Source organism: Oncorhynchus kisutch, linkage group LG5, assembly GCF_002021735.2.
Source record: "Oncorhynchus kisutch isolate 150728-3 linkage group LG5, Okis_V2, whole genome shotgun sequence".
Classification (NCBI taxonomy): domain Eukaryota; kingdom Metazoa; phylum Chordata; class Actinopteri; order Salmoniformes; family Salmonidae; genus Oncorhynchus; species Oncorhynchus kisutch.
In genome coordinates, this window is record NC_034178.2 from 47,412,646 (window position 1) to 47,701,003 (window position 288,358).

Below are 288,358 nucleotides of genomic sequence, written 5' to 3' on the forward strand. Positions count from 1 at the left end.
TGAGGTTACCATGGTAATGTTGGCACAGAACCAGAAGAGAGTGGGTTGTGAGAGCGCCTGTCTGCTGACTCTCATGGTCACTGTAGCCCAATGTCTATCTAGTACCAGTGTCGAAGTGAGGTGAGGCAGGTTGTTGTTCGCAACACTGTGTACTCTGTGCTCCAGAGCTGTTGAAACGGCGCAGGTCACATGTGCCACTTCCCCCAGCGACATATGGCGGTTCTCAGGGGGATGTTGCTGGCTAACCGCTGCCCAGGCTGGGCTTCCGGCCTTTGGGCAGCTCAGCCCACAGGTGCCCCTCTCGCCCTCCAGCATCCCCGCTATCATCCCACTCCAGACACCGTGCCAGGATACTGTGGTGACACAGCCCTGGGCCCTCGGTTCCTCCCATGTCAACAAGACTGAATATGGGAAATTGGCTCCAATTCCATTAATATGATTAAAATACTATATGCCAATCCCTCATCCATAGATATAACAGGCAATATCTGCTCTGCTCTGTTCAGAATCAGTAGAAGCAGCAGACTGCGATCCGATTTCTCCTTTACTATTTTTATTATTCATGGAACCCCTGGCCAAGGCAATCTGTCAATCAAAGGAAATAACACACATTTCCCTTAAATATACTGATCCTTTCATCTCACTATACATTGACATTATTTAGCTTTTTCTAGGCAATGTATTTCAATTTCTCCAAAATGCTTTGAAGATCATAAATTCAGATTCATCTCAAATTAGCCCTACTGTCGCTCAAGACCCCCAATGGAGGACTCATCTCTACTTATGGAATCCCAATAGTTTTGTTTAAATCTTTGGGGGAAGATATATTTCCTCCCTTAGGTAAAACCATTGCCAGAAACTTTAACAGAGCGCTCAAATCAATGAAACTCAACCTCAGTAGTTGGACAAACATTCCAGTTCCTTTAACCGGCAGAATATCTGTTGTCCAAATGAATATGTTTATGGTTGAATTTCTGCAGTTCAATGTTTCCCATGTCGCCCCCTTCTGGCTATTGAGAAAATATATAAACAAGAAAACATCATTTAGGAAAATATGAAACATCATTTGGGAAAAATCACATATTTTATAGGGCCCCTCTTAGAGTTGTTTATTAACCATTATTTTACCAGGTACAGTGCATTCCGAGAGTATTCAGACCCCTTGACTTTTTCAACATTTTGTTACATTACAGCATTATTCTAAAATGTATTAAATTATTTTTCCCCCTCATCAATCTACACACAATACCCCATAATAACAAAGCAAAAACAGGGTTTTAGAAATGTTTGCAAACGTGTATATATATCACTCAGTAATGCCTTGCATCCCCCAAATGGTCAGAATGTGGAATCCGTACCCTTGCCAATATCATGGAGAGTAATTTTTGAGAACATTCACAAGATTTGAAAGATACAAACATTACCAGACAACTCCTTTTTTTCTATATTTACAACTTAGGTCAGCTATGCTTGTCACGAACCTCGCCGAAGAGGGTGCCTCTTCCTGTTCGGGCGGGGCTCGATTCCCTTTCCGTTTGTTTTGGTTATTGGTTAATTGGGTACACCTGTTTTGTATTAGGGTTTGTTTGTAGGGTATTTAAGGGCACTAGGCCCGCTGGGTATTTGTGCGGGCTTGTTAATTGTTACTCTGTGTTTGATGGTGTGATTTATTTTCGTATTTTTATTCTCCGGTCTATTTTGTCCTGTTGTTTTGGACTGGCAACTTAATAAATGAAAGTGAAATCAATTTGATAAACGACAGAACCCTGCTCTCTGCGCCTGATTCCACCCACCACTCCTAGTTTATCGTAACAGAAGCCCACACCGAAGAAATGGAGTCAGCAGGAGCAGCGACCACCCCTCTCCCTACTATGGAGGAGCACGTCCATCACCACACAGCTGTCCTCCATCGGATTGGTACGGCGATGGACCAGATGATGGAGAGGATGGAACGATGGGAGAGGAGTGGTCTACCGAAGTCTACCTCAGCTCTCCCACTGCCGACACCACCTACACCACCTACTCCACCTACGTCGTCCTCTGGGTCCGGCGCACTGCGTCTCTCCCCCCCGAGGGAGTACGATGGAGCAGCGGCTGGGTGCCAGGGATTTTTGCTCCAGCTAGAGCTCTACCTGGTTACCGTGCGTCCGGCTCCCTCGGGTGAGGAGAGTGTGAGCCTCCTCGTCTCCTGTTTAACGGGCAGGGCCCTGGACTGGGCTAACGCGGTCTGGAACAGTCCAGACTCGACTCGGGACAACTACCTGGAGTTCACCCGCCGTTTCCGAGCTGTGTTCGATCATCCACCAGAGGGTAAAGCGGCGGGTGAGCGACTGTTCCACTTCAGACAGGAGATGAGGAGCGTGCAGGACTTCGCGTTGGAGTTTAGGACCCTAGCTGCTGGTGCTGGGTGGAATGACCGGGCCCTGATGGACCATTACCGGTGTAGTCTCCGGGAGGACGTCCGCCGGGAGCTAGCTTGCAGAGACACAACTCTCTCCCTGGATGAACTTATAGACATGCCTATTCGATTGGACAACCTGCTAGATGCCCGCGGGCGTTCAGAAGGGGTCCTGTTAATTCCACCTTCCAGCTCTCCCACTCCCACTCCGATGGAGTTGGGAGGAGCTGCATCTAGGGGGACCAGAGAGGGCTCCTCCTGCTCCTATTGTGGACGGAGAGGACACACTTCGGGCCGGTGTTGGAGGAGTCCCTCTGGGAGTCGAGATGGTCGGCGGAACACTCCTCGGCCACCCCAGGTGAGTAAGCACCAAACTCACTCAGAGCTCCCTGTTGGTCACATGTTTTTGTTAATTTTTTCCCCTGCGTTTTCCCCCTCTCTTCAGCATAAGGCGCTAGTCGATTCAGGCGCAGCTGGGAGTTTTATGGATTGTGGACTCGCCCGTAAATTGGGTATTCCGTTAGTGCAGATAGACCCACCTGTCCCCGTGTACTCCTTAGATAGCCGACCGTTAGGGTCAGGGCTGGTAAGGGAGGCCACGATTCCGCTGGACATGGTAACGCAGGGGAATCATAGGGAGAGGATCAGTTTCTACCTTAGTGATTCACCTGGGTTCCCGGTGGTGTTGGGGGTTCCCTGGCTGGCTATTCACAATCCCTTTATTTCCTGGAAACAGGGGGCTCTTAAGGGGTGGTCAGACGAGTGTTCAGAGAGGTGTATAGGAGTTTCCATCGGTGCCACGACGGTGGAGAGTCCAGACCAGGTTTCCACCGTGCGCATTCCCCCAGAATATTCCGATTTGGCTATCGCTTTTAGTAAGAAGAAAGCGACCAAATTACCACCCCATCGACGGTGGGATTGCGTGATAAACCTCCAGGAGAACGCTGCACTTCCCCGGAGTCATGTGTACCCACTGTCACAGGAGGAGACGTTGGCTATGGAGACATATGTCACGGAAGCTCTGAGACAGGGGTACATTCGGCCCTCCATGTCACCCGTCTCCTCGAGTTTCTTTTTTGTGAGGAAAAAGGAGGGAGGTCTGCGTCCGTGCATTGATTATCGAGGTCTCAATTCGATCACAGTGGGTTTTAGTTATCCGCTACCTCTCATCACTACGGCGGTGGAATCATTCCACGGAGCGTGTTTCTTCACAAAACTGGACCTCAGGAGCGCGTATAATCTGGTGCGTATTCGGGGAGGAAACGAGTGGAAAACAGCTTTTAGTACCACATCAGGCCACTATGAGTACCTCGTCATGCCGTGTGGGTTGAAGAATGCTCCAGCCATTTTCCAATCCTTTGTAGATGAGATTCTCAGGGACTTGCACGGGCAGGGTGTGGTAGTCTATATTGATGACATCTTGATTTATTCTACCACACGCGCCGCGCATGTTTCCTTGGTGCGCAAGGTTCTTGGGCGACTGCTGGAGCATGACCTATACGTCAAGGCTGAGAAATGTGTGTTCTCCAAACCAGCCATTTCCTTCCTGGGTTATCGCATTTCCAGCTCGGGGATGATGATGGAGTGTGACCGGGTTAACGCCATGCGTAATTGGCCGACTCCGACCACGGTAAAGGAGGTGCAGCGGTTTTTAGGGTTTGCCAATTACTACCGGAGGTTTATCTGGGGTTTTGGCCAAGTAGCGGCGCCCATTACCTCACTGCTGAAGGGGGGGCCGGTGCGTCTGCGGTGGTCAGCAGAGGCTGATGGAGCCTTCAACCAGCTGAAGGTACTGTTCACTGGAGCTCCCGTGTTGGCGCATCCGGACCCTTCGTTAGCATTCATAGTGGAGGTGGATGCGTCCGAGGCTGGGGTTGGAGCTGTGCTGTCTCAGCGCTCGGGCACGCCACCGAAGCTCCGTCCCTGCGCTTTCTTTTCTAAGAAGCTGTGTCCGGCGGAGCGGAACAATGATGTGGGGGATCGGGAGTTACTAGCTATGGTAAAGGCCCTGAAGGTGTGGCGACACTGGCTAGAGGGGGCTAAACACCCTTTTCTCATCTGGACTGACCACCGTAATCTGGAGTATATTCGAGAAGCGAGGAGACTGAATCCGCGTCAGGCTAGGTGGGCCATGTTCTTTACACGTTTTAGATTTACGATCTCTTACAGACCAGGTTCCCTCAACACTAAGGCTGACGCGCTGTCCCGTCTCTATTACACAGAGGACCGGTCCATCGAACCCACTCCCATCCTTCCAGCCTCTCGGCTGGTGGCCCCAGTGGTATGGGAGGTGGACGCGGACATCGAGCGGGCGTTGAGGGTTGAACCTGCGCCTATACAGTGTCCGACTGGTCGAAGTTACGTACCGCTTGGTGTCCGTGATAAATTGATTCGATGGGCTCACACACTACCGTCTGCGGGTCATCCGGGGATTGATAGGACAGTGCGGGGTCTTAGGGGGAAATACTGGTGGCCCACCTTAGCTAGGGATGTGAGGCTCTATGTCTCCTCCTGTTCGGTATGCGCCCAGAGTAAGGCTCCTAGGCACCTTCCTAGAGGGAAGTTACAGCCCCTTCCGGTTCCACAACGGCCATGGTCCCATCTCTCTGTAGATTTCCTTACTGATCTTCCCCCATCTCAGGGGAACACTACCGTTCTGGTCGTTGTGGATCGGTTCTCTAAGTCCTGCCGTCTCCTCCCATTGCCTGGTCTTCCTACGGCCCTACAGACTGCAGAGGCTCTATTTACCCACGTCTTCCGGCACTATGGGGTTCCAGAGGATATAGTCTCCGATCGGGGTCCCCAGTTCACGTCCCGGGTTTGGAAGGAGTTTATGGAGCGTCTGGGGATCTCAGTCAGCCTTACCTCTGGTTATCACCCCGAAAGTAATGGGCAGGTGGAGAGAGTAAACCAGGAAGTGGGTAGGTTTCTGAGGTCGTATTTCCAGGACCGGCCAGGAGAGTGGGCGAGGTACGTCCCGTGGGCAGAATTGGCCCAGAACTCTCTTCGGCATTCGTCCACGAATATGTCGCATTCGAATGCGTACTGGGCTACCAGCCGGTCCTGGCTCCGTGGCATCAGAGTCAGACCGAGGCTCCTGCGGTGGAGGAGTGGGTACAGCGCTCTAGAGAGACCTGGCGGGCAGTCCAGGATTCTCTCAGGCAGGCCAGTGAACGGCAGAAGAGAGACGCTGACCGCCACCACAGTGAGGCCCCGGTGTTCGCACCAGGGGACAGGGTCTGGCTCTCGACCCGAAACCTGCCCCTCCGCCTGCCCTGCCGGAAGCTGGGGCCGCAGTGTGTGGGGCCATTTAAAGTCCTGAGGAGGATAAACAAGGTTTGTTATAGATTGCAACTTCCCTCTTATTATCGCATTAACCCCTCGTTTCATGTGTCTCTCCTCAGGCCAGTGGTAGCTGGTCCCCTACAAGACAGTGAGGTACCGGAGGTCCCTCCACCCCCTCTGGACATCGAGGGGTCCCCGGCGTACACAGTACGAGCTATTCTGGACTCGAGACGCCGGGTGAGGGGCCTGCAGTACCTCGTGGACTGGGAGGGGTACGGTCCGGAGGAGAGGTGCTGGGTACTGGGGAGGGACATTTTAGATCCTTCCCTCTTGAGGGATTTCCACCGGATCCAACCCGGATCGCCCCGCGCCTCGTCCCCCGGGTCGTCCTCGAGGCCGGGGTCGGCGCGCAGCGGGAGCTGCGCGTCAGGGGGGGCTACTGTCACGAACCTCGCCGTAGAGGGTGCCTCTTCCTGTTTGGGCGGGGCTCGGCGGTCGTCGTCGCCGGCCTATTAGCTGCCATCGATTCCCTTTCCGTTTGTTTTGGTTATTGGTTAATTGGGTACACCTGTTTTGTATTAGGGTTTGTTTGTAGGGTATTTAAGGGCACTAGGCCTGCTGGGTATTTGTGCGGGCTTGTTAATTGTTACTCTGTGCTTGATGGTGTGATTTATTTTCGTATCTTTATTCTCCGGTCTATTTTGTCCTGTTGTTTTGGACTGGCAACTTATATGCGCCCTGTGTGTTGGCGTGATCGTTTTGTTGCACCGGTGAAATAAATTTGATAAACGACAGAACCCTGCTCTCTGCGCCTGATTCCACCCACCACTCCTAGTTTATCGTAACAATGCTGGTATATGGAGTCCCTTGGGAAACCCAACTACCAAACCATCCAATGATGGGATTCATAAACAAATTATCTGGGCTACCGAAAGGACTAATTTCTATAATATATAAACAACTTTTGGAAAGCTCATATTCTCAGCTAGCCATTAACAAAGTATGGACCACAAATGTAAGTGAATCTGAACAACCATTTAACTGGAACAGAATATGGAAAAATATGACCTTGGCATCTCGTAAACGACTGCCATTGAGGACAACATGTTGGTTGGATTAGTTTGATGGGATGGGAGGTTGGGAGTGGAGATATGATATGAACTAAATATGAAACTATATGAATTTGTATATTCAACCTGTAAGCCCCCTCAATGAAAAAAATGCATAAATAAATCAATTTGTCACAAAAAAAACAACACTGATGGGAGGCGAGGAGAAGGGGAGAGAGATGCTTACAGGTATGAGGAGTTACTGAGTGACAAGTGTTTTTAATCATCAATGTAGGGATCTTAATTGTGTGTAGTGATCCAATATTCCATTGTCATATGTTCATATGTTCTGAGATAGTCCTCTCAATTTCCACATGTTCAACTCAGTTCAGCGATTCTTGCAGGCCCACAAACATTGCCCTTGAATATTACTGTAACTCCATTATACTACATTTCCGTTGACATCATGTAATGTTGATTGTACCAGTGGCAGTGAACTTGTCAGGTTTTGATCCTAACTAAATATTTTCAGATCTGAGTTTGTCAGTACTAATAGCTAATGAACCTCATAGAGAACAATATGCCTGGTTTGGTTTTACTATTTCTAACTCAACCCAGGTATCAGTGATCAACAGTTCTCTCCAAACACAAGGGGGCAGATTGTCTCTTATCCCACATCAAGTTACATTAAAGCCAGAACTGTCAATCAATGACATGGCAAAAGAGACATCACAGGAGTGTGTGTGTATGTGTGTGGGTATGTGTGTGTGAGAGATATATAGATAGAGAGAGAGAGATAATGATAACTGAGGCGGTATGATCAAACCATGTCTGTGAGGGGAGAAGCCAGCTTGAAGCCTTTTCATCTCTAATAAAGGCTTGTCTTTATTAAGCCAAGCACATCATGCACCTCCCATTCGTGTGTGTGCATGCGCGTGCATGTTTGTATGTGCGTGCATGAGCATGAATGTGTGTGTGCTTTTCTGGAAGTAGTGTTTATGCAGAAGTACTGTGTGGTCAAGTTTGCGTATTTAAGAACTGCACCGCATATAGTGTATGCTGATGACAGTGTTTGTGTTTGCTTTGCTGCAGGCAGTATGTGTTTGTGCTTGTTGGTTTGTGTGTATAGGTAGTGTGTGTGAAATACTGTGGCTAGTTGAGAGCCTGCCTACCTGCGGTATGTCCGTCCGTCTAACCCACCTCGTTGTTATTATTAGCCACTCAGACTGGCAGCTCGTCGCGAACACTGCTAAAACGGGCAAAGCAGTTAACACACCCCCTCACCCACCACCCCCACATAGCCTCACCATCCCCCATACACACACTCACATCCCCGCACACACCCTGTACACCCCCCCCCCCCCCCCCCCCTGCCACACACACACACACACACTGCTCACACACACACTCTAAACTCCCAAAAAAGCTCTGTAAACCACAGCCAGAGGGAGCCGCCCGTCTGACGCCAACTCCAAAGGCCAGCCGGGGGTCAGTGTGTGTGTGTGTGTGTGTGTGTGTGTGTGTGTGTGTGTGTGTGTGTGTGTGTGTGTGTGTGTGTGTGTGTGTGTGTGTGTGTGTGTGTGTGTGTGTGTGAGTGTGAATATTTGAGCATGTGTGTGTGTCTTTTTCTCTCTGTGTGTCAGAAAGTGTGTGAGCTCCTAATGCCATCATTGTGTGGGACTTTGGTATGGGACAGTGTGAAAGCTGTTACAGGTTATTTGTGGTAGGAGAAGGGGAGGCCCTTTACCAAAACTGAGCTCTTCTCTGTTGACTGTCATAGCATAATTTCAAACGAAAAGACAGTTAGGGTTTGGCTGAGCAATCCCACAGCTGGAGTCAGAACACAGGGGCCTGGAGACCTAGGGGTAGAGAGTGCTGAGTTGGCTGTCGGCTGCCCCTCTGTTGTACATTAGCACGTTAGCATGTTATCGGGCCATGGCTTTGAGGGGTCTGAGTATCACCCAACTGATAACTGACCCCCCTCTGCATGAACCTGGCACCAGCTGAGCCTATATCCAGGGGGGAGGGAACAGGAGAAGCAGCCACCATGAAACTCTGACTATCTAAGTTTTATAGTGTAACTTAGAATTTTTTGTGAAACTACAGACCTGAAAAATGAAGAGGTGCTTTGCTAAAGTACTGTACTCAACTGACAGGTACTGTCACATAATCTGTCAAATGTAATTTGCTACATGATGCAGACCTAGGGTGAGGGTTCTTTACTTAGGTTCCTGGTCAGATAATTCTCCCTGGTTTGGATCTATTGACAACTCCTGCTGAGACTGAGGCATTCCTAATATGGACACCTTAAGAGATTATCAGATGGTTGAAATGAATATTGCTTGTTTGGGTGATTGAATTAAACCTGTGTAGAATGTGATACGTGTAGACCTAACAGGACACCTGGATGTCAAGTACCTTTCTTACATAACTTCAAACTGATTTTCAGGCAGAATCTGTTCATCGTTTGTGTTTTATATGTTGACATATCTTATTTACCCAAAACAATACTGGTAAACCATATTCAGAGACACAATAACTCAAGTCAATGGTTACAAATGTTATAGAAATGTATTTCAATAATAATTTCTCTATACTAAAGCCATGATTGTCAATGTACATTTCTACATTTCAAATTTGTGGAAAGATTTGCATAACATACTGTATGAAAACTTTACTGCCGTTCAAATATCACAACAAAAAAAGATGCGGGGTGGCAAAGTACATGGCTTGAATGATGGATAATAAAAATTAAGCAGGGGTGAGGAACCCATGAGCCTTTATGATCACATATTCTGCTGGTTAATGGTGTAATTCAACTTCTTCAATACATACTTGAATTATAAATCAGGACAGAGACATCAAACCACTTTTCCATTTAGCACTATATTTACACCTGGAAGAAGTGATTTAGTGGCTCACTATCCCAACATCATTCAGTGAATCAAACATACAGTCATCAGCTGGTTAACAACAACCTTCACACACTCTGCAACCAGATGAGGGTTTCCCTGGCTGGAGCACATCACAAACAGATCTGGGACCAGGCTAGATTTATATATACAGAACCTGACTCAGAGTATGTAGTAGGCCTACATTTTATAGATTGCTACTTCACATTAACTGTCCCATTTCAATCTGCTCCCAAGTCATTCATTATTAGAAGTAGCGTGGGCGTGTCTTCATCTCCACACTCTTAAAGGAGTAGCGCTCTCCACTGCGGCTGTCTGTCAGGATGTACCAGGTGCCCCAGTAAATGCCGTTGGTCAGCCCGCTGTAGCGCCCGCGGTAGTACCGTCCATTCAGGTTAGCCGCCAGGCAGGCATCGAACCACCAGCCCGCACCGTAGTACTGCGCACAGTTCCCCGAGGTGTAGCGGTCATGATCACGGTCGTTGGTGCTGAACGCTCGGCCGTCGTGGTTGTAGCGTTTGCTGTAGCTCAGGGCATTTCCCGCGTCACCAGAGTACTCCCGTGCTGTCAGACGGTACCTGGGAGAAGGAACGACAACATTTACTCAGCGTTCATAACCAAATGAGAAGGTGGTATTTACCACATACGACTAGGAAAATACACTTGAACGCCACTCCAACTGGTAATTACTAGTGGGACACTCGTCTATCATCCCTGATCTCTGTCTTCTCCCACATACTGACCTCTGATGTCACCTACTAAGGAAATTACCTCAATAACAGTATTTTCGGCAGTTACATCCAACAACAAAATACAATTTATAAAAAGCTATCTATTAAAAGTGTTTTTGAACAATAGAATTTGTTTGCGAGCATGACAGCTGTACTTTTAGTTGATAGTTGTCGCAACTTGTTTGCCATTAGCCAATCTCAATGAGTTCAAAGCATGTGAATGCATCCAACTCATATTTATTACTTCACAACTGGAAATTGCCACATTCCCACTTGGTTATGAACACAGCATAACACCATGAGTGTATTAGTTTATCATATGTTAAAGAGATATGTTCACTCCAAAATCAAAGTTTGTCAGATGTTTACTGACTTCCAAGAGGTCTTATGTTGAGATGAGTCCACGTCATACTCCATCAGTTGTGTAGATCCAGATACATGCATTAAAGATAGGCACTGTCTAATTTCAGGCTGTGCCTATCCTCACATTCAGATGCCGTGGGACCTGAACTGATCTTGACATTATCCCACTTTTGTAAAATATATATATATATATATTTGGTCATCTTTGATTTTGAGGCAAACAATTTCTTTAATTTATGTATCTTATACACTGTACATCTTAGTCTTCCTATCTATCTGTGTGTTTCCATTACTTCTGTGTCTCTGTTGCCACTCTAAAGGTGTTGTAGGTGGCTTGGCGTTTCTGCTTGTGCCAGTCCTCCAGTTGAATACGCAGTAGGTGTTGACCAGTGTTGGTGAGAGCATGCAGCGCTGCGTTCCCCAGCCAGTGTTCTCCCTGTGGGGAACCAAAACCCTCGCGGTACTCCTGCCACGTCCGATTGAAGTCCACCGAGCCATCTCTCCGACGCTGGAACATCGTCCACCCTCCGCCTGCCGTCTCCATGTCACACTCTGCCTGGGGAGGGGCAAAGGTAACAACTCTTGGACATCCGACACAATAATAATGACATTTCCCTGACCATTGCCAATAGTAGAGAGAATATACGGGGTGATTATTGAGATACAGTATGTAACGCATTGAGACATTTTTCTGTAATCAATGGCCTTGTGGTTTGAGTGTCCGCCATGAGATTGGAAGGTTGGGAGTTCCATCCCCAGCCGAGTCATACCAAAGATTGTAAAAATGGAACACGGTGCATCTCTGCTTAGCACTCAGCAGTAAGGAGATATATTTGGGGTAAGGCCCTGTGATAGACTAGCATCCTGTCCAGATGGTGTACTTGTACATCAAGCTGCCTTATGCTACAGAAACAGGAGATGGGCTCCTGCTCCTGTGAGCCGTTCTGGCTTGCACAAACAAGGCTACTGTACTACTGTAATCTGTAACATCAGCTCCCTCCTTGTCTGTTTTTTCTCACTGCATGTTCCCCTCCAAGCTCTACAGCTGGTGCATAAACACACATACAGCAAACAGGTTGCTTGCATTTTGTGTGTGTAAGTATTATGTGGTACCTCGACTGCAGGTCTGTGTGGGTCAGGCTGGATGGTGTAGATTCCGTTCTCTCGGATCCCCAAACGATAGATCTCAGCACAGTCCTGAGGATGCAGCCTCACTGAGGGGGCAACTGCAACACACACACACACACACACAAACTTGCGCTCTTACATCTGTATATTTTGTACACACATGCGCACACATGCACTCAAGTAAACATGCACACACACACACACACACACACACACACACACACACACACACACACGCACACGCACACGCACACGCACACACACACACACATACACACACACACACACACACACACACACACACACTGCTCTCACCTGTTGGAGGGTGTTGTGTGATACTTCTCAATAGTAGTAGCAAGTCTTTCTCTCCCTCTCTCCCAACCGCTGCCCCCTCTAAACACATAAAACAAGAAGAGGTTGTGTGAGATTGAGGACCCATCCCACTGTAGTTACATATAGCAGTTATCTTCTGATCTGTTGTAGAAGTTATATGGTGGTTTTGTGAAGGTTAAAGAGTTGTGCACTGGGTTGTGAGATACCAGTGAACTATCTATCTGCCTTACTCATTCCACACAGAGCCTTGCATTCCTGTGCACTCACCTCTGACCGACACAGACCAGGCCTCACTACGACTTTGTTAACTGTGAGTGTGTGTGGCCCTCTTAAGAGATAGGAGAGACACCGTCATTGTGTGGAGAGGGATCAAGAGAATGAACAGAAGGATACACAGAAAGAGAGAAGATAGGTAGTAACAATGTGTGCATCTGTGTGTGTGTATGTGTGTGTGTTCGCCATGCTCCTCACCCAGTCGTCTGGCCATAGCCCTGAGGGCCTGGCTGTGACAGTGAAGGTCACACTCTGTCAGCACTGCAGCCATCAGAGCCAGAATGGCCCCCAGCGTGTCCTCTCCCTGGCCTGCCTGGCCCCTGGGGGCCCCCGGCTCCTGGAAGGAATGCATACATCGCTGCAACTGGAACAGACGCTCCGACACATCCCCTGCCTGCAGAGACCACACACAGCATTACAGTCATGACATGACACACACACACATGCATGTACCAGCATTTACAGTCACATCACACAAACACAAACCGACACTAAGGCATGCAAAGTAGATGACTGCCACAGACTCAATCACTCAGTCACGCTTACATCCCTCCTAGCCATGTCAGTGGAACACCTGTCATTGCATGAGCTCAGCAAAGCCATATGATGAGGACATTTATAAACCCAAGCCTAATTTTACTCCCACTTTGATTGTTATCTCTGGAAAGCATCTGTCAAGTGGTGCCAAGTGAAGAGTGCCCCTAATCCCCAGAGTAGGGACCTGTTGCCCGCTCTCCACATACTATACCACTGACACTAATGCTTACGACACCAGATACTACCCACTGGGCACAGACGTCAATTCAACATCTATTTCACGTTGGTTCAACATAATTTCATTTAAATTACGTGGAAACGTTGATTCAACCAATGTGTACCCGGTGGGTGTCTATGCCACTATGCTACAGAGTTGGGCTCAATTCCATTTCTATTGGCTGAGTGACGTTATGTCCATAGTCACTGTTTCAGTGGCCTAAACTTTACACCCCTGCCACACAAACCAGAGGGACATGGTGTGTCAGACTCAGAGACTCTGCACCAGCATTATCTAATCACCCCTACCGAGCAAACATTGTCCAGGCCTTCCTCTGTGCCACCCAGCTCAGAATACTCATTGTTTGGTGTGTACAATACCTGAGTCAGTTATATCAATACCTCACTCATTCTACTGGGAAAAGCACAGGAAATTACCTCAGATTGACCTGGTGATGTCACTCACCTCGGGCTGGACCTGTCGGACTTCTTGTCTGTGTTCCTCCCTCAGAGGGGGGTCGGAGGCAGCCAGGGGGGCAACCACCACCCTGCAGCCCGCTGTCCCAGGGCTCCCCTCACACCCCCCTGACCCTATCCTCGCAGGCGGAGCGGCCACCAAACTGTCCCTGCAAGGGGGGTGGGAACAGACTGGGGGTGCGTCTGGAGGGGACAACACGGCCCCCACACACAGGGACAGCAGTAGTGGGACCACGCCGATTGAGCCCAGTAGAATCATGGGAAAACTCCTAAAAGAATTTGAAAAGCTGGCAGAATTCAGTCTCTCAGACACCTCTGAGTTTCGTCGTTTACTGTGCCTCCCGACACCGGTTTTCACCTTAAAGCAGTTCCACTTGCCAGCCTCTTGGATTTGGGTGCCCACACCTCTTTGGTGCCACTCGTCCTTTTTTTTCTTTTTTGTTGTACTTGATGGGTTTCTACTCCACTCCTGAGTCTGTCGGCTTGATGCTTTGTTTGAAGCCTTGGATGGTGTCCTTCCACTCACTGCCCATATAACCTTCTTCTATTTCTGTGTGAACTTCATCTTTTTCTGTCTCTCCATGTCTATCTCTTTTTTTAATCTAATCTTACTGTAATCCCGATCTCTGTGTATGTCTCTTTCTATCTTTGTTTCTATCTATATACCTATTTCATCCTCTCGACTTCTCTTCCTATTTTTTCTCTCTCCCTCTGTTTCTCTTTCTCTCTCTCTTTCTGTTAGTGAGGTTCTTTTGGCTCAAAATCCTAGATAACTGCGCCTCTCTTTGCTGTCTGGCACGCACTAACGCACACACCTCCTGATTCTCTCACACACACACGCACAGACACATGGTCACACACAATCCATCCATCTCCTTGACCAATCCCCTCTCTCTCTCTCTCTCTGACTCTCTCTTTCTCTCTCCCTCTCTCTCTCTGACTCTCTCTCTCCCTCTCTCTCTCTCCCTCTCTCACTCTCCCTCTCTCCCACAGTTTATGGACACAGAAACCAGAGGAGTGTTCGTGGAGCTTGTTGTAGAGTTGCATCCCTATCTCAAATGAACAGACATTTTCAGTAGACTGGATTTTTACTCGCCTCTCCATTTGTCTCTTATCTCACACACATGCTCAAGTCACATGTTCCTCCCCCTCCTACCTACCTTCCTCTCTCTCTCTTTTTCTCCTTCTTCCTCTCTCTCTCTCTCTCTCTCTCCCTCTCTTTCCCTCTCTCTTTCCCTCTGACAGTCAGTGCCTGCCTTTAACTCTCCCCTGTTAACGTGTGTCTGTGTGAAAAATGTTTATGTGTATATTTGAGACGCTTTTCCTCCAAGAGGCCAAATCTTTTCTTGCACTACCCTCTCTTGTATATCCTCCCCCCATACCTTTAGTTTATTGCTGGACGTGTTTACCAACTGAGTTCCTACCAGGTCTTAAAGACTAGGCACTCAATAGTGTAGAGCAGTCAGGAATTCGTCCATTAACACTAGGGCCATCCCGACTCATTAGCAGTGGTGTAAAGTACTAAAGTAAAAAATACTTTAAAGTACTACTTAAGTCGTTTTTGGGAGTATCTGTACTTTACTTTACTATTTATATTTTGGGCAACTTTTACTTTTACTTTTACTTTCACTATATTCCAAAAGAAAATAATGTACTTTTTACTCCTTACATTTTCCCTGACACCCAAAAGTGCTCATTACATTTTGAATGCTTAACAGGACAGAAAAATTGTCCAACTCACACACTTATCAAGAGAACATCCCTGCTCATCCCTACTGCCTCTGACCTGGCAGACTCACTAAACACAAATGCATCTTTTGTAAAATATGTCTCAGTTTTGGAGTGTGCCCCTGGCTGTACGTACTTTTTAAAAACAAGAAAATGGTGCCGTCTGCTTTGCTTAAAATGTAAGTGATTTGAAATGATTTATACATTTACTTTTGATACTTAGAACCAAATACTTTTAGACATTTACTCAAGAAGTACTTCAAGGAAAAACTTCCACTTATACTTGAGTAACTTTCTATTAAGGTATCTATACTTTTACTCAAGTATGGCAATTGGGTACTTTTTCCACCACTGCTCCTTAGGATGTGCCACATGGACGCATCATCAGAATACACACCCACGGACACACAGTCTGCCCACAGCCAAGGGGCAAAGACACTTCCAGTGAACTGACCCCCATTCCCTTTGGCATTTTCCCTCTCACTGTCAGACAGTACGTGTTCAGTCAGTGTGGAGCAGTCCATCATCCCTGTCCCAGTGTCCATTCTTTGAATGCACAGACAAGCATGGAGGACTGAATGTCTTCAGGGAGTTCAGAATCTCAGAAAATATCTGGGTAAGATTGGACACAACAGCACTTTGATGATGAAGTACAGGGCTGAGCAGCTGCATTCTAGATCAAAAACAAGACACAGAACAGAACCTTGAGTTAGAATCACAGAGTTCTATTATGGAGCCTTGATTGAATATAATTGTATATTTGACTTATGAGATTCATTGTACAAATCATTCAGCTGCAGACAGTAGATACTCCTCAACATCTGTGGTGAATATGATGCTCAGGCAAGATAGTAATTATGAGTGGATCAGTTCTCTCAATAGGCCCCCCCAAAAAAATCAGTACTGGAGATGATTTTTGGCCTGCACAAGAACGCCCTCTTCACCAGTATTCAGAGCTTCTGCCAGAAATGAACGAAGACTGCCCTCTAGTGGTGCTCATATTTGCTGTCTTCATCACAGAAATGTGATAATAACCAATAGCGATCCTAAATTAAATTTTCAGCCCTACATAAAAAACAAAATACACTTCCAGATATTAGGCTAGGGGAGATATTATGCTATGGACTATAGACTGCAAATGTGTGGTATGCTTCGAGACAGTCTGCTTTGGGTAACATAATAAGACATTGTTTTATGGAACATAGACAGTCATGCCAGGTATGCTGTTCTTTTTTCCAAAACAAAATGTATCTTCCACAAAAACATGTTTAGGTGCTGTCTGCTTCTCTCCTACTGCTCATGGTGTTCTTTAGCCTGGCATGTTATATCAGAGCAAATGTGCCATTGCAATTTGGAGAACTTTAAGAATAGATTAATTTGTACAATAAAAAAACAAGGATTTTACAAACTTACTATAGATCAATCTCTGGTGCAGTAAGTGGGCGTGGTGTATCCTGTTTGTGCGTGATTACGTTACAGCGCGGTGACGCAAGACTAGTTGTTTTGGAGGAAGTGAGAGAGAAAAAATCAGTCGCGAAAAGAAACCAGGGCAAAAGACAAGACAACAAAATCTCAACAAAAATTAAATAGCTAAATATACGTATTTACACTAATGTGATGGGAATCTGAAAATACTAATCGGGGAATCTGAATATCAAAGAGATAAGCATCTCAAGCTGCAGAAACCAACTTGATACATTAACATTTTAACTGGGTAATCTAGCTAACGCATTAACTAGCTATCTATTTTGCTCGTGACAGTTATTCAAATTCAACAAGAGGCTCACCTGAGTCGATACAGCGGTCTGGTGTGTTGGAAGTTGAAGGTAAGCTCTGAGATGTAATTAACTAGCTAATGACTGCGACATATTATAACATTATTTCATACGGAAAGCTTTTGTTCATGGTCTAACGTTACCGGGGGAATACAAGAAATGGGCGACCGTCACAGTGGGGCGGCCTCTTGCAGACGAATTGAGCAATAGGTCGGGGACGGTGTAGCCGTGGGCCTCCCGTGCTGTCAGCTCCGACGGAGTGAACATTGCGTTCTAATGTGGACATGACCGAAAATATTTTCTGTTGTCCATTAATAACCACTTGAAATGGAGTTTGAACAACAACGACGCCGCAAATTGAAGGTTCAGGTCATTCCAAATAGCTAAGCTTCCATGTTTCAAAACAACATTTTATGGAACATTACATATAATTTCTTTGTACAAAAGATTGATTCATGCATTGTTTGTTAGATATGTCACACGTAGGATCCCAGTGAGTCGATTGTAAAACAAACGTCTTGTCGGTCCTGAGCTTGTGGAAATCTTTCTCCCATGTGATCTGACTTCTATAATGCAGTGTCATGGGTTGCAGATTAGGCGAGGACTGGGGTTGTTACAGTAACAACTAACTTTTTACAGTAGGATTCCTATAAATACAATTTAACAATTATACTGGTTTATATTACGACAACCATTCCACTGTATGTTGGTTATATTCAGTTACAGTGTTGGTTATAGTTCCACTACAACATAGGCATGATACTGTGCTTTCCAGCTAGACATTTTGTCAGCATAGAGATGACCTTTCCCCTCGTTAGAGCATCACTGTGTCACACTCACAGTATCTCCAGCTGCAGGAGTCACACTAGCAGGGACTCAGGTGCAGCTGTCAACCTGGTAGCATTGAGGGTGTTAAGTATGTGACATGTTTGGAAATGAGTTAATCTCATCAGGGTTATTTATGCACAACACATCTAGCCTATATTTAGACTTTGTTTGTGTCTGAATGTGCCGCTGTATCTGGGTGTACAGTGGGGCAAAAAAGTATTTAGTCAGCCACCAATTGTGCAAGTTCTCCCACTTAAAAAGATGAGAGGCCTGTAATTTTCATTATAGGTACACTTCAACTATGACAGACAAAATTAGGGGAAAAAATCCAGAAAATCACATTGTAGGATTTTTAATGAATTTATTTGCAAATTATGGTGGAAAATAAGTATTTGTGTTTTAGAATCCAACATCATGGACAGAGGGCATCAGACCATAACCAAAGAACACTGTTTGGGATTTGCTGGAGTCATCATTTTATGCATGATGTCATGCTACTCCCACAAGAGAACAATGCCTACTATATTAATGACCATGAAATGTGAAATATAACCATGATTCACTGCCTAGTCTAGTGATGACAGTCAGACGATCAACCCAGTATTTTAGGAATCCATTCTTCACGTTATGGAGAACCTCTATACATACTGGAACTCCAGGCTACCTGACCCCTAGCCTCTCTGAGTTGGAGGTCAATGGTCAGTAGTCTTCTCTGGTAGTCATGTACGACACTATGGTGTTGGCATGCCCAGTGGGCCATCCTGAAGGGCTGTTCTCCACGCTCCAGAGTCAATACACTGGCCCTGTTTGAATGCTTTAAAAGTTTGCTCTTTATTCCTTGTTTCCTTCGGGTAAACGCAGGTCATAAGTGTTGGATAGCCAATGAGTTCTTCAAAGAAGCCAGAAAGTGAGGATTTTCATCAAAGTATTCAAACATGGCCCCTACCTCACCACACTTCACTAGTTAATGGAGAACAGAGCAGGAGCACTGAAGGGGTTCTTGTACTCAGAGGAGAACTAGAGTGTTTGGCCAACTCTGATGTCTGTGCAGTGATGTAAGTTAAGACTGTTTGTAAATATAGCTAAACAATCTTTAAAAGTCTCACAGGTGGAGCAGTTGTCTGTAGTTAGATGTCTGCTGGCAGTCGCCTATGGGTTGTATTATGAGTACAGATCCAGAGGCCTAGTTAGTAGTTTATCAATAGAAACACATGGCTTGTTAATGGCTAGTTCACAGACCGAGACTGGATCACAGGGCCTGGACACGAAGGGTCACTTACGAGAGAGAGAGAGACTTTTTTTTTTACAAGTATCGGCTCTGAAAATCAGATGGGACATCCCTGTGTTTCACTTAATTAAGGGTGAGGGCTATGGATGGTAGGCTTGGGCGTTATACCGTTTAGAAGGCCAGCATCTCGGAGTCGCCTCTTCACTGTTGAGGCTGGTATTTTGCGGGTACTATTTAATAAAGCTGCCAGTTGAGCACTTGTGAGGCATCTGTTTTGCAAATTAGGCACTCTAATGTACTTGTTCTCTTGCTCAGTTGTGCACCGGGGCCTACCACTCCTCTTTCTATTCTGGTTAGAGCCAGTTTGTGCTGTTCTGTGAAGGGAGTAGCGCACAGCGCTGTACGAGATCTTCCGTTTCTTGGCAATTTCTCGCATGGAGTAGCCTTTATTTCTCAGAACAAGAATAGACTGATGAGTTTCAGAAGAAAGGTCTTTTGTTTCTGGCCATTTTGAGCCTGTAAACGAACCCACAAATGCTGATGCTACAGATACTCAACTAGTCTAAAGAAGGCCAGTTGTATTGCTTATTTAATCAGAACAACAGTTTTCAGCTGTGCTAACATATTTCCAAAAGGCATTTCTAATGATCAATTAGCCTTTTAAAATGATAAACTTGGATCAGCTAACACAACATGCCATTGGAACACAGGAGTGATGGTTGCTGATAATGGGCCTCTGTACTCCTATGTAGATATTCCATATAAAATCTGCCGTTTCCAGCTACAATAGTCATTTACAACATTAAGAATGTCTACATCCTCTTTCTGATCAATTTGATATTTTAATGTACCAAAAAATGCTTTTCTTTTGAAAACAAGGACATTTCTAAGAGACCCCAAACTTTTGAACGGTAGTGTACATATACAGTACCAGTCAAAAGTTTGGACACCTACTCATTTCCGGGTTTTTCTTTATTTTTAATATTTTCTACATCTTAGCATTCTCTCAACCAGCTTCATGAGGTAGTCACCTGGAATGCATTTTAATTAACAGGTGTGTCTTAAGTTATTTTGTGAAATTTCTTTCCTTAATGTGTTTGAGCCAATCAGTTGTGTTGTGACAAGTTAGGGGGTATACAGAAGATATCTTTTACCAAATAGGGCTAAAGTTTATAATATGGCAAGAACAGCTCCAATAAGCAAGAAATGACAGTCCATCATTACTGTAAGACATGAAGGTCAGTCAATCTGGTAAATTGTGAGATGCAGAGTAGGTGAACGGATGAGCTCCGCATGTGTGGTTCCCACCGGGAAGCATGGAGGAGGAGGTGTGATAGTGTGGGGGTACTTTGCTGGTGACACTGATTTATTTAGAATTCAAGGCACACTTAACCAGCATGGCTACCACAGCATTCTGCAGCGACACACCATCCCACAGCATTCTGCAGCGACACACCATCCCATATCATCTGTTTTTCAACAGGACAATGACCCAACACACCTCCAGGCTGTGTAAGGGCTAATTGACAATGGGGAGTGATGGAGTGCTGCATCAGATAACCTGGCCTCCACAATCACCTGACCTCAAGCCAATTGAGATGGTTTGGGATGAGTTGGACCGCAGAGTGAAGGAAAAGCAGCCAACAAGTGCTCAGCATATGTGGGAACTCCTTCAAGACTGTTGGAAAAGCATTCCAGGTGGATCTGGTTGAGAGAATGCCAAGAGTGCAAAGCTGTCATCAAAGCAAAGGGTGGCTTTTTGAAGAATCTCAAATATTAAATATATTTTGATTTGTTTCACACTTTTTTGGTTACTACATGATTCCATGTGTGTTATTTTATAGTTTCTACAATGTAGAAAATTGTAAAAATAGAGAAAAACCCTTGAAAGAGTAGGTGTTCTAAAACTTTTGACCGGTAGTGTATATCGTGGAACACTATCTTCAAAAAGGCAGCAACCTCAGCAGTGGCGCTTGTTTGTAGAGGACTATGGCTGTGCTGTGGCATAGCCTTGTTTTGTTAATTTAGTTTTTTCCTGAGCCCTTGTCACAGTCAAGTCACAGCTATTTTATAGTAAAAACATATGATGCAATATAGCAGAATTAAATTGACCAGAATATTTTTCCTAATAAAAAAAGTTTCCAGTGCAAAGTGATGCTTATCTCGTGCCTGGAACAGTTATTCTCTGTGATCATTTAAAACGGGTCACAATTTAGCGAGTTGAAAGACAATTATTTTCAGTGATACAATCCAAAATGTGTCTTTTCAATATACAGATATTCGATTTAGTTTATTCTGCCTGTTCTTTGGAATGTTCTATATGGATGAACGATTCCACATTGAACACTGCATGGGGATGAATTACGGCCTGGACATCTGCTTGGTGAGTAGGCCCAGCCTTAATGATTCTGATGAAAATATGCTCTGTCTTTATCAAACTAATGTTTTTGCATATTTTTAGTGTGGAACCGGTCTGATGTTTAGGGGGGTTATTCGCCTAGGCTAACCAATTCTAGATGGCACTAGCAGTTTGCAAAGTAGCTTAAGAGGAAAATAGATGGAATGCAATTATTCAAAAATCGCAACTTGTTGCTGGAACACATTTTCTACTTCAATCAACCAGCCCATTTTGAATTTGTGATGAAACACAAGGAATGGCAAGGAATGTTGCTCCTGTATCCCATTAGTTAAATATGTTTTTATAGGCATTTATTTCTGTTGGCCTAACGGGAGCTTGTGTGCGTACTCGGCACACGTGAGTGAATGAGACACAGAGGGGAAAGAGAATTTAGTGGAAAGAACGGTGTGATGTTTGACTTGTTTTCATTTTTGTTGTGCCCTGCCAATGCACATGTACAAATGGAACGCTAGAGTCAAAGCAAATGAATGTTGTCAAGACCATTTCACTTGCCCGTTCGGGCAGCCACAAATCACATTCCACCAAATAGTTTTACAGTATTGGATTAAAAAAAATCTCTGGTTGAAGATCGAGATTTGACATCCGTTCAAGTACTTGAGTACTCAATTACTCATGCCCATCTCTACCTGCAAATAGTTTGTCAGAGACTGTATGAAATGTTCACATTGTCCTCTTTAGCATTTAGCTAGAGTTCTCTATGGGATTGTATACGTATTTGTTAGCATTGTTAACCTTCGGATTCGAGGCTGTGTGGTCTGAAAGTAGTGCCCCTTGTGTCCAGTGCCAGTATTACCGAATATCCCGGCATGGCACCAGGTTGGTATGACAGTCTGGATACCGCCCAAGCCTAATGGATAGTACATGCAGGGGATTGTGTAGCGGTGGCCTATCCTCCTTACTAACTGGCAAGTTACTCTCTTTGTTGAGACGGACATATATCTTGATGGTAATAGGCCGGACAAAGGCTGTTGTACTCATTAATCTGACTGTTGGCCTGGCTGTTACATTGTTGTTTCCCATGATAAACACAAGATTGATTTGAATGGGTCACTCGTCATTGTTTCAGTATAACATTTTCACTTTTCTATTATCCTTTATCTCAGTCAGTGCCAGATAGGGCTGGGTTCTTTCCCATGACACTGCACCAGGTGTGTGTGCCTTGGTGAGAGATCTCACCTAGGTTTCTCCATTGAGAGAATGTGCCCTCAAAGTTAGGATGTTTGCCATTAGTATTGAAGCCTAATCACTTATTAAAACTGGAGTTTGGGAACGGCCACCCTGGAAGTGATTGGGAAAGAGTAGAGTTTTATGGTTGCGTCGTTCTCTCGCCTCTGATGTGAAACACGATCTAGTCCTCAGACTCAGAGTGTGTGTGAGAGAGATTAGGGAACACATGACTGGAATGAAGAGTTTAAGTCTGATGCCCAGTGGAATAGCACTCACTCTACAGTACACACAGTGCTAAATCACACACATTATAGCATTTTCTGACGCTCATGGTGCGGAGCTATGGATTTCAACCCCAGCGATCAGTTTGAAACTATTTGAAAAATATAAAATGTCTAGAGAAATCAGGTCAATATACTTGCAATAACTACTTTTTTCCAGGTGTGTGCATATTTTTGTGTTTAGGTAGGGCAGGGGTGTCAAACTAATTTCCCCCGGGGGCCCGTTTGGTCTGGACCCCGGTAGGGCCACGCTGAAAATGTGTTATTTCCTCGCTGTCAAAATTTGCAAATAATGATCCGCTATCCATCATTTCTGGAATTTCGGATGCTCCCTTACTGTCTAGCTTTAGTTTTGATTATTGTTAGCGAGTTGGACACATTGAAGATACATTATAATGTCTACACAGTTTCGATTTGGTTTTAGTCATTTGGAAGAAACTAATTATACAAAAAATATCTATAATTTTAAAACTAAGACATCATGGCGGGCCTTATTAAATCATCTCGTGTGCGTGCGTGCATAGTCCAAGTCCTGGGTTACATCCAAATAATCAACTTTCTCCCAAAGTATGGATTTGAAAGGAAATGACTGGTAAATGGAAACTCCCTCTTGGCCTACATCAATACATTGCTTTTAAATGTTTAGGGAGTAGTGAACGAGTGCACACTTCAGGAGGAAGGAGAGATTGAGACTTTTGTGTGTGTGGTCTCTCCTCAGACACGACAGAATGACGTCCAGGAAGAAAGTGCTCCTGAAAGTCATCATCCTTGGGGATTCTGGGTTAGTTACCGAGTATTTGTGTTCTCTTCCTGTTTGACCAGTGTTTCGTTTTCCACTTTGATAATAGACTGCTGTTTGGGTATTCCAGATTCATTAGAAACTGCAGTCTACTACAGTCTTCCTGTACAGTCAGACTGCTGTTTGGTTGTGCCACACATCTACAGATAACTGCCAAAATAAAGAAAACACTAGAGTAAGTGAGGGGTACAAAGTATATTGAAAGCAGGTGCTTCCACACAGGTGTGGTTCCTGAGTTAATTAAGCAATTAAAACATCCCGTCATGCTTACGGTCATGTATTATTTTGGCTACCATGGCTAGAATTAGAGCGCTCAGTGACTTTGAAAGAGGGGTTTCAAAGGAGCATAGGGGGTTTAAAGGGTGAGTGTATGTCTGTCACCAGATCTCAACCCAATTGAACACTTATGGGACATTCTGGAGCGGCACCTGAGACCTCATTTTCCACCACCATCAACAGAACACAAAGTTATGGAATTTATTGTGGAAGACTGGTGTCGCATCCCTCCAATTGAGTTCCAGACACTTGTAGAATATATGCCAAGGCACTTTGAAGCTGTTCTGGCGGCTCGTGGTGGCCCAACGCCCTATTAAGACCCTTTATGTTGGTGTTTCCTTTATTTTGGCAGTTTCCTGTATGTCTCCATTTGTTTTATGACTGTACTTTTTATTTCACTTTCCATCCCCTCACACTGTGTAATCTGATGCTGCTGTATTCTCATTGTGTCACTGCATCCTCAGCCCTGCAGAGGAGAACTAGAGAGTGTGAGTGTCCACAGTATTGCATCAGAGCACCTCTAATGGGGTTTTAATGGTGTCTGATTTCTCTCTGCTCCTCATTGAGTTTGGCTCATGAGCCATTGGCCATGGTTCCTCTTTCACCGTTAGGACTGAATGGATAGATGGAATAATTATCTTTAACACCTTTCTTTCCCCTGCTTGTTGTCCACCTCTCTTTCCCTTCATAACTCTCTCCTTCTCAGAGTTGGGAAGACCTCCCTGATGAACCAGTATGTGAATAGGAAGTTCAGTAACCAGTACAAAGCCACAATAGGAGCTGACTTCCTGACCAAGGAGGTGATGGTGGACGATCGGCTCGTCACAATGCAGGTACAGAAACATGGCTACAGCACCACCATCACAGCCACAATATCCAATAATAAAGATGGCGCCGATAGACATGGCCGCCTTGTTTCAGGCTCTGAAGCAACTTTGCAGTATAATGTTCTTTCTCACGTTATTAGCCCTTTCTTTGCATTAGTACATACAGCCGGAAATAACTTTTTGATATCAGAGAGGTGGTAACTCACCAGCATTCCTGAATTGTATCTTTTGTTCGTACCGTCCAAGGCATTTGAACTTATCCCAGAGGCAGCTCCAAGACGCCGCCGGCGTAGAGGTATTCGGAGTGGACTTTTAGTCCGACTCAGGAGGTGTGCACACTATCCACCGCTTCCGAGTATACTAGTCACGAATGTTAAGTCTGTGGAGAAAATAAAGAATCTACTTCCAGAGAGACATCAGGGACTGTAACATACTCTGTTTCACAGAATCATGGCGCTCTCTGGATATACTGTCCCCGTCCATACAGCCAGCTGGGTTTTTAATACATCATGCAGATAGGAATATAGTACTCCAGGAACGAGAAAGACGAAGGTGTATGTTTCATGATTAACTACTCATGGTGTGATTGTGGTAACGTACAGGAACTTAAGTTCTTTTGTTCACCCGACCTGGAATACGTCACAATCAAATGTCGACCGCATTACCTCCATACAGAATTTTCTTCGGGTTATCGTCACTGCCGTGTGTATATCTTCAATTCGATACCACGACAGCTCTCAAGGAACTACACTGGACCTTGTGTAAACTGCATATCCTGAAGCCGCATTTATTAAAGCTGGGGACTTTAGTAAAGCAAATCTGAGGAAAACGCTACCGAAGTTATATCAACACATCGCCTGCAGTACTTGTGCTTCAAAAACTCTTAACCATTGTTACTCTCCCTTCTGGGATGGCTACAAGGTCCTCCTCCGCCCTCCCTTTGGCAAATCAGAGCACGACTCCATTTTGCTCCTCCCTTCCTATAGGCAGAAACTCAAACAGGAAGTACCCATGCTAAGGTCTATTCAAGGCTGGTTTGACCAATCAGAATCCATGCTTCAAGACTGTTTTGATCACGTGGACTGGGACATGTTACAGGTTGCCTCTGAGAATAACATTGATGTATATATTGATACAGTGACTGAGTTCATCAGGAAGTGTATAGGGAATGTTGTTCCCATTGTGGCGATTTAAAACCTATCCAAACCAAAAAACGTGTATAGATGGCAGCATTCGTGATAACTGAAAGTGCTAACCACCACATTTAACTACGGCAAGGTGACTGGGAATTTGACCAAATATGCCCTCCGTAAGGCAAACAGGCAAAACGTCAGTACAGAAAGAAAGTGGATTCCCAATTCAACAGCTCAGACACGAGGCGTATGTGACAGACCCAAGATAATCACAGATTATGAAGGGGAACACCAGCCACTTCGCAGACACCAATGTAATGCTCCCGGACAAGATAGCCTTCGCCAGCTTTGAGGATAACACAGTGTCGCTGACATGGTCCGATCCCAAGGACTGTCAGCTCTCGTTCTCCATGGCTGACGACAGTAAGACATTTAAGTGTATTAACCTTTGCAAGGCAGCCAGCCCAGGCGGCATCCTTAGAGCGTGCGCAGACCAGTTGGCTGGAGTGTTTACGGACATATTCAATCTCTCCCTATCTCAGTCTGCTGTCCCCACTTGCTTCAACATGTCCACCATTGTTCCTGTACCCAATAAAGCGAAGGTAACTGAACTAAATGACTACTGCCCCTTACCACTCACTTGTGTCATGCAGTGCTTTGAAAGGCTAGTAAACCTACACAGGATCGGTGTCTCCCCTGCGGACGGTTGAGCTAATGTAGGCTAAGTAACAAAAAAACTTCCCAGGACATAGACATATCTGATATGGGCAGAAAGCTTACATTCTTGTTAATCAAACTGCACTGTCAAATTTACAGTAGCTATTACAGTGAAAGAATAGCATGCTATTGTTTGAGAAGAGTGCACAATTATGAACTTGAAAATGTTTTATTAAACCAATTAGGCACATTCTGAACAGATATGCAATGGTTCATTGGATAAGTCTAAAACTTTGCACATACACTGCTGCCATCTATTGGTCAATCTAAATTGCGTCTGGGCTGGAATAAGACATTATGGCCTTTATCTTGCATTTAAAGAGTGTAGAAGTGTAGCAAAATGCTTGTTGAACAACAAGAAAATCCTAAGAACTAGAAGTGAGGCAGCCCTCTGTCGTAGTCATTTTTACCTGCAATAAAATATAACAATAGATCCACAGATGATGCAATCACCATCGTACTGCACACTGCCTTATTCCATCTGGACAAGAGGAATGCATACAGTTGAAGTCGGAAGTTTACATACACCTTAGCCAAGTACATTTAAACTCGGTTTTTCACAATTCCTGACATTTAATCCTAGTACAAATTCCTTGTCTTAGGTCAGTTAGGATCACCACTTTATTTTAAGAATGTGAAATGTCAGAATAATAGCAGAGAGAATAATTTATTTCAGCTTTTATTTCTTTCATCACATTCCCAGTGGGTCAGAAGTTTACATACACTCAATTAGTATTTGGTAGCATTGCCTTTAAATTGTTTAACTTGGGTCAAACATTTGGGGAAGACTTCCACAAGCTTCCCACAATAAGTTGGGTGAATTTTGGCCCATTCCTCCTGACAGAGCTGGTGTAACTGAGTCAGGTTTGTAGGCCCCCTTGCTCACACACACTTTTTCAGTTTTGCCCACAAATGTTCTATAGGAATGAGGTCAGGGCTTTGTGATGGCCACTCCAATAGCTTGATTTTTTTGTCCTTAAGCCATTTTGCCACGACTTTGGAAGTATGCTTGGGGTCATTGTCCATTTGAAGACCCATTTGCAACCAAGCTTTAACTTCCTGACTGATGTCTTGAGATGTTGCTTCAATATATTCATATATCCTTGTGATGCCATCTATTTTGTGAAGTGCACCAGTCCCTCCTGCAGCAAAGCACCCCCACAACATGATGACGCGCTTCTTTCTATTTTTGTTTCATCAGACCAGAGGACATTTCTCCAAAAAGTATGATCTTTGTCTCCATGTGCAGTTGCAAACTGTAGTCTGACTTTTTTATGGTTGTTTTGGAGCAGTGGCTTCTTCCTTGCTGATCGGCCTTTCAGGTTATGTCGATATAGGACTCGTTTTACTGTGGATATAGATACTTTTGTACCCGTTTCCTCCAGCATCTTCAAGGTCCTTTGCTGTTGTTCTGGGATTGATTTGCACTTTTCGCACCATAATATGTTCATCTCTAGGAGACGATGCGTCTCCTTCCTGAGCGGTATGATGCCTGCGTGGTCCCATGGGGTTTATACTTGTGTACTATTGCTTGTACAGATTAACGTGCTACCTTCAGGCGTTTGGAAATTGCTCCCAAGGATGAACCAGACTTGTGGAGGTCTACAATTCTTTTTTCTGACGCCTTGGCTGATTTCATTTGATTTTCCCATGATGTCAAGGAACGAGGCAGTGAGTTTGAAGGTAGGCCTTGAAATACATCCACAGGTACACCTCCAATTGACTCAAATGATGTCAATTAGCCTATCAGAAGCTTCTAAAGCCATGACATAATTTCCAGGAATTTTCCAAGCTGTTTAAAGGCACAGTCAACTTAGTGTATGTAAACTTCTGGCCCACTGGAATTGTGATACAGTGAATTATAAGTGAAATAATCTGTCTGTAAACAATTGTTGGAAAAATTACTTGTCATGCACAAAGTAGATGCCCTAACCGATTTGCCAAAACTATTTTGTTAACAAGAAATGTGTGGAGTGGTTGAAAAACGAGTTTTAATGACTCCAACCTAAGTGTATGTAAACTTCTGACTTCAACTGTAATTAAATTGGAGTTTCCTCTTCATTTTCTTAGACAGTTAGGCTAAGGCAAGGGCTGTTTCCTCTTCTATGCTGCTGCCGCCTCCGCTGCATTGTTCTCAATCCCAATATGCTGGTTCACTTTGCAATTATGCACGTATTAACATGGGGAAAGGCACCAGTTCTATGGCATACTGAAGATTATTTTTCAGAACCGCTGACAGCGACCATATCCGACGCGGGAGAAAGTGCATTTGTTCTAAATAATATTCAATTTATTAGTGTTGCACCATTATTTTTGTCAAATATAACCATATACAATTTCAGTATCACATGGAGTGATGGACTATGCCATCCCCGTGGTCTCCGCAATGGATTAGTCCACTGAGACAGGTGCGAATCAGACAGGTATCTTGTGCACCATTAGAAAAATGTTAAAGAAATGTCGCTCTAAAGAAATGTTGGTCAACCAGCAGCCTATTGGCCCAAAAATCGACCAGTCGACTAAATGAGGTCAGCCCTAATAAACAGTATATCATTGGAGCACTTCATTTTATTTGTATATATACCCTTAATTTTGACAGGGAGTAATGTTGAGACCAAGGTCACTTAAAAAAAAAAATGAGCCCTGTAATTACAAAGATACACCATTTTCAGGCTGAGAAGTGCCAAAAGGGTACACCTGTTTTGTCTGATTTACATTTGAGTCATTTAGCAGATGTTCTTATCCAGAGTGACTTACAGGGTTAAGTGCCTTGCTCAATTGCACGTAGGCATATTTTTCACCTAGTCAGCTCGGGGATTTGAACCAGCAACCTTTCGGTTATTGGCCCAACACTCTTAACCTTTAGGCTACATACTAAGGAAATGCAAACAACTTGTCATACCAATGGGGGATCAACAGTTAATTATGAAGTACGCTTTTGGTAACACTGATGTAAACTTCAAGTGGCAACCAAACAAGTCTGATTACATGACAGTGTGATTAGTTTAAGATCTTAGTTCAGAAGAAAACATGTTTCCCAGCAATACTTAACCCTCTTTCCTTCTGTCATGTTTTCCCTCCCTCCTTTCTTCCTTCCATCGCTCCCTCCACCTGTCCACATGGTCAGATCTGGGACACGGCAGGGCAGGAGAGGTTCCAGTCTCTGGGTGTGGCGTTCTACCGCGGGGCAGACTGCTGTGTGCTGGTGTTTGATGTGACTGCTCCTAACACCTTTAAGACTCTAGACAGCTGGAGGGACGAGTTCCTCATCCAGGCCAGTCCCAGGGACCCCGAGAACTTCCCCTTTGTGGTGCTAGGCAACAAGATCGACCTGGAGAACAGACAGGTGGGTGACAGATGACTATAGGCGTTACCACATCTAATGTTACCACCTCTAGTACTACAGTCATTGGCCCTAATGCTAATGTCATCTGCAGTGGAGTTTCCATACATATGATTCAAAGTTTCTCAGTAGCAGGGTACGATCTAATGTGTGTTTTTCACCAATTTTGGGGTCTCCTCATAGATCTCATCTGATGTTTGTGAATGTCTTTCCCTACACACCCAGGTGACGACCAAGCGAGCTCAGGCATGGTGTCAGAGTAAGGACAACATCCCCTACTTTGAGACCAGTGCTAAGGAGGCCATCAACGTAGAGCAGGCCTTCCAGACCATTGCACGCAATGCCCTCAAACAGGTGGGTTGGGCCAGGATCATCATGGCAGCTCACAGGAGGGAATTGGGGGTTTTGGTGAATGAATGACATTTTATTTTTGTGTCAAATCGCCAGTTGGCAACCCATTCCTTATGAGATTAATTGACACATAAACAAACATTACAATAATTCCCTGTGATAATTCAGTGCGCATCGCATAAAGAGTTAAACAATAAATATCAACACATAAGTTAAATAAGGTTATCCAAACAATAATTTTATCCCTAGGGCAGCGAAAATATATAGACCGATACAGAACAATGAAACAGAAGGCATTTGAACCCAGTCTGGCATAAAGAGAAGATTCAAGTGGGAGACAGGCCTTGGTTTTGTTGACTGTTCTTTCAGAGGAAGTAGAAGAGCAAAACTTAGATCCCAGTTTCTCCATCTTCTCATTGTTTCTCCCTCTTTTATTTTTATCAGGAGACGGAGGTGGAGCTGTATAATGAATTCCCGGAACCCATCAAGCTGGACAGGAATGATCGAGCAAAGCCTTCAGCAGAGGCCTGCAGCTGCTGAGGCACAACATGGACTATCTTCTGTCTGGCTTTCAGGAACAAACCCCTTCTCTCTTTCTAAAGGAAAGGACAGCCTCTCTGGTTTCTGCATGCACCCATGTCACATTCCCCTCCCACCAGAATCCCAACGAGTGTCCAGTTATTTACATGTACTGCACATGATGGGTGTATACATACACATTCATTCACTCCCACACATACACATCTTGATGAATCCAATGCCGTTAGAGAAGAATTGGTACACCCCTCTAGACTCCACTATTCCTGCCCTTTCCTGAATCAATATCATGAGTGAACCCACAGCCTGGCCCACCCTGTCTGATTGTGTCCCCTCTCTGTCTCTCACATTGGGGGGTCCAGATGGAGCCATGTCCTAGGAGTGCAGTGGAGAACTCTAAAGTGATGGCTGAAGCTTCTTGACATGAGATTATGATGATGATGATGATGATATCTTTGTCTCATTGTCCTGAAACATTTAATCCTCTGTATTTTCTGTTCTTCATAATTGTTTTGTTTTGACTTGAAGTTCTATATTGCCTAACTTACTGTTGACAAATAATTAGCTGTACTATAATTTTTTGTTCGTATTGGCTGTCGATGTTAAGTCTTAAGCCAATCGGAAGCTTATACTTGGTTTTGCACTGTGGTTTTACTGATATTTTTTGTTATAAACTCTTATTTGGGCTTGACTGACAACAAGCCATTAACAACAACACTGCTCCCACCATCCTTCTCTACTACCCCCAGGAAGCCTGTTGATGCTATAAAAAAAAAATGCACAGGTGGCTCCCTTTTGTTGGGCGTGCGTATTGGTTGGTTTAGTAGCTTATGTTGCAGGGGAAATATTCATAAGTAGGCGATGAAGAGAGAAAAGCTGACGACGCAAACACAATGGAAGACATGGAGAAAGTTCTTATTAAGATATTAATAGTCCTAGAACTACTGCTACTACTATGTTCTATATGTCCTTTCCTTTGTCAGACAATGTGTTTCAACACTACAATTACAGCTCTGCTCCTCTACATCTGTCCACTGTTATGCCTGTATTGTCTATACTGTATCTTCCTTTCTGCTGGTAGCTCAGGTTGGCAAGAGTTTGTTAATAAGTGCTTAATATGGCTTTTTAACAGATTGTGTACTACTATTGAGTGTGGGTATAACAGGAACAGTGGGGAAAAGATGAGAGATTAAACAATTGGATGTTATTTCTATCAATCACAAAGAAACAGTCAAGGATTTTCCCTGGTATTACTCCTCTTCTTCACGAAATAATCAGTGCTATGCCAATTCAGTTGTTGAGTATTGGGATTTCAAAAGTAATGATAATAAAAAGTAATTCAATATAAAAAAAAAAGATATGATTGTTTTACTGCCATGTGTTTTAAAATGCTGGTGAGTGAGTTGAACAGTGGGTGTGTGGATAAAGTCACTGAGGAAGCCAAGCCAGTAAAAAATCCATATTACAAACTACTGTAATTGTGTTGTTTGCTCTATAACCCATTTGTTCATATGCCAGCATGATATACAATAAGGCTGTGACAAAAAGAAAAGTCACACATTGGTGCAATAGATTAAATTACCCACATTTGTTTCATCACAAAACCAGAGAGCAACATCTGTCCAGTGAAATCTACAAAGCAAATATTGCATGTAACAAACCGTTATGACCTGCAACATGGTCAAGGAAGTTCAATGTTTTAGACAGTTTACTAAACTACTGATTTAGAAACACGCAAGTCCGTAAAAAGACAACAGGAGCAATGCCTCTGCTATTTCAGCACTTTTTCAACTTAGATATGATCAAATCCGCAAGGCAATATATAGTTTAATACACTGAAAACAAAGTTAAAGATACCAAAAATTATTTAATCCAATCAATGTTACTAAATATCATGTGGCTGTCCATGGTACTGATTTCTCTGTGTGTGTGCGTGCACAAGTAAAACATTTGGACTCACCCTACTTGTAGACTAGTTGAATGTCAATGCCATCCTCCTCTTTTTCATGTTGGCAATACTGTCTATGGCTCTGTCATACAGTACACTTTTAGTTTTTGTTGTCATTGGCTACCTAGCTAAAATGCTTGCTAGCCTAACTTCCTCGCATGGGCAACAATGAACCAGCTAAGTTAGCTAGCTAGTTAATGTAAGCCTAAAAGGGATAGGCAACATCTAGGATACTTATTGAACTTCAATCGTACCAGGCCAGTGGCATAATGTATAAATTTATGGTTAGATCAGAATTGCCATCTTAATCATTGGCCTGTACAGAGAATTAAGTCAAAAAGTCCAAATCCCCATCTCCATCCATAGCTTAGGAAAGGGCTGATTTAGCAAGCAACCTACTGCAGGATATCAACACAAGCAGACCAGAAATGAAAATGAAGATTTGCTTAGGATGTGATTTGATTGGTGTGAAGCCAAATCTAAAACTGGCCTCCCTTGGGGGCATTTTGCTGCACCAGGACAACCCACAGTTGAGCTCAGCTCAATGCTCATTGGCTAATTATTTTGTAAACGATACTTGCTGACAATCAAATGCTACAGTTGCAATGTCATACTTTTTTTTGTCCAGACAGCATCAGATACATGGGCTACACATTCTGAGACAGAGGGACGCTGTTTCTCTCACTCTGATTATTTCTCCGGTGAGATTCAGCCACTTGCGAAATTGACAGAAAATTATGAAAACACAGAGAGAATAAATATAAATGATTTTACATTTTTTATTGGTCAAATATTTGGGGAAGCCTGTCTTCCCTTGGCATCCATGAATACACGCCACTGGAGTTAATGGGATATATTTATTTAGAATATGTCATCAGCAGGTAGCCTAGTGGTTAGAGCATTGGACCGGTTGCTGGATTGAATCCCTGAGCTGACAATGTAAAAATCTGTTGTTCTGCCCCTGAACAAGGCAGTTAACCCACTGTTCCCCGGTAGGCTGTCATTGTAAATAAGAATTTGTTCTGAACTCACTTGCCTAGTTAAATAAGGTTCAATCAAATAAAAAAGTGTTTTATTTACCTTTATTTAACTAGGCAAGTCAGTTAAGAACAAATTCTTATTATCAATGACAGCCTAGGAACAGTGGGTTAACTGCCTTGTTCAGGGACAGAACGAAATATTTTTACCTTGTCAGCTCAGGGATTCGATCTTGCAACCTTTTAGTTACTAGTCCAACATGTTAACCACTAGGCTACCTGCCGCCCAATGAAGACTGAATTTATGAAGACTGAATTTAGTCATTTCCATTTTGCTACTGAAATAAAGTTTAATAGGGGAAAGCATGTTTAACTGATAGCATGTTTTAAAGTACTTAAAAAAAAAACTGTCATCATATAGGCCTACAATCATTTTTTAATGGCTACTTTCTTGCCAACTCCCTAACGCTACAAGTTGTATGATTGGAAGTTGGAGTTACATATTTTTCTTCAACTATTTTGCTTAATTGTGGGCATTAAGTAAGGAATGTTTGAGAATTCTTATCTAATAGTATCAGGGCCCCACGTGATGAGGCACAATATGGTCTGACTTGTTAATAGGCTGCCATGTGAGGGCATTTGCTGTGTTAGTTTACATGAACTAAACGTTTTGTATTGCAGTGGTAGTTCACTTAAAAGGAAAAGCATTGGTCAATTTCAATTGGCCATACTCTACACTGTTGGTTTGAAAGAAGTTATTTTGTCAAATAATTTGCAGTTTTCAAGTAAGTTGCTCCTGAAGTGGACTCCCCTACTTCTATTTGGTGCTACGGTTTTTACATATTGAGTACCCCAGTATGAGCTATACCCATACCCATAAAACCTAGCGGTAAAACCCGGAAATGGTTCCAATTGTTTTTCCACCCTTCATTTTTCCATACTTCATATAAGGTCTGTGTTTCATGTAGTCTTACCCTGGCATGAGGTTTTGATTAACGCATAAATATCTCCTGGACAAAGTAACTTTTTCCACTTGTAATTACCCCCCAAAAATGAAATGCTAATTACCACTAATGTGAGAACTACACATCCTGTAGCAAGCTTTGACATCATGACTCAAGGCAGTGTTGCAGGGTGGGAAAAACCTTAACATTTATCCATGCAAACTCTCAGGAACAAGTAGCAAGGAACCTAGCAAGTAAAATAGAATAACTAGTAGATATTTGAACCTTTTTTTAGTTTCTCGTTTAAAAAATTGATGTGTGTTTCTCGTGTGTATTGTTGTTTAGCATCTTTCCAATTGACCTACCTTAGCATTTTTAAATGTCTATAAAAAAATGTATTGCCCTGGTCTTTGTAGCTAACTAGCTAGCTAACCTTAAGTTAGGATGGTTCTGTGCTATGTACCAGATTGTAACGACTACTACGATAAGCACACGTGCATTTTATCATTTTCCGACCTCTGTAATCCAGAGAAGTCACTGGAGCTGTGTGATTAGGTAAGCCCTGTTTGTTAGCTGCTAACAAGCTATTTTGATTAGGTCAAAGATTTGTGGTTAGCTAGATGCTTATGAAAATTAGCTAGATAACTACAGTCGGTGGATATGTGTACAACGCACATTACCTTCCTTACAAGTAAAAAGAATACCAGCAAATTCAATTTTATTGGTTGCATACACATATTTAGCAGATGTTTTTTGGGTGTAGAGACATGTTTGTGTTCCTAGCTCCGACAGTGCAGTATTATCAAACAATACACAAATCTAAAAGTAAAAGAATGGAATGAAGAAATATTCAGATGAGCAATGTCGGAGTATATATATATATATATATATATACCCACACACACACTACCGTTCAAAAGTTTGGGTTCACTTAAAAATGTCCTTGTTTTTGCAAGAAAAGCAAAAAAAAATGTCCATTAAAAAAACATAAAATTGATCAGAAATACAGTGTAGACATTGCTAATGTTGTAAATGACTATTGTAGCTGGAAACGGCTGATTTGTTATGGAATATCTACATAGGCGTACAGAGGCCCATTATCAGCAACCATCACTCCTGTGTTCCAATGGCACGTTGTGATCATTAGAAAGCCCTTTTGCAAATATGTTAGCACAGCTGAAAACTGTTGTTCTGATTAAAGAAGCAATACAACTGGCCTTTTTCAGACTAGTTGAGTATCTGTAGCATCAGTGTTTGTGGGTTCGATTACAGGCTCAAAATGGACAGAATCAAAATAACTTTCTTCTGAAACTCGTCCAGACTTATCCCAAAGCCACTCCTGCATTGTCTTGACTGTGTGCTTAGGGTCGCTGTCCTGTTGGAAGGTGAACCTTCACCCCAGTCTGAGGTCCTACACGCTCTGGAGCAGGTTTTCAGCAAGGATATCTCTGTACTTTGCTCCGTTCATCTTTCCCTCGATCCAGACTGGTCTCCCAGTAACTGCCGCTGAAAAACATCCCCACAGTATGATGGCCTACCTTAGCATTTTGGCAAAGCATCATATCAGGAGGAAACCTGCCACCCTACGGTGAAGCATTGTGGTGGCAGGTTTCCTCCTGATATGATGCTTTGCATTCATACCAAAGAGTTCAAACTTGGTTTCCTCAGACCAGAGAATCTTGTTTCTCATGGTCTGAGAGTCTTTAGGTGCTTTATGGCAAAATCCAAGTGGGATGTCATTTGCCTTTTACTGATGAGTGGCTTCTGTCTGGCCACTCTACCATAAAGGCCTGATTGGTGGAGTGCTACAGAGATGGTTGTCCTTCTGGAAGGTTCTCCCATCTCCCCAGAGCAACTCTAGAGCTCAGTCAGAGTGTCCATCAGGTTCTTGGTCACCTCAATGACCAAGGCCCTTCTCTCCCAATTGCTCAGTTTTGCCAGGCGGCCAGCTCTAGGAAGAGCCTTGATGGTTCCAAACTTCTCCCGTTTAAGAATGATGGAGGCCACTGTGTCTTGGGGACCTTCAATGCTGCAGAAGCGTTTTGGTAACCTTCCCCAGATCTGTGCTTCGACACAATCCTGTCTCCTAGCTCTACAGACAATTCCTTCGGCCTCATGGCTTGGTTTTTGCTTTGACATGCACTGTCAACTGTGGCACCTTATATAGACAGGTGTGTGCCTTTCCAAATCATTCCCAATCAATTAAATTTACCACAGGTGGACTCCAATCAAGTTGTAGAAATGGAAACAGGATGCACCTGAGCTCAATTTCGAGTGTCATAGCAAAGGTTCTGAATACTTATGCAAATAAGGTATTTCTGTTTTTTATTTTAAAACATTTCCAAAAATGTCTAAAAGCCTGTTTTTGCTTTGTCATTATGGGGTATTGTGTGTAGATTGCTGAGAAGAAAAAATATTTTTTTAATCAATTTTAGAATAAGGCTGTAACTTAACTGTAACGAGTGCGCTGAGAGTCGGGAAGCAAGTCCAGGGAGTGAGAGTTTTAATAAATAAATACGAAACACAAACAACGCACCGACATGAAAACAGAGTCAATAACACCTGAAAGAACCAAGGGGAGTGACAGATACAGGGAAGATAATCAAGAAGGTGATGGAGTCCAGGTGGGTGTCATGAGGTGGAGGTACGCGAGACGATGGTGACAGGTGTGTGGGATAATCAGCAGCCTGGTGACCTAGAGGCCAGTGAGGGAGTATATGTGACAGTAACAAAAACTTTCCGAAGGCACTGTTTATATATACAGTGGGGCAAAAAAGTATTTAGTCAGCCACCAATTGTGCAAGTTCTCCCACTTAAAAAGATAAGAGAGGCCTGTAATTGTCATCATAGGTACACTTCAACTATGACAGACAAAATGAGAAAAAAATTAGTTAGTAGTTTAGTTGGTAGTTTGAAACAATTTCAACATGTGGACTGGTCCTCACATTCTCTGGTCTCAATGGTTGTTTATTCGGGGTACAGCTAGGACCACTTTACACACTGGCAGCAACCCTGCACGTTTTGGTGCTTTTTAAGCACTCTGGTTCAAAGGGTGCGTTCCATCACGCCGGCATAATGTCTGTGCTCACGTGGGCGTGGTTACTGACTGGATAAAACTTTATACGACAACAATTATCTAATTTAGAAGGCTAAAATCACATTGTTATATAAACAAAAGTATTCTTATACGTAATAATTTATTTTATACAACATTTAGATGCAAACCTGATAACTAGAATGCATACACCTTCAGAGATACAGTTATTTATAGTTATACCATCTGTAATGACCTCACAAAATACTAAATGATATGACATGATTATTGTTTGGATCGCCACCAACCATTCCAAACATCTGGATTTCAAAACAAATGTACAAGTGTCCAGTCATTTGATGTTAAATTTTTTAGCTCGAATCTCTCTGTGTAACACTCAGACATTCCATTCTCAATACTGCAGAGCCAAGGGCAGAGTTTCTGGAAGTTATTTACGATCTGGTTGTTAAGTCATAAAACCGGGTCAACTCCCCCAGGAGAGAGGGTTTGGCTATCTGTCAGCCATTGGCCTAGCTGATCCAGCACTTTTGATCCTCACCCAGGAGAGAGTCATGACAATTCTACAATGTATAAAATAGCAAAAATAAAGAAAAACCCTGGAATGAGTAGGCGTGTAGGCATATGTACTGTATGTACTGTATACATATGAAATGGGTAAAACAGTATGTAAACATTGGCGCCAGATATGCCAGATATGGCTGCTCTGCTTCTAGCTCCTAAGCAACTTTGTTTTTGTGTGTGTTATTTCTTACATTATTAGCCCAGGAAATGTTTTGAGTTATTACATACAGCCGGAAATAACTTTTGGGTATCAGAGCGGCAGTAACTCACCAGCATTATGAGCAGGTATATGACTTTCCCAAATTGGAACCTTTGTTCGTACCCAGCAGCGCAATTTACCTTATTCCAGAGGCTGCTCCAAAAACACCGCCGGTGGAGAAGAGGTATTCCACCCACTGGCTCCATGTCATCTACAAGACCCTGCTAGGTAAAGTCCCCCCTTATCTCAGCTCGCTGGTCACCATAGCATCTCCCACCTGTAGCACACGCTCCAGCAGGTATATCTCTCTAGTCACCCCCAAAACCAATTCTTTCTTTGGCCGCCTCTCCTTCCAGTTCTCTGCTGCCAATGACTGGAACGAACTACAAAAATCTCTGAAACTGGAAACACTTATCTCCCTCACTAGCTTTAAGCACCAACTGTCAGAGCAGCTCACAGATTACTGCACCTGTACATAGCCCACCTATAATTTAGCCCAAACAACTACCTCTTTCCCAACTGTATTTAATTTTAATTTATTTATTTATTTTGCTCCTTTGCACCCCATTATTTTTTATTTCTACTTTGCACATTCTTCCATTGCAAAACTACCATTCCAGTATTTTACTTGCTATATTGTATTTACTTTGCCATCATGGCCTTTTTTGCCTTTACCTCCCTTCTCACCTCATTTGCTCACATTGTATATAGACTTGTTTATACTGCATTATTGACTGTATGTTTGTTTTTACTTCATGTGTAACTCTGTGTCGTTTTATCTGTCGAACTGCTTTGCTTTATCTTGGCCAGGTCGCAATTGTAAATGAGAACTTGTTCTCAACTTGCCTACCTGGTTAAATAAAGGTAAATAAATAAATAAATAAATAAAAATTCGGAGTAGACTTCTAGTCCGACTCAGGAGGCATACACACCATCCACCGCTTCCAAGTATATTACTCGCTAATGTTCAGTCTCTGGATAATAAAGTAGACGAGCTCATGGATAATAAAGTAAACTCAAGTCCTTTTGTTCACCCAACCTAGAATACCTCACAATCAAATACTGACCGTATTACCTCCGAAGAGAATTCTCTTTGGTTATAGTCACAGCCGTGTATATTTCCCCTCAAGCAGATACCACAATGGCCCTCAAAGAACTACACTGGACTTTATATAAGCTGGAAACCAGATATCCTGAGGCCGCATTTATTGTAACTGGGGATTTTAACATAGCAAATTTGAGGAAAACGCTACCGAAGTACTACCAACACATTGACTGTAGTACTCGTGTTGGAAAAACATTGGACCACTGCTACTCAACTTTTCGAAATGCCTACAAGACCCTCCCCGCCCTCCATTCGGCAAATCAGATCATGACACCGTTTTGCTCCTCCCTTCTTATAGGCAGAAACTCAAACATGAAGTACCTGTGCTAAGGTCTATTCAACGATGGTCTGACCAATCGGAATCCATGCTTCAAGATTGTTTTGATCATGAATAACATCAATGAATACATGGATACGGTGACCGACTTCATCAGGAGGTGTATAGGAGATGTTGTATCCACTATGACTACTCAAACCTACCCAAACCAGAAACCGTGGAAAGGCGACTGGAAATATGGCTGAACTGAAACCTCAGTACAGAGACAAAGTGGAGACCTAATTCAACGGCTCAGACACAAGACATATATGGCAGGGTCTACAGACAATCACGGACTATAAAGGAAAAACCAGCTACGTCGCGGATACCGAAGTCTTCCTTCCAGACAAACAAAAAACCTTCTTTGCCCGCTTTGAGGAATAACACAGTACCACCGATGCGGGCTCTCCTTCTCTGTGGCCGATGTGAGTAAGATATTTAAGTGTGTTAACCCTCGCAAGGCTGCCGGCCAAGACGGCATCCCTAGCCTCGTCCGAAGAGCATGCTCAGACCAGCTGGCTGAAGTGTTTACAGACATATTAAATCTCTCCTTATCCCAGTCTGCTGTCTGCACTTGCTTCAATATCTCCACCATTGTTCCTGTACTCAAGAAAGCAAAGGTAACTGAACTACATGACTATGGCCACATAACACTCACTCCTGTCATCATGAAGTGCTTTGAGGCTAGTTAAGGATCATATCACCTCTACCTTACCTGACACCCTAGACCCACTTCAATTTTCTTACCACCCCAATAGATCCACAGACAATGCATTCACCATCGCACTGCACACTGCCCTATCCCATCGTGACAAGAGGAATAGCTACGTAAGAATTCTGTTAATTGACTATAGCTCAGAATTCAACACCATAGTACCCACCAAGGTCATCATTAAGCTCGGGCCCTGGGTCTGAACCCTGCCCTGTGCAACTGGGTCTTGGACTTCCTGACGGGCGGCCCCTAGGTGGTGAAGGTAGGAAACAACCCCTCCACGTCGCTGATCCTCAACAGAGGGGTCACACAAGGGTGCGTTCTCTGCCCCCTCCTGTACTCCCTGTTAACCCATGACTGCGTGACCATGCACGCTTCCAACTCAATCATCAAGTTTGCAGACGACACAACAGTAGTAGGCCTAATAACAAACATTGACGAGACAGCCTACAGGGAGGAGGTGAGGTGAGGTGAGTGTGGTGTCAGGAAAACAACCTCTCACTCAACATCAACAAAACAAAGGAGTTGATCATGGACTTCAGGAAACAATAGAGGGAGCATGCCCCTATCCACATTGACGGGACCGCAGTGGACAAGGTGGAAAGCTTCAAGTTCCTCGGCGTACACATCACAGACAATCTGGGCTTCAACCTCAGGGGGCTGAAGTTGAAGGCCATCAGACTGTCAAATAGCCATCACTAGCCGGCTTCCAGCTGGTTTCCTAACCCTGTACCTTAGAGGCTGCTGCTCTATATAAATAGCCTTGGCCACTTTAAAACTTGTTTTGGATAGGGGGCAGCTTACCACTATTTTCCATGGCAATCACTTTTATTATAAGGTGAAGTCCTCCCAGATTGCAGTTCCTAGGGATTCCACTAGATGTCAACAGTTTTTAGAAAGAGTTTCATGCTGGTTTTTGGAAAAATTAGCTAGAAATTGTAGTTTTTCTAGGTGGCTCCCATTTTAGCTGTAGTGTTTCCAAGCGCGTGGAAGAGAGCGCGTTCTTTGGTATTTTTCTCCAGTAAAGACAATAACGATTCTCCTTCTTAAATTGCATCATTTATTTACCTATTAAGGTACCTAAGGTTTGATTATAAACATTGTTTGATTTGTTTGGAAAAGTTTATTAGTAACGTTTGGGATTCATTTTGTATGCATTTTGATGGAGGGAAATTGGGTGGATTATTGACAGAAGCGCACCAGCTAAACTGAGGTTTTATGAATATAAAGAAGGACATTATCTAACAAAAGGACCATTTGTGATGGAACTGGGACCTCTTTTTTATTTTATTTTACCTTTATTTAACTAGGCAAGTCAGTTAAGAACCAATTCTTATTTGCAATGACGGCCTAGGAACAGTAGGTTAACTGCCTGTTCAGGGGCAGAACGACAGATTTGTACCTTGTCAGCTCGGGAATTTGAACTTGCATCCTTCCAGTTACTAGTCCAACGCTCTAACCACTAGGCTACCCTGCCGACTCTTGGAGTGCCAACAGAAGAAGATCATCAAAGGTAAGGCTTTTATTATATCGCTATTTCTGACTTTCGTGTCGCACCTGCCCGGTTGAAATATGTTTTCAATGGTTTTGTATGCGGGGCTCTGTCCTCAGATAATCGCATGGTTTGCTTTCGCCGTAAAGCCTTTTTGAAATCTGACACAGCGGCTGGATTAACAAGAAGCTAAACTTTATTTTGATTTATTACACTTGTGATTTTATGAAAGTTAAATATTTATAATACTGTCGTTTGAATTTCGCGCTCTACAATTTCACCGGATGTTGTCGAGGTATCCCACTAGCGGCACGCCTTTCCCAAATCATGTTTAAATAATGTCTACATACTGCTTTACTCATCTCATACAGTATGTATATTCTGTGTTTATTCTACTGTGTTTTAATCAATGCCACTCCTACATTGCTCTATCTAATATTTATTTATTTATTACTTTTAGATTTGTGTGTATTGTTGTGAATTGTTAGATATGCTATTGCAACTAAGGAGTGGCTCCATATGAAGCATCTCAAGGTCTTGGAGTGGCTTAGCCAGTCTCCAGACCTGAACCCAATAGAAAATCATTGGAGGGAGCTGAAAGTCCGTATTGCCCAGCGACAGCCCCGAAACCTGAAGGATCTGGAGAAGGTCTGTATGGAGGATTGGGCCAAAATCCCTGCTGCAGTGTGTGCAAACCTGGTCAAGAACTACAGGAAACGTATGATCTCTGTAATTGTAAACAAAGGTTTCTGTACCAAATATTAAGTTCTGGTTTTCTGATGTATCAAATACTTATGTCATGCAATAAAATGCTAATTAATTACTTAAAAATCACACAATGTGAATTTGTGATTTTTGTTTTAGATTCCATCTCTCACAGTTGAAGTGTACCTATGATAAAAATTACAGACCTCTACATGCTTTGTAAGTAGGAAAACCTGCAAAATCGGCAGTGTATCAAATACTTGTTCTCCCCACTGTAGCCTCCCCAGTCCCACTTGCGTGACTTTTAATCAATCTAACCTCCTCTTGACAGCAAGCAACCATCTTGACAGCAATTAAAAGCTCAGAAGTGGGTTTGACTTAAACTTAACCTTTCAGCATAAGTATAGAGTCATAACAAGGTGAATGAGTCTAAGCATCTTCTGACAGGTGGCAATTTTCCTCAGGCCTGTGGTAGCCTTGTGTTCTCAAAAAAACAGTCGTATTCTCAGAACCTCAGACAGCCACGGTGTGGCCCAGACAGGAAGAGTATGAGCGTAGGCGGATTCCGCCTTCTGATAGTGTCTGAAGGGCACAACACTCAAAACAGGTTTTAACACACACAGAGTTTTCCTGGGAGGAGACCTTACAGTTTTTCATAACATAATGTATTAACCCTTTAAATGGTATGAGGCCTTGGTTTAACCCCTTCAGTTACAGCAAGGTTGGTGTACTTAGAAAGCAGGTTATTTTTCTCACAGCAGAACTAACAGCCGGAGGATCTCTTCCCTTAGCTGCTTGGTGCATTTAGGGCAGACAAATTCCTGTCCATATTCCAGTTCCACCTTATCTTTGTCTTGTGATTGTGTTGAAATCATCTCACACCTGAAGCATTTGTGCCCAGCCCCTGATCAATACACCTGTGGGCTAGCACTGCCAGCGTTAGCCTACTCCGTTTTCATGATGTCTAGCAGCTAACTCAAATCAAATCAAATTTTATTTGTCACATGCACCGAATACAACATATGTTGACCTTACTGTGAAGTGCTTACTTTTCAAGCCCTTAACCAATAATGCAATTCAAGAAAAGTTAAGAAAATTGTTACCAAATAAACTAAAGTAAAAAATAATAAAAAGAAACACGATAAAATAACAATAATGAGGCTATATACTGGGGGTACCGGTACCGAGTCAGTGTGCGGGGGTACAGGTTAGTTTAGGTAATTTGTACATGTATGTAGGGGTGAAGTGACTATGCATAGATAATAAAAGACAAGTAGCAGCAGTGTACAATACAAATGGAGAGGGTGGGGTGGGGGTGGGGGTGGGGGTGGGGGGGCCAATTAATGAATTGTTCAGCAGTTTTATGGCTTGGGGGTAGAAGCTGTTAAGGAGCCTTTTGGTCCTAGACTTTGCACTCAGGTACCGCTTGCCGTAAGGTAGCAGAGAAAGCAGCCTATGACTTTGGTGACTGGAGTCTCTGACAATGTTATGGGCTTTCCTCCGACACCGCTTATTATATAGGTCAGCCCGACCTGCGCCCCCTTTTCCTCCGCCTTTTCTTCACGCAAATGATGGGGATTTGGGCCTGTTCCTGGGAAAGCAGTATATCCTTCTCATCGGACTCTTTAAAAGGAAAAGGCTTACTCCAGTTCTCGTTGAGTTGTCGCTGTTCTGATGTCCAGAAGTTATTTTCGGTCATAAGAGACAGTAGCAGCAACATTAGGTACAAAATGTGTTACAAAATAAGGCAAAACAAAGCAAAAAAAACTAACAAAATAGCACAGCCATCCTCTGCGGGGCCATCTTACAGCTACATAACAGGAATCCGGAACACAAACGTGCGGTCCTAAACGTAAAGTCTGACCGTGTCGCGGAATCCGTAGCAATACAAACTTTAGCTATGATTGAAAACAACTTAATGAAAACTATTTGATGACGTCTGTTGCGTGAATTCGAGAGAGACGCCAGACGGCATTATAGGATGAGAGAGACTCCAGATGGCATTATAGGGTGTGTTCGTAAATTCAATCTGGAGTGCCAGAGTGAGTTCTGAGTGTTCATAAATTCCAGTGGTGGAAAAATTCCCAACTATCATACGTAAGTAAAAGTAAATAGAAAATTACTCAAGTAAAAGTAAAAATTCACCCAGTAAAATTATACTTGAGTAAAAGCATAAATGTATTTGGTTTAAAATATACTCAAGTATCAAATGTAAAAGTATAAATAATTTCAAATTCCTTATATTAAGGAAACCAAATGGCACCATTTTCTTGTTTTTTTAATTTACAAAAAGCCATGGGCACACTAATTTACAAACGAAGCATGTGTGTTTAGTGAGTCCACCAGTTTAGAGGCAGTAGGGATCACCAGGGATGTTTGGTTGATAAGTGTGGGAATTTGACTATTTTCCTGTCCTGCTAAGCTATCAAAATGTAACGAGTACATGGGGTGTCAAGGAAAATATATGGAGTAAAAAGTACAATATTTTCTTAAAACTTCTTATGGCTGGGGGCAGTATTGAGTAGCTTGGATGAATAAGGTGCCCAGAGGTGCCCAGAGTAAACTGCCTGCTACTCAGTCCCAGTTGCTAATATATGCATAGTATTAGTATATGTATAGTATATGTTTGAATGATGTCTGTGAGTATAACAGAACTCATATGGCAGGCAAAAACCTGAGAAAAAATCCAAACAGGAAGTGGGAAATCTGAGGTTGGTCGTTTTTCAACTCATTCCCTACTGACGATACAGTGAGATATTGGTCATGTTGCACTTCCTAAGGCTTCCACTAGATGTCAACAGTCTTTAGAACCTTGTTTGATGCTTCTACTGTGAAGTGGGGGTGAATGAGAGGGGAATGAGTCAGAGGTCTTCCAGAATGCCTTGAGCTCGTGACGCTCGTTCACGTGAGAGCGAGCTCTGTTCCATCGCAATTCTACAGAGAAAGGAATTCTCCGGTTGGAACATTATTGAAGATTTATGTTAAAAACATCCTAAAGATGGATTCTATACTTCGTTTGACATGTTTCTACAGACTGTAATGGAACTTTTGGACTTTTCGTCTGCTCGTGCGTCATGAAGTTGGATTACTGGGCTGAACGCGCTAACAACAAGGAAGAATTTGGACATAAATGATGGACATTATCGAACAAAACAAACATTTATTGTGGAACTGGGATTCCTGGGAGTGCATTCTGATGAAGATCATCAAAGGTAAGTGAATATTTATAATGTTATTTCTGACTTCTGTTGACTGCACAATATGGCGGATATCTTTTTCGCTTGTTTGGTCTCTGAGCGCTGTGCTCAGATTATTGCATGGTTGGATTTTTCCGTAAAGCTTTTTTGAAATCTGAATACAGCGGTTGCATTAAGGAGAAGTGTATCTACATTTCCATGTATAACACTTGTATTTTCATCAACATTTATAATGAGTATTTCTGTAAATTGATGTGGCTCTCTACAAAATCACTGGATGTTTTTGGAACTACTGAACATAACGTGCCAATGTATACTGAGATTTTTTGACATAACCTTTCTCGAACAAAACATACATGTATTGTGTAACATGAAGTCCTATGAGTGTCATCTGATGAAGATCATCAAAGGTTAGTGATTAATTCTATCTCTATTTCTGATTTTTGTGACTCCTCTCCTAACATAATCGTTTGTGGTGCTTTCGCCGTATAGCCTATTTGAAATCGGTCACTGTGTTGGGATTAACAAGAAGTGTATCTTTAAAATGGTGTGAAACACTTGTATGTCTGAGGAATTTAAATTATGAGATTTCTGTTGATTTGAATTTGTCGCCCTGCACTTTCACTGGCTGTTGTCATATCAATCCCGTTAAGCGGGATCTCAGCCATAAGAAGTTTTTAAGGAATGTAGTGAAGTAAAAGTAAAAGTAGTCAAAAATATTAATAGTAAAGTAAAGTACAGATACCCCCCAAAAACGACTTAAGTAGTACTTTAAAGTTAACTTCCGGCGCCGACAGAGATGGCCGCCTCGCTTCGCGTTCCTAGGAAACTATGCAGTTTTTTGTTTTTTTACGTGTTATTTCTTACATTAGTACCCCAGGTCATCTTAGGTTTCATTACATACAGTCGAGAAGAACTACTGAATATAAGATCAGCGTCAACTCACCATCAGTACGACCAAGAACATGTTTTTCGCGACGCGGATCCTGTGTTCTGCCTTACAAACAGGACAACGGAGTGGATTCCATGCAGCGACCCAAAAAAACGACTCCGAAAGAGAGGGAAACGAGGCGGTCTTCTGGTCAGACTCCGGAGACGGGCACACCGTGCACCACTCCCTAGCATTCTTCTTGCCAATGTCCAGTCTCTTGACAACAAGGTTGATGAAATCCGAGCAAGGGTAGCATTCCAGAGGGACATCAGAGACTGATACACTTCTCCTGAAGCAGAGAGCTTCACGGAAACATGGCTCACCGGAGAGACGCTATCCGAAGCGGTGCAGCCAATGGGTTTCTCCACGCATCGCGCGGACAGAAACAAACATCTTTCTGGTAAGAAGAGGGGCGGGGGCGTATGCCTTATGGCCAACGTGACATGGTGTGATGAAAGAAACATACAGGAACTCAAATCCTTCTGTTGACCTGATTTAGAATTCCTCACAATCAAATGTAGACCGCATTATCTACCAACAGAATTCTCTTCGATTATAATCACAGCCGTATATATCCCCCCCAAGCAGACACATCGATGGCTCTGAACAAACTTTATTTAACTCTCTGCAAACTGGAAACGATTTATCCGTTTATCTCAAGATGGCGTAGCAGTAGGTCGTCCTGTCCTGTCGTGTCCCTGTATATATCGTTTATTTTTCGTTTTTTACATAATTTCTCCACATATCTCTTTGAAAACATTCTGCTAAACCCTAAGCTTCCAAATACTCTCCTGCAACCCGACTCACCCAATGTAGCTATTTTTCCTAAAGTATTTATATTTACTTCGGGACCCCTCAACTGAAGCTAGCCAGCTAACCTGCGGGTATGCTAGCTGTCTCCAGCTAACCGGTCATCAGCTAACCTGTAGTTCGGAAAGCTCTCGCCTGTTCGTACAACGCGACTTTAACCAGAGCACAACGGACCTATTTATTTTTCATCCCCGGATTCCCACCGCAAACGGAACATCTTTCAGCTGGATTTTTCAGCAGCTAGCTATCTAGCTAAACCGCAACCTCGGATTACTCCTGGCTAGCGTTTCCACCCACTTAGCTTGAAGCTAGCCCGGCCGTAGCACCTGCGCTACCACCGTAGCATACTCCTGAGCTACAATACCCGGGCCCACGACCGGTCTACCGATGTCATCGCATGAAGAGGAATAAACAGACTCACCCCATCGCGACGTCCCCCAAAGGCTAACTCTCTAGCCCTCGCTATCTCCCTGCTTGCTAATTCGGCCTGCTAACTGCTAGCTTGTCCAGCTCCGGCCCGCTAACTGCTACCTTGTCTAGCCCGGGCCTACAAACTGTTAGCTTGTTAGCACAGGCCTGCTAACCGCCTGAATCGCCGCGTCTCAAACGCTCACCGGACCCATATTTACTTTCTATCTCTTTTGACTTTTAATTTGTTTATACCTTCCGGAAACCTGCCTCACCCAATGTGATACGGAATCGCTATTATTTTTATTTTTATTTTTAGAACACACTCAAGAACCTCCAGAAGCTAACCAGCTAACTAGCTACAAGCTATTTAGTCATTGTTAGTTTTTTTTTTTACCTGGATAACACTCGCCAGGCCAGCTTCCCTGCCCCATCCACCGCTGCCCCCTGGACACTGATCTCTTGGCTACATAGCTGATGCACGCTGGACTGTCCATTAATCACGGTACTCCATTCTGCTTGTTTGTTCTATCTGTTGGCCCCGTTGCCTAGTCTACGCCATTTTACCTGCTGTTGTTGTGCTAGCTGATTAGCTGTTGTCTCACCTACTGTTTTAGCTAGCTTTCCCAATTCAACACCTGTGATTACTGTATGCCTCGCTGTATGTCTCTCTCAAATGTCAATATGCCTTGTATACTGTTGTTCAGGTTAGTTATCATTGTTTTAGTTCACAATGGAGCCCCTAGTTCCACTCTTCACGCCCCTGAACTATAACATCTTCCGTCAAGATAGAACTGCCAAAGGGGGCGGAGTTGCAGTTTACTGCAGAGAGAGCCTGCAAAGTAATGTCATACTTTCCAGGTCCATACCCAAACAGTTCGAACTACTAATTTTGAAAATTACTCTCTCCAGAAATAAGTCTCTCACGGTTGCCGCCTGCTACCGACCCCCCTCAGCTCCCAGCTGTGCCCTGGACACCATTTGTGAATTGATCGCCCCCCATCTAGCTTCAGAGTTTGTTCTGTTAGGTGACCTAAACTGGGATATGCTTAACACCTCGCCAGTCCTACAATCTAAGCTAGATGCCCTCAATCTCACACAAATCATCAAGGAACCCACCAGGTACAACCCTAACTCTGTAAACAAGGGCACCCTCATAGACGTCATCCTGACCAACTGGCCCTCCAAATACACCTCCGCTGTCTTCAACCAGGATCTCAGCGATCACTGCCTCATTGCCTGTATCCGCTACGGAGCCGCAGTCAAACGACCACCCCTCATCACTGTCAAACGCTCCCTAAAACACTTCTGTGAGCAGGCCTTTCTAATCGACCTGGCCCGGGTATCCTGGAAGGACATTGACCTCATCCCGTCAGTTGAGGATGCCTGGTCATTCTTTAAAAGTAACTTCCTCACCATTTTAGATAAGCATGCTCCGTTCAAAAAATGCAGAACTAAGAACAGATACAGCCCTTGGTTCACCCCAGACCTGACTGCCCTCGACCAGCACAAAAACATCCTGTGGCGGACTGCAATAGCATCGAATAGTCCCCGTGATATGCAACTGTTCAGGGAAGTCCGGAACCAATACACGCAGTCAGTCAGGAAAGCTAAGGCCAGCATCTTCAGGCAGAAGTTTGCATCCTGTAGCTCCAACTCCAAAAAGTTCTGGGACACCGTGAAGTCCATGGAGAACAAGAGCACCTCCTCCCAGCTGCCCACTGCACTGAGGCTAGGTAACACGGTCACCACTGATAAATCCATGATTATCGAAAACTTCAATAAGCATTTCTCAACGGCTGGCCATGCCTTCCGCCTGGCTACTTCAACCTCGGCCAACAGCTCCGCCCCCCCCGCAGCTCCTCGCCCAAGCCTCTCCAGGTTCTCCTTTAACCAAATCCAGATAGCAGATGTTCTGAAAGAGCTGCAGAACCTGGACCCGTACAAATCAGCTGGGCTTGACAATCTGGACCCTCTATTTCTGAAACTATCTGCCACCATTGTCGCAACCCCTATTACCAGCCTGTTCAACCTCTCTTTCATATCGTCTGAGATCCCCAAGGATTGGAAAGCTGCCGCAATCATCCCCCTCTTCAAAGGGGGAGACACCCTGGACCCAAACTGTTACAGACCTATATCCATTCTGCCCTGCCTATCTAAGGTCTTCGAAAGCCAAGTCAACAAACAGGACACTGACCACCTCGAATCCCACCGCACCTTCTCCGCTGTGCAATCTGGTTTCCGAGCCGGTCACGGGTGCACCTCAGCCACACTCAAGGTACTCAACGATATCATAACCGCCATCGATAAAAGACAGTACTGTGCAGCCGTCTTCATCGACCTTGCCAAGGCTTTCGACTCTGTCAATCACCATATTCTTATCGGCAGACTCAGGAGCCTCGGTTTTTCGGATGACTGCCTTGCCTGGTTCACCAATTACTTTGCAGACAGAGTTCAGTGCGTCAAATCGGAGGGCATGCTGTCTGGTCCTCTGGCAGTCTCTATGGGGGTGCCACAGGGTTCAATTCTCGGGCCGACTCTTTTCTCTGTGTATATCAATGATGTCGCTCTTGCTGCGGGCGATTCCCTGATCTACCTCTACGCAGACGACACCATTCTATATACCGTCGGCCCGTCTTTGGACACTGTGCTATCTAACCTCCAAACAAGCTTCAATGCCATACAACACTCCTTCCGTGGCCTCCAACTGCTCTTAAACGCTAGTAAAACCAAATGCATGCTTTTCAACCGGTCGCTGACTGCACCCGCATGCCCGACTAGCATCACCACCCTGGATGGTTCCGACCTAGAATATGTGGACGTCTATAAGTACCTAGGTGTCTGGCTAGACTGCAAACTCTCCTTCCAGACTCATATCAAACATCTCCAATCGAAAATCAAATCAAGAGTCGGCTTTCTATTCCGCAACAAAGCCTCCTTCACTCACGCCCTCAAGCTTACCCTAGTAAAACTGACTATCCTACCGATCCTCGACTTCGGCGATGTCATCTACAAAATGGCTTCCAACACTCTACTCAGCAAACTGGATGCAGTCTATCACAGTGCCATCCGTTTCGTCACTAAAGCACCTTATACCACCCACCACTGCGACTTGTATGCTCTAGTCGGCTGGCCCTCGCTACATATTCGTCGCCAGACCCACTGGCTCCAGGTCATCTACAAGTCCATGCTAGGTAAAGCTCCGCCTTATCTCAGCTCACTGGTCACGATGGCAACACCCATCCGTAGCACGCGCTCCAGCAGGTGTATCTCACTGATCATCCCTAAAGCCAACACCTCATTTGGCCGCCTTTCGTTCCAGTACTCTGCTGCCTGTGACTGGAACGAATTGCAAAAATCACTGAAGTTGGAGACTTTTATCTCCCTCACCAACTTCAAACATCAGCTATCTGAGCAGCTAACCGATCGCTGCAGCTGTACATAGTCTATTGGTAAATAGCCCACCCTTTTTCACCTACCTCATCCCCATACTGTTTTTATTTATTTACTTTTCTGCTCTTTTGCACACCAATATCTCTACCTGTACATGACCATCTGATCATTCATCACTCCAGTCTTAATCTGCAAAATTGTAATTATTTGCCTACCTCCTCATGCCTTTTGCACACATTGTATATAGACTCCCCCTTTGGTTTCTACTGTGTTATTGACTTGTTAATTGTTTACTCCATGTGTAACTCTTTGTTGTCTGCTCACACTGCTATGCTTTATCTTGGCCAGGTCGCAGTTGCAAATGAGAACTTGTTCTCAACTAGCCTACCTGGTTAAATAAAGGTGAAAAAAAAAAAAAAAAAAAAAAAATCTTTGTAGCTGGGGATTTTAACAAGGCTAATCTGAGTACAAGACTCCCTAAATTTTATCAGCATATCGATTGCGCAACCAGGGGTGGAAAGACCTTGGATCATTGTTACTCTAACTTCCGCGACGCATATAAGGCCCTGCCCCGCCCCCCTTTCGGAAAAGCTGACCACGACTGCATTTTGTTTATCCCTGCCTACAGACAGAAACTAAAACAAGAGGCTCCCATGCTGAGGTCTGTCCAACCAAGCTGACTCCACACTCCAAGACTGCTTCCATCACGTGGACTGGGAGATGTTTCGTATTGCGTCAGATAACAACATTGACGAATACGCTGATTCGGTGTGCGAGTTCATTAGAACGTGCGTTGAAGATGTCGTTCCCATAGCAACGATTAAAACATTCCCTAACCAGAAACCGTGGATTGATGGCAGCATTCGCGTGAAACTGAAAGCGCGAACCACTGCTTTTAATCAGGGCAAGGTGTCTGGTAACATGACCGAATACAAACAGTGCAGCTATTCCCTCCGCAAGGCTATCAAACAAGCTAAGCGCCAGTACAGAGACAAAGTAGAATCTCAATTCAATGGCTCAGACACAAGAGACATGTGGCAGGGTCTACAGTCAATCACGGACTACAGGAAGAAATCCAGCCCAGTCACGGACCAGGATGTCTTGCTCCCAGGCAGACTAAATAACTTTTTTGCCCGCTTTGAGGACAATACAGTGCCACTGACACGGCCTGCAACGAAAACATGCGGTCTCTCCTTCACTGCAGCCGAGGTGAGTAAGACATTTAAACGTGTTAACCCTCGCAAGGCTGCAGGCCCAGACGGCATCCCCAGCCGCGCCCTCAGAGCATGCGCAGACCAGCTGGCCGGTGTGTTTACGGACATATTCAATCAATCCCTATACCAGTCTGCTGTTCCCACATGCTTCAAGAGGGCCACCATTGTTCCTGTTCCCAAGAAAGCTAAGGTAACTGAGCTAAACGACTACCGCCCCGTAGCACTCACATCCGTCATCATGAAGTGCTTTGAGAGACTAGTCAAGGACCATATCACCTCCACCCTACCTGACACCCTAGACCCACTCCAATTTGCTTACCGCCCAAATAGGTCCACAGACGATGCAATATCAACCACACTGCACACTGCCCTAACCCATCTGGACAAGAGGAATACCTATGTGAGAATGCTGTTCATCGACTACAGCTCGGCATTCAACACCATAGTACCCTCCAAGCTCGTCATCAAGCTCGAGACCCTGGGTCTCGACCCCGCCCTGTGCATCTGGGTACTGGACTTCCTGACGGGCCGCCCCCAGGCGGTGAGGGTAGGCAACAACATCTCCTCCCCGCTGATCCTCAACACTGGGGCCCCACAAGGGTGCGTTCTGAGCCCTCTCCTGTACTCCCTGTTCACCCACGACTGCGTGGCCACGCACGCCTCCAACTCAATCATCAAGTTTGCGGATGACACAACAGTGGTAGGCTTGATTACCAACAACGACGAGACGGCCTACAGGGAGGAGGTGAGGGCCCTCGGAGTGTGGTGTCAGGAAAATAACCTCACACTCAACGTCAACAAAACTAAGGAGATGATTGTGGACTTCAGGAAACAGCAGAGGGAACACCCCCCTATCCACATCGATGGAACAGTAGTGGAGAGGGTAGCAAGTTTTAAGTTCCTCGGCATACACATCACAGACAAACTGAATTGGTCCACTCACACAGACAGCATCGTGAAGAAGGCGCAGCAGCGCCTCTTCAACCTCAGGAGGCTGAAGAAATTCGCACTCACAAACTTCACTCACAAAAGCACTCACAAACTTCTACAGATGCACAATCGAGAGCATCCTGGCGGGCTGTATCACCGCCTGGTATGGCAACTGCACCGCCCTCAACCGTAAGGCTCTCCAGAGGGTAGTGAGGTCTGCACAACGCATCACCGGGGGCAAACTACCTGCCCTCCAGGACACCTACACCACCCGATGCTACAGGAAGGCCATAAAGATCATCGACAAGCATTTCGCTACACTCGCATTAACATCTGCTAACCATGTGTATGTGACAAATAAAATTTGATTTGATTTGAAAGTATTTTTACTTAAGTACTTTACACCACGGGTAAATTCAGAGCCTTGTCAGATTATCCATTCGTAAATTCAGACCAGTTTGCTCTAAGAGCATTCAGAGTGCACACTGGACGCTCTGGCCGAGGAGTAGTGTTGGGTTGATATGAGCGTTCTGACCTCATAATGGCAGTCATGCATCAAAGCTAACTGGCTAATGTCGGCTAGCTTGCCAGCTTCTTCCAGATACAAATGAGAGAACACCTCACTCTGACCATTTTACTCGCCCTAGCAGAGCTGATTACACAGTTTTCATGTCATACAGGGTGTTGGTGACTATAGCTGTGCTGCTGGCATCAATTTGCTGATGTTTATCGACACCGGCCATATTCGTGTTGAGCAGCACACTCAGAAGAGGGTACTCTGAAGTCGGAGTAGATAGCCAGAGTGAATTTACGAACCCACTCTCTTCCAGCGCTGCTGGAAATAAAGAGTATAGTGATCAACTCACTTTTCCAATCCCTACAGGAGAGAAGAGGAGATGTCACTGTGAAAGGGAGAATTTGTGATGCAGCCAAATGGGCCAAGTGGAACTACTTACAAATTCAGTTGGGGATGTACTGCACCAAAACCACCTCATCCAAGTTTGTCATGTCGGTCAAATCAAATCAAATCAAAGTTTATTTGTCCCGTGCGCCGAATACAACTTTACAGTGAAATGCTTACTTACAGGCTCTATCCAATGGTGTGGGAAAAAAGGTATGTGTGTGTGTGTAGGTAAGTAAAGAAATAAAACAACAGTAAAAAACATTTGAAAAAAGAGTAGCAAGGCTATATACAGACATATACAGACACCTGTTAGTCAGGCTTATTGAGGTGGTACAGTATGTACATGTAGGTCCCCATCAGAAGAGATAACACTGGACATATAATTTGACAACAAATTCACACAGCAGCAAGTAGAAAAGTTCTACTTTGGACATATGCTACTTTCTTTGGCAGGTGAGTTTCCACAGGGCAGACTGCAGCAATGCCAGAAATATCTGGACATTCTCATAGATGTGAGATGGGGTAAAATTACACAATCTGCTTTAAAAGTTGTTAATTCATGGAAATCTCCTTCCACAGTCTTCAATCCACCCTGATAATACACCGCAGTAGTTTATAATGTGTATGTCATAATATAATATGCATGTTCACATTAAACTTATTAAAGAGCAATGAAGAAACTGTTGAATCTTTTTCACATCGTAGTGCTTATTCCTATGTTACATTGTCTAAGTGGATGTAGAAAGTAACATTTTCACATTTCTCACATTCAATAAATAAATTACATTTAAATGCTTGTACAAAAAAAATTACATTTTCATTTGAGGAAATATTAAGACCCACAGGATCAAAAAAATATGTACATTTTCAATTGAGGAAACAAACATATTGACAGTAGTTGTTAGGTGTGTGTAAGGGAGGCGAAGTCAGGTGCAGGAGAGCAGAGCGAAATAAATAGGCGCACTTTAATTCCGTCCCATAAGTGACATACATAAAAAATCAACTTGCCAAAATAACATGGAAACAATAATAAAGTATAGCGCCAGACAAAACACCATCTAACAATAAACAATTACACACAAAGACAAGTGGGGGAACAGAGGACTGAATACATTCAGTATGATTAGGGAATGAAAACCAGGTGTGTATGGAACAAGACAAAACAAATGAAAAGATGAAAAATGGAGCGGCGACGGCTGGAAAGCCGGTGACGTCGATCGCCGAACATCACCCGAACAAGGAGAGGAGCCGACTTCGGCAGAAGTCGTGAAAGTAGTAGTACCCAGACTCTCACCACCTTTTTGTATCACCATCTTTTTGTAGCTTCAGAGCACAGCCAGTGGGGTACAGTATACTACTAGGCCTTAAGGGATTAGTTGCTGACCAGTTTCCCTCTCAGGTTCCACATCCCAGCAAAGATTTTCAGGATTTTGTTGAATTTTGGTGTCAGACTGATTGGGATAATTTGTGACAGGATCTTGAACACCTTCAAGTATCTGATTGTGCGCTCGACATGTATCCTGACATTCGCCACTCGTCTCGGGCCAGTCACTCTTTTGCCTGTGAGTTGACCTCCCTTGTGTGTGAATGCAGGAATGTTCAGTTTCACTCCGCACTCATGCAGTAAGGTGCTGTTCTTAAGACCATTCTTTCCATAAGAGTGGTCTGCCAAGGTTGGATCCTTCCACTGGTTCTGAGCATCGGGATGTTTGTTGCCACCAGTGCTATCTTCATCTGGTAATTCTAGTCGTTGTATCATCATTACGAACTGGAATACAGACACATCACATACATTAATGTTCAAAGAACTTAAATTATGCAATGTATCTTTTAGTCTCTCTCACTCACACACTTTACAATTTCATATTGATTTACATTTATTTTTAAAAAAAATACAAGGTGTCTCTTCACAGTCCGCAAGTCCACAACAGAGTCTGGGAAATGAACAGTACTATATAAAGCCATGACTACATGGAACTCTTCCACCTTAGCTAACTCAAGTAAGCAATCAAATCTGATAACAGATAAAACAACTCCTTACGGCAGAACACAGACTGTGAAGAGACACACTCTATATTGCATTATTGTAATATTATAAAATGTGAAAATATGGAGAAATGTACATTATGATTTATTGTTTTATTCCTGTTTGGACCCCAGGCAGCAGCTAATTGGGGATCCTAATAAATACTAATACTAAGGGGCAGGCAGACACACATGCATTCAGGAATCTGTAACAACACATCTTGTTTATGCATGAACTATAAAATGTAGCTATAACAGTACTACAGTTAACTGTTGATCCAGATTCCGCTGGACAGACTATCAAGTTTCTTCCTGTTCTTCATAACGGGTCGGTCGTACAATTCCGGATAGCGGTGTTGCTTGTTGAGGAAGTGGAATGAGCTAACAAACAAATTGTTTAGTGGCTTATTCTGATTTAAAGCCTTCAGCCATTGCATATTGTCGACTTCAGTCACGGGCATCTTGTGAAAAGAAAACCAAGTGGGCATGAACATTCCTGTCTTGACCACTTGTCACGACTTCTACCGAAGGTAACTCCTCTCCCTGTTCGGGCGGCGCTCGGTGGTCAGCGTCGCCGGTTTACTATCCGCCACCGATCCCCCTTTCCGTTTGTTTTGTCTGTGATCCTTTCACACCTGGGGCCTGTTGCACAAAACTAGGATAAGGGATTAAGCCAGGATATCTTGGTGATCCTGGCTCAATTGATCCGTAATCCGGTTGCACTAAAGATGGATAGGGGGCAGGAGGATATGTTATGGTATAAATTACCATGGAGATTTATTCTGTGGAGCTAGCCTGCTCCAGACCAGGCTAAATTCCAGGATCTATTTAATCTCATCCCTAATGTCAGTCAGCAGTCACCACAAATGGAAACCAATAGTTATTTCACTGCTCACTATACATTGTTATCACATATAACTAGACCCACTGTTATTATTTAAACGTTTGTGATCATTAATTTCAATGATTTTGGATAAAAAATGATTTTTAGATGTTGCTATCATTAGATAATTTACAGTTTCCCATAGACTATAAGGCTATATATAAAATGATAGAATATTAGGGCCACAGAGGGGAAAAAAACACAAGTCATAATATTGTAACCAGTTGTTTTAAAGGAGGACAGTTGTTAAAATGACAGATGTGGGGCATTTCGTGAAATTGTACTTCAGTATGGTTTCATAAACAAAGACATGCTGATGTGCCAGAATATTAAGTATCACATTGTCATAAGTATCAAAACTGTAAAAACAATATGTAGCTTTTCTGCAGAAAGAACCAGCCTCATAAATGTATGACTTTATCCTTTTTCTTCAGTGTGGCCCTAGTACTCTGTCATATAAACAAATACACATTCCATATGAATATAAAAACACAATGTGTAACATTATGTTCCTTTATTGAATAAGGACAAAACAAAGCAGGTAAACCATCAGCTCCTTTCGAAACTGAAGTCACAGTGACTCTACAAGATGGAAAGCACAGAATCCAAGCATATTATACAAAATGATACATACACATTCAAAGGTCTGTATATAACACACCCTGCATGTCTGCACACTAAAATAAATGCAGGACAAATCAATACACATCAACTGAACAGACAAATGAATGGATGCAGTAGCCTCCCTGCAGCCTTGTATTACACACAGTATACCGCACAAACATCATAAGAGGCCAAATTCGTCAAAAAACGAACCCAAAAAAACCCAAATTCCTCTGCCACCGCAGGACATATTTAACCAAAATTGAAAGCACACATACTAACTAAAATAATTCAACACATATTGGTCCCTCAGCAGCCGACCACTGTCGTCATCAGGGAAGATTGCCGGATTGTCCCAGTCCATGGCTGGTGGCACTCTGGGGGCCCTCTCCTTCCTCAGGCAGGCCACATTGTGGAGGACAGCACAAGCCACAGTAATATCACATGCCCTAACAGGGCTGACCCTTAATTTGTGAAGGCAGTGAAAGCGTGCCTTCAGGAGGCCAAAGGTCATTTCAACTCTGGCCCTGGTCCTGGCATGGGCATGGTTGTAGGCCTGCTGTGCTTCCTGGGGGTCTGTGAAAGGTGTCAGGAGAAAAGGCTGGCAGCCATACCCCCTGTCTCCCAGCAACACACCAGAGAATTCACCTGTCAACACAAAATCTCATCATTACTACCTCATAAACACAGTGATATTCTTGACACAGCCATGATGGTTATAAATAGGGGTTGTGTGGCTTACCTTGTGATAGGCACTGATAGATTTCAGAGGCCCGAAAGATTCTGGAGTCATGGACTGAGCCAGGCCATTTTGCCACAACATTGCTGATCACACAGTCAGCATTGCAGACCATCTGAAATCATAAGATGAGGAATATTACACCAATCAATGCACATCACTGGCAATGCAGAGTGTTCGTCAATGGACAATATCAAAAAGTTATGTTCACCTGAACATTAATGCTGTGAAAGGATTTCCTATTCACAAAATCGGCCTCATGGGCACCTGAGGGGGCTTTTATCCTTATGTGTGCAGTCCACTGCACCAATGACATTGGGGAAACCTGTCACACAAAGTAATGAGTATCCTACTATGTGTTAACAGTTGTCCTGTAATTTGTAGATCCTCTTACCTGCAATCCTATAGAACTCCTCTTTGATGTCACAGAGTCTTCTGTGGCCAGGGAAGGAGATGAAGACATCTGCTAATGCTTTGATAGCCAGACACACTCCTTATTGTGCGGCAAATTGTGGCCTTGTTCAGCTGTTCTGCATCCCCCACTGAGTACAGGAAGGCTCCACTAGCAAAAAAGCGCAAGGCCACACAAACCATTTGCTCCACACTCAGTGCATGGCTCCGTGCAGTGCGGTGCTTAATCCTGGGACCCAGTAGTCTGCATAGATACCTGATGCCATCTGCAGAAAACCTGTATCTTTCATATAGATGGTCATCAGGGAAGGCCAGTGGGTCCAACCGGTCCCTGAAGACCCTTTCTCGCCTGAAGGCTCTCCTCAGCACAAGTGCTTCTTCATCCACCACATCTCGCACGAATGGGCATGCCATTGTCAGAGCAGAAAGGAACACACAATTTTGGGCCTTCATATAGGCTAGTGGCCACACCTGGTGCTGGGGGGGTGGGCAAAAGAGGGCGATGCCTTATAACGATGACTTGGTTGTACTGATTGCTGGGAAAATAAAAAAAACCTTAGAAAGATGCCACCGTCCTGTGTGCTCACAATAAGAGCTCATATGTCATGGCTCACTTGACTTTACGAGAATATACCTAATTTTTATTTTGAGCTGTGTCATCTTCTTGGAGCTGGGGGAGGAAAGAAAAATAATGATTAATACATTTGTGTTACAGTTAGCATACAGTGTACATTGAAGGCATATCTCACCTCCCTCTCAAGTTTTTTTATTTCAAGGTCCAGTTTCCTAATTGTCCTCTTTTTTATTTCGAACTCCAGTGCAAGATTTTCCATCTTTTTCTTCTTGTACTGAATGTCTATGTCTGCCAGTTCTATTTGGCGCCGGAGGTGGTTGCCATACAACTTTCTGATAGCTTGTGAGCTCTGTGAACACAATACAATTAGCGCAGCTGGAATTTGGCATCCTTTTATTAATACGCACTATGTTGCCAGGCTGGTTTTCCCACTGTATAGCATCTGGGTCCTGTAAAATAAATTAGATTTTTTGATTTTGATGAGGACTCCTCACCATTGTAGAGTAAATAGTACTTTCACAGTCTTAACATGATACCTCATGCCTTCTGGAATCCAGAGAGATGGTCTCCTCCTCATCATCGTCTCCATCATGTGCTGTTGCTGCTGCACTGGGGCCTTCACCCTATCACATTTAATCGGATTCATATTGAAGCTAGTAGACAAGACATGCCAGGCCTACAGTATGCCTTTGATGGAGTACTCACTGGATCAGCATCGTCTGGTGCTTGTGCTGGTGGCTCTAACAGGAACACAGTGCTGCCAGACACTGCAAGGCAATAGGTAAACCAAAGTCAGACAGTCCAAATTGATTCAATATGAATGTGGTTGTATCCCATGTAGAGATGGAAGGACATACCTTGAATGAAGCGGGTGGCATCTTGGGAGGAACCTATGCTCGTCCCTTTCCCCCCAGGGATCCCCTCTAAGACGGGCCTGCCTTTATTTAGCTCCAAGGCCATGTCCTCTGCTGGGGTAAGGTCAGCCTTTGGTGACCCACCACCCGTGCCTTGTCTGTGGGTATTCTTTTTCACTGCTAAAACAGTACAATATATGCTTGTGCTTTGTTAAATATTAGTCAGGGACCATACCATTCTGCAGAATGTTCTTGTATTTGATTTTGACCTGCTGCCATGTCCGTTTTGGCCCGTTCATGTTTAATCTACACACACACACAAACATTTAATGGAGTCACACTGCAAAAAATTACTTGGTATTTTTGTCTTGTTTTCAGTAAAAATAATTTTTTTTTTATCATAGCTTTATACAGTGTGATGGAGTTACTTTACACAATTTCACTCATATCTGCAGTGCATTTCAATAAAAAATGTAACCGTTTCATAATTACAGTACAACTGCATTTTTGGAGATGTGAATTAAATATTTGAATTGTAATTGTGATGTTTCAGCGGAGCGGTGAGTGTGTAATTGTGCACTACTTACGCATTCAGGCGGTCTGCAATACTTTGCCACGCTTTTTCTCTTTGCTTTATCACTGTGGCGGTGTTGCCTTTCTTCTTAATTATATCTTTTACCTCCTCGTATGCCTCCATGAGGATTTGTGCTTCCGACGGGGGAAAGTACGCGGCTCTAGTTGCCATGGTAAATCAGTTAATCTGTGATCTGTGGCGGGGTCTATTTGAGTGAGCCGTGAGCGCGCACCTATCCAGGATTGGTTTCACCTGGCTTAATGAATCCGTGTCTGCTCATCCTGGCTTGGTCTTTGTGCAACCAATTAAGCCTGGACGCACATGTTTTGGCTTCATTGAGCTCAGCTGAGTCATTTATCCCGGATGTCTTAATTCTACTTTTGTGCAACAGGCCCCTGGTTTCATTTGTGTTTAATTCTGTGTGGTGTAAGGGTAACCTGTTACCTGCCGTAGTACGTGCGGGATTAGATTTATGGTTATTGTGCACGTTCGTATTTTGGATGTTTGTTGTTTTCACAGTTACACGTGTGTATTTTGTGTCTGTACTGTGTTTTGTTCCTCCGTGCGGTTGCACAAGTTTCCGAGTGTGTGGAGTGTAGTTTTGGGATTTTTTGTCTGTACCGTTTTGTATTGGTGGACTATATTATTAAATTACGCTTCTCAGACATACCTGCTCTCCTGCGCCTGACTCCTACACCTCTCACCGAGACGCACATCCTCACACCACTCCTGTAGTTTCTTTTAGGAATTGTGGCACCCAAGAACTTCACAGGTAGTAAAAAAAAAACAGTATTTCTAGTTAGTAGCGGGTAACTCTGACACCCTCAAATTTTATTGGTCACATACCAGGGGCATAGCCATATTTTTTGGGGGGGGGGTGGGGGGGTAGGCCTAGAAAATTTGGATAGGCATTCTTTCTACTTATTTAATTTATTTTGCAACATGCACGGTATATTATTTCGTAATACAATTGTTTTATACTAGTGCATAGTACTTGGAGCAACCTCGTTACATATACAAATAATTACATATCCCAGCATATTAAAATAAGTCAGTAACTTTATACCAGTTACCAACTTGCCAACAACATAAAACTCATCTTCAGACGCACTTTAATCTCGATGTGCAAACAAGCCTATATTTGATGTTACAATTTATACCGCGGCGGACAGTAGTACTATAAAATGGTACCTTACCTTTAGTAGACGTATCATAAGGCGTGACCTACATCATAAGGTGCAGACGGCGAGGCTTTGAGTTGAATATGGTGATTTCATCATAATCCAGTGTATCTGTCAATTCACGCTCGAAAGACAGCAAACTGAAGTGGTTCAGCCTGGCGCTTGTCATTGTGCGAAGACGATTTTTTTATCCTAGTTGTTCTTGAGAAAAGTCTCTCCACACTGCATGATGTCATTGGAAGTGTGACAATGATCCTTAACAGATAGTCTATATTAGGGAAAATATTGTCAGGGCAGCTGTCAAGTACACTCATTATGAGGAAAAGTCATTCTTTCCCATGTTCATCTTGCGACCCAACTGCTGAATAAAAACAGTGAATTCAGCATCCTCAATTGATATTGCATAATGATTGCATGTGGTCTTCAGCTGCTCTTTAAGGCCGCAGGTTTGGGATTCTTTGGAAAAGAAGGCTGCCACTTGCATGAACCCATATGTGTCTTGAAGTCTTGAGTTCAACTCAGTAACACAGTTGAAGTCGGAAGTTTACATGCACCTTAGCCAAATACATTTAAACTCAATTTCTGTCATATAGTCCTAATAAAAATTGCGTGTCTTAGGTCAGTTAGGATCACCACATTATTTTAAGAATGTGAAATGTCAGAATAATAATAGAGAATGATTTATTACAGGTTTTATTTATTACATCACATTCCCAGTGGGTCAGATGTTTACATACACTCAATTAGTATTTGGTAGCATTGCCTTTAAATTGCTTAACTTGGGTCAAACGTTGTGGGTAGCATTCCACAAGCATCCCACAACAAGTTGGATGAATTTTGGCCCATTCCTCCTGACAGAGCTGGTGTAACTGAGTCAGGTTTGCAGGCCTCCTTGCTCGCACACGCTTTTTCAGTTCTGCCCACAAATTTTCTATAGGAATGAGTTCAGGGCTTGGGAGGAAATTATGGCTTCCGTGCAAGCAGACGCAGGGAGAAAAGGGAGGACAGTGACGACGCCGGGGTTGGCAGCCACAGTGTAAGCCCAAAAGACAGCCCAGGAATGAGCCAGAGACCGTCAGGGAGGAATGAGCCAGAGACCGTCAGGGAGGAATGAGCCAGAGCCCGTCAGGGAGGAATGAGCCAGAGCCCGTCAGGGAGGAATGAGCCAGAGCCCGTAAGGGAGGAATGAGCCAGAGCCCGTCAGGGAGGAATGAGCCAGAGACCGTCAGGGAGGAATGAGCCAGAGCCCGTCAGGGAGTCGAAGGAGGAACTCAACGAAAGATTCCAGAGAGAGGTGGTGGCGATGAGAGTGCTGCAGAGCGGGCGTGCTGAGGAGCGTGACACGAGTCCGGTGTCATCTACACCATGCTTCTCGCCTCCAGTGGGCCTCCCCAGTCCGGTACGTCCTGTGTTTCCTCCATGTACTCGCCCTGAAGTGTGTGTCACCGTTCCAGTACAATTTGTGCCAGTTCTACGCAGCAGGTCTCCAGTGCGCCTCCACAGCCCAGTACGTCCTGTGCTAGCTCCCCGCACTCAATGTGCGGAGTGTGTCATCATTCCGTCACCATCTGTGCCAGCCCTACGCACCAGGTCTCAAGTGTGCCTCCACAGTCCAGTATGTCCTTCACCTGCGCCGATGCCCAGTCTAAGCACGGCGTCCAGTCCAGCTCCAAGGCAGGAGCCCTTCTCTGCGCCAATCCCCAGTCCAGGCACGGCGTCCAGTCCCGCTCCATGGCAGGAGCCTTCCTCTGCGCCGATGTCCAGGCACGGCGTCCAGTCCAGCTCCAAGGCAGGAGCCCTTCTCTGCGCCAATCCCCAGTCCAGGCACGGCGTCCAGTCCCGCTCCATGGCAGGAGCCTTCCTCTGCGCCGATGTCCAGGCACGGCGTCCAGTCCCGCTCCAAGGCCGGAGCCTTCCTCTGCCCCGGTGCCCAGTCCAGGCACGGCGGTCAACTCAGATCCATGGCCGGAGCCTTCTTCGGTGCCTAGTCCGGGTGCGGCGTACAACCCAGCTCCATGGCCGGGGCCCTCTGCACCGAAGGCCCAGTCCGTATGGCATTCTACCTGGCTCCATGCCCGGGGCAAAGTCCACGAGCGGAGTGGGTACTTCGCCCCGCACCTGAGCTGCCACTGATGCTAGACGCCCACCCGGTCCCTCCCCTATAGAGTCAGGTTTTGCAGCCGGAGTCCGCACCTTTGGGGGGGGGGGGGGGGGGGACAACATTTATTTCTATGTTGGCCTGGTATGGTTCCCAATCAGAGGCAGCTGTTTATCGTTGTCTCTTATTGGGGATCATATTCTGGCAACCGTTTCCCCACTGTGTTTTGTGGGATCTTGTTTCTGTGTAGTTGCCGTTGAGCACTGCTTGAGCTTCACGTGTTGTTGACTGTTATTGTTTTTGTGAGTTTCCTTTATTAAACATGTGGAACCCAAATCACGTTGCACGTTGGTCTGAGTATATTTACAGTTCGTACGACGATCGTGACATGTGTCATGCACAAAGTAGATGTCCTAACCGACTTGCAAAAAACTATAATTAGTTAACAAGAAATTTGGAGTGGTTGAAAAACAAGTTTTAATGACTCCAACCTAACTATATGTAAACTTCTGACTTCAACTGTATGTCTGTCTAGAATATTGTTCTAAAGTTGCCTCAGGTCACTGTCACTCTTGATGCTGGATGTTTTCCCTAATGAAGTTGTGACTACACTGTCTGCCAATTTTACAGGCAGTTTTCGCTGCTGTGATGCACTCACATCCCAATTACTAATATCATGCTTAATCATCATCTCTTCAGTTAGCTTGAGAACTTTATCAAACTCTCCCCCTGAGTTATCTCTGAACGTAGAAAAGTTGCTTTTGCAAAATCCCTAGTGTCAAACAATTTACTAAACAATTTTCTAAACATGACTAACAGGAATAAAAACGTATTGTTCTGGATTTGTTGTAACAGGGCATCGGCTTCTAATTTGGCTTGTCCACAATAACAATATATTTCTATATATATATTTTTATATTTTTATATATATATAAAAAAAACAAAAAACAAATATTGCAACAATAATAACACATATTACACATCAGAATAATTCAGGACATCATTAATATGTGACAAGGCATTGAGATATTAACAGACATTCAGAGACATCACCTCTAATAATTTTACATTTTTTAAAGTTTCACAAGTGTGAGGGATTTATAAGACATTTGTACGTCGTCCACTTTGTACATTTGTACGTCGTCCAACCCCCCCCTCCCCATTGGCATAATAGTGGAGAGCTCCCTTTACCTTATAAGGAAGATATCACCAGCCACACACATTTTGCATTAATATAAATAATGAGACAAAATCACTCTCAATCAGTTTAACAATTTCGAGATTGATGATGTTTCTCATATGAAGAATGAGAACACCAAAAAAATTGTCAGAATTTACTTTTACATAAACATTTTGAAAATGTAAAGGATATCATCAACATGTTCTCATCCTTGTAAATTGGGAAATTATGTAACCAAATAATGAAAACCACATATTTAACCTTATGACAATATTTAACAATATTAAATAAATAAAACTAATGTATTCAATGTTCGTGTCTGCTAGATACAATCCATTACTTGTATAGAAACATCTTTGTCCAAATGATATAAGCTCCCCTATAAAGTCTTGTACATGGTGTGTTCCGGTTAGTGCATAGGGTCATGAAAGAGCCATGACAAGTGTACTACTTCCGTCTTCTCCTCCCCAGCGGATATAGAGAAATGGTAAGATTATTTATGTGGTTTACTATGAAAATAAAGACATTTCGACGTTATTTCAACATCAGTCATATGATGAGCAGTCTATTGAATATGACATTATTCGTGGTTTACGCGAGGTCTGCGTTAATGCGTATGTTTATCGCTAGATTTGGTTTGGTAGCTAACGTTAGTTAGTTAGCATCCCCACCCAAAATGTGAAATCTGTTTTTAGCTAGTGATGTAGCTCTAAGAGACGTTTTTTAAACTAGTGCCAAATACTGTAATCTAAAGTATCCTTTCAAATGTATTCATAAATATAAACATAATTTAGCTAGTTACCCGAAAATGTATATGTAGTAGTGCATCAGGGAGGTCGTATCTGTTATTGGATGTCACTATCAAGATTGTAAATTCAAAACGAATACCATGAGTAAATATTCCCATGCCACATTGAAATATATACCGAACACTAGCTGGTAGAAGAGGGTAGTTTGCCATCTTGCTAGCTATCTCGCAAGTAAGGCAGCCAGCCTAGGTATTTAAGACCGCAAATGTTGTCCAAATTTCTGGCCCCAGGAAATATCAGTTTTAATTTGGTGTAAACTGTGGATTCCGAAAGGCTTTAAATATCCTTTAACACCAAAAAATGGATCGTGAAAGGGAACTTTATGCATCTTAAACACTTTTTGTCAGTGGATGTAGGCGTTTTTGCGATGTCCCCAGGTGTTATTTATCAACTTCCACTAGATCAAACCATAACATTTTTTAATCTGTCTTTTTATAGTCCTAGTTAAGTCTCTTTTATATTAGTTTTTTTCATGATTATTTTATATAAGATTTCCTGTGTGTCCCTGATCACTTTCCACCCTGTTAGTTTGTTGTAAATCTCCATCTTAAGAAAACAACCCCTTCCTACAATGACACCACATTCAGGAAGTGTCATTTCTTTATATAAAAACAGTTGTATCTATTTGTTCATGTTAGTCTGTATGTCACACATTTCCACCCTGTTAAGCTTTTAATTTATTTTTTTATGAAAATGTTAAAATATGTTTGATAGAGAAGATAAAGTCCTGTTCAAGTTTTCACAATTATGCTAGATCAATCTTGCTCACTCAGAGCTATGGCTAATTTAGGTTTAACACATCCACCCTGTTAGGATTGTGCACTTAACAAACTGGAAAATGCACCCAAAAATGTTGTAAGTACCTGAGCTTGACCAATTTAGTTTTTCTGTCGCGCACTGTCCAATCAAACGCGTCCCTTTTCTGATAGAATAATAAAAAAAAGTGTGTGTGTATCGCATAGTAGGAATGACCCAGCTAACTATGCACTAGCCACTGATCATGACTCTAGATTACATTCCACATAAGTCATCTTCTGTGTTTTGGTTAGAGCCCGGATGCTTGGTCTGAACTAGCCCAAAGGCTGACAGATGGCGATATTGATCTGGTATTGAGGGTTTCCTCTTACCATCCAAACGCATTGTATGCAGCTGGCAATAAACTCGTATCCCCATGGACTGGTTCGTACCAAAAACATTCTCCATCCAGGCTGTAAAGGCATCAATTTCATCCTTAACTAGATGTATTAATGGCGAGGAGGGGGCGGGGGCCGACGGTGGAAATATGCGTACTTTATGAAACACCACTTTTCCACCACCACGCTACTTGATGTTGCGCTCTTCATTCAGTTAGGGGTAAACAGACTGCTGCAAACTGATTGGCTGAACGCGATACACAACATCTGGAACTATCATACCTAGGCATTAGCCACTTCAGCATGGTGGTTGAAAATGGTGTTTTGTAAAAGAAGTAGGCATATTTTCCTTTATTTTTGCCTTTTAAATCTAATTTTTCGAAGGAAAAATTGGCGCCTTTGCACCCTGAATGGAGAATGTTTTTGGTACGAACCGGTCCATGGGGGCTGCCTACAATACGTTTTGGATGGAAACTCCTCAATATCGCCGACTGTTGGCCTCTGGGCTAGGTCTGAACATTAACCCCCATCACTTTGGAAGCATAAGGACCTAAACATTCATATCAGCAGGAAATTATTTTCTAAAATCAGTTATATTGTTACACAGCTGTTGACGTGCATGTTTATGAACAATATGAAGACAGCCGACTACTTGTGCTAATTAGCTATCTGCGTCTCCTAATTAGAGGTCGCCCGATTAATCGGAATGGCCGATTTTTAATTAGAGCCGATTTCAAGTTTTCATAACAATCGGAAATCTGTATTTTTGGACACCGATTTTTTTTAAATATTTTTTTTTACACCTTTATGCTTCATTTAACTAGGCAAGTCAGTTAAGAACACATTCTTATTTTCAATGACGGCCTAGGAACGGTGGGTTAACTGCCTGTTCAGGGGCAGAATGACAGATTTGTACCTTGTCAGCTTGGAGATTCAATCTTGCAACCTTACAGTTAACTAGTCCAATGCTCTATAACCACCTGATTACATTCCACTCCACGAGGAGACTGGCTGTTACGCAAATGCAGTAAGCCAAGGTAAGTTGCTAGCTAGCATTAAACTTATCTTATAAAAAACAAATCAATCATAATCACTAGTTAACTACACATGGTTGATGATATTACTAGTTTATCTAGCGTGTCCTGCGTTGCATATAATCGATACTGTGTGTATTCGCAAAAAAGGACTGTCTTGCTCCAATGTGTACCTAACCATAAACATCAATGCCTTTCTTAAAATCAATACACAAGTATATATTTTTAAACCTGCATATTTAGTTAATATTGCCTGCTAACCTGGCTCGTTGCCAACTCTGAAGACTATTTCTCCCTATCAAAGACAGCCAACTTCACCAAATGGGATGATTTAACAAAAGCGCATTTGCAAAAAAGCACAATCGTTGCATGACTGTACCTAACCATAAACATCAATGCCTTTCTTAAAATCAATACACAGAAGTATATATTTTTTAAACCTGCATATTTAGCTAAAATAAATCCAGGTTAGCAGGCAATATTAACCAGGTGAAATTGTGTCACTTCTCTTGCGTTTATTGCACGCAGTCAGTATATATGCAACAGTTTGGGCTGCCTAATTTGCCAGAATTTTATGTAATTATGACCTAACATTGAAGGTTGTGCAATGTAACAGGAATATTTAGACTTATGGATGCCACCCGTTTAGATAAAATACGGAACGGTTCCGTATTTCACTGAAAGAATAAACGTCTTTTTTTCGAGATGATAGTTTGGACCATCTTAATGACCTAAGGCTCGTATTTCTGTGTGTTATGTTATAATTAAGTCTATGATTTGATAGAGCAGTCTGACTGAGTGATGGTAGGCAGCAGCAGGCTCGTAAGCATTCATTCAAACAGCACTTTTGTGCGTTTTGCCAGCAGCTCGTCACTGTGCTTCAAGCATTGAGCTGTTTAACCGATGTGAAATGGCTAGCTAGTTAGCGGGGTGCGCGCTAATAGCGCTTCAAACGTCACTCGCTCTGAGACTTGGAGTGGTTGTTCCCCTTGCTCTGCAAGGGCCGTGGCTTTTGTGGCGCGATGGGTAACGCTGCTTCGAGAGTGGCTGTTGTCGACGTGTTCCTGGTTCGAGCCCAGGTAGGGGCAAGTAGAGGGACGGAAGCTATACTGTTACACTGGCAATACTAAAGTGCCTATAAGAACATCCAATAGTCAAAGTTATATGACATACAAATCGTATAGAGAGAAATTGTCCTAAAATAACTACAACCTAAAACTTCTTACCTGGTAAGGCTCCTGTTAAAAGGAACCACCAGCTTTCATATGTTCTCATGTTCTGAGCAAAGAACTTTAATGCTAGCATTTTTACATGGCACTTTTACATGGCACACACTTACTTACTTCTCCAACACTTAAAAAAAAAAAACATTATTTAAACCAAATTTAACATGTTAAATTTTATTTGAGGCTGAATTGATTTTGATATATTAAGTTAAAATAAGTGTTAATTCAGTATAGTTGTAATTGTCATTATTACAAATACAGTAATAAAAATCGGCCGATTAATCAGTATCGGCTTCTTTTCGGCCCTCCAATAATCGGCATCGGCGGTGAAAAATCATAATCGGTCGACCTCTGCTCTTAACACCTGTATAAATGGAAGCTAGACACCATAAACATGTTGTCACTGAAAAATACTGTTGACTGCAAATGTTAAAACCGGTTACAGTAAGTGTGTATTTTGCATTAGAAATTATTTTGATATAAGAATTGATTCAGGTTCCAGAGGTAATTCGCCTTTAAACAGAACATGTAAGGTCCTTGGACTATTAAGAAGTAACATTAGACTCCTTTAGTCCATTGTAGAACTAGCTATGCACCTGCATCTTTCCTGAATTATTTTTGCTTTGCAGTAAGTAGGTCCAGAGTCTGGATTTCCCTTCCTTATACTCAACACACAGGTTTTTAATTTTTTTTTATTTCACCTTTATTTAACCAGGTAGGCTAGTTGAGAACAAGTTCTCATTTGCAACTGCGACCTGGCCAAGATAAAGCATAGCAGTGTGAGCAGACAACAAAGAGTTACACATGGAGTAAACAATTAACAAGTCAATAACACAGTAGAAACCAAAGGGGGAGTCTATATACAATGTGTGCAAAAGGCATGAGGAGGTAGGCAAATAATTACAATTTTGCAGATTAAGACTGGAGTGATGAATGATCAGATGGTCATGTACAGGTAGAGATATTGGTGTGCAAAAGAGCAGAAAAGTAAATAAATAAAAACAGTATGGGGATGAGGTAGGTGAAAAAGGGTGGGCTATTTACCAATAGACTATGTACAGCTGCAGCGATCGGTTAGCTGCTCAGATAGCTGATGTTTGAAGTTGGTGAGGGAGATAAAAGTCTCCAACTTCAGTGATTTTTGCAATTCGTTCCAGTCACAGGCAGCAGAGTACTGGAACGAAAGGCGGCCAAATGAGGTGTTGGCTTTAGGGATGATCAGTGAGATACACCTGCTGGAGCGCGTGCTACGGATGGGTGTTGCCATCGTGACCAGTGAGCTGAGATAAGGCGGAGCTTTACCTAGCATGGACTTGTAGATGACCTGGAGCCAGTGGGTCTGGCGACGAATATGTAGCGAGGGCCAGCCGACTAGAGCATACAAGTCGCAGTGGTGGGTGGTATAAGGTGCTTTAGTGACGAAACGGATGGCACTGTGATAGACTGCATCCAGTTTGCTGAGTAGAGTGTTGGAAGCCATTTTGTAGATGACATCGCCGAAGTCGAGGATCGGTAGGATAGTCAATTTTACTAGGGTAAGCTTGGCGGCGTGAGTGAAGGAGGCTTTGTTGCGGAATAGAAAGCCGACTCTTGATTTGATTTTCGATTGGAGATGTTTGATATGAGTCTGGAAGGAGAGTTTGCAGTCTAGCCAGACACCTAGGTATTTATAGACGTCCACATATTCTAGGTCGGAACCATCCAGGGTGGTGATGCTAGTCGGGCATGCGGGTGCAGGCAGCGACCGGTTGAAAAGCATGCATTTGGTTTTACTAGCGTTTAAGAGCAGTTGGAGGCCACGGAAGGAGTGTTGTATGGCATTGAAGCTTGTTTGGAGGTTAGATAGCACAGTGTCCAAAGACGGGCCGACGGTATATAGAATGGTGTCGTCTGCGTAGAGGTGGATCAGGGAATCGCCCGCAGCAAGAGCGACATCATTGATATACACAGAGAAAAGAGTCGGCCCGAGAATTGAACCCTGTGGCACCCCCATAGACTGCCAGAGGACCAGACAGCATGCCCTCCGATTTGACGCACTGAACTCTGTCTGCAAAGTAATTGGTGAACCAGGCAAGGCAGTCATCCGAAAAACCGAGGCTCCTGAGTCTGCCGATAAGAATATGGTGATTGACAGAGTCGAAAGCCTTGGCAAGGTCGATGAAGACTGCTGCACAGTACTGTCTTTTATCGATGGCGGTTATGATATCGTTGAGTACCTTGAGTGTGGCTGAGGTGCACCCATGACCGGCTCGGAAACCAGATTGCACAGCGGAGAAGGTGCGGTGGGATTCGAGGTGGTCAGTGACCTGTTTGTTGACTTGGCTTTCGAAGACCTTAGATAGGCAGGGCAGGATGGATATAGGTCTGTAACAGTTTGGGTCCAGGGTGTCTCCCCCTTTGAAGAGGGGGATGACTGCGGCAGCTTTCCAATCCTTGGGGATCTCAGACGATATGAGAGGTTGAACAGGCTGGTAATAGGGGTTGCGACAATGGTGGCAGATAGTTTCAGAAATAGAGGGTCCAGATTGTCAAGCCCAGCTGATTTGTACGGGTCCAGGTTCTGCAGCTCTTTCAGAACATCTGCTATCTGGATTTGGTTAAAGGAGAACCTGGAGAGGCTTGGGCGAGGAGCTGCGGGGGGGGGCGGAGCTGTTGGCCGAGGTTGAAGTAGCCAGGCGGAAGGCATGGCCAGCCGTTGAGAAATGCTTATTGAAGTTTTCGATAATCATGGATTTATCAGTGGTGACCGTGTTACCTAGCCTCAGTGCAGTGGGCAGCTGGGAGGAGGTGCTCTTGTTCTCCATGGACTTCACGGTGTCCCAGAACTTTTTGGAGTTGGAGCTACAGGATGCAAACTTCTGCCTGAAGATGCTGGCCTTAGCTTTCCTGACTGACTGCGTGTATTGGTTCCGGACTTCCCTGAACAGTTGCATATCACGGGGACTATTCGATGCTATTGCAGTCCGCCACAGGATGTTTTTGTGCTGGTCGAGGGCAGTCAGGTCTGGGGTGAACCAAGAGCTGTATCTGTTCTTAGTTCTGCATTTTTTGAACGGAGCATGCTTATCTAAAATGGTGAGGAAGTTACTTTTAAAGAATGACCAGGCATCCTCAACTGACGGGATGAGGTCAATGTCCTTCCAGGATACCCGGGCCAGGTCGATTAGAAAGGCCTGCTCACAGAAGTGTTTTAGGGAGCGTTTGACAGTGATGAGGGGTGGTCGTTTGACTGCGGCTCCGTAGCGGATACAGGCAATGAGGCAGTGATCGCTGAGATCCTGGTTGAAGACAGCGGAGGTGTATTTGGAGGGCCAGTTGGTCAGGATGACGTCTATGAGGGTGCCCTTGTTTACAGAGTTAGGGTTGTACCTGGTGGGTTCCTTGATGATTTGTGTGAGATTGAGGGCATCTAGCTTAGATTGTAGGACTGGCGAGGTGTTAAGCATATCCCAGTTTAGGTCACCTAACAGAACAAACTCTGAAGCTAGATGGGGGGCGATCAATTCACAAATGGTGTCCAGGGCACAGCTGGGAGCTGAGGGGGGTCGGTAGCAGGCGGCAACCGTGAGAGACTTATTTCTGGAGAGAGTAATTTTCAAAATTAGTAGTTCGAACTGTTTGGGTATGGACCTGGAAAGTATGACATTACTTTGCAGGCTATCTCTGCAGTAAACTGCAACTCCGCCCCCTTTGGCAGTTCTATCTTGACGGAAGATGTTATAGTTGGGTATGGAAATCTCTGAATTTTTGGTGGCCTTCCTGAGCCAGGATTCAGACACAGCAAGGACATCAGGGTTAGCAGAGTGTGCTAAAGAAGTGAGTAAAACAAACTTAGGGAGGAGGCTTCTGATGTTGACATGCATGAAACCAAGGCTTTTTCGATCACAGAAGTCAACAAATGAGGGTGCCTGGGGACATGCAGGGCCTGGGTTTACCTCCACATCACCCGCGGAACAGAGAAGGAGTAGTATGAGGGTGCGGCTAAAGGCTATCAAAACTGGTCGCCTAGAGCGTTGGGGACAGAGAATAAGAGGAGCAGGTTTCTGGGCATGGTAGAATATATTCAGGGCATAATGCGCAGACAGGGGTATGGTGGGGTGCGGGTACAGCGGAGGTAAGCCCAGGCACTGGGTGATGATGAGGGAGGTTGTATCTCTGGACATGCTGGTAGTAATGGGTGAGGTCACCGCATGTGTGGGAGGTGGGACAAAGGAGTTATCAGGGGCGTGAAGAGGGGAACTAGGGGCTCCATTGTGAACTAAAACAATGATAACTAACCTGAACAACAGTATACAAGGCATATTGACATTTGAGAGAGACATACAGCGAGGCATACAGTAATCACAGGTGTTGAATTGGGAAAGCTAGCTAAAACAGTAGGTGAGACAACAGCTAATCAGCTAGCACAACAACAGCAGGTAAAATGGCGTAGACTAGGCAACGGGGCCAACAGATAGAACAAACAAGCAGAATGGAGTACCGTGATTAATGGACAGTCCAGCGTGCATCAGCTATGTAGCAAACTTGTCCACTGAAATATTTTCTCGGCCTAAATCTGATGCAGACTGGATTGAAGTAGCTAGATATTTTCATCCTGAAAATGCAAATAGTGGCAGTGCATTCTACAGCTGTAAGGCCTTAGGCCTGAGCCAATGTGTGCCCACTGTCCTTATCTATTATAGTCTATGTGAAACAGTGGTGTACTTTTTTAAAGTCACATACGAATGTAATGGTGCAATTGTTCAAACCATGAAAGGCTTCAGCGTGACTAGGCTATATTCTAGGGGTTTCAGTATGTACTCATGCGGTCAATATACTTCCTCTTTACATTTGAGGAATGCAGGGTATATAATCTTAATGGTGATTTCACTAATGTTCAGCAGTCAACGATTTTGCATATATTTTTTTGAATGGGGTTGATGGGCCTTTTTTAAACTTTTACTGACTAATGTGTTGGTGAGTTTCTGTGATAGTGAAATCAGTGTAAAATCTGTACTGTAGCCCAAGCCCAGCCATGAGCCTTTGCTATGGAATAAACATTATGCAAGGAATTCTAGCTACAATCCTAGGTCTGCATGCTTGACAGTACTTTTACCTTTCCTCTCGTAAAGAGGTGTCGGGATAAGGGCCATTTAGCTAATAGTTTGAGGATAGTAGGTGGCGTGAGGCGGTATTTGGTCGGCAGGGGTAGATGCTTCCCTCTTCTAACGTTTCTTTCTCCACTCCCTTTCCTCTCTCCCTCAGACAGCGACTCTGCGCCCGTACCTCAACGCTGTGCGTGCCACGCTGCAGGCCGCCCTCTGTCTGGAGAACTTCTCCTCTCAGGTGGTGGAGCGACACAACAAGCCAGAGGTGGAGGTCCGGTGAGTGTCGGTGTTTGTTTGTGTGTATGTGTGCGTGAGAGTGCGTTTGACCTTGCATGTGTATGCTATCCCCTCAGTGTGTTTGACCTAGCATGTGTATGTTATCCCCCTCAGGAGAGTGTGTTTGACCTAGCATGTGTATGCTATCCCCTCAGGAGAGTGTGTTTGTTATCCCCCTCAGGAGAGTGTGTTTGACCTAGCATGTGTATGCTATCCCCCTCAGGAGCAGTAAAGAGTTGCTGCTGCAGCCAGTCATCATCAGTCGTAATGACAAGGAGAAGGTTCTTATCGAGGGCTCCATCAACTCAGTCCGAGTCAGCATCGCTGTCAAGCAGGTCAGGGATATTATTTATTCTAATGTGTATAGTTGATAACCCGTCCTTTACAGGTGCAGTTGACGGGCTTGATTTTTGGTGACTTTCATACTTTATTTAAACAATAAGGCCTGGTGGGGTGTAGATGGCCAACATACCACGGCTAAGGGCTATTCTTATGCAAGCGGAGTGCCCTTAGCCGTGGTATGTAGGCCATATACCACAAACCCCTGAGGTACTTTATTGCTATTATAAAAGGGTTACTAATGTAATTACAACAGTAAACAATATGTTTTGTGTCATACCTGTGGTATATTGTCTGATATACCACAGCTTTAAACCAAACTACCTGATTCATAATTAAGCAATAATGCACGAGGAGGTGTGGTACATGGTCAATATACCACAGCTAAGGACTGTTCTTAATCTAAAATCTATTTAAATAAACACAATTACACAGCCATCTAAACGCCATACCCCATAATGACAAAGCAAAAATGCCTTATGCCTTATTTACATAAGTATTCAGACCCTTTGCTATGAGACTTGAAACTGAGCTCAGGTGCATCCTGTTTCCATTGATCATCCTTGACATGTTTCTACAACTTGATTGGAGGCCAGCTGTGGTAAATTCAATTGATTGGACATGATTTGGAAAGGCACAGAGCAAAAACCAAGCCATGAGGTCGAAGGAATTGTCCGTAGAGGCCCGCTTGGAATTTGCCATCAGGTACTTAAAGTCTCACAGACCATGATAAACAAGACTCTCTGGTCTGATGAAACCAAGATTGAACTCTTTAGCCTGAATTCCAAGTGTTACGTCTGTAGGAAACCTGCCACCATCCCTATGGTGAAGCAGGATTATGCTGTGGGGATGTTTTTGGATTTGGAGACTAGTCAGGATCGCGGCAAAGATGAACGGAGCAAAGTACAGAGAGAACCTTAATGAAAACATGCTCCAGAACACTCAGGGATTCAGCCTGGGGCAAAGGTTCACCTTCCAACCCTAAGCACTCAGCCAAGACAATGCAGGAGTGGCTTCGGGACAAGTCTGAGTGGCCCAGCCAGAGCCCGGACTTGAACCCAATCAAACATCTCAGGAGAGACCTGAAAAATAGCTGTGCAGCAATGCTCCCCATCCAACCTGACAGAGCTTGAGAGGATCTGCAGAGAAGAATGGGAGAAACTCTCCAAATACAGGTGTGCCAAGCTTGTAGCGTCACGTCCTTGTAGACTCAAGGCTGTAATCACTGCCAATGGTGCTTCAACAAAGTACTGAGTAAAGGGTCTGAATACTTATGTAAATGTGATATTTCAGTTTTTTATTATTTTATACGAAAAAATGTCTAAACCTGTTTTGCTTTGTCATTATGGGATGTTGTGTGTACATTTGGGTGGGGTTTAATCAATTATAGAATGAGGCTGTAACCTAACAAAATGTGGAAAAAGTCAAGGGGTCTGAATACTTTCTGAAGGCATGTTGACCATATACCGCAAACCCCCGAGGTGCCTTATTGCTATTATAAATGGGTTACCAACGTAATTAGTAGTAAAAATAAATGTAATGTCATACCCGTGGTATACGGTCTGATACACCATAGCTGTCAGCCAATCAACATTCAGGGCTCGAACCACCCAGTTCATAATAATATTTTTAATACGTCTATCTTGTTGTGTTGTCGTTACCCAAACAGAAGAGCATAGATGGAAGCGCAGCTGTACCATTGTTTTTTTCTTTCTCTGTTCTGTGAGGCTGTGTTGGTTTGTCATAGACATGAAATTTACTACTGTGATTAGTTGTTTTTTTACAACCTGGTGGCTATTAGCACCCACCAATCACAGGACAGCAGCTCTGAGTCTGACTGCTTTGTGATTGGTGTGTCACTGCAGGCGGATGAGATTGAGAAGATCCTTTGCCATAAATTCATGCGCTTCATGATGATGAGAGCTGAGAACTTCTTCATCTTGAGGAGGAAACCGGTGGAGGTGAGAGGACTGGTGGTACAACCAACATCTCAAACTTATCACATCGAATGGTCACACAAATGGTCATTTTTTTTGTCACTCAGACAAAATTTTCTGTAAGAATTGGGATTTATTAGCCCCCGCCCCCCCCCCTTTTCTCTCCTTCATTCGGCCGCAGGGTTATGACATCAGTTTCCTCATCACCAACTTCCACACCGAGCAGATGTACAAGCACAAGCTGGTGGACTTCGTCATCCACTTCATGGAGGAGATCGACAAGGAGATCAGCGAGATGAAGTTGTCTGTCAACGCCAGGGCCCGTATCGTCGCAGAGGAGTTCCTCAAAAATGTAAGTCTTCATGTCTGTCGTTCTTCTCACCTAGAAGTTTAAGTTTTATCTGACATCCATGTTTTTGACTTCCGCAGTTCTAAGAAAATTCCCAAACATTCCTTACGCTGATCACGACCGTCATCATGGTTTCTGAGGGGTCCGTATCGCAGGACGGAGAGGGGGGAGGGGCAAACATTGACCAGTCATTCGCAATGGAAAAAAGTAAAGATGCATCAGACCAATGGGGTGTTGCCCTACATCATTGAGGTATCCCTGTGCTCAGAAATATTGATGTTTGTACATACTTAATATTCACAGCCTCGTTTAATTTCTGCCCTTTAGAACAAAGCATTAAATCAGGGCGGGTCCTTAAAATAGAATCCTAATCAATATTAATGAGCACAGGGAAATGCAAGGAGATTTCTGATAATTGAAACTATTTCTTTTTTTATATATAAATATTATATTCAGACTGTTTTGCAAAGTTTTTGTTACGACACCTGTTTCTTGTGTTAATACACACAGAGCAGACCCTATCATTGATGGAAATGATTGTGATAATAGTGCTGGCAGTGATGAATAAATCCCTTTTATTGTTTGTTTGTATTTTGCTGTGTTATTTTACCATAATAGTGTATTGCTTGGACCTGTTTATCTTTGATGAGAAATTTGACATCGCATTCATTAATCAAACCATTTGGGTAAATTTGTGGACGAAATGCCAGCTAGCTTGTTGGGACCTGTCAGATGAAATGTTTGTTTCTATGCAACATGCCATAGATATTACAACTGTATGATGCATGAGAATGGCACCTTGTTAGCTACTACATCATGAATACTATAACTATCCTCAACTATCTAGTAGGCTTTGGTTTGAATTCATATGGCTGTTAGTAGACCATGGCATTTGCAACACCAGGACAGGGTGACCCTGGGAATCAAACTCACTCCAATATGTAAAATGTATGCACGCATAACTTTAAATCTCTACTAGCAGTAAATCCATTGGACATTAAGGTAACACTATTTGGATAGTCAATCTGTAGATGCTCTACAGAGTAACATGTTCAACTATCTATTAACCCTAGCTCTAACCATAATTCTAAACCTAGCACTAAAGGTAACCTTGGCAAGCAGTTTCTTATCAACAGTTTTGATAGTATGACATGGAAAATCTGAACTATCCAAATAAAGTGTGACTGAAATGAATAATTAGGCTACCAACATTCTCAACAACTGTGTGGTCATGCACACCTCAAATTCAATCATCACATATGCAGATGAGAGTATGGTAGTGGGCTTGATTACCAACAATGACGAGACAGCCTACAGGGAGGTGGTGAGAGCACTCGGAGTGTGGCGTCAGGAAAACAACCTCACTCAACGTCAACAAAGATGATCATGGACTTCAGGAAACCGCTGAGGGAGCACCGCCCTATCCACATCGAAGGGACATCAGTGGAAAGCTTCAAGGTCCTTGGCGTACACATCACAGACAAACTGAAATGGTACACTCACACAGTGTGGTGACAGCGCCTCTTCAACCTTATAGGAGGCTGAAGAAATTTGGCTTGTCACCCAAAACCCTGAAACTTTTACAGATGCGCAATCGAGAGCATCCTGTCGGGCTGTATCACAGCCTGGTACAGCAACTGTACCTTAAGGCTCTCCAGAGGGTGGTGCAGTCTGCACAAGGCATCACTGGTGGCAAACTACCTGCCCTCCATGACGCATACCGCACCCGATGTCACAGAAAGGCCAAAAGATCAAGGACATGAGCCACTGCCTGTTCACCCCGCTATCATCCAGAAGGTGAGGTCAGTACAGGTGCAACAAAGCTGGGACCGAAAGATTGAAAAAAAAAAAAGCTTTTATCTCAAAGGCATCAGACTGTTAAATCACTTGCACCTTAGAGGCTGCTGCCCTATAGACTTGGAATCACTGGCCACTTTAATAAGGTTTACATATGTTTCATTACTCATCTCACATGTATATACTGTATTCTATCCTATTCTACTGTATCTAAGTCTCTGCCGCTCTGACATTGCTCGCACAATATATATTCTTAATTCCATTGCTTTATATTTGTCTATTGCTGTGAAATTGTAGATATTACTGCACTGTTAGAGCTAAAAACACACGCATTTCGCTACACCTGCAATAACATCTGCTAAATGTGTACGTGACAAAATTTGATTTGAAATAAAACATCCTGCTTCTGTTGCCTGTTTGAGTGTTTAATAGCCTACTGATTCCGTGAGCACCAAGCTTCATGCAACGGCATAATGTCGGATAAAGCAATTTCACAGATTCGGCTGTTTTTAATTACAAGCATAGCAAAGATTAAGGCTTTAATTTTTTAGAACAGACTGGTATTACTAATTTATTTACTGTTTACACTGTTCCAAACAGGCAGAAAATCATATTGTAATCTAACAGCACCTGTTTGTGACTGACAATGTGCACGCAGCTCTCACACCTATACCCTCCTTTTTCTTGATCTCCTTGTAATTATTACAATTCTTATTTTTATAAGTAATGTCTTTATCATTAGTAGGCTTTGTATAGTAAATAGCCTTGTATAACTACCATCGAGCTGTAGGCCTAAGAGAGCGTCCTGTTTAGTCTTACCATAACTTAACGTTAGGCCTATATTTCAATATATACGCTACTGTATAAATCACACAGAATAAAATAACATTCATGCTTTGAAATGCAATGAAGCATTTTAGTTTTAAAATTAAATAAAAAAGGGAGCGTTACTAACGCGAGGAATGAGCGTTACACCGAGGAATGAGAGGAATGAGCGTTACACTGAGGCCTGTACTCTGGAGCAGGATCGATTTGGAGGTGGAGGGTCCGGCAGGGTCTGTCATGGTCTAGGGTCACAGCATCATTGGACTGAGCTTGTCGTCACTGCAGGCAATCTCAACGCTGTGCGTTACAGGGAAGACATCCTCCCTCATGTGGTACCCTTCCTGCAGGCTCATCCTGACATGACCCTCCAGCATGACAATGCCACCTGCCATACGGATCGTTCTGTGCTTGATTTCCTGCAAGACAGAAATGTCAGTGTTCTGCCATGGCCAGCGAAGAGCCCGCATGCACTGCAGTACTTAATGCAGCTGGTGGCCACACCAGATACTGACTGTTACTTTTGATTTTGACCCCACATGTCTGTGGAGCTTGTTCAGTTTATGTCTCAGTTGTTGAATCTTATGTTCATAGAAATATTTACACATTAAGTTAAGAAAATAAACGCAGTAGACAGTGACAGGACATTTCTTTTTTTGCTGAGTTTATATTAATTTCTAAAATGTATAGCTGGTTTGAGGTTAAGTCATTGAAGTTCAGAGCTATTGACCATTTAAAATATTGTCCTTGCAGTAGACCAACCTTCAAGTGTCTTCACTGACATTTTCAACCTTTCCCTGACTGTGTAATACAGTTGAAATAGGACGTTTGCGTACACTTAGGTTGGAGTCATTAAAACTTGTTTTTCAACCACTATACATTTCTTAACAAACTATAGTTTTAGCAAGTCGGTCAGGACATCTACTTTGTGCATGACACAAGTAATTCTTCCAACAATTGTTTACAGACAGATTATTTCACTTATAATTCACTGTATCACAATTCCAGTGGGTCAGAAGTTTACATACACTAGGTTGACTGTGCCTTTAAACAACTTGGAAAATTCCTGAAAATTGTCATGGCTTTAGAAGCTTCTGATAGGCTAATTGACATAATCAATTGTCAATTGGAGGTGTACCTGTGGATGCATTTCAAGGCCTACCTTCAAACTCAGTGCCTCTTTGCTTGACATCATGGGAAAACCAAAAGAAATCAGCCAAGACCTCAGAAAGAAATGGTAGACCACAAGTCTGGTCCATCCTTGGGAGCAATTTCCAAACGCCTGAAGATACCACGTTCATCTGTACAAGCAATAGTACGCCAGAAAAACACCATGGGACCACGCAGCCGTCATATCGCTCAGGAAAGAGACGCGTCCTGTCTCCTAGAGATGAACGTACTTTGGTACGAAAAGTGAGTCCTATATCGACATAACCTGAAAGGCCACCCAGCAAGGAAGAAGCCACTGCTCCAAAACCGTCATAAAAAAGCCAGACTACAGTTTGCAACTGCACATGGAAACGCACTTTTTGGAGAAATGTCCTCTGGTCTGATGAAACAAAAATAGAACTGTTTGGCCATAATGACCATTATGTATGGAGGAAAAAGGGGTAGGCTTGCAAGCCGAGGAAAACCATCCCAACCGTGAAGCACAGGGGTGGCATCATGTTGTGGGTGTGGCATCATGTTGAGGGGGTGCTTTGCTGCAGGAGGGACTGGTGCACTTCACAAAATAGATAGCAGCACGAGGCAGGAAATATATGTGGATATGTTGAAGCAACATCAGTCAGGAAGTTAAAGCTTGGTCGCAAATGGGTCTTCCAAATGGACAATGACCCCAAGCATACTTCCACAGTTGCGGAAAAATAGCTTAAGGACAACAAACCCAAGGTATTGGAGTGGCCATCACAAAGCACTGACCTCAATCCTATATAAAATTTGTCGGCAGAACTGACAAACCTGACTCAGTTACACCAGCTCTGTCAGGAGGAATGGGCCAAAATTCAATGACAATGCTTTTGGCAATGTTACCAAATGCTAATTGAGTTTGTAAACTTCTGACCCACTGGGAATGTGATGAAAGAAAGAAAAGCTGAAATAAATCACTCTACTATTATTCTGACATTTCACATGCTTAAATTAAACTAACTAAAACAGGGAATTTTTACTAGGATTAAATGTCAGGAATTGTGAAAAACTGAGTTTAAATGTACTTGGCTAAGGTGTATGTAAACTTCCGACTTCAACTGTACATGATGTAATTTACTACTGGTCCTTAACTAAGGCAGCAAGAAGACTACACAAAACAGTTCAATGCTTTGAGCAGAAGACAACAGCAACAGACTTAACTCAAAATATTTATTACATTTGGATGATGTAGATATTTACATTGACAGAATCATATTCTTGACACGTTAACAAACAAGACATGCTGAAAATGCTTAAAACTATATAATACAGTGAGGATTTAATGACATTCAACGCATTACAGACAACTGATTATGGTGATCATTACAAATATACGCGTTTACACAGGCATTAGAAGTCATTTCAATTGATTTGTTATGATACCAACAACTATTCCTGTGCTACTGAACGACAGCAGCATTTTAGATAAAGTATCCTTCACTAGTAGACATTGAACAATAGATAAAAACATTCTAGATATAGCATATCACTGATGCAACATGGAAACAAACTTGTCAATCTCTTTAGATTTTAACTAGATGAAGATTAATTTAATTGAAAATGATAGATACGCAAAACTGCCTTTATAGGAACAGCCTGATTTTATACCAGACATAGAAATTACTAGCTACAATTCGTGTCCCTGCTTTAGAGTCTGCATATCACAGCCTCAAACTTGTAATGCAATAGTTAGTTTAATAGGAAATTCAACAAATACATTAGTATAATTCTTTTTTATTTTTAAATGGGGTGGACAAACACTAAAATACTAAGAACAAGAAATGTACAATGTCAACATATGGTTCTTAGACTGTGTTAGACTGTGTTTGCACAGGCAGCCCAATTCTGATCTTTTGCCAAATTATTGTAAAAAGAGTTAATCTGATTGGTAAAAAGACCAATTAGTAGAAAAATATCAGAATTGGGCTACCTGTGACAGACACGATTTCAGAAAAGCTCAACTCTACAATTTGATGAAAAGCCTGTAAAATATGTCCTGTATTTAAAATAGGTTTCAAATCAGATTGTCCTTATCTTGATCATATACACTCACACACATACAAAACACACTCACATGCACACACTCTCACACATACCCCAATAGTGGGGCAAATCACCATTGAACTGGATTCCAGTTGTCTAGACTTTCATTACACAGAAGAAAAGAGAAAGATGAGGTGAACCTGAACGAGGAATATGTCCAATGAAAGATCCGGATGCGTTTTTTTCCCAATCCCACTGCAAGGAACAAATTAAAAGAGGAATTTGGATTGATTGCTGATTGAGTAGAGGAAGTGGCCATGGTGAGTGATGTCACTCTGTAGTCTTGGGCACTGTCCCTAATCACTGGTGGGCGGGGACTGTGAACAGGGCTTCCTCCGGCATCCGTGAAGTGTCTACATTCTGTACAATGAAAAGAGATCAGTCAGCACTAGGACACAGATAAGGTTAGTCCAACTGACCCTGAACCTCTTACTCGCTCTGTTTTAGAGTGCAAGCCCAGTGAGGGCCACTTGTCTGGGGTACCTACCTCTGGCCTGTCCCTGTGGGTGTTCACAGCTTCCACGTTCAAAAAGACAGACTCTACTTTACAGCCTACAGGGACAGGAAGAGAAGAAAACAAAACAATAGTTAGAGACAGAAATAGAAAGGGAAGAGATTGAGGACAAATGTGTTTTTATGTTACTTTGTCCGAAAACTAGAGGGCAGCAGCAGTACACTGTTTAATACATAGACTAAGGCCAGGGATCAATTAGATCAGTGTTACCCCACAGTAACCAACAATTGCAGGTTTAACAGCGCTGGAGATGTCAAATTAGTAAGCAACTGTCCTTGTGATCTTTGTCACGAAGCCACACCCATCCCACCCACATTAGAAGTTAAGAATGAGAAAATGTAGGCTATACTTTTTCCACATTTTGCTACAGACTAATCAGACTAATCCCCGACATCAATCCATAATGACAATTCAAAAACAGGTTTAGAATTTTTGGCAAATTTAATTACAAATAAAAAAACTTAAATATCACATTTACATAAGTATTCAGACCTTTAACTCATTACTTTCTTGAAGCCCCTTTGGCAGTGATTACAGCATCAAGCCTTTTGGGGTATGACACTACAAGCTTGGCACACCTGTATTTGGGGAGTTTCTCCTAATATTCTCTGCAGATCCTCTCAAGCTCTGTCAGGTTGGATGGGGAGCGTTGCTGCACAGCTATTTTCAGGTCTCTCCAGAGATGTTCGATCGGGATCAAGTCGGGGCTCTGGCTGGGCCACTCAAGGACATTCAGAGACTTGTCTCAAAGCCACTCCTGTGTTGTCTTGGCTGTGTGCTGAGGGTTGTTGTCCTGTTGGAAGGTGAACCTTCACCCTAGTCTGAGGTCCTGAGCGCTCTGGAGCAGGTTTTTATCAAGGAGCTCTCTGTACTTAGCTCCGTTCATCTTTTCCTCGATCCTGACTAGTCTCCCAGTCCCTGCCGCTGAAAAACATTCCCATAGCATCACCGTAGAGATGGTGCCAGGTTTCCTCCAGACATCATGCTTGGCATTCAGGCCAAAGAGGTCAAACTTGGTTTCCAGACCAGAGAATGTTGTTTCTCATGGTCTGTGAGACTTTAGGTGCCTTTTGGTATACTCCAAGTGGGCTGTCATGTGCCTTTTACTGAGGAGTGGCTTCCGTGTGGCCACTCAACCATAAAGGCTTGACTGGTGGAGTGCTGCAGAGATGGATGTCCTTCTGGAAGTTTCTCCCATCTCCATAGAGGAACTCCAGAGCTCTGTCAGTGACTATTGGGTTCTTGGTCACCTCCCTGACAAAGGCCCTTCTCCCCCGATTTCTCCGTTTGGCCACGTGGCCAGCTCTAGGAAGTCTTGGTGGTTCCAAACTTCCTTCATTTAAGAATGATGGAAGCCACTGTGTTCTTAGGGACCTTCAATGCTGCCCAAAAGATGTTGTATCCTTCCCCAGATCTGTGCCTCGACACAATCCTGTCCCGGAGCTCTACGGACAAATCCTTTCGACCTCATAGCTTGGTTTTTTCTCTGACATGCACTGTCAACTGTGGGACCTTATAGACAGGTGTGTGCCTTCTAAATCATGTCCAATCAATTGAATTGACCCCAGGTGGACTCCAATCCAGTTGTAGAAACATCTCAAGGATGGTCAATGGAAACAGGATGCACCTGAGCTCAATGTAGAGTCTCATAGAAAAGGGTCTGAACACTTATGTAAATAAAGGTATCTGTTTTTTATTTTTAGTACATTTGCTAAATAGCTAAGAAACAGTTTTCGCTTTGTCATTAGGGTTTATTGTGTGTAGATTGCTGAGGATTGTTATTTATTTAATCCATTTTAGAATAAGGCTGTAAAGTAACAAAATGTGGAAAAAGTCAAGGGACTGTAGAAGCAATTACACTCAAATTGAATATTCATTAGGCTGATTTACATCAGCCTAATGAAGGAGTAGATAACATCACACATTCCAGTGTTTGAACTTGTAACACGGCTACTTGGGAATTCTACTAATGTGACTACCAATGTGCATCCAATGGAAATGTCCGCGATAGGTATAATGCCAGGAGCCGTTTGTGGATTTGACAGATCCTACATTGCCTAAACAAAAACAATGACATGCTATGTGATTGCCAGTTACCGCGGGTTAACGCTGACCTGATTGAATCCTGGCCTAACACTACTACTGTACATTTAAACAGTGGTACTGGATTAAAAGTGTCCAGGTGATCCGAATCCAAGGGATGAATACATGTCATTGGAGTAAATATACATGGAATAAAGCATGTCACTGAACTCTTATGCTGTGTTACTAATACACTTTTAATGCAGTAATTGACAATAGTGTACTCACCATAAGCCACAGGTGTCAGCTTCAGTACAGTGTGCAAAGGGCACTTCAGGTAAGGCAGCTCCTCTGAAGAACAAAAACAGAACGTACAACAATGCCTAAATAGATTCAATTTAGTTGTATTAGAGCTAATGCAATCCTATACCAATGCTTATCTGATCATGACAGGTGAACAGGACATGCAGAACACTCACTCTGATTTTTTTTTGTTTTAAAGTATAAATTAAACTGTAATACTGGGGCTTAATCTAACTTCCGGCGCCGACAGAGATGGCCGCCTCGCTTCGCGTTCCTAGGAAACTATGCAGTTTTTTGTTTTTTTACGTGTTATTTCTTACACTAGTACCCCAGGTCATCTTAGGTTTCATCACATACAGCCGAGAAGAACTACTGAATATAAGATCAGCGTCAACTCACCACCAGTACGACCAAGAATATGTTTTTCGCGATGCGGATCCTGTGTTCTGCCTTACAACCAGCGCCACGGGATGGTTCCCATGCAGCGACCCAAAAAAACGACTCAGAAAAAGAGGGAAACGAAGCAGTCTTCTGGTCAGACTCCGGAGACGGGCACATCGTGCACCACTCCCTAGCATTCTTCTTGACAATGTCCAGTCTCTTGACAACAAGGTTGATGAAATCCGAGCAAGGGTAGCATTCCAGAGGGACATCAGAGACTGTAACGTTCTCTGTTTCACGGAAACGTGGCTCACTGGAGAGACGCTATCCGAAGCGGTGCAGCCAGCGGGTTTCTCCACGCATCGCGCGGACAGAAACGAACATCTTTCTGGTAAGAAGAGGGGCGGGGGCGTATGCCTTATGGCCAACGTGACATGGTGTGATGAAAGAAACATACAGGAACTCAAATCCTTCTGTTCACCTGATTTAGAATTCCTCACAATCAAATGTAGACCGCATTATCTACCAAGAGAATTCTCTTCGATTATAATCACAGCCGTATATATCCCCCCCCAAGCAGACACATCGATGGCTCTGAACGAACTTTATTTAACTCTCTGCAAACTGGAAACGATTTATCCGGAGGCTGCATTCATTGTAGCTGGGGATTTTAACAAGGCTAATCTGAAAACAAGACTCCCTAAATTTTATCAGCATATCGATTGCGCAACCAGGGGTGGAAAGACCCTGGATCATTGTTACTCTAACTTCCGCGACGCATATAAGGCCCTGCCCCGCCCCCCTTTCGGAAAAGCTGACCACGACTCCATTTTGTTGATCCCTGCCTACAGACAGAAACTAAAACAAGAAGCTCCCACGCTGAGGTCTGTCCAACGCTGGTCCGACCAAGCTGACTCCACACTCCAAGACTGCTTCCATCACGTGGACTGGGAGATGTTTCGTATTGCGTCAGCCAACAACATTGACGAATACGCTGATTCGGTGTGCGAGTTCATTAGAACGTGCGTTGAAGATGTCGTTCCCATAGCAACGATTAAAACATTCCCCAACCAGAAACCGTGGATTGATGGCAGCATTCGTGTGGAACTGAAGGCGCGAACCACTGCTTTTAAATCAGGGCAAGGTGTCTGGTAACATGACTGAATACAAACAGCGCAGCTATTCCCTCCGCAAGGCTATCAAACAAGCTAAGCGCCAGTACAGAGACAAAGTAGAATCTCAATTCAACGGCTCAGACACAAGAGGCATGTGGCAGGGTCTACAGTCAATCACGGACTACAGGAAGAAACCCAGCCCAGTCACGGACCAGGATGTCTTGCTCCCAGGCAGACTAAACTACTTTTTTGCCCGCTTTGAGGACAATACAGTGCCACTGACACGGCCTGCAACGAAAACATGCGGTCTCTCCTTCACTGCAGCCGAAGTGAGTAAGACATTTAAACGTGTTAACCCTCGCAAGGCTGCAGGCCCAGACGGCATCCCCAGCCGCGCCCTCAGAGCATGCGCAGACCAGCTGGCCGGTGTGTTTACGGACATATTCAACCAATCCCTATACCAGTCTGCTGTTCCCACATGCTTCAAGAGGGCCACCATTGTTCCTGTTCCCAAGAAAGCTAAGGTAACTGAGCTAAACGACTACCGCCCCGTAGCACTCACATCCGTCATCATGAAGTGCTTTGAGAGACTAGTCAAGGACCATATCACCTCCACCCTACCTGACACCCTTGACCCACTCCAATTTGCTTACCGCCCAAATAGGTCCACAGACGATGCAATCTCAACCACACTGCACACTGCCCTAACCCATCTGGACAAGAGGAATACCTATGTGAGAATGCTGTTCATCGACTACAGCTCGGCATTCAACACCATAGTACCCTCCAAGCTCGTCATCAAGCTCGAGACCCTGGGTCTCGACCCCGCCCTGTGCAACTGGGTACTGGACTTCCTGACGGGCCGCCCCCAGGTGGTGAGTGTAGGCAACAACATCTCCTCCCCGCTGATCCTCAACACTGGGGCCCCACAAGGGTGCGTTCTGAGCCCTCTCCTGTACTCCCTGTTCACCCACGACTGCGTGGCCACGCACGCCTCCAACTCAATCATCAAGTTTGCGGACGACACAACAGTGGTAGGCTTGATTACCAACAACGACGAGACGGCCTACAGGGAGGAGGTGAGGGCCCTCGGAGTGTGGTGTCAGGAAAATAACCTCACACTCAACGTCAACAAAACTAAGGAGATGATTGTGGACTTCAGGAAACAGCAGAGGGAACACCCCCCCCCATCCACATCGATGGAACAGTAGTGGAGAGGGTAGCAAGTTTTAAGTTCCTCGGCATACACATCACAGACAAACTGAATTGGTCCACTCACACAGACAGCATCGTGAGGAAGGCGCAGCAGCGCCTCTTCAACCTCAGGAGGCTGAAGAAATTCGGCTTGTCACCAAAAGCACTCAAAAACTTCTACAGATGCACAATCGAGAGCATTCTGGGGGGCTGTATCACCGCCTGGTATGGCAACTGCACCGCCCTCAACCGTAAGGCTCTCCAGAGGGTAGTGAGGTCTGCACAACGCATCACCGGGGGCAAACTACCTGCCCTCCAGGACACCTACACCACCCGATGCTACAGGAAGGCCATAAAGATCATCAAGGACATCAACCACCCGAGCCACTGCCTGTTCACCCCGCTGTCATCCAGAAGGCGAGGTCAGTACAGGTGCATCAAAGCTGGGACCGAGAGACTGAAAAACAGCTTCTATCTCAAGGCCATCAGACTGTTAAACAGCCACCACTAACATTGAGTGGCTACTGCCAACACACTGTCAATGCCACTGACTCTACTCCAGCCACTTTAATCATGGGAATTGATGGGAAATGATGTAAATATATCACTAGCCACTTTAAACAATGCTACCTTATATAATGTTACTTACCCTACATTATTCATCTCATATGCATACGTAGATACTGTACTCTATATCATCGACTGCATCCTTATGTAATACATGTATCACTAGCCACTTTAACTATGCCACTTGGTTTACATACTCATCTCATATGTATATACTGTACTCGATATCATCTACTGTATCTTGCCTATGCTGCTCTGTACCATCACTCATTCATATATCTTTATGTACATATTCTCTATCCCCTTACACTGTGTATAAGACAGTAGTTTGTTTTGGAATTGTTAGTTAGATCACTTGTTCGTTATTACTGCATTGTCGGAACTAGAAGCACAAGCATTTCGCTACACTCGCATTAACATCTGCTAACCATGTGTATGTGACAAATACATTTGATTTGATTTGATTTGGTATTACCTGCCCTTTTGACCCCTGGGGCGTATTACCTGGTGATCTCTCTCTCTCTCTCTCTCTCTCATTTAAATTTACCCAAAAAAATTGACCTCTCTCTCGACCCCTCTCTCTACCTCTCGACCCCTCTCTCTACCCCTCTCTCTACCCCTCTCTCGACCTTTTGAGCTTCTAGTCATGAAATCTATGCAGCCTACTCAATCACTTTTTATAGCTACTGTTTACAGGCCTCCTGGGCCATATACAGCGTTCCTCACTGAGTTCCCTGAATTCCTATCGGACCTTGTAGTCATAGCAGATAATATTCTAATCTTTGGTGACTTTAATATTCACATGGAAAAGTCCACAGACCCACTCCAAAAGGCTTTCGGAGCCATCATCGACTCAGTGGGTTTTGTCCAACATGTCTCTGGACCCACTCACTGTGACAGTCATACTCTGGACCTAGTTTTGTCCCATGGAATAAATGTTGTGGATCTTAATGTTTTTCCTCATAATCCTGGACTATCGGACCACCATTTTATTACGTTTGCAATTGCAACAAATAATCTGCTCAGACCCCAACCAAGGACCATCAAAAGTCGTGCTATAAATTCACAGACAACACAAAGATTCCTTGATGTCCTTCCAGATTCCCTCTGTCTACCCAAGGACGCCAGAGGACAAAAATCAGTTAACCACCTAACTGAAGAACTCAATTTAACGTTGCGCAATACCCTAGATGAAGTTGTACCCCTAAAAACATTTATCATAAGAAACTAGCTCCCTGGTACACAGAAAATACCCGAGCTCTGAAACAAGCTTCCAGAAAATTGGAACGGAAATGGCGCTTTGATTCGACCTCTCTCGACCTCTCTCTCTCGACCTCTCTCTCGACCTCTCTCTCGACCTCTCTCTCGACCTCTCTCTCGACCTCTCTCTCTCTCTCGACCTCTCTCTCTCTCTCTCTCTCTCGACCTCTCTCGACCGACCTCTCGCTCTCGACCCCTCTCTCTCTCGACCCCTCTCTCGCTCGCTCTCGACCCCTTCTCTTCCGTCGGCCTCGCTCCTCGACCTCTCTCTCTCGCTCCCCCATCTCTCTCTCTCTCTCGACCCCTCTCTCTCGCTCCGCTCTCGATCCCTCTCTCTCGCCTCGCTTCTCGACCCCTCTCTCTCTCTCTCTCCTCTCTCTCTCTCTCTCTCTCCTCTCTCGACCCCTCTCTCTCTCTCTCTCTCGGACCCACCTCTCTCTCTCTCTCTCTCGACCCATCTCTCTCTCTCTTGCTCGTCTCGACCCCTCTCTCTCGCTCTCATCTCTCTCTCTCGACTCTCGACCCTCTCCTCGCTCTCTCTCGACCCCTCTCTCGCTCGCTCTCGACCCCTCTCTCCTCGCTGTCTCGACCCACCTCTCTTCCGCTCCCTCTCGCCCCTCTTCGTGCGGCCCCTCTCTCGCTCGCTCTCGACCGCCCCTCTCTCTCGCTCGCGCTCTCTCTCTCTCTCTCTCTCTCGACCCCTCCCCTCTCCCTCTCCGCTCTCTGACCCTCTCTCCTCTCTCTCTCGCTCTCGACCCCTCTCTCTCTCTCGCTCTCGACCCCTCTCTCTCTCTCGCTCTCGCCCCTCTCTCTCTCTCGCCCCCTCTCTCTCGCCCCCTCTCTCTCGCCCCCCCCCCTTCTCTCTCTCGCCCCTCGCCTCCTCTCTCTCTCGACCCCTCTCTCTCGACCCCTCTCTCTCTCTTGCCCCCCTCTCTCTCGCCCTCGCCTCCTCTCTCTCTCGACCCCTCTCTCTCGACCCCTCTCTCTCTCTCGCCCCTCTCTCTCTCTCGCCCCCTCTCTCTCGCTCCCTCTCTCTCGCCCCCTCTCTCTCGCTCTCGTCCCCGTCTCTCATCGCCCTCTCTCTCTCTCCCTCTGCGACCCTCTCTCTCTCTCTGACCACCTCTCTCGTCTCTGCTCCTCGACTTCTCTCGTCTCTCTCTCGACCCCTCTCTCTTCTCGACCCCTCTCTCTCTCGACCCCCTCTCNTCTCGACCCCCCTCTCTCTCTCGCTCTCGACCCCCTCTCTCTCTCTCGCTCTCGACCCCCCTCCTCTCTCTCTCGACCCCTCTCTCTCTCTCGCTCTCGACCCCTCTCTCTCTCTCTCTCTCGCTCTCGACCCCTCTCTCTCTCTCTCTCTCGACCCCTCTCTCTCTCTCGCTCTCGACCCCTCTCTCTCTCTCGCTCTCGACCCCTCTCTCTCTCTCGACCCCTCTCTCGACCCCTCTCTCTCTCTCGACCCCTCTCTCTCTCTCTCTCTCGACCCCTCCTCTCTTCTCGACCCCTCTCTCTCTCTCGACCCCTCTCTCTCTCTCGGACCCCTCTCTCTCTCTCGACCCCTCTCTCTCTCTCGACCCCTCTCTCTCTCCGACAGCGCTCTCGTCCCCTCTCTCTCTCTCATCCCCTCTCTCTCTCTCATCCCCTCTCTCTCTCGTCCCCTCTCTCTCTCGGCCCCTCTCTCTCTCCCTCTCTCTCTCTCGACCCCTCTCTCTCTCTCGACCCCTCTCTCTCTCTCGACCCCTCTCTCTACCCTCGCACCCCCCCTCCTCTCTCTCGACCCCTCGCTCTCTCTCGACCCCTCGCTCTCTCGACCCCTCGCTCTCTCGGACCCCTCGCTCTCTCGACCCCTCTCTCTCTCTCGACCCCTCTCTCTCTCTCGACCCCTCTCTCCTCTCGACCCCTCTCTCTCTCTCGACCCCTCTCTCTCTCGACCCCTCTCTCTCCTCTCTCGAGACCTCTCTCTCTCTCTCTCGAGACCTCTCTCTCTCTCTCTCGAGACCTCTCTCTCTCTCTCTCTCTCGAGACCTCTCTCTCTCACTCTCGACCCCTCTCTCTCTCGCTCTCGACCCCCTCTCTCTCGCTCTCGACCCCTCTCTCTCTCTCTCGCTTCTCGACCCCTCTCTCTCTCTCGACCCCTCTCTCTCTCTCGCTCTCGACCCCTCGCCCCCTCTCTCTCGCCCCCTCTCTCTCGCTCTCTCGAACCCTCTCTCGCTCGCTCTCGACCCTCTCTCGCTTCTCACCCCCTTCTCGTCGCTCTCGACCCCTCTCTTCTCTCCGCTCTCGACCCCTCTCTCTCGCTCTCGACCCCTCTCTCTCGCTCTCGACCCCTCTCTCTCGCTCTCGCTCTCGACCCCTCTCTCTCTCTCGCTCTCGACCCCCTCTCTCTCTCTCGACCCCTCTCTCTCTCTCTCGACCCCTCTCTCTCTCTCTCGACCCCCTCTCTCTCTCTCGACCCCTCTCTCTCTCTCTCGCTCTCGACCCCTCTCTCTCTCTCTCGCTCTCGACCCCTCTCTCTCTCTCTCGACCCCTCTCTCTCTCTCGACCCCTCTCTCTCTCTCGACCCCTCTCTCTCTCGACCCCCCTCTCTCTCTCGACCCCTCTCTCCTCTCTCGAGACCTCTCTCTCTCTCTCTCTCGAGACCTCTCTCTCTCTCTCTCTCCGAGACCTCTCTCTCTCTCTCTCGAGACCTCTCTCTCTCTCTCTCGAGACCTCTCTCTCTCTCTCGAGACCTCTCTCTCTCTCTCTCTCGAGACCTCTCTCTCGCTCTCGAGACCTCTCTCTCACTCTCGACCCCTCTCTCTCGCTCTCGACCCCTCTCTCTCGCTCTCGACCCCTCTCTCTCGCTCTCGACCCCTCTCTCTCTCTCTCGCTCTCGACCCCTCTCTCTCTCTCGACCCCTCTCTCTCTCTCGCTCTCGACCCCTCGCCCCCTCTCTCTCGCCCCCTCTCTCTCGCTCTCTCGACCCCTCTCTCGCTCGCTCTCGACCCCCTCTCTCTCGCTCTCGACCCCTCTCTCTCGCTCTCGACCCCTCTCTCTCGCTCTCGACCCCCTCTCTCTCGCTCTCGACCCCTCTCTCTCTCTCGCTCCTCTCTCTCTCTGCTCTCGACCCCTCTCTCTCTCCGACCCCTCTCTCTCTCTCTTCGACCCCCTCTCTCTCTCTCTCGACCCCTCCTCTCTCTCTCTCGACCCCTCTCTCTCCTCTCTCGACCCCTCTCTCTCTCTCTCGCTTCTCGACCCCTCTCTCTCTCTCTCGACCCCTCTCTCTCTCTCTCGACCCCTCTCTCTCTCTCTCGCTCATCGACCCCTCTCTCTCTCCTCTCGCTCTCGACCCCTCTCTCTCTCTCTCGACCCCTCTCTCTCTCTCGACCCCTCTCTCTCTCGCTCTCGACCCCCTCTCTCTCTCGCTCTCGACCCCCTCTCTCTCTCGCTCTCGACCCCGCTCTCGCTCTCGACCCCCCTCTCTCTCTCGCTCGACCCCCCCTCTCTCTCTCTCGCTCTCGACCCCTCTCTCTTCTCTCGCTCTCGACCCCTCTCTCTCTCTCGCTCTCGACCCCTCTCTTCTCTCTCGCTCTCGACCCCTCTCTCTCTGTCTCGCTCTCGACCCCTCTCTCTCTGCTCTCGCTCTCGCCTCTCCTCTCTGTTCGCTCTAGACCCCTCTCTCTCTGTCTCGCTCTCGACCCCTCTCTCTGTCTCGCTCTCGACCCCCCTCTCTCTCTCTCGCTCTCGACCCCTCTCTCTCTCTCGCTCTCGACCCCTCTCTCTCTCTCGCTCTCGACCCCTCTCTCTCTCTCGCTCTCGACCCCTCTCTCTCTCTCGCTCTCTCTCCCTCTCTCTCTCTCTCTCTCTCTCTCTCTCTCGATCCCTCTCTCTCTCTCTCTTCTCTCTCTCTCGACCCCTCTCTCTCTCTCTCTCGCTCTCGACCCCTCCTCTCTCTCTCTCTCTCTCTCTCTCGACCCCTCTCTCTCTCTCTCTCGCTCTCGACCCCTCTCTCTCTCTCTGACCCCTCTCTCTCTCTCGACCCCTCTCTCTCTCGCCCCCTCTCTCTCTCTCGCCCCCTCTCTCTCTCTCGCCCCCTCTCTCTCTCTCTCTCGCCCCCTCTCTCTCTCTCTCTCGCCCCTCCCTCTCTCTCGCCCCCTCCCTCTCTCTCTCGACCCCTCTCTCTCTCGACCCCTCTCTCTCTCTCTCGACCCCTCTCTCTCTCTCGTCTCGACCCCTCTCTCTCTCTCGACCCTCTCTCTCTCTCTCTCGACCCCTCTCTCTCTCTCTCTCTCTCTCGCTCTCGACCCCTCTCTCTCTCGCTCTCGACCCCTCTCTCTCTCTCTCTCGCTCTCGACCCCCTCTCTCTCTCTCTCTCTCTTCTCTCTCTCTCTCTCTCTCGACCCCTCTCTCTCTCTCGACCCCTCTCTCTCTCCTCGACCCCTCTCTCTCTCTCTCGACCCCTCTCTCTCTCTCTCGACCCCTCTCTCTCTCTCTCTCTCGACCCTCTCTCTCTCTCTCTCGACCCCTCTCTCTCTCTCTCTCGACCCCTCTCTCTCTCTCTCTCGACCCCCTCTCTCTCTCTCTCTCGACCCCTCTCTCTCTCTCGACCCCTCTCTCTCTCTCGCTCTCGACCCCTCTCTCTCTCTCGACCCCCTCTCTCTCTCTCTCTCTCTCTCTCGACCCCTCTCTCTCTCTCTCGACCCCTCTCTCTCTCTCTCGCTCTCGACCCCTCTCTCTCTCTCTCGACCCCTCTCTCTCTCTCTCGACCCCTCTCTCTCTCGCTCTCGACCCCTCTCTCTCTCGCTCCCTCTCTCTCTCTCTCGACCCCCCTCTCTCTCTCGCTCTCGACCCCCTCTCTCTCTCTCTCGCTCTCGACCCCTCTCTCTCTCTCTCTCGACCCCCTCTCTCTCTCTCTCTCGCTCTCGACCCCTCTCTCTCTCTCGCTCTCGACCCCCTCTCTCTCTCTCTCGCTCTCGACCCCTCTCTCTCTCTCGCTCTCGACCCCTCTCTCTCTCTCTCTCTCGAGACCTCTCTCTCTCTCGAGACCTCTCTCTCTCTCGAGACCTCTCTCTCTCTCTCTCTCTCGAGACCTCTCTCTCTCTCTCTCGAGACCTCTCTCTCTCTCTCTCGAGACCTCTCTCTCTCTCTCTCGAGACCTCTCTCTCTCTCTCTCTCTCGAGACCTCTCTCTCGCTCTCGAGACCTCTCTCTCGCTCTCGAGACCTCTCTCTCGCTCTCGAGACCTCTCTCTCGCTCTCGAGACCTCTCTCTCGCTCTCGACCCCTCTCTCTCGCTCTCGACCCCTCTCTCGCTCTCGACCCCTCTCTCGCTCTCGACCCCTCTCTCTCTCTCGACCCCTATCTCTCGCTCTCGAGACCTCTCTCCCGACCTCTCTCTCTCTCTACCTCTCAACCCCTCTCTCTACTGATACAACCACTGAATATTATTTGACCCTTCTGGTCACCTATGAACATTTGAACATCTTGAAGAACAATCTGGCCTTAATGGCCATGTACTCCTATAATCTCCACTGGGCACAGCCAGAAGAGGACTGCCCCCCCAAGCCTGGTTCCTTCCTAGGTTCCTGCCTTTCTAGGAGTTTTTCCTAGCCGCCGTGCTTCTACACCTGCATTGCTTGCTGTTTGGGGTTTTCATGCTTAGTTTCTGTATAAGCACTTTGTGACATCTGCTGATGTAAAAAGGACTTTATGAATTAATACGCTACCTGCGCTCTTATCCAGAAAGTAAGCGAGCAGGCAGCGCATGACAGCCTGGTGACAGATGACCAGGACGTTCTCCTGCCTTTCCAGCTCCATGATGACTGGCTCCAGACGCTGCACCAGGTCCTCATAGGACTGAGGGAACAAGCAGAGGCCTGTTAACACGCACAAAAAGCGAGAGAGAGAGAGAATTGGTGCTGTGATGGACTCACCTCTCCTTTAGGGTAGCGGGTAGCGGTATTTGTCCTGGTCTCTCAGTGCAAACTCCTGAGGGAAATGTCCCTGGATCTCCTCATACATCATCTCCTCACACACACCCTGAAAGAGGGAGAGAAAACAAAACAACAAGCCTGTTTAACAGTAAACTTAGGAGACATGGTAACCGTCAATCACATTGACTGACGCAGAGAATAATCTTAGATAGATCTATAATCTATTAAATAATAAATACAAACAAAATATAATACCAATAGCCAAAATAGAAACAAATATTTGCACACACATACAAACACATACAGCATCTATCTCGTTGAGAGCCTTCCACTGCTCGTAGGGCACAGCCACAGCCTCAGCTGTCTGGATGGTCCTCTTCATCTGGCTGGTCCACACCTTCAGATCCTTAATGTTCTGCCCTTGGATGAACTTCTCCAGACACTTTGCAAACTGACCAACAGGCAGGGAGAGAAATAATGACGTTACATGCAGTATATATTTCTATTACGAATAGATGGACAGACACATACAAACAAACACCTCCTTGCCCCTGCCAGACAGGCCAGAGTCTCCTCCGATGCGTCCCTTGACGTTGTGGTCACTCTCTCCATGGCGACACAGGTAGATGGAGCGTGGTGTGATGTGGATGTTCATCAGGTAGTAGACGATCCGGCTCTGGATGTGGTCCTGGACCTGGTTCACCAGGTACCTCCGGCCCACATCCATTATCTTGATGTAGGACAGATCCCTGGGGGGGGTGGAGTATGGGTGACTATCAGATTTATTAGCAGTGCGAGGCTGTTAAATGACTGCGGACCTTGTCCATGTGTATTCTATGTGTGTGTATTCTCACCTGTCCAATATATTGTTAGAGAGTATTCTGAAACCACTAGTGAATGTGTGTGTGTGTGTGTGTGTGTGTGTGTGTGTGTGTACTCACTCACCTGTCTAGAACCTCATCCAGTGGCTGGTAAGAGTTCTCATAGCACTTGATCCTCTTCATGAAATCCTCAACGACCTCTTCTGTATTACAGTCTATGTAGTCAGGACTACCCAGCTTCACTTGCTGCACAGACAGACAGGAAATAAAACAGGAAGAGGAAATGAGTCAAGAGAAATAGCATGCTAGGAGAGCATTTTAGCTAATCCTAACCCTTTTCCTAACCTTAACCCAAGTCTCCCAACCTGCCACGTTAATTATCCTAACCTGCTGCGTAAATTCTTCTAACCAGCTTTGGAAAAGTAACTTCCGGTCGTAGCTGTACTCCCTCTAGTCAGAACTGAAAAACAGCTATCTCGCTTCATTTCTGAAAGTTAGCCAGGGAATGTCAACATAAAGATGGTAGAAATTATTAAAATCAGAAGGCCTGTCTTACAGGAATATAAAATATCAAAGCAGAAGTCTTGAATTTCCTGCGCAATCATGTCTGATCTTTTACATAACTAGTGGCCTACATACAATGTGGAAAGATAGCATAGATATCACACACCACTATGTTCTCCGCAATGACATCAGGGTCTTCACACACAGACTCCACAAAGAACACCTGGGAGGATGAAAATTAAGATTCAGTATAAAATACACTACAGTGAAGTATACTGTACACTAAGAAAAGTAGTGAATCCCACAAACAATAACTACAGATACTAATGTCTGACTCTGGGGTTCCATACCTTAAAGCCGTTCTGTTCTGCAAACCTGGTGATGGTCCCTCTCCTCTGCCGTGTGGTGTTCGTGGCATCAAACACCTGAGGCAATCAAGGCCAAACTCCAGTCAGTCACAACATCCTCATTAAACTGTGAAGGACCTCGGCGTTACTCTGGACCCTGATCTCTCTTTTGAAGAACATATCAAGACCATTTCGAGGACAGCTTTTTTCCATCTACGTAACATTGCAAAAATCAGAAACTTTCTGTCCAAAAATGATGCAGAAAAATTAATCCATGCTTTTGTCACTTCTAGGTTAGACTACTGCAATGCTCTATTTTCCGGCTACCCGGATAAAGCACTAAATAAACTTCAGTTAGTGCTAAATACGGCTGCTAGAATCCTGACTAGAACCAAAAAATTTGATCATATTACTCCAGTGCTAGCCTCTCTACACTGGCTTCCTGTCAAAGCAAGGGCTGATTTCAAGGTTTTACTGCTAACCTACAAAGCATTACATGGGCTTGCTCCTACCTATCTCTCTGATTTGGTCCTGCCGTACATACCTATACGTACGCTACGGTCACAAGACGCAGGCCTCCTAATTGTCCCTAGAATTTCTAAGCAAACAGCTGGAGGCAGGGCTTTCTCCTATAGAGCTCCATTTTTATGGAACGGTCTGCCTACCCATGTCAGAGACGCAAACTCGGTCTCAACCTTTAAGTCTTTACTGAAGACTCATCTCTTCAGTGGGTCATATGATTGAGTGTAGTCTGGCCCAGGAGTGGGAAGGTGAACGGAAAGGCTCTGGAGCAACGAACCGCCCTTGCTGTCTCTGCCTGGCCGGTTCCCCTCTTTCCACTGGGATTCTCTGCCTCTAACCCTATTACAGGGGCTGAGTGACTGGCTTGCTGGGGCTCTCTCATGCCGTCCCTGGAGGGGGTGCGTCACCTGAGTGGGTTGATTCACTGTTGTGGTCATCCTGTCTGGGTTGGCGCCCCCCCCCCCTTGGGTTGTGCCGTGGCGGAGATCTTTGTGGGCTATACTCAGCCTTGTCTCAGGATGGTAAGTTGGTGGTTGAAGATATCCCTCTAGTGGTGTGGGGGCTGTGCTTTGGCAAAGTGGGTGGGGTTATATCCTTCCTGTTTGGCCCTGTCCGGGGGTGTCCTCGGATGGGGCCACAGTGTCTCCTGACCCCTCCTGTCTCAGCCTCCAGTATTTATGCTGCAGTAGTTTATGTGTCGGGGGGCTGGGGTCAGTTTGTTATATCTGGAGTACTTCTCCTGTCCTATTCGGTGTCCTGTGTGAATCTAAGTGTGCGTTCTCTAATTCTCTCCTTCTCTCTTTCTTTCTCTCTCTCGGAGGACCTAAGCCCTAGGACCATGCCCCAGGACTACCTGACATGATGACTCCTTGCTGTCCCCAGTCCACCTGGCCATGCTGCTGTTCCAGTTTCAACTTCCACCTGACTGTGCTGCTGCTCTAGTTTCAACTGTTCTGCCTTATTATTATTCGACCATGCTGGTCATTTATGAACATTGAACATCTTGACCATGTTCTGTTATAATCTCCACCCGGCACAGCCAGAAGAGGACTGGCCACCCCACATAGCCTGGTTCCTCTCTAGGTTTCTTCCTAGGTATTGGCCTTTCTAGGGAGTTTTTCCTAGCCACCGTGCTTCTACACCTGCATTGCTTGCTGTTTGGGGTTTTAGGCTGGGTTTCTGTACAGCACTTTGAGATATCAGCTGATGTACGAAGGGCTATATAAATAAATTTGATTTGATTTGATTTGATTACATTCAGGTTAAGAGTCCTGGGAGCACCAAGCAAACCATGAACATGTATATGAGTTGCGGTGCAAACTCAAACAAGTACTGTAGACTGAAGATCAATAGTGGGAAAAGGGTACACAAGGTTATTTATTGCAAAGTAGCCTACATGAATTAAAGGAGGCCATACCAGTCACTCACTCAATATGGAAGTGGTCAGATGAAGCGGATGCTACAGGACTGTTTTGCTAGCACAGACCGGAATATGTTCCTGGATTCATCCAATGGCATCGAGGAGTATACCACCTCAGTCGATGGCTTCATCAATAATTGCATCGATTAATTATTCCCCACAGTGACCATAAGTACATATCCCAACCATAAGCCATGGATTACAGGGAACATCTGCACCGAGCTAAAGGCTAGAACTGCCGCTTTCAAGGAGCGGGACACTAATCCGGACGCTTATAAGAAATCCCGCTACGCCCTCGAACCATCAAACAGGCAAAGCGTCAATACAGGACTAAGATTGAATCTTACTACACCGGCTCCGACTTTCATCAAATGTGGCAGAGCTTAAACTACTACAGACTACAAAGGGAAACCCAGCCGCGAGCTGCCCAGTGACGCAAGCCTACCAGACGAGCTAAATGCCTTTCATGCTCGCTTCGAGGCAAGCAACACTGAAGCATGCAAGAGAGTACCAGCCGTTCCGGACATCTGTGTGATCACGCTCTCGGTAGCAAGACCTTTAAAACATGTCAACATTCACAAAGCCATGGGGCCAGACGGATTACCAGGACATGTACTTAAAGCATGCGCGGGCGGACCAACTGGCAAGTGTCTTCACTGACATTTTCAAACTTTCCGTGGCCGAGTCTGTAAAACAGTTGAAGTTGGAAGTTTACATACACTTAGGTTGGAGTCATCTTTGCTTGACATCATGGGAAAATCAAAAGTAATTGCCATCAAAAGTAATCGCCAAGACCTCAGAAAAAACAAACATTGTAGACCTCCACAAGTCTGGTTCATCATTGGGAGCAATTTCCAAACACCTGAAGGTACCACGTTAATCTGTACAAACAATAGTACGCAAGTATAAACACCATGGGGCCACGCAGCCGTCATACCGCTCAGGCAGGAGACGCATGTTCATCTCTAGGAGACAGAACACTTTGGTGAGAAAAGTGCAAATCAATCCCAGAACAACAGCAAAGGACCTTGTGAAGATGCTGGAGGAAACAGGTACAAAAGTATCTATATCCACAGTAAAACAAGTCCCATATCGACATAAAAGAAAGAAGCCACTGCTCCAAAACCGCCATAAAAAAGCCAGACTATGGTTTGCAACTGCACATGGGGACAAATATTGTACTTTTTGGAGAAATGTCCTCTGGTCTGATGAAACAAAAATAGAACTGTTTAGCCATAATGACCATCATTATGTTTGGAGAAAAAAGGGGGAGGCTTGCAAGCCGAAGAACAGCATCCCAACCGTGACGCACGGGGGTGGCAGCATCATGTTGTGGGGGTGCTTTGCTGCAGGAGGGACTGGTGCACTTCACAAAGTAGATGGCATCATGAGGAAAGAAAATGATGTGGCTATATTGAAGCAACATCTCAAGACATCAGTCAAGAAGTTAAAGCTTGGTCGCAAATGGATCTTCCAAATGGACAATGACCCCAAGCATACTTCCAAAGTTGTGGCAAAATGGCTTAAGGACAACAAAGTCAAGGTATTAGACTGGCCATCACAAAGCCCTGGCCTCAATCCCATAGAACATTTGTGGGCAGAACTGAAAAGGCGTGTGCAAGCAAGGAGGCCTGCAAACCTGACTCTGTCAGGAGGAATGGGCCAAAAATTCACCCAACTTATTGTGGGAAGCTTGTGGAAGGCTATCCGAAACGTTTGACCCAAGTTAATCAATTTAAAGGCAATGCTACCAAATACTAATTAAGTGTATGTAAACTTCTGACCCACTGGGAATGTGATGAAAGAAATAAAATCTGAAATAAATTATTCTCTCTACTATTATTCTGACATTTCACCTTCTTAAAATAAAGTGGTAAAAATGTCAGGAATTGTGAAAAACTGAGTTTAAATGTATTTGGCTAAGGTGTATGTAAACTTCCTACTTCAACTGTACCTACATGTTTCAAGCAGACCACGATAGTCCCTGTGCTAGAGGAAGTAAAAGTAACCTGCCTAAATGATTACTAACCCGTAGCACTCACGTCGGTAGCCATGAAATACTTTGAAAGGCTGGTCATGGCTCACAACACCATCATCCCGGAAACCCTAGACCTACTCCAAATCGCATACCGTCTCAACAGATGACACAATCTCAATCTTTCTTGAACTGCATTGTTGGTTAAGGGCTTGTAAATAAGCATTTCACAGTAAGGTCTACACCGGTTATATTCGGAGCATGTGACAAATAAAATGTGATTTGAATTACATTTACTGTGCACCCTTTTCCCCCTTTCATCAACATCCTCATTCACAAACTGATCATGAGCCACACTTAAGTCACTGTGGATCTAACCTGGGTCCAGTCTGTTTATCTAACATTCCACTCCAAGTACTCTGTGTCTTATGTTTATCAGGACAAGGCGTGCCAAGAAGTGAAATGATAGCTAAACAGACTGGTAGTCATACTAGGATCTACTCTACTTACCGCCACCTGGCCCGCCTCCACACTCAGGTACTGGCGCACATCATTCAGCGCTGTCAGTGCACACTGCCTATGGGTGGACACATACACAACAGAATCAAAAAGATGACCAGAAAGTGACACGGTAGGTAAAGATCTACGAGAATGAACTGAATTCAAACTTCACTAATATAAAGCAACTGGCCAAAATGTAGATATGAATGTAAATACAACTTTGTTCTTTCAACGGTCTCTGCCTATTAAAAAGACCAATAAAGAGTACATTCCCTGCAACTTTGGTCTGTAATGAGATATAAGTGAATAGAGTGGTGGGTTTAGGCCTAACGTGACCTGTTCAGCTCATCCCAAAACCCCTCATCCAGCCTCACCTCCTGATCTTCAGCCCCTCTTCATTGTCTGGACGGAAAAACTCAAAGGACTTGTAGATCTTCACACACTCTCTCCTGTACTGACCCACGTTGAACTCTAAACAACACAGACATACTATCAGTCAACCCTATTTCCTGTGTGTGTGTGTGTGTGTGTGTGTGTGTGTGTGTGTGTGTGTGTGTGTGTGTGTGTGTGTGAGACCTCAAAAGAGACAGCTAATGAGAGAGCTTGAGCTGGTACCTTTGGTTGGCACACCAATCCAGTTGAGATAGCGGGTCAGCTTCTTGGAGATGTAGGTCTTACCTCTGGCTGGGAGGCCAACCGTCACAATAAGGGTGGGACAGTTGGTCATACATACTGAGAGAGAGAGAGAGAGAGAGAGGAGATACAGAAAAATAGGGGGAAAAAATAGGACGAGACAAAACGTTGAATGACTATTGTACACAGACACAGTGAATGTCAGTGGATGGTACAGTCTGTCGTTGAATCAAATGGGACCGTGATCCATTAATGCAGAATCTAATCAACAACTCAGACCTTAATAAAGGTGTAGACTGGATGGAGTAGTCTTGTTGTATCATTTCAGAAAAGGTTAAGCAGATGCAAACAGATACTTGTATACACTAGGTGATTTGTTGATGAAACAAAAACAAACTCAGCAAAAAAAAGAAACGTCCTCTCACTGTCAACTGCGTTAATTTTCAGCAAAATTAACGTGTAAATATTTGTATGAACATAATAAGATTCAACAACTGAAACATAACTGAACAAGTTCCACAGACATGTGACTAACATAAATTGAATAATGTGTCCCTGAACAAAAAGGGGGCAAAATCAAAAGTAAGTGTCAGTATCTGGTGGGGCCACCTGCTGCATTAAGTCACCCACTGCTTGTCCTCATGGACTGCACCAGATTTGCCAGTTCTTGCTGTGAGATGTCACTCTTCCACCAAGGCACCTGCAAGTTCCCAGACATTTCTGGGGGGAATGGTCATAGCCCTCACCCTCTGATCCAACTGGTCCCAGACGTGCTCAATGGGATTGAGATCCGGGCTGTTCGCTGGCCATGGCACAACAAGGACATTCCTGTCTTGCAGGAAATCACACACAAAACGAGCAGTACAGCTGGTGGAATTGTCATGCTGGAGGGTCATGTCAGGATGAGCCTGCAGGAAGGGTTCCACATGAGGGAGGATGTCTTCCCTGTAACGCACAGCGTTGAGATTGCCTGCAATGACAACCAGCTCAGTACGATGATGCTGTGACACACCGCCCCAGACCATGACGGACCCTCCACCTCCAAATCGATCCTGCTCCAGAGTACAGGCCTCGGTGTAACGCTCATTCCTTTGACGATAAACGCGAATCCGACCACCACTGGTGAGACAAAACCGTGATTCGTCAGTGAAGAGCACTTTTCCTGTCTGGTCCAGCGATGGTGGATTTGTGCCCATAGGCAATGTTGTTGCCGGTGATGTCTGGTGAGGACCTGCCTTACAACAGGCCTACAAAGCCCTCAGTCCAACCTCTCTCAGAGTATTGTGGACAGTCTGAGCACTGATGGAGGAATTGTGCATTCCTGGTGTAACTCGGGCAGTTGTTGTTGCCGTCCTGTACCTGTCCCGCAGGTGTGATGTTCGGATGTACCGATCCTGTGCAGGTGTTGTTACACATGGTCTGCCACTGCGAGGATGATCAGCTGTCCATCCTGTCTCCCTGTAGCGCTGTCTTAGGCGTCTCACAGTACGGACATTGCAATTTATTGCCCTGGCCACATCTGCAGTCCTCATGCCTCCTTGCATGCCTCCTTGCCTCATGCCTCCTTGCAGCATTCCTACGTTCACGCAGATGAGCAGGAACCCTGGGCATCTTTCTGTTGGTGTTTTTCAGAGTCAGTAGAAAGGCCTCTTTAGTGTCCTAAGTTTTCATAACTGTGACCTTAATTGCCTACCGTCTGTAAGCTGTTCGTGTCTTAACAACCGTTACACAGGTGCATGTTCATTAATTGTTCATTGAACAAGCATGGGAAACAGTGTTTAAACCCTTTACAATGAAGATCTGTGAAGTTATTTAGAGATTTTTACAAATTACCTTTGAAAGACAGGGTGCTGAAAAAGGGACATTTCTTTTTTTGCTGAGTTTAGCATGATTTTGGGGGATTTCCACAACATTTCATCCATAGAAGGGTCCTTTGGAGGAAATATTATTGACATATATTTGACATTTGTATCTTAAAGCATGGGAGACAAACATCATTCACCTAAATGCGGAATCAGTCAGGAAACGCATTTCATTTTTCTAACGGGAAAACATGTGCCAATTGGCATGTTCAGCATCTCTTTAAAACTAGCAGAGATCCCACTCTGGAACTTTGATATGCCCATAGAATATATTATGTTCAACAATATATTGAACAATTTGCCAAATCTAGACTTATTTTATATATTTCAATATCAAATTTATATTCAGAAATTCTCAATTATGCTTTAAAAGGATACTTTGGGATTTGGTCATTTAGCAGATACCCATAGACTTCCAGTCATTGCGCTAAAGCTAGTTAGCATTGACTTGCGAAACTACCTTTCATCATCTGACTATGGCGAAGTAGATAAAGTCTTGAAGTATCCAAAATCTCGACGTATCCCTTTAAGATACAAATGTCCCCCTCCCCCCACCACCAAAAAAAGGACCCTTCTATGGATTACATGTGAAAATCCCCAAAAACATTAGAGATGCTGTGTCATGAACACTGCCAAACACTTAAGGACTGACTTGAGATCAGCCACTCCATAACAGCCATGACCTGTTAGATACCAGAGTCTGGAGAAGCAGGTGGAAAGAAGAAAGAATTGGCCAAATGAGGAAAGAGGAGAAAGTAGAGCAGAGAGGAGCAGTAGGCATGATTAAGCCTTTTGTGTTGTTGACAGAGGGACTCTAGGAAAATCGCTCACATATCTAAGAGCAAGTCAAGCAGACAATGTCTTTGGAAGAGCTGGTGAAGCTGTGGCACACACACACACACACACACAGATGTAATTAAAGCTGCAATATGTACATTTTGGGCAACCTGACCAAATTCACATAGAAATGGGAGTTATAGAGCTGTCATTCTCATTGAAAGCAACTCTAAGAAGAGGTAGATATGTTCAATGTGTGCTATTTCCCCATTCTTAAGTTTAGTATGTGTCTTTTACTTTAATTTTTTTTTTTTTACACCAGATTCAAAAAGCTGAAAGTACAATATTTTTGGTTAATGAATATATATTTCACACCAGTTTAGATGGTACAATGATTCTCTTGCTTGTTTTGTCACATAAATTGAAATGAGGTGAACCATTATAATTTTAGCAACCAGGAAATTGCAGAGCGACTTCTGCATATTGCACCTTTAAACTAGGGTAAATAGCAAAAAGACTTGATGCTCCTCAGTGTGATCCAGACTGCACACAGGCATACTATCTGGTGATCTCAGAATAACCAAGTTTCATTGGTCAACTGGTTAGGCTTAAGTGAAACAGTCAACCAAAGTTCAAATAGAGTGACACAGCATAAAACACTGACCAACTGCTCCACTACTAACCTAGTTTGATAAAAGTAATTATGTGGCCCCCTTCAAAACAGAGGGAGAAGTAGTCTACTGTACTATAAAATCTGGCTGCTAACTGGCTATCCCTCCTCCTTAACCATTGTAAGCCCCTCCAGTGGCCCTATTGGCTAGGATTGGGGGGCTGGATTAGTGAAATCACACAAAGCCTGGCATGGTTCTTTGTTCTCCTTTCTCATTACTGTGCCAAATATACAAGCCAATGGGGGAGAAAATCACCTCTGAAATCTGCAGTGTCTGCACCTGAAAGAGGAAGAGTCTCGAGCTCAGCACAAGGAAGCATCTGGAATAGTTCAGTGGGAGACAGTGTAGTTTTTTTAAGGGTGAGGACCACTAACCTATAATAAGAACAGGGAACAAATCAACCCTAAAAGACTACAGATCCCAAGCACTATTGATTGAACACTTAGTTGACTCAGCGAAAAGTAATCAGAATTCCACAGCGAGGGAGACAAACCAAGTCTGCAGCGTAATCATCCCCATAAATTATGCCCTCTAAGGACATTTTCTTCATAAAATCCGCTGGGCCAATCACGGTTGGCACAGGAGTGAATCTGTATGTTAGACTTTAGTAGTTCGGCTGGCTGTTATTTTGCGGCGCAACAATAACAGCAGCGTATATTGATAGTTTACCAGTCCCTTCTAAATGCTGCTGGGCCATGGACAGGTGGGGGTCCAAACAAACAAATAATGATACATAATCAGGCGCTCCTGTGCTATGTCAGTTCCATGTCACCTTCACTGTGAACATTAGCTCAAATGATGTTTAATTAACAATCCATAGTTAAACAATAAAATAACCTTGTTGTATTGTACATGGACATGGTTGGGTTGTGCGGTGACGGGCAAATGGGCGCATTGTCATGCTTGTCATCTTCCTAGTCAAATTCAACACCGAGCTTCCTTACCAGTTCGATACCGTAGTAGGCCATGTGCAATTGCATAATTGGCATTAATAAACAACGTTTGACAATTGTAACACCAAGAAAAACATATTTAAAAGTGTAATCATTAGAGACGAAATGCTGCAACGTTGCACCCTTGAAGAAAATGTTGAGTGCACAGAACCTGGTCAGGTTGCGCAACGCCGCAGTGTGTGTAAAAAAATATGAATATCTAAGTTCCATGAGGTAACGTTAGGCCAACAAATTATTAAAAAGTCTTAAAATCATATGTATCTGCTGTACGCCTCCGTTGCGCCCATTGTGCGCTGTTGGCACAAGCCTGCCAAGGCAACTTACCCCTTCTCTGTGAAATGTGCTTTTCAGGCAGCCCGTTTTTACATGGCATCCATATTTTCTTCAGCGGGTTCTGAGTAAGCTCGCGGGGTGATGTTGCCATCATGACATCTTCGTTGGAAGTCATTTTGGTTGCTGCACCATGCCCCGTTTCTAAGCGACAGAAGTGGTACGTGATGCGGGCTGGTCTGCGCAACAGAGCTGCGAGGGGATGGATGTCATATCGGCTGACGAACATCAGACGTATATTATTACCGTAATGTCTCTACGCTGAGCGCATCGAATGGTGTGAAATATTCATAAATTCCGGACACCACGGTGCTTCGTGCAAGCAGCACTGACTACACCTTTAGATGATCAGATTTCAAGAGTTGTCATTTATAGCCCGGTGCCAGTCTGTTTGTGCGATCATGCCAAACATGTTTTTCATAACAAGGACAGCAATGGAATAGGCAAGAGCACAAATAGATCTGGGACCAGGCTAGTTGGCTACGTTTATGACCATTCAATAAAGGAAAACACAACGCTGTAATTTATTTTCTGTTTATTAACATTTCTATGAAAATTATCTTTAATTAACAGAACATCTAAGTGGGTATATGTGTGTGTATTATGTTCTTGCCCAATGCTCACTTGAAAAGGGAATGCCAATGTCTGGTTTAGCCTACAGGCCTCGGCTTAAATTATATACATTAATATCAAAAAGTAATCTTATATAGGAAGACTATAAATGCACCAAATACTTCCAGAGTTTTGAGCAAATATATACAGCACGTTTGTTTTTACATGCTTCTTAATGCTTTGTTCCCTATATAACAATGTAGCTACTGCACGTTAACTCACGAGTTTTTTTTAAAACAAGTCTTCTGCTGTTCACATGCAACGCACATGGGCCAACACAACACACAATGCATAGCATACTGTAGATTCACTGGTTATTTACAGCATTCGGTCAGCTTTTAATCAACTATGTTTCAATGACAATTAGTGAGTAGGGAAACTCATAATCACCCCGGTTGGCCACAGATGGTGGATAAAGTTCATTAAAACACGTTTATTATGCAACTATATAACAGTCGGTCTGTGTTTTGAATTGTAGCAATAGGATAAAAACAGCTTTTAAACAGTGTTGTTGTTTTATTGGCAAAATCGACACAAAGTTCTACAGAAGGAAGGTTGATGGAATATAGCATAGTTTCCAAAGTTGGGGACTCGCTTTCAGAGCAGAGGAATCACAGCGCCCCCTTGTGTCATTCTTTTGCGACGAACTGTACTTCCTAAAAACACTAGGTGGGGCGGTCTACCCCCTTATTCCCCCAGAGCCACCCAGGAACATTTACTATATGGAAGTGCTTAGCTGCCGAAACCCAATTGGAGATGCAAATGATCAATCAATATCATGTTTGAATTTTATTTTCCTAAATAGGTATGCATTTTTATGTGACAAAATTCAAACTGAAAGGCAGAAAAGATATTGCATTATAAATTTTCATGATTTAGTATGCTTGTCTGCTAATTAGACAAATACATAGCAAGTGCGTTTGAGATTATTTCCATGGTACTATCCAGTACAACACTGACATATAAAAAAAATGTAAACGCTTAAATGACAAATCATTTCTCATGTTTGTCATTTCATTTCCTTGTTGTGGTAGCATGAAGACAACCCAAAAATAAAACATTTCTCAATTGGCAATGCTTTTCTATACTCTGTGTAGTTTAAGACTGTCAAAATTCAAATGCTTAATTTAGCTATTTAGTTTCCTCATTTGCATTATCGTTTTCGAATTGTGTTGATTGTTAATCAAACACTGGTCAGGGTTTCGATAACGTGAGGCATTTGCTTGCTGGCAATAGTCATGCTCGCTTTGTGTACCCCTCATTATCTTTATTTGTAAATCCTTCTACCTGTAAAGAGATCAACAAGACCTTTCTTGACTTCATCTGGGAAAATAAGTCTCACAAACAAAAAAAGTCAGTTCTCTCTAATAAAGGAGGTCTGGACCCAGCTAGCACAGTGGATCTGGGCCGATTCCGTCTGAGAGGAGTGGCACTCGGCCAACGTCATGTGGCCCCGAGTCTGGGCCGCCTTCAGCAGTATTACTTATGGCTAGGATGCAGGGATTGAGCTCGGGGCAATTTCCCATGTGAATTATCTGGCCCAAATGTATTACTTGGCGCTCGGACCAATTGGGGCTACATTCTGGCAGATGACTACACAGGCTGCTTTATATAATTAATTAACATTTCATTATTTATTTATTTATTCGTCCATATTTTCCTCATTGTTTCTGTGATAAAAAAATACAATTAACATTTCAATGAAATTCTTTAAGAGTCCTGTGTAGTATTTGAGTATTTTGATACGTTGTGCAATGCAATTGATATACATTCAAATCTTTGTGAATGGAACTTCCTGAGTGGCAGCGGTCTAAGACACTGAGTTGCAGTGCAAACTGCGTTTCTACAGATGCTGGGTCAAGACTTGTGCCGGCCACGACCGGGAGACCCATGAGGCGTTGCACAATTGGCCCAGAGTCGTCAGAGTTATGGGAGGGTTTTTCCCCGGCCAGGATGTCCTTGTCCCATCGTGCTGTAGCAACTCCTGTGGCGGGCGAGGCGCATGCACGCTGACACGGTCACCAGGTATATGGTGTTTCCTCTGAGACTAAATGTTTTTTTTGTTGATGGGTATAATCTGTATGTATATTTAAAATGACTAAATCGGGCTTCTGGTAAGATGCCGGCAAAGTCTGCTGAATTCTGGTAGATGGAAACGGCCCGATGTACTTGGGCCCATTCTGGGCTGTCATTCATTTTGATTCCAGGCCTAGTCAGACACCCGATTCCGGGCCGATTCAATCAGAAGAGGGACGTTTCTGGGCCAATTCCTCATTGCTAGCTGGGGAAGTGCTGGATTTAGTTGAAAACCAATTGGTTGAAAAGATGTTTGGTCAATACTGAATCAATTTGGTATTTCATTCCAAACAATGTGTTTAATAAGTTGGGAGGTCTTACATTTTTACTGAAATGTAATTGTATTCCTGAAAGATTACCTGCTAAATTGGCTAGGTTTCACCAACAAGCTTTAATGGCCTGGAAAATATGTTTCCTGCACAATTTTTCCCCACATAAAGCTATTTTGTGGAATAATTCAGACATATCTGTAAGGAATAAGTCATTGTTCTACCCTAGCTGGCATGGGAGGAATATTGACTTTGTTCTTGATGTTTTCAACAACAAGGGTAATATTGTTGCATATGAACAATTTATAACATTCAATGAGTTTTCAATACCTTTCAGAGAGTTTATTTTCTGTGATCAAAGCCATTTCCAGTAGTCTAACTAGTGGGGTGGCAGGTAGCCTAGTGGTTTGAGCGTTGGTCCAGTAATTGAAAGGTTGCTACATCAAATCCCCGAGCTGACAAGGTAAAAATCTGTGGTTTTGCCCCTGAACAAGGCAGTTAACCCACTGTTCCTAGTCCGTCAATGTAAATAAGAATTTGTTAACTGACTTGCCTATTTAAATAAAGCTTAAATAAAAACTACACTAATGAAAACTCATCTTAGCTTTGGTGATGATCACAGAGCTTATCCAGAACTCAGTTTGGAAGACGTGGGTTCCAGATGTGGCTACAGGAGAGTAGTGGTGGACAACACTGGACATCATCTGGACATCAAAAAAGTACCCAATTGTCATACTTGAGTAAAAGTATTGTTATCTTAATAGAAAGTTACTTGAGTAAAACTGAAAGTCACCCAGTAAAATACTACTCGAGTAAAAGCCAAAGTATTTGGTTCTAAATATATTTAAGTATCAAAAGTAAAAGTATAAATAATTTCAAATCCCTTATATTAAGCAAAGCCACGGGCACACTCAAACATAATTTACAAACGATGCATTTGTATTTAGTGAGCCTGCCAGATCATAGGCAGTAGGGATGACCACGTGTTCTCTTGATAAGTGCGTGAATTGGATAATTTTCCTGTCCTGCTAAGCATTTATCATGTAACAAGTACGTTTGGGAGACAGGGAAAATGTATGGAGTAAAAAGTACATTATTTTCTTTAGGAATGTAGGGAAGTAAAAGTTGTCCATAATATAAATAATGTACAGATACCCCCCAAAATTACTTAAGTAGTACTTTAAAGTATTTTCTACCACTGGCAATGATCAAATGTAGAACATGTACAAGTAAGTATCCCATATTAGGTACTACTACTTGGATAGATAGGAGGCAGAGGTTGCAAGCACAGAGGTAGATACTGTGTACTGTATGTTTGCAAGTAATGATTTGGCAGTGACTGCGCAACCCAAAGACACATTGTGTGACACACTGAACAGACAGTGTGCGCAACACCCTTTCTCCTCATAGGAACTACTCAAATGAGTTGGACTTGTTGCAGAGTTACTGTCATGTTGCTGAGTTGTCCCGATTCTTCTGCCTTCTCCCGAAGTGTGCACTTGCATACTTCCATGATGAGGAGTTTGCAAGTGCACACCTTAAGAGAAGGGTGGAGAATTGGGATGTAGCCCTCATGTTCTCTCAACCACCTATATGCCTATTCCTGTAGAAGAGGCAACAGAAATATTACAAAGAGGGGATTCGATTAAGCTGGTCCGGGTGGGCGGAGATTGTACCGGATGAAAAGTGATTGTTTTGAAAATGGGGCTGTCTCGTGGGAGTGTGCTGGGTGCGCCGTTCAAAGCCCACGCCAATGTCGGCTCAAAACAAAGTGACGTGAAGAACGTGGTTCTCATTCTCATGGTTTATCATTCAGTGTTCACATGCAAGGTGTTATCTGCCTCTAACATATACTTTATGGAAAATACATAATGTATGTTTCTGAACGATGAACCATGCTGTATGCGTAGACGGCTTGACAGAAATGGTAGCAGAAAGTGAAAGCAATGACGCTGTCGGAGTGTTCGAAGCGTAAGGCACCTCGGAGGTTTGTGGTATATGGCCAATATACCACAGCTAAGGGCTGTATCCAGGCAATCCGCATTGGGTCGCGCATAAGAACAGCCCTTAGCCATGGTACATTGGCCATATACCACACCTCTTCGTGCTTTATTGCTTAATTATTTACACTGTGTACACAAAACATTAAGAACACTTTCCTAATATTGAGTTGCAACCCCCTTTTGCCCTCAGAACAGCCTCAATTAATCAGGGCATGGATTCTACAAGGTGTCGAAAGCATTCCACAACGATGCTGGCCCATCGCCCAATTTTTCACAACAGTATCTCGGACCTGCCTGGTGTGTTCCTTGTTCTTCATGATGCTCTCTGCGCTTTTAACGGACCTCTGAGACTATCACAGTGCAGGTGCATTTATACGGAGACTTGATTACACACAGGTGGATTTTATTTATCATCATTAGTCATTTAGGTCAACATTGGATCATTCAGAGATCCTCACTGAACTTCTGGAGAGAGTTTGCTGCACTGAAAGTAAAGGGGCTGAATAATTTTGCACGCCCAATTTTTCAGTTTTTGATTTGTTAAAAAAGTTTGAAATATCCAATAAATGTCGTTCCACTTCATGATTGTGTCCCACTTGTTGTTGATTCTTCACAAAAAATACAGTTTTATATCTTTATGTTTGAAGCCTGAAATGTGGCAAAAGGTCGCAAAGTTCAAGGGGGCCGAATACTTTCGCAAGGCACTGTATGTAAGAATGCTGTTCATTGACTACAGTTCAGCATTCAACACCATAGAACCCTCCAAGCTCATCATTAAGATGACACAATCGAGAGCATCCTGTGGGGCTGTATCACCGCCTGGTACGGCAACTGCACTGCCCTCAACCGCAAGGCTCTCCAGAGGGTAGTGAGGTCTGCACAAAGCATCACCGGGGGAAAACTACCTGCCCTCCAGGACACCTACACACCACCCGATGTCACAGGAAGGCCATAAAAATCATCAAGGACAACAACCACCCCGAGACACTGCATAGTTGTGGAATTGTTAGGTTAAATTACTCGTTGGTTATTACTGCATTGTCGGAAACTAGAAGCACAAGCATTTCGCTACACTTGCATTAACATCTGCTAACCATGTGTATGCGACAAATAAAATTTGATTTGATCATCGCTAAGAGTGGGCAACATTTAGTTTTGACTATTACGCTGATGAGACAGCACCAACTTTTTGAAGGCTCTAGATTTTAAACAGAATAATATTTTTACTAAGATTCATATTTTTACTGTTAATGTGACAGGTTGAAATTATTAGATTACTGGAAAGGGGTTACGGGTTTGTTTATTGTTTTAGGTGTCGATTTCACTTAATGAAACACTGTAGTATCTGAGTGTTTTGAGTAGGATTCTTCCTTCCGGGACTAATGGAAGTCCCCTACAGTATGCATGTTCAGGGAGACATAGGAGATCGCGTCTCAAACAACTTTTTATTAAATGCCTGGGATCAAATATCACTGATTCCTTATGCTGAGAAATGTACCACATTTGCGACAGAAAAAAAGTACTACATTTAGATGGGTAACAGGAACAGTCTAAGGCGAAACAGCTATCACAAATGTTGTTGGACATTGGTCTAGTAATGATACCAGGATAATTTGACATGGTTATGGAAAAGAGAGACCAGTCATATAATATGGGAGTGAATTGTTGACTTGGTAGCGAGATACATGTTGCAGTATCCAAGGGTAGCATATGCTAAATTAAGAGCACATAAACATTGAGGTAGATTAAAACAAACGATGAATGATCTGAAGGAGTACAGTGGACCTATCATTATTATCATGTTTTGTTTGTAGTTTAAATTTTTGGGTTGCTGAAATGGTGTGGTATAGTGAAGGCTAACAAAATGTTGTTTTTCTGGGAAAATGGGGGTTTTGGGTAGAGGTCAACCGATTAATCGGAATGGCCGACTAATTTGGGACGATTTTCAAGTTTTCATAACAATCGGTAATCGGCATTTTTGGACACCGATTATGGCCGATTACGTTGCACTCAATGAGGAGACTGCGTGGCAGGCTGACTACCTGTTACGTGAGTGCAGCAAGGAGCCAAAGTAAGTTGCTAGCTAGCATTAAACTTATCTTATAAAAAACTATCAATCTTAACATAATCACAAGTTAACTACACATGGTTGATGATATTACTAGTTTATCCTGCGTTGCATATAATCGATGCGGTGCCTGTTCATTTATCATCAAATCACAGCCTACTTCACCAAATGGGTGATGATTTAACAAGCGCATCCGTGAAAAAAGCTCCGTCGTTGCACCAATGTGTACCAATCCATAAACATTAATGCCTTTCTTTAAAATCAATACACAAGTATATATTTTTAAACCTACATATTTAGTTAATATTGCCTGCTAACATTAATTTCTTTTAACTAGGGAAATTGTCACTTCTCTTGCCTTCTGTGCAAGCAGAGTCAGGGTATATGCAGCAGTTTGGGCCGCCTGGCTCGTTGCGAACTGTGTGAAGACCATTTCTTCCTAACAAAGACCGTAATTAATTTGCCAGAATTGTACATAATTATGACATAACACTGAAGGTTGTGCAATGTAACAGCAATATTTAGACTTAGGGATGCCACCTGTTAGATAGAATACGTAAAAGTTCTGTATTTCATTGAAAGAATGAATGTTTTGTTTTCGAAATAATAGTTTCCGGATTTGGCCATATTAATGACCTATGGCTCGTATTTCTGTGTTTATCATATTATAATTAAGTCTATGATTTGATATTCGATAGAGCAGTCTGAATGAGCGGTGGTAGGCAGCAGCATGCTCGTAAGCATTCATTCAAACAGCACTTTCCTGCCTTCAAGCCTATCAACTCCCGAGATTAGGCTGGCAATACTATAGTGCCTATAAGAACATCCAATAGTCATAAGGTATATGAAATACAAATGGTAGAGAGAAATAGTCCTATAATTCCTATAATAACTACAACCTAAAACTTACCTGGGAATATTGAAGACTCATGTTAAACGGAACCACCAGCTTTCATATGTTCTCATGTTCTGAGCAAGGAACTTAAAAGGTTAGCTTTTTACATGGCACACATTTTACATGGCACATATTGCACTTTTACTTTCTTCGCCAACACTTTTTTTTGCGTTATTTAAACCAAATTGACATGTTTCATTATTTATTTGAGATTAAATAGATTTTGATGTATTAAGTTAAAAGTGTTAATTTAGTCTTGTTGTAATTGTCATTTATGTACAAATATATATATTAAATAAATAAATAGGCCAATTAATCAGTATCGGCTTTGAAAAATCATAATCGGTCGACCTCTAGTTTCATGGTCACTCTTTGAAATGTTTCCCGGGGCTATGGTCTTGATGAGAGCAGTGAGTGAGATTGAGGCCCTAAATTACCAAATGTTTGTTGTTTGTTTTTACTTTAAGGTTTGCAAATGCACCCTCCCCCACCCACACACTTGTTATGACTATGTGTTTTAAAAATACTGATTGATTTATGTGTTCTATTTCCTTTGGGTTTAGTGAGTTTTCCCATCTGTCATAGAGCTAAGGTATCTTGAAGGTGCACACACACACGGAAGTGTTTATTTCCTGAGTTTTAATTAAACACATTCATTATTTTGATAAAGAAATGTACTGGAAACCTGGGATACGACATGTATGAAATGTTTAACTGTTTTTCATTAGATTTGTCTAATATAGTGTCTAAACACTTGTTTGAAGGGTTTGTATGACCTTTGACCTCTGTCCTGACTTTCCAGTGTGGTTTGATCACCCTCACTGGAAAGCCATTTGGATAATGAATTTGTCATTTGTAAAACTGATTTGAAGGTCATTTGTATTATTGATAATTATGAAGATTATAGTTCTTAGCCATATTTGTGATTTGGACCAATGTGAAGGAGAGGGCGTTGCCTTTGACTAAGGGTAGGCTGCCTTAAGTCTATTTTCCTATGACCGTATGGGTACAATTATTTTTCTTTATGGAGTTCTTAAGGGTAGTGATTTGAATTTGATTTTGTTACTTGCAATTATTTTATTTTTTGACCAGTAGTAGTGTTTTTTAATTAATTAATTAATTAAATTTACACATGGGGAGTTATGTGTCAAAATGGGAGAGGTAAGTCCTCTGAGGTTTTGGATTGAAGTTTACACACCTTGAGTGATACGTAGGTAGATATGTGAAGAAGTGTAATTTTGTGTTGTCTGTTCTGTTTTGATACAAACCTCACCATATTAGGTCTGCTGGATTGTTGGGATTTCTCCCGATGGGTTATAGGTCTAACATCCTGATCCTGTGGCTCTGCGCTGAAGTTGACAGTGTGATGAGGAGTATACGCCAAATTGAAAACATTTTTTTTTTTAAATAGAATGTGTCGTTATTCTCTTTGACACGTTTTAGTATTAATACATTGGTATTAAGTATAATTAGTAAAAGTAATAATTTATATAGTGAATGCTTGTCTGGATTTCCTGAATCAAAATTGAACTGAAATGTTGTTCTGATCAGTCCTCTCGAGGTTATCATGAAAGAGAACTCAGTCGGTGTCTTAATGCATGGAAGAGATAATTGGACCGAACAGTGCATGTACCTCAAAACCCCCTCTAACTGGCTGAAGAAGAGCGACAAAGGCGTTCAATACAACCCTGTCCCCACCACTTCTATTGAGAGTCCTGAGCCAGCAACCGGTGTACAGCATCCGATCGGAGCGATCAACTGCTTTTCTCATGTCTTTTCTCGGAGGATTGTAACCGGAGTCCACATGGAGTGAGCATGGGTAGAAATCTGTTCCAAACTTCTCTTATGTTGCTGGTATACTGGTTGACAAACGGACAAGACATAATGGGTGGTAAAGGTGATGGCGGCTCAGGTGAGACTTTGAAATTGGGCCATCCACTTTGAACTGCAAAGCTATCTGAAGATGACGCCAGAGGAAATAGTTATTTCCATCATCCTGATCTATTGGAGTGTGATAGATAACTAAAGCTGATTTTATTAAATTGTTGCATTGCATTATGCATTAAATATGTGCTTTTCACGGTCTATGAAGATATAGCTTTGAATCTCAAACTGTATGCATCTTGTTTTTCTTCATGGGTTCGTGCAGGTGACTGTATCATGACCTCCACAGACAAGTTGCTAGAATGCTTAGAAAATGGTGTTGAAGGTTGAAATGGGAGACATCACTAAGTTTCTTGGAAGCAGGCTGAGCCAGTGGTATAGCAGTTGGTCACGTGCAGGAACCCATGCAATGAGTTATTGCTTTTATGCTTCTTGTTTCATGAAGAATGTATGCATTTTCTACATGAGATAATGTTATTAAATCTTGTAAATTTTCTTTTACAATTTAGAGAATTCTAAAAAATGGGGGATTATGGTGGAAGTTACAAGCTGGTTATAATACTTTAATTGCATCAAATGGTTGTATTATGCAACAAAATAGAGGGTTCTTTTAACTCTCTATTGTGTCTGTGTGAACTGAAAGTGGGCCTCTGGGAGATAACACTGACAGGAGATATGTCTTTGGGGATACTGCATTCCAGAGCATGAGTTAATGTTTCTCTTCTATACGGTGCTAGGGAGACATGGCTCCAGTATGGCATTGGGGGGCCAGACACTGGTCTCTACGATAAACACAATGAAGCAGATACTGTCTGCTGTGAATTATAATTATCTTTCATACAAATCTTAACCTTGTGACCCATTCCATAAATCTGTTGTGTGTTATGTAGACTGAAGGAGGATGGACTTTGCTATAAAATGCTGTGGCTCAAATCAGCTTGTTGAGTTCTCAGTGATCACCTCCAGGGGTGGTTACCGACCAGCTCCATTACTGCACTAATTCAATAAAGTTTGATTGTTTTGAAGGAATCTTAAGTCTCCTTTGGATTACAATAATTCCACCACAGGTAGCAGAAAGAACAGTTTGACTTGGTTGGCTGGAGTCTGACAATGTTTAGGGCCTTCCTCGGATACCGCCTGGTATAGAGGTCCTGGATGGCAGGGAGCTCGGCCCCAGTGATGTACTGGGCTGTACGCACTACCCTCTGTAGCACCTTGTGGTCGGATGCCAAGCAGTTGCCTTACAAAGCGGTGATGCAGCCAGTCAAGATACTCTCAATTGTGCAGCTGTGGAACTTTTTGAGAATCTGAGGGCATGTCATACCAAAGTGTCCACCTGCTAAAAGGCCCCCCCGCTATATCAGTTTGATAAGCTAATGCGTCAAATTTTGGACCTCATTACAGCCAAAATTCCATTATTTTCATCCCTGCTATGTAAACAAGGCTTATTTCCACGACAATTTCATTGATTAAGATGAAAACATTACTTTGAACAACTTTGTGTTCCGTTAACATTTCAACAACAAAGTCATGTTCTTGGTTTTAGAAATATCAAAGAAAACGTGTAAACTGCATATTCATTTCCCCTTTCAGATCGCAAAGTGAGCTCCCATGAGCTCCCATGAAGCTATTAACGTGCTATTAACATTAATGTGAAAATCAGTTAAAGTCATACACTGGCTCCTCTGACTGGCATATTTTGAGCTTCCCTTGTCTTACTAAAGTATGCCATTAGTCCTATTATGATTATTTTTCCCTACCTCCATCACATGGCATAGCTCAGTAATACAGCAGTACACTTGTGGTTGAATATAATACAGGACAGACAGTTGAATAATGTTGAACTCACAAATACCAAAAAGGGAATTACAACAAATAATTAAATGAACAGCCTGTGGGGGGGAAAAAAGGGGCAATATTGAAGATTGAATTATTTAAAAAATAATAATAATTGTGGAACAGGTGTGTAATGAACTTGTTGATTTTATTTAATATACCCACATGGCAGTTATAGACTGAAATACATGAGTATAGGCGAACATCAACACAAACAATAAAATACAATACAGTTGAGAAAACAGAAGTATGAATTACAAGTACATATAAGTAAAGTGATTTTTTTTAATCCTTTATCTCAATTCTGGTGTGTGGGATAGAGAAGCTGTGGATGCTACAAGTGGTTCTGCTGGTCACTTTCCTTGTAGTGCATCTCACTGTGCCTAGGATGATATGTCATGCACAGGTCCCTAAGCAAATTCTATCAAACCACATGACATTAACAGGAGCTGTAGATAATGTCATGAAAAGTGGGATCTTGGAGGGTGGTTGATCATGGAGGACATCAGGTGGAGCAAGGTTTGGGGAAGGGATACGGTATGCGTCCCAGAACCCCTAGATCCTGAAGAACAGGAGCAGATTAAAAAGGGAAAGAGAGGCACAGAAGGATGCAGAAAGAAAACAAACAGGTTACAGGTAGATCCAGGCCTGGTTGAATTGTCCCCATATTGCTTACACCAACACAGGTGCATAGGGTGTAAGGGCTAGGTTTTGATTTGGGATTACTCATGTCCTCTTTCTTCGCCTCATTTTTAAAACAGATTGGAGGAAAATGTCTGAGGTTCCTCACCTATAAGGTTCCTCGCTAAAGGACTATTATTCTTAGGTTGCTGGTTTGGTTGAGTGTGTTTGAGCGTGTTTGCCTCCAGGCATCAGTCAGAAAGCAATGACGGCAAGGCACAGTGAACGGTTAACTTGTATACTGTTATTCCTCCAAGTAATTTACAACAGGCAGAGTATGTAGAGCTATGGGATGATCACTAGGAAGGCTACCGCGTGTACCATTGACACATACAAGGGTGTGGAAGAGCGAATGTGTGGATTCTCAAGGAGAGAGCAAAATACAGTGCCATTAATATCAGGATAACATACAGTACCAGTCAAAAGTTTGGACACACCTACTCATTCAATGGTTTCTTTATTTTTACTATTTTCTACATTGTGGAATACTAGTGAAGACATCAAAACTATGAAATAACACCTATAGAATCATGTAGTAACCAAAAAGTGTTCATCAAATCAAAATATATTTTATATTTGAGATTCTTCAAAGTAGCCATCCTTTGCCTTGATGACAGCTTTGCACACTCTTGGCATTCTCTCAACCAGCTTCATGAGGCAGTCCCCTGGAATGCATTTCAATGAAAAGGTGTGCCTTCAATTATTTTGTGGAATTTCTTTCATTCTTAATGCGTTTGATCCAATCAGTTGTGTTGGTAGGGGAGGTATACAGAAGATAGCCCTATTTGGTAAAATACCAAGTCCATATTATTGCAAAAACAGCTCAAATGAGGACTGCCACAGGAAAGGAAGGCCCAGAGTTGCCTCTGCAGCAGAGGATAAGTTCATTAGAGTTACCAGCCTCAGAAATAGAGTTACCAGCCTCAGAAATAGAGTTACCAGCCTCAGAAATAGAGTTACCAGCCTCAGAAATAGAGTTACCAGCCTCAGAAATAGAGTTACCAGCCTCAGAAATAGAGTTACCAGCCTCAGAAATAGAGTTACCAGCCTCAGAAATAGAGTTACCAGCCTCATTAAAGTTACCAGCCCAAATAAATGCTTCACAGAGTTCAAGTAACAGACACATCTCAACATAGCTGTTCAGAGGAGACTGTGTGAATCAGGCGTTCATGGTCGAATTGCTGAAAGGGAAACCCTTACTAAAGGACACCAATAAAAAGAAGAGTCTTGCTTTGGCCAAGAAACACGAGCAATGGACATTAAGTTTGCGGACGACACAACAGTGGTAGGCCTGATTACCAACAACGACGAGACGGCCTACAGGGAGGAGGTGAGGGTCTTCGGAGTGTGGTGTCAGGAAAATAACCTCACATTCAACGTCAACAAAACTAAGGAGATGATTGTGGACTTCAGGAAACAGCAGAGGGAACACCCCCCTATCCACATCGATGGAACAGTAGTGGAGAGGGTAGTAAGTTTTAAGTTCCTCGGTGTACACATCACAGACAAACTGAATTGGTCCACCCACACAGACAGCATCGTGAAGAAGGCGCAGCAGTGCCTCTTAAACCTCAGGAGGCTGAAGAAATTCGGCTTGTCACCAAAAGCACTCACAAACTTCTACAGATGCACAATCGAGAGCATCCTGGCGGGCTGTATCACCGCCTGGTACGGCAACTGCTCCGCCCACAACCGTAAGGCTCTCCAGAGGGTAGTGAGGTCTGCACAACGCATCACCGGGTGCAAACTACCTGCCCTCCAGGACACCTACACCACCCGATGTCACAGGAAGGCCATAAAGATCATCAAGGACAACAACCACCCGAGCCACTGCCTGTTCACCCTGCTATCATCCAGAAGGCGAGGTCAGTACAGGTGCATCAAAGCTGGGACCAAGAGACTGAAAAACAGCTTCTATCTCAAGGCCATCAGACTGTTAAACAGCCACCACTAACATTGAGTGGCTGCTGCCAACACACTGACTCAACTCCAGCCACTTTAATAATGGGAATTGATGGGAAATGATGTAAAATATATCACTAGCCACTTTAAACAATGCTACCTAATATAATGTTTACATACCCTACATTATTCAAGTCATATGTATATGTATATACTGTACTCTATATCATCTACTGCATCTTTATGTAATACATGTATCACTAGCCACTTTAACTATGCCACTTTGTTTACATACTCATCTCATATGTATATACTGCACTCAATACCATCTACTGTATCTTGCCTATGCCGCTCTGTACCATCACTCACTCATATATATTTATGTACATATTCTTTATCCCCTTACACTTGTGTCTATAAGGTAGTAGTTTAGGAAATGTTAGCTAGATTACTTGTTGGTTATTACTGCATTGTCAGAACTAGAAGCACAAGCATTTCGCTACACTCGCATTAACATCTGCTAACCATGTGTATGTGACAAATAAAATGTGATTTGATTTGAACTTCTTGTTAATCCAACCGCGTTGTCAGATTTCAAAAAGGCTTTACGGCGAAAGAATACCATGCAATTATCTGAGGACAGCGCCCCACATCAAAATACTTTTTCAACCAGCACAGGCGTCACAAAAATCACAACTAACGATTAAATAAATCACTTACCTTTGAAGATCTTCCTCTGTTTGAAATCCCAAGGGTCCCAGCTACACAATGAATGGTTGTTTTGTTCGATAACGTCCTTCTTTATATCCAAAAAAGTCAGTTTAGTTGGCGCCAATGATCTCACTCGTTCAACACGCAGACCAACAAATCCAAAAAGTTACCGGTAAAGTTCGTCCAAACAAGTCAAACGATGTTTATAATTCATTCTCAGGTACTCTAATATCTAAATAAACAATCAAATTTAAGACGGAGAATAGTATGCATCTCATTCATGCCCGCAACAAGACTAGATACATGTATCATGACCGAGATACAAAATATCGGTCTAGAAGCTGGGCTAAATAATATTCAAGATATAGCACAATGAATTGTACGTTTAGTTAACGGCTTAATCTGATTTATTCAGTGCTATCCGACTGACAGTTTGTATATCAAGATAAAAAAGAAAGAAAGGAAACCTGTCGGAGAAGTGTTCATTTTTTTGAGGGGGGGGGGGGTACGACTGGCAGTCAAAGTTGGAGAGAAAGCAGCCAGTGGTCAGACATAGGAGGGAGGAGGGGTTGGGGTTGAGTCAAGTCGAGTGGGCAGGTTGTTGGCAAATGGACGTCACTAGACGCAGGATTTCGTCTGGAGGAAGAGGAGAGAACCAGTTACAGGATGAGGAAAAGGTAGAGGCAGAATCAGGAGGTAGAAAGATTCAAAAACAGAAGGGAGAGATGATAGGTTTTACATCGTCCAGATATTATTCATGAGTGCAGATTAAGAAGACAGGGAGAGAGTCATTTGGACTATTGATATGTTCCCCGTTTGTTTGTCACTCACTGTTTACTGACTGACATGGTTGAAGTTTCACTCGCTGCAGTGATAGTAGGGATTCCAGAGGAATGGCGCTTTAAAAAAAACAAGGGCAACATACTGTTTGTAATTGAGACATTATGCTATTTTAAAAAATATATAAATTGTGCAATGTAAACACGTAAAATATCTGTTTCTCTTGCCTCCTGATGTTATTTTTGAAAGCTTGGCTCGCATTTCTGTTGTTGCTGGGAGGAAGTTGTTTGAGAGGCCCGCACCATGGCAGCCTGGTATGGAACAAGAAAAACAAAGGATAAACGACCTATTATGAATGTAGTAATTCAACAAGAAATCAATTAATTTACACACATACATTGATATACAATGGGTACAGTTATTGCTAAAATAACCTCACTGCAACAGGGTTTCTAATGATCTACTTATATAGCATAGTCTGAAACCAGCCTCTCTAATGGTAGACCCAGGTACAATCTGATCACTCATAATGACCAGAAGATTAATTTATGCAGTTCACCTTTATCCCAAATTTTACAGATGATATAGCACTTTTCATATGCTACTCTGTATAAGAGATAGCTATTTAAAATCAACTGAATTACAAAGACAAATAATGCAACACAAAGCTTAGCTAGCTAGCTAAATAAAGATATTTGGAAAAGTGGTCTTACCTCACAGTAGTGTTTGCATCCATCATTTGCAGTATCCATGCTTGCTTGCAGCATGCTCATGCTAGCTAAATCAAGTTTTGCATGCAAGTAAACGTCAATGACCATGCATGGATCATAAATATCATAAATAGTGTAAATAACCTATAACAATGATCGCATTTTACCCTGAATTTTGACTACATGCGCCTCAGGACAATCAGAACATAACAACCAGCATTGCAACGAATGCTATCAATTTTTATTCTTTCATTACGTAGACTAGGCAGATTTTGGCATATTCTAGCAACATCCATAGCAACGGACGTTAATAGGACAGATAGAACAATGAGACTGATATTTCACTGGCTGTATAAATGTAAAGCATCCGCTTGGCGTTTCCACTCACTACCAAATATGGCTGTGAGAGGAAGCCAAGTGGACAGTAGTGGGAGAAGATGGAACGATATGGATTTTGGACAACATTCTGCAAATTTTCTCATCGATTATACATTTGATCTCAATACTGTTCCCAAAACTACAATCTGTTACAAACAGAGTGGACTACATTTTGTAGACCTTACCCTTTCCCCAAAAAATAAAATAATGGCATTGTTTAGAAGGAGTGCAAAAGCAAATTGAGTTATTGCACACATGCACGTCACAGAGTAGGCGTTCCCTAACAGAAATATGCAAATGTTTGCTAGAACGCGCCAATAGGATCTCGCTAGCTCGTGCTCGGCCCAATTCTTGCTTGTTCTGCCCACTATGACTAATTTGTTCCCATTTGAAACGACAGGCTATAGTCCATATTGGTTTCCTGATAAAAAATTAACTTTGCTAATAGCTTCTCGAATCCCATTGTGTGTGTGTGGGGTGGGCGGGGACTTTTTGGCTGTGGGACACTATTTGGCATGACCGCCTCCTGAATGGGGGAAGGTGTTGTTGTGCCTGCATGACTCTGTTGCTGTGTGTGGACCATGTTATTCCTTAGTGATGTAGGCACCAAGGAACTTGAAGCTCTCGACCCTCTCCGCTACAGCCCAGTCAATGTGGATGGGGGCGTGCTCGACCGTCTCCGCTACAGCCCTGTCAATGTGGATGGGGGCGTGCTCGGCCCTCCGTTTCCTGTAGTCCACAATCAGCTCCGTTTTCTGCCCCTTAATAAAATGAATGTCAATATGGTGGTGACCTGGTCAACCTATGACGACCTGGGCCTCCCGGGTGGCGCAGTGGTTAAGGGTGCTGTACTGCAGCGCCAGCTGTGCCATCAGAGTGCCTGGGTTCGCGCCCAGGCTCTGTCGTAACCGGCCGCGACCGGGAGGTCCGTGGGGCGCCGCACAATTGGCCTAGCGCGTTCGGGTTAGGGGGGGCTTGGTCGGTAGGGATGTCCTTGTCTCATCGCACACCAGTGACTCCTGTGGCGGGCCGGGCGCAGTGCGCGCTAACCAAGGTTGCCAGGTGCATGGTGTACCCTCCGACACATTGGTGCGGCTGGCTTCCGGGTTGGATGCGCGTTAAGTGTTAAGAAGCAGTACGGCTGGTTGGGTTGTGTATCGGAGGACACATGACTTTCAACCTTCGTCTCTCCCGAGCCCGTACGGGAGTTGTAGCGATGAGACAAGATAGTAGCTACTACAACAATTGGATACCACGAAATTGGGGAGAAAAAGGGTTAAAAAAATTCAACAACAACAACAAAAAACAACCTATGACGACCACCACACGCGGAACATCTTAGTCTATGCTAAACTGAGGAGTGCTCAACTGACCCTCTTCACCCCTTGCCTATATTAGGGTGACAGTGACAGCATGGTCAAAGATGTCCCAATCCCAGACTGGTCAATAAGTCAGCAGGACTAATCTCATCAGCCAATAGGTAGACACCTGCTGGTAGGCCTAATCATCTTACTCTCACTGACACACACAAAGTCCCTGGACTTGAGGTAGTTACTTACAGACAATGCCTGGCCCTGTTGCATGTTCATTCTATGTTTTTCATTTGGAAGCATCATTACCTAACTTCCTTTTTTTCTCTGGGTGAGAGAGAGCATTCATGGTTTCAGGAGGATGAGAAAATATGACAGAGTTAATGCTTGCCTGACGACATTGTCTGAAACTGCCATCCTAGAGTCGTGCTAATGTAAAAACGTCATCATATTGACCAGGTCTGGTCCAACCCATCAGTTTCTGGGACCAACTAGAACGTTCAGAATGTGTTTGCATTCTAGAAGACATCAGGATGGGATGTAAATCCACTCACCATGGAGAAGAAATGCTAGTGCGGGGCAGCAGGTAGCCTAGTGGTTAGAGCATTGGACTTGTAACAGAAAGGTTGCGAGATTGAATCCCTGAGCTGCCAAGGTAAAAAAAAATCTGTCGTTCTGCACCTGAACAAGGCAGTTAACCCACTGTTCCTAGGCCATCATTGAAAATAAGAATTTGTTCTTAACTGATTTGCCTATTAACACATCACAGACTTGCCAAACCAGCCAGATCAAGGGTAGTTCTGGAATAACCATGAGACCTTCTTAAAGGTCTAATGTAGGAGAGCCATATCACATGCAGGAACCAGGAAGCAATACTCATCATTTTAGAAACAAGTTACAAAAAGAATGTGTGATGATCAAGGAAACTAGAGGAGTATTTATTATGCACAGTGGGCTGCATCAACACAGTCCCAATGTAAAGTTACTTTCCACAATCCAAGCTTTTAGAGATGATCCAACCACCCCACAGACAGAACAGACTCTGCTTTTAAAGTCAAGCTCTTTCTGCTCCTTGTGAAATATCAATTACTTATTACTCTGTCACAACAACCACCACTCACCTCATCAACTCTCCTCCGGCTAAAATGGGATGAGGTAATGGGCTGGCAGTGCAATGACAATTTATGGAGGGTCATACTAGCATTAATCAGTCTTCATTTCACTGCAATGGTTGGATCTACTCTGTAGTAGGACGAGGAGTTTTTCCTTAGCCCTAACAATAGAACACAGACAGTGGCGTAGAAAGCACACCGTGAACAGGGGGGACCCACAAGCTTTATGGACCCACTCAGATAGCATATGAACACATCATAAGCCATAGTAAAATGTTTAGAATTATAGGAAATTTGCTTTAAAACTGCAACATTTTCTTTCAACCTCATGGCAAAATGTGTATAGCATGAGATTAGCTCTTAAAAAAGCACGTTTTTAATCTGCCCCATGGCAAAATCTGTTTAATTGCAGGAAATTTGCTTTAAAAACAGCAACATTTCCTCTCAACCCCATGGCAATTTTTTAAAATTACAATTCCTAAAACAAACATCTTTTTTGGGGGGGCTTACTCGAATCTTGCCTGCTGGCATTGCAAAACTGTGCTACGCCAATGAACACAGCTCTGCATTGCAAGCCTTAACACAAACCAAAAACACACCCATACAACCAATTTCATCAGCCTCTCTCTGACTTAACTAATATCGATTCATGGAATAGTCAAAACAATTACCTCAAGGTCCTGCTTTCATTAGACTAGTATCAATGAGAAAATGAAATAAGCCTTTATCGATGATGAAATGATAAAATACATTCAATGCATGCTACTCTTAGTTCATTATGCAATGTACGCTATGCTATTTAGGAAGCCAAGCATTCTTATCTGGATGGGGATAAAAAGGCTGAGCCCTGTGACCTACACACACACACACACACACACACACACACACAAACACAGATTCATGAACATGAATGAACACACACACATACACTAGTAGACAAATCCCTCCCTGGAGCCTTTAATGGGATTCTGAGTGTGGGTTGAACTTTCACACAGATAGAGAGAGGCAGAGAATGAGGATAAGGGAGAAAAAAGTAAGGAAGCAAGTGATGAGTCAAGAAAAAAAAGGATAGAAAGGGAGATTACAAGCACTTATAGACCTGGAGGCTCCGTTGTTGGCAGAGCAGCAGCCCAGAGAGATGAATATTCCCTGTGGCATACAGTCACAGTGAACACATTACTGGCCTGATCCTACCAATTCAGTCCTCTGCTTACCACAGCACACCTCCAAAACACCTCCTTTTTGTATATACCTGACATAGAAACAGGTGGACCCCTAAATATTTTAACATACACACTCACATTACCCCCTCATCCCATAGTGTTTTGAGGTTAACAGCCTCTCGGTCACTCTGACCTCAGTAGCTAGGCTATTTAGTGTCTGAGACAGGGATAGAAATTAAGCTAGCACACTAGCCCGAGGCTAGTTAGCACTTTTCAGACAGGGCTAGTAGAAAATGTGCCAAACTAGCCCGAGATGCAGGTGAAATTTTGTCTTTTCAAATATTGCATTGCAGATTTTGGACCAGGGCAAGTAGAAATGTTGGTATACTAGCCCGGCTGGCCAGTGCCCAAAATCCTTAAATTCTTCTGATTCTGATACTTTGGCTCTACATCCAAGACGGTGCAAATATTTTGGTGGCCCCTCTAAAAACAATGTCAATGTTTAAATGACTAATAGGGAATTGGCAAATGTTGCAACTAGGCTATCTCCCTCTGTGTGGTCTGATTGATGCTTGTAGTCACTACTCAGCTTTTTATTGTGTCTGTTCTTCTTTGTAGCGTTTTGTGATCTCATGCACCACTGTGAAGGGCACTTTACATTCATCAAATAAGAATAAAATTAGACTCAGTGGATCGACATGGGCCATAAGTAGAGCCAGGAGTTTTTTGTTTTCCCTGGGGGGCGCAGGACGTTTTGGAGCATTCAGATATGTAATGTAAAACAAACATGCCTCTCCAACATATTCATGGCATTTCTATCTGCAACACTTGACAACGTTTGGCAAATGAACGTGGACCATGTCAGGGGACATGATCAGGTCACGTGCCAAGAATATAAGATATGCATATTATTAGTATATTTGAATAGAAAACACTCTGAATTCTCTAAAACTGTTTGAATCATGTCTGTGAATATAACAGAACTTATGTAGCAGGCAAAACCCAGAGGACTAACCATTCAGAATAATTTATTTTTGAGGTCGCTGTCTGTTCAATGGGTTCTCATGGGGAAATTATATTTCTTAGGCACTTGTTTGCAGTTCCTACCGCTTCCACTGGATGGCACCAGTCTTTGAAATTTGGTTGAGGTTATTCCTTTATGCAATGAAGAAGTACGGCCATCCTAGAAAAGGGTAACGCTGTTGAGAGTTGGCCAAGACTTGAAAAGTAGCGTTAGTTTCCTCTCGTCTTCAATTTGATCGATTATTAACGTTTAAAAATACCTAAAGTTGTATTACAAAAGTATTTTAAAATGTTTTGGCAAAGTTTCCTGTAAACGTTCGAGATATTTTGTAGTGACTTTGCGCAAATTGGAAGCTGTTTTTTTCTGAATCAAACGCGCCAAATAAATTGACATTTTGGATATATATGAACGGAATTAATCAAACAAGCGGACCATTTGTGATGTTTATGGGACGTATTGGAGTGCCAACAAAAGAAGCTCGTCAAAGGTACGGCATGTTTTATATTTTATTTCTGCGTTTTGTGTAGCGCCTGCAGGGTTGAAATACTCTCTTTGTTTACTGCTGTGCTATCATCAGATAATAGCTTCTTATGCTTTCGCCGAAAAGCCTTTTTGAAATCTGACATGTTGGCTGGATTCACACGAGTGTAGCTTTAATTTGCTATCTTGCATGTGTGATTTAATGAAGGTTTGAATTTGATAGTATTTTATTTGAATCTGGCGCTCTGCATCCTCCCTGGCAATTGGCCAAGTGGGACATTTGCATCTCCCTATTCCAGAGAGGTTGTTCTTAACTGACTTCCCTAGTTAAATAAAGGTGTTTTTTTTTTAAGTACAATAAAATAAAAAATTACACCTATCTAAACATACTTTACAATGTTTGTGAGATAACAATCACTATAATCCAAGTGTTCATATTCGAAGTGGCCTTCATTTCAACTGTATTAAATTAGTACTTTTTTCAATTCCACAAAAAAATCTCTTCTCTTTCCATTGATGTAATTATCCCAGAAGAAGCTTTAGAGTTCCTATAGATTCAATAAAAAGACAATGTATTCCATTGAGCTCATTTCATCCATTGCGGAGTGCGTTTGACAGGTCATTACAAACATTCCCGCAGTCGTAACACTAACAGGGAAAAACGAGAGGCACAAGCAAGAGTATGAAAAAGTCGCCTGAGTAAAATGGAAGCAATCAATCCAGCGAGATTTAATAGCCAAGTGGATTTTGCACCCCTCAAACACAGGAAATAGATGGCTGAGAAAGAGGGTGGTGATGATGTTACTGCTGCTGATGTCATCATTGGAAGCCTTCAGGCTCCATATTCCAGAACAGGGGTCTTGCATAATAGTGTAGTGTCGTAATGACTGAGTCATGGAATAACACATCAGATGTTAAAATATGGACATAGTACTACATGTTATACTGTGTAGCCTGACAACAGCAGAAGAAAATATACCTATTCAACTGCAAACATTGTAATGTTTGTTTTTCCATTGGCAGACACTCAGTGAAAAAGCACTGTTTGTGCACTCAAACCCCAAACCCCAGCCTGAAATTGTAATTAGGCTATATTCAGGGTCAAATTCATGATGCACCCTTATATGGGACAAGGCATTGATTGTTCATAAAGAAATCAGCCAAATCTTCTGCTGGCATAGTTTGACACTCCCACATATGCAAAAAAAAAAAGATCTAGCACTCTCGTAACAGGACTCTCGTAACAGTGTCAGTAAATTTAACTGAAGGTGTAGCCGTATATGCTGGTAGCCTAGCGGTTAGAGAGTTGGACCAGTAACTGAAAGGTCGCTGGTTTGAATACCTGAGCCGCCAAGGTAAATAATCTGTTGATGTGCCCTTGGGCAAGGCACTTAACCCTAATTTGCTCCAGGGGCACCATACTACGATGTCTGACCCTGCAAAACAAAACATTTCACGGTGCCTATTCGGTGTATGTGACAAAACATTCCACGGTGCCTATTCGGTGTATGTGACAATAAAACATTTTGTGTATTAACAGAGAAAGAGCAGTTTGTCATGCCACAGACAGACTTGAGTTCACCAAGTCTTTTAGAATCCCATAGAGCAGCAGATAGGTGCAGCACTGAAATGCTTGCATCTGACATACAGGAGGATCATGGTTTACAGTGACACGTGGTTCAATCAATATAATAACAAATCACAGCATTCTATGACAAGGATTGGGATTTAAAATACCACATTCAAATCCCATTTTAAACAATTTAACAAGACGTTTACAAGGGCAACCAACTACCTAAATATTACATCAACAACAGGCAGCTTGTTTACAGCTGACCACTACTATGGTAAACATGCAATATGCCCCACTTCTCCAGTCCTGCAAATGAGATGCCCAAACGAAGCTTCAGTCCCGTTCAGAGACATGACTGAGTGACAACAATCCGTGATAGGCTATTTGTGGATCAAATAAGAAATGTACTACATTTACTAACAAATAACATACCATTATCATTGAATGACATTTCAACATAAATGCATTTTTATCAAATAGCCCATCGGCTGGCATCGTCACTATTCTGCTGATAAAAATGCAACATGTAGGCTACCCTAAAGATGTATAGACAATTAACGTTCCACTAGCTAAACCACTTTGCGATGCTAGCAGAGGCACTATCAACAACAGTCTTTGCGAACGCTAAATTAGTATATTAATGACAAATATTCCCCCCTTGCTTTCTAAAAAATAATTGTTGACATCGCTTTATAATGATTTAAGCAGGCAATAAGGCTCTGTTGTTGGAAAACTAGTCTACGTGACGAACTTGTTTACGTCCTCCGCTAGTTAGCAAACGCAACGCAATAGGGCTGCTGCACACATCGTTGAAACTCCCTCATCGCATCCAGCATGAAATGACAAGTGCTAAAACCTCCACCGGCATTGTACCCTACCTGCCATGTCTCGCGTGGCTCGTGGACGGCATGAAACTCTCATTGTCCAGGTTTGAAGGAGAGCAGTTGTCCAGCGTGGTTTCGTTTAATGTGAGTCTCTCCGCGGCGTTCAATGACACTGAGCGTAGAGGGTGGAGAGGATTACAGAGCGCGCAAACGCAGCAGCAGATGCGCTACAACCGTTGTGTTTTAAGCACAGCCACTGAGGTAGGCTGTGATCCACTAGGTTGTGTTTTACGCTACCATAAATGAATTGTATTTTAAAATACAAATGTCCCTGTTTGTTTAACTAAGCCTATGTGGCAATGAGATCAGGGGTGCCAATAAGAGTTGAGTGGCGATGAGGTCAGCAAGATTGAGATAATTCATATCTCTTTCACACACACACACACACACACACACACACACACACACAATTCAAGGGAAGTTTAGTCAGAGTTCGATGAAGGATTTTACAGATTTTATTTTAGAAAGGGCTTGATTGAGCATCGTATTCTTCACTAAAACATTTTTTTCAATTATGCATCATTATTTAACAGTGAATTAATTCAAAATGAAAGACAAAAGTGAAGACTTCAAATAACAACACGCTTGAGAAACAACATGCTTGTGAAAGCAGGGGGATATTTCTCCTCTCACCCTGTTATCTCTACAGCCACTGCCCGCTGTAAGAATCCATCTCTGACTGGCTTGTGGTGTCATCTGCGGAGGAGAAGACAGACATGATGAGCTGCAGAACAGGCCTGACTTGAGACGACCCCAGGGTAAGCTGACATCAAAGACTGTGGATGAGATGAGATGGAGAGAGAGATACAGTAGGTCCACCTTTATGATGCTGGAGGTATTGGCGTTTCTGGAATATCTCCCTCAGTGCACTCAGGACCAGGTCAGACTCTACAGCAGAGGGTGAGCCCACCTATTATACACACACACACACACACACACACACACAATTGTATCAACCTCACATCGCCATACATTGGACATAGTCTATGACTTTGATTGATATGCCCCAGTCATGTTCTCTCACCGGTCTGAAGCTCATGGTCTTTCTGATCCTCTCAGCGAGTGCCCCTGCAGGTGGAGGGGGGGCGGGCATAGAGGGAGGTTGGGGGACCCAGGGTGGGAGAGGGCTCTTGGAGACATCTCGAGAGCTGACACTCCGTGTGAGGGGGGACGGGAGAGGAGGCAGAGGCCCCTTCCTCAGGGCCAGGGAGGTGGAGGTCCCTGTAGCTCTGTTGGGTAAGGTCTTAGAGGCTGGACCTATGAGAGACACCAAAACAATTCTGTCCTGTGTTCTTCAGTCTTGGCTCTGGAGACACACAGGGTGGGTGCACAGGCTTTTGTTCTAGCTTAGCACTAACACACCTGATTCAACTAATAATCAAGGCAATGCAAAATATGATCCCTCTTAGCCAGCAGGGGGCCTACCTCTGTTGTTCATGTCCCTGCTGTCAGCCTCCACACCCCCCAGACTGTAGATGAGGCTGCAGATTACTTTAGATGTGTGTCTGTCCGTCACATCCTCCTCATTTTGTCTCTCCATCCTGACCAGCTTCCTCAGAGCAGGGTCCAGCTCTCTAGTCTGCACACAGGTGAGGATGATGATGCATGTGACATTACAATAGCATTGATGACTGTGATATAACAGATATAAATGTGCAATTAGAATTTTATGAATTATTCTATGATGATCATAATACGCTGTCAGATCAAAACCTTGTATTAAAAGCAATTACTCTCATCAATGTACTCTGTACATTTCATGGCTCTAGGACCAATGAAATGTGTTCAAAATACCTTCTAAATTTCGTTATTGTTAATTGGAGATAAGAGGTTTTCATCCGACAGCTACATAATAATGGTTGTGTTATGGATGTGTTAAAATAACAGTGGTGTCAGGTTTGTGCTCTGGGTCCACTCTCACCTGGGACTCCTGTCTGTGGAGAAGAGAGAAGATTAAATCAGCCATTTGTCTTTTACTCCATTCTAATGCAGCATCATAAAATATCTCTAATAGTGAATTGTCTGAGTCTGTCTGAGCTCAGTGTGCAGATGTACTATATTTCTCACTCTGACGCATATGGAGATGGAGTGCTGATCTCAGATCGGCTCTGTTCCTGTTCACAGATACAGCCTGAGGAGAAGTCCACACTGCCAGTATGGTTCATCTGCCCACTAGCTCTGTCTGAGAGAGGGGGGAGAGAAAAAGATGGTGGATTCAGCAAAAGAGAGCAACATATAAAATATTATGGGAGAAATAGAGTGAAAGACCAAGACAGAGAGATGGGGGAAGAGGAGACAAGGGAGCGTAAGAAAGAAAAAAGGACTGGCTTGCCTGAAGCTGAGTGAGCTTATTATAATGTAAATGTAATCTGAAGTGTGTGTGTTTCTCTCCAAACCTGGGGCTTGTTGGATCTGTCTCTCCACGGCTGCACAGAACCTCTCTGCCTCTGCCTCATCTGCAAAGTTCAGGCCCGCCTGGCAGTCCTAAACAAACACACACAGCCAGTGTGGGAGGTCATCAAGGACCAGAACAATAACCTTTTCAGAGCTACGCTATTAGCCAAAGCCTTTTTAGAGCCAGTGCTATTATGAGCATGTTACAGAACCAACCAACCAATGAACTCACATAACCCTGTTGTAGGCCTAACCCTAACCCTAGCCCCACACCCTGGCTCAACCCTAACCCTAGCCATTAACCTAACCCTAACCCCAACCCTAGCATAACCCTAACCCTAGTCTCAACACTAACCCTATCACTAGCTTAATATCCACACACTGGCTCAACCGTAGCCTCAGCCCTAACCCTAGCTTTGTGTCCATACCAGGCTCAACCCTAACCCTAAACATTAACCTAACCCCAAACCTAGGATAACCCTAACCCTAGCATAACCATAACCCTCAACCCTAACCCTATCACTAGCTTAATATCCACACACCGGCTCAACCCTAGCTTCATGTCTACCCCAGGCTCAGCCCTAACCCTAAACATTACCCTAACCCTAGCTTCATGTCCACATCCTGTTTCAACTCTAATCCTCAGCCACCACAACCCTAACCCATTTAATAGCAGAATATTAATTAATTTAATATGCCCTTAAAAGCTGTTCCATGAGCAGATTTGTTGCTTTGGTCATCAGGATTGAAACATAATTATAGAGTTCTGTTTGATAAGGGAATAACTTAACTCTTAAGATGTGATTTTAGGGCATGTCACTTACATTTGCAGGGAAGGTGTGGAAGTAGGGGTGGGGTGCAGAGTATCGAAAAGGAACATACAGCTCCTGTTCCCACAGCAACTTAGATCTCTGGTAGGTTAAAGGAGAAAGAGAGTAGATTAGATAATTAAGTGTACATAAAGTTGATTGGAGGTACACAAGACACACTCCCCACCTCTCATCATGAGCCGCCGGGCTGTTACCAAGAACCACATACCGGATTTTTAACAGGGCCGTTAGCAAATGAGTTTTCATAGTATTTTCTGCAGCTACCTAGCTCAAATTCTAGATGTCGGATTAATACGAGACCATAGCATCCATAAAGTGACCATTAGACTTTTAAAAAATTGTATTGACTAAATTTGTAGGTGCATTTATCTCACAAGTACATTTCCGTCCATTAAGAAACAACATTGTGCTACCTTTCTGTAGCATTTCTGACAATGCTAACCATTTTTTTTTAGCCAAAGCTCAAAGTTTTAACACTGTGTCGGTTGCTTGGCAACAACACAGTTGCTTGCATCAGGCTGCCAGTCATAATAATTATATATGCAAACACATCTAGGCTACTGTAGATAGCTAGCTATATGGTGGTATTCAAGCTGAGGTCAATCAATAAATACAAGCAGATATTTTGATTAGCTACGTAGCTATCTAGCTAACGTTACCTAGCTAGCTTGTACAAAGTCCAGCAGCTAGCCTCTGTAGCTAGCTAACACCAGTCAGCTGAAAGCTAGCGAAGCAAACAGGCAAGTAAAAGACGCTTGCCAATGAATGTGGTTTTATTTTGATTAGTTATGTAGCTATACCAGTCAGATTAGAACATTGGCATGCTCGCTAACCAACAAGTGAGGAAAGCTACTTAGCTATATTGTTTTTCAAGTAAGGTTTTCATATAATGTTGAAGTTATATCATGTGCAAACTGCTTAGCTAGACACTTGTGTGTAATTGTAGAACAAACAAATATGCACAAATAAGCTAGCAAACGTCCTTGGCTGCTATGATAACGTAAGACTGTAATGTTAGCTAACGTGTATAGCCAGTTCATGCGCCACAATATCATACTTTCTTACACAAAACATAGCTAGGTAAGGTTAGTTACGTTCAGTTTAAAACCACCAAACTTTGAGAAACTGCCTTGCTATTCACATTAATTTGCATTGCACAGACCAAGTTACAGTAAGGATCGTACCCTTTTTTCAATTTTCGCCTAAAATGACATACCCAAATCTAACTGCCTGTAGCTCAGGTCCTGAAGCAAGGATATGCATATTCTTGATACAATTTGAAAGGAAACACTTTGAAGTTTGTGGAAATGTGAATGAATGTAGGAGAATATAACACATGACATCTGGTAAAAGATAATACAAAGAAAAATCATTCATTTTCTATTTCTATAATTTTTTCAGAATCTTTGAAATGCAAGAGAAAGGCAATACTTTCAGAATGGAGTCTAGGTGTATTTAGATTTTTGCCACCAAATGGCAGCAGTGTGTGTGCAATGTTTCAGACTGATCCAGTGAAGAATTACATTACTGCACAATATTTTGTATCTAGTCTGCCAGGAGTTTGCCCAAATGTGCCGAATTGGTCAATTGATACATTTTCAAGTACATAACAATAGAGAACATACAAAAATGCTATGGTAATAAAAAAATGTAAGTTTACACACTCCCAGGAATGTCATACATGATGGATCATTCGCTTACACACTAACTTTCACACATCTAGATGGCCGGACAGGGTGCAGAAATACCGCACGGCCATCTAGATGTGTGTCTTAGTCTAGTTTTCTTCTTCTCTGTTGCATTTCAGAGGGTCTTACCATTTTGTAACATTCAGCTCACGCTGTCGGTCACGCTGGTCTGTATTTAAATTGCAACCATTTCAACGTGTAGCCACCACTTTCTGGTCTGTTAGTTTTAAACCATTTTACACGCCAATAGCAACCCGGCAATGTACTGGTCTCAATGGTTGATTATTCAGGGTACAGCTACAATCACTTTACACGCCGGCAGCAACCCGGCATGTTTTGGTCTAGTAGTTTTAAACCATTTTACATGCCAGTAGCAACCTGGCAATGTACTGGTCTAATGTACATTTCGTTAGCAGTCCTTTTATGCACTCTGTAAAAAAGAGGTGTCCTGTTGGCATAATGTCTGTGCTCACGTCAATTATCTCATTTGGAAGGCTAAAAACATATGGCTGTCTTTTTACAAATAGTTTCATATTTAATCATATAAGTTTTACAACATTTAGATGTAAACCTAATCCCTTGAATGCGTACACCTCCAGAGATGCAGTTATTTAGTTATACCATCCTTAATGATATCATAAAACAACAACTGATTTGAAATGATTATTGTTTGGAGCCCCACTAACCATTTCCCAAATTATTTATGTTAGAAATATTGGTTCAACGTCCAATCTTTTGATGTTAAAGTATTGCAAAGTCTCTCTCTGTTGTAACACTCAGACATTCCAGTCTCAATCCTGCAAAGGCAAGAGAGAGAGAAAGTTTACGGCCGGTCGTTAAGTCACACAACTGGCCCAACTTCCCTCTCTGGTGGGAGAGAGGGGGGAGCTCTCTTTGATCCTCACCCATGAGGGAAAGTCATAACAGGGGATAGATACCTAGTCAGTTGTACTACTGAGCACATTCAACCTAATGTGTCTCCTGCATTTAACCCAAACCCTCTGAATCAGAGAGGTGCGGGGGGCTGCATTAATCAACATTAGCATCATTGGCACCCGGTTGTTGTTGGGGATTAAATACCTTGCTCAAGGGCAGAACGACAGATTTTTTTCACCTTGCCAACTCGGGGATTCGACCCAACAACCTTTTGGTTACTGGCCCAACGCTCTTAACTGCTAGGCTACCTGGGTGACATGTCTGGTGGGTATGCAGTGAAATTTTCAGCTTCCAGGAATTGTGTACAAATCCTTGCGACATGGGGCTGGCTGTGCATTATCATGCTGGAACATGAGGAGATGGTGGTGGATGAATTGCACGACAATGGGCCTCGGGATCTCATCGGGGTATCTCTGTGCATTCAAATTGAAATAGATCAAATGCAATTGTGTTCATTGTCCATAGTTTATACCTGCCCATACCATAATCCCACCTCCACCATGGGGCACTCTGTTCACTATGTTGATATCAGTGAACCACTTGCCCATATGACACCGTACACTCTGTCTGCCATCTGCCCGCTAAAAAGTTGAAACCGCGATTCACCTGTGAAGAGCACACTTCTCCAGCGTGCCAGTGGCCATCGAAGGTAAGCATTTTCCCACTGAAGTAGGTTACGATGCAGGACTGCAGTCAAGTCAATACCGATGCAGGACTGCAGTCAGGCCTTTTATTATCCCTTGCACAAGGTGCACCGGTGTAAAAAAACATGGAAATTAAAAACAAAAATATTTTAAGTGAGAGGTAGGCATTGTTCTGAAGCCAAACAATAAAGGACATTCACATGAGCACAACAATGTCTATTTCACCCATGCTCTACCAAGGTTTTCCTGCACACAGCTTTGACCTACTACAGTAGCTACAGTACCAGTCAAATGTTTGGACACACCTACTCATTCAAGGGTTTTCTTTATTTGTAAAATAATAGTGAAGACATCACAACTATGAAATAACACATATAGAATCATGTAGTAACTAGAAAAGTGTTAAACAAATCAAAATATATTTTATATTTGAGATTCTTCAAAGTAGCCACGCTTTGCCTTGATGACAGCTTTGCACACTCTTGGCATTCTCTCAACCAGCTTCACCTGAAATGCTTTTCCAACAGTCTTGAAGGAGTTCCCACATATGCTGAGCACTTGTTGGCTGTTTTTCCTTCACTCTGTGGTCCAACTCATCCCACACCATCTCAATTGGGTTGAGGTCAGGTGATTGTGGAGGCCAGTCCATCTGACGCAGCACTCGATGACTCTCCTCCTTGGTCAAATAGCCCTTACACAGCCTGGAGGTGTGTTTGGTCATTGTCCTGTTGAAAAACAAATGATAGTCCCTCTAAGCGCAAACCAGATGGGATGGCGTATCGCTGCAGAATGATGTGGTAGCCATGCTGGTTAAGTGTGCCTTAAATTCTAAATAAATCACAGACAGTGTCACCAGCAAAGCAACCTCACACCATCACACCTCCTCCTCCATGCTTCATGGTGAGAACCACACATGCGGAGATCATCCGTTCACCTACTCTGCGTCTCACAAAGACACGGCGGTTGGAACCAACAATCTTAAATTTGGACTCATCAGACCCAAGGACATTTCCACCAGTCTATTGTCCATTGTTCGTGTTTCTTGGCCCAAGCAAGTCTCTTCTTATTATTGGTGTCCTTTAGTAGTGGTTTCTTTTCAGCATTTTGACCATGAAGGCCTGATTCACGCAGTCTCCTCTGAACAGTTGATGTTGAGATGTGTCTGTTACTTGAACAGTGTGAAGCATTTATTTGGGGTAACTCTAATGAATGTATCCTCTACAGCAGAGGTAACTCTAGGTCTTCTATTCTTATAGTGGTCCTCATGAGAGCCAGTTTCATCATAGCATTTGATGGTTTTTGCGACTGCAGTTGAAACTTTATTGTATTGACTGACCTTCATGTCTTAAAGTAATGATGGACTGTCATTTCTTTGCTTATTTGAGCTGTTCTTGCCATAATATAGATTTGGTCTTTTACCAAATAGGGCTATCTTCTGTATATCCCCCCCACCCACCCCACCTTCCTTGTCACAAGCCAACTGACTGGCTCAAACTCATTAAAATTCATTAAAACTCATTAAAATAATAATAATAAGAAGAAAAAACACCTGTTAATTTAAATGCATTCCAGGTGACTTTAAAAATAAAGAAAAAACCTTGAATGAGTAAGTGTTCTAAAACTTTTGACCAGTAGTGTATGTATACATTGGTAAGAAATGGTATGTGAACCCTTTGGAATTACCTGGATTTCTGCATAAATTTGACATAAAATTCGATCTGATCTTCATCTAAGTCCCAATAGACAAACTCAGTGTGCTTAAACTAATAACACTCAAATTATTGTATTTTTCTTGTCTGTATTGAATACATAATTTAAACATTCAGTGTAGGTTGGAAAAAGTATGTGAACCCCTAGGCTAATGACTTCTCCAAAAGCTAATTGGAGTCAGGAATCAGCTAACTTGGAGTTGAATCAATGAGACGAGATTGGAGATTTTGGTTAGAGCTGCCCTGCTTCATAAAAAACACTTTCAAAACGTGAGTTTGCTATTCACAGGAAGGATTGCCTGATTTGAACCAAGCCTCAAACAAAAGAGATCTCAGAAGACCTAAGATTAAGAATTGTTCCCTTGGATAATGCTGGAAAGGGTTACAAAAGTATCTCTAAAAGAAAGTCCACAGTAAGACAAATTTGTCTATAAATGGATAAATGTCATTACTGTTGCTACTCTCCCTAGGAGTGGCCGTCCTGCCAAGAGGACTGCAAGAGCACAGCGCAGAATGCTCAATGAGGTTAAGAAGAATCCTAGAGTCTCAGCTAAAGACTTACAGAAATCTCTGGAAGCCTCTGTTGACGAGTCTACAATACGTAAAACACTAAACAAGAATGGTGTTCATGGGAGGACACCACAAAAGAAGCCACTGCTGTCCAAAACATTGCTGTACGTCTGAAGTTCGCAAAAGAGCAACTGGATGTTCCACAGCGCTACTGGCAAAATATTCTGTGGACAGATTAAACTAAAGTTGAGTTGTTTGGAAGGAAAACACAACACTATGTGTGGAAAAAAAGTCACAGCACACCAAAATCAAAACATCACCACAGGTGGAGGGAGCATCATGGTTTGGGGCTGCTTTGCTGCCTCAGGGTCTGGACATCTTGCTATCATCGACGGAAAAATTAATTCCCAAGTTTATCAAGACATTTTGCAGGAGAATGTAAGGCTATTGTCCACCAATTGAAGCTCAACAGAAGTTAGCTGATGCAACAGGACACCAACCCAAAAGACAAGTAAATCAACAATGGAATGGCTTGAACAGAAGAAAATATTCCTTCTTGGAGTGGCTCAGTCAGTCCTGACCTCAACCCGATTGAGATGCTGTGGCATGACCTCAAGAGATCGATTCACACCATACATCCCAAGAATATTGTGGAACTGAAACAGTTTTGTATAGAGGAATGGTTCAAAATTCATCCTGACTATTATGCAGGTCTGATCCGCAACTACAGAAAACGTTTGGTTGAGGTTATTGCTGTCAAAGAAGGGTCAACCTGTTATTAAATCCAAGGGTTCACATACTTTTTCCAACCATCAAGACATCAACAATTATAATTGTTTGTGTGTTATCAGTTCAAGCAGACTGTGTTTGTCTATTGTTGTGACTCAGATGAAGATCAGATCAAATTTTATGGCCAATTTATGCAGAAATCCAGGGAATTCTAAAGGGTTCACATACTTTTTCTTCACACTGTATATATCATGTTGCTGTAACTATTTTTGAGAGATAGGCCTATTGTAAATGTGTATTATTGTTGCGTCCCCATCATTATTGCAAAAAGAAATACAAGTACAAACAACTTTAAGCTACATATTATTTTGACAGAGGTAATGAACTGTCCATTCATCAGCACAGCAATTTATAAAACCGGACCATGTTTGATACACCAGTGGTTCTGAGCTTATGTTAATATTACACAGTTAAGATAACAGTTACAGAGATCAGGAATGTAGACAGGCTCTATCTACACGAGCTACTGTGTCCAAGTCACCACCACCTGTTATGTTGGGTGCCTAATGACCAAAAAAGGATGTTATTATGATTATGTATTGCTAAGATAAAGGTTTAAGGAAATACAGGCATGCACCACATTACTACAAGCCAAAGCAGCCCAAGCCTAATGGCTTGTAAGTATAAAAGCAAAGCTCGCTTTCATTTCAGAAAATAAATCTTGAAAAGGTAGCTTAATCGGATAATGTCATACTGGTATGTGAAGAATCCAATACTTTACCTTGTACACAGTACAAATCCCATTATTGTGGAAGCATGTCCTCTAAGAGTATGAATTAGACTTTTTAAGAAGGTTTGAATTCTAAGCAACCTGCATACACATAGTTTGAAGTACATTACTAACATAGCTACTGTAGTAGGTCAAAGCTATGTACTGGAAACCCTTGGTAGAGCATGGGTGGAGTAGGAATTTTGGTGCTCATGTGAATATCCTTTTTTTTCGGCTTCAGACCTATTTCTACTTCTCATTTAAAACTTAGTTTTTGTTTTTAAATAAAATGCAGTTAATAGTCATCAGTAATATACAAAGCAAAAACACATGCACACACCCTTTAACACAAAGCCTATTGTTTTTTAAGGAACCTGTGCGCTCACGGTGACTGGTAAAGACACACACACACATACATACACACACGGAGAGAGATAAAGAGATTCCATTGAGGCCTGCTCTATGGAGACTGAATAAACAGGTCAACCTGCCATCTTGCCAGAGGTCAGAAGCACTTCCTGCTTTTAGTTTTAAACCAGAGACACAATGAAAACAGCCATGACAACTTAACAGCCATAAAAAAAGAATAACAAATAAAATATGATATTTATGCACACTATATGGTCTCATACTATTCTGATTGCTGATTAAAAAAAATCTGTAAATAAGAGAAAGAGAGAGAGAGAGAGAGAGGTAACTCCTCTGAAGGTCTGAGTGTCTGGTGAAGCAGGTGTTATGACTCGTTTGGTGGTGGTTCCTCTAACCTTGACGCAGTACACACGCAGGAAGTAGGAGTGTTGTGAGCTGTCTTCGACCAGACACACTACCCCAGAGCCCTCATGCCTCCACACCTGATGCCCAGGGAAGGACACATACACCTGGGCTACTGCTGAGACCACTGCCTGAAACGGACACACACATATACACACTCACAATTTGTAACCGGTTACAGATTAGGTTCACTATTGAACACACTAGCTCTCACAGTCTCACGACAGAATTAGACGGTTAAGTTCAGGCATTAACTCCGAAATCTTAAGGTTAGGCATTAACTCCAAATGGTTGAGGTAAGGGTTAAGGTTTGGGATAGGCATAAATGAAAAATCGCAAACAAATTGTCTATCGCTGGATTAGAATTTACAACCTTTGGAATCAGATGCTTAACCAAAAAATACTTGAAGGTAGCAGTGCTCACTGTTGCCCCTAGTGGCCGGTTTCTACGTCATCTAATACTGACTTGTATCAAGATTGTCCTTGATATTCCAATACTGACTTGTATCAAGGGTGACCTGGATGTACAATCTATATGATTGTACATTTTACACTTGTAACTTACCACTAGGTCGTGGTATTCAAAATAGATGGCATTTGTATCAACCACAACCAAATGATCCCCTCTGCCCTCACACAGAGCCCTTTCACCTGCAGGGCTACACATGTGATTCACTAGGACTGATAACACTGGAAAGTACCTCAGGACTTTCAAAGATCATCACTGGATACTATATATTACTATATATTACTATATATTATTGTTTGTTACTTATTTCATCCTAATATTTTGTCTGCAAAGTTTTTAAAACCAAGGATACAATCCGCTACGTATTTATTTGGACAATGAAGCTAAATTTTTTAATTTGGCTCTATACTACAGCCTTTTCGATTTGAGATTAAATGTTTTCTGAAGTGACAGTTCAGAATGTTACCTTTTTTTGAGGGTATTTGAATAAATATCTGTTTTAACATTGAGAAATTCATGCACTTTATGTACAGTTCCTTCAGAAAGTATCCCACCACTTTGTTGTGTTACAAAGTGGGATTAAAATGTATTTAATTGTCATTTTTTGGTCAAAATTCTACACAAAATACTCTAATGTCAAAATGGATGATGAGTGAGAAAGATGCACAAAGATCATGACCCAAATGCATGCTAACCTCTCACCAGTACCAATAATGGGGGTTAGCATTTTTGGGGGGGTATCATATTTATGCCTCTGTAACTTCTTCACTCATCATTATTCATGAGTCATGATTATATGTAATCATGCTAGCACCCACAATAATGTACAAGTGTTCAAAAACATATTCTATTCTTATTTACAATAAAAGTGATTCCAAAATCACACAATACATTATTAACCATTAGTTTCCATTGGGCACAACATAATACGAAACACAACTGCAAATGCATCCAACAAGTTTGTAGAGTCACAAGCCTTATGTAGTCATTGCGTGCTAGGAATATGGGACCAAACAATACAAGTTTGACTGACTTTAATACACTACAGTATATGTGAATTTGTCCAATTATGACACCCTCAAAGGGGGGGACTAGATACAAGTGCTTTCATTTCTAAACAATAAAACATATGTAAGAAAATATCCTCAAATAAAAGGTGACATTTGGTACTGTTGCTTCATATAAAACATTTAAACTCAAATCCAAAAATTCTGGAGTCTAGTGCCAAATTAAACGTTTTAGTTTCACTGTCCAAATAAATACTTAGTGAAGTGTACATGTGGCAACAGTGGGGTTGGGTGGAGAACAACAGGGAAATCAGTGAGTCCTCACTGGCCGTCAAGAGCTCAGATACATGAGAGAATGAGGAGAAATACGGAGGGATAACCAGCAACAGAAAGTGTGAACAAAGAGAGAAAGAAGGAAGAATGTTAAAGATGCCTCTAGGGGTTAAACTGACCTTACACTTGGCTCCCAGGAGAGTGAAGAGCAAAGCATTCTCACGGACCGTCAAGAGGTTGCTGAAAACTGGACATCCATACCCCCCATTGCACGCCATCCCTCACTCCTTCTCTCTTTATTCTATCTCTCTCTCTTTTTATCAGCAATTCACTGACAATGTCTGTCTATGTACCACACACTGCAGTCTCAGTCAGAGATCTAAGCTGTCCAAGTACATTTACAGTGCACAAAATGTGATTACGCTTACCGTCCAGTACATTCACTTAGTACATCCTCATGCAAATGTCTGTATGGGTATGCATGGTGTTTGAGGGACTGATGCGTATGTCAGATAAAAAATATACAGGCATAGTACTGTTTTTCACTGACACACACGTCAGTCACTTAAACAGATACACACATTTGCATGAGGAAGTACTGAGTGAAGGTGTTGTACTCCATGTGAGACCACATCTTCATACATGATGCATGCTGACCCAAACTTCCTTAAAAACAAACATTGATTTAATTAGATCCAGTAAATTGTATTTTTTTATTTAACCAGGCAAGTCAGTTAAGAACAAATTCTTATTTACAATGACGGCCTACACCGGCCAAACTCTGACAATGCTGGGCCAATTGTGCGCTGCCTTACGGAACTCCCAATCATGGCTGGTTGTGATACAGCCTGGATTCAAACCAGGGTGTCTGTAGTGACGCCTCTAGCACTGAGATGCAGGGCCTTAGACCGCTGCGCCACCTGGGAGTCCACAAAACAAAGGCAATGATATTATTGATCAGCCTGTGGTCGGTTGGTCTGACAGCTGGAATCTCATATGTGACAGAACAAGTAAAGGAAAAAGAGAGAGATAAAAGCCTCCAATCTCACATCATTCTGATTACTGCCAACAGAGGACAAACTGCTGCCATCTCAATCTTGAAGGGGTCCAATTAAAAACACATGTTGACCAACAACAATGAAAAGAGGCTACCATTTTCCTGACGAGAAGATCTGACCAGGTCCAGAAAAAACTTGTAATCAGGAAAAACTCCTGGCCCTGGTGATGATTGGTTCAAATAATGACCTTAACTCTTGAGCTCACAGTACTTTTGCACTGTTTCGCTATGGCTATATTCATCAATCTGGCAAGAGGGCAATATTTATTTTACAATAAAGCTATGGCCTTTGGCTTGCAACTGGAATTGTTTATTTACAGAGCCTTCAGAAAGTATTCATACCCCTTGACTTATTCCACATTTTGTTATGTTACAGTCTGAATTCAAAATGGATTATTTTTGTCACCCATCTACACACAATACTCCATAATGACAAAGTGAACATTTGTTTTATTTATTTTTTGCTAATTGACTGAAAATGAAATAAATAAATGTATAATTTACATAACTATTCACACCCCTGAGTCAATACTTTGTAGAAGCACCTTTGGTAGCAATTACAGTTGTGAGTCTTTCTGGGCAAGTCTTTAAGAGCTTTCCAAACCGGGATTGTGCAACATTTCCATATGATTATTTTCTAAATTCTTCAAGCTCTTTCAAATTGGTTATTGATCATTGCTAGACAACCATTTTCAGGTCTTGACGTAATTTTCAAGTAAATTTAAGTCAAAACTGTAACTCGGCCACTTAGGAACATTCAATGTCTTCTTGGTAAGCAACTCCAGTGCATATTTGGCCTTGTGTTTTAGGTTATTTTCCTGCTGAAAGGTGAATTCATGTCTGGTGGAAAGCAGACCGAACCAGGATTTTCGGATATTTCTGATCTTTTTGGATATTTCGGATATTTTTTGGGGATAATGCAAGTGCTTTGCTAAATTACATTTCTTTTTATCCTGAAAAACTCCCCAGTCCTTAATGATTACAAGCATACCTAGAACATGATGCAGCCAGCACTATTCTTCAAACATGGAGAGTGGTACTCAGTAATTGTACTGGACTTGCCCCAAACACAGCACTTTGTATACAGGACAAAAAGTGAATTGCTTTGCCAAATGTTTTGCAGTATTACTTTAGTACCTTGTTGCAAACTTGATGCATGTTTTGAAATATTTTTTCTGGACAGGATTCCTTATTTTTACTCTGTCAATTAGGTTAGTATTGTGCAGTAACTACAATGTTGTTGATCCATCCTTTTCTCCTATCACAGCCATTAAACTCTAATTGTTTTAAAGTCACCATTGGCCTGAAATTCCTCTCCGGTAACTGAGTTAGGAAGGATGCTTGTATCTTTGTAGTGACTGGGTGTATTGATATATCACCCAAAGTGTAATTCATAATTTCACCATGCTCAAAGGGATATTCAATGTCTGCTCTTAAACAACAACAAAAATCCATCTACCATTAGGTGCCCTTCTTTGCATTGGAAAACAACATCCATCTACCATTAGGTGCCCTTCTTTGCATTGGAAAACAACATCCATCTACCATTAGGTGCCCTTCTTTGCATTGGAAAACAACATCCATCTACCATTAGGTGCCCTTCTTTGCATTGGAAAACAACATCCATCTACCATTAGGTGCCCTTCTTTGCATTGGAAAACAACATCCATCTACCATTAGGTGCCCTTCTTTGCATTGGAAAACAACATCCATCTACCATTAGGTGCCCTTCTTTGCATTGGAAAACAACATCCATCTACCATTAGGTGCCCTTCTTTGCATTGGAAAACAACATCCATCTACCATTAGGTGCCCTTCTTTGCATTGGAAAACAACATCCATCTACCATTAGGTGCCCTTCTTTGCATTGGAAAACAACATCCATCTACCATTAGGTGCCCTTCTTTGCATTGGAAAACAACATCCATCTACCATTAGATGCCCTTCTTTGCATTGGAAAACAACATACATGTTTTGTGGTTGAATCTGTGTTTGAAATTCACTGCTCGACTGAGGGACCCAGATAATTGTATGTGTGGCGTACAGAGATGAGATAGTCATTCAAAAATCATGTTAAACACTATTATTGCACATAGAGGGAGTCCATGCAACTTATTATATGACTTGTTAAGCACATTTTTTATCCTGAATTTATTTAGGCTTGAATACATATTGACTCAAGACATTTCATATTTATTTTCTAAAAACATGATTCCACTTTGACATTATGGGGTATTGTGTAAAGGCCAGTGAGAAATAAATTGAAATGTAATACATTTTAAGTCCCCCCCTCCCCAGTTTTGTTTCCCCATAAACATAACAAATGGTATATGAATTACCATGCCTGGTTTCCCCAATATAGCGCCGCCGAGCCTGCCAGTAGCGCAGACTGGGACATAGACTATATGCCGGTGGGTGCTCATGATCTGAGGAGGGTAGAGGGAGAGAGGGAGGATGTAATAATATAATATTTAGTAGTTCAAATAAAAAAAGGAATTCTGATTGGGGACCTCTAGCCATACAATGTCATGAGGTACTGCCTTCATTACCTTGTTTAGGAAGCTCATTCAATCCCAGGGCGGTGTCAAATGTTGAAACCGATGCCGAACTCACCGAGCAGCCTGCTAGCCTGACCAACAAGGTTGAGAAGCCTAGCAGCAAATGCAATACCCGCTCATCCCCCACGCCACCTGCTGACCAACAAGACTGAGAAAAGCCATGGCCTAGCACCAGCAGCACGAGTGTAACATCACAACAAGCACCTGCACCTCTGTTACCACAGCAACTAGCAGCTGACGACCTACAGTAGGTGATGAGGAGCCAGGGCAGGTTTGTCTTACTCTGGCTGCATTTTCAGTGGGAGAAAGTGGGCTTTTTGTAGTGCCTGGTTTAAGGTCTGCATTTGGTTGTGGTACACACTATGTCATCTGAGGAGTCAATAGAGGACATTTTCAATGTGTGTAGCTCCCTGTACAATTTCTTTAGGAAACCCATGGTGGCTACACAGTACAATGGGCGAAAACAGAAAATACTTCTTGATCAGAGATGGACTGGCAACCTCACCATGGTGTCAGTCATTTTGAAATCAAGTGACAACATCACAGAGATGTTCGGTTAAATTGAATCTACTCACGCATATGGCATTGATGTGACACTTGAGGCCACAGACTTATTGAAAGCAGTGACAGAGCCGAGCTTTAAGTTCATTGCTAATATGTGTGACGAGAATTTTTATCCCAATGTTCATAACTCAACAATCACTATAACTTTGACCAATTCCCAGACGTTTGTAAGACCCTGGTTAATGAAGAATTAGACTAAGCTCCCAGTCTGCAATAGAACCATCCTTTATTCAGAGAGTACTCTGAAAATCATACAATGCACATAGCCTTTTATACCACACACACACACACACACACACACACATGAACTCACATCAGTAGAAACTCCACCTCTCTTTAGGTAGGCTGTATTTTTCCAAAGTTCACATTCCTAGTTTATCACTTTTCTACCAGCCTAGCAGTTTCTAGCCGTTCCTCTCCTCCCTAGATTAGAGGGGCCTTTGAAGGGGCCTCTTTCCTGTTGTCAGTTTTCAGAGTTATAACCAATGTAGCCTATTGGTTGTGCTCTGAGGTGAGGCCTAGTGCGTTGCTCCTATTGTCCTGGATGTCCACTTTGGTGGTACTGAAATTGGCAGCACATCATCGTGCTGACTGGCAGTAGCCTTCTGTCCATGGTCCTGAATCATGGTTATGGTGTGTGCTGTTTTAATGAGCGCATCATGGGCTACCAGTCTCCATGGGGCTTCTCTTCAACATCGCTTACTTTCTTGTGTGCAAAATAACAGTTGTTGTGTATATGGCTGCATTTCAGATAGGCCTACACTACATTTTGTGTGTCACAGTAGTATAGGACTATTTAGTTTGCTTTTCTGAAACTCTCCCACAGAAAATATTGCGCGCCTGGAGAAGTGGCGGCATGGCTTACTGTAAGTTACGCTCATTGTGTAGTGTCACAAATTAGACAGAAATGTAGCCTATATAGTGCCGATTTTAGCTTGTATATCTTGGTGGGCAAACAAAATAAATGATGTTTTATGCATGCCAGGAAAGCCACAACACTAAACAATACATTCATTGCACTGTAACGGTGACAAACGGCGCCCACAAACTGTTAGGACCTGCCTAAAGCTGTACCAACAGCAGAGCTTTCTTTTCAGCAACATGGAGTGAATCATTACCACCGCTACAACTGGCTTTCAGCGGTGCCTTGTCTGCCAAAATGAGTTTTGACCCACAAACATTATTAAATTCATGTCCCGAAATTCATGTTTATTCTTATATCTTTACCACTTAGCTCGAAGTATAAGCCAGTGCAAACAAATGGGCCACGACAAGTTAGGCCTATTCGTTCAGCACTTTCAAAATGGACACAGACAGAAATTCAGATAAATGTTAGTTCAGATAAAATCAGCAAGATGTTGAGGCCTTAACTTGGCTATCCTTTAAGTCACCACACAGAGAGAGAGACGTGGTTAGCCTACCATTTGAAGTATTTTATTAGGCCTATGTGGTCTTAAAAGGAAGGAAAATACAATCATGAGGATCCACTTTTATATACAACCATACCGACGCACAGAAAACAGCCCTTGTAATATTAACTGGCCCAACAACATTATATAGTATCTCCTCCACGTCAAGACCAGCCCATGAGCAAATTATAATACACAAAGGAAGCAAAACAATGAAATCATTCCAACATTGCCTAAATTGATGAATAAGATACTAATGAGATAGACCTATATCAGCAATAGGCCTATAACAATTGAGATGTACAAACTATGGCATAAGGGAACGATGAGTGGATAAGAGGCAATCAGTCATTTCCATTAACACGTTAATGAGTGAGCAATAATGGACATAGTTAATATAACTATTTGTTCAGCACTTCTGAAAAGTACAGCGACAGAATTCAGAACATGGGCCGCTCTTACAGTATTCTCCCTGTACACCATGTCAGAACCATAGGGTAAATAAAGGGGGCATACAGTGGGGCAAATTATGGTGGAAAATAAGTATTTGGTCACCTACAAACAAGCAAAATTTCTGGCTCTCACAGACCTGTAACTTCTTCTTTAAGAGGCTCCTCTGTCCTCCACTCGTTACCTGTATTAATGGCATCTGTTTGAACTTGTTATCAGTATAAAAGACACCTGCCCACAACCTCAAACAGTCACACTCCAAACTCCGCTATGGCAAAGACCAAAGAGCTGTCACAGGACACCAGAAACAAAATTCTAGACCTGCACCAGGCTGGGAAGACTGAATCTGCAATAGGTAAGCAGCTTGGTTTGAAGAAATCAACTGTGGGAGCAATTATTAGGAAATGGAAGACATACAAGACCACTGATAATCTCCCTCGATCTGGGGCTCCACGCAAGATCTCCCCCCCTTGGGGTCAAAATGATCACAAGAACAGTGAGCAAAAATGCCAGAACCACATGGGGGGACCTAGTGAATGACCTGCAGAGAGATGGGACCAAAGTAACAAAGCCTACCATCAGTAACACACTACGCCGCCAGGGACTCAAATCCTGCAGTGCCAGACGTGTCCCCCTGCTTAAGCCAGTACAAGTTCAGGCCAGTCTGAAGTTTGCTAGAGAGCATTTAGATGATCCAGAAGAAGATTGGGAGAATGTCATATGGTCAGATGAAACCAAAATATAATTTTTGGGTAAAAACTCAACTCGTCGTGTTTGGAGGACAAAGAATGCTGAGTTGCATCCAAAGAACACCATACCTACTGGGTAGCATGGGGTGGAAACATCATGCTTTGGGGCTGTTTTTTTGCAAAGGGACCAGGATGACTGATCAGTGTAAAGGAAAGAATCAGCAAGGGCATTGAAGATGAAACGTGGAGATCTGCATGGAGGAATGGGCCAAAATACCAGCAAAAGTGTGTGAAAACCTTGTGAAGACTTACAGAAAACGTTTGACCTCTGTCATTGCCAACAAAGGGTATATAACAAAGTATTGAGAAACTTTTGTTATTGACCAAATACTTCTTTTCCACCATATTTTGCAAATAAATTCATAAAAAATCCTACAATGTGATTTTCTGGATTGTTTTTCTCATTTTGTCTGTCATAGTTGAAGTGTACCTATGATGAAAATTACAGGCCTCACTCATCTTTTCTGTATAAGCAGACGATGAACGCTTACAATATTCGATGATGGCATTTTCTTTAAACAAGCTATAGGCTACCTGTGCACTACCAAGTCAGAAGAGTAGGTTAAGTTCTGAGGGGGAAAGGGACAAAATTATTAGGGTGAAGCACATGGGCTACTAACAGATTACTACACAACATGCACAAAGTATTACTTTCTTAGCTACAGTATACATATCTCCCTGGCATATTACGGTGCATTCAGAAATTATTCAGACCTCTTGACTTTTCCACATTTTGTTACGTTATAGCATTATTCTAAAATTGATTCAATTGTTGTTATCAATCTACACACAATACCCATAATGAAAAAGCAAAAATAGCTTTTTAGAAATATTTGCAAATGTATAAAAACTTAAAAGTGGAAATATCACAAGTAATCAGACCCTTTACTCAGTACTTTATTGAAGCGCCTTTGGCAGTGGTTACAGCCTCGAGTCTTCTTGGGTATGACGCCACAATCTTGGCACACCTGTATTTGGGGAGTTTCCTCCATTCTTCTCTGCAGATCCTCTCAAGCTCTGTCAGGTTGGATGGGAAGCGTCGCTGCACAGCTATTTTCAGGTTTTCTCCAGAGATATCCGATGGGGTTCAAGTCTGGGCTCTGGATGGGCGACTCAAGGACATTCAGAGACTTGTCCCGGAGCCACTCCTGCGTTGTCTTGGCGCTGTGCTTAGGGTCATTGTCCTGTTGGAAGGTGAACCTTCGCCCCAGTCTGAGTGCTCTGGAACAGGTTTTCATCAAGGATCGCTCTGTACTTTGATCCATTCATCTTTCCCTTGATCCTGACTAGTCTCCCAGTCCATGCCACTGAAAAACATCCCCACAGCATGATGCTTCCACCACCATGCTTCAATATAAGGATGCTGCCAGATTTCATCCAGACATGACGGTTAGCATTCAAATCAAATCAAACTTTATTTGTCACATGCGCTGAATACAAGTGTAGACTTACAAGCCCTTAACCAACAGTGAAGTTCAAGAAAGGCCAAAATAATTCAATCTTGGTTTCATCAGACCAGAGAATCTTATTTCTCATAGTCTGTGAGTCTTTAGGTGCCTTTTGACAAACTCCAAGAGGGCTATCATGTGCCTTTTACTGAGGAGTGGCTTCCATCTGGCCACTCTGCCATAAAGGCCTGATTGGTGGAGTACTGCAGAGATGGTTGTCCTTCTGGAAGGTTCTCCCATCTCCACATATGTCTGCGGATATAGAATCCTGACCTGTTCACCGGACGTGCTACCTGTCCCAGACCTATTATTTGACCATGCTGATCATTTATGAACATTTGAACATCTTGGCCATGTTCTGTTATAATCTCCACCCGGCAGCCGGAAGAGGACTGGCCACCCCTCATAGCCTGGTTCCTCTCTAGGTTTCTTCCTAGGTTTTGGCCTTTCTAGGGAGTTTTTCCTAGCCAACGTGCTTCAACACCTGCATTGCTTGCTGTTTGGGGTTTTAGGCTGGGTTTCTGTACAGTACTTTGAGTGTGAAGGGCTATATAAATCAATTTGATTTGATGTTAGAGTGACCATTGGGTTCATGATGGCCGAATTTTGTCATCATTATGTGGCATTATGTGGCTTTATGGTGCATTCAAGACAACTGGGAACTCTGAAAAAAACATTGTCAAATCATGACATCAGCAATCTTCAGGTCAGAGCTCTAGAAAGAGGCCCAAGTTCCTGAATTCTGAGTTATTTTCCTAGTCGGAGCTCGTCTTTTTCAGAGTTCCTAGTTGTCTTGAACTCACTGAAGTCTGAGATTTCCCAGTTCTGAATGCAATAGATGTCATGCTGGATGGACAGCATGGCAAATGTATTCAACCTGTTCTGGTCCGTGTTGTTGCGTCTGTTTATCCTTTTAAGCTTGGAAAAGAGACCCTTTCAGACAGATGTTTTAAATCCTTAAACCCAGACTTGGACCTCACACTCTCTCCACTGAGCTGCAGGCATGGGAAGCAAAATAGTGATTGCTTTGCAACGCTTGCAGTTAGCCACTAATTCCTTCCAAACAACTCATTGTTAAATTTGCAATTTCCGACTTGTGTAATATTGTGTAATGTTTATGTCCAATGGCCGATGAGCACTGATACTTTATAATTCCATGTGACAAGGATTGAAAAGGATTTGCCAGTAAATTGTTGATGTGATTCATGATGATGACTGCTTGTCTAGCTTGCTAGCTAAGATTTTTAAAGTATGACGTTGACATGTTCAGTCCAATCAAAGCTACGGTAGATATTGTATAACGTGATTTTACGTCATTTTATCTGTGGCCAATGACATTGAGCCTTCTTGGAAGGGCACTTCTAATGTAGATCTATGGCAGAACCCAAGGGGGCTTGAACTGCCTAGCTCTCCCTGTAGATTCTACGGTGACATAGTGTCCCCATAAGTGACAGAACACTGAGCCAATCACGGCGCAACTAGAGAAGATTACCAACACCTATGCTCTGTATTTTCCACTGGCTGCCCCTTTCTTACTCAAGAAAGCAAGAAAGAGACCATGTTTGTATGAGGCTTTATTCACTCAATACATTTGTTTTTACAATATTTGCAACCTGATATGTGACACGAATGAATTCCAAAATAACATGCAAACAGGTTCTGCCCCACCTGCCCTGAATGATGGGTCGCCACTGAGCATATAGTTGTAATTATTGAAGTTTAAGCTGATCACCCTGTAAGAATCTGTAATAACCTAGTAGTGCTCATCCTCTCGATCTGATCTGTGCATGTTTGTAGGAGCAAATTATGTGTAGCACACTTTTATTTTTCTTCTGCATCTGATGTAAACATTTTTGGGGGGGTTATCCACACAAAATGACTTTACTTATTTTAGGTTTAAAAACTGTTTGGGATAGGGGTCAGCATTTTCACTTTTGGATGAATAGTGTGCCCAGAGTGAACTGCCTCCTACTTAGTCCCACATGCTAATATATGCATATTATTAGTAGTATTAGATATAAAACACTCTGAAGTTTCTAAAACTGTTTGAATTATGTCTGTGAGTATAACAGAACTCATAGGGCAGGTGAAAACCTGAGAAAAATCCAACCAGGAAGTGGAAAATCTGAGGTTTGTAGTTTTTCAAAGCTTGGGGTCACGTTGCACTTCCTAAGGCTTCCACTAGATGTCAACCGCCTTTAGAAACTTGTTTCATGCTTCTGCTTTAAATGAGGGGGAATGGGAGCTGAATGAGTCAGTGGTCTGGCAGAGTGTCTCAGGCTCGTGACGTGCGGTCCCGACAGAGTTAGCTCTCGTTCCAGTGCTTTTCTACAGACAATAGAATTCTCCGGTTGGAACAGTATTGAAGTTTTATGTTAAAAACATCCTAAAGATTGATTCCATACATCGTTTGACATGTATCTATGACCTGTATCGGAACTTTTGAGTTTTTGTCTGGACGTAGTGCTCACGCCTCATGAAGATGGATTACTGGGCTGAACACGCTAACAACAAGTGGCTATTTGGACATAAAGGATGGACTTTATGGAACAGATCAGTCATTTGTGAATTTAAGTATGCTCTCTCTAATTCTCTCTTTCTCTCGGAGGACCTGAGCCCCAGGACCATGCCTCAGGACTACCTGGCATGATGACTCCTTGCTGTCCCCAGTCCACCTGGCCGTGCTGCTGCTCCAGTTTCAATTGTTCTGCCTGCGGCTATGGAATCCTGACCTGTTCACCGGACGTACTACCTGTCCCAGACCTGCTGTTTTCAACTCTCTAGAGACAGCAGGAGTACAGCACTTTGAGATATCAGCTGATGTACGAAGGGCTATATAAATAAATTTGATTTGATTTATTGTTGAACTGGAATTCCTGGGAGTGCATTCTGATGAAGATCATCAAATGCAAGTGAATATTTATAATGTTATTTCTAACTTCTGTTGATTCCAACATGGCAGATATTTCTTTGGCTGGATTGGGCTCTGAGCGCCGTACTCAGATTATGCTTTTTTAAAAATCGGACACAACGGTTGCATTAAGGAGAAGTCTATCTTTAATTCTGTGAATAACACTTGTATCTTTTATTATGAGTATTTCTGGGATTTGAGGTGGCTCTCTGCAAAATCACCGGATGTTTTGGAATCAAAACATGACTGCACGTAATGCGCCAATGTAAACTGAGATTGTTGGATATAAATATGCACATTATCGAACAAAACATACATGTATTGTGTAACATGATGTCCTATGAGTGTCATCTGATGAAGATCATCAAAGGTTAGTGGTTAACTTTATCCATATTTCAGCTTTTTGTGACTCCTATCTTTGGCTGGAAAAACATTTTTATCCCTTGCTTGCTAGCTAGCGAACTACGGCTAATTTACAGTCAAGTCAAACAGTGCAGACAGAATAATAACAGTAGATGCATTTGTTTAAGCTGTTTTCTAGTGACATTTATCTGGACACATCCATAACAATGAGCTAATGAGGTATGATTTCGCCTGGCATAGAAAATGTGCTCTCTCATCAGGACACTGTTGTTCAGAGGAGCTAGCCAACAACACAGCTCACACAACTTCAAACCGAAGCTGGAAAGTCTGCAAACTAGCTGCACTTCTTTTCGTTTGACTTTTTTTCAATTGACATTTCTTTGTATATATCCATAAAAATGATGCCAGCTGATTCATTATTTCGACTGGCTGAGAAACGCTGCCTGCCTCTCTCTCTCGCCTGGGATGAACGGGGCGGCAGGGTAGCCTTGTGGTTAGAGCGTTGGACTAGTAACCGGAAGGTTGCAAGTTCAAACCCCCGAGCTGACTGCCCCCTGAACAGGCAGTTAACCCACTGTTCCTAGGCTGTCATTGAAAATAAGAATTTGTTCTTAACTGACTTGCCTGGTTAAATAAAGGTAAAATATATTTTTTTAAATGAGACAGTGGAATGCTCCGTCAAATGGAACAGAGTAAATAGGCATTTTAACGTCATAGATTTAGCTGGTGGTAATTTGTGGAATGAACCCCCGCTGGAATGCGCTTTCAACCAATCAGCATTCAGGATTAGACACACCGGTCGTATAAAAAGCAGTCGAGCATTTGAGGGAGACGTAATTACGTTAATTCAAAAGAAGGGCTTTAAGAATATTGGGGTGTTTGTATTCTGACTTTTTTTAAACTGTGAGGAATGAATCAAATAAGTAATATAAACACAAGATCAGTAGCCTAGAGGTTTTAATAAAACATCCCCTCCCCTCCTCGCTCTCCTTTCCCCTCAGCCTTGTTGTTGCAAACCATTGCGCATCCTCCTCCTAATCACGCACCACCTCCCCCTCCTCACTCCTCTCCCTCAAACCCCCAGCAGCAGGTCTCTTGCGTCGCTTGTTGAGCAGTGGGTTATTGGACGTGTCTAGATCTTTGATCTTCACCTGGTCATAGTCCACACGCATGGTGGACAGAGCACTGGTCATCTCCTCCTGGATCCAGACAGGACAGATACAGTGCCTTAAGAAAGTAATCATATCCTTTGACTTATTCCACATTTTGTTGTGTTACAGCCTGAATCTAAAAATGCTCACCCATCTACACACAGTACCCCATAATGACAGTGAAAAGAAAACAACATGTTTTTAGAAATTTGTGCAAATTTCGTGAAAAAGAAATACAGAAATATCTAATTTACATACAGTAACAGTAAGAAGTTTAGACACACCTACTCATTCAAAGGTTTTTCTTCATTTTTACTATTTTCTACATTGTAAAATAATAGTGAAAACATCATAACTATGAAATAACACATATGGAATCATGTAGTAACCAAAAAAGTGTTAAACAAAACAAAATATATTTTATATTTGAGATTCTTCGAAGCTTCCACCCTTTGCCTTAATGACAGCTTTGCACACTCTTGTCATTCTCTCATCCAGCTTCATGAGGTAGTCACCTGGAATGCATTTCAATTAACAGGTGTGCCTTGTTAAAAGTTCATTTGTGAAATTTGTTTCCTTCTTAATGTGTTTGAGCCAATCAGTTGTGCTGTGACAAGGTAGGGTTGGTAAACAGAAGATAGACCTATTTGGTAAAAGACCAAGTCCATATTATGTCAAGAACAGCTCAAATAAGCTAAGAGAAATGACAGTCCATCATTACTTTAAGACCTAAAGGTCAGTCAATCTGGAAAATTACCAGCCTCAGAAATTGCAGCTGAAATAAATGCTTCCCAAATTCAAGTAACAGACAAATCTCAACATCTCAACAACTGTTCAGAGGAGACTGAGTGAATCAGGCCTTCATGGTCGAATTGCTGAAAAGAAACCACTACTAAAGGACACCAATAAGAAGAAGCGACTTGCTTGGGCCAAGAAACACGAGCAACGGACAGTAGACCGTTATAAATCTGTCCTTTGGTATGATGAATCCAAATTTGAGATTTTTGGTTCCAATTGCCGTGAACTTTTGTGTCCAAACGTTTGACTGATACTGGTATTCACACCCCTGAGTCAATACTTTGTAAAAGCACCTTTGCCAGGGATTACAGCTTTAAAGGGACATTTCTAAATGAAAAGGGTAGAGGAAAATAAGTAGGCAATTAGTAGGCAATTTCCCTTTAAGTCATCTTGGGTATGTCTATCAGTTTAACACATCAGGATTTGGGGATTTTCTCCCACTCTTCATTGCAGATTTTCTCACGCTCTGTTAAATTAGATAGAAAGCGGCAAACAGCAATATTCAAGCCTTTCTACAGATTTTCAATGGGATTCAAGTCTGGGCTTTGGCTGGGCCATTTAAGGACTTTCACATTCTTGTTCTGAAGCCAATGTTGCTTTGGCTGTATGTTTGGGGTCATTGTCCTGTTGGAACATAAATATTCGACCCAGTCTAAGATAATTTGAATTATGAAGCAGGTTCTCATCAAGGATTTGCCTGTACTTGGCTCCATTCATTGTTCCCTCTATCATTACCTTACTCTCAGTCCCTGCCACTGAAAAGCATCCTCACAGCATGATGCTGCCACCACCATGCCCTAGGCCTGCTGTCATGTTCCTTTTTCTCAGGAGTTGCTTCCATCTGGCTACTCTCCCACAAATCACAGATTGGTTAAGTGCTCTAGAGACTGATGTCCTTCTGACAGGTTCTCCCATCTCAGTCAAGGGCTTCTGTAGTTCTGTCAGAGTGGTTATTGGGTTCTTGATCAACTCCTTCTTGCCTGGTTACTCAGTTTGGTCATACAGCTAGCTCTAGGCAGAGTCTGGGAAGTTCCATACTTTTTCAATTTGCTAATGGTGGAGACCAGAAACATTCAACACTCTAGAAATGTTTTATAGCCTTCCCCATCATCACAATCTCTGAGATCTATGGACAGTTCCACGGACTTCAAGATATCGTTTCTACTCTGACATGCAGTGTCAACTGCGGGACCTTATATAGATAGGTGGGTTTCTTTCTAAACCATGTCCAAACAATTTAATTAGCCACAGGTGGACTCCAATCAAGTTGTAGTGACATCTCAAGGGTGATCAAAGGAAATTGGATGCACCAGAGCTCAATTTGGAGTGTCATAGAAAAGATGTGTGAATACTTACAGTGGGTCAAAAAAGTATTTAGTCAGCCACCAATTGTGCAAGTTCTCCCACTTAAAACGATGAGAGAGGCCTGTAATTTTCATCATAGGTTCACTTCAACTATGACAGACAAAATGAGGAAGAAAATCCAGAAAATCACATTGTAGGATTTTTAATTTATTTCTTTGCAAATGATGGTGGAAAATAAGTATTTGGTCAATAACAAAAGTTTATCTCAATACTTTGTTATATACCCTTTGTTGGCAATGACAGAGGTCAAACGTTTTCTGTAAGTCTTCACAAGGTTTTCACACACTGTTGCTGGTATTTTGGCCCATTCCTCCATGTAGATCTCCTCTAGAGCAGTGATGTTTTGGGGCTGTTGCTGGGCAACGCGGACTTTCAACTCCCTCCAAAGATTTTCTATGGGGTTGAGATCTGGAGACTGGCTAGGCCACTCCAGGACCTTGAAATGCTTCTTACAAAGCCACTCCTTCGTTGCCCGGGCGGTGTGCTTGGAATCATTGTCATACTCAAAGACCCAGCCATGTTTCATCTTCAATGCCCTTGCTGATGGAAGGTGATGTCACTCAAAATCTCACGATATATGGCCCCATTCATTCTTTCCTTTACACGGATCAGTCGTCCTGGTCCCTTTGCAGAAAAACAGCCCCAAAGCATGATGTTTCCACCCCCATGCTTCACAGTAGGTATGGTGTTCTTTGGATGCAACTCAGCATTCTTTGTCCTCCAAACACGACGAGTTGAGTTTTTACCAAAAAGTTATATTCTGGTTTCATCTGACCATATGACATTCTCCCAATCTTCTTCTGGATCATCCAAATGCTCTCTAGCAAACTTCAGACTGGCCTGGACATGTACTGGCATAAGCAGGGGGACACGTCTGGCACTGCAGGATTTGAGTCCCTGGCGGCGTAGTGTGTTACTGATGGTAGGCTTTGTTACTTTGGTCCCAGCTCTCTGCAGGTCATTCACTAGGTCCCCCCGTGTGGTTCTGGGATTTTTGCTCACCGTTCTTGTGATCATTTTGACCCCATGGGGTGAGATCTTGCGTGGAGCCCCAGATCGAGGGAGATTATCAGTGGTCTTGTATGTCTTCCATTTCCTAATAATTGCTCCCACAGTTGATTTCTTCAAACCAAGCTGCTTACCAATTGCAGATTCAGTCTTCCCAGCCTGGTGCAGGTCTACAATTTTGTTTCTGGTGTCCTTTGACAGCTCTTTGGTCTTGGCCATAGTGGAGTTTGGAGTGTGACTGTTTGAGGTTGTGGATACTTATATATATATATTGAACTTGTTCTAACTTGTTATCAGTATATATATATAGTATATATATATACTGATAACAAGTTTTATATATATATATATATATATATATATATATATATATATACTGATAACAAGTTAGAACAAGTTCAAACAGGTGCCATTAATACAGGTAACGAGTGGTGGACAGAGGAGCCTCTTAAAGAAGAAGTTGCAGGTCTGTGAGAGCCAGAAATCTTGCTTGTTTGTAGGTGACCAAATACTTATTTTCCACCATAATTTGCAAATAAATTCATAAAAAAAATGTTTTTCTCATTTTGTCTGTCATAGTTGAAGTGTACCTATGATGAAAATTACAGGCCTCTCTCATCTTTTTAAGTGGGAGCATTTGCACAATTGGTGGCTGACTAAATACTTTTTGCCCCACTGTATGTCAATTAGATATTTCTGTTATTCATTTTCAATATATTTGGCACATTTTCCTAAAAACATGTTTTCACTTTGTCATTATGTGGTATTGTGTGTAGATGGATGAGAGAATTTTTTTTAAAAATCCAGTTTGAATTCAGGCAGCAACACAACAACATTAATTACATTTGGAATAAGTCAAGGGTATGATAATGTTCTACATGCACTGTAGATAGTTGCAATATGGGTCTTACAAATCTACTGTTTAACACCATCCAGTGGCTTCTTAATGTTAGTGTTAGATTAAACTGGGCCATTAATATGCAGTGTTTTTTCATACCACAGAGTGTCAGTGTTTGACAGCTCTCTAGACTCACCTTGACATCGTCCCACAGTTCTCTGTCCTCTGTCAGAACACGGGATGTGTGCAGAGGAGTAGGAGGAACCACCATCGACTGCTTTAATGTCAACATGCACGCACACACACACACACACACACACACACACACACACACACACACACAGTGTGAATGAGTCTCATATTATCAACCGCACTCAGACAGTGTTCTCAGACATGCAGTAAGCAGCACCCTCACATTGATCCAGGGGTGGTTCATGAACTGCCCGATGGTCATCCTCTCGTTTGGGTCTGTCTTCAGCAGCTGGTTGATCAGCTGTTTGGCTACAGAGGGTATGGTCATAGGTCAACAAGCATAACAAATAAAACATGAACATCAGGTAAACTAGACAAGGTGTCTGTCAAAGGACCTACAAATCACAACCGTAGACGAATCCGTCCAAAATATTTTGTAATTAGCAGAACATAGTTTGTATTGCAGTGAAGCCTCCACCTCTAGTATAGACCATCCCAACCCACAGTATTCAATTTCCTCTAGTCTGACCTTCCTCTGACACTTCGGCCCACTCAGGGTTAGGGAAGTTGTACTGGCCCATCCTGATCCTCTGCTTCATCCCTGGAGAGATGGCCTGGCCCGTGTTAGAGTAGAACGGAGGGAATCCACACAGCCTGGGGATACAGCACACACTTTACTCATTCAACAGTCATTCAACAGTCACTCAACATCAATTTAACAGCAATTTAACAGTCCTTTAACAGTCATTTAACGGTCATTAAACGGTCCTTTAATGGTCCTTTAACAGTTCTTTAACACACATTCAACAGCAATTCAACAGTAACTTAACAGTCCTTTAACAGTCCTTTAACAGTAATTTAACGGTCATTAAACAGTCCTTTAACAGTTCTTTAACACTCATTCAACAGCAATTCAACAGTCATTTAACTGTCCTTTAACAATCATTTAGAAGTCCTTTAACAGTCATTTAACAGTCCTAACAGTAATTTAACAGTCCTTTAACAGTAATTTAACAGTCCTTTAACAGTCATTTAACAGTCCTTTCACAGTCATTCATACTAAATACAAGGAGAGAGAGAAGGAGAGGTAGAAAGCAAGTAGTGGACCATGAGGAACCGAGTGTTGAAAGAGAGGGAGAGGAGTACCAGGCAGTGCAGAGAAGGGAGAGTAGGAATGAGGCCCAGGAGGGAACAGTAGGGAGAGTGAGAGTGAATAAGAAGCCTGTGACTTGATTCTCACACACCTACTGTCACACTTATAGCACAAAGACACACTAGGTACTCACAGGATGTACATGATCACGCCCAGAGACCACATGTCACATGACTTGTCATACTTCTCTGGACCGAGCACCTCGGGGGCTGATGGACAGACAGACAGACACAAATAGAGACCAAGAGACAACTAGTCAGGCAGACAGACAGACCGGCAGAGACAGGGACAATATGTGGGGAAAAGTCAACCATAAAACATTATAGCCTACACCATTCACATCTGGATAGTATACTACACTACTACTGGTGTAACAGACCCAACCACTCACCAACATAGTAAGGGGTGTAACAGGGTGTCTGGAGGGAGTTGTGGAGGGTGGTCTCCTTGGCAAAGCCAAAGTCAGTCAGTTTCAGAACACCATTGCTCTCCTTGGTGGTGTAGAGCAGATTTTCAGGCTGTTGTGTGCGTGTGGAGGGAGGTGTAAAAAAGACGAAAGCAATAAGTACATCATCACTAAAACCACCAGTGGTAAAGACACCTGTCAGTGAGTGTCAGATGAAAGAGATACATGGGTGTACATGTCTGTGAGTGATGTGTGTCTAGAAGTATAGTCCCACCTTGACATCTCTGTGAGCTATGTCCATGTGGTGGAGGTACTCGATGGCCGTACCTATGTCCCTCATGATCTCTGAAGCCTCTGATTAAAAGCCATGACATAAATCTGATTAACATAGAGCATATGGGTCACCGTAAATCACAGAGCACTGTAAATGACACAACACAGTTCCCCGTCATAACTCACCTCTCTCTGTGAAAGCCTGGTCCCCTTTGGCCTGAATGCGACTGAACAGCTCGCCTCCCTCCATACTGAGACAGGAAGTAAAACAAGAGACACAGATCAGAGCTTCTTAAAATTAACAAGACAACAAAGCTATTCCCCTTAACAAGGCAAGCATTGTCCCTTAGTAATTACTAGGCAATTACTGAGCCCAATCTACAGAGCCCAAAGACAATGACCAAGGATAGCAGGAACATCATTTGATGTTTGTGTAGCTTTTCATTAGGCCCAGGAGTTATTTTCTGACCACGTGACCTGACTAGGAAAAACTCCTGGCCCTAGTCATTAGTAATGTTTTTAAAGTCTAGACTGGCATGCTAGATAAGCTAAGAGAGAATACATACATCATAGACAGATGCATTCTGGTTTATGTGGTCTGTGTGTTCCTTACCACTCCATGACGATAACCAGGCATTTTTTCCCCTGGTGCATGTTGTCATACAGGCTGAGGATGCGAACAATGTATGGACCCCCCGACACTCTCCAATGAAGCTCCATCTCCCGCTGCGCCTTAGGACTATCATGCAGAATCTGCAACCACAGAGGAGGTGGGGATAGAAACACAGAGAAAGAAGGGAGATAGTACTGTGCAGGTTTCAGAAACATACAGTATTTACTATGACAAGGTATGATGATGGGTGCAGCTTGTATCTGTATTGGAACGTGAATGTGTATCTATGCAACATGTATGTGCTGTGAGTGTGTTTTTGTGTGCATGCGTACATGTTGTCTATAGCCACTTGGAGGAATTGATCAAGAGCATAATAATAGCTTCAATCAGGTTAAAAGCCCTGTGACCCCCCACCACTCTCTCTCTCTCTCTCTCTCTCTCTCTCTCTCACTTCTCTTTCTCCCACTCTCTCTCTCTCTCACTTCTCTTTCTCCCACTCTCTCTCTCTCTCTCTCTCTCTCTCTCTCTCTCTCTCTCTCTCTCTCACTTCTCTTTCTCTCACTCTTTCACTCTTGCTCTTTCTCACTCTAACACACACACACGTACACAGTCTCTCCATACTATCATATCAGTCATTCCATCATCCGAAATACAAACCTGGACCATTCATTCATATTACAGTTTTTGTTCAGTCAATTTGGCACATTTTTCAGATGTAAGTTTTCAGATGTATATTTTCTAAACTCTAAGTACAAAACTCTTAACTGAAAACAATTGTATTTCATGTTCAGAACCTTTGATTTTGCATTCATTGGGGTTTCACACATCTTTCATCCCTGAGTCATTCATGCAAGTTTTCCATAAAATACATTTAGTTTAGTCACCAATACATCAGATATTGATAGACTCCCCATTAAGTCATTTTAACTACCATTTAATCCAATAGTAAAAAATGTTATATATACATTTCAAAACGGTTCTTTTTGAAGTGCTGAATAGAAAGAATTTCATACAGCATTTGATAATTCTGTAACTTGACAAGCACAATTATTTTTATAATGTGTATCCAATTACAGTTTGTGGGCATTTTGAGAAGTGTCATTCTTACAGTTTCATTATCCCTATAGAGTACAAATGTAGGACAAATCATAAGAAACAGTTGGCTATTAAAAAAAGGAGCACGGCGTTGTATGCCATTCCTGCCCCATGCAACATTGAAAAAGATCACCTTTTCTACGTGACTTGTAAACTGATACAGTATCGCCTCTCCTGTCTCTCTGCTTGAAATCTATCGGCTTACAGTGGATAACAGAAATTCAGATAATGAGTGGAATATATTGTTTTATATTATTATTTAATTTTTTATTTAACCTTTATTTAACTGCATTGTACACTACACTAATTCCAAATGGTGGCACATACCGAGCCGGATGAAGAAATCATAGGTCCCATAGGTATTTGTTGTACTCAGTCAACTGAACATGTGCTTGGAATTTCGAAACATGAGCCATTTGATGATCTGTTTAGATTTTTGTTTAGATTCTGTTTAGATTTTTGTGCTTAGAGTTTTTAATATGTACCACATACTTAAACTTGCACCAAAGTGATTGAATTTTTTTTAAATTTGCTTTGCAGGACGATTCCCTGCAGAACATTTAGAATGAATGCTGCATTTTATAAGTGCATTCAAAATGTACCAGTAATAACAAATTTGCAAAGGGATTAGATGTGAGGTTGGGAGGGATCCCATATCCCCAGACACCACAGTCAGAGAAACTAGCCTCTCCTCTGTTTATGACAGGAACTAGTGCATTGTGGGACAGGAAGGAGAGGGCAGGTTGAGATGAAACTGTTTATAGAGGAGGAACCTAATACTCAGCCTAAACATTGTTCATAACACAAACACTGACAGAAGAGAACATAAGCATGTATTCACATGTGCCATAACTGATCCTCCTAATCACATTTCATCCACCTATCTTTGGTGTACCTGGAAAAAAAGAATGTGGAACTATTTTGGAGATTGAGAATGTTCCAATGAAAGCGGGCTCATGGGGTTTCAGTTCTTGTTTTTTAAGAATATTCCTGGTTGCTCTCTCTCTCTCTCACACACACACACACACACACACACACACACACACACACACACACACACACACACACACATGCTAACTAACTGACTTTGCAGGTTTTACACAACTAGTTGACGTAGAAATGTTTCCAAATTGCTCACTATTTCAGTGGTTGACCTTCAAAGGATGGAAGTAAACACTCAACATTTAATCAGACCACAGAGCCCCGTGTCCAGAAGGATAGATAGAGCGTAGAGTGCATGCCAAGGCAGAACTTAACGTCAGGGATGGACAGTTTTGGTCGCATTATATGCAGGCTTTTGCTCCAGCCCAGTACAAACACACCAGGTTGAACTAATAGTAAATCAAACTGAAGGCCTTCATGAGTTGAATCAGGTATATCAGAACATGGCTGAAACAAATGTCTGCACACTGTGGTCCCTGTTGCCCATCCCTAATTTAGGACCTCACCAGAGTAAATCCTCCTAGAAGGAACATAGAATCAGTCCAGACAGAGCATGGCATTGTCCATACAAAATGACATTGACCACAGGCACTAACACAAAACCCTCTGCATAAGACCCAGTCCCAGACAGTACATCCCTGTCTCTCCCCAGATCTGAATGTGCAGGAGTAATCTAGTTAGTTTAAAGGGCAGCACTGTTGCCGCCTGTGGCTCCTCTCCAAACCGGCTCACAGAGAGACAGTTAAATCTGCCCTGATCTATTGGTGTTATCAGTGCTTACGTGGACCTCTTTAAAAGAGAAACAGGCAACTTCGTCTTGTTTGTTGGTACAGTAAATATATCAGAGGAAGTAGAGGAGACTCAGGTGACAGTAACTTCCCTGCACGAATGTCAACTTCTGCACATCAGACACTCTATACTGCAAGCATGTGCACTGATGCCCACGTATGTACTGTAAATTATTGGGGATGTGACTGGCAATCATATGTTTTTAGCATTATATCCAAGGTGGGCGTATGTCCTTCATACAACTCCAACGCAAATCAGACAAAGGACTTGATTCCATTGGTACTAGCCAACCAATAAGAAAGATGCAAGAGACTGAGGAGGAGACTGTCTGAGATGGAAGAATAGTGAATAATTGATTACTATTCTCCCACTTATCATCACCACTGCACATTATCATGTGTCCTGTCATTTACATCAGTGGGTAAGAAAAGAAAGCAAAGCAAGACCTAAAAAACATGGTTCCACTTGCGTCTGATGACTGATGGTCTCTCTCTCTCTCTCTCTCTCTCTCTCTCTCTCTCTCTCTCTCTCTCTCTCTCTCTCTCTCTCTCTCTCTCACACACACACACCTTGAGCGCACATTTATCCCCTGTCTTCTTGCAGTAGCATTCCAGCACTTTCCCGTTGATACCCAGTCCTAGTACTTGAGTTGTTATTTTGTAGTCCTCTGTGACTGCGTTGCGTTTGAACTCCAGTTGGGAATGAGCGGGCAGTTGGAAGAGTGTGGGACCGCTTAGGGTGTCATTGCCTGGGATGTGTGGTCCGCTGCCATCAGTCATCCCCTGGAGCTGAGGGTCGGATTGGTTCACCGACTGCTTCTCCTTCCCATTACCATTATGTTGCATGATGTGTCTCTTGCCGTGCTCTCCAGGGGAACAGAGAGAGAGTGCAAGAAGAGGCAGTGGTGTCCTGGGGATATATCACTTTCCCCTCCCTGTCCAATGTCAGGCTGCAGGGTCACTGAACCCCTCCCTCTCTCTGAGACTCAGTTATATATTTTTCAGAGGCCTTGGTCGATTTTACTTTAGATTATGGCGCAAAAAGAGGCTAACTAATCCCCAATTGTTTTGTTTCTTTCAAGGAATAGCTACTCAATAATAATATTGGCACATCGACAGAATAATACTTTTCAGATTGTATATCTAGAATAGTTCAATTAAGCATTTTGAACGTCACTATGAAGGACATTCTAATTTGTGGTATAGTTTACAATTGATTATGTAAAATATGATGTTGTATCTCAATAAATGGAACACAGGTCATTTTACCCCAGCAAATAAATTTGTACCGCATGTCCAGTTTGGTTGATCAAAATGCCAAGAACATTTCCTGCAAAACAATAAGGCCAAATAAAACCAGGATAACAGTCCTTATTCTCTCCGTTATTCTCTTCTGTACCCTCGTCTGGGTCTACACCAAAGTCCCCTACGTCAGCGCAGCACGGCTCAAATTCATTCACACTGCGTTTATTTTAAAGGAGCCGCTACGTGTAAAGAAGGCACTGCCAGTTTATAGCAGAGAGGAAGAGGCGAAGCGAGAGTTTTCACTCTCGCCAAAATCTGTCCAAAATAAACCCAATGGGTTACAATGAGCTTATTTTCGATGTAAACTTGTCGCCTGTCTTCCCGCCTTTGGGACAACTACTCCCATTGTTAGGGCAGATACATTAGTATCTCGTCATTATATACAGATCTCTGTTCATAGGAACTCGTCAGGCATTACGAACCAATCACTAACATCCAATTCTTATCCTTACACTTGAAACAAAAAGTTGAAAAGGACAAAAATGCTAGTCAGTCAGTGGTAGTCTTTATTACCTTCACATACAAAATAATAGCCCAGTAACCATATTCCATATTCCAACATAAAAAAAGTATTTGAACTACCCTATGCAAGTACAATATTATATCTGATGCTTTAAAGTGCTATTACTGGTGCTTTAAAGTGCTATTACTGTTGCTTTAAAGTGTGATTACTGTTGCTTTAAAGTGTGATTATTGGGGCTTTAAAGTGTGATTACTGTTGCTTTAAAGTGTGATTATTGGGGCTTTAAAGTGTGATTATTGGGGCTTTAAAGTGTGATTATTGGAGCTTTAAAGTGTGATTACTGTTGCTTTAAAGTGTGATTACTGTTGCTTTAAAGTGTGATTACTGTTGCTTTAAAGTGTGATTATTGGGGCTTTAAAGTGCTATTACTGTTGCTTTAAAGTGTGATTATTGGGGCTTTAAAGTGTGATTATTGGGGCTTTAAAGTGTGATTACTGTTGCTTTAAAGTGTGATTACTGTTGCTTTAAAGTGTGATTACTGTTGCTTTAAAGTGTGATTACTGTTGCTTTAAAGTGTGATTTACTGTTGCTTTAAAGTGTGATTATTGGGGCTTTAAAGTGTGATTACTGTTGCTTTAAAGTGTGATTACTGTTGCTTTAAAGTGTGATTACTGTTGCTTTAAAGTGTGATTACTGTTGCTTTAAAGTGTGATTACTGTTGCTTTAAAGTGTGATTATTGGGGCTTTAAAGTGTGATTATTGGAGCTTTAAAGTGTGATTACTGTTGCTTTAAAGTGTGATTACTGTTGCTTTAAAGTGTGATTATTGGGGCTTTAAAGTGCTATTACTGTTGCTTTAAAGTGTGATTATTGGGGCTTTAAAGTGTGATTATTGGGGCTTTAAAGTGTGATTACTGTTGCTTTAAAGTGTGATTATTGGGGCTTTAAAGTGTGATTATTGGTGCTTTAAAGTGTGATTATTGGAACTTTAAAGTGTGATTACTGTTGCTTTAAAGTGTGATTTACTGTTGCTTTAAAGTGTGATTACTGTTGCTTTAAAGTGTGATTATTGGGGCTTTAAAGTGCTATTACTGTTGCTTTAAAGTGTGATTATTTGGGCTTTAAAGTGTGATTATTGGGGCCTTAAAGTGTGATTACTGTTGCTTTAAAGTGTGATTATTGGGGCTTTAAACTGATATTACTGGTGCTTTAAAGTGTGATTACTGTTGCTTTAAAGTGTGATTACGGTTGCTTTAAAGTGTGATTACTGTTGCTTTAAAGTGTGATTACTGTTGCTTTAAAGTGTGATTACTGTTGCTTTAAAGTGTGATTACTGTTGCTTTAAAGTGTGATTACTGTTGCTTTAAAGTGTGATTACTGTTGCTTTAAAGTGTGATTACTGGTGTTTTAAAGTATTACATATAACACGAATTGTGATTTGTATACACACAAAATTGGTGATGGAAATACACATATTTATACATACCAATCGAAATGTTACACACCATAAGGTACACACCTGTTTTTACAATGTCCCACAGTTGACAGTGCATGTTAGAGCAAAAACCAAGTCACGAGGTGGAAGGAATTGTCCGAAGAGCTCCAAGACAGGATTGTGTTTAGGCACAGATCTGGGGAAGGGTACAAAAATGTCTGCATCATTAAAGGTCCCCAAGAACACATTGGCCTCTATCATTCTTAAATGGAAGAAGTTTGGAACCACCAAGACTCTTCCTAGAGCTGGCCGACTACCAAACTGAACGATCAGGGGAGGAGGGCCTTGGTCAATGAGGTGACCAAGAACCCGATGGTCACTCTGACAGAGCTCCAGAGTTCCTCTGTGCAGATGGGAGAACCTTCCAGTAGGACAACAATCTCTGCAGCACTCCACCAATCAGGCCTTTATGGTAGAGTGGCCTGACGGAAGCCACTCCTCAGTAAAAGGCACATGACTGCCCGCTTAGAGTTTGCCAAAAAGCATCTAAAGGACTCTCAGACCATGAGAAACAAGATTCTCTGGTCTGATGAAACCAAGATTGAACTTTTGGCCTGAATGCCAAGCATGACATTGGGAAGAAACCTGACACCATCCCTACTGGTGGTAGCAGCATCATGCTGTGGGGATGTTTTTCAGCAGCAGGGACTGGGAGACTAGTCAGGGTGGAGGGAAAGTTGAACGGAGAAAAGAACAGAGAGATCCTTGATGAAAACTTGCTCCAGAGTGCTCAGGACCTCAGACTAGGGTGAAGGTTCACCTTCTAACATGACTACGACCCTAAGTACACAGCCAAGACAACGCAGGTGTGGCTTCGGGACAAGTCTCTCAATGTCCTTGAGTGTCCCAGCCAGAGCCCGGATTTGACCCATATCGAACATCTCTGGAGAGACCTGAAAATCACTGTGCGGCGATGCTCCCCATCCAACCTGACAGAGCTTGAGAGGATATGCAGAGAGGAATGGGAGAAACTTCCCAAAAACAGGTGTGCAAAGCTTGAAGCGTCATATTCAAGAAGACTGTAACGAGGCTGTAACCACTGCCAAAGTTGCTTCAACAAAGTACTGAGTAAAGGGTCTGAATACTTACGTAAATGTGATATTTCAGTTTTTTATTTTTAATACATTTGCAAACCATTTTTAAAAAACTGTTTGCTTTGCCATTATGGGGTATTGTGTGTAGATTGATGAGAAAAACAAAACAATTTAGTACATTTTAGAATAAAGCTGTAATGTAACAAAATGTGGAAAAAGTCAAGGGGTCTGAATTACTTTCCATATGCACTGTACATCAAAGAACACCATGTTATCTCATTGTTTTCAATTGATGATTGGCAATAAGACTTGTATATATACAGTTGAAGTTGGAAGTTTACATACACTTTAAACTCAGTTTTCACAATTCCTGACATTTAATCCATGTAGAAATTCCCTGTTTTATGTCAGTTAGAATCACCACTTTAATTTAAGAAGGTGAAATGTCCGAATAACAGTAGAGAGTGATTTATTTCAGCGTTCATTTCTTTCATCACATTCCCAGTGGGTCAGAAGTTTACATACACTCAATTAGTAATTGCTAGCATTGCCTTTAAATTGTTTAACTTGGGTCAAATCTTTCGGGTAGCCTTCCACAAGCTTCTCACAATACATTGGGTGAATTTTGGCCCATTTCTCCTGACAGAGCTGGTGTAACTGAGTCAGGTTTGTAGGCCTCCTTGCTCGCACACGCTTTTTCAGTTCTGCCCACAAATCTTCTATAGGTTTGAGGTCAGGGCTTTGTGATGGCCACTCCAATACCTTGACTTTGTTGTCCTTAAGCCATTTTGCCACAACTTTGGAAGTATGCTTGGGGTCATTGTCCATTTGGAAGACCCATTTGCGACCAAGCTTTAACTTCCTGACTGATGTCTTGAGATGTTGCTTCAATATATCCACATAATTCTCCTCCCTCATGATGCCATCTATTTTGTGAAGTGCACCAGTCCCTCCTGCAGCAATGCACACACAACATGATGCTGTCACCCCCGTGCTTCAAGGTTGGGATGGTGTTCTTCGGCTTGCAAGCCTCCCCCTTTTTCATCCAAACATAACGATGGTCATTATGGCCAAACAGTTCTATTTTTGTTTCATCAGACCAGATGACATTTCTCCAAAAAGTACAATCTTTGTCCCCATGTGCAGATGCAAACCGTAGTCTCCTTCCTGAGCGGTATGACGGCTGAGTGGGCCCAGAGTGTTTATACTTGCGTACTATTGTTTGTACAGATGAACGTGATACCTTCAGGCATTTGGAAAATGCTCCCATGTATGAACCAGACTTGTGGAGGTCTACAATTTCTTTTCTGAGGTCTTGGCTGATTTCTTTTGATGTTCCCATGATGTCAAGCAAAGAGGCACTGAGTTTGAAGGTAGGTCTTGAAATACATCCCCAGGTACACTGCCAATTGACTCAAATGATGTCAATTAGCCTATCAGAAGCTTCTAAAGCCATTACATAATTGTCAGGAATTTTCCAAGCTGTTTAAAGGCACAGTCAACATAGTGTATGTAAACTTCTGACCCACTGGAATTGTGATACAGTCAATTATATGTGAAATAATCTGTCTGCAAACAATTGTTGAAAAGTTACTTGTGTCATGCACAAAGTAGAGTTTGCCAGAACTATAGTTTGTTAACAAGAAATGTGTGGAGTGGTTGAAAAACAAGTTTTAATGACTCCAACCTAAGTGTATGTAAACTTCCGACTTCAACTGTATGACATCCATGATCAAGTGATCATCTTGGTTCTGCTCTTAATTCAGGACAATCTGGTATTGTGAATGGTGGTGTGGATTGACACAATTAATATTCTGTGTGTGTCCTTTATCATCTGACTAGCTAGCTGTGTTGTGAGCAGTGTGCTGATCTAGCCCTGCAGGGCCCTGTCTAACACATCTTCGTCCTGCACAGGGTAGGGCATCGTGACGCGAAGCTGCCTTTGCTCCTCCATGGTACGCTGGATGGTTTCATAGGCGTTGGAGTTCCCCGACCAGCATCGACGAGCCACCTGCAGGGATAAGGTGCCAGGGAGTTTTATGTCACTCAAGTATAAAACATTAATCCTGTATTAATAGGATCTGTGACACAATGGGATTTATATTACATGCACCCTTTCAACCTATTCTGTCATAATAATTCTGAGAACAGTATTTATGAATAGATATCCAAGACAGCTTCCCCTTTCAGTCCCCATCATCACCCCTCTCTCACCCCGTTAGAGACGTCCCAGTTGAGCATCAGACTGGCTCTCTTCGCTGCCTCCTCCGTCCCGTCCAGGAGCAGACCAAACCCTCCGTTCATCACCTCACCCCTGGAGAGAGACAGGAGACAGACAACGCAGTCTGACTGAGGGGAGGAGGGGACATGACTGGGGCTCTAAACTGTGGTTCCATATTCAGATTAGGTAACTGTATTTGACCTTTGGGGAGAAACAAAGACGTTGAAAGATTGTCCATCCATGAGAAAGACCCCAACATTTTGTTTGTCAGGGGCACAATGTTTCCTAGTTAGTAATTGTCTTATAGGTTTTGGTTTCATAGATTTTTGTGTGCTATCCTATCCTTCTTTCTTCCTTCCTATCCCCAGTTTGAAAGGTGAAACTCAGATCTTACCAGCCGACCCCTCCACCGTTGTGCAGGGACACCCAGGTGGCTCCTCTGAATGCATCGCCTACAAAGTTCTGGACCGCCATGTCTGTCAGGGGGCAAGACAGGCACACAGTGACAAAGTCACACTTTCACACTTACACATACCCGAGTTCAGTCAAAGTGGATGATTTCTAGCCACCTAGACTAACACACTGACTAATATAATGATGATCATGACAAAATAATGTCTGTCTAAATGATGAGTGTGCTCTAGTGTACCTGCACAGAAGGCAGAGCCGTCGTACACATTGGAGGTCTCTCTGAAGGGACTGTCTGTTCCACTAACGTCATGGTGGTCTCTACTGATGACCACAGGAGCCTGGACAGAAAACACACACAGTGTCACTGTGTCTGTTTGCCTACTGCTAGCTTACTGCTGGTCTCCGGGACCTGGAGGAGAAGGTAGGCTAAGTGGTGAACACACACACTCTCCCACTGTCTCTCTCTCTCTCTCACACACACACACACACACACACACACACACACACACACACACACACACACACACACACACACACACACACACACACACACACTCTCACCATAGATTTACCTACCCACTGACTGGACACCAACCAAAACATATAACTTTAAATGAACATATAAACAACCATAACAAAGAGATGGGTAAGTAAGACTTACCGAAACTCTCCTATCAGCAATAGCTTGATTGATGGCCAAGGCAATACACACACGGCCTTTCTGGTCTGAGTAGAGGATTCTGGCTTGGGAGCCCACCACCTACACACAGAGAACATTCAGAAATGGCATTGGCAGTTGTATAATACATTTCTTATTTATCTAGTATCAGGATGTTAATGATTAACATTGTGTCTTATATGTGTCCTATTAATTAATACCATCCTGTGTTTTCCGGCCTCACGGATCCAGCGTATGTTGTCGTTGTACTGCTGTCGCACACGCTCAGTTACATTGGCGCTGATCTCCTCCAGGACAGTGGCGGCGATGTCATCAGTCAGTGTCAGGTCACGGGGGTCACCGGAGGTGCAGACCCAGCGGAATGGTCCAAAGCCCAGGGAGAAGATGTCACTGCAGAGTGGTCAAGGGTTAGGGCCAAGAGTTTGACCTGATCATGTGACCTGACCAGAAAACTCACCCTGTCACTCACCCCATGATGTGTTGGACGTAGGATGGGTAGCGGAACTCTGTCGCTCCGCCTCCCTCCTTCTCTACCTCCGCTCCTGAAGAAAGAGAGATGAACACAAACCTAGATGTTATCAAACTGGAGAGGACTGCGGACATCACTAGACATGCTGTGTTCAGTCTATTCTTCAGCATGTGTATCGGGACCTTAAAGTTACCCCTTAGCATTAGCCACAGATCTTGGATCACATTACCTTACTCCCAATGCTAATATTAACCATGAGGGGGGTGATATAATATCCGACCCTGTGTCAGTGAATCAGTATGGTGGTGGTGGTGGTTTAACTGTAGGACTCACCTGCTCTCTGGGCCTCCAGGAGGAAGGCATTTCCATAGTCCCAGAAGAACATCCCTGCCTCAGACAGCTTGTTGATGGCAGCTACCTGTCTACAAAGACTGGGGGAGAGGACGGGAAGACCACCACAGGTTAGAGAACAACCCCTCAACCTTAACCACAAACAGATCAGGGGTCTCCAACTCAATCATGGTAATTATTGATGAATAGTTGATTTGCTGAATCAGTTGTTTGATGTGTGACTGGGATGGAACCATAGATGGCACACCCAGTAGCTCTGCAGGACCAGAGTTGGAGGAGACCCCTGAATTAGACCAACTGCCTTCAAAAAAGGTACAGCATCAAGGTCTAACCTCTCATGGACCACGGTTTTGAAGCGTGCTGGGTCTGTGGCCATGAGCTGGTTGGCCTGGTGGAGGCTGAGCTGAGCTGGGTAGTAGCCTCCACTGAAGGGGTTGTGGAGGGAGGTCTGGTCTGAGCCCAGGTCCACCAGCAGCTCTCCTGTCCTCTCATACTCCGTCAACAGACGCTCCCTGGCAGAGAAGGAAACAAGGGATCCCAAAGGTATTTACACTAATAGTGACTGAGGTGAAGATGCCCCATATAGACATGGTATTACTTAATTCCAGCCCTTGGTTGACATCCCATACTTACCATAAGTCCACAACATTGCCATGGTAACCCAAGCTGAGGGGAGCCTTGGATCTCTTGGCTTCTCTGTAGAATACAAAATCAGAGGGACGATCTGATAAATCACATAACCTAAACACACAGGTGCTAAAGTCATGACGTGTGTGTGTGTGTGTGTGTCTTTATCTGCTATTACCTAATGCGTTGGATGCAGTGTTCTATGTCACTGGTGACCTCCATTAACCAGCCTTGCTCATGTCTCTTCCTCAGGGGCACCTCATCTACCTAAACAGGATCCATTGAAAACACAATCACATATCACATTAACACACATCCCAAAGCTCTCCATCATACAAAAACGGAACAGACATTGCTACCATCACATAGGTAGTTTAACAGCAGGGCGGGTGTTATTGGCCAATAACAAAGTAAACACACTGGCCTCGGCAATGACCCCCACACAGCCAGCGATGACAGCAGCCTTGGCCTGTGCCCCGCTCATGCCCCCCAGCCCCGATGTCACCAACACCCGGCCCCTCAAGTCATCAGACCCCAGATACCTCCGCCCTGCATTCAACACTGTCAGCTAAAGAAGGAGGGAGAGAGAGAGACGGGATGGAGAGGAAAGAGAGACCGACACAATGTTAAGACAACGTCAATGTGAGTTTCAAAGGGGATAGTGCCCTCTACTGTTGACTGTGAGGAATTACCATGGTGCCATGGACAATCCCCTGAGGCCCAATGTAGCAGTAGCTACCAGCAGTCATCTGACCATACCTAGGAAAACAAACAAAAAACACATCTTTGGGGGGTTAACAAAAACTATGAATGGGTAAAAACAACTAACGAGGTTATATTTGTTACTTACATTGATACACCCAAAGCAAACATCTTCTCATACTGCTCTCTGGAGGAGTAGTTTGGAATGACCTGAGAGGGAGGATGGGAGGATGATGGCAGAGGGAAGGAGGGAGATCAAACTGGGAAAACCTAAATGGTAACGCCAAATCAGTATCTAACTGAAATGCGGTAGAGCACAGTCTTAGAAAAAAAGGTGCTATCAAGAATCTAAAAGGGTTCTTCGGCTGTCCCCATAGCAGAACCCTTTGAAGAACCCTTTTTGGTTCTATATATAACCATTTTGGTTCCAGGTAGAATCCTTTTTGGTTCTATGTAGAATCCTTTCCACAGAGGCTTTTACCTGGAACCAAAAAGGGTTCTACTATGGGGACAGCTGAGGAACCCTTTTGGAACCCTTTTTCCCAAGAGTATAGTGAGGAGAGGTGGAGGGAGGGATGTGTGGTTACCATGCCGTTGGTAATGATAGCGCGGGGGGAGGAGGGCAGGCTGGGGAACAGCCCCGCTGGATGACCACTGTACATGACCAGAGTCTGCTCCTCTGTCATCTCACTCAGGTAGTACATCACCAGGCGGAACTACACACAAACGCACATACGCAAAGATATATAGTGATTAATTCAATTCTGTCTCCACGCGGTACAAATAAAATTACACACACACATTACCATACACAGATACAGTGGGGCAAAAAAGTATTTAGTCAGCCACCAATTGTGCAAGTTCTCCCACTTAAAAATATAAGAGAGGCCTGTAATTTTCATCATAGGTACACTTCAACTATGACAGACAAAATGAAGAAAATACATAATGCCATCATAATTGCATGTTCTGTGCTTACCTGGGCCCAGTTACTGAACACCTGTCCATTTCCCCCATAGGTAACCAGCTCCTGGGGAAACTGGAGAGCAGAGCATGGGGAGATGATAAAGCAGCCATAGACAGCGTGACTTAGGTGGATTAATACATTGTTTTAGTTCAATTAAATAAAGTGAGCTGTTGTGTACAGTATGTGAGAGTGGTGGTTACCTGGGCAACTGCATGGTCCAGGTTGTTCATGATCATGAGCATGATGGAGGCAGCTTGGCGTGTACGACAGGGGTACTGATCTATAGGGTAGGCCCTGAGGACACACGCACGCCCGTGCAGTACATGCGCACACACACACACACACACACACACACACACACACACACACACACACACACACACACACACTGATCAGGACTGATCAGGGTGTGGTAGACCATATCATGGCATCAACAGATAAAGAGGAATACTACAGATGGGGAGATGAGAGGTGGTGTTAGGTGATTATACTATACATACCTCATATGTATGAGGGGACAGAAGCGGTACATGTAGATGTGTCCATACTGCCTGAGCTCCTGGGCAAATTCAGCAGCCAGGATGTTGTGGTGGGAGGGGGGAAAGTAGCGCAGGGCATTCCTCAGGGCTAGCTAGAGAGGGGGAGTAGATTAGGGGGTGAGATAGGAGTTCAGAATGGTGTGGCCCTCTTCCTCTTTTGCATCCTTTTTTCCACTAACTTTCTGGTCATCTGTGTTACACTCCCCCTCTCTATCCATGAAAGCACTCACTCTTATCTCTCTTAATCATTGACAGTGCCCTTTGCTCCCAGTCCTGGCAAACATTAGCGAAGATGATAGAAGGTTCTGAGGAGATGAACCAACACTGTCTCCTACTCTTAAGCCAATACATTCCACTGTGCTGAGTATGTGAACCGTGCTTTATTGATCCCAATAGATTTAATAAAATAATTCACATGCACTGTGCGTTGTTGTGTTCTGTGTCCTCAAGTTTCTCCAACAGTATGTGGATACAACATTCCACAAGCTTGAATCTCAACCCCTTCAGCTATAAAGATTCACTCTCAACGAGTAATAAAACAGTGGGTATGATTTGACACATTAACTGCCAATTCCCATCTTTATTACATTCACAATCACTCTACCTCTGTCTGGATCAGGTAAGACAAGCAAATGCCTTTTATAGTGGCAAAATGCAAACTACAACAAAGATGTGGGGATATACACTGAGTACACAAAACATTAAGAACACCTGCTCTTTCCATGACATAGGCTGACCAGGTGAATCCAGGTGAAAGCTATGATCCCTTATTGATGTCACTTGTTAATAAATCAACTTCAATCAGTGTAGATGAAGGGGAGTAGAAAGGTTAAAGAAGATAAAGATTTGTAAGCCTTGAGACAATTGAGACATGGATTGTAAGATGGCGCCGATAGAGATGGCAGTTTCACTTCAAGTCCTTAGGAAACTGTGCAGTATTTTGTTTTTTATGTATTATTTCTTACATTGTTAGCCAGAAAACATTAACTGTTATTACACACAGCTGGGAAGAACTATTGTATATCAGAGAGACGTCGACTTACCAGCACAAACAGCATTACGACCAGGAATACGACTTTCCCAAAGCAGAACCTTTGTCTGCACCTCCCGGGAGCATTTGAACTGATTCCAGAGGCCGACCCAAAACAATGCCATCGGAGGAGAGGGTGCTGGAGCGGTCTTCTAGTGAATCTTCGGATGCGCGCACACCACCCACCGCTTCCAAGTATATTACTCTCTAATATCCAGTCCCTAGTTAACAAAGTCAACGAAATTAGGGCAAGAGTTGCTTTCCAAAGAGATATCCGGGATTGTAACATGCTCTTTTTCACTGAGACATGGCTAGCTGGGGACATGCTGTCGGAGTCCGTACAGCCAACAGGATTTTCAGTGCATTGCGCCGACAGAGACAGACATCTCTCTGGTAAGAAGAAGGGCGGGAATGTTTCGTGATATAATCGTAACAACATCCAAAAACTAAAGTCCTTTTGTTCACCTGACCTAGAATTCCTCACAATCAAATGCCAACCATATTATCTCTCAAGAGAACTCTCCTCAGTTATCGTCACAGCCGTGTATATCCCCCCGCAAGTGGATACCAAGACGGCCATCAAGGAACTTCACTGAACTTTAGGCAAACTGGAAAACATATATCCTGAGGCTGCATTTATTGTAGCTGGGGATTTTAACAAAGCTAATCTGAGACCAAGCCTAGCGGACATCGACGTCTTGCTCCCAGACAAATTAAACAACTTATTTGCACCAACATGGTCCGCTAACTAAGACTGTGGGTTCTCCTTCTCCATGGCCGACAGAGTAAAACATTTAAACGTGTTCACCCTCGCAAGGCTGCCGGCCCAGACGGCATCCCTAGCCATGTCCTAAGAGCATGTGCAGACCAGCTGGTCGGTGTGTTTAGGGACATATTCAATTAATCCCTATCCCAGTCTGCTGTCCCCACATGCTTCAAGATGGCCACCATTCTTCCTGTTCCCAAGAAAGCTAAGGTAACTGAAATAAGTTACGAGGCACTCGCTCATCCTATAACCTCCACCCTACCTGTCACCCTAGACCCACTCCAATTTGTTTACCGCCCCAATAGGTCCACATACGATGCAATCGCCATCACACTGCACACTGCCCTATCTGGACAAGATGAATACCTATGTAAGAATGCTGTTCATTGACTACAGCTCAGAATTCAACACCAAAGTACCCTTCAAACTCATCATTAAGCTTGAGACCCTGGGTCTCAACCCCTTCCTGTGCAACTGGGTCCTGGACTTCCTGACGGGACGCCACCAGGTGGTGAGGGTAGGAAACAAAATCTTCACCCCGCTGATCCTCAACACTGGGGCCCCACAAGGGTGCGTTCTCAGCCCTCTCCTGTACTCCCTGTTCACCCACAACTGTGTGGCCATGCACACCTCCAACTCAATCATCAAGTTTGCAGACAACACTACAGTGGTAGGCTTGATTACCAACAACGACGAGACAGCCTACAGGTTGGAGGTGAGGGCCCTCGGAGTGTGGTGTCAGGAAATTAACCTCTCACTCAATGTCAGCTAAACAAAAGAGATGATTGTGGACTTCAGGAAATAACAAAGGGAGCATCCCCCCTATCCACATCGAAGGACAGCAGTGGAGAAGGTGGAAAGTTACACTGTGTACATATCACCGACAAACTGAAATGGTACACAGACAGTGTGGTGAAGAAGGCGCAACAGCGCCTCTTCAACCTCAAGAGACTGAAAAAATGTGGCTTGTCACTAAAAACCCTCACTAACCTTTACAGGTGCTCAATTGAGAGCATCCTGTCAGGCTGTATCACCGCCTGGTACGGCAACCGCACCGCCCACAACCATAGGGCTCTCCAGAGGGTGGTGCGGTCTGCACAACGGATCACCGGGGGCAAACTACCTGCCCTCCAGGACACCTAGAACACTCGATGTCACAGGAAGGCAAAAAATATCATCAAGGACAATAACCACCCAAGCCACTGCCTGTTCACCCCACTTCCATCCAGAAGACGAGGTCAGTATAGGTGATCAGCAGGAGCGGTAGAGATACTCTTAATGATCAGCTATGAAAAGCCAACTGACATTTACTCCTGAGGTGCTGACTTGCTGAACCCTCGACAACTACTCTGATTATTATTATTTGACCATGCTGGTCATTTATGAACATTTGAACATCTTGTCCATGTTCTGTTATAATCTCCACCCGGCACTGCCAGAAGAGGACTGGCCAACCCACATAGCCTGGTTCCTCTCTAGGTTTCTTCCTAGGTTTTGGCCTTTCTATGGAGTTTTTCCTAGCCACCATGCTACTGCACCTGCATTGCTTGCTGTTTGGGGTTTTAGGCTGGGTTTCTGTACAGCACTTTGAGATATAAGCTGATGTAAGAAGGGCTATATAAATACATTTGATTTGATTTGAATTTGATTTGATCAAAGTTGGGACAGAGAGATTGAATAACAGCTACAGGCTATCAGATTGTTAAACAGCCACCACTAGCACAGAGACGTGGCTGCCTACCTACTGACTTGATATCATTGGCCACTTTAATAAATGGAACACTTGTCACTTTAATAATGCCACTTTAAGGATGTTTACATATCTTGCATTACTCATCTCATATGTACAGTATATACTGTATACTGTATCCTTCACTATCTATTCTTTACTATCTATTGCATCTTAGCCGCTCTGTCACTGCTCATCCATATTTTTGTATATATATCCTCATCCCATTCCTTTAATAGATTGTGTGTATTATGTTTTGTTGTTGAATTGATAGATATTACCTGTTAGATACTGCTTCACTGTCAGATCTAGAAGCATAAGCGTTTTGTTACACATGGTTAGCAGATTTTATTGTGAGTGTATGTGACCAATACAATTTGATTTGATTGTGATTGTGTGCCATTCAGAGGATCAATGGGCAAGACAAAATATTTAAGTGCCTTTGAACTGGGTATGGTAGTAGGTGCCAGGCGCACTGGTTTGTGTCAAGAACTGCAATGGTGCAAGGTTTTTCACTCTCAACAGTTTCCTGTGTGTATCAAGAATGGTCCACCACCCAAAGGACCTACCCAACTTGACACAACTGTGCAAAGTATTGGAGTCAAAATGGGCCAGCATCCCTGTGGAATGCTTTCGACACCTTATAGAGTCCATGCCCTGACAAATTGAGGCTGTTCTGAGTGCAAAAGGGGAGCGGGTTTGGTATACTCAGTGTAGATGTATAATCATCTTGTGAAGATATGCATCTTTGGTCTAGTTTACTACTAACATACCACATTAAAGCATTATGGTTTCACTCATAGATAAACAGAGAGGCCTTAAAAGCAAAAGTACTTCAGTATTGCAATACTCAATCTGCAGATAAATCCCTGAGTATGACGTCAATGCTCGTTGACACGTTCTGCATTCAGAGATGTGACAGTATGTCTGTGGACTCACCCTCTCCTCCTCTGGAGTGAGGTTGGGCGTCCTGGCGGGTGCATGTGGCACACTGGGGTCCCGGCCCCGATTGGATGGCATGGGGTCCAGAGGCAGGCCGCTACACAACTCCTTCAGGTTTGACATCCTGTCCACTGTGTCCTGTCACACTATGGAGGATTTAAGCAGGATCAGAGGAGAGACAAACCCAGAGAGACACACAATGTCTGGGAACGCAGGAAAAATGGGCACGCAGCTCTGTAGCTCACTGCTGACCACTGTTTATCAGAGTAAAGGGTCTGTAGTCTGTGGGACAGCTACCTGTATAAGGTTGAGATAAGGGTCACCCTCCTCTCGCCACTCCCATTGGCTATCTGGCCTCTTTCCCCTCCTCACCCCACCAATAGCAGGGCAGAGCCAGAGAAGGGTGTGTGGTAATAATTTATTTTCTAGTGAACATGATGTGGCACACGCTTCAGTCGACAAACACTGGGGATGTATCCCAAAAGGCACCCTATTCCCTAAGTAGTGCATGACATTTGACTGGCGCCAGCCTTATGGGCTTTATTCAAAAGTAGGACACTACTTAAGGAATAGGGTTCCATTTAGGACGCAAACGGGCACTGACCTCTGACCTCTCAGCTAAAACATGTAACTCAGTTACACAAAAGAAAAACAGAACCTTTGGCCAGGCCCATGTTACCCCCACACAAACACATCTTAATAAGGAAAATACCACCTATAATAATAACTAAGTATTAACCACAAAAAAATAGGATGCTTGAGAATTAATAAGGGTAGGAAACAATTATGTCCGGGATGCAATCAACTTAAAAACATTTTCTCCTTCATTTCACCCCCCCAAGAAATGTCATGGTCACCTGTCTTCATCATTTAGCCTGCACATGCTCAGAACTGACAGGGTTCCTGGAGACCAGCTAGAACCCAATTAATGATACACAACTAAAACATAAACAAAGAGAGAGCAGATACTTACAGATTGATGGCTGGGGCCCATCTGATATTAAAACTTTTAAAAGAGTGCAGGCTGAGTTAGCAACCAAAGCGAGGGGGAGGTGGTGCTTCAACGGCGCGGTAGAGAGTCAGGAAAATCCTGAAAATAAATAAATATATATATATAGATTCCAGATGTCAGTCAGCTAGTGCTCTAGCACTAAGCCAAGGTGGAAAAAGTTACAAAACTCCCGAAGCCTACTTCACAGAGAACATGCTGAACAATTTACAAAACTAAAAGGAGAACAGACGAGGTACTACACAATTAGAGAAGCAGGTATGAATTTCTCTTTCATTTTGAGCCCATGTCAAGAAGGCACCAGAGCCTACCGTGCTAACGGGTTCCCACTAGATAACACAGCACAATGTTTGTGAAGTGCATGAGGTGTGGCTCACATTAGTCAGCTTGAGCTAGCTACTGAGATAGCACTGAGTAGAACCTACATATGATGTTGAGAAATGGTACATTGTGGATAGTTTGGAAGATATCTGGAAATAAGTTAATAAATATGTAATAACCCCAAAACCTAACAATGTTTGTACTTATAGGAAACCAGATCATGACTACAACTAAGTTAATAAGTCTTTGACCACACTGTGTTGTTACATTTGGTATTTGGTGTTTTATTAGGATCCTCATTAGCTATTTTGATCGCAGCAGCTACTCTTCCTGGGATCCACACAAAACATTAAATAATACAGAACATTAAGAGACAAGAATAGCTCAAGGACCGAACTACATACATTTAAAATATAGCATTATATAGATATTATATTCTCCCCTACATAGCCTACATATCAGTACATACACACAAAATACCTAAGTCAAATAGGGGACAGGCATTGTGCGGTGAGGTGTTGCTTTATCTGTTTTGTTTTTTTAAAACCAGGTTTGCTGGTTGCAAGTTTTCTTGAATTTGTTCTGGATTTGGGGACTGTGAAAAGACACCTGGTGGCATGTCTGGTGGGGTAAGTGTGGGTGTCAATGCTGTGTGTAAATTGTCTATGCAATCAATATGGAATTTTTAACACATTGTTTCTTAGAAAAACAAGAAGTGATGCAGTCAGTTGCTCCTCTACTTTTAGCCAAGAGAGACTGGCATGCATAGTATTGATATTAGCCCTCTGATAACAGTGAAGAGAAAGATGTACCACTCTGTTCTGGGCCAGCTGTAATTTTTCTAGGTCTTTCTTTGCAGCACCTGACCATATGACTGGGCAATAATCAAGATAAGATAAAACTAGACCCTGCATGACTTGATTTGTGGAGTGTGGTGTCAAAAAAGCAGAGCATCTTTTTATGACAGACAGACCTCTGCCCATCTTCACAACCATTGAATCAATATGCACAAATTGGGGTATTGTTGTATGGTGGTATTGAACCTTTTGTGTTGTGGATATGTGGTGGTGTAGGGATGTTATGTGATGTACTGTTTTATCTTTAGTATCTTTAGCTCATTCAGTACAAACATAGTTCAACTGATTTATCTTTTGTTTTATATGTAAAGTGGGTGCTTTGTGGTGTTTGGACCCCAGGAAGAGTAGCTGCTGCCCTGTTTTGACCGTGACAGTTTACAATCCAAGGCGACACCAAGTAATTTAGTCTCGCTCAACAGCCACATTATTCATTACCAGATTCAGCTGAGGTCTAGAACTTAGGGAATGATTTGTACCAAATGCAATGTTCTTAGTTTTAGATGTTTAGGACTAGTTTATTACTAGCCACCCATTCTAAAACTGATTCCAACTCTGTTTAGGGTTGCAGTGATTTCACTAGCTGTGGTTGCTGACACGTATAGGGATGAATCATTAGCATACATAGATACACAGGCTTTGTTTAATGCCAGTGGCAGGTCATTGGTAAAAATACAAATGAGTAGAGGGCCAAGAGAGATGCCATGCGGCATGTTTATCATTAGAGAAGCTTCCATTAAAGAAAACCTGTGTTCTATTAAACACAGCTTTAAATCCACAATTTGACAGAGGTTGAAAAGCCATTAACTTTTTTGGAAAAAACGTATGACCAATAATAAAGGCTGCTGAAAGCTAACAGTACAGCGCCCATAACCTTAATTATTTGAACCAATAATCATGTGTCGATGCAGTACATGTTGAGTTCCCCTCTCTTTAAGCATGCTGAAAGTCTGTTGTTAATTTATTTAGAGAAATAGCATTTATCTGGTCAAACACTATTTTTTTTTTTACAAAGTTTGCTAAGAGTTGGCAGCAAGCTGATTGGTTGGTTGTTAAAACCAGCAGAGTGTTTAACCATTCTTGGATAGTGGAATGACTTTGGCTTCCCTCCAGGTCTGAGGACAAACCTTTTTCTCCAGACTCAAATAAAATTGATGAGAAATAGGAGTGGCAATATAGTCCACCACCATCCTCAGTAGCGTTCCATCTAAGTTGTCAATACCAGGTGGTTTCTCATTATTGATGGACAATAATACTTTTTCTACATTACACCCACTAACTATATAAACCATTTCATGTAAGTACACAATAAGGGGGGTTTTACAGTGATTGTATATTTATAGATCAGCTGAGTGATTTTATTGGAGGTGTGTCATATGTCAGTTGTGCAGAGGTGAGGACAGAGTCAAGCGCAGGACACAGAACTGAGTAAAATAACATACTTTACTCTGAAAAATAAATCTGCCAAAATAATTCACGCAGGGATAACAAACCCTAACACAAACGACTAACACAAACCTAACTAACAAATAACAATAACGTAATGGGAACCAGGTGTGTACACAAGACAAAACAAATGGAAAAAAGAAACGTGGATCGGTGGCAGCTAGAAAGCCGGTGACGACAACCGCCGAACACCGCCCGAACAAGGAGAGGTACCAACTTCGGCGGAAGTCGTGACAGAACCCCCCCCCCCCCCCCCCCCCCCAATGCGCGGCTCCAGCAGCGTGAAGACCCGGGGGACAAGGCGCAGGGCGATCTGGGTGGAGACGATGAAATTCCTGCAGTAAGGAAGGGTCCAGGATGTCCTCCGCCAGCACCCAGCATCTCTCCTCCGGACCATACCCCATACCCCTACTCCACGAGGTACTGAAGGCCCCTCGGCCGACGCCTTGAGTCCATGATGGCTCGCACAGTATACGCCGGGGCCCCCTCAATGTCCAGAGGGGGCGGAGGAACATCCCGCACCGCAGACTGCTGGAGCGGACCAGCCACCACCGGCCTGAGGAGACACACATGGAACGAGGGGTTAATACAATAATTAGGGGGAAGCTGTAACCTATAACATACCTTGTTCAGTCTACTCAGGACTTTAAATGGCCCCCCAAAAAAAGGCGAAGGGGCAGGTTTCGGGTCGAGAGCCAGACCCAGTCTCCCGGTGCATACACCGGGGCCTCACTGCAGTGGCGGTCGGCGCTCGCCTTCTGTCGCCTGATGGCCCGTTGCAGACGTACATGGGCAGCGTCCGAGGTTTCCTCCGAGCGCCGAAACCATTCATCCACCGCAGGTGCCTCGATCTGACTGATGCCACGGTGCCAGAACCGGCTGATAACCTAGTACACACTGAAATTGAGACAGGTTAGTGTAGGAGTGGCGGAGAGAGTTTTGTTCTCTGCCCAGGGGATGAAAGCCGACCACTCCCCCGGGCCGGTCCTGGCAATAAGACCGCAGAAACCTACCCACATCCTGGTTAACTCTCTCCACTTGCCCATTACTTTCGGGGTGAAACCCTGAGGTCAGGCTGACCGAGACCCCCAGACGTTCCATAAACGCCCTCCAGACCCTTGATGTGAACTGGAAACCCCCTATCAGACACTATATCCTCAGGCACCCCGTAGTGCCGGAAGACGTGTGTAAACAGGGCCTCCGCAGTCTGTAGGGAGACCGGGCAAAGGAATGAGACAGCAGGACTTAAAAAACCGATCCACAACAACCAGAATCGTGGTGTTTCCTTGTGACAGAGGAAGGCCCGTCACGAAATCAACCGATAGGTGTGACCACGGCCGTTGTGGAACGAGTAGGGGTTGTAATTTCCCTCTGGGTAGGTGTCTAGGTGCATTGCACTGGGCGTACACCGAGCAGGAGGAAACATACACCCTCACGTCCTTAGCTAAAGTTGGCCACCAGTACTCCCCACTAAGACAGCGCACTGTCCGATCGATGCCAGGATGACCAGAGGAAGGTGACGTATGAGCCCAACAGATCAATCGATCACGAACATCAGACGGAACGTACTTACGTCCAACTGGACACTGGGTGGGAGTGGGCTCCGCACGTAATGCCCGCTCAATGTCCGCGTCAACCTCCCATACCACAGGTGCCACCAGGCAAGATGCCGGAAGTATGGGAGTGGGTTCCATGGACCACTCCGTTGTGTCATACATCCGAGACAGTGTGTCTGGTAACCTGGCCTTAGCGTTCTGGAAACCTGGTCTGTAGGATAGAGTGAACACAAAACGGGTGAAAAACATGGCCCAACTTTCCTGGCGAGGATTTATTCTCCTCGCCACCCAGATGTACACCAGATTGCGGTGGTCAGTCCAAATGAGAAAAGGGTGTTTAGCCCCCTCAAGCCAATGCCTCCATGCTTTCAGAGCCCCGACAACAGCCAACAACTCCCGGTCCCCCACATCATAGTTTCGCTCCGCCAGGCTGAGCTTCTTCGAAAAGAACACACAGGGGCGGAGTTTTGGTGGCGTACCCAAACGCTGAGACAGCTGAGCTCCTATCCCAGCCTCGGACACGTCCAGGAGGGATCAGGATGAGCCAACACAGGAGCAGAGGTAAACAGAGCCTTCAGGTGACCAAAAGCGCTGTCCACCCCAGCTGACCACTGCAGTCGCACCGGTCCCCCCTTCAGCAAAGAGGTAATGGGAGCCGCTCCAGTAGTTGCAAACCGCACCTCCTTTACCGTGGTTGGAGTCGGCCAATTACGCACAGCTGAAATGCGGTCATTCTCCACCCTAGGAAGGAGATAGACTGTTGGAGGAACAGACATTTCTCAGCCTTTAACGTACAGGTCATGCTCCAACAGTCGACCAAGCACCTTGCGCACCAGAGACACATGCTCGGCGCGTGTAGCGGAGTATATTAGAATGTCCTCTATATACCCCACTACACCCTGCAGGTCCCTGAAAATCTAATCCACAAAGGATTAGAAGACGGATGGAGCATTCATCAACCCGTACGGCATGACGAGGTACTCATAGTGCCCAGAGGTGGTACTAAATGCCATCTTCCACTCATCCCCCTCCCGGATACGCACCAGGTTGTAAGCACTCCTGAGATCCTGTTTTGCCGGCTGCATACAAGTCATTTGGACGGTAAGATGAACTCAATATCGTCATCTGCTGCGCTTTGGGCTATACGTAAAGTAAACGTTAGGCTACCTTCCTCCTTGACCAGGACATTTCTTTGATGTGGTATCTAGCTGTGCTGTTCAAGGTGTCAATGTGGTTCTGAGTTTCCTGGAGATAAGTTTCACAGCTAGGTGGCTAACACACAAGATTTGTGGGCAACTTAATTGGGGCAAACAGGCTCGTGGTAATGGCTGGAGCGGAATCAGTGGAATACATTAAACACATGGTGAATTGCCATTCCATTTGCTTCTTTCCAGCCATTATTATGAGCCGTCCTCCCCTCAGCAAGCCTCTACTGGTTTATAGCTCCTTCATATTGTTCTGACTAGAGGGAGTACAGCTATGACCTGAAGTGACTTTCTTTCGTAGCAGGTTAGGATAATTTTTACAGCAGGTTAGGAGACTTAGGTTAAGGTTAAGAAAAGAGTTACAGTACACTGTTTTTGTACTGGTGCATCTGATGACGTCAGCACAGAGTTTCTCAACCCAGAGGCGCGAGATCGCGAAACTTCCGGGAACCCAAGCAGATGAGGCAGGGTTTGAGAAGACAATGACAGAAGTGAAAAATTCTTCCTTAGTAGTTCATTTTCTCGAAATCTAAAGGCACAACCTGGATTCGAGCCATTGTCTTATGTAGTTGAACATGTTATTACTCCAACCTCGTGAGAGTGACAAACTGGCACGTTTTAATTTCTGTAAAAAACAACTTTACATCAAATGATTTGATGACATGCACAGTTCGGCGCAAGATGACGTTACTAACATCCTCTCGTGCCGGTGTGTTTCTACGCATGAGCTCAGCTAGCCAATGTCACCATGACATCACCTACATGGGTGATAGGGATTTCTATTGGAGAAGCAGTTTCTACCTATCTTGTACTGTCACAGATAGAACAATAAGCCAAAATACGAAGCATCTGGTTTGGCGTTTCCACTCAATACCAAATATGGTGATGAGAGGAAGCCCAGTTGCCGGTAGTGGAAGAAGATGGATTTTGGCCGACATTCTGCTCCTTTTCTCATCGATTAGACTTTACCCTTTGCCAAAGTTTTTTAAAAACTGAGTTATTTAGGAGTGCGAGGGCGAATTGAATTAGTGCACATGCGCACTTCATTAAGTAGGCGTTCCCTAACGGAAATATGCTAATATATGCTAGAATGCGCAAAAAGCATATTTTTAGCTCGTGCTTGGCTCTGTCTGCTCTTGTCTGCCCACCTCCTTGCTTGCTCCACTATGATTAATTTGCTTCCATTGGAAACGACAGGCTGTGGTCTATCTTGTCTTAGTTAAAAAAATATTTGACATAAGAACGAAGGACCCCTTTTATCTGCCCCTCTTAGTTCCTGATGTAATTCGTAGTGAACTGTCACACTGTTTGAGAAGGGGGTAGCTGCATCCCAATATGGAGAACAGAGTACCAAATCAAATTTTATTTGGTCACATATATTTAGCAGATGTTATTACTGTATTGTAATTCACAACAATTCACGCATCTAATAGTAAAAGAATGGAATTAAGAAATATATAAATATTGGGACAGGCAATGTCGGAGTGCCATTGACTAAAACAGTAGAATACAGTATATACATACGAGTGGCGCAACAGTCTAAGGCACTGCATCTCAGTGCAAGAGGTGTCACTGGTTTTATTCCAGGCTGTATCACATCCAGCCATGATTGGGAGTCCCATAGGGCAGTGCACAATTGCGTCGTCTGTGTTTGGCTGGGGTAGGCAGTCATTATAAATAAGAATGTGTTCTTAACTGACTTGCCTAGTTAGATAAAGGTACAAATGAAATGAGTAAAACAGTACATAAACATTAAAGTGACTAGTGATTCCATGTCTATGTATACAGGGCAGCAGCCTCTAAGGTGCAGGGTTGAGTAACCGGTTAGAAGCTGGCTAGTGATGGCTATTGTCATGACTTGCCCTTTTAGGTGAGGATCATAGGCGCCAGATTCCCCCCTCCCACCAGTTTTATGACGGTCATAAATACCTGGAGGAAAACTCTCTCTCACACTCTTTCAGAAATGTAAGTTAAATCCCTGTAACAGAGAGACGTTGCAGTACGGTAACACCAAAAAGTTTAATAATTAAACAATATTTCTGTAATCCAAACAGTTGGAAGGGTCCATGTGTACTTAAAGAACAATCATGTCAAATTCATTTCTAATTTGTGATAGAACTAAGGACAGTAGAACAACATAACTATCTGAGTGTGTATATTTCCCAGTGATCAGATTCACACTGTTGTGGATTTATATGATTAGATTAAATATGAAATCAGAAGATGTGATGTGGCTGTGATCCCCCCCCAAGTGCATATTAAATAGGACTCGTAACAAAATGTACATTAGGCCAGCAACATGAGCTGAAAGGTACAGAATGGCTAGAAACGCTGAAACTTTCAGAGAAGAAGAAAATCTCTAGTCTTCACTCAAAGAAAAAACTAAAACTTTCCCCAAAATGAGTTTTTATTGAGAATTATTTTTTTTCTTCCCAGAATACATTTGTTCAGAACAGCATTTTTACATATAAAAAAAACCCTGTTATTTTACACTGTAGATGAATTCAATGCTTGGTGTATATACAGAACCAAAATTCACGGTGTGAAAGTGTTTAATACAGTCATGCTCAAAGCAGACAAAAAAAACCAATCTTTCCTCACCCAACAAAATGGGCAAAAAGGTATGAATGTGGCATATAAGTACGATTACATCTCCCTAAACGTACACCACCTCCCTTCAGCCCAGTTTCAACAGAGGACCTATGAGTGGTTCACTTGATAACTCTTCCAATGCACACTTTAATAAAAAGTAAACACTTGACAAAGCTGCACCACATTCTAAGAGCCCTACGCTCAACTTTCTGATCCTACAGTATTATTGGAGCGCGGCTTTAAACAGTCACATGTCTGGCGGACAAACATGGTTATATTCAGAGTCTTGACCAAACCTTCCCTTGCTACTCAATCAGTGAAATGAGTGGCCATCAGGTCAAAATCTGATGGCCACTCAAAATTAAACATACTAAAGAGCCCAGTTGTGAAGGTACACTCTACATTCATGCCTATATCCTCCAGGTAATTGAGGTGATGGAATTTAACCAGAAAACCAAAGCGTTCCTATGTATACTGTGTTGGTTGTATGACATCAGCCCAGCACTGGGATGAGGGACTTCCCTCATCCCAGTGCAGTATACATGCTTGTATACTACAGAGCTGTTGTCGCAGTCTGAAAAGGAACAACACCCCCGCCCCCTCATAAATGCTTGTGGATCAGACCATTTTAATAGATATGAAACACTTCAGATGACCCTGAGGAGGCTAACCAGTCTCAGGCAAACTGTTACAGAGCGGTTGATCAGAGTGTTGTGAATGTCAGGATGTAGTCAGTCCCACCACTTCAATACACACACAATTCTGTTTGGGCTGAACCTCCTGTAGGCCATGTCAGGGGAGATGCCAGAAAGCATCCGGAAAATGACACAGGAGAGAACAGATTCATTGTGCAGATAAAAAAAAATGTAAATGGACATAAAATAATGTGAATAATAAGAGTTTTGTAGGACTTGGTCTGATCTGGGGCATGTCCATGTCCATTAAGACGGTTGCTTCGTCACAGGTGTTGCAGCCAGGTGTCGGACTAGAAGAGCAGGGCTCCCATGCTGCCCACTTCACTCTGCTCCTTGACGAATATCTCAAAGTACTGGTAAATGATGGTGACGGCCAGCAGGATACCCGTACCAGAGCCAATAGCACCCAGGAAGTCCGCCATGACAGATAGACCGCCGATACAGAGACCACCAAAGGCCGCCGCTGTGGGGATGTACCTGGAAAGCACAGAGGCAAGATTTCAGCTTGATACAGAAGGCAAACTCAAGTAGTAGTGCACCAATCATTACCTGAAGAAAGCATGTTTGGAAAAGTGTAATATTAAACCCTGTTAAATTAAGACATGGATTGTTATGGCTAAAAGGTTAGAGTTTTGACTAAGATAGTTTACCTGTTGAGTTCATGAACCATAGAGGTCTCTCTGTGACCCCTCATCACCATCTGCTGCTCCTTTAGCTGCTTAGCCACCTGGGAGAGCAAACACACACTCATGGATTACATTACATAACATGTACAGGTCCTCTGAAACATGCCATCCTGAAATGCCGTAGACATTTTAGGAGATTCCTACATCAAAATGATTAATTTATGATTACATAGTCCAACAAATGTACAGGACATATGGTAGAAGGACTTACATCTTTGGCAGAAGAGCCAGACACCTCGATCCAGGTCTTGGAGAAAAAGGCACAGGATCCCAGCATGAAGCAGATGTAGATGGCAGCGTGGATGGGGTCGTCTAGGACCGAGCCAAACGACTCCGGGGGAGAGAAGTAGTAACAGAGCCCACCCACTGGGTAGGCACGAGCTGGACCGCCTGACGATGTGTCCTACAAACACACAAGTCTGGTCAGCTTATACATTCTGTGTTGCTCGATATGTTCAAATCGAATCAGATTTGATTGGTCGTGTACACATTATCACAGGTGTATGTTCCTAGCTCCAACAGTGCAGTAATACCTAACAATACACGCAAATCTCCAAAATAAAAAGGAATTCAGGAATATTAGAATGAGCAATCTCAGAGTCCAGAATATAAATATATACTGTATGTATAGACATTATGGACAGTATATAGAAAGGTGTGTACAACAGTAGTTATATACGATGAGCCTTGACTATAAAATAGTGTATACACACATGAAGTGTGTAAAACAGTATTTAAACATTATTAAAGTGACAAGTGTTCAATGACTATGTACATAGGGCAGCAGTCTCTAAGGTGCAGGGATGAATACCGGATGGTAGCCAGCTAGTAACAGTGACTTATGTTCAGGGTACTGTGGGGCTGTTAATGTGACAAACCTTGAGTTTAGAGTTCGGACATGGTAATTCAGAGAAATGGTGTGTACTTACAGACCAGGTGCCCAGCAGGTTAACCAGGAAGTTGCCACTGAAGCGAGTGGAGAGCATCTGAGAGATGACGTACAGGTTGGACACGAGGGCAGACTGGAGGATGATGGGAATGTTGGAGGTGTAGAAGAGCTTGATGGGATAAGTGTTGTACTGGCCACGGTAACGGGCAGACTTGATGGGCAGGTCCACCCTGAAGCCCTGTAGAGAGATGGGTGGAAGAGAGACATTGTAAGAGAGGGTAGAACATACCCACATCATAAATATATAGTGTCTAAATGGTCATTAATAAGAAAGGTTAAAAATAAAGTATGCATTGTGTTGTTTTCTGACAATAACAAATGTGTTCTTTAACAGGTTTAAAGGAAGAAAGACAGTTACTGACCTGGAAGTATATGACTACACCAAAGACGAAAACGGTGGCGAGGAGGTTCAAAAGATTTGGCAGGTTCTGGCGGTAGAAAGCCTCTCTCAGGGCGCGCACTTTGTCTGTTCGCGTGGCCAGCAGGTGGAAGAGGGCAATGATGGCTCCCTCAAACTCTGTACCTAAACACAAGAGACTAAAACATCAGCCTCACATCTAGAGGCCACCTAAACTAACCTTGAGCCCTGGGGTTCTTCTCAAGGCCAAGTCAATCTATAGGAGCCATAGTTGGTCTTGTGAAATTACCACTTGCATATAAACAGGTATTATCTCTGATAGTGGAAATTAGTAAGTCTGTCCTAAATGTACACCAAAACAGGGCACATCAGTTTCAATGCCTCAGTTTAGCCCGTGAGACCTGCGGTCCTTCTCCCACAGTTGTCTGCTCTGGTGTCTTACCTCTGCCAGTGTTGACAGTGGTGGGGCTGAAGGCCTTCCAGACAATTGTCTCACAGATGTTGGTGGCAATGAACAGGGAGATACCAGAGCCCAGCCCATAACCCTTCTGCAGCAGCTCATCCAGCAGCAGCACGATTAGACCTGCCACAAACAGCTGGAGGGGGAGACAGGTGGGTTAGAGACCGAGACAAACCACTCACACTGGAGCCCTGTTTGACTTCCTTTAAATAGACAGTGGGGCAAAAAAGTATTTAGTCAGCCACCAATTGTGCAAGTTCTCCCACTTAAAAAGATGAGAGGCCTGTACTTTCCATCATAGGTACACTTCAACTATGACAGACAAAATCAGGAAAATAAATCCAGAAAATCACATTGTAGGATTTTTAATGAATACCCTTTGTTGGCAATGACAGAGGTCAAACGTTTTCTGTAAGTCTTCACAAGGTTTTCACACACTGTTGCTGGTATTTTGGCCCATTCCTCCATGCAGATCTCCTCTAGAGCAGTGATGTTTTGGGGCTGTTGCTGGGCAACACGGACTTTCAACTCCCTCCAAAGATTTTCTATGGGGTTGAGATCTGGAGACTGGCTAGGCCACTCCAGGACCTTGAAATGCTTCTTACAAAGCCACTTCTTCATTGCCCAGGCGGTGTGTTTGGGATCAGTGTCATGCTGAAAGACCCAGCCACGTTTCATCTTCAATGCCCTTGCTGATAGAAGGAGGTTTTCACTCAATCTCACGATACATGGCCCCATTCATTCTTTCCTTTACACGGATCAGTCGTCCTGGTCCCTTTGCAGAAAAACAGCCCCAAAGTATGATGTTTCCACCCCCATGCTTCACAGTAGGTATGGTGTTCTTTGGATGCAACTCAGCATTCTTTGTCCTCCAAACACGACGAGTTCTGACCAAAAAGTTATATTTTGGTTTCATCTGACATTCTCCCAATCTTCTTCTGGATCATCCAAATGATATCTAGCAAACTTCAGACGCGCCTGGACATGTACTGGCTTAAGCAGGGGGACACGTCTGGCACTGCAGGATTTGAGTCCCTGGCGGCGTAGTGTGTTACTGATGGTAGGCTTTGTTACTTTGATCCCAGCTCTCTGCAGGTCATTCACTAGGTTCCCCCGTGTGGTTCTGGGATTTTTGCTCACCGTTCTTGTGATCATTTTGACCCCACGGGGTGAGATCTTGCGTGGAGCCCCAGATCGAGGGAGATTATCAGTGGTCTTGTATGTCTTCCATTTCCTAATAATTGCTCCCACAGTTGATTTCTTCAAACCAAGCTGCTTACCTATTGCGGATTCAGTCTTCCCAGCCTGGCGCAGCTCTACAATTTTGCTTCTGGTGTCCTTTGACAGCTCTTTGGTCTTGGCCATAGTAGAGTTTGGAGTGTGACTGTTTGAGGTTGTGGGCAGGTGTCTTTTATACTGATAACAAGTTCAAACAGGTGCCATTAATACAGGTAACAAGTGGAGGACAGAGGAGCCTCTTAAAGAAGGTCTGTGAGAGCCAGAAATCTTGCTTGTTTGTAGGTGACCAAATACTTATTTTCCACCATAATTTGCAAATAAATTCATTACAAAAATCCTACAATGTGATTTTCTGGATTTTTTTCTTCTAATTTTGTCTGTCATAGTTGAAGTGTACCTATGATGAAAATTACAGACCTCTCATCTTTTTAAGTGGGAGAACTTGCACACTTGCTGACTAAATACTTTTTTGCCCCACTGTACCTTTTGTGGATGTGAACTTCGCTTTAAATTATCCAATCACTTACAGATTCATAGTGATAACCTCTGAAAAGGTAGCAAGAAAGGAGTATTGGATCAAGGGGGGATAAGAATATGACAGAGGGGTGGAGAGGGCTCACCTGGATGATGATGAGCAGACAGATCCCAGCGCCCATATCGGAGGGGTCTCCGTACATTCCAGTCATCACATACACGATGGCCTGACCAATGGTGATGATCATACCAAACACTGTAGGAGATAGCAATGGGTTAAAAATTATATGGCCTCATTCACAGTAATGCTTAAACTTGACAGAATTAGATCAAACTAGGAACAAGAAGTGTGGCTTGTGGTCTTACATTTCTGTGCTCCGTTGAAGAGGGCCCGGTCTTTGGGGGTGTCTCCCACCTCAATGATCTTAGCTCCGGCCAGGAGCTGCATGATTAGGCCGGAGGTGACTATGGGAGAGATTCCCAGCTCCATCAGGGTACCTGGATGGACAGGAGAGACCCAGGGTAGGTTAACAGGAGAGCAGAGCCATAGAGTTGTTCAGCAATTCAATCAGAAATAATACCAACTACCCACTCAAGTCAGAGATAAAATGATCACTCCTATTGATCAATTCATCATTCACTCAACACTATCAATTCACACAGTTACTAATTGACTCATTCATTGCCATGTCCCTTGATTGATGTATCAATTCACAGAGACATTCATTTATTCACTTGTTGTCTCTACATTGCAAAAGTGACAACCCACCTCTGTTGGAGGCCAGAATGACTCTCATCCAGTAGAAGGGATCTGCAGAGTCTGAGGACATTATGCCAAAAAGGGGAATCTGGAGGATAGGTGACAGACGTTCAGGAGTGAGTTTTTATTCTACTCTATTAAAATGCTAGAAAAAAAGTGTGTGTGAACAATACATCAGATATTTACCTGGCAGCAGACAAGGAAAATGAAGAGAGTGATGGCTGTCCATAGTACCTTCTCTCTGAACTGGATCTGTTGAACAATGCAATTACAGTGAGACATGGAAGCAACAATGACAGCAGGAACAACAGAGGTTTATACAGTTGAAAGTAAAATACTGTACCTTTCTTTCAGGTTTCTGGATTTCAGGTAATACTGCGCAGAACGGCTTTATTACCTCCAGGAATTTGACTGAAAACAGACAAAAGGAGGGATGTTATTCAATAGACTCGCCATAATAAACATAAATCAAGGCCAGTGAATGACCTAACAATGTATAGGGGGACGTGGCATAGCGGTACATGCATAGCGGGTTAGATCTTTGGCTATAAACTAAGCGAATTCACTATGAAAACAGATCTTTCTATACACAATTGTTAATCCAATGTAAAACATTTAGCATATCAGCAAATGTGTTTCAGTAAACATGTACTGCTTATGATACGAGATATTTAAACCTGTGTCAAACATCGGCTGTTAGCTAAGCGTCGTCATCACTAATCTGGATGTGTCGGTCTGCATCCAATATAGCTAACGTTAACTATACTATCTAGATAACGTTACATGTTAACTAGCATGCAGCAGTTATCATACTCCGATATATCAATTACCATGTAACACTGGTTGATATGATATCAATGTAACGTTAGCTGACTGGACATAATAAAAAGTAGTTAACATCTGTACAGCTAACGTTAGCAAGCTAGCTAACGTTAGCTATTAGTGTCACTTGCTAACTAACGCGTTAGCTGGCTAACTAGCTAGCTCTTTTAAACTTCCGTTTCTTGACAACTGACAAAACTAGCCATTTTCTTGCAGGCATTGCTGTTAAAGACAGGAGTTAAAATATGCGTGAAACAAAGACCACTTGTCATCCAGCTAGCTAACAGTTAGCTCTAGCTACAATGAAAATGGCCTTAGATCCAATCATTGAAAAATGACATAGCCTGCATCGGATTCATCAAAAGTTCCCCGATTATGTGAAATCGTCCTTTACTTTAGCTAACTACTTTAGTCTGGGGGATACTCACTGCCCATGATGATTTCCCAAGCGTTACGATCTTTGAGTGTGTGGTCCTTATGTGTCAATAGGTCTCTCCAGTTTTCGTTGACTACCGGCGAAATGCTCTACAGCTGAGAAAGAAAGCGCGTTAGAGACACGTCAACACTACACAAGCAAAGATAGAACAATGAAACAGATATTTCACTGGATGTATAAATGTGAAGCATCCGGTTGACGTTCCTACTCACTACCAAATCTGGTAGCGAGAAGAAGCCTAATGGCGCGCAGCGGAAGAAGAGGAAACGAGGTGGATTTTGGTCGACATTCTGCACATTTCCTCAGCGATTAAACATTTGATCTTTAATGCGGTTTTCTGTTCCCAAAATCGGTTATGAACAGGGTGGGCTAAGTTTTCTAGACCTTACCCCTTGCAAACGTAGAAATCGCGCTGTTTAGGAGTGCAAAGGCTAATTGAATTATTGCACACGCGCACTTCACAGAGTAGGCGTTCCCTTACGGGAAATATGCTACTTTAAACTAGAACGCGCAAATGGATATCGCTAATGCGTGCTTGGCTCTGCCCCCATCCTTGCTTGGTCTGCCCACTATGACTCATTTGTTCCTATTGGAAACGACAAGCAGTGGTCTATCTTGGTTTAGTTATACAAATATTTGACACAAGCGCTCCAACAGAGACGGAAGAGGAAGCGAGACACACAATCGTTTTTTTCCCTGGTTCAATGAAATAAATAATACCAGACCCAGCTACTATTGCATTGGTGTCACACCCAGTTAAGTAGACCGGAACTAACGCTTTTTCAATGGTTAACGGCATCCAATAAATGTTTCATTACCGCAACGTACTCGACTGGAGTATAACTCCCTTATACTTTGCTTAAAAAATAATAATACAAAAAATAATAATAATAAATCAACAAATACCCTAACATCTAACCTTAAGCTCATTAAACACACACCACCATACTCCACTATTTAAATCTATCAAGTCCTACAGCCTGAAAGGATCTGACACCATCACTCAAAACACTCTGTAACTCTTCTAATGCCAAGTCTCGTACACCTAAATACTTCTCTGCAGCTGCCACCACAACCTCAATTTTCTGCAACTTACATTCCATCTCTACAGTACAGTTGATAACCATTGCTATAAATGCAACAAAAACATCCAATCTTACTGAAACATATCACTTGTTGGCCTATTCCTCTGTACTGGTAGAGATCTACTACTCACACCACTCCTCTCAGGACCCCTCCACATTGACCCATCTTCCTCTACTTTCTTCACAACCTCAGAACACAACAACTTTTGCACTACTCTAACCCCGGAAACCTCGACCTGCTTCTCTCACACCGGACATTTCTGATCCCCAGCCACATGGGCACCACTACAATAAACACATACAGCTTATTTCCCCAATGCTACACATTCCTTTGTCTCATGCCCCTCTGCACACTTCTCACACCTAGGAATCTCCCTCCTACACACAGCTGCCACAAGCCCATAAGCTTGACACCTGTAACAACGTAATGTATTCAGCAAAAAACTAAAAATAACAGACAACGACTTTTCTGTTTCACCATTCACGCCACCCTGTCTGCATCGCACCAAACGACGAGCATCACAAATACCAGGAACCTTCCCTTTCAGTTGGTCAACTTTCACATTCACCACTACCCCAGTAATCACTCCTTTCAATGGTGCCCTTTTCTTGAAATCATAACAATTTACATCACTTGTCCCCATTCGCTTGACACGGACTGCCTGCTCCCTCTGACCAGCAGAAACACAAATAATTATCACAAGACCATTTCTGGTTACCTTCACCGATTCCACAACACCCAACTCTGTTTTCACTAACCCTGAAACCACACATGGATCAGCCAAAAGATAACTATCCACTTTTTCCAAAAATGTCACGCCATCACAAAATCATCTTTAACAGATTCATAATTTCTCCTGTATTCGATCCAACATACAGCTCACTCTGCTTACATTTTCCACCATTATTCTTAATCAAATCAAAGTTTGTCACGTGCGCCGAATACAACCTTACAGTGAAATGCTTATTTACAAGCCCTAACCAACGATGCAATTTAAGGAAAAAAATTGTTATTAGGTAAACAATAGATAAGTAGAGAAAGAACACCCCCCAACCCCCCCAAAAACAGTAAAAATAACAGTAGTGAGGCTATATACAGGTGGTACTGGTACAGAGTCATGTGCGGGGACCGGTTAGCTAAGCTAATTTAGGTAATATGTGTGACGATCGTCTGAAAAAGTAGACCAAGGTGCAGCGTGGTAAGTGTTCATGATCTTTAATACTTAGAACACCAAACAAAAACAACAAACGTCCCGTTCTGCCAGCTTCACAGAGCAACAAAAAAAAAAAACAAGATCCCACAACATAGGTGGGGAAAACAGGCTACCTAAGTATGATTCCCAATCAGAGACAACGATAGACAGCTGCCTCTGATTTGGGAACCACGAGGCCAAAACCAAAGAAATACAAAACATAGAATGCCCACCCCACATCACACCCAACCTCACCAAATAGAGAAATAAAAAGGTTCTCTAAGGTCAGGGCGCGACAATATGTACATGTACAGTTGAAGTCGGAAGTTTACATACACTGTCACGCCCTGGCCTTAGTTATCTTTGTTTTCTTTATTATTTTGGTCAGGACAGGGTGTGACATGGGTGATTTATGTGTTTTGTCTTGTCTAGGGTTTCTTGTAGATTTATGGGGTTGTGTTCAGTTTAGGTGTCTAGGTAAGTCTGTGGTTGCCTAGATTGGTTCTCAATCAGAGGCAGGTGTTTTTCGTTGTCTCTGATTGGGAACCATATTTAGGCAGCCATATTCTTTGGGTATTTTGTGGGTGATTGTTTCCTGTCTTTGTGTTTTATGCACAAGTTAGGACTGTTACGGTTTTCACGGTTATTGTTTTCTAGTTTGTTTGAGTTTTCTTATTAAAGAACCATGAACTATAACCATGCTGCGTTTTGGTCCACCTCTCCTTCACAGGAAGAAAGCCGTGACATACACTTAGGTTGGAGTCATTAAAACTTGATTTTCAACCACTCCACAAATGTCTTGTTAACAAACCATGGTTTGACAAGTCTTTGTTATGACAAGTACTTCGTGCATGACAAGTCATTTTTCCAACAATTGCTTCCAGACAGACTATTTAACTTATAATTCACTGTATCACAATTCCAGTGGGTCAGAAGTTAACATACACTTTGCTGACTGTGCCTTTGGAAAATTCCAGATAATGATGTCATGGCTTTAGAAGTTTCTGATAGGCTAATTGACATAATTTCAGTCAATTGGAGGTGTACCTGTGGATGTATTTCAAGCCCTACCTTCAAACTCACTGCCTCTTTGCTTGACATCATGGGAAAATCAAAATAAATCAGCCAAGACCTCAGATAAATATTGTAGACCTTCACAAGTCTGGTTCATCCTTGGGAGCAATTTCGAAACGCCTGACGGTACCACGTTCATCTGTACAAACAATAGTACACAAGTATAAACACCATGGAAACATGCAGCCATCATACTGCTCAGGAAGGAGACGCGTTCTGTCTCCTAGAGATGAACGTACTTTGGTGCAAAAGTACAAATCAATCCCAGAACAACAGCAAAGTAATCATTATATAAAGTGGCATTGTTTAAAGTGGCTAGTTATACATTTATTACAACAATTTTTCATTATTAAAGTGGCTGGAGATGAGTCAGTGTGTTGGCAGCAGCCACTCAATGTTAGTGATGGCTGTTTAACAGTCTGATGGCCTTGAGATAGAAGTTGTTTTTCAGTCTCTCGGTCCCTGCTTTGATGCACCTGTACTGACCTCACCTTCTGGATGATAGTGGGGTGAACAGGCAGAGGCTCGGGTGGATGTTGTCCTTGATTATCTTTTTGGCCTTCCTGTGACATCGGGTGGTGTAGGTGTCCTGGAGGGCAGGTAGTTTGCCCCCGGTGATACGTTGCAGACCTCACTACCCTCTGGAGAGCCTTATGGTTGTGGGCGGAGCAGTTGCTGTACCAGGGTTTGATACAGCCCGACACGATGCTCTCGATTGTGCATCTGTAAAAGTTTGTGAGTGTTTTTGGTGACAAGCAGAATTTCTTCAGCCTCCTGAGGTTGAAGAGGCGCTGCTGCGCCTTCTTCACCACGCTGTCTGTGTGGGTGGACCATTTCAGTTTGTCCGTGATGTGTACGCCGAGGAACTTAAAACTTTCCACCTTCTCCACTACTGTCCCATCGATGTGGATAGGGGGCTGCTCCCTCTGCTGTCCACGATCATCTCCTTTGTTTTGTTGACATTGAGTGTGAGGTTATTTTCCTGACACCACACTCCGAGGGCCCTCACCTCCTCCCTGTAGGCCATCTCGTGGTTGTTGGTAATCAAGCCTACCACTGTAGTGTTGTCTGCAAACTTGATGATTGAGTTGGAGGTGTGCATGGCCACGCAGTCGTGGGTGAACAGGGAGTACAGGAGAGGGCTAAGAACGCACCCTTGTGGGGCCCCAGTGTTGAGGATCAGCGGGGTGGAGATGTTGTTACCTACCCTCACCACCTGGGGGTTGCCCGTCAGGAAGTCCAGTACCCAGTTGCACAGGGCGGGGTTGAGACCCAGAGTCTCGAGCTTACTGACGAGTTTGGAGGGTACTATGGTGTTAAATGCTGAGCTGTAGTCGATGAACAGCATTCTTACATAGGTATTCCTCATGTCCGGACGGGTTAGTGTGCCGTGTGATTGCGATTGCGTCGTCTGTGGACCTATTGGGGCGTTAAGAAAATTGGAGTGGGTCTAGGGTGTCAGGGAGGGTGGAGGTGATATGGTCCTTGACTAGTCTCTCAAAGCACTTAATGATGACGGAAGTGAGTGCTACGGGACGATAGTCATTTAGCTCAGTTACCTTCACTTTCTTGGGAAAAGGAACAATGGTGGCCCTCTTGAAGTCCTCGGATGGGGCCACAGTGTCTCCTGACCCCTCCTGTCTCAGCCTCCAGTATTTATGCTGCAGTAGTTTATGTGTCGGGGGGCTGGGGTCATTTTGTTATATCTGGAGTACTTCTCCTGTCCTATTCGGTGTCCTGTGTGAATCTAAGTGTGCGTTCTCTAATTCTCTCCTTCTCTCTTTCTTTCTCTCTCTCGGAGGACCTGAGCCCTAGGACCATGCCCCAGGACTACCTGACATGATGACTCCTTGCTGTCCCCAGTCCACCTGGCCATGCTGCTGTTCCAGTTTCAACTGACCTGAGCCCTAGGACCATGCCCCAGGACTACCTGACATGATGACTCCTTGCTGTCCCCAGTCCACCTGGCCATGCTGCTGCTCCAGTTTCAACTTCCACCTGACTGTGCTGCTGCTCCAGTTTCAACTGTTCTGCCTTATTATTATTCGACCATGCTGGTCATTTATGAACATTTGAACATCTTGGCCATGTTCTGTTATAATCTCCACCCGGCACAGCCAGAAGAGGACTGGCCACACCACATAGCCTGGTTCCTCTCTAGGTTTCTTCCTAGGTATTGGCCTTTCTAGGGAGTTTTTCCTAGCCACCGTGCTTCTACACCTGCATTGCTTGCTGTTTGGGGTTTTAGGCTGGGTTTCTGTACAGCACTTTGAGATATCAGCTGATGTACGAAGGGCTATATAAATAAATTTGATTTGAAGTATGTGGGAACAGCAAACTGGGATACGGATTGATTGAATATGTCCGTAAACACACCAGCCAGCTGGTCTGCGGATGCTCTGAGGACTCGGCTGGGGATGCCGTCTGGGCCGGCAGCCTTGCGATGGTCAACCCTTTTAAATGTTTTACTCACGTTGTATGCAGTGAAGGAGAGCCCACAGGTTTTGTAGCGTGCTGTGTCAAAGATAGCAAAGAAGTTGTTTAATTTGTCTGGGAGCAAGACATTGTGGTCTGCGACGGGGCTGGTTTTCCTTTTGTAGTCTGTGATTGACTGTAGACCTTGCCACACACCTCTCATGTCTGAACTGTTGAATTGTGGCTCTACTTTGTCTCTATACTGATGCTTAGATTGTTTGATTGTCTTGTGGAGGGAATACCTACACTGTTTGTTATCGGTCATGTTTCCTGTGACCTTGCCCTGATTAAAAGCAGTGGTTCGCGCTTTCAGTTTTGCGTAAATGTTGCCATCAATTCACGGTTTCTGGTTGGGGAATGTTTTAATAGACAATGTGGGTACATCACCTATGCACTTGCTAATAAACTCGCTCACCGAATCAGCGTATTCATCAATGTTATTGTCTGACGCTATGCGGAACATATGCCAGTCCACGTGATTGAAGCAACCTTGAAGCGTGGAATCCGATTGTTCGGACCAGCGTTGAACAGACCTGAGCACGGGCGCTTCCTGTTTTAGTTTCTGTCGATAGGCTGTGAGCAACAAATGGAGTCATGGTTAGCTTTTCCGAAAGGAGAGCGGGGGAGGGCTTTATATGCGTCACGGAAGTTAGAATAACAATGATCCAGGGTTTTGCCAGCCTGGGTCGCGCATTCGATATGCTGATAAAATTTAGGGAGCATTGTTTTCAGATTAGCCTTGTTAAAATCCCCAGCTACAATAAATGCAGCCTCAGGATATGTGGTTTCCAGTTTACATAGAGTAGCCCACAGTACAGTGTAGGTCCGTTTTTTCATAATCTCACTGAAATCTCACTGTCTCAATGAAAAATGTGATGTCTTTGATGGGTATTATTATTATTATATAGAGACATAGAAATATGGACACGTCATTGGCATTAAATAATACATGGATGACTTCCTGCAAAGAAATACAAAATTAATCACTCTATTTCAGTGAAGAGCCCATCATGGGACCAAAAAATTACTGTTCTGTTCATTCTAGTGTACTTAGGCAAACTTGTTTTGTCTGGCAACATTCAGCTGTGGGTTTGCTTGTCTGAGAGCCTCAGATAATGTCATCAAAAGCACCAACAGGAAACAGCACATCCTCATTATTACAGCAGTACATCTGACATATTCTTACCAATCAGTATTTCAGTGCATTGACCTTCTGGCAGATTCAGGTTCAGTGTTTGAAATACTTAATGAATTATGTGTATATGATTATGGGCTAACCGTTATATTACTGATGTTACTGATATTGGCAATATTTTCTTAAAACTGCATTGTTTGTTAAGGGCTTGTAAGTAAGCATTTCACTGTAAGGTCTACACCTGTTGTATTCGGCGCATGTGACAAATACAATTTGATTTGATTTACTCATAAAAAACATTAACAAAAAAAATGCTATTATTTATCTTAGGAAAAAAAATGCAGACCCCCAGTTGAATACCCCTGCTGTAATGTAATATTGTGGATCAGGAAGCACAAGCAGTTGTGAAAAAGGAATGTGTGAAATGTTGAAATGTGTATGTAAAATAGGCCCAATCACCAAATGACACAAACAGTTGTGTGATGGTTTCCTGGAATTACTTGTGATATTCAAACGTGACAGGATATTTTTGTCACACACACACACCGCACTTCCGTTTTCATCCTCCTTGCCTTTCTTCGTCTGTCTATCGTCTGTCTATAGGGGACATTCCAGCACTTTGCTGCTGACGCAGGTGATTCTTTCATTCTGTTTCTCCACAGATCAGCTAGTCTGTCCTCCATCTAAACTAGGTCATAGAGCACACGCCTGTGTTACGATCCACTATACATTACCTCTTTCATGCATTTCACACCCTTTCAGTCATTCATGGTGTGCTACAGTACAGTATGGTAGACCTTTAGTGTGATAACATTTTGTTTTCAAAGCCCGAAGGAATCATTGGAATAGATTATCGTTCTACAGAATGATACATTGGACTACAATACAAATGTTGGTTTTACTACCATGTTTTATCTGTACTGATGTTCTTTATCTTCCTTCCTGTCTTCCTGACTGGGCTGATTGAGAGTTTGTTTGGCTTGTTCTTGTTGTGTTTGTTCTCAGACAACCACTGCTTAAACCAGAAAGTGAAAGTGGGGGTTAATGAGGACAGTATGAGGAAGTCAAGTGGAGAATCTCAATTGCATACTCCTCACGTCCTCTCTCCTTCTCAAAACCTACTGGATTAGAAAGCTACCTTCTCTTCCAAGGGGTTTTGAGAAGGAGGCGAGGAGAGAGGAATATGCAATTGAGATTCTCTCAAGGCAAGGTATTAGGGGGTTGTGTGGTAGGGTTTAGGTGCAGTGAAGGTTAGATAATGAGAGTATGGGGTATGTTTCACTTCATACACAGATGCAGTCACGCAGACGCACGCACAGACGCAGTATACCACACCACGTTGTGTTTCTGCACCGGTCGAAGCCTCTTTCTGTGTGTGTGTGTGTGTGTGTGTGTGTGTGTGTGTGTGTGTGTGACTAGTGGGAGTAGAGATCACAAGACCACCACGGGACTGGGCAGTGAGTCACTGCACCCTGCTCTACTCTGCTGTTTTATCCTCCTGTAACAACCACAGGCTCTAGGATAGAGCAGGGTCAATAGAAACCAACTGGGTACCAGTATGGAATACACACACACAGGATTATAGAAATATCACTTTTATAACAATGATCTAAGGTTAAAAATAGCACAACAGGTCTGTAGTGGGTGGGCTTGGAAAACATCTCAAAGGTAATTTACAGTGAATCTCAAGTCAATGTTTACATGCAATGTTCTGTTCTTAAATAATCAACGCATCTCAAAAGGCACAGCTAATCTCCAAAGTAGACACGGTAAACTTCACACACAATACTTCAAGTAGAGATAAATGAACAAAGACTGCTCTTGCAATAAATAAGGTACAATTACACATTAAAACACAAGCAATACCTTTGCTGGCTGTCTCCAAGTCCAACACAGCTACCAAATAAGTTGTACTCAGAAAGAATACTTACATTTATCACTTTCAAATACACGTGGAGTGAAAAAGGATTGTCAACAGCAAACTGGAAATGTAGATTTGCAGACTATGGTCATGCTCCCTTGCTCAGACATTGCATGCATCAACCAATGGTTGCTTGCCACATCATCGACTGTGCCGTCAGGCACCAGATTGCTATAACATATGATGTGGTTATCTGATATGTAAAATACTTATCTAGGCGTTGTAAGACGGCAGCAACGTCTGAGCAGAGGAACATGTCCTATGGCAGGTGCAGCCTTGCAAGGACTTGGAGACAGCAGCAGTTCTGTCCCTGTCCTTTCCCTTCTCTGTGGTTTATTGGCAGACTACACTCATAAGGTGTATTGCTACCTCCTACTGTACGGGGTAGTAAAAAATAGCCCCAAAATAAAAAATGTTTTGGATGAACAATCATACACAAACCAAATTCACACCACTACCCTGAGTTTTAAACAAAAACTGTACTATTCAGATCCTACACAGGCTCAGGAACTTGGGAATGGGGAACCTCTTCATTCAGTACTCCCTGTAACATTTTGGCTGTAAAGTCCTGGAGAGCCAGACATCTATTTGCCGCCTTCACAATGACTAGTGCAATTTATCACTTGCGCTATGAACACAACAAAGTCCACCTTCTTCACTATTAGTATGTCAGGATTCTTCTCGTGCATGGCATTCACTGCAGACTGTGGGACATCCTCTACCATCTCCTCTATACTCACTAGATGGTCCTGATCCTAGCTTCTGCAACCTTCATCCGTACAGGGCACCCTGGGAACGTGATTCCCATCACAATTACAACGACATGCTTCATCTGACTCTTCAACTACTACATATTTATTCCTTTGACAAATGCTTGCAAAACTTTTTACAATTGTAACACTGCAACGGCTTTGGTACATATGGTCTCACTGCATTTCTCACATACCCAAGATTTACATAAGTTGGGAGAAACACTTCACCAAATGACAGTAACACCGATAGGCGTTGCTCCTTCCTTCCTTCCTTCCTTCCTTCCTTCCTTCCTTCCTTCCTTCCTTCCTTCCTTCCTTCCTTCCTTCCTTCCTCGATCACTCGATTCCATCAATGTGCGTCTACCACTCCTGGAATGTTCTCCCTAATCCACACAGCCTCTATGTCCAACGAAACACCAGAGGTAACACCTTTAACCGGTGCCCTACTCTGAAAGTCATAACTTTCCACATCATACATTGACATCTTGTTAAGCCACAGAGCCTTCTCCTTTTGTGCTGTTGACACACATAAAATCAGCATCATACGGCTCCTGGTCACTCAAACCGATTCCATTTTACCCAATTCGTCCTTCACCATCTTCGAGACTGCAAACAGGTCAACCAAAAAAACATACTTGCTTCTGAATCGCACTAACCATAAACTGCTGTTCATTTCCAGCTTTAGCCCTTTTCAGTCTACTCTTCTTCACCATCGTCCACTCATTCTCACCAACTGTACTCATGCTAAAAGAATCATACAATACTTCCGCCATTGCTCCTCCAGTCATCCCCCGACTCCCTCGCTCTTTGCTGTGAAAGATGCGAGAGTTTGTGTTCCCGAAGTAGCACCCATATTGTTCGCATTCCAGCACAGCTGTTGCTTCATCAACTTTTTCTCAATTTCAAGTATTCGCCATATTTTGGTTCCTGACTTCCCTCTCCAGGCCTCATAGTTTGTCACCAACCATGCTAGCTAACCATCCAGGCCCTTTCCCTGGCTCCAGGAAATGCAGCCATTTTAAGATAACAGGTGGAGATGCTGGTCACAATCACACCTGCAATCAGTTAACCCAAACATAACCAATTACTTCAAATAGACCAATAGCAAGCTCACAGTTCACAATCTCATGACTACCATGTTTCTCTCATCTAATAGAGACACCTCCTCCTCTTCCTCCCCCATCTGTCTGATTGCTAATTGGAACACACCAGGAACAATGAAACAATCAAACAGCCCAGGACATGACCCTACTCAAAGGACTCACTTTCTTTCTTCTACCGGTCTTTTTCTCTCTTCTCCTTTTCTCTCCCTACCTCTCTCTTACTCTGATGGTCTCTAGCTCTCTCTTCTCCTTTTCTCTCCCTACCTCTCTCTTACTCTGATGGTCTCTAGCTCTCTCTTCTCCTTTTCTCTCCCTACCTCTCTCTTACTCTGATGGTCTCTAGCTCTCTCTTCTCCTTTTCTCTCCCTACCTCTCTCTTACTCTGATGGTCTCTAGCTCTCTCTTCTCCTTTTCTCTCCCTACCTCTCTCTTACTCTGATGGTCTCTAGCTCTCTCTTCTCCTTTTCTCTCCCTACCTCTCTCTTACTCTGATGGTCTCTAACTCTCTCTTCTCCTTTTCTCTCCCTACCTCTCTCTTACTCTGATGGTCTCTAGCTCTCTATTCTCCTTTTCTCTCCCTACCTCTCTCTTACTCTGATGGTCTCTAGCTCTCTCTTCTCCTTTTCTCTCCCTACCTCTCTCTTACTCTGATGGTCTCTAGCTCTCTCTTCTCCTTTTCTCTCCCTACCTCTCTCTTACTCTGATGGTCTCTAGCTCTCTCTTCTCCTTTTCTCTCCCTACCTCTCTCTTACTCTGATGGTCTCTAGCTCTCTCTTCTCCTTTTCTCTCCCTACCTCTCTCTTACTCTGATGGTCTCTAGCTCTCTCTTCTCCTTTTCTCTCCCTACCTCTCTCTTACTCTGATGGTCTCTAGCTCTCTCTTCTCCTTTTCTCTCCCTACCTCTCTCTTACTCTGATGGTCTCTAGCTTTCTCTTCTCCTTTTCTCTCCCTACCTCTCTCTTACTCTGATGGTCTCTAGCTCTCTCTTCTCCTTTTCTCTCCCTACCTCTCTCTTACTCTGATGGTCTCTAGCTCTCTATTCTCCTTTTCTCTCCCTACCTCTCTCTTACTCTGATGGTCTCTAACTCTCTCTTCTCCTTTTCTCTCCCTACCTCTCTCTTACTCTGATGGTCTCTAGCTCTCTATTCTCATTTTCTCTCCCTACCTCTCTCTTACTCTGATGGTCTCTAGCTCTCTCTTCTCCTTTTCTCTCCCTACCTCTCTCTTACTCTGATGGTCTCTAACTCTCTATTCTCCCTGTATTTCTCCCTTTGATCATTTTCCTTTTCTCTCCGTCCTCTCTCTGACGGCTCTTTTGTCTGACAGTAATAATACCAGATATAACGATTTATTATGATTGTCACCCTAGCCTGTTATTATCAGAATTCTATTATATTATGTATGTTGAACACATTAGCCCAATCAAGCAGTGTTATTTTCTATTATTAGGTAATATAATATCCCCTGTTGCTGGGTCAAACATTGTTCTCTTTTCTGTATTATAACATCTATCTAACTCATAACACATTATCTCTGTTCTATTCTTGGCTTGGGTTACTACTTTTGCATGGAGACTGACACACAGAGGCTTCTCTGATTGACAGTGTACTGAACAGTATAAGAAGAATGATAGGTTGCTGTATTGTATTGTGTGTACTGAGTAGGGTTAGCTGCTTTATGTTTGGTTAGCCCTTGCCTATAGCCTTTGGACCCTGCTGTCTGTTTTACCAATGGGAGGTTTCAGGGGAACATACACTACATGACCAAAAGTATGCTTGGCGAACATCTCATGGGCATTGATATGGAGTTGGTCCCCCCTTTGCTGCTATAACAGCCTCCACTCTTCTGGGAAGGTTTTTCACTAGATGTTGGAACATTGCTGCGTGAACTTGCTTCCATTCAACCACAAGAGCATTAGTGAGGTCGAGCACTGATGTTGGGTGATTAGACCTGGCTCGCAGTCGGCGTTCCAATTAATCCCAAAGGTGTTCGATGGGGTTGAGGTCAGGGCTCTGTGCAGGCCAGTCCAGTTCTTCAACACTGATCTCGACAAAACAATTTCTGTATGGACCTCACTTTGCACACGGGGCATTGTCATGCGGAAACAGGAAAGGGCCTTCTCCAAACTGTTGCCACAAAGTTGGAAGAATGTCATTGCTGTATCATTAACATTACCCTTCACTGGAATTAAGGGGCCTAGCCTGAACCATGAAAAACAGCCCCAGACCATTATTCCTCCTCCACCAAACTGTACAGTTTGCACTATGCATTCAGAAAGGTAGCGTTCTCCTGGCATCTGCCAAACCCAGATTCGTCCATCGGACTGCCAGATGGTGAAGCGGGATTCATCACTCCAGAGAACGCTATTCCACTGCTTTACACCACTTCAGCCGACGCTTCGCACTGAGCATGGTGATCTTAGGCTTGTGTGTGGCTGCTCGGCCATGGAAACCCATTACATGAAGCTCCCGACGAGCAGTTATTGTGCTGACGTTGCGTCTAGAGGCAGTTTGGAACTCGGTAGTGAGTGTTGCAACCAAGGACAGATGATTTTTATGCGCTTCAACACTCGCGGTCCCATTCTTTGAGCTTGTGTGCCCTACCACTTCGCGGCTGAGCCATTGTTGCTCCTAGACGTTTCCACTTCACAATAACAGCACTTACAGTTGACCAGGGCAGCACTAGAGGGCAGACATTTGACGAACTGACTTAGGTGGTAGGTGCCACGTTTAAAGTCACTGAGCTCTTCAGTAAGGCCATTCTACTGCCAATGTTTGTCTATGGAGATTGCTGTGTGCTCAATTTTATACACCTGTCAGCAACGGGTGTTGCTGAAATAGCCGATTCTACTAATTTTGTATCTTCCTGGTGACCCGCAGAGATGAGATGTGTCCCATATATGATCAGCTGTCTGTCAGTCAGACCACCGTCAGCCCAGTCGCCGATCATACCACAGAGGTCAAGGCCAGAGTGATTCACTTCAGTGGGCTTAATCTGTCCCATGATCCTCGGCAGCAGTAGTCAGTCAGACGGAGGAACATTGTGTCCCTGACCAGCTGACCTCATGTCCCTGGGATTATGTAAACATCTTAGAGATCAACGATCCCTCCCCCTGCTTTCTGTTTGTCCCTTTCTCTTTCCCGCTACCATTACTACTAATGAAAAACATTGTTCTTCTGACTGACTGCAGTGTGTGTTTAACTCTGTGGGTTTGTTTGTGTGCATAGGTCTGTGTGTGATCAAAGTTATTGGGAGCGAGATAGGAGGGACAATATTTGTCAGAAAGGTGGGGATTGGACTAAGCTAGGTTGATATCACATCATAGTCACAGGGGATGGAAAGGTATGGGCGGTCTGTGTTTTCATCCTGTTCTGGCCGATCAGAGAGTCTATAACTAAATGTAATCAGTCTTGTGTCTTGTATAAAACCATGCTATCACTGCTGCTCTTTGTATAAACACAGGATATAACAGTAATAAATTAGGGATGTTCCCCTTGGTAATAGTCTTTGCCAAATTATATTTAGAAAGCAGATGAACATGATTATCCACATTGAATTACTACTGGTTATAGGGGACCGTGCTATTGTTTGTTACCAATTAGGTTTCAGAAACAGAGAGCTCATTGCCACTCACAACCTCAAGTGTTGTGTGACTTGAAGGAAAATTCTTGAATAAATATTCACCCTCAAACACTCTCTCACTTACACACAAGTAGCTGAGCTGCTGTTCTCTGACCTGTAGTAGGCCAACTAGCTAACACGAGACACCAATTAAAGGGGAAACATACAGTATAACTATCTTTGCCATAGATGAATAGGGTAAACTTTTAATTATTCTGTATTTGCTGACACCCTACAGTAAAATGTAGGCACCAGTAGAGTGTGTTGGTTACAGGGCGAAACTTATTTAAATTAGGTAAGAGAATATCATGTTACCATTGGTGAATTAAAATTAGAGTTAAGGTGTTGTCACCTTGTCCCCTTAATAATCAATCCAAGTAGTGTTTGACTCCACCAATGGCGCCGGAGGGGATGGCTGCCATTTTACAGGCTCCTAACCAATTGTGCTGTTTTGTGTGTTGTTTCGCATTGTTTATAACTTATATTGTACATATCGATGCAAAGGATATAATGTTGCTCCCAGTCAAGGCCCAAATCCCTGTCATTCGCATGAAGAAATAAGGAAATACAGGAGGCAGAGATCAGGGTGCCTTTGTTGGCGAGTGTGTAACCTGTCTTTACTATCCATTCTATTAGCCAACGTGCAATCACTGGAGAATAAACTGGATAAGCTCCACTCGAGACTATGTTTCACCAAGTCGTTGTTGAAGGACAATGGACAATATACAGTTTTCCATGCATCGGCAGGACAGAACAGCTACGTCTGGTAAGATGAGGATTGGGTGTGTGTGTCTATTTTGTCAATAACAGCTGGTGCGCGATGTATAATATTAAGGTAGTTCCGAGGTATTGCTTGCCTGAGGTAGAGTACCTCATGATAACCTGTAGATCACACTATCTACCAAGTTTTAATCTATATTTTTTTGTAGCCATCTATTTACCACCACAAACCGACGCTAGCACTCCACACTGCCCTTTCCCACATGGACAAAAGGAACACCTATGTGAGAATGCTGTTCATTGACTACAGCTCAGTGTTAAACACCATAGTGCCCACAAAGCTCATCACTGAGCTAAGGAACCTGGGACTTAACACCTCCCTCTGCAAATAGATCCTGGACTTCCTGACGGGCCGCCCCCAGGTGGTAAGGGTAGGCAACAACTCATCTGCCATGCTGATCCTCAACATGGGATCAGCATGGCCCCTCAAGGGTGCGTGCTTAGTCCCCTCCTCTACTCCCTGTTCAGCCACGACTGTGTGACCAAGCACGACTCCAGCACCATCATTAAGTTTGCTAACGAAACAACGGTGGTAGGCCTGATCACAAACAACAATGAGACAGCCTATAGAGAGGACGTCAAAGACCTGGCAGTGTGGTGCCAGGACAACAACATCTCCCTCAACGTGAGCAAGATAATGATGATCGTGGACTACAAGAAAAGGAGGGCTGAACACGCTCCCATTCACATCGACGGGACTTTAGTGGAGCGGGTTGAGAGTTTAAAGTTCCTTGATGTCCACATTACCAACAAACTATCATGGTCCAAACACAACAAGAAAGTTGTGAAGATGGCACGACAACACCTTTTCCCCCTCAGGACACTGAAACTATTTAGCATGGGACCTCAGATCCTCAAAAGGTTATACGGCCGCACCATCGAGAGCATCCTGCCTGGTTGCATCACCGCCTGGTATGGCAACTGCTCGGCATCCGAACATAAGGCGCTACAGAAGGTAGTGCATACAGCCCAGTACATCATTGGGCCAAGCCCCCCCCCCCCACCCGCTTTGTTTTTACACTGCTACTACTCGCTGTTTATTATCTATGCATAGTCACTTTAACCCTAACAACATGTACAAATTAACTCAACTAACCTGTACCCCCACACAATGACTCTGTACCTGTACCCCCCGTATATAGCCTCCTTATTGTTATTTTATTGTGTTACTTTAGTTTATTTAGTAAATCTTTTCTTAACTCTATTTTCTTAAAACTGCATTTTTGGTTAAGGGCTTGTAAGTAAGCATTTCACTGTTGTTATTTGATTTGACATGTGGGACGGGACCAGTAACTTTATGATCAAACTATATCAGTGTTGAAGCAACAGTCATTGAAGCAACAGTCATCATACTTTGTTCTGGTTTCCTTCAAATATCATCCAATTCCATGAAAAACATGATTTTGAATGTTCATGACCATTAAATGGTGAATTATAATCTATACACGTTGTGTACCTCATCTATACACAACATATAGAGCTATGTAAAACTATCATATTTTTTTATGACCCTTCAGCTCAATTGTCCAGCACAGTATAACACCACATCTTTTTATCTACAATTACTGTAGAGCCATTTCTTCTTCATTTCTCAGAAAGGCTCGGGGCTCAGGGCCTGTGTTCTGATCTGTAGAATTATGGCTCAGGTTAAACCTAATGGGAATCAAACCCACTTATCCTGGGAGCGTCAGCAGTATCTCTCTACCATTGATTAACAGGCTGTGGTGTTACAGATGGAGGAACGCCATAACCCAATTTCAGTAAGCACAGTGCTTCAGTACTGCTGCCCAGTCCAAAGGTTTAATCCAGATTATTCAAGACTACTCATGCAGAGCTGTAAAAGACAGCTCCCCAACCCCTCTAGTCCTTTCTGTGTTATTTAAAGTCAAAGATAGTGACTTTAAATAACATATTTGTAATATATTTGTAACATATTTGTAATATTATACTCATCTGAAGATTTTGAGCCCTGTCCTATCATTCACTTTGTATTAAGACATTTTCTACTTGTTTTGGCATTGAATATGTTTATTAAAGACCCAATCAGCATAGCTGCCCTTGATTGCCACTTACCCAATTAAGATATGGAGGTTAAACGTAGGACTGTAGGGCTGTGGCGGTCATGAGATTTTGTCAGCCGGTGATTGTCAAGCAAATAACTGCCGGTCTCAAGGTAATTGACCGTTAATTAGCATAAACACATTTAGCATCTCCTGGCTTCCACGCATTGCCTACAAGCCACTGATGCAGACCTTTGGAATATATACATTTTAATATAACCTACACCATCACAATAAACCATTATTTATTTTAGACAGGTCTAAAGAAACATGATATGATGAAAAAAGTATTCTATTTCAGAAGAACAGAATAGCATACTCTGCCATATGGCTGTGGGGTAAAACTTGTTCATTTAGCAGTCAATATTTGCTTAGAATTCCATGGCATTATTTTGTTTTATTTCATAGTATGAAGAATACAATTGAACATAGCTAAATAAAACAGAAAGGATATTTTTTCCAAACTATTTGAGGGAGTGAACACATGTGGCCATTCTGTGAGTGGCTAACAAAGAAACAGGTACTCCTACATGCTAAATGTAGAGTTATTTATGTAACTTTAGTTGTGATACAAATGCTGGCCTATATGTTTTGATTTTTAATACATTCTAAGGCTGCATGATGTGACTCTAATGATGATTTGAAAAAAGTTGCATGAAAGGCATGCGCTTTGCTTTGTTTTTTGAGCAGGCTGTACACACTTCATCAGTCTCTCATTCACAATTTGACAAGCACTAGATAATGCCTCGAATTGTGGCCATAATTCCCCCTAAAAAAATGCCTTTTGCATGGCCATTGTGCCTTTGAATATAATAATTAGAATTCCCTTCCCTTGGCTGCATGTGGAAGCACCTCTCACTCACATGGCTCTCAGTCATGTGATTGGGTCTTTCTCACAGGCTACAAGCGAAGACAGACACATTAGGAATGCAACTGCATGCGTCCTTTTCCAATTCCGAGGCGCATATTGAAGATATTGGAAGAACTGTTCACATTTACTTTTCATTAGCCAACAAGATGAGGAGGCCTAACGAACAGCAAAAGCACTAGCCTATGTCAATCTATTATCCCCCATAGTACAAAAGTTGATCTACTCCTAATCTGTGTGAGAAATAAATATTCCAAACATAGTCTGAGACAGTTGTGGGATGCGATGGATCCCAAATGAATACAACCACTAGCATCAAAAAACTGTTTAAGCAATGAGTCTGACGCAAGAGATGAGAACATTTAGCTAAAATGTTGCTAAACTATTTAGGCTATTTCTTCATATTATAAGCGCAGCAATGCACACATGGCAGTAGGCTATAGGCATGTATGTTCCATTAGCAGGAAAACACCATTCTCAAAAGTGACCACAAATGCGATTATGAGTGTAATGCTTTTATGGTGAAAATTATCTTCCGCAAACTTGAAACTCACGCGCTGCTTATGTATGCCAGTTAGGCTCTACACCCGTTGTGAAGAGGATTAATGTGCTTTATTTTAAGAAGGTATTTGGCTACTTTAGTTGTGATATAAACCTTTTCAAAACATATAGGCTTATGGGCTAGCCTACATGAGGTGTGCAACTTTGATTTGAAAGAGTTGCAAAAAAAAGCATGCGCTGTTTGCATTAAACTGGGCATCATTCACAAGCTAATATTTTCGCCCATCAGACTATTCTTGATTTAATCTTGTCTTTACATATACTAAATAGTATTTGTGTGAAATTTGTTTTGATTTAGAATGGACCATTATCATGCACCTGTCTCGAAACAGGGGCAGCAGAAAAAAATACATGTCATCTATGCACTTAAAAAGCGAATGAAGGATGCTTTTCCATGGTTCATTTTCATGCCAGCCAGGTAGGCTATAGTTTTAAAGTGAAGCAATGTGCTTAATATTAGGAAAGTTGAGAAATAAATATAGTAGGCCTAGTGTATAGAAAGCTGATGGGATCCTCCTCTTTTTAATAGAGGCCATCACTGTTTTCTCATGCAATTGCAGAGCCTATAGAAATGTTGCGCAACATCAGATCATGGGCTGTCATGAAGTGTTTGATTAGATTTTCGATTGCATTTGCATTGATGTCAGAGTGATTAGAGCGACAATAGAGTGGAGAGTACCAGGCAGTTAGCAAGTTTGGTAGGCTACTAATGACTATCAGCATCATCAGAGCTTGGAGAATCCTAATTACTGTGACTAAACGGTCATGTCGAATTTGACTGCCATCATGACTCGTCACCTCAATACAGTCACCATAACAGCCCTAGTTACACATTCAGTGAATGAATAAGGGCTTCCTGTGTTTTGTGAATAGAAGCGAGATTACATTGGCCAGAGCCTGAGCTGTACAGTAATGACAAAACTTTTGTTTGGCATGTTTGTGAAATCAGTCTGTGGTTATGTAAGGCTAGTGCTGTACATGTAGTGTTTTTTTTGTGTGAATTATGTAAACTTTAGAAAGATTGATGTAAAAATGTGTGAGAGGAAGAGAGGAAGAGGCAGAGAGGAAGAAACAGAGAAACAAAAAATGACAATAATATAAAGTGTGATGGTGTGTTTATAGTGGATCCAGTGTGTTATAGTTCTTATAGAGGTATTGTTCAAGGTTATTATAGTTTTGTGTCTTAATATTCATTTTAAGATTTTTATTAGAAATTCTGTTTAGTTTAAATTAGTTTTCAGATCCACTTTACTAGTTTTTATTTAATTTAAGTTTAATACTATTTTACAGGCCTAATTGTTAGGGAGCTACATAGGTTTCCGTCTTTCACCAGATGGGCTACATCAGCAGATGATGTGGATTGAGACGCATCCAATAATAATAAAAAAGAGATTCTTTTTGATGGGGATTTTTGTATTATGCTATTAGAATTCCTGGTAGGGGGTTAAAGGTAGACTCAGGGAGATTACTTAGATGCACGAAGTAAACAGTAGTAGTGAGTAAATGTCTGCAACAACCAGGAGCATTGAAGTGCAAAGCTAAATTTCTCCATTGTTTTAGTCCCCTAGCTACCCTAGCTACCATGTTGTAGCAGCGTGAAGCACAACCGTGTCTCAGAGCAAAGAAATGACCCAACATCTAGTTGAACACCTTCCCAAAAGAGTGGAGGCTGTTATAGCAGCAAAGGGGGGACCAACTCAATATTAATACCCATGATTTTGGAATGAGATGTTCCACGAGCAGGTGTCCACAAACATTTAGTCATGTAGTGTACCAATTCAGCCCCGATCTCTGGTATTGTCTGTCAATGATTGGAGTGTCCTCTTACTGACCTTACTTCTTGTTATACTGATGTTGTATCATGCGTTTTAATGGTCAGGTGTGATGAAACTCAAAACACAGTGTATAAAATAAAAATATGTATAAGGTTTTGAATTTGGAATATATAACACCTGTCAGATCAGCTATTCAATTCTAAATCTATGACTGCAGCAAAGGGGCAAAGTCATAAGACCTACTATTGATGTGGGCCACGGGCAGCAGGGGCAGGGGGCAGTGTGTACAGCTCCAGAACAGGTGTCATGTAGCCCACATTCACACAGAGTGATCAATAGACGGTCAGATCTCAGCTGATCCCCAAGGGCCCATTGGACCCACTACCGGAGATTGTGTAGCGGTATTATTAAAGCCTTGATCGAAGTGGTTTGTTTAACAGGCTGTGATATCATTCTAAGGTAAAATAAGCACATGTTCAGATACAGAACAGTACTCACGTCTTACACTCTCCAACACAACACTTTTGGTTGTCTCTCAGCTATAGGTACCTCTATGGTTCACACTGATTACATCAACAACCCTGAGGTAGGCAGACCTGTGCTGTACATGGTGCTTTCAATGTGATGTGATTTGTTTCACGTGTGCATGGCCTTTGTACTCTGAGTCACGTCTTGCCAATGTTTAAGGTCACTCTGCTGAATGTCCTGTTCCAACAGTTCGTCTAAAATGTTTACAGTTTACGACAAGCACAGCACGGCCTTGGTTTATTAAAGCGGGCGCTCCTCTTTCTCACACATTCATACTTGTGTGAACACAAGCACCCAGACAAAGTACAATGCTGATGGTACAAGTCTAGACGATAACGGCTGGCCTGGGGTGAATGACATCAGCCCAGACAAAAATCTCCAGAACCTTGGATCCCTTCACCTACAATAAACCCAAGTCTCCGGCACTCAACTGACCATGTCCCATTGTGTATTTCATTAGCTACTTATCAACCAATACTAAATGACTGAGGCCTTCCTAGTCTGTTGAAATATAAAGGTTAGTTGTGGTTAATCATTTAAAGCAAGGAGCAGGAGGTTAAATCATGTACCATGTTAAATACTGAGACTTACACTAGCAGCTTTAGCCAAATCCCCCATATCGCTTGGTGCTAGGTCTTAATAAGCATCATTATTAGTCGCCAACATCATGAAAGACCTAATACAATTATCATTCTCAGTAGAGCCTGATAAAGCTCTTAAAACCTGGTGGACTGCAGGTGAGATTGTGACAAGTTGACGTTTCTAGCCAAACTGGAGACTATTATCCTTTTGTGACTAGGGGCCAGTATTTTCATTTTTGGAAAAATAACGTTCCCGTAGTAAACGGGATATTTTGTCAGGACAAGATGCTAGAATATGCATATAATTGACAGCTTAGGATATAAAACACTCTAAAGTTTCCAAAACTGTAAAAATATTGTCTGTGAGTATAACAGAACTGATGTTGCAGGCGAAAGCCTGAGAAAAATCCAATCCGGAAGTGCCTCATGTTTTGAAAGCGCTGCGTTCCAATGCGTCCCTATTGAGCAGTGAATGGGCTATCAACCAGATTACTTTTTCTCCGTATTCCACAAGGTGTCTACAGCATTGTGACGTAGTTTTATGCATTTATGTTGAAGAATACCCGTAAGCGGCTACATTGCGCAACTGGTCACCTGATAGCTCCCAGAGTGACTCCCAGAGTGACTCTCGCATAAAATACAGAGGTACTTTATTCCAATCGGTCCTACTGAAAAACCAATTGTCCCGATGGATATTTTATCGAATAGATATTTGAAAAACACCTTGAGGATTGATTATAAACAACGTTTGCCATGTTTCTGTCGATATTATGGAGCTAATTTGGAATATTTTTCTGAGTTTTCGTGACTGCAATTTCCTGGCGATTTCTCAGCCAAACGTGAAGAACAAACGGAGCTATTTTGCCTACAAAAATAATATTTTTGGAAAAAAGGAACATTAACTAACTGGGAGTCTCGTGAGTGAAAACATCCGAAGCTCATCAAAGGTAAACTATTTAATTTGATTGCTTTTCTGATTTCCGTGACCAACCTGCCGCTAGCTGGACAAAATGCTATGCTAGGCTATCGATAAACTTACACAAATGCTTGTCTAGCTTTGGCTGTAAAGCATATTTTGAAAATCTGAGATGACAGGGTGATAAACAAAAGGCTAAGCTGTGTCTCAATATATTTCACTTGTGATTTTCATGAATAGGAATATTTATGTCCTTTGCATTATGCTAATTAGTGTCAGTCGATGATTACGCTCCCTCATGCGGGATGGGGAGTCACTAGAGGATTTATACAGTAGTTAGACCAAGAGGCAGCTTACCAGGGTCAGACCAACTGTCAGGCCAAGTGTTGCTCTTGTAGTATGATCAAGGGCAAGACTATCATCTGTCTAGAAAAGCTACGAGAAAATAATTGTCACGGGATGACGCTGGAGAGGAGAAGCAAGTACCGGGAGTCAAACATTTAATAGGGAACGGACATAGAATGAGACAGGAACAGCGTCAGCACACGGGTAACACAGACAAATTACAATCAATGCAACAGCGGGGAACAGAGCTGGGGACTGACAAATATAGCGGAGGTAATAAACATGTGATTGAGTGAGTCCAGGTGAGTCCAATATCACTGATGCAAGTGACGAGGGAAGGCAGGTGTGCGTAATTGATCATGACAGGAGTGCGTGATGCAGGGCAGCCTGGCGCCCTCGAGCGCTAGGGGGGAAGAGCAGGAGCAGGCGTGACTATAAAACGCAAGAGAAGGAGGATGGCATGAGATCAAGATCAGATTTGTGGGCAGGGATTTTAGGTTCTGCTGCATCTGAAGTGAAATATCATCTCTTTCCTGAAAATGCTAAAATATTTGGTTCTCTGGAACACACCAACCCCCCTCTGCCTTAGGGCCGCAACACCGTTACAAATACTGGTGCTGTTGTTACAGAATTCATTCAGTTACCAAGGCAACCCGATAATTCCCAAAATGTGGAAAGGTGAGGCACACACACACCCAAAGACAAACCAACACAGACACGCATGCACATTAAAATGTTACAGGATTAAAAAGCTCCAATACTCATCATGTCAGTCAGTCATCAAAGCCAGAGCTCATGTGACGAGCAGGGATGGCAGATTTATGAAATATATTTTTTAGATATGTGAGAAACAGATTATTATCTCTGGTGCTGATGTACTAAGTGCAACATGCAACCATTTTAATGGTTTTACTGTGTTACAGTTCATATAAAGAAATCAGTCAATTTAAATAAATTCGCTAGGCCCTAATCTATGGACTTCAAATGACTGGGCAGCAGAGCCGGTCCTGACCTCCCTGGGGCCCTCAGCAAAATTCTACTAAGGGGCCCTCATACTTGACCTTTGAGCCATGTAAACCATTTGCTATTGCCACACAGTCACACCTGACACCCCAGTGCTCCCACTACAATCCTCCCTCCTTTAAAACAGTTTGCTCCATCTATTGGTCTAAGAATAAGTGGACCTCTACAGAACAGAATCAGGTATAAACAAAACATATTTATTGAATAGAAATCTGTTCTATAGAATATTAAGATAAGTCAATATAACATTAACATAAATAAGAAATTGTAGAAAATATAAAATTTAGAAAATAATCAAATATAACACTGAGCTTTGGCTCTGCTGCCTGGTAATTAGTGCAGTCCTACAATGTAAACATATTGTTTACAGACAGATTATTTCACTTATTATTCACTTTATCACAATTCCAGTGGATCAGAAGTTTACATACACTAAGTTGACTGTGCCTTTAAACAGCGTGGAAAATGCCAGATAATGATATCATGGCTTTAGAAGCTTCTGAGTCATTGAGTCAATTGGAGGTGTACCTGTGGATGTATTTCAAGGCCTACCTTCAAAGCCTCTTTGCTTGACATCATGGGAAAATCAAAAGAAATCAGCCAAGATCTCAGAATAGAAATTGAAGACCTGTCACGACTTCAGCCGAAGTCGGCTCCTCTCCTTGTTCGGGCGGCGTTCGGCAGTCGACGTCACCGGCTTTCTAGCCATCGCCACTCCATTTTTCACATATCCATTTGTTTTGTCTTGTTCCCTGCACACCTAGCTTTCATTCCCCAACCAATCTACATGTATTTATTCCTCTGTTCCACATCATGTCTTTGTGTAAGATTGTTTGTGTTACATGTTTGTGGTTGATGCGCCAGACTGGTTTGTTTTTTCCGTGGTATTTCACGAAGATGTTTATTGTTAAACATAATTCTTGTGACTGTTTTGTGCGTTTTGCACTTTTGCCTCAATAAAGTGTGCGCCTGTTCACAAATCTCTGCTCTCCTGCACCTGACTTCGCTACCAGTACGCACACACCTGACTAGACCTCCACAAGTCTGGTTCATCATTGGGAGCAATTTCCAAACACTTGAAGGTACCACGTTCATCTGTACAAAGAATAGTACACAAGTATAAACACCATGGGACCACGCAGCCGTCATACAAGTCAGGAAGGAGACGCATTCTGTCTCCTAGAGATGAACATACTTTGGTGTGAAAAGTGCAAATCAAACCCAGAACAACAGCAAAGGACCTTGTGAAGATTCTGGAGGAAACAGGTACAAAAGTATCTATATCCACAGTAAAACGAGTCCTATATTTCATAACCTGAAAAGGAAGGAAGAAGCCACTGCTCCAAAACTGCCATAAAAAAGCAAGACTACGGTTTGCAATTGCACATGGGGACAAAGATCGTACTTTTTGGAGAAATGTCCTCTGGTCTGATGAAACAATGATGGAACTGTTTGGCCATAATGACCATCGTTATGTTTGGAGGAAAAAGGGGGCTTGCAAGCCGAAGAACACCATCCCGACCGAGAAGCACGGGGGTGGCAGCATCATGTTGTGGGGGTGCTTTGCTGCAGGAGGGTGCTTTGCTGCAGTGGCTAGGAAAAAAACCTTAGAAAGGCAGGAACCTACAGTAGGAAGAAACCTAGAGAGGAACCAGGCTCTGAGGCGTGGCCAGTCCTCTTCTGGCTGTGCCGGATGGAGAGTATGGCCATTAAGGCCAGATTATTACTAGGGTAGCCTAGTGGTTAGAGCGTTGGACTAGTAACCGGAAGGTTGCAAGTTCAAATCCCCGAGCTGACAAGGTACAAATCTGTCGTTCTGCCCCTGAACAGGCAGTTAACCCACTGTTCCTAGGCCGTCGTTGAAAATAAGAATTTGTTCTTAACTGACTTGCCTAGTTAAATAAAGGTAAAATATATATATTTTTTAAACATTCATAGATGACCAGCAGGGTCAAATAATACAGTACCATAAAGGACCTAGCATCAGTGGATCATGGGTGAATCAATGGATGGTGCACACACATAGTCTATGTATGTAGGTAATCTGACTGCAGGCCATGAGTGTGTAAATCGCTCAGCTCAAGCCGGTTGAGACCGACTGTGGTGGACGTAGGGGTGGGGGTGGGCAGGAGTCACATGGCTTTCCCCCAGGCGCCGTGTGCCCTCCATGGGGCATCATCGAGTCGCTCTCCACAGCCTAGGCCTCCATCAGCCCACTAAACATTACACCCGCAAATCAGATTTCGCAGACGTCATCGGCCCATCTAAACCTCAACATTCTCTCTCTGAGTCTCTATGTGTGCACATTCACTAGATATTCAACATGGACCTCGATCTGCCCCTTGATGGTGGATGAAATCTACTGTCTCTCTCTCCCTCTATCATTCCACTTTTCTACCTCTACTATCTCTCCCTCTGAAGACCTCATATTGAGCCCATCATCAGCCTCTCAGTCAAGTACAAAGAATATCTGGTGTTTCTAAACCACTTTTGCAAGCTGTCACTGCTCAGTTTTCAGCTCCACTACTAATAAAGACCTCTAAGCCTATCTATATACACTGTTACAAATATCTCACACATTCAACTAACCTTATCCTGTTTATCCATTGCTAATAATATGTATCTGTTGCCACCCACCTAGTCTTTGTATAAACCCCCTGAGCACACCATGTAATTTCAACGTAGTTAATTCTGTAATAATTGGTTGAGACGTTGATCAATGAGATTACAACCTATACAGTATTCACCACATCAAAAAGACAGCCAAAAATTGGTTGAATTTCCAATGTGTTATCACTATGCTTTCAACCATCTAAAAGCACAACCAAATTCCAATGGAAAAACAATGTCTGATTATTGGTTTAGTTGTCACCCAAATGTATATCACTGTGCTTTCAACCGTTTAAAATCTCAAATAGGATATAACAGATTAATGTGTTATCACTGTGCTCCATCTAATGACCTGGATTGCAGCTGAGATTACATTAAAAGTACATGGTGTAAGTGATCAATGCCATTTGAGATTCTGCACAGATTATTATCTTCACAGACCTGCGATGACCTATGCATGCTATCTTGAACATGCATGTTTTATATGATTACATAAGAAGACATTTATAGTTACAGTAACATCAAAATGTGGCCATGGATGTGTTACTAATTTTAAGGTTGAATGTTACATTAGTTTGTAAGATATCCTTAATTTTAGGCTATTTACTGTATTACAAAAGTAATGTTGAAATGTGTTAGTTTGACAATGAAACCATTTAAAGGAGATGTATCTACTGCTTGGATGGTTCTGTCTGAGCCACTGGCTTAATCCCATTCTTAACATTTATTTTTGGTTGAGTTGGTGATGTGAATCCAACATATAATTTGTTAACTTGTCAACAAATTAATAGGCTATTTGTTGTGTTTCAAAAGTTATATTGAATTGTGGTTGGTTGCCAATACAACCAAATATCAACATTTGAAGGATGGACGGTTCCATCTGTGCCACTGACTTGGTTTGGCTTTAATTCCAGGTTGTCTATAAATGAATAATTTATATGTTGTATTCACGTCTCCATCTCAACCAAAAATCTAAGCCAAAGAATAGGACTAAATCAAATCAATCTTTAAATGAGCTTTGAATAAAGTTTAACTTAGATTTTTGGTTGAGATGGAGAAGTGAATCCAACAGATACATTATTTTAATGTAGCGTGAATCCCGAGGCCTGTTATTATGTCCATGTGTTGATGAACTCTGTGTTGAATTGAAACAATAGCTGACTTGCCTAGTTAAATAAAATAAAATAAATTCGCACAATAGCATTTGGTTAGCATGATGACATAATCCTGGGGTTGAAATGTCATCCTCAAAAAATGTGCCTTTTTTCAAATCCAATGTATTTTCCACATAGGTTCCACCAGTGGCATTTCTCTGTGTTTCATTATTGTCCTACAATTTGCAAGAGGCTGAATGTATCTCACGGGAGAAAGCATCCGAGCAAGCGAAACAGCACCCCTCTGTCTCTCTACGTCTATCTGATGCTGACTGGTCCAGTATGATATTGTTGCCGCCAGTAGCATTGAATGCAAGGGAAGCCAGCGAGCATTATAAAACATTTTCAAATCAGCGTTGAGCTAAACTGAGCGAGTTTATCTGTGAATGGTCCTGGCAAACCCCCAAAAAAGTGTCAGTGGAAACCAGCTTGGATTTTGGCGTCACTCCTATCAAATCCCATTGAGAGCACACGTCAAGAAAAACTTGTATTGTTACATCTCGTTGTGTTGTCCTCCGGTGGCTAGCTAGCTAAAATTGGCCCTTTTCTAAATTAGCCATGGATGGAGATAGTGATATGGACTTGTAGTTTTACTTAATTCTCCGTACTGGCCAATTATTATAACGGCGATTCTGATCCAGTCATACATTTATACATTGGACTAAGGTTGTGCCCCTGGGTGAGTAGGGTGAGTCAACATGTTTTTCTACTTGCACGAACATGCATGCACAGACACACATACACACACAGAAATCAGAAATCAGAACCATGGACAGACGCATCATATTTAGCTTACGTTGATTGGACTAACTTGTTTTTGGTATATTTTAGTAGTCACTATTAGACTAAGCATAGGTGATTTGATGATGTTAAAATGTTGAAGTTGAAGTGGTGCTGGAATATTGGAGGCAGCTCCTGTTTTCTTTGCGACTTGTGGTAACGCTCTCTGGTTCTAAATCAATATTTGTTTAGTGGTCTGAAAATGTCATAACCATTAACTTGCTTGACCATGCTGTAGGGGATGTAACTGTCTGTTGCTGTACATGCAATACGCTTTGTGGACTTCACTGGACAGAGGCTGCTATCTGGTTTTATTCTCCCTTTATGTCTTCTTATTGTCTCGGTCTCTAGGCCTATATATCACGGTCGCAAAGCATATGAATTGACAGGTTATAGAGCAAACAACGCAATTATCACAACACATAGGTTGTAATATGGCTTTTTGGGGGGTGGGGGGCTTGTCTTCCCCAGTGATTTTACGCATGCCACGCTACTGAATTCCACATCACAATACATTGAAAAACTAGTTGATTCAACCACTTTGTGCAGTGGGAATCTATCTTGTTTCACAGGCCCTTCAGTGGTGACCCCACCCATCCCTCTTGTTTCTATGAGCAAACAGCAGGCTGAGCCATGCCTGTAATGTGAAGCAGCATTCCTCACATACTTTCCACATCATCAAGCCTTCTGTGGTTTTACCCTACCCAGCTCAGTATTTTCCAATCCCGGAAAGCGGATTTGGATATGGAATAAAGGTTCTGCGCCACTCAGAAATAACGGCTCCCAATACGAGGATCAGAGAGAACATGTAAGCCCAAGACGTTTCTTAGGGAGATTCCCATGGCAACTACTTGCATCAGCCAACATCACACCACTCCCTGGTTGTACCAGCCAACTGCTTTACACAATGCCAAATGTTTTCCATTCTTGTTGTTTTCCAGGATTGGTGAGAATAATCGAGCTTGGGTGGGCCCTAATGCGAAGATCATAAACGTGCTAGAACACTCGTGGGAGTCACAGACGTCTCAGCCGGGCAGAAAATGGACAAACCAAAACACATAAACTGCGTAATAGGATAAACTCTTAACTTCTCTAGGATAGGGGGCAGCATTTGGAATTTTGGATGGAAAGCATGCCCAAATTCAACTGCCTGCTACTCATCCCCAGAAGATAAGATATGCATATTATTAGTAGATTTGGATAGAAAACACTCTGAAGTTTCTAAAATTGTTTGAATCATGTCTGTGAGTATAACAGAACTTATGTAGCAGGCGAAACCCCGAGGACAAACCATTCAGATTTTTTATTTTTGATGTCACTCTCTTTTCAATGGGTGTTCATTGGGAATCCAGATTTCTAAGGGACTTGCTTGCAGTTCCTACCGCTTCCACTGGATGTCACCAGTCTTTAGAAATTGGTTGAGGTTATTCCTTTGTGTAATGAAGAAGTACGGCCATCTTGAACGAGGGTCACTTCATGTGTACTGTTTGATAGAGGCGCATGACCAGAAAGCATGCTTCAGTTTTTTTTCTTCCTGTATTGAACACAGATCATCCCGTCTTAAATTTTATCGATTATTTACTTTAAAAAATACCTAAAGTTGTATTACAAAAGTAGTTTGAAATGTTTTCGCAAAGTTTACAGGTAACTTTTGAGATATTTTGTAGTCACGTTGCGCAAGTTGGAACCAGTGTTTTTAGGATTAAATGCGCCAAATAAATGGACATTTTGGATATATATGGACGGAATTAATCGAACAAAAGGACCATTTGTGGTGTTTATGGGACATATTGGAGAGCCAACAGAAGAAGCTCGTCAAAGGTAAGGCATGATTTATATTTTTATTTCTGCGTTTTGTGTCGCATCTGCAGGGTTAAAATATGTTTTCTCTCTTTTGTTTATGGAGGTGCTATCCTCAGATAATAGCATTGTTTTCCTTCGCCGAAAAGCCTGTTTGAAATCTGACATGTTGGCTGGATTCACAACACGTGTAGCTTTAATTTGGTATCTTACATGTGTGAATTCATGAAAGTTTGATTTTATAGGAATTTATTTGAATTTGGCGCTCTGCATTTTCTCTGGCTTTTGGCCAAGTGGGATGCTACCGTCCCACATACCCCAGAGAGGTTAAAGAGTGTGATGCATGTAATGAAACATGTCGTTCTTATTTTAGACCCTAAGACTAGTGCATGACAGGTAAAGGGACATTCACTATCAGATTACTATGAGGTGACTCCATCATCCACGCCTGTACAGAAGTGACACATTTTCCCACAGGTTGTCTTATTTAAACTGACTTACTGCAGATGTGGTGTGCCATGGTGACAACAGTATTTCAGTGGTCAATTTAACAGCCCTTTCACTTTAATTTACCGTCTTTCATCCCACAAACCAATGTTCCCTCTAAACTGTGCTGCTGCGCAGCTCCCCGATATTCTGCAGAAGCACCAGATAGAATTTCACTCAAATTTCTAGTTTTCCCTGTTACTCAGCCCGTACTCCATCTGATTCAATGAATGATGGAGCTGAGTTTGCCTTTTTTCCAAAATGTAACTGAAGATTCTCCAAGATACCTCCCTGTTGATAGCACATACATTATCAAGCATTTCACACGTTATCCAGATAGTGACTTTTAGCACTTGGTGGTCTATAGCAGCTTCCCACCAGAATGTGCTTTAGGCGAGGCAGATGAACCTGTAGCTATATTACTTCAACAGTATTTAACATGAGATCCTCTCTAATCTTTACAGGAATGTGGTTCTGAATATAAACAGCAACAACTCCACCACTGGCATTTCTGTATTTTTTGTAAATGTTAAAACCTTGATTTACTACCACAGTATCACCAAAGGTATTGTCTAAGTGATTTTCCGAGATAGTCAGAATATGAACATCATCTGTAACTAGCAAGTTATTAATATCATGAACCTTGTTTCTTAAGCTACATATGTTAACTTGGGCTATTTTGAGCACTTTTCTGGGATGCTTGCTTGTTTTCATTTCTTTACTGGGAAGCTTAGCAGAAGTATAAATTCTCATGTTATTTATGTTAGTGCAGGGTGAGCATAATGCTAAAGCATTGATAATCATTGTCTCAACGCAGGCTTATAATAGCAATGGTCTGTTTGCATATAGGCATACTGCAGCTCTGATTGGTTATGCCGGTCTCTGCAGAGTATGGCTGAGTCGTGTTAATGTAATAGAATCCTACTCCGTGTCAATGTAATAGAATCCTACTCCGATTTGTTCTGCCTACAACAAAATCTCTTGCATAGTTTTGTTTTGGTATGTTGCATTAAAAGTGGCGAGTATTACGTTGATTCGATCACAATTGCCAAGGGAAACGTTGATAGTGTTAACAGGGAAAACTGTAGAAAGTTGAGTGAAGTTCAATCTTGTGCTTCTCTCTGTGGGCTGATATTTCCTCTGCGCTTGCAAGGTAGTCCCATGGATCTCCATCGCAGTCTTAGGGCTACTGTGCACCGTTGAGGGAACATTGGTTGAGAGTAGATGCGCTTGCTCAGAGATCAAAGCAAGAGCTTCATGTAGCCACTTGTGCACATTTTGTTCATATCCTTTGCTAGTTGGTGAGATTAGCTCAGCTATAGATAATTTGTAGTAAGCAAGTGGGGAGTGATTGCTTCCTACAAGAGCACAAAACATTTGTATTTCTAGCCATCATTGAAAAGCAAGTCAGGTCAAGATTTCATTTTTTTGTCAAAGGGGCAGTGTTGTATTTTGAGACAGTTTATTCAAGCCTGAATAGCCAATAGGCAGAGGGTATCATAATTTGTCTGATTCTCTGTAATAATGGAAAGGGAATAATAATGCATTTTATTTAATGAAGTGGTTTCTTTAATCAAACAACACAAAAATATTTTCAGTCACCAATAGTGGATAAACAGGTTAATGTCAAGCTCAAATAGCCACAGTAGCCTACTCGGCCACTGTTAAAACTGTAACTTAAGGTGGGTGCAGCCTCAGTGTTCACAGTAAACGCGTGCTGGAAATTGTACAGAATTTTCACAACGTTCAAGTTTGCGCTCAGCAGACCTGAAAATTAGAGGGAACATTGCCACTGACCCCCCTTATTTTCCATCCCCCTGTGCCCCCACCCATCCCTTTCCTAGAAGTACTATGCACTCAATGACAGACAGACAAGTGCTTTTACCACAAATGTCTTTATTTTTCTTCCAACATACTAGTGACACACATGTCTACAAGAGAGGTATCTTGCAAAAAACAACATTCACTAGTCATTATCAGAACAGTAATATGGAATGTGGTCATCATTGCTCCATTTTGTTTAAATTTCTTTGTTTATTTTGAAGAAATATGACAAATAAATAAAGTCTATAGTCTTTGTATTTATTGTCCTTATCAATATAGTATTGTGTTCAGTCACCATTTCAGGAATGAAGAGGAGCAAATCAGACAAAAACAAAGAAAATGACAAAGTAATGATGTTATTCCCTTATAAACCCCCACTTTAAATGTCTTTGATTTAGGGATTAAACAGTACGGGGGGTTGTTATTGTTGACAAAAGGTAGAAATCCATTTTTCTTCACCCAAATCTTATTCTCCTTACATGCGTTGTTATTTTTGTAAATCCAGACGGCCAAAAGTATAACAAAATTCTGTTCGTTGCTGGGGTATGCAGAAACACCAGAAGAAATACAAAAATCGGCCATAGGAGAGTGAGGAGTTGCCAGCTGACCGAGCGACCAGCCTAGCCTCGTTCAGCCTGTACAGAAGCAACCCCCACTCGTGTGTGCTGTGCTGTTGGGGGAACAGCAGTCCAAACGCCATCCACAAACACTTCACATCACCATACAGTCTAAAAGCATCAAGTACAACCTCCAGAACTACACTTCAGCTTTTGGTCCCTCTCTCAGAGTGACCATACAGTAAAGAAACCAGTCTAACAGAGGAGCAGAGAGGAGGACAGGATGACAGGAGGACAGGATGCTACATGAGTCCCTGAGCCTGTTAATATACCAGTCTCAGACACTATCACTTCCATTACATAGAAAATAAAGAGGAAGAAAGAGGAAGAACAGTCACAGAGACACGTTGCAAACGAGTGCACAAGCAGTCCTGTCCTGTGTTGGTTCGGGGGGGTGCGGGACCGACCCCATCACCAACCCTGGAGCTCCCTGTATCTCCACTACAGTAGGTGGGGGGGTCAGACCCCCGGCTGTGTCGTGGCCATTAGGACCAGGCCAGTGGCGGAGGAGGGCAGACCAAGGCTACAGCTCAGTGCTGTTATTCCCAGGTTGGATTAGAGTTTTCCAGAGTGGAGGCTCAGTCTTTAGTCGGCGCTGTGCTCCTCCAGCTGGGAGATGATAGTGATGAGGTTCTGCAGGCCGAAGATGTAGCCGCTGTCCTGACCCTCATGCACTACACTGTCCTCCCCGTAATGGCGGCACGTCGTGTGGGCAAAATCTATCATCCTCACATCCACCACCGGGCTGCTGGCCTCCCCTCCTCCACCACGGGATGAGCGACCAGCGCTTCCCTTACTGCTGCCATTACTGCTCCCAACAGCACTGCTGCCAGCTGGCGATCCACGGGGGAACCCAAATGCACCTTCTTTCTCTTCCTCCTCTTCCTCATCTGAGGGCTCGTCATCGTCACCCTCCTCTCCTCCGTGGTGGCGGGGTCGGGTGGGGGCACAGGTGCGGGGGGGCTCCCCATCATAGATGATGAGGAGGGAGGAGGAGTAGAAGCGGTAAGACTCACAGGACTCCAGGGTTTCCTGCATCTCCCTGAGCTTCCAAAGCACCGGGGAGAGCAGCTCGTGCCGCAGACGCTGCCCATCGTGGAAGAACTGGAACAGGGCCTCCTTGAAGCCCGGCAGGCTCAGCTTACGCCCATGGTACTTGTTCATGAACATCAGCTGGCCTGAGTCTGACTGGTACACCTGCATGCCACAAAGGCGGACACCGATGGAGGCGGAGGTGCTCTGTTGACATTTGCGAATCTGATTGGCCTTCTTCTCCTCTGACGCATCGTCACCATGCTGCCGCGTGCCCATCTTCAGGTCCAGCACGCACGGCACTGCGTGACGCCATGTCAGGTTCTCCAACAGGATGAATTTGTATTGGTTGCGATGTTTGGAGTTCTCCTTCATCCTCTGGAGGTGCTGCTGGTGGCATTTCAGACTCCAGGGGTTGTGTTTAATTTGCTTCTGATCCAGACTGTAGCAGAGAACCTCAGCCTGCTGCTGTGCCTCCGCACCGTTATAACTACACACAGAGCGGGAAAAGAGGTTAGATATCTACCCCTCACCATACATCTTTGCTGCATGTTGGTGTTTGGATATATAGTATGTGTATGGATGTAAGTGTATGAGCTCACCTTTTGCTCTTGTTCTCTTTAGTGCTCTGTCTGGCCCGGTCTTTGCTGTAGTTGTCATTCTCCAGCAGTAGGGACGATGTCTTCTTGTTACCCCATTTGATCATCTTGCTCTTGGGCTCGCAGTCGGCTGAGGGGTCCTTGTTTTCCAGGTTCTCTGGTTCATTGTGGAGGGGATAGGCAATGAGGCATAGGTTGCCCTCTTCATCTTCCTCAAAGCTGACTGACACCACACCTGAGAGAGGGGGAGATGGAGGGAAGGGGGAGAGAGAAGGATAGGAAGGTGGTTATTACCCGGCATTGGAGTTTTTATTTTATAATGTTATGATGAAGCCAAGACCTCCCCGTAACTGGGTTGTCATAGGCAGCTCTTACCCACTAGGTCCTGCCTCCAGCCAAATACACTCTGTAAAGAGAGATGCAAACAAAACACAGGCATTCCTATGGAGGGAGCAGAGAGAGAGAGAGCAGGTTGGGGGGGGGGGGGAGCAAGGACACAGCAGAGATCATTGAGTGGCAACAAAAACAGTGTCTAAGTACTTCAAATGTATATGTTAAATAAATAAAAAAGTAATAAAAATGTGAGAATGAACCCAAGAAGCAAAGAGATACACAAACACCACAGGAGGCTCGAATGTATGACACTCAGTCCAAACTTTATTAAGCAAATACTAAACCCACCCAGAACCACAAGTCAACTCATACGTATACAGTGCTACAACATTTCAAGGTAACCCAATAGAAATCACAGCAAAGATACACTGTATAAACTCAAATACAACCATGACAACACACCAGAAATGAAGACATATTCACCCAACAGTGTGATATTCTATTATTTCATAGAGATACATAAGTTCCATCAAGTGAGGCACTTTGCGTACACAGCCTCTCAGACAAGACCTATCAGGGCTGACTTGCCTTTTTATATAGTTAAAGGAAGGCAATAATCTAAACACACTAACAAATGAAAAAGGGGAGGGATTGACAGAGTGGTGTGGAGGAGGGTGCTGGTCTCCGGGAACACTTTCATAGATAACTGTATACACACCGTTTCTTAGTCCAGGGATAATTTATGTGTTCCCCAAACATGAACGCACCCCCTACCTCTATCCCAGGGTTTCCCAAACTTGGTCCTGGGGCCACCCCTGAGTGCATGTGTTGGTTTTTGCCCTAGCATTACACAGCTGATTAAAATAATCAAAGCTTGATGATGAATTGGCTATTTGAATCAGCTGTGCTAGGGCAAAAACCTAAACGTGTACCGGGGGGGGGGGGATCCTGCTCTACCCAATAAACCCCCATGTGTACTGCAGCTCTTACTGCAGATTGGTGGTTTCAAGACAGGAAGAGTAAAACATCACAACTGCAGGAGCTGACACATAAACCAGAAAGAGGGAGGGAGGGATTGGAAGATGGAGCGAGATAGGGAGGGGGAGTGAGATGAATATACATCATCCCATTGGATATAAACATGAAAATATGACAGCACAAAACAAGAAAATCCCAGCCTTTCTGTAATATTTACACAACAAAACATCCTTGGTTGGCACTGGAGAAAAGGTTCTATGAAGCATAAAAAGAGATCCTTCATTAGGGCCTATGTGTATGAGATGATATTAGGGGGGCTAGTGACATGAAGGACAATGGAACCCAGCGCTTATCTCTCCTCTGCAGAGCCTGCCCTGAGTGATGTCATGCACAGTGATAACACTACCCTGCAACAGTTAACCCTCTACTGCCCAGGCCTGTTCCAACTGTCAGAGGGCATGTGAGGATGAGTGTGTGAGTACCTGTGACTAATGTACTTTGTGAGTATGTGAAAGTGACTATATATGGGCAGCCTAAATGAGTTTGTAAGAATGTGTGTGTGTGTGTGTGTGTGTAAGAGTGTTTTTGAGCAGAAGTGAACATGTGTGTTTGATGTGGAATATTTCTCAGTGTCATCAGATGTCTGCGCTCTTCTTTCTATATCTTCCTCTCCAAATCCCAAGGGTCTTTTTATAGTCCCACGATACATTGCTGCAGAGTCTGATACCATACTAGCGCCTCAACTCTGTCACATAACCGGAGTAGGAGTGACGCTATAGAAAGTGTGTGTGTGTGTGGTGCGTGCAAGTGTCAGGAGGCAACGAGTGTAGCTTCATGGTAAATGGAAAAACAGAATGTGATATTCCACCTAAGGTGTGTGTGTGTATTTATTTTCCATGACAGTCATCTCTCTCACTTTGTCTAATGCAAAATACCCTGTCCTTTGATAAAGGGGTCACACCTAGCCGCCAGGTGATAAAGATCCTGCCATACCCCTCTCCAGTCTCCACTATTACATTACCTGACACTGCAGAGTAGTGATGTGCATTCTGAGTCTTTTCAGTGAGCCGTCTCATTTGGCTCCGTTCACGTAAAAGAGACGTCTCATTTGATTCTGACGGCACCTAGTTCAAAATGCTTCAAAATTGAACTAGAACCACTGAAAAAAATGCTAATCTCCAATTTAAAGCCAAAAGGGTAGGCTACAATTTTTGTGGAACAGATTGACGCCCTCTCCCCATTATGTATCGTTTCTGCAGCGACGTTTCTGCAGTGATTCACCCTCTTTAGATAATAATTTTGTTAGTTATCTGCAGAAAAACTTGTTTTGAAGTTAAAAGGGCAGTAGTAGTAGGCTCCCGAGTGATGCAGTGGTCTAAGGCACTACATCTCAGTGCTAGAGGCGTCACTACAGGCCCTGGTTTGATTCTAGGCTGTATCACAACCGGCCATTATTGTGCACCACCCTATGGGACTCCCAATTGGCCCAGCGTCGTCCGGGGTAAGGATCTGGTTGGGATAGGCCGTCATTGTAAATAAGAATTTGTTCTTAACTGACTTGCCTAGTTAAATAAAAGGTATTTAAAAAATGCAGATCATGGAGACAAATGAAAAGCTTTTTCACTGATGCGATTCGGGTTCACCAAAAAGATCAATAAAAAAAATAGCCGTTCGCAGAACGACCTCTCACTACTGCATAGCCCTGATGCATCATGGAGTCACATACTGTCTGTCCCCCACCCTCACTTAAGCACCAACATAAAACAAATCCCTTTGTGCCGTGGTAGTGCCATCTCCAGTGACCTGCTGTAATCCTAAATGCAGGCAATAATACAAACACACCAGCCGACCATATCAGTAGAGGACCAGGGAGAATACATTTGAGAGACGGGGGGGTAGAGAAAGAGAGAAGGCAGCCTGGTCTCATAGACTAAACGTAACATAGCAAACGTACATCCATGACACTCAAATTAGTATCATATGTTACATTTGGTCTGGTTACATAAGATAGATGGTTATTTAAGGCAAAATTAACCCAATGGTTTGAGAGGTTAAATCTCATCAAGGCTAACTTCAGCATTTGAGCTAATTAGCAACTGTTCAACTACTTACTACTGTTTAGCTACTTTGCACCTACTTAGCATGTCAGCTAATCCTTCGCCAAAACTTTTAGCTAACCCTTCCTCTATCCCTTTAACCTAACTCCTAAACTTAACCTCCATACTAGCTAATGTTAGCCAGCTAGTTAATGTTAGCCATCTGGACAGAATTTGTAACATATCAAACGTTTCCAAATTCTCAACATATAGTACGTCTTACAAATTCGTAACATGTAATACATTTTGAAAATCCATAACATATTGTATGTTGTGATCATTCGTAACATTATAGTACATTTTACAAATTCGTAACATATCATAGGAAATGGGTGATGGACATCCACAAATTAATACACGAAACGTAACACATCATACTAAATGGAGTATCTCAGATTTCATACAGAATAATACAAAATTATCTGATACCAGGTTGAAGGAGGAATATGGGGAGATTAATACTGGGCAGTAGCAATAGCGCACAAACACACAGCATAATGGATGTTATTCCAATGAGAGTGTTATATTGTGGGTTTAGGGTGGGATAAGGGAATAAGCTTACCTCTGTATTGGGGGGTGAACTTCCTCATCTCAGGGGGCAGGCTCTTGTAGAACTGATGTTCTCGGGGGATGAGGGGCTTGCAGATGGTCTGGTCGCCGAAACGTAGCACGCATGAGTGGCCCCCCACCTGGTGCACAAAAGGCTCAAGCATCACCCCTTTCCCGTCTGCCTGCATGAGGGCTTCTAGAGCAGGACTCATCCTCACTCCGCATCGGACAGCTAAACTGGAGGGGCCCACGATGAGGCTGCCCGGGCTCCCTATGCTCTGGCTGTACCACTCTGTTTCACTGGGGGGCGCTAGTGGACACCTGCTAGGACAGCAGAGACCACAGTGGAGAAAACAAAGGGTATAGCAGGAAGGAGAAGAAAAGAGAAAAATCCTTTAGTTCCCTGTTCTTTCCTGGTCCAAAAGCAGAGTAGTATAGTCCAGGCTTGGTTTAAGGTAATCTCCCCGTGTACACAGTGCTACTAAATTGTTGTTTTAGACAGCTCCGGGGCTGTAGGTTGTGTGTGAGAGCGAGTGTGGGCTGTTCCTGACTCTGTCTGTCGATGATACTGAACTGACGTCTGTACTGAACTCAGAGCAAGAAAAGGATCAAAACATTTTCCTCAGCACCTCCTCCTACCCAGCTTCAGCCTATCAGAGACCAGCAGCTGTTGTTGGGCGGGAACTAAGCACTGAGGAAGGAACAGGAACAAGCAAACAAAGAGGAACGAGAGACAAGCGAAAGTGGGGGAGGGGAGAAAAGCAAGCATAGAGAACAGACAGAGACAAAAAATATCTACAGTATTTACAGGAAGTTGGTGGCACCTTAATTGCAGAGAACAGGCACGTGTTAATGACTGGAGCAGAATTAGTTGAATGGCATCAAATGCATTGCTTCCAGGTGTTTGATGCCATTACATTTGCTCTGTTCTGGTCATTATTATGAGCCTTTTGCCCATCAGCAGCTTCCTGTGATATTTAGAGGAGGATAAATACATTTATGTTCCTATCTGCTGAATTAGTAACTGCTTCTGCAAAATTCTACTTTGCATTCTGATCATTTGAATCTGGGGGATAGAGGAACACAGAGGGAAAGTTAAAACATTTTCCCTTTCTGTTATCCTGTTTGGCTTGTCATTCTTATCAGCTGATACAGAGCAGGGAGAGGGAACAAGAAACTGAGATGATAGGAGATATGAACTGATGGTGAGAAGGGCTCTGCGTTGTTGTCTTGGCCTAAATTGGGCTTGTAGGAGCGCTAGTCTGAATATAAAACAAAAAGAATGGTTCCCCCTCACCAAAAACCATTACAGACCAGTGGTGTAGTCTTAACTGAGGGAGTTCTTCTTCAAAGTTTGTACCGACAGATGTAGCCGATTGAGTAGCCTATCATTATAGAATATGCATAAAATGCATCCCCCAAATTTTCTAAAATGACGTTGGAGGCAGCTTATGGTAGAGAAATTAACATAAAATGTTCTGGCAACAGCACTGTTGGACATTCCTGCAATCAGCATGCCAATTGCACGCTCCCTAAAAACTTGAGACCTCTGTGGCATTGTGTTGTGACAAAACTGCACATTTTAGAGAGTGGCCTTATATTGTCCCCAGCACAAGGTGCACCTGTGTAATGATCATGCTGTTTAATCAGCTTCTTGATATGCCACACCTGTCAGGTGGATGGAAATGCTCATTAACAGGGATGTACACAAAATTGGCACATACTTTTAGAGAAATAAGCTTTGTGTGGGGTGGAACATTTCTGGGATCTTTTATTTCAACTCGTGAAAACATGGGACCAACACTTTACATGTTACATTTATATTTTTGTTCGGTAATTCAGACCAAGTCCAAATTACCACAAGAACAGCTCAAATAAGCAAAGACAAACAACAGTCCATCATTACTCTAAGAAATGGTCAGACAACATGGAAAATGTCAAGAACTTTGAAAGTTTCTTCAAGTGCAGTCACAAAACCCATCAAGCGTTATGATGAAACTGGCTCTCATGAGGACCGCCACAGGAAAGGAAAACCCAGAGTTACCTCTGCTGCAGAGGATAACTTCATTAGAGTTACCAGCCTCAGAAATTGCAGCCCCAGTAAATGCTTCAGAGTTCGAGTAACAGACACCTCAACATCAACTGTTCAGAGGAGACCGTGTGAATCAAGCCTTCATGGTTGAATACTTGCAAAGAAACCACTAATAAAAGGACACCAATAAGAAGAAGAGACTTGCTTGTGCCAAGAAACACGAACAATGGACATTAGACCGGTGGAAATCTGCCCTTTGATCGTGTGAGTCCAAATTTGAGATTTTTGGTTCCAACCGCTGTGTCTTTGAGACGCAGAGTAGGTGAACGGTTGATCTCCGCATGTGTGATTCCCACCGTGAAGCATGGAGGTGTGATGTTTGGGGGTGTTTGCTGGTGATACTGTCTGATTTATTTAAAATTCAAGACAGAACCAATATGGCTACCACAGCATTCTGCAGAGATACGCCATCTCATCTGTTTGCACTTAGTAGGACTATCATTTGTTTTTCAACAGGACACACCTCCAGACTGTAAGGACTATTTGACCAAGAAGGAGAGTGATGAATTGCTGCATCAGATGACCTGGCCTCCACAATCCCCCGACCTCAATCCAATTGAGATGGTTTGGGATGAGTTGGACCGCAGAGTGAAGGAAAAGTAGCCAACAAGTGTCAGCATATAAGGGAACTCCTTCAAGACTGTTGGAAAAGCATTCCAGGTGAAGCTGGTTAAGAGAATGCCAAGAGTGTGCAAAGCTGTCATCAAGGTAAGGGGAAGCCTACACGAAACACAGACCTTATATGAAGTAGTTCTAAAATCCTGACGGAAAAATGTATTTTGAAAAAACAATTGAAACCATATCCGGGTTTAGGAGTTCTTAGTGAATATGTGTTCTTTTTGTGAATGTATGTGTGTGTGTGTGTGTGTGTGTATGTGTAGGCTCCCGGTGCCTCTGATCCCAGGACCTACACTACATCGGAGACATCGGTCTGACTCTAATCCAGCTTTCTGGAAGACAGACCAGCAGGGAAATAGACCAGGGGGAAAACACCCAACTTAACCAAACATCAAGTGCACTGGACTATATGTTAGTGTACTGGTATGCGTGTGAGTGTGCATAAGCGCTTGTGTTTTGGTGTGTGTCTGTTTGATTATTTGTGTGCACCAGTGTGTGTATAAGCAAGTGTGTGTATGTGTATGTGCATGTGCATGAATGAATAGGTGAGTTTCTGGCCTAGTCACCAAGCAGGCAGGGCTGATGGATGAGTCACTGTTATTTGAGGTTGGCCCGGGTGACTCCCCCATCACACAGGCCTGTGCCCAGGGACAATGGACCCGGCCACGCTACACTGCAGGCAAGGCATTCAGCCCAGTTATGAAACACATTACTGGGCCATACAGGCTCTAACCTCCTCCACCATTCGCTGGGCATAGAGCAATGGTCTAACAGGGTCTAACAGACTCCAACATCTTCACCACTACCGTTATATCCAGCTCTCAAATAGCACATTTTAGAGGGAGGGAGGGAGGGAGGGAGGGAAGGAAGGAAGGAGAGAGAGAGAGAGAGAGAGAGAGAGAGAGAGAGAGAGAGAGAGAGAGAGAGAGAGAGAGAGAGAGAGAGAGAGAGAGAGAGAGAGAGAGAGAGAGAGAGAGAGCTAAGGAGGTTCAATAGCACCTAGATCTTCTGCTCAGATACTGTCCGACTTTGTCCCTGACGGTAAATCTCAGTAAGACAAAAATAATGGTGTTCTAAAAAAGCTCCAGTTGCCAAGACAACAAAAACAATTTCTATCTAGTCACTGTTGCCCTAGAGCACACAACTAAATATATCTACCACGGCCTTAACATCAACACCACAGGTAACTTCCACAAGGCTATGAACACTCTAAGAGATTGGGATTTCTATGCCATCAAAAGGCACATAAAACTCGACATCCCAATTAGGATCTAGCTAAAAAAGATTTCAGTTAGTTGTAGAACCAATTGCTCTCTATGGTTTTGAGGTCACTCACCAACCAATAATTCACAAAATGAGACAAGCCCCAATTCCCTTTAAATATCAAAATCCAGAAAAGAGCTGTTAAATTTTACAACCATATAAAAGGAAGCCATCCCCACACATTCCACCACAAAACCCTCACCTAGAGAGAGATTAACCTAGAGAAGAGTCCTTTCAGCCAGCTGGTACTGGGGCTCTGTTCACAAACACAAACTGACCACCACAGAACCCCAGGACAGCAACACAATCAGACCCAACCAAATTATAAGAAAACAAAAAGATAACTGGAAAGAATCAACCAAAAATCAGAGCAAACTGGAATGCTATCTAGCCCTAAACAGAGAATACACAGTAGCAGAATACCTAAACACTGTTGTAACAGGCCCAAAATTAAGAAAATCCTTGACTATGTACAAAGTCAGTGAGCATAGCCTTGCTATTGACAAAGCCCACTGCCCACAAAATTAGGTGGAAGCTGAGCTGCACTTCCATTCCTCCTGCCAAGGGTATGACCATATTAAAGACACATATATCCGACAGATCACATAGACCCACAAAGAATTTGAAAACTAATCAAACATTGATAAACTCTCATATCTGTTAGACGAAATATCGCAATGTGCAATCATTGCAGCAAGATTTGTGACCCGTTGCCATGAAAACAGTGCAATCAATGGAGCACAAACAACATCACAATGCATGTTTCATCTCATCATGGTAACTTTTTTTTGTGTCAGTTAGGCCTACATTTGCTGCAGCATAGCCTATGCTACTGTACTATGAAGACTGAATGCTTGTCTAATTTACACATGTCCATCTGGCTTTCAGGGGTCACCTTATTTTTTAATTGTAAAGATGTTTTCATTAATGCAGCTGCAGAGTTTTTAAAACAGCCTATCACAAGCTTTACGCCACTCCAGCCGACACTTCGCATTGCGCATGGTGATCTTAGGCTTGTGTGAGGTTGCTCAGCAATGGGAAACCCATTTAATGAAGCTCTCGACAAACAGTTAAAAATTCCTTCTTTAACCTGTCTCCTCCATCTACACTGATTGGAGTGTATTTACCAAGTGACATCAATTAGAGATCATAGTTTCACCTGGATCCACCTGGTCTGTCTATGTCACAGAAGAGCAGGTATTCCAAATGTTTTGTATACTCAGTGTATATGGGCTTTTCTGTTCTGCGTATATATCTGCGGTAGCCTACAGTACCAGTCAAAAGTTTGTACACACCTACTCATTCAAGGGTTTTCTTTATTTTCCCTATTTTCTACATTAATTCACGCAGTCTCCTCTGAACAGTTGATGTTGATATGTGTCTGTTACTTGAACTCTGCAAAGCATTTATTTGGGCTGCAATCTGAGGTGCAGTTAACCTTAATGAACTTATCCTCTGCAGCAGAGGTAACTCTGAGTCTTCCTTTCCTGTGGTGGTCCTCATGAGAGCCTGTTTCATCATAGCGCTTGATGGTTTTTGCGACTGCACTTAAAGAAACTTTTAAAGTTCTTGAAATGTTTCCGCATTGACTGACCTTCATGTCTTGATGATGGACTGTCATTTCTCTTTGCTTATTTGAGCTGTTCTTGCCATATTATGGACTTGGTCTTTTACCAAATAGGGCTCTCTTCTGTATAGCACTCCTACCTTGTCACCTGTATGCATTCCAGGTGACTACCTCATGAAGCTGGTTGAGAGAAGGCCAAGAATGTGCAAAGCTGTCATCAAGGCAAAGGGTGGCTACTTTGAAGAATCTCAAATATAAAATATATTTAGATTTGTTTAACACTTTTTTAGTTACTACATGATTCCATATGTGTTATTTCATAGTTTTGATGTCTTCACTATTATTCTACAATGTAGAAAATAGTACAAATAAAGAAAATCCCTTGAATGAGTAGGTGTGTCCAAACTTTTGACTGGTATTGTATATACAGTATCAAAGGCTATGTATTGGATAACTGCAAAACAATGTGTTTGGGGGGGGGGGGGGGGGGGCTTGGGCTCATAAAATGTCTTTAATGTATGGCTCATCACCCTCAGGTAGCATCAGGCTGGAATTTTCATGCCGATTAAAGCTCTAATCAAATCCAGACATACTGTATTTATATGCTTTAGAATTACACTTCTGGTTTGGGCATGAAATACCAGGTTGAACATTTGTGGAATACGGAGAAAATCTTCAACCCTAGCACTGAGCTTATGAGCATGCTCTACTAATCACTGTCTCTCCCTCTCCCCCATGCACATCGGTCTGTGTTTCTACTTCTCTCGACTGTCTGCAGCATGGAAAAAGTGGGCCAAACAGACGTCATTCACTATGTATGACACATGTACGTACAATAGATACAAGCACAAACAGTTAAACTTCAAGGCAATTTGGTTTGATTGAGCTGAACATGGTTACCAAACTATCTCTATAGAGTAATTTCTGACTTTGAATCACATTCCTGGCTGGAGCGGGGTTTCTGCGGGTAAGGCAAAGTGTATGTGTCCATCTGTATGTACCAGTGGAGGCTGCAGAGGGTAGGATAGTTTATAGTAATGGCTGGAATGGAGTCAATGGATTGGTATGGTATCAACCACATGGAAACCACGTTTAATACCATTCCATTGACTCCACTGCAGCCATTATTATGCGCCATCCTCCCCTCAGCAGCCTCCACTGGTGTGTACAGTATGTTAAGTTGTGATAGTCTGTGTGTGTGTGTGTGTGTGTGTGTGTGTGTGTGTGCCTATAAGGGTGTCTGTACATATGTGTGTGTGTGTGTGTGCTCATGACCTACAGTCCTGTTCTTTAGTGTGTGTGTAGGGGTGTATGGGTATAGTATGAGACAAGAGGAGTGTGAGAGGTAGTAGAGGTCAGGTGTGTGATTGATGGTTGATCTGTCACATGCCATGACATCTGCAGTGGCTCCTCTTGTATGACCCTGATGCCCTACTTTCCCCTCACTCAGGGGGTCCCCTCTTCACACACACACACACACACACACACACACACACACACACACACACACACACACACACACACACACACACACACACACACACACACACACACACACACACACACACACACACACATATATAGGGGAACGTGATTGTGTGTGAGCCCAGGTCAAGGAGAAAGAGATCCTTCTCTGTGATGGAAAGTAGAGCTCATATTAAGACTATGTTGTTCTCATATAGGGTTTCATCAGACAGATTCCCATCACTGGTGAATGCCATCACTAACTAAAAATAACAGTCATAATTCAAATCAATATCAAATCAAATTTTATTTGTCACATACACATGGTTGGGGCGGCAGGGTAGCCTAGTGGTTAGAGCATTGGACTAGTAACCGGAAGGTTGCAAGTTCAAATCCCCGAGCTGACAAGGTACAAATCTGTCGTTCTGCCCCTGAACAGGCAGTTAACCCACTGTTCCTAGGCCGTCATTGAAAATAAGAATTTGTTCATAACTGACTTGCCTAGTTAAATAAATAAAAAAGAAAAAATTGTTAGCAGATGTTAACGCGAGTGTAGCGAAATGCTTGTGCTTCTAGTTCCGACAATGTAGTAATAACCAACGAGTAATCTAACTTAACAATTCACACTAACTACCTTATACACACACAAGTGTAAAGGGATGAACAATATGTGCTTAAAGATATATGAATGAGTGATATGTGCTTAAAGATATATGAATGAGTGATATCTGGAGATTTGAGTCAGAATGTTGGCAGCAGCCACTCAATGTTAGTGGTGGTTGTTTTAACAGTCTGGTGGCCTTGAGATAGAAGCTGTTTTTCAGTCTCTCGGTCCCTGCTTTGATGCACCTGTACTGACCTTGCGTTCTGGATGATAGCGGGGTGAACAGGCAGTGGCTCGGGTGGTTGTTATCCTTGATGATGGTGGTGTGTCCTGGAGGGCAGGTAGTTTGCCCCCGGTGATGTGTTGTGCAGACCTCACTACCCTCTAGAGAGCCTTGCGGTTGTGGGCGGAGCAGTTGCCGTACCAGGAGGAGATACAGCCCGACAGGATGCTCTCGATTGTGAATCTGTAAAAGTTTGTGAGTGTTTTTGGTGACAAGCAGCATTTCTTCAGCCTCCTGAGGTTGAAGAGGCGCGGCTGCGCCTTCTTTACCACGCTGTCTGTGTGGGTGGAACAATTCAGTTTGTCCGTGATGTGTACGCCGAAGAACTTAAAACTTTCTACCTTCTCCACTACTGTCCCATCTTTGTGGGTAGGCTGTTTCCTGAAGTCCATGATCATCTCCTTTGTTTTGTTGACGTTGAGCTTAAGGTTATTATCCTGGCACCACACTCCGAGGGCCCTCACCTCCTCCCTGTAGGCCGTCTCGTCATTGTTGGTAATCAAGCATACCACTGTAGTGTCGTCTGCAAACTTGATGATTGAGTTGGAGGCGTGCATGGCCACACAGTCGTGGGTGAACAGGGAGTACAGGAGAGGGCTCAGAACGCACCCTTGTGGGGCCCCAGTGTTGAGGATCAGCGGGGTGGAGATGTTGTTACCTACCCTCACCACCTGGGGGCGGCCCGTCAGGAAGTCCAGTACCCAGTTGCACAGGGCGGGGTGGAGACCCAGGGTCTCGAGCTTGATGACGAGTTTGGAGGGTACTATGGTGTTAAATGCTGAGCTGTAGTCGATGAAGAGCATTCTCACATAGGTATTCCTCTTGTCCAGATGGGTTAGGGCAGTGTGCAGTGTTGTTGGGATTGCGTCGTCTGTGGACCTATTGGGGCGGTAAGCAAATTGGAGTGGGTCTAGGGTGTTGGGTAGGGTGGAGGTGATATGGTCCTTGATTAGTCTCTCAAAGCACTTCATGATGACGGAAGTGAGTCATTTAGCTCAGTTACTTTAGCTTTCTTGGGAACAGGAACAATGGTGGCCCTCTTGAAGCATGTGGGAACAGCAGACTGGGATAAGGATTGATTGAATATGTCCGTAAACACACCAGCCAGCTGATCTGCTCATCTCCAATGCACTTGCTAATAAACTTGCTCACCGAATCAGCGTATTCATCAATGTACCACAAGAAATAATACAAAAAGAGGTATCAGCACATGGCTGTTCCACTTTCAACAATGCAAAACATGCATACCTGGAGACTAACCAAACCCAATCATCCTGGTCCGTGACGGGGCTGGTAGCTATTTTCATGTCATACTTAAGAGGGATGATGACATTGACCTCACCAAATGGTTACCTGGTAGGTTTTCCTCATGCAGGTTTGTGTCCAAACAAAGGCATGGGTCTGAAAGCCTGCTTACAGAAAACACTGGAGCAGACTATTCCTACGTGCAGCGCGACCTAAACCTACTCCTCTGTTGTTGTTCTCTCCTCAGGGTTTACTAAGGTACCTTTATTATGACGGCTGATAAAGACTTGTTTTTGTCCTGAGAGGCCGGGGGAGAATGTGGGTTGTGCCGTAGTCTATTGTCTATATGTGTAATAATACAATCGGAGTACAGGTCACATACAAGCACAAACACAATCACAGGGGGGGGGGGGCAGGGAGAACAGGCCATAGTTTGGGTGACTGATGTCCGTGATGATCTTCTTGGCCTTCCTGCGACACCTGGTGTTGTAGGTGTCCTGAAGGACGGCAGTGAGCCCCCAATGGTGCATTCGGCTGAGTGTATCACCCTCTGTATTGCTTTACGGTCAGAGGCGGTGGAGTTGCCATACCAGGTTGTGATGTAGCCCAACAGTATGCTCTTGATGGTGCTCCTGTAGAACACTGCGAGGGCCCTCGGGGACAGGCCTCACTGTTGTGCCTTTTTCACCACGGTGTCCCTGTGGTTTGACCATTTCAGCTCCTCTGAGATGTGTATGCCGAGGAACTTCAAGTTTTTCACCTTCTCCACGGCGACCCCGTTGATGAGGATAGGGGTGTGCCCGGCCTGGTTCCTCCTGAAGTCTATAAACAGCTTCTTTGTTTTGCTGACATTGAGGGAGAGGTTGTTTACCCGGCACCACACCGTCAGAGTGCCTACCTCTCTGTAGGCCGTCTCGCTGTTGTTGGTAATCAGGCCTACTACTGTCATGTCGTCAGCGAACTTGATGATGGAGTTTGATCTGTGTGAGGCCACACAGTCGTAGGTATACAGGGCATACAGGAGGGGACTGAGGATGCACTCTTGTGGGGCCCCAGTGTTGTCATAGTTATGAGGGATGATGAGACATTGACCTCACCAAATGGTTACCTGGTAGGCTTTCCTCATGCAGGATTGTGTCCAAACAAAGGCATGGGTCTGAAAGCCTGCTTACAGAAAACACTGGAGCAGACTATTCCTACGTGCAGCGCGACCTAAACCTACTCCTCTGTTGTTGTTCTCTCCTCAGGGTTTACTAAGGTACCTTTATTATGACGGCTGATAAAGACTTGTTTTTGTCCTGAGAGGCCGGGGGAGAATGTGGGTTGTGCCGTGGTCTATACATGGCAGGAAACACATAGACATACACCATGCCTAAGGGTCAGAGGAGAACGAGGACCAGCCCAATAAACTCAGCACTTCCTCTGGGTTACAGGCAGCAAGAGACTTATAAATACAACCATTTATACACACGCACGCCCACGCACACACACAGACACACACACAGGCAGGTGACTTTATAGAGCTGGCCAAGTGCACTCCCAAAATCATTGACACATTTGCTATGCAACCAATAGAACACCTCTCCAGTCTCTAAGAGGCTGACCCACATTCTGCAACATGTATAATGCATACATTAACATTGGCCATACAGTGGGGCAAAAAAAGTATTTAGTCAGCCACCAATTGTGCCAGTGATGACAGACAAAATGAGAAGAAAAAAAATCCAGAAAATCACATTGTAGGATTTTTAATGAATTTATTTGCAAATTATGGTGGAAAATAAGTATTTGGTAGATAACAAAAGTTTATCTCAATACTTTGTTATATACCCTTTGTTGGCAATGACAGAGGTCATTGGCCCATTCCTCCATGCAGATCTCCTTTAGAGCAGTGATGTTTTGGGGCTGTTGCTGGGCAACAGGGACTTTCAACTCCCTCCAAAGATTTTCTATGGGGTTGAGATCTGGAGACTGGCTAGGCCACTCCAGGACCTTGAAATGCTTCTTACGAAGCCACTCCTTCGTTGCCCGGGCGGTGTGTTTGGGATCATTGTCATGCTGAAAGACCCAGCCACGTTTCATCTTCAATGCCCTTGCTGATGGAAGGAGGTTTTCACTCAAAATCTCACGATACATGGCCCCATTCATTCTTTCCTTTACACAGATCAGTCGTCCTGGTCCCTTTGCAGAAAAACAGCCCCAAAGCATGATGTTTCCACCCCCATGCTTCACAATAGGTATGGTGTTATTTGGATGCAACTCAGCATTCTTTGTCCTCCAAACACGACGAGTTGAGTTTTTACCAAAAAGTTATATTTTGGTTTCATCTGACCATATGACATTCTCACAATCTTCTTCTGGATCATCCAAATGCTCTCTAGCAAACTTCAGACGGGCCTGGATATGTACTGGCTTAAGCAGGGGGACACGTCTGGCACTGCAGGATTTGAGTCCCTGGCGGCGTAGTGTGTTACTGATGGTAGGCTTTGTTACTTTGGTCCGAGCTCTCTGCAGTTCATTCACTAGGTCCCCCCGTGTGGTTCTGGGATTTTTGGGGTGAGATCTTGCGTGGAGCCCCAGATTGAGGGAGATTATCAGTGGTCTTGTATGTCTTCCATTTCCTAATAATTGCTCCCACAGTTGATTTCTTCAAACCAAGCTGCTTACCTATTGCAGATTCAGTCTTCCCAGCCTGGTGCAGGTCTACAATTTTGTTTCTGGTGTCTTTTGACAGCTCTTTGGTCTTGGCCATAGTGGAGTTTGGAGTGTGACTGTTTGAGGTTGTGGACAGGTGTCTTTTAGACTGATAAGTTCAAACAGGTGCCATTAATACAGGTAACGAGTGGAGGACAGAGGAGCCTCTTAAAGAAGAAGTGACAGGTCTGTGAGAGCCAGAAATCTTGCTTGTTTGTAGGTGACCAAATACTTATTTTCCACCATAATTTGCAAATAAATTCATTAAAATCCTACAATGTGATTTTCTGGATTTTTTTTTCTTCCAATTTTGTCTGTCATAGTTGAAGTGTACCTATGATGAAAATTACAGGCCTCTCTCATCTTTTTAAGTGGTAGAACTTGCACAATTGGTGGCTGACTAAATACTTTTTTGCCCCACTGTATATGCAGCACATGCATGGGAGTGAAAGTTGAGGGCAGACAAAGAATGTACAACTGCATCTACTGACACACAGTTGGTAAACATAACCCATGCCTTAGCAAGAAAACAGATGTTAGGAACACCCAGACCCCTAGTGTGTTTACACACACGAGCATGCACACAGCTCCAGCTCTTTCAGATCAGCCTTACCACCACCACCACCATCACCACAACCACCACTAGGCTAACTGGTCAGCCTGAGGCCTGACCTGACCCATTTTAAGTAGGGTGTCTGTGTGTGATTCTCTGGACCTGCATGGGAGTGCGTATGGGAGGAAGGATTCATATAAACGTGAAAGGAATGTCACATAAGTCAAATATACAATACCACACAATACATACAGTGCATTCGGAAATAATTCAGAACCCTTGACTTTTGCTACATTTTGTTACGTTACAACCTTATTCTAAAATGGATTAAATAGTTTTTCCCCTCGTCAATCTATAAACGATAACCCATAATGTCAAAGCAAAAACAGTTTTTATTTAATGTTTGCACATTTCTATATAAAAAAAACGGAAATATCACATTTACATAAGTATTCAGACCCTTTACTCAGTACTTGTTGAAGCATATTTGGCAGTGATTACAGCCTCGAGTCTCCTTGGGTATGAAGCTACAAGCTTGACACGCCTGTATTTGGGAAGTTTCTCACATTCTTCTCTGCAGATCCTCTCAAGCTCTGTCAGGTTGGATGGGGAGCGTCACTGCACAGCTATTTTCATGTCTCTCTAGAGATGTTAGATCGGGTTCAAGTCCGGGCTCTGACTGGGCCACTCAAGGTCTATGTTGTCTTGGCTGTGTGCTTATCGTCGTTGTCCTGTTGGAAGGTGAACCTTCGTCCTTCAAAGATCTCTCTGTACTTTGCGCCGTTCATCTTTCCCTCAACCCTGATCACTCTACCATAAAGGCCTGATTGGATGGAGTGCTGCAGAGATGGATGTCCTTCTGGAAGGTTCTCCAATCTTAACAGAGGAACTCTGGAGCTCTGTCAGAGTGACCATCGGGTTCTTGGTCACCTCCCTGACCAAGGCCCTTCTCCGTCGATTGTTCAGTTATGCCCGGCGGCCAGCTTTTGGTGGTTACAAACTTCTTCCATTTAAGAATGATGGAGGCCACTGTATTCTTGGGGACCTTGAATGCTGCAGACATTTTTCAGTACCCTTCCCCAGATCTGTGCCTCAACACAATCCTGTCTCTGAGCTCTACAGACAATTCCTTTAACCTCATTGCTTGGTTTTCGCTCTGACATGCACTGTCAACTGTGGGATGTTATACAGACAGGTGTGTGCCTATCCAAATCATGTCCAATCAATTGAATTTACCACAAGTGGACTCCAATCAAGTTGTAGAAACATCTCAAGGATTATCAATGGAAACAGGATGCATCGGAGTGCAATTTCGAGTCTCATAGCAAAGGGTCTGAATAATTATGTAAATACGTTTTTTTCAACAACAAAAAATATATAATTCTGCAAAAATTAATAAAAACATGTTTTTGCTTTGTCATTATGGGGTATTGTGTGTATATTGATGAGGAAAAACATGTTTTTATACTTAAAATGAGGCTGTAACACAACAAAATGTGGAAAAAGTCAAGGGGTCTGAATACTTTCTGAATACACTAAGTGTGTGTATTGGTTGTATGCGTGACTCACAAACGCTCACGTGTTTATATAGTAGTAGTAGTAGTATGTGTATGTGTGACTCACAATCGCTCAAGTGTTTATATTGTAGTAGTGGTATGTGTATGTGGGACTCACAAACGCTCACATGTTTATATTGTAGTAGTGGTATGGGTATGTGTGACTCACAATCGCTCACGTGTTTATATTGTAGTAGTGGTATTTGTATGTGTGACTCACAAACACTCACATGTTTATATTGTAATAGTGGTATTTGTATGTGTTTTAGGACTATTTTGCCCCCATTTCTGAGCCCAGTGGATCGCTGTCTTAGTTCTGTCCTCTTACACCTCAATGAGAAAATGATGTGTAAGAGTTATAGGGTGTAAATGTGGAATGTAGAAAAGTACTATATGTTGTTACAGGAGCAGGATATAGTGACACTGCTATTACAGCCATTGTTTTGAGGACATCAATCTCCCTGACAATGCTGACAATATACTGATAATCTGACTCAGTCTCCTTCCCAAATGACACCCTATTACCTATATAGCCTAGTGCATAACATTTGTCCAGAGCCCTATATAAAGGGAATAGGGTGCAATTTGGTCCCTCAGTATTGCATCCTTTTAACTCCCCAGACACTTTCACTCACCTATGCCTAGCCAAGTCCCCCTAAGCCCCCCCTAAACTACACGTGATGATTACAATACAACCTGCATCCTTATTGACGGACACCCCAGCTGTGATGTGGGGCAGGGAGGCGGTGATCAGGGTGTGTGTGTGTGTGTGTGTGTGTGTGTGTGTGTGTGTGTGTGTGTGTGTGTGTGTGTGTGTGTGTGTGTGTGTGTGTGTGTGTGTGTTTTACACAAGGTTACACAATCAGGAACCCAGCTTTACAAGGAGTGGATGGGTTCAGACTCAGATTTGGATTTGGACCTCATCCATACAGTACAACGCATACACACACCTCACCCCACACACACAAAGACACTCACACCCCAACCTTCACACCAACACAGTTACACAAATGCACACCTCGAGCCTGTGCCCCACCTACCTGCCCCACATTCCAGTTGGCCAGGCTTCTCCATCCATATCCTAATGGGTCAAAGGTAATGACGTATTCACAAAGCTCTCAGTTACAGGTGGGCAGAGAGAGAAAAAAGGGGGAAGTCTGTCTGGGAGGGGCTGACCATACATCATCCTAAAAAGGGGTAAAAGGGGATGTTCCTTCCGACACTAATTCATCTCCAACACCACTACCCTCCATAGGACCCTCTCTCCTTAGCCCTGTATCCAATACGTACTGCAGGGGGTCCGCAAAATATATTTATACAAAATAAAAAGTGGGTACATACCTACAGTAGAAAAGTGGGGAATATCTTATCTGATGTGAACTTTATTTCTCAACTCCTAATATTGAGCTAATTACACTCACTGGAGTATCTGACATAGCACCCGCAATACCAGTCATGACAAGTGAAGCTGGTTGCTGGCAAGCTTTCTTGACTTGGAAATACATTTTTTCCAACACATGGCTAACCAGTTAAACAGCTACTACTAGCGCACATGTGTTTGAAGTAGGGCTGGCACAATTATCCTATAATAATCATCATAATCGTCTTAAAACATTCATTTTAGGAGAAGGACGGGATTCAACTTTATATTCAAGTAGATATAGTTGACCCAATAGCAGTTTTTCATTTTTACATGAAGTGGGTAAAGTTGATAATCATTTTATGAGCAGAAAGGTAAGGTTGGGAGCAGAAACTTCATTTCTAAAAGTTCTAAGTGGTCAAAACCATTCATTTTTGAGACAGGGGTTTCACCGAAGCTGTGTTGTATTCATTAGGTATGTCATAGTTGTATTCATTAGATATGTCATAGTTGTATTCATTAGGTATGTCATAGTTGTATTCATTAGGTATGACATAGTTTACTCATTAGGTATGACATAGTTGTATTCATTCGGTATGCCATAGTTGTATTCATTAGGTATGTCATAGTTATATTCATTAGGTATGACATAGTTGTATTAATTCGGTATGCCATAGTTGTATTCATTAGGTATGACATAGTTTACTCATTAGGTATGACATAGTTGTATTCATTCGGTATGCCATAGTTGTATTCATTTGGTATGTCATAATTGTATTCATTAGGTACAGTGGCTTGTGAAAGTATTCACCCCCCCTTGGCATTTTTCCTATTTTGTTGCCTTACAAATTGGAATTAAAATACATTTTTGGGGAGTTTGTATCATTTGATTTACACAACATGCCTACCACTTTGAAGATGCAAAATATTTTTTTATTGTGAAACAAACAAGAAATAAGACAAAAAAAGAACTTGAGCATGCATAACTATTCACTCCCCCAAAGTCAAAACTTTGTAGAGCATTCTTTTGCAGTAATTACAGCTGCAAGTCTCTTGGGGTATGTCTCTATAAGCTTGTCACATCTAGCCACTGGGATTTTTGCCCCTTCTTAAAGTCAAAACCGCTCCAGCTCCTTCAAGTTGGATGGGTTCCTCTGGTGTACAGCAATCTTTAAGTCATACCACAGATTCTCAATTGATTTGACGTCTGGGCTTTGACTAGGCCATTCCAAGACATTGAAATGTTTCCACTTAAACCACTCGAGTGTTGCTTTAGCAGTAAGCTTAGGGTCATTGTCCTGCTGGAAGGTGAACCTCCATCCCAGTCTCAAATCTCTGGAAGACTGAAACAGGTTTCCCTCAAAAATGTCCCTGTATTTAGTGCCATCCATCATTCTTTCAATTCTGACCAGTTTCCCAGTCCCTGCTGATGAAAAACATACCCACAGCATGATGCTGCCACCACCATGCTTTCACTGTGGGGATGAGGTTCTCAGGGTAATGAGAGGTGTTGGGTTTGTGCTAATCTGACCAGAGTACCTTCTTCCATATGTTTGGGGAGTCTCCCACATGCCTTTTGTGAACACCAAACATGTTTGCTTATTTATTTTCTTTAAGCAATGGCTTTTTTTCTGGCCACTCTTCCGTAAAGCTCAGCTCTGGAGTGTACGGCTTAAAATGGTCCTATGGACAGATACTCCTATCTTCGCTGTGGAGCTTTGCAGCTCCTTCAGGGTTATCTTTGGTCTCTTTGTTGCCTCTCTGATTAATGCCCTCCTTGCTTGGTATTGGTGGGTGGCCCTCTCTTGGCAGGTTTGCTGTGGTGCCATATTCTTTCCATTTTTTAATCATGGATTTAATGGTGATCTGTGGGATGTTCAAAGTTTCGGATGTTTTTTTATAACCCAACCCTGATCTGTACTTCCCCACAACTTTGTCCCTGACCCGTTTGGAGAGCTCCTTGGTCTTCATAGTGCCACTTGATTGGTGGTGCCCCTTGCTTAGTGGTGTTACAGACTCTGGGACCTTTCAGAACAGGTGTATATATACTGAGATCATGTGACAGATCATTGCACACAGGTGGACTTTATTCAGCTAATTATGTGACTTCTGAAGGTAATTAGTTTCACCAGATCTTATTTAGGGGCTCCACAGCAAAAGGGATGAATATATATGCACGCACAACTTTTTTACTAAGTAATTTTTTTTTCATTTATCTTCACCAATTTGGACTATTTTGTGTATGTCCATTACATGAAATTCAGATAAAAATCTATTTAATTACAGGTTGCAATGCAACAAAATAAGAAAAATAGGGGTGAATAGTTTTGCATTCATTAGGTATGTCTTTCAAAGATGCATTATGATGCATTACAAGCTCAAAAAAAATGTTTAACAAAAATGACAATTATCATAACTGTGTCCATTTGTATGACAATTCATTGTTACCCAAAATTCCATAATCGTCACAGCCCTAGTTCGGAGTTACATTTTCTAACTAATAGGCTATGTTAGTTTACACTTCTTCCAATTATAATGTAATTATAATGTAATTATAATAAATTACTTCTGTTTCCTGTATATCTGCATGACCTCTGTCCTACTGTTGCCTACAGTATATATCTCCTTCTCATCTTCTTATAGCCCTACATGTCAGCTGTGTTCTATCTCAGTAGGAAGGATCAACTGTTTGTGGAGCCCTCCAATCTGTCTCAGTAGAGAGGGGGGAGTTATCCTGTAGAGGCCAGAGCTGTATTTGTATTTATTATGGATCAATATTAGTTCCTGCCAGCAGCTACTCTTCCTGGGGTCCAAACACATTAAGACACTTACATCACACAGTTGGACTGGGTAGAAACTGAGAGCCGCAGATGTCCCTCCCAGCCTACACACAGTCCAACTAGCTCTCAACACCTCCACTACTTAGCCCTCTCGCACACACAGATGCAGACAGACACACAGATGCACAGAAAGTGTTGCGAACAATAAATACAGACACATTCTCTACACAAACAGGTAAAGACAGATGGAATTATAATAAGGTACTACACTCAGAGTTCACATTAACAGACAGACAGATAAACAGACAGACAGACTATTTCTAACAGGGATGGATCCAAAGCGTCTCTCCTCGCTCATTGCTATGCAGACCCATTGGTGGACCTAGTTGTAAATGAACTGGACCTTCTGTTCCCTCACTCACACTGGGCCTAGTCGGAACCACACAGTCTTTCTCTCCTCTTTCATTCTGCAAGTAAGGACAGAACACTCAACACATTAGCTTTGTGGTTAGGGTTGGTGTGACGTGCATTGTTGTACCCTGTCAATCAACCGATTTACTTTCTAAATGACATTATTGTAATGGAGACACAGGAGTCAGGAGGCAGCTGCATTCATAGTAATATTAAAAACAATGAACATGGAGTGATGCAAAAGTGCCTGGACATGAAAACATAACCAATAATGGCTGATGAGGGAGGTTACAGAGTGCTAAATAAAGGGGAAGTAATCAAGGTGGTGATGAAGTCCAGGTGTGCATGATGATGGGGCACAGGTGTGCGTAATGATGGTTGCCCGGACAGGTGGTTAGTAAACTGGCGACATCGAGCACCGGAGCAGGAGAGCGGGAGAAGACGTGACAGTACACGGGGCCAATGAAATGGGAGGAAGGAATAGTGGGCTGGAGGGCACTCTCAACATACTGGAACCACAAGATCAGGGAAAGCAGGTCTTCCGACATCCGGGTGCCCATGCAGTGATTTTCATCCCCGACCAGGAGATGGTGGGGTCATGACATTGGAGCCACGGGAGGCCAAGGATGACTTTGTGTACAGGAGCCCAGGTGATGAGGAAGGGACAACACCTGAGGGACAGCCAACCAGTGAAATGGAAACCAGGAAGGGTTTGACGGAAAACGATGATGAAGGAATACTCACGCCTACCCTGGGAGACAGAGGATCACGGGGCAGACCTTCTACTCCAGTGGACTTTGGGTTGGGATGCACCGGACACCGCTGGAGCCGGTGCCCCGCCTGGCCGCGATAGAGACACAATTATTTATATTGTGGTTGTTGTTGTGGGTTTAATGAACAGTAATGAGAAGAATGCAACAAAATGTCTTCCCACAGCACAACACTCTTTCTTTTCACTTTTAATTCTAAGCAATGCAACAGTTGGACAATGGATAAAGATACTCCAAACTTTTCTAATTTTTATAATCCATCAGCTTTTGACAGAATTATAGCACATTAAACATCTCAAGGACTTTTGTAGGAATTCAGATATTGAATTTGTCAAATTTTACTTTGTCTTTTTTCTTAGAACGCACTCATATATACATGTTCTTATTGTAGCAGGTATTTTTGTTCAAATAAAGAAAATGATACATGCCTGATTAGCCTGAATACACTGGGTGAATTTGCATATCCAGTATGCAGGTCTAGCCACTATATTTGTATATATCGTAGCTCACACTAGCAGCCCCACTAATAACCTCCATATGACCCAGTGCGCCAGAGAGAGAGTTATGGAAACAATACAGTTCCTACACGGCACGTGTATTACAGAATGTCACATGGAGGTCATACACCATGGCTACTAATGCCAAAAACCAAAGACCCTACAGTATTAGAAAACATTCTAAGTTGAATACCTACAGTAACTTACCTACAGTAACACACACACACACACACACACACACACTTGACCCAGAGGCACACAAAACCCACAGAACCGGTCCAAAGAAAACAAGGGGGAGATAGAGAAACACTAGACAGAGACATGAGGGAGTTCTATGATCCAGAGGCAAATCAGTTCACACGGAAATACTCAACTGCAGTACTCTTAGGCTGAGGCTTAACCCATTAACACACACAGCCAGGTCCAGGACATATATAGTCAGCATCACAGCCCTAGGAACCTTCTGACCCTAAAATGTTCACATTAGCATGGTGTGGTGTGTGTGACTACCATACACTGTTTGATGTGTTATATTTCTTTACTGGATTCACTGGAAATGGGGATTGCGAGCTAGGCTGAAAAGATGGGCTATACTGCCTCTTCCTAGAATCCTGATGGCTATTGTCCAATCGCAGATTGTGAACTCAGAGCAAAGCTTCATTCCCAGAGGGACTTCAGGGAATGCTGTGTCTGTGTTTTCAGGACATGGCTTACAGACAATTCCCTCGACTGTGTAACGGTTTTCTTCCGTCGAAGGAGAGTCAGACCAAAATGCAGCGTGGTTAAATCGAGACATCTTTAATGACGATGAATACGAACAATACAAAAACAACAAACGGAATGTGAAAACCTATACAGCCTGTCTGGTGACAACTAACACAGAGACAGGAACAATCACCCACAAACACACAGTGAAACCCGGGCTACCTAAATATGGTTCCCAATCAGAGACAACGATAATCACCTGACTCTGATTGAGAACCGCCTCAGGCAGCCATAGACTTTACTAGACAACCCTATTCAGCCACAATCCCAATACCTACTAAAACCCCAATACAAAAACACAACACAAAATAAACCCATGTCACACCCTGGCCTGACCAAATAAATATATAAACACAAAATACTAAGACCAGGGTGTGACAGACTGCTATTCAACCAGACTGCTTTTCCATTTTCTGTATGTATCGAACAGTGGCTTCTGGTAAGAGTATGGGGAGGCGCATATTTCTTCATCTTCAATTCCTAATGTACCAAAGTTGAAAACATCTTGAGCTTCTGTTCACCAGAGTGGAGTTGCTGATGCTAAAAGGCAGACCCCACTATATGCCTAGGGAATTCACTTGTGTTATTATCACAACTGTGTACATACTGCCACAAGCAACAATCAAGGCGGCACTCAGCGAACTGTACAAGAACATTAGCCAGCAAGAATCCTCTCAAGCGGAGGCAGCCTTTGCTGTCACAGGAGATTTTAACAAAGCAAATTTAAAACAAGTTCTTCCAAAGTTTCACCAACAGAGGTAACAACGTGTAGGATGTACACAAACATCCATGACATGTACAAAGCCACTCCCCACCCCGGCCAATCAGAACACGTCTCTCTGTTTCTACACCCCACCTACAGTACAAGAAGCAACTCAAGAGGGAGCAACCAACACAGAGAATAGTAAGGCGCTGGACAGATGAGGCACACTCAATGCTGCAGGACTGTTTTGAGAATACTGATTGGAATATGTTTATAAATTCATCCACCCAGGACTCATCCATCAACATTAAGGAATATACATCATCAGTTGCTTCATTAGGTCATGTGTTGATGATGCTGTACCCACAATAACAATCTGGAAACACCCCAACCAAAAACCCTGGATGAGAGCCCGTACTGAAAGCCCGTACTGCAGCATTCAATGTCAGCAGAACTCGGTGGCACGCAACGCATACAAGCCAAGCAGGTACGAGCTCTGCAAATCCATTCAGATGTAAAAATACAATAAAAACTCAAACTCAATCGATGTTCGACAACTCAGACTCGCCACGCATGTGGCAAGGACTACAGGCTATCACAGACTACAAAGGCAAATCCAGCTGTGTGGTGCCCACGAAGCCTCCCTTCCAGATGAGCTTAACATATTTTACGGTCGCTTCAAGGCAGACAATGCCGAGCCAACAAGGAAGGCTCTCGCTACTCCAGACGACCAGATACGGTCGCTCTCCAAGGCTGATGTGAGGAAAACTCTCAAAAGAGTGAATAATCACAAAGCCGCTGGCCCAGATGGCATCCCTGGGCGTGTCGTCAGAGTGTGCGTTGACCAGCTGGCGGGTGTCTTCTCGGACATCTTCAACCTGTCCCAAGCTGCAGTCTCCAAAGTTCAAGGAGACCACCATCATCGCGGTACCCAAGAAAGCCAAGGTGACATGCCCAAATTACTACACTACATGGTTAGAAGTATGTGGATACCTGTCACGTAGAGTAGGCCAGAAGGCTAAACTGAAAAACCTAACCTCTATCAAATAAAAAGATGGCGGAGCCGCAAAAGTACTTCTGTGCTTCAGGGTGTTTATTTACATAGTGAATCCGGAAGGAAAACAACAGTACTGCCATCCAAAGTATACATTATGGGGACAGCTTAAAAACAATGCTGCCCCATCAACAGCTCAATCCAAAATGGTCCCCCCCCCCCCCCCTGAACTGAAAGAGAGGCTCCTTTTGCAGGGGAAGCCCCTCCCAGCAGAACATACACATCACTAATTAATTAAGCAATTATCTTCATCAAAGACGACATTTTCAACTCAGCCAAACACAATGAATTATATACATTGCAACACGTTTCTCATGATACAATATACCAATAGAACACGTTTACAAAATCCCATCCCTACTGACATGGAGTCTCCCAATATGCCCATTCACATGAACGAGCCATTCAGGACAGGCACTACAAAGCCAGTACTCCAGTCTCTATGGTGGCAGTGGTGGGATGGCGTACCGCAAATCAGTGAATTCCAACAAGAGAGGTAAAGGAATGCGTACAGGATTGCGTTCTCAGCAACAGCATCAACTGTCAGAAAAGGTACCTGAAGTTGAACCGGGGTGGAATACCATGGAATCGTCTGGTGAAGAAGAGGTCAAGTATGAGAAACTAGGAGCCCGACCGCGGGGCCAAAGACAACCAGAACTGGGTGAGCTGCTGACTGAAGGAGCAGTTGGGGGATTTTTTGGATTGAGCTGTGGATGGGGCAGCATTGTTGTTAAGCTGTCCCATAAGGTAGACGTTGATGGCAGTACTGTTGTTTTCTGTTCCGGAATCACTTGTAAATAAACACCTTTGCACAGAAGAACTTTTGCGGTTCCGCCATCTTTTTATTTTTATAGAGGTTAGGATATCCAGTTTAGCCATCTGGCCTACTCTACGTGACATATGGAGTATACCCGGAATCTACAGAGATGGAGAGAGAGGAACAGAACCAAACAAACAACGAGCTCATCCATAACATTGATAAGTACAATAAACGTTGCTTAAATTAAACATGAACGCTTGTCTGTATATTCTTTATACCATAAACTGTTACTGACGGGAGGTAAGAATAAAGTGTGAAATGTATGTACTAAAATAGAGAAATTAACTTGTGTGTCGACCCACATTGTTAACGTAGCTGATAACGGAGCAGAGAGGCGCGATGAATGTGTGTGTGTGTTAGTGTACCAAATGCTGCCTGCGGCCAGTGACGGACTTCCAGCCATATCCGTTGCTGACAGGTGAATAACATCAAGCTCACAGCCATGCAATCTCCATAGACAAACAGTAGAATGGCCTCTACTGAAGAGCTCAATGACTTTCAATGTGGCACCGTCATAGGATGCCACCTTTCCAACAAATTTCTGCCCTGCTAGAGCTGCCCCTGTCAACTGTAAGTGCTATTATTGTGAAGTGAAATGTCTAGGAGCACCAACGGCTCAGCCGAAAAGTGGTAGGCCATACAAGCTCACAAATGAGACCGCCGAATGCGTAAAAATGGTCTGTCCTCAGTTGCAACACTCACTAACGAGTTCCAAACTGCCTCTGGAATCAATGTCAGCACAATAACTGTTCGTCTAGAGCTTCATGAAATGAGTTTCCATGGCCAAACATCCTCACACAAGCCTAAGATCACCATACGCAATGCCAAGCGTCGGCTGGAGTGGTGTAAAGCTCGTTGCCATTGGACTCTGGAGCAGTGGAAACGCGTTCTCTGGAGTGATGAATCACGCTTCACCATCTAGCAGTCCAATGGACAAATCTGGGTTTGGTGGATGCCAGGAGAAGACTACCTGCCTGAATGTATAAAGTTTGGTGGAGGAGGAATAATGGACTGGGGCTGTTTTTCATCATTCATGCTTGGCCCCTCAGTTCCAGTGAAGCTAAATTTGAATGCTACAGCGTGCAATGACATTCTAGACAATTCTGTGCTTCCAACTTTGTGGCAACAGTTTGGGGAAGGCCCTTTATTGTTTCAGCATGACAATGCCCCCGTGCACAAAGCAAGGTCCATACAGAAATGGTTTGTTGAGATTGATGTGGAAGAACTTGGCAGGCCTGCGAAGAGCCCTGACCTCAACCCCATCGAACACCTTTGTGATGAATTAGACCGCTGACTGCGAGCGAGGCTTAGTCACCCAACATACAGTGTATTCAGACCCCTTGATATTTCCACATTTTGTTACGTTACAGCCTTATTCTAAAATTGATTAAATAAATAAAAAATCCTCATCAATCTACACACAATACCATGAAAACACAAGAACAGGTTTTTAGATATTTTGCAAATGTATTAAAATTTAAAAACAGAAATACCTTATTTACATAAGTATTCAAACCCTTTGCTATGAGACTCGAAATTGAGCTCAGGTGCCTCCTGATTCCATTGATGATCCTTGAGATGTTTCTACAACTTGATCAAGGCTAGCATGACAGAGACACTGGACCCACTCAAATTTGCCTTCCAATAGATCCACCAATAGATCCATGCCATTTCCATCGCTATTCACACGACCCTAACACATCTGGACAAGAGGAACACCATATGTCAGAATGCTGTTCATTGACTACAAATCAGCATTCAGCACTATTGTTCCCTCCAAGCTTGCTACCAAGCTCAGAGCCCTGGGTCTGGACTTTACCCTAAGCATCTGGATCCTGGACTTCCTGACAGGCAGACCACAGGCTGTGAGGATTGGCAACAACACTTCCTCCACACTGACTCTTAACATAGGGGCTCCCCAGGGTGTGTCCTCAACCCTCTGCTGTACTCTCTTAGGGGCCCCCCAGGGGTCTCAGCCCTCTGCTGTACTCCCTGTTCAGCCACAATTGCGTGGCTTTGCACGACACCAACTACATCATCAAGTTTGCTGACGACCCCACGGTTGTACTCTTGATAACTAACAATGACGAGTCAGCCTATAGGGAGAAGTTAAGTGAACTGGCATTGTGGTGCGAGGACAACAACCTCTCCCTCAACATCAGCAAAACAAATTACTTGATTGACTTCTGGAAGCAAAGGAGGGAACACGGCCCAATCCACATCAAGAGGACTGCAGTAGAGTGTGTCAGCAGTTTTACATTCCTCGGTGTCCACAGACGACTTGACATGACCCAAAAACACCACCACTCTTGTCAAGATGGCTCAACAACGCCTCTACTTCCTGATGCGGCTGATAAAATTCGGCATGCCATCCTGGGTCCTCTCCAAATGCTACTGCTACACCATAGAGAGCGTCCTGACCGGTTGCATCAAGCCTGGTACAGGAATTGCTCCATCCACAACCGCAAGGCCCTCCAGCGGGTGGTGAAGATGGCTCAGTACATCACTGGGGCTATGTTCCCACCCATCCAGGACATCTATTTGAAACAGTGCCTGAGGAAGTCCCACTGCATCATCAAGGACCACACACACTCCAGCCACGAGCTGTTCACTCCCTTGCATGAGGTCTGACACCAACAGGCTCAGAGAGAATTTCTATCTACAAGCCATCATACTGCTGAACACTTGAACTTGACAGACCACCTGTACTGGCTCGCCACACCTTAGCACACATACACACACACACACACACACACACACAGAAACACACACACACACACCCACACCCACACACTAACCCTAAACCACACCCCTACCCTATCCCTAACCTTAACCTTAACCCTATCCCGAAAACCTTACCTTAACCCTAAACCTAACCCTAGCTCCTAACCTTAAAACTAACCCTAGCTCCTAACTCTAACTCTAACCCTAAACCTAATTTTAACCCAGTACTAATTCTAACCTTAAATCTACACTCCCTAGAAGTAGCATTTGACCTTGTGGGGACCAACAAAATGTCCCCAGTTGGTCAAATGTAGTTTGTTTACTATTCTTGTGGGGACTTCATGCTACACACTGCTGCATACCAGATTCACTTACTATTGCTAAATCTGCACAATTTAAACACTTGCCCCCCAATCCCCCTTTCCTCAATACACGTGTAAATATTGGACTATATATTGTGCCTTTCTGTATTATACTTTAATAAAATCTTTATTATATTCTACTGAGCCATTTACTTTGTTCGTAATCTTATCTTTTATTATTGTTGTTGCATTGCCAAGAATGAACCTGCAAGTAATCATTTCGTTGGATGGTGTATGCCATATGTATCCTGTGCATGTTACTCATAAAAATGTCAAATTTGTCACTGGTGAAAAGTGCAAGTCAGTTTCAGTTTGGGTGCAAAGGTCAAGAGCACAGAATGTCCTGATTCTGTATTCTGAGCTTTCGATTCCACAGTCATTCTTTGACTTTCTCTTCCTCTTACAAACACACACTCTTCTGTTCTGCCTCCAGGAAAATGGAGTAAACGTGTCAGAGTCAATGTCAATGACTCTGTGTCACAGTCAATGCTAGAGCTCCTCCCTGTAGTTGGCTGGAGAGAAGCATATGGAGCATGCTGTTGTGTTTAGCTGTTCTTTGAGTTCCCTCGCACATTAGCGTGTATGTGTGTGTGCTCCTGAATTATGTAATATTCCAATGAAGCCAATCGTCCCCTAAACCCCATGACATTGAGTGAGTTAGTCGGTTCACATGGAATGAACTTAAACCAGAGAAAGCATGCAGCGACACACGCACACACCTATATAGTATACAACTGCTTGCATTGCCACCAAAACACACTATATATCTTGTGACACACATGCAAATTCACAGCGCCGACTCGTCCATGTAGGAGAGGAAAGGCTGACAGATTTGATCAAATGTTGATAATTTATTGTTCAGAATATATCTAATTATTTCTAAGTGTACAGTGTTTGCCAATTCACTGAGCCATAATTTGGTAGAGGGCGCTTCCCTCCTTTTCCAAAACAACAAGATTAATTTTTTTGCCGAAATGAGACCGTAAGAGATTAGTTGTTTTTGGGGGTTGGTTAATTTGTTTAGGGACTCAGACACTCCTAGGATTATCAGAAGTGGGTCTGGGTCTATTGAAGTCTCCAAAACGTCAGAGAGGATCTCAAAAATTCCACACCAATAACCATGCAAGCTATAGCATAGGGCAAAGCAGTGGAGTAGTGTACCCTGCACAGCCTGACATTTATCACATGTAGGGGATGTGTCATGAAATATCCTATGCAGTTTAGTTTTGGAATAGTGTAATCTGTGTAATACCTTGAATTGTATGAGACAATGTCTGGAATGAATGGAGTATGTGTGGATATACTCCAAGCTCTCTTCCCAGTCTGTCACCAGTCCCTAGTTCTTCCTCCCATTTTGCCTTAATGGCATCTTTAGAAGGTGTGCTAACAGATTGAAAAGCATCATATAGACACGATATCAGTTTGTCTGAGGTGGGGCATATTTGTATGCATCCGTCAGACATGGAAGGTTTAGCATTCCCAAATGTTGGTTTTGTTATCGTGATGATATTGAGTATTGTGATACTAAACCTGGTATCGGTATCGAAGTTAAAATGCTGGTATTGTGATAACACTAATTCTATTCCCCTACACCTCCAAACCAGTTAGCTAATTATTTAACATGTCATCCCTATAGGATCCTTGTTACATGGCTTGTTCCACTAATTCATTCTCTCACACTCAGTCACACACACAACGCTCCAGGCTTCTCACAAGAGGCCTTATTACCATCCTCCACTCTCCAGGCATGAAAAAGTAGCTATTGTGACCTGGCCAGAACATAAGAGGATGGATCATGGAAAATATCAGCTATGGTCAACTGTGGTTGCTACATACTGTAAGTCAAATCCTGCTCAGATAGCAATGTGTAATGTTATTCACCTCTAGTCCTTGGGTGAGTTCGAGTGCACACACTACTTGTAGGCACATGTCAGCACAACCTTTCAAAGTGTGTTGCATGTCAGCTTTTCTCAGACCTCCCAACTTGTTCCTCAGACCAATGTCACAATCCTGACATTCCCCTGCTCTGAATAATGTCATCGCCAAGGCAAACCTTTGGCGGACAGGAAAGCCGACCTGCCGACTCGACAGACCCCCTTATGGAAGGCATGCGAGTATATGAGTAAACAGGGGGGTAAAAATATCTGTGCAACTAAATATAGCTAGCTGGCCCTTTACGCAGCACTTGACATAAATCTGAATGGAAGAGTGCACTGAAGTGCTGGTGTGTGGCAATGTGTGCTGCAGGCCAAGGCTAGGTCAACAAGACAACGTTCAGCAACTTCTGCCCTAACAACCTGAGCAAGACAAGTCTGCAATTCACATGTTAGATTCTCTCCTCCAAAAGAGAGAGAGTGTGTGTGTGTGTGTGTGTGTGTGTGTGTGTGTGTGTGTGTGTGTGTGTGTGTGTGTGTGTGTGTGTGTGTGTGTGTGTGTGTGTGTGTGTGTGTGTGTGTGTGTGTGTGTGTGTGTGTGTGCGTGTATAATTGCTCGTGTATGGCCTGCAGATGAATGTCATTGCAATGTGCATCTCTGTCCCACTTGTCCGGAGTGTATCGATGTGACTGGTGATGAGTTTAGTCTGTATGCTGGTGTCCACCCCTCACTGATAGGGTACTTGTGTGAGTGGTTGATTGTTATAGCGGTGTAATATTGATTTATTATGTTGTATTACTGTCTACTAATGTCAGTGACACGTGTTGTGCACAGTGGGCATATGCAGAGGGTGGTAGTTTGTATGTGTCAGTGTTGTTCTGTCTATAGGTGAGTCTACCTGCTTAGATACTCACCTGCTGAGGTCTCAGATACATGAGATTTCAACCACACTACACAGTGTTTGTATGTGTTTATGGGTGTTTTCGAAGAATGTGTGTCTGTGTTTGTGTGTGTCAGTGAACCACTTTGTAAATATGCATGATGGTGCTTTGTGAGTGGGTGCAGGGATGTGTGGTGTGGTCCCATGCAGTGGTAGTGGGGTACTGCAGTGTTTCACTGGCCCTCTGTGCACAGGAAGAGGTGTGCACGTGTTTCTGCAGAGATCAGTGAGAGAAAACAGCACCCTGCCTGCAGCCCCAAAACTACGCTCCTCCCTTTCTCTCTTTCTTTCTATCCCTCCCCGGTTCTCTATCAAACATCCACTCTTTTTCTCTCTCTGCTTCCTCTCCCTCCTTGCATCCATCTGATTCTCTCTCATTCTCACACAGACTTCATGTCTCATCTGTCATCCATCCAGATCCAGCAGTCATTCTCTCCTCTTCTCCATCCATCCTTTTCTCTTTATAGTATTATGTGACACATTCAGCTGCTCATCTTCTATATTACTATTCCTTTTGTTTTCTTTATTCGTTGAGTTTCTTTTTAGTTTCCCCTTATACTTGTACACACACACACACACACACCTTACACCTTACACTCACACACACCAAACCCCATCAGCATTCAACATATCATTGCTCTGCGTCACTAAAGGTCAATATGTTCCTCTCAAAGTGGTGACTAAGTCAAGCCTCATCACTTACTTCTTTCACACATACATTCTCTCATCCCTTCCCTCCCCTGCTCTCTTTCTCTCCAACACTCTCTCCATCATCACACGCACCCTCCTTCTCCTCTCTGACTCTCTCTGCTGCAGTGTGGAAATTTCCAAGCAGAGCGCTGCAGTGTCTGGGCAAGGAACGAGGGAGGGAGGGAGAGGATGAGAGTGAGAGAGAGAGAGAGCGGGTGAAGGATGAGGCTGCTACCTGACACAGAGCATGGCTAACCTATGCTTCTCTAGTGAAGGACGTAGTCACGCAGCCAATGTCTCTGCTTCTCTAGCACAACAGTGGAAAAATACAGACACAGAGAGAAAGAGAAAGGGTACAGAAAGTCACCCTGTAGTAAACACACACACACACACACCTGCCAGACATGTCCTCAGAACTCGATAATACCTATAAATACACCATACCTATAAACAGACATAAACAGATATAGCATGTGCACACAGTGAAATGATACAATCTGAATTTACAACCAGAAATGAAAATGGTAGCCTGAACTGAGCCACTAGAACAGGGGGTTCTCAATCATGTCAATATCAAGGTCATGTATTCTAGGCTATCATTCCCATTCACATCCTTTACATTCTCTGACCCTTATAATGCTTTGATAAACCTGTGTAATTAAAGCTTTTCCCTATACAGATGTAGGATCTTAATTTGAGCCAATTTGCTACAGCAGGGAAATAATCCTGCAAGAACAGTAAATGTGAATTATTATGTGGATTATATATAATTAGACACTTTGAAGGGGTTGATAGAGTTTTTGTTAGGGCAAATTAAGTCTGCCTTTTCAAAGTGAAAATTACAAACTTTAGAAGCCTTTTTACAACTAAAATATACTACAAGTTTGCTGTGCAGGAAAATTCTCAGCAGCAAAAGAGTGATTAAATGAAGATCCTACATCTGTATTGACACACCGAGTGAAGGACTCGTCTCTAGAATTTCCTGGGAGCCAGAATAGAATGGAGAAGAATTTCTGCCCACATAACAGGGCTCTCCTCCCAACCCACAGCCCCAGCCTCAGTCCCAAGCTCAGCCCCATGCCTAGCCTTACCCTCAGCCCCAGGCTCAGACCCAGCCTTCAGATCAATAACATTACAACATAGGAGGGTGACTGGCTGGTTTTGCTGCACCCCGTAAGGACAGAGCAGTAGTTGTATAAGGACATATAAGGAAGTGTGTGTGAGGGAGAGAGCTGTGGTTCGATGGCCTGAGTCAGTAGTGGAGTAGGACACTGCAGAGGCTCCTGTGGCGCAGGACGAGTCTGACACACACTCCCTCCGCTGGATACGTCACACACTCATCATGCACACTCACGCACACACACACGCATGCGCACACACAAGCCGTTTGATGACACTCAAACTCTCATACAGTTGCCCACACACAGTTTGACATTAGAATATCATCTACAGATTTAGGATCTTAATACGATCACTCTTTTGCTGCTGAGAGTTTTCCTGCACAGCAGGAAATGCAAACTTGTAGTGTATTCAATGTTTAAAAAGGCTTCTAAAGTTTGTAATTTCCACTTAAAAAATGTCAACTCCTACAAAAAAAAAATCCATTCATTATAGTCCACATAGCAAACGGACTTATATTAAGATCATACAGTACAATCCCATATGCATTCCCTGGTCTCTTGTTAGGGTCTTGTACAAAAACGGTTGAACAACACGTGCAAACACCATTGTGTGTGTGTGTGTGTGTGGGGCGAGGGAGAAGGAGCGAGGGAGAGAGAGAAGTAGCAAGGGAGAGAGAATGAGTGTTAGAGAGAAGTGAGTGAGACAGATAGGGTAAGACAGGGGTAAACACTCGTCCTTGACCACACCTGATCGATATTGTGTACCTGTCACTATCAACACATTTCTATTTCCTGCAGCAGTCTGGGTGTGTTTGTATGTGTGTGTATGTGGGCTCTCTTTCTCCTTGACCTGGGCTAACGCACTCACGTTCCCCTCTCTCTCTCTCTGTGTATTTTTGTGTGTGTGTGACTGTCTGTCTTCCTCTGCCCACCAATGTCTGTTATGTAAGGGTGACCATTGAGTCCCCACCAGACCATAAAGGCTGAGAACTAGTCAAACACAAGGCCTATTTGAATAAACTACTCCATCTCTGCATACCCTCTATAGCTTTAGCCTGTCTGACTCTAAATGGCTGTTGGATTATGGCCAGGTTACATAACTGTGACCTCTTAGGCTTTGCCCGCCACCACCACTACCATCACAGCTTAATCCCTCAGATTAAGAGAGGGAGCAAACAAAAGGAGGACAGAGAGAAAAATAGAGATAGATGTGTAGGGAGAGGTTGTTTGGCTGCCAAGGAGTAGCAGGCATTTGGCCCAGTCACTCTCTCAGAGAACACAGACTGGCTGAGAACAAAATCAAATCAAATCAAATCAAATGTATTTATATAGCCCTTCGTACATCAGCTGATATCTCAAAGTGCTGTACAGAAACCCAGCCTAAAACCCCAAACAGCAAGCAATGCAGGTGTAGAAGCACGGTGGCTAGGAAAAACTCCCTAGAAAGGCCAATACCTAGGAAGAAACCTAGAGAGGAACCAGGCTATGTGGGGTGGCCAGTCCTCTTCTGGCTGTGCCGGGTGGAGATTATAACAGAACATGGCCAAGATGTTCAAATGTTCATAAATGACCAGCATGGTCGAATAATAATAAGGCAGAACAGTTGAAACTGGAGCAGCAGCACAGTCAGGTGGAAGTTGAAACTGGAGCAGCAGCATGGCCAGGTGGACTGGGGACAGCAAGGAGTCATCATGTCAGGTAGTCCTGGGGCATGGTCCTAGGGCTCAGGTCAGTTGAAACTGGAACAGCAGCATGGCCAGGTGGACTGGGGACAGCAAGGAGTCATCATGTCAGGTAGTCCTGGGGCATGGTCCTAGGGCTCAGGTCCTCCGAGAGAGAGAAAGAAAGAGAGAAGGAGAGAATTAGAGAACGCACACTTAGATTCACACAGGACACCGAATAGGACAGGAGAAGTACTCCAGATATAACAAACTGACCCCAGCCCCCCGACACATAAACTACTGCAGCATAAATACTGGAGGCTGGGACAGGAGGGTTCAGGAGACACTGTGGCCCCATCCGAGGACACCCCCGGACAGGGCCAAACAGGAAGGATATAACCCCACCCACTTTGCCAAAGCACAGCCCCCACACCACTAGAGGGATATCTTCAACCACCAACTTACCATCCTGAGACAAGGCTGAGTATTGCCCACAAAGATCTCCGCCACGGCACAACCCAAGGGGGGGGCGCCAACCCAGACAGGATGACCACAACAGTGAATCCACCCACTCAGGTGACGCACCCCCTACAGGGACGGCATGAGAGAGCCCCAGCAAGCCAGTGACTCAGCCCCTGTAATAGGGTTAGAGGCAGAGAATCCCAGTGGAAAGAGGGGAACCGGCCAGGCAGAGACAGCAAGGGCGGTTCGTTGCTCCAGAGCCTTTCCGTTCACCTTCCCACTCCTGGGCCAGACTACACTCAATCATATGACCCACTGAAGAGATGAGTCTTCAGTAAAGACTTAAAGGTTGAGACCGAGTTTGCGTCTCTGACGCGTCTCTGTCTCTGACAAAAGAGGACAGCAGACTGGGGGCATGCCAACCACAGAGGAGAGAGAAGGGTTTAGCTTCTTAACACATGCACACCTTTCTCAATGAGTGTTAAACTACAGAGTTTGGCTCAGACAGTGCAACTGTGCAATGCCATAACGGTGGTGATGAGTCAAGTATTCAAGTAACAAGTAGCTTTTGCAACAAAGTGAGATAAAACGCTCTGCCATCCTCCACACTGGGCCTCTCCACATCCCCATACGTACACTCTGGAGGGACCTAGACAGCACAAGAACTGGAACAGCCCTCTACAGACACAGGGGAAAGGAACTGAGGAACTATTAATGAGAATAGAAAGGAGCAACCCTGAAACGTTGAGAGTCTTGAGAGCCGGAGGAAGGAGGGAGGGAAGGAAGGAAGGAGGGAGGGAAGGAAGGAAGGAGGGGGGACTGTAACCTTCAGTTGGACTGCTAAAAGCAGCTTGAGTGTTTAATAGGAGAGAAAGAGAGGTCAATTAGAGGCAGTGCTAGATAATGAGAGGACATGCTGACTTGGAGAGGGAGAGGGAGAGAGGGAGCGGGTAAGGAGAGCACAGACTTACTGCTGAAAGAGTAAATATCATTATTTTAGTGTCTGTATGTCATCCTCTGAACATCATCAGTGACAACCTCTCCTCCTTTCCAGTTACCACTCTCCAACAACAACATCTTCTGGCCAGCCAACTTTCCCCTCCATCTCTCTCTGTATAGATGTCAAATCAAATCAAATGTATTTATTTAAAGAGGACATCAGCTGATATATCAAAGTGCTGTACAGAAACCCAGCCTAAAACCCCAAACAGCAAGCAATGCAGGTGTAGAAGCACGGTGGCTAGGAAAAAAACCCTAGAAAGGCAATAACCTAAGAAGAAACCTAGAGATGAACCAGGCTATGATGGGTGGCCAGTCCTCTTCTGGCTGTGCCGGGTGGAGATTATAACAGAACATGGCCAAGATGTTCAAATGTTCATAAATGACCAGCATGGTCAAATAATAGTAATCACAGTGAACAGGTCAGGGTTCCTTAGCTGCTGGCAGAACAGTTGAAACTGGAGCAGCAGCACGGCCAGGTGGACTGGGGACAACAAAGAGTCATCATGCCAGGTAGTCCTGAGGCATGGTCCTAGGACTCAGGTCCTCCGAGAGAGAGAAAGAAAGAGAGAATTAGAGAGAGCATACATACATTTACATAGGACACCGGATAAGACAGGAGAAATACTCCAGATATAACAGACTGATCCTAGGAGGCTGAGACAGGAGGGGTCGGGAGACACTGTGGCCCCATCCGACGATACCCCCGGACAGGGCCAAACAGGCAGGATATAACCCCACCCACTTTGCCAAAGTACAGCCCCAACACCACTAGAGGGATATCTTCAACCACCAACTTACCATCTTGAGACAAGGCCTAGTATAGCCCACAAAGATCTCTGCCACGGCACAACCCAAGGGGGAAGGGCGCCAACCCAGACAGGAAGACCACGTCAGTGACTCAACCCACTCAAGTGCCGCACCCCTCCTAGGGATGGCATGGAAGAGCACCAGTAAGCCAGTGACTCAGCCCCTGTAATAGGGTTAGAGGCAGAGAATCCCAGTGGAGAGAGGGGAACTGGCCAGGCAGACACAGCAAGGGTGGTCCGTTGCTCGAGTGCCTTTCCGTTCACCTTCACACTCCTGGGCCAGACTACACTCAATCATAGGACCTACTGAAGAGATGAGTCTTCAATAAAGACTTAAAGGTTGAGACCGAGTCTGCGTCTCTCACATGGGTAGGCAGACCATTCCATAAAAATGGAGCTCTATAGGAGAAAGCCCTGCCTCCAGCTGTTTGCTTAGAAAATCTAGGGACAATTAGGAGGCCTGCGTCTTGTGACCGTGGCATATGTGTAGGTATGTACGGCAGGACCAAATCAGAAAAGATAGGTAGGAGAAAGCCCATGTAATGCTTTGTAGGTTAGCAGTAAAACCTTAATCAGCCCTTGCTTTAACAGGAAGCCAGTGTAGGGAGGCTAACACTGGAGTAATATGATCAAATGTTTTGGTTCTAGTCAGGATTCTAGCAGCCGTATTTAGCACTAACTGAAGTTAATTTAGTGCTTTATCTGGGTAGCCGGAAAGTAGAGCATTGCAGTAGTCTAACCTAGAAGAAACAAAAGCATGGATTCATTTCTCTGCATCATTTTTGGACAGAAAATGTCTGATTTTTGCAATGTTACGTGAATGGAAAAAAGCTGTCCTTGAAACAGATTTGATATGTTCGTCAAAAGAGAGATCAGGGTCCAGAGTAACGCCGAGTCCACAGTTTTATTTGAGACAACTGTACAGCCATCAAGATTAATTGTCAGATTCAACAGAAGATCTCTTTGTTTCTTGGGACCTAGAACAAGCATCCCTGTTTTGTCCGAGTTTAAAAGTAGAATCCAATCTCTCCAAAAGAATGTGGTGATCGATGGTATCAAAAGCAGCACTAAGGTCTATGAGCACGAGGACAGATGCAGAGCCTCGGTCTGACACCATTAAAAGGTCATTTACCACCTTCCCAAGTGCAGTCTCAGTGCTATGATGGGGTCTAAAAAAAGACTGAAGCATTTCAAATACATTGTTTGTCTTCAGGAAGGCAGTGAGTAGCATTTTTGAGAGGAATGTGAGATTCGATATAGGCCAATCGTTTTTTATATTTTCTGGGTCAAGGTTTGTCTTTTTCAAGACAGGCTTTATTACTGCCAATTTTTGTGAGTTTGGTACACATCCGGTGGATAGAGAGATGTTTATTATGTTCAACATAGGAGGGCCAAGCACAGGAAGCAGCTCTTTCAGTAGTTTAGTTGGAATAGGGTCCAGTATGCAGCTTGAAGGTTTAGAGGCCATGATTATTTTCATAATTTTGTCAAGGGATATAGTACTAAAACACTTGCGTGTCACCCTTGATCCTACGTCCTGGCAGAGTTGTGCAGACTCCGGACAACTGAGCTTTGGAGGAATGCACAGATTTAAAGAGGAGCCATCCTCTCTTGGGGAATGTGGCTTTTTAGTTAGCTTTGCGACAGTATCAAAGACATTACGGATTGTTCTTATTTTCCTCAATTAAGTTGGAAAAATAGGATGATCGAGCAGCAGTGAGAGCTCTTTGATACTGCACGGTACTGTCTTTCCAAGATAGTCGGAAGACTTCCAGTTTGGTGTGGCGCCATTTCCGTTCCAATTTTCTGGAAGCTTGCTTCAGAGCTCAGGTATTTTCTGTATACCAGGAAACTAGTTTCTTATGACAAGGGACAACTTTTTAGTTTTTAGGGGTGCAACTGCATCTAGGGTATTGCGCAAGGTTAAATTGAGTTCCTCAGTTAGGTGGTTAAGAATTTGTCTGAGAATTTATAGCTCCTTGGTTGGGGTCTGAGCAGATTATTTGTTGCGATTGCAAACGTAATAAAATGGTGGTCCGATAGTCCAGGATTATGAGGAAAAACATTAAGATCCACAACATTTATTCCATGGGACAAAACTAGGTCCAGAGTATGACTGTGGCAGTGAGTAGGTCCGGAGTCATGTTGGACAAAACCCACTGAGTCGATGATGGCTCCGAAAGCCTTTTGGAGTGGGTCTGTGGACTTTTCCATGTGAATATTAAAGTCACCAAAAATGTGAATATTATCTGCTATGACTACAAGGTCCGATAGGAATTCAGGAAACTCAGTGAGGAATGCTGTATATGGCCCAGGAGGTCTGTAAACAGTAGCTATAAAAGTGATTGAGTAGGCTGCATAGATTTCATGACTAGAAGCTCAAAAGATGAAAACGTTTTAGTTTTTTTTGTAAATTGAAATTTGCTATCGTAAATGTTAGCAACACCTCCGCCTTTGCGGGATGTGCGGGGGATATGGTCACTAGTGTAACCATGTGGTGAGGCCTCATTTAACACAGTAAATTCATCAGGCTTAAGCCATGTTTCAGTCAGGCCAATCACATCAAGATTATGATCAGTGATTAGTTCAGTGACTATAACTGCCTTGGAAGTGAGGGATCTAACATTAAGTAGCCCTATTTTGAGATGTGAGGTATCACGATTTGTCAGAGCTAATGGTGGGAGGCTTCGGCATCTCATACCCCGTAACGGGAGGAGTAGAGACCAGAGAAGGCTCGGCCTCTGACTCTGACTCGCTGCTTAATGGGGAGAACCGGTTGAAAGTTTGTCGGCTGAATGAGCGACACCGATTAAATTCCTACAGCATTTCCCTCCTGAAGCCATGAGAAAGTTGTCCGGCTGCGGGGACCGTGCGAGGGGATTTTTACTAACGTTACTATCTGTACTTATTGGTGGCACAGACGCTGTTTCATCCTTTCCTACCCTGAAATTACCCTTGCCTAACGATTGCGTCTGAAACTGGGCTTGCAGCACAGCTATCCTCGCCGTAAGGTGATCGTTCTCCTGTATATTATGAGTACAGCGACTGCAATTAGAAGGCATCATGTTAATGCTACTACTTAGCTTCGGCTGTTGGAGGTCCTGGCGAACCATGTCCGGAGTGAAAAAGTTGAATGAAAAAAAGTTGAGTGAGGGAAAAACTAAAAATATAAACTAATTAAAAATAATTTAAAATTAAAAAACTTAAATTTGTCAGGTAGCAAAGTAAGGTTAGCAACAAAACGATACAGCAGCACGTTAACACGTCTGCAAGTTCTCCCCCTCTTCTCTCAACTAATAATAGTCTGGACAGCATAAATGAGTCATGGCAGTGAGATTTCTCTAATCCTCTCTTCTTTCCCCTATGCTGCTAATCTAGTTCCCTCTCAGTTCCCGCTCCCTCTATCACCCTACAGCCTATGTACAGTTGTGGTGGCACCACTAGGAAAGTGTGTGTTTGTATGTGTCTATGTCTGTTTACAGGACGAAGGTAAAGATAGGAGTGACAGCCAAATCTAAGTAAGGTCTCCTGACACAGTATCGAATAGAGATGAAGAGGGATCAACAAGCTGTGGGCTGGATCACTGAAAAGCTCAGATCTGATGTAACTGGCTGGACACATGACTCTCTCCCCTTCTCCTCCCTCTTTCCCTCGTTCTCGTGCTCTCTAATGGCCATGCTTGGAGCTCCTGAGGCTCTGGTTGCTAGATTCCCTTAACCCTCTCTTGCATAAAATGGAAGCGAGACTCAAGTGAGACATCTCACGTTCTGTCATCACCCCCGAGATTCGTTAACACACATCGATGAACACATCACACTCAGGAATTGATACATTAACTACACACAAACAATGGTATAAACAGCTGTAGGTAAACATGCGCACATTGGATGGGTGTGGGTGTAGAGTGAGTGTGTGCAGCATGTGTCTCTGTGTCTATGTGTGTGTAGTGTGTGTATCAGAGTGTTTGTGTGATGGACATTAGTCTCCCTCTCTGGGCCGGTGTGTCAGTGGATCAGGTGGGTGACCCGGGACCCTGTGGAGTCTTGGGCAGGGCCCCAAATGACACCTTATTCCCTATGTAGTGCACTACTTTTGATCAGGGCCCAAAGGTCTCTGGTCAGCCCTGGTCAAAATGAGAGCACTATAAAGGGAATAGCGTGACATTTGGGACACAACCTCATCACGGTGAGGAGCAAACATCAGCATAACTCCTCTCACTCAGGGTCACAGTACTATGGTTCCCTCTTCCCATTTATAGTAATAGTAGATAGTGGCCTGACTGGCCCAGCCTATCATAAGAGCCAGAGGAAAGATATCTGTTTGAGCTATACTGAGCAAAAATATAAACGGAACATGTTGGTCCCATGTTTCATGAGCTGAAATAAAAGATCACAGAAATATGCACAAAAAAAGCTTATTTCTCTCAAAATGTGAGCACAAATTTGTTTACATCCCTATTAGTGAATATTTCTCCTTTACCATTATAATCCATCCACCTGACAGGTGTAGCATATCAAGAAGCTGATTAAGCAGCATGATTCAACAGGTGCACCTTGTGCCAGAAACAATAAAACACCACTCTAAAATGTGCAATTTTGTCACACAACACAATGTCACTGATGTCTCAAGTTTTGAGGGAGGGTGCAATTGGCATGCTGCCTGCAGGAATGTCCACCAGAGCTGTTGCCAGAGGATTTAATGTACATTTCTCTACCCTAAGCCACCTCCAACGTCGTTTTAGCGAATTTGGCAGTATGTCTAACCGGCCTCACAACCTCAGACCACATGTAACCACGCCAGCCCAGGACCTCCACATCTGGATTCTTAACCTGCGGGATGTTCTGAGATGAGCCACCCGGACAGCAGATGAAACTGTGGGTGTCTGCACAACCGAAAAAGGGTCTTTACCTGACTGAAGTTTGGCATCATAACCGACTTCACTGGGAAAATGCTCACCTTCAATGGCCACTGGCATGCTGGAGAAGTGTGCTCTTCACTGTTTGAACTGTACTGGGGAGATGGCAGACAGCATGTATTCCGTCATGTGGGTCAGCTGTTTTCTGATGTCAACGTTGTGAAAAGAGTGCCCCATGGTGGCGGTGGGGTTATGGTAGGGGCAGGCATAAGCTACGGACAACAAACACAATTGCATTTTAAGGATGGCAATTTGAATGTACAGAGATACCGTGGCGAGATTGCCATTCACCTGCTGCCATCACCTCATTTTTCAGCATGATAATGCACGGCCCCATGTCGCAAGGGTCTGTACACAATTCCTGGAAGCTGAAAATGTTCTTCCATGGCCTGCATACTCACCAGACATGTCACCCATTGAACATGTTTGGAATGCTCTGGATCGACATGTACGGCTGGGTGTTCCAGTTCCAGCCAATATCCAGCAACTTCCCACAGCCATTGAAGGGGAATCTAACAACATTCCACAGGCCACAATCAACAGCCTGATCAACTCTATGTGAAGGAGATGTGTCATGCTGCATGAGGCAAATGGTGATCACACCAGATACTGACTGGTTTTCTGATCAACTCCTCTACTTTTTTTTTAGATCCATTCCTCCATACCATGCATGGTTATTATGGATAGGGCCAGGAGGTGTTCCTGACCAGCGAGCTCTAGCTATATACTAGCCTACACCTCACATAGACTAGCCGATACCTCCTATAGACTAGCCGATACCTCCCATAGCTAACCTAAACTCTTAGAAAAAAAGTCCCAAATGGGTTCTTCAGCTGTCCACATAGGAGAACCCCTTTTGGTTACATGTAGAACCCTTTTGAGTTCCATGTAGAACCCTCTGTGGAAGGTTATTCTCCTATGGTGACAGCCAAAGAACCCTTTAATGTTCTAGATAGCACCTTTTTTTCTGAGCGTATGTGAGGGATGCCATGGAATGGTATAAGCGATTGTGTGTGCTCTATTCATTCTATCTTCTACATGCAGTTACAGATACAGCCCTACCATTAGTTGATACAGTAGCAGCCAATCCAATGGAAAAAACAGTTACTTTCCACATAGCATAGTTAAAACTATATTTATCCCAGGTCTGCAACACAGACTAGCAATAACTGATTGCAGAAAACTGAGAGGGTCGACCCAACCTTAACATGAGGCACAGAGAGGGGGGTCTGAATCCCTCCGTCCTCTCTCAGGGTGACACTGCCTGTCTACGCCACAGCTGAGTGTGTCAGAGCTCTCCCTATCCCCTTCCTTTCCCTATCCAACACACCATCCAATGGCATGGGTCATTGGTATCAAGATACTGCCTTATGGTCACTCTATACCTACTGGTGAATCTAGACCCACAGCAGAGTCAAGGTCCATTAGTGTCATATATATACAGTGGGGCAAAAAAGTATTTAGTCAGCCACCAATTGTGCATGTTCTCCCACTTAAAAAGATGAGAAAGGCCTGTAATTTTCATCATAGGTACACTTCAACTATGACAGACAAAATGAGAAGAAAAAAAATCCAGAAAATCACATTGTAGGATTTTTAATGAATTTATTTGCAAATTATGGTGGAAAATAAGTATTTGGTCACCTACAAACAAGCAAGATCTCTGGCTCTCACAGACTTGTAACTTCTTCTTTAAGAGGCTCCTCTGTCCTCCACTCATTCCCTGTATTAATGGCACCTGTTTGAACTTGTTATCAGTATAAAAGACACCTGTCCACAACCTCAAACAGTCACACTCCAAACTCCACTATGGCCAATACCAAAGAGCTGTCAAAGGACACCAGAAACAAAATTGTAAACCTGCACCAGGCTGGGAGGACTGAATCTGCAATAGGTAAGCAGCTTGGTTTGAAGAAATCAACTGTGGGAGCAATTATTAGGAAATGGAAGACATACAAGACCACTGATAATCTCCCTCGATCTGGGGCTCCACGCAAGATCTCACGCCGTGGGGTCAAAATTATCACAAGAACGGTGAGCAAAAATCCCAGAACCACACGGGGGGACCTAGTGAATGACCTGCAGAGAGCTGGGACCAAAGTAACAAAGTAACAAAGCCTACCATCAGTAACACACTACGCCGCCAGGGACTCAAATCATGCAGTGCCAGACGTGTCCCCTGCTTAAGCCAGTACATGTCCAGGCCCGTCTGAAGTTTGCTAGAGAGCATTTGGATGATCCAGAAGAAGATTTGGATAATGTCATATGTTCAGATGAAACCAAAATATAACTTTTTGGTAAAAACTCAACTCGTCGTGTTTGGAGGACAAAGAATGCTGAGTTGCATCCAAAGAACACCATACCTACTGTGAAGCATGGGAGTGGAAACATCATGCTTTGGGGCTGTTTTTCTGCAAAGGGACCAGGATGACTGATCCGTGTAAAAGAAAGAATGAATGGGGCCATGTATCGTGAGATTTTGAGTGAAAACCTCCTTCCATCAGCAAGGGCATTGAAGATGAAACGTGGCTGGGTCTTTCAGCATGACAATGATCCCAAACACACCGCCCGGGCAACGAAGGAGTGGCTTCGTAAGAAGCATTTCAAGGTCCTGGAGTGGCCTAGCCAGTCTCCAAATCTCAACCCCATAGAAAATCTTTGGAGGGAGTTGAAAGTCCGTGTTGCCCAGCAACAGCCCCAAAACATCACTGCTCTAGGGGAGATCTGCATGGAGGAATGGGCCAAAATACCAGCAACAGTGTGTGAAAACCTTGTGAAGACTTACAGAAAACGTTTGACCTCTGTCATTGCCAACAAAGGGTATATAACAAAGTATTGAGATAAACTTTTGTTATTGACCAAATACTTTTTTTCCACCATAATTTGCAAATAAATTCATAAAAAATCCTACAATGTGATTTTCTTGATTTTTTTTTCTCATTTTGTCTGTCATAGTTGAAGTGTACCTATGATGAAAATTACAGGCCTCTCTCATCTTTTTAAGTGGGAGAACTTGCACAATTGGTGGCTGACTAAATACTTTTTTGCCCCTCTGTATGTGAGTATTATTAGCTACAGTTGAACTTCAAATGTGAACTTTTTCAAAAATCCATCTACAGAGGAAAGTCTAAAGTTTTATCCAAAACTATCTAGTGTGTTTAGTTGGCTAATTTGGGCAAGACAGCAGCACGAACTTTGGCCTTTGTATGGGAAATGCGGTGGTTAAATTGTAACAGTAATTTGTTTACAAATATTACATTATACAGCTTGCTACATTTGATACAGATAATGTTATGATTCACATACCACTTTTTATGCCGAACATCTCCCATGTGTGTGTCATGGGGAGTAACCAATTTATATATCAGTGGCGGTTTTTCATAAGCATGGCCTTGTTTCTATTACAGCATATTGGATCACTGTCATTCATATTCCATTCATCCAGTTCAATGTAACAGAGATACGTTTAGGCCACTACATGATAGTCGGATTTTCCATATACCCGTAATGAGGTTGCTACAACCTAGCCTATGAATTACATTTTCCAATGTAGGTGCACACAGTTCGAGAGACACATTTGAGGTGACAGACATTGACACATGGACAGACTGTGACATTCAATACTGCCTTGCACACTCTTGCCTGCATCTAGCTGATATAGGTTGTAAAATGAGTTGCAAACAAAAGTTTCTATTGGACAAATTCAAGTATGTTTATCCCTGTTTTGTTCCGTTTGCTTCCGTTAAGAAATGTTTTCAACAGAATCAGGGGAATGAATACTCCCCTGATCACGCGTAAACACAGTTCACTTTCATAGCAGCCACATTGTATTTCTTCTCGCATCTATGCACTCTCCTCTTTTCACCTCTTCCCTATGCTTGTGGACTTCAGTGCACAACACGTCAGCTGTATGTGACCAGGTGAAAAAACCTTTCCAAGTGAAACCACTACACACAGCCTACATCGTTATCACCATATTAGCTAAAGTAACATAGCTAAAACAACTAATGCATTAGTAAACCTGCTACAATCATGCAGTAACGTTACAGTGTACAGTCAGTAAGCAGTTACACCGACAGGGCCCGGTGGCAATAAATGAATACAACCAAAAGCTTACCTTGACTTGGAAGACTTCCAGTGTTCTGTTGGATAGTCATAGCCAGCTTGCTAACCTAGCATCCCTCTGTTTGAACAGGGTATTTCAGTAGGCTAAACTAGGTATCTGCATTTGCTAGTTAAATCAGTGAAGCTGAAAGTAAAACAAAAATGACACTCCCTCTCTATTTCTCTCTTGCTTACCTTCATTTTGGAAGAAATTGATTTGTTCAAAATTGTAAACTAGTCAACTACTCACTATATTTCATGCACTGCAGTGCTAGTAAGCTGTAGATTATGCTTTCAGTACTAGATTAATTATCTGATCCTTTGATTGGGTGTACAACATGTCAGTTCATGCTGGTAGGTTGGAGGACATCCTCCGGAATTTGTCATAATTACTGTGTAGGTCTATGGAAGGGAGTGAGAACCATGAGCCTCAGGTTTTGTATTGAAGTCAATGTACCCCGAGGAAGACGGAAGCTAGCTGTCCTCCGGTTATACCAAGGTGCTACCCTACAGAGTGCTGTTGAGGCTACTGTTGGCCTTCTTTGCAAAATAGTGTGTTTTAATCAGTTATTTGGTGATGTGATTATATTTATTATAGTGTTACGTAAAAAGGATAACTTTTTAAATGTAAACTAAAAAAATCTAATGAAATTTACTTGGGAGCATGGTTCTCCCCTACCTCATCTGAGGAGCCTGCACTGTTATATATGCATATATGGGAGTAACCAATGACCTTCCCAGTCGAAACAGTTTGCACATACAGTGGGGCAAAAAAGTATTTAGTCAGCCACCAATTGTGCAAGTTCTCCCACTTAAAAAGATGAGAGGCCTGAAATTTTCAACATAGGTTCACTTCAACTATGACAGACAAAATGAGAAAAAAAATCAAGAAAATCACATTGTAGGATTTTTAATGAATTTATTTGCAAATTATGGTGGAAAAAAGTATGTGGTCACCTACAAACAAGCAAGATTTCTGGCTCTCACAGACCTGTAACTACTTATTTTAGAGGCTCCTCTGTCCTCCACTCGTTACCTGTATTAATGGCACCTGTTTGAACTTGTTATCAGTATAAAAGACACATGTCCACAACCTCAAACAGCCACACTTAAAACTCCACTATGGCCAAGACCAAAGAGCTGTCAAAGGACACCAGAAACAAAATTGTAGACCTGCACCAGGCTGGGAAGACTGAATCTACAATAGGTAAGCAGCTTAGTTTGAAGAAATCAACTGCGGGAGCAATTATTGGGAAATGGAAGACATACAAGACCACTGATAGTCTCCCTCGATCTGGGGCTCCACGCAAGATCTCACGCCGTGGGGTCAAAATTATCACAAGAACGGTGAGCAAAAATCCCAGAACCACACACCTAGTGAATGACCTGCAGAGAGCTGGGACCAAAGTAACAAAGTAACAAAGCCTACCATCAGTAACACACTACGCCGCCAGGGACTCAAATCATGCAGTGCCAGACGTGTCCCCTGCTTAAGCCAGTACATGTCCAGGCCCGTCTGAAGTTTGCTAGAGAGCATTTGGATGATCCAGAAGAAGATTTGGATAATGTCATATGTTCAGATGAAACCAAAATATAACTTTTTGGTAAAAACTCAACTCGTCGTGTTTGGAGGACAAAGAATGCTGAGTTGCATCCAAAGAACACCATACCTACTGTGAAGCATGGGAGTGGAAACATCATGCTTTGGGGCTGTTTTTCTGCAAAGGGACCAGGATGACTGATCCGTGTAAAAGAAAGAATGAATGGGGCCATGTATCGTGAGATTTTGAGTGAAAACCTCCTTCCATCAGCAAGGGCATTGAAGATGAAACGTGGCTGGGTCTTTCAGCATGACAATGATCCCAAACACACCGCCCGGGCAACGAAGGAGTGGCTTCGTAAGAAGCATTTCAAGGTCCTGGAGTGGCCTAGCCAGTCTCCAAATCTCAACCCCATAGAAAATCTTTGGAGGGAGTTGAAAGTCCGTGTTGCCCAGCAACAGCCCCAAAACATCACTGCTCTAGGGGAGATCTGCATGGAGGAATGGGCCAAAATACCAGCAACATTGTGTGAATACCTTGTGAAGACTTACAGAAAACGTTTGACCTCTGTTATTGCCAACAAAGGGTACATAACAAAGTATTGAGATAAACTTTTGTTATTGACCAAATACTTATTTTCCACCATAATTTGCAAATAAATTCATTAAAAATCCTACAATGTGATTTTCTGGATTTTTTCCCCTCATACTGTCTGTCATAGTTGAAGTGTACCTATGATGAAAATTACAGGCCTCTCTCATATTTTTAAGTGGGAGAACTTGCACAATTGGTGGCTGACTAAATACTTTTTTGCCCCACTGTATGTTAAGACATTTTTTTGACATTTTTGTTTCTTATGGTGTTCGTGCACAAAAAAATGTTTTCTTTAGGCAGGTCGAAGTTCGGTAGCAGAAGCTTATGCCCCTTCGTTGGTGATTGGTCAAATTACAACTCCTAGTAGGACTGGAAACTATGGGTTTCCAAATTATGGCAAGAACAGCTAAAATAAGCAAAGAGAAACGACAGTCCATTACTTTAAGACAAGAAGGTCAGACAATACGGAAAATTTCAAGAACTTCGAAAGTTTCCTCAAGTCAGTTGCAAAAACCATCAGGCGCTATGATGAAACTGGCTCTCATGAGGACCGCCACAGGAAAGGAAGACCCAGAGTTACCTCTGCTGCAGAGCATAAGTTTATTAGTGTTGCCAGCCTCAGAAATCGAGAATGTAACAATGGATCCTGATAATTAGGACAGCAGCACTGGTAATTAGTGCCTTTTAGCAGAGGACTCATCTGTCCGAGGGCTATCATCGTGGCCCAATGCCACCAGCACGACACACATGGATCCACAAACCACCCACACAGCACACAGTCTCCCTCTCCCTTTCTTTTTCCCTGTTCATATTTCTGTTTCTCCTTCCCTGTCTCCTGTGTGTTCCTGGCGGAAGGAGCTGCTGTCTCTGTGTAAACACAGCCCTGAGCCACTGAGTACACAGCATTAGGCCTACATAAACACCCCATGGGACCAGGACAATGAGCAGGTCTCACCAGTCCTGGTTGCCTAGCTCACCTCAACTGCTATTTACCAAACCTCTCATCTGTAGCCGATAGACGCACTATCACACACGCACTAAATGTCACCTCACAAAGTCACTGTGACACATTCACACACTCTAATCCTTCTGGCCTTCTCAAAAATGGCACCTCATCCTTGTGTCTGTGAGGTGTGGTGTGGTTGACGGTGGGATAGTTGTTCATTTCCCAGCCGACCAGGACACAGCTGCAGGAGGAATGATATAAACCAGAGGTCACAGCAACACTAACAACAGACAACATCCAGGAATAGCCTCTTGTGCCTGTGCACACTGAAGATTCCTTCTGGCCATGTTAGAAAAACATGCAGGTTCCAACACAAGAGCCAATGGACAGACATACCACATTCTTGGCCTGACCCTTAGTATTGGAAGTCCCTCTGAAGGAAAATTACAACCACCAAGTCATGCCACATAGCATCTCACATTACACCTCCCTACATCAACAGCGCAAAGCCCTTATAACATTAAAGGAAGGGTGATAAAGCAATCAGTGTCAGATCTATGTGAGAAAAAAAGGCCAATCAAAATAACCCTGCTTGGGTAGCTAAAACAGATGTGTGATAGGGGGTTTGGCATTTTCCTAAATATCTCTAAAACCACATAAATTGCCACATCAAAATATTATCAAATCAGACTATGCTGTGGTGATGGGGGTCATTTAGGAATCCTTTGAACCTTTCAATATGTAAACCCTCTCCCCTGTTTAGGAACAAAACAATGATAAGAGCCACTTTCTCTGAACATTGCACTAACTTCCAGCCATTGCAATGAGCAGGTCCTCCTATAGCTCCTCCCAGCAGCCTCCTCTGGTCCATGTTTCAAATATGTGCCAGACGGGTTTGGGCACTTCAATGCTGATTTAATGCAGAATACAAAACTGTATGGAAAACAGGATTGAAATGAGTTGCACATCACTGATACGCCACTGATGATGAGTGGATGGATTACAAAATGAAACAATGCACCTCTGTTGCCCGCTGGGAGTGTGTGGGAGTGTGTGTGGGTCAGATATGTTTCTCACAGAGCAGATCCATTACACAATGGGATGATTTTTCTCAGTTGAAGAGAGATAAGACATAACTCGCATTCTGTTCTTTCTACTGGTGGAAGGTTGTCTTGCTGCAGGGTGTGGAGGGAGAAAGCACATGGATCTCCATGGCATTGTCTAAAGATACAGATTAACACACTGATTAACTGAAGAAAGGTTGACTCCAAGTTCAATGCACTGACTGATAAACTGCCCAAAACAGAATATGCCGTCACTCTACGTTGGGCTAGTAACCGAAAGGTTTCTGGTTCGAATCCCAAAAATCGGTCAATGTGCCCTTGAGCGAGAAACTTAACCTTAATAACTCCTGCATGTTGCTATGGATAAAGTGTCTGTTAAAATGTAAGTGAAATGATGATGATGGAGGTGATCTCAGATTTACATGTAGTGGTGAACTGAATTAACACTCCTTGTGCCACAGGCTTGCCCAGAGACACTGAATTAATGAAACCAACAAGCAACAATTCTCTACTTCTCTTTAAGATCATACTGTTTCAGTGCTAAAGCTAAATTCACTATTGAATACACATTTGGTCTACAGATGTAGGATCTTAATTTGATCACCCATTTTTTTGCTGAAAATGTTCCTGGACAGCAGGAAATGCTAACTTGTTGTGTATTCAAGGTTTAAATAGGCTTCAAAAGTAAATAGTTTACACTTTAAAATGTCAGACTTGATTTGCCCTAACGAACAATGTATCAACCCCATTTTTTTCAAAATAATTATAATAATTGACATTTCCTGTTGCTGCAGGAGTATTTTCCTGCTGTAGGAAACTGGCTCAAATTAAGATGTTACATCTGTATGTTGCATTAGTCAATTGTTGACTAATGTATGTTGCAAAGTCAATTTCCAATGAGCGTGAAGTCTCAAAGATGTCAGTGTTGGAATATTTGGCATGGTACCATTTTACCCTCCCCCTCTCTTTATCTCTCTCCCTCAACCCACCCCTGCCAAAACAACATATCGAGAGAACTTCCAGGAATCTATTATTTTGGTAGCTCTGTAAAAGAACATGTTGTACATCTGGCGTGTGATTGGCTAGGGACAGTTCAACTTTCACAGAGTTCACAGTCAGTGCACATACCTGTGTTTGGGTGAGGGGAATTTCTGTTGTGGCTAGAAAACTTTGCTTGATGTAACTAAGTTAATTGTTTACTGACTAGCTCTGCAGCATGTTGACATAAACCTCCATTAGATTTTGTTGTTGTGTATGTTTGTGTATTATGTGTTTTGTTGTGGTACCAGAAAATGTCACCTCTGTAGTTCCTGGAAGCAAAGTCAGTCTGTTGTGGTGTGGGTGTCTAGACCTGGTTCTGAGCAGCAGTCCTGGTGTCACCAGGGAGCCTTTGTGTGTTTGTCATCAGGGAGTCAGTGAACAAACTGTTTATAGGCTGCTGAGTGCTCTTGCTGCCAGCTCAGGGAAAAAAACATGTGTGGTGTGTGTGCATGTTAGCATGCACTATTGCATGTCTGTGCATGTGAGTGGGTTTGTGCGCATATGTGAGTGTGTTTTTATGTGTGGGCTGTTGTATGAGAGTATTACCCCCTGGGCACGCCACGTCATTTCAACATGGACAATTGGGTCAAATTTGGTTGAGACATTGAGCAATGAGATTACAACCTATATTCACCCACTTAAAATGACAGCCAAAAGTTTGCAGAATTCCCAACATGTTATCACTATGCTTTCAACCATCTAAAAACCCCACAACATTTAATTGGAAAAACATTGCTTGATTTTTGGTTTAGTTCTCACCTAAATGTGTTATCATGGCTAAATGTGCTTATTTATACAACTTTATTATAATATTTTTAATTTTTTTATTGAATATCCAAAACATACAATATACTTGAACTGAAGCCGCTTAACAACTACATCATACCAGTCATCCAACAGATTCCCATTCAGAGTGACACACAGAAGCATCCAGGGTCAATGCCCTGCTCAAGGGCACGTTGACAAATCTACCACCAGGCTAAAAATGTGAACCCGAACCCTCCAATATCCCCCCCACAGTTCCCCAATAGCTGTCTCTCAACCATTTGAGACCCCTCCCATAGTCCCCCCCCCCAAGAATAAAAATAAAAATACAATTAATTCCATTCCCCACCCCCAAGAACCTCCCCAATGCACCAACAACCAAGAGAAGGAACTAAAGAGAAAAAAGAGAAAGACAGAAGAAAACAGCAACAGCAAAAACAAATGTATAGAATGTATTTATAAATAAAAAACAAAGGACTATTATATATGCACAATTAAAATCATAACAGCAATGCCAGCTGTATATGCTTGTGTGCA

At 43.4% G+C, this 288,358-nt stretch overlaps 9 protein-coding genes and 1 long non-coding RNA gene across 16 annotated transcripts; 3 read left to right on the plus strand and 7 right to left on the minus strand.

The window, feature by feature from the left end:
- Positions 1-9,191: 9,191 nt before the first annotated feature.
- si:ch211-157b11.8 (fibroleukin) lies at positions 9,192-15,276 on the minus strand. Its single transcript, XM_020482220.2, has 6 exons — positions 13,692-15,276; positions 12,671-12,866; positions 12,182-12,259; positions 11,852-11,964; positions 11,032-11,294; positions 9,192-10,222 (listed from the first exon to the last, which is right to left on the minus strand). The coding sequence occupies exons 1-6, from the start codon at positions 13,959-13,961 to the stop codon at positions 9,892-9,894; spliced, it is 1,251 nt and encodes a 416-aa protein (XP_020337809.2). The 5' UTR covers positions 13,962-15,276; the 3' UTR covers positions 9,192-9,891.
- Positions 15,277-16,910: 1,634 nt separating this feature from the next.
- Positions 16,911-32,578, plus strand: LOC109891162 (ras-related protein rab7). Its single transcript, XM_020483497.2, has 6 exons — positions 16,911-17,256; positions 23,847-23,909; positions 24,910-25,036; positions 30,008-30,226; positions 30,449-30,577; positions 31,019-32,578. Exons 2-6 carry the CDS (start codon positions 23,857-23,859, stop codon positions 31,112-31,114), a joined length of 624 nt encoding a protein of 207 aa, XP_020339086.1. The 5' UTR covers positions 16,911-17,256; positions 23,847-23,856; the 3' UTR covers positions 31,115-32,578.
- Positions 32,579-66,420: 33,842 nt separating this feature from the next.
- LOC109891163 (actin-related protein 2/3 complex subunit 4) lies at positions 66,421-78,807 on the plus strand. Its single transcript, XM_020483498.2, has 6 exons — positions 66,421-66,521; positions 75,481-75,599; positions 75,823-75,934; positions 77,804-77,899; positions 78,057-78,227; positions 78,305-78,807. Exons 1-6 carry the CDS (start codon positions 66,519-66,521, stop codon positions 78,308-78,310), a joined length of 507 nt encoding a protein of 168 aa, XP_020339087.1. The 5' UTR covers positions 66,421-66,518; the 3' UTR covers positions 78,311-78,807.
- A 4,380-nt stretch (positions 78,808-83,187) lies between these two features.
- On the minus strand, positions 83,188-108,980 carry LOC109891164 (6-phosphofructo-2-kinase/fructose-2,6-bisphosphatase 4). The gene is given in 15 exon segments (XM_020483500.2): positions 83,188-84,434; positions 84,562-84,626; positions 86,899-86,961; positions 97,131-97,260; positions 97,338-97,355; positions 97,357-97,443; positions 97,642-97,788; positions 97,879-98,086; positions 98,283-98,404; positions 98,829-98,885; positions 99,013-99,087; positions 103,437-103,503; positions 103,802-103,898; positions 104,043-104,159; positions 108,648-108,980. Coding segments are annotated over 15 exon segments (1,548 nt in total). The 5' UTR covers positions 108,883-108,980; the 3' UTR covers positions 83,188-84,374.
- A 24,463-nt stretch (positions 108,981-133,443) lies between these two features.
- On the minus strand, positions 133,444-146,221 carry si:dkey-197j19.6 (neural Wiskott-Aldrich syndrome protein). Its single transcript, XM_020482221.2, has 10 exons — positions 145,913-146,221; positions 143,978-144,115; positions 136,223-136,309; positions 135,401-135,488; positions 135,072-135,186; positions 134,926-134,938; positions 134,430-134,583; positions 134,029-134,261; positions 133,824-133,914; positions 133,444-133,700 (listed from the first exon to the last, which is right to left on the minus strand). Exons 1-10 carry the CDS (start codon positions 146,009-146,011, stop codon positions 133,648-133,650), a joined length of 1,071 nt encoding a protein of 356 aa, XP_020337810.1. The 5' UTR covers positions 146,012-146,221; the 3' UTR covers positions 133,444-133,647.
- Positions 133,610-137,887, plus strand: LOC116374214 (uncharacterized). The gene is made up of 3 exons (XR_004210045.1): positions 133,610-133,762; positions 134,554-134,593; positions 135,129-137,887. It is a non-coding gene; the product is annotated as an uncharacterized LOC116374214 (long non-coding RNA).
- An 11,595-nt stretch (positions 146,222-157,816) lies between the features above and the next one.
- On the minus strand, positions 157,817-169,341 carry LOC109891570 (MAP kinase-activated protein kinase 2-like). 2 transcript variants are annotated; one of them, XM_031825221.1, is made up of 10 exons: positions 168,435-169,277; positions 165,040-165,179; positions 164,613-164,677; positions 164,428-164,507; positions 164,139-164,265; positions 163,881-163,956; positions 163,124-163,248; positions 162,818-162,903; positions 162,599-162,679; positions 157,817-158,441 (listed from the first exon to the last, which is right to left on the minus strand). In XM_031825221.1, the coding sequence occupies exons 1-10, from the start codon at positions 168,708-168,710 to the stop codon at positions 158,277-158,279; spliced, it is 1,221 nt and encodes a 406-aa protein (XP_031681081.1). In that variant the 5' UTR covers positions 168,711-169,277; the 3' UTR covers positions 157,817-158,276. The 2 variants fall into 2 exon arrangements, with proteins under 2 accessions (XP_031681081.1, XP_020339700.1); XM_020484111.2 differs by having other exon boundaries at positions 158,183-158,441; positions 162,599-162,676; positions 168,435-169,341.
- Positions 169,342-173,843: 4,502 nt separating this feature from the next.
- Positions 173,844-183,716, minus strand: uroc1 (urocanate hydratase 1). The gene is made up of 19 exons (XM_020483502.2): positions 183,591-183,716; positions 179,088-179,218; positions 178,788-178,881; positions 178,600-178,659; positions 178,208-178,336; positions 177,769-177,830; positions 177,611-177,677; positions 177,343-177,486; positions 177,097-177,185; positions 176,925-176,987; positions 176,624-176,803; positions 176,274-176,371; positions 175,941-176,013; positions 175,672-175,861; positions 175,454-175,552; positions 175,031-175,130; positions 174,776-174,857; positions 174,375-174,474; positions 173,844-174,171 (listed from the first exon to the last, which is right to left on the minus strand). The coding sequence occupies exons 1-19, from the start codon at positions 183,714-183,716 to the stop codon at positions 174,031-174,033; spliced, it is 2,028 nt and encodes a 675-aa protein (XP_020339091.1). The 3' UTR covers positions 173,844-174,030.
- Positions 183,717-192,373: 8,657 nt separating this feature from the next.
- On the minus strand, positions 192,374-208,441 carry LOC109891166 (protein transport protein Sec61 subunit alpha-like). 6 transcript variants are annotated; one of them, XM_020483503.2, is made up of 13 exons: positions 208,349-208,441; positions 199,448-199,550; positions 198,541-198,608; positions 198,384-198,449; positions 198,207-198,285; positions 197,804-197,935; positions 197,584-197,693; positions 195,707-195,860; positions 195,269-195,429; positions 194,887-195,084; positions 194,169-194,360; positions 193,922-193,998; positions 192,374-193,748 (listed from the first exon to the last, which is right to left on the minus strand). In XM_020483503.2, exons 2-13 carry the CDS (start codon positions 199,452-199,454, stop codon positions 193,562-193,564), a joined length of 1,431 nt encoding a protein of 476 aa, XP_020339092.1. In that variant the 5' UTR covers positions 199,455-199,550; positions 208,349-208,441; the 3' UTR covers positions 192,374-193,561. The 6 variants fall into 6 exon arrangements, with proteins under 6 accessions (XP_020339092.1, XP_031681084.1, XP_031681083.1 ...); XM_031825224.1 differs by lacking the exon at positions 208,349-208,441 and adding an exon at positions 200,672-200,720; XM_031825223.1 differs by lacking the exon at positions 208,349-208,441 and adding an exon at positions 200,616-200,709.
- Positions 208,442-231,957: 23,516 nt separating this feature from the next.
- On the minus strand, positions 231,958-238,714 carry LOC109891167 (inositol hexakisphosphate kinase 2). Its single transcript, XM_020483507.2, has 3 exons — positions 238,123-238,714; positions 234,157-234,388; positions 231,958-234,044 (listed from the first exon to the last, which is right to left on the minus strand). Exons 1-3 carry the CDS (start codon positions 238,319-238,321, stop codon positions 233,108-233,110), a joined length of 1,368 nt encoding a protein of 455 aa, XP_020339096.1. The 5' UTR covers positions 238,322-238,714; the 3' UTR covers positions 231,958-233,107.
- Between the last annotated feature and the right edge of the window lie 49,644 nt (positions 238,715-288,358).

Bases quoted from the DNA above. Each gene is read 5' to 3' on its own strand.
- si:ch211-157b11.8 (XM_020482220.2), bottom strand. From the start codon at position 13,961: ATGATTCTACTGGGCTCAATCGGCGTGGTCCCACTACTGCTGTCCCTG. The intron at 11,965-12,181 runs GTGAGAGCAGTG...TGTGTGTTGCAG, and splicing joins CACACAACACCCTCCAACAG to TTGCCCCCTCAGTGAGGCTG. The intron at 10,223-11,031 runs GTAATGGAAACA...TCCTTCTCCCAG, and splicing joins GTGGCAACAGAGACACAGAA to GTACCGTCTGACAGCACGGG.
- LOC109891162 (XM_020483497.2), top strand. From the start codon at position 23,857: ATGACGTCCAGGAAGAAAGTGCTCCTGAAAGTCATCATCCTTGGGGAT. The intron at 25,037-30,007 runs GTACAGAAACAT...CCACATGGTCAG, and splicing joins ATCGGCTCGTCACAATGCAG to ATCTGGGACACGGCAGGGCA. The intron at 30,578-31,018 runs GTGGGTTGGGCC...TATTTTTATCAG, and splicing joins CACGCAATGCCCTCAAACAG to GAGACGGAGGTGGAGCTGTA.
- LOC109891163 (XM_020483498.2), top strand. The intron at 75,600-75,822 runs GTGAGTGTCGGT...TATCCCCCTCAG, and splicing joins AAGCCAGAGGTGGAGGTCCG to GAGCAGTAAAGAGTTGCTGC. The intron at 75,935-77,803 runs GTCAGGGATATT...GTGTCACTGCAG, and splicing joins TCAGCATCGCTGTCAAGCAG to GCGGATGAGATTGAGAAGAT.
- si:dkey-197j19.6 (XM_020482221.2), bottom strand. From the start codon at position 146,011: ATGGCGTGCAATGGGGGGTATGGATGTCCAGTTTTCAGCAACCTCTTG. The intron at 135,489-136,222 runs GTAAGTGACATG...GTGTTTGTTTAG, and splicing joins TCCACACCTTCCCTGCAAAT to GACTGCCAGGCGGGCCTGAA. The intron at 135,187-135,400 runs GTTTGGAGAGAA...CCCCTCTCTCAG, and splicing joins ACAGATCCAACAAGCCCCAG to ACAGAGCTAGTGGGCAGATG.
- LOC109891570 (XM_031825221.1), bottom strand. From the start codon at position 168,710: ATGCAACATAATGGTAATGGGAAGGAGAAGCAGTCGGTGAACCAATCC. The intron at 163,957-164,138 runs GTGAGTGGTTGG...TCTGTCCATCAG, and splicing joins TTACACCCCTTACTATGTTG to CCCCCGAGGTGCTCGGTCCA. The intron at 158,442-162,598 runs GTGAGTCTAGAG...GTCTGGATCCAG, and splicing joins AACTGTGGGACGATGTCAAG to GAGGAGATGACCAGTGCTCT.
- uroc1 (XM_020483502.2), bottom strand. From the start codon at position 183,716: ATGTCAAACCTGAAGGAGTTGTGTAGCGGCCTGCCTCTGGACCCCATG. The intron at 178,337-178,599 runs GTAAGCACAGAA...GTTTGTGTGTAG, and splicing joins TGTTCAGTAACTGGGCCCAG to TTCCGCCTGGTGATGTACTA. The intron at 174,858-175,030 runs GTACACTAGAGC...GCCCCCTGACAG, and splicing joins CGGCTCTGCCTTCTGTGCAG to ACATGGCGGTCCAGAACTTT.
- LOC109891166 (XM_020483503.2), bottom strand. The intron at 195,861-197,583 runs GTGAGCCCTCTC...CTCCCCCTCCAG, and splicing joins GTCTGCTCATCATCATCCAG to CTGTTTGTGGCAGGTCTAAT. The intron at 193,749-193,921 runs GTAAACTATCTT...TGTGCTTTCCAG, and splicing joins ATGGTTCATGAACTCAACAG to GTACATCCCCACAGCGGCGG.
- LOC109891167 (XM_020483507.2), bottom strand. From the start codon at position 238,321: ATGAGTCCTGCTCTAGAAGCCCTCATGCAGGCAGACGGGAAAGGGGTG. The intron at 234,389-238,122 runs GTAAGCTTATTC...CCCCTCTCTCAG, and splicing joins GTTCACCCCCCAATACAGAG to GTGTGGTGTCAGTCAGCTTT. The intron at 234,045-234,156 runs GTGAGCTCATAC...CTCTGTGTGTAG, and splicing joins AAAGAGAACAAGAGCAAAAG to TTATAACGGTGCGGAGGCAC.